General features: G+C 40.9%; 13 protein-coding genes, 1 long non-coding RNA gene and 2 pseudogenes across 35 annotated transcripts; 7 read left to right on the top strand and 9 right to left on the bottom strand.

Moving 5' to 3' along the window:
• Positions 1-8,260: 8,260 nt before the first annotated feature.
• LOC146648196 (complement C1q-like protein 2) lies at positions 8,261-9,126 on the top strand. Its single transcript, XM_085388062.1, has 3 exons — positions 8,261-8,510; positions 8,592-8,714; positions 8,846-9,126. The coding sequence occupies exons 1-3, from the start codon at positions 8,261-8,263 to the stop codon at positions 9,124-9,126; spliced, it is 654 nt and encodes a 217-aa protein (XP_085244188.1).
• Positions 9,127-25,245: 16,119 nt separating this feature from the next.
• Positions 25,246-26,428, top strand: LOC146648195 (complement C1q-like protein 2). Its single transcript, XM_085390046.1, has 3 exons — positions 25,246-25,575; positions 25,703-25,825; positions 25,936-26,428. The coding sequence occupies exons 1-3, from the start codon at positions 25,338-25,340 to the stop codon at positions 26,226-26,228; spliced, it is 654 nt and encodes a 217-aa protein (XP_085246172.1). The 5' UTR covers positions 25,246-25,337; the 3' UTR covers positions 26,229-26,428.
• A 21,554-nt stretch (positions 26,429-47,982) lies between these two features.
• Positions 47,983-48,891, top strand: LOC146648194 (complement C1q-like protein 2; annotated as a pseudogene).
• A 4,899-nt stretch (positions 48,892-53,790) lies between these two features.
• On the top strand, positions 53,791-54,896 carry LOC146648193 (complement C1q-like protein 2). Its single transcript, XM_085390347.1, has 3 exons — positions 53,791-54,007; positions 54,136-54,258; positions 54,384-54,896. The coding sequence occupies exons 1-3, from the start codon at positions 53,791-53,793 to the stop codon at positions 54,662-54,664; spliced, it is 621 nt and encodes a 206-aa protein (XP_085246473.1). The 3' UTR covers positions 54,665-54,896.
• A 21,598-nt stretch (positions 54,897-76,494) lies between these two features.
• Positions 76,495-80,429, bottom strand: LOC146648192 (ras-related protein Rap-2b-like). The gene has a single exon (XM_085389026.1). The coding sequence runs from the start codon at positions 79,131-79,133 to the stop codon at positions 78,585-78,587; it is 549 nt and encodes a 182-aa protein (XP_085245152.1). The 5' UTR covers positions 79,134-80,429; the 3' UTR covers positions 76,495-78,584.
• A 3,007-nt stretch (positions 80,430-83,436) lies between these two features.
• On the bottom strand, positions 83,437-127,025 carry mbnl1 (muscleblind-like splicing regulator 1). 17 transcript variants are annotated; one of them, XM_085389999.1, is made up of 12 exons: positions 126,901-127,025; positions 113,761-114,789; positions 94,772-94,987; positions 94,382-94,600; positions 92,709-92,948; positions 91,677-91,730; positions 90,286-90,439; positions 89,365-89,400; positions 88,612-88,703; positions 88,081-88,125; positions 87,253-87,324; positions 83,437-87,072 (listed from the first exon to the last, which is right to left on the bottom strand). In XM_085389999.1, exons 2-11 carry the CDS (start codon positions 113,932-113,934, stop codon positions 87,268-87,270), a joined length of 1,287 nt encoding a protein of 428 aa, XP_085246125.1. In that variant the 5' UTR covers positions 113,935-114,789; positions 126,901-127,025; the 3' UTR covers positions 83,437-87,072; positions 87,253-87,267. The 17 variants fall into 17 exon arrangements, with proteins under 17 accessions (XP_085246125.1, XP_085246122.1, XP_085246126.1 ...); XM_085389996.1 differs by lacking the exon at positions 126,901-127,025 and adding an exon at positions 122,657-123,158; XM_085390000.1 differs by lacking the exon at positions 126,901-127,025 and adding an exon at positions 122,657-123,156 and having other exon boundaries at positions 88,081-88,107.
• Positions 127,026-142,324: 15,299 nt separating this feature from the next.
• On the top strand, positions 142,325-150,222 carry LOC146648190 (cullin-3-like). The gene is made up of 16 exons (XM_085389223.1): positions 142,325-142,622; positions 144,028-144,225; positions 144,353-144,466; positions 145,514-145,674; positions 145,809-145,923; positions 146,013-146,241; positions 146,361-146,506; positions 146,638-146,814; positions 146,926-147,096; positions 147,249-147,356; positions 148,119-148,243; positions 148,338-148,434; positions 148,553-148,687; positions 148,817-149,003; positions 149,417-149,562; positions 149,676-150,222. Exons 1-16 carry the CDS (start codon positions 142,563-142,565, stop codon positions 149,805-149,807), a joined length of 2,301 nt encoding a protein of 766 aa, XP_085245349.1. The 5' UTR covers positions 142,325-142,562; the 3' UTR covers positions 149,808-150,222.
• Positions 150,223-150,870: 648 nt separating this feature from the next.
• dhrs12lb (dehydrogenase/reductase (SDR family) member 12-like b) lies at positions 150,871-154,959 on the bottom strand. The gene is made up of 10 exons (XM_085389224.1): positions 154,889-154,959; positions 154,337-154,470; positions 154,175-154,257; positions 153,984-154,079; positions 153,785-153,866; positions 153,650-153,711; positions 153,404-153,508; positions 151,549-151,639; positions 151,292-151,429; positions 150,871-151,176 (listed from the first exon to the last, which is right to left on the bottom strand). The coding sequence occupies exons 1-10, from the start codon at positions 154,942-154,944 to the stop codon at positions 151,019-151,021; spliced, it is 1,005 nt and encodes a 334-aa protein (XP_085245350.1). The 5' UTR covers positions 154,945-154,959; the 3' UTR covers positions 150,871-151,018.
• A 327-nt stretch (positions 154,960-155,286) lies between these two features.
• On the top strand, positions 155,287-159,790 carry ap1s3b (adaptor related protein complex 1 subunit sigma 3b). Of its 2 annotated transcripts, XM_085390019.1 has the most exons (6): positions 155,287-155,444; positions 156,953-157,131; positions 157,224-157,332; positions 157,491-157,628; positions 158,788-158,849; positions 159,023-159,790. In XM_085390019.1, exons 1-5 carry the CDS (start codon positions 155,442-155,444, stop codon positions 158,827-158,829), a joined length of 471 nt encoding a protein of 156 aa, XP_085246145.1. In that variant the 5' UTR covers positions 155,287-155,441; the 3' UTR covers positions 158,830-158,849; positions 159,023-159,790. The 2 variants fall into 2 exon arrangements, with proteins under 2 accessions (XP_085246145.1, XP_085246146.1); XM_085390020.1 differs by lacking the exon at positions 158,788-158,849.
• Positions 159,791-159,978: 188 nt separating this feature from the next.
• On the bottom strand, positions 159,979-163,356 carry scg2b (secretogranin II b). The gene is made up of 2 exons (XM_085389246.1): positions 163,154-163,356; positions 159,979-162,633 (listed from the first exon to the last, which is right to left on the bottom strand). Exon 2 carries the CDS (start codon positions 162,614-162,616, stop codon positions 160,823-160,825), a length of 1,794 nt encoding a protein of 597 aa, XP_085245372.1. The 5' UTR covers positions 162,617-162,633; positions 163,154-163,356; the 3' UTR covers positions 159,979-160,822.
• A 10,868-nt stretch (positions 163,357-174,224) lies between these two features.
• acsl3b (acyl-CoA synthetase long chain family member 3b) lies at positions 174,225-184,097 on the bottom strand. Of its 2 annotated transcripts, none has more exons than XM_085389054.1 (15): positions 183,874-184,097; positions 180,996-181,478; positions 180,215-180,392; positions 179,247-179,356; positions 178,950-179,088; positions 178,601-178,751; positions 178,271-178,394; positions 178,079-178,150; positions 177,828-177,967; positions 177,195-177,367; positions 177,010-177,084; positions 176,724-176,915; positions 176,524-176,638; positions 176,283-176,440; positions 174,225-176,106 (listed from the first exon to the last, which is right to left on the bottom strand). In XM_085389054.1, exons 2-15 carry the CDS (start codon positions 181,344-181,346, stop codon positions 175,949-175,951), a joined length of 2,136 nt encoding a protein of 711 aa, XP_085245180.1. In that variant the 5' UTR covers positions 181,347-181,478; positions 183,874-184,097; the 3' UTR covers positions 174,225-175,948. The 2 variants fall into 2 exon arrangements, with proteins under 2 accessions (XP_085245180.1, XP_085245181.1); XM_085389055.1 differs by lacking the exon at positions 183,874-184,097 and adding an exon at positions 182,916-183,154.
• A 3,726-nt stretch (positions 184,098-187,823) lies between these two features.
• On the bottom strand, positions 187,824-189,654 carry LOC146648185 (RING finger protein 228 pseudogene; annotated as a pseudogene).
• A 4,303-nt stretch (positions 189,655-193,957) lies between these two features.
• Positions 193,958-214,461, top strand: pax3a (paired box 3a). 2 transcript variants are annotated; one of them, XM_085388350.1, is made up of 9 exons: positions 193,958-194,321; positions 194,861-195,096; positions 195,469-195,598; positions 195,843-195,986; positions 204,638-204,837; positions 205,397-205,562; positions 205,695-205,915; positions 209,722-209,982; positions 210,995-214,461. In XM_085388350.1, the coding sequence occupies exons 1-9, from the start codon at positions 194,237-194,239 to the stop codon at positions 211,010-211,012; spliced, it is 1,461 nt and encodes a 486-aa protein (XP_085244476.1). In that variant the 5' UTR covers positions 193,958-194,236; the 3' UTR covers positions 211,013-214,461. The 2 variants fall into 2 exon arrangements, with proteins under 2 accessions (XP_085244476.1, XP_085244475.1); XM_085388349.1 differs by having other exon boundaries at positions 205,692-205,915.
• A 10,562-nt stretch (positions 214,462-225,023) lies between these two features.
• On the bottom strand, positions 225,024-230,530 carry LOC146648183 (uncharacterized). Of its 2 annotated transcripts, XM_085389994.1 has the most exons (8): positions 230,312-230,530; positions 229,462-229,618; positions 229,224-229,300; positions 228,486-228,746; positions 225,716-225,853; positions 225,527-225,577; positions 225,284-225,360; positions 225,024-225,175 (listed from the first exon to the last, which is right to left on the bottom strand). In XM_085389994.1, exons 2-7 carry the CDS (start codon positions 229,595-229,597, stop codon positions 225,346-225,348), a joined length of 678 nt encoding a protein of 225 aa, XP_085246120.1. In that variant the 5' UTR covers positions 229,598-229,618; positions 230,312-230,530; the 3' UTR covers positions 225,024-225,175; positions 225,284-225,345. The 2 variants fall into 2 exon arrangements, with proteins under 2 accessions (XP_085246120.1, XP_085246121.1); XM_085389995.1 differs by lacking the exons at positions 225,024-225,175; positions 225,284-225,360; positions 225,527-225,577; positions 225,716-225,853 and having other exon boundaries at positions 227,546-228,746; positions 230,312-230,525.
• A 4,695-nt stretch (positions 230,531-235,225) lies between these two features.
• LOC146648182 (uncharacterized) lies at positions 235,226-238,368 on the bottom strand. Its single transcript, XR_014908400.1, has 5 exons — positions 238,202-238,368; positions 236,429-236,566; positions 236,183-236,278; positions 235,938-236,014; positions 235,226-235,832 (listed from the first exon to the last, which is right to left on the bottom strand). It is a non-coding gene; the product is annotated as an uncharacterized LOC146648182 (long non-coding RNA).
• A 14,970-nt stretch (positions 238,369-253,338) lies between these two features.
• LOC146648181 (uncharacterized) lies at positions 253,339-270,811 on the bottom strand. 2 transcript variants are annotated; one of them, XM_085389154.1, is made up of 33 exons: positions 270,367-270,811; positions 270,155-270,207; positions 269,958-270,032; positions 269,219-269,442; positions 269,040-269,121; positions 268,384-268,781; positions 267,285-267,837; positions 266,958-267,154; positions 266,479-266,868; positions 265,787-266,079; positions 263,306-263,571; positions 263,134-263,193; positions 262,674-262,811; positions 262,305-262,561; positions 262,116-262,200; positions 261,892-261,960; positions 261,558-261,692; positions 261,189-261,445; positions 261,012-261,096; positions 260,684-260,914; positions 258,998-259,135; positions 258,469-258,725; positions 258,293-258,377; positions 257,963-258,193; positions 257,698-257,835; positions 257,142-257,398; positions 256,894-256,978; positions 255,980-256,804; positions 255,435-255,643; positions 255,198-255,354; positions 254,780-255,120; positions 254,010-254,139; positions 253,339-253,880 (listed from the first exon to the last, which is right to left on the bottom strand). In XM_085389154.1, exons 1-33 carry the CDS (start codon positions 270,441-270,443, stop codon positions 253,738-253,740), a joined length of 6,921 nt encoding a protein of 2,306 aa, XP_085245280.1. In that variant the 5' UTR covers positions 270,444-270,811; the 3' UTR covers positions 253,339-253,737. The 2 variants fall into 2 exon arrangements, with proteins under 2 accessions (XP_085245280.1, XP_085245282.1); XM_085389156.1 differs by lacking the exon at positions 261,892-261,960.
• Positions 270,812-273,976: the final 3,165 nt, after the last annotated feature.

The following is a 273,976-nucleotide window of genomic DNA, read 5'->3' as shown; positions in this document are numbered from 1 at the left end:
TTAAAATTCACTTTTTTTTCTCCTGAAAACTCTTTTTTTAGATTAGACACCCCTCATTTAATAAACCTCGTTAGGCCCCTGTAGGAGGGCTGAGGAACAACATGAAACACATCCATCTTCCCCAAATCCCCAAGCAGCCAAAAGAGCAAATTGATAAAGTGAATAGGTCTTGTATTTATTATTCATCAGTTTCACAAATACAGGAGTATAAATTAATGTGGTGGAGAGCCAAGGCCGGAAAAAATCTGTCTTTTTTTTTTTGGTTGTTCTCATTAGGATTTGCCACAGCAGATCATTTGCCTCCGTAGCGCTCGAGCATCCTCTTCTGTCATACCAACCCTCGACATGTCCTCCTTCAGTGGTCTTCCTCTTTTCCTCCTGCCTGGCAGCTCCATATTCTGCATCTTATGTCCCGCCTCTGCACATGTCCAAGCTGCTCTAACTTCCTGTCTAAATGGCTCAGCCTGAAGTGTCCTTCTGACACATTTATTTCTAATTCTGACCATCCTGCTCGAAAAACAAAAACCTTAACATCTTCCACTCTGCTCTCTCCAGCGCCATCTCTCTCCAGCTCTTGTGTTTTGTCAGGGCCATCGTCCCCAAACCATGCATCGCAGCGAGTCTCGCTACCATTTTTAAACCTTCTCTTTCACTCTTGCTGCTATCTTATGTTAACCCGACACTTCGTCTCCACCCTGCCTGCACTCCCTTCGCTGCTTTTGATGGTTGACCCTCTACTCTTTGCATTGCTATTGTTAGAATGAGAGAAGTAGAGGCTCTCCCTCATTCACTCACAAGTATTCTCTCTCGCTTCTATTGACTTTCATTCCTCTTCTCTCCAGAGCATACCTCCACCTCTCCAGGCTCTCTTCACATCACAATGTCATCTGCAAATGACGTCTAAAGAGACTCCTGCCTGACCTCCTCTGTTAAACTGTTAAACAGTCCATCACCACTCCAAACAAGAAAGGGATCAGAGCTGATTCCTCAACTTACTCCAACTTGAACCCACCTGTCTTTCCTACTGCACACCTCACCACTCTCTTGATGCCCTGCTCCCCCCGCAGGCACTTCTGTGCCAGTCCTGACTTCCTCATGCAGTACCCCATTTCCTCCTTTATCACTATCAGGTGTTTTACTTAGATCCACAGTGCAACTTTTTATGACTTTCTTTATACTTCTCCAGAAATCCAAACCGAGATTACATAACCTTCCTGCCTTCTTGGGACCTTTTTGTGCCACTGCTATGTGTTAAATGGCTGCCATTTCCACTGTGTTCAGTGGAATATAACCAAACTTGCCACAGGATAGTTTTTACCTGTCAATGTTAATATTCCAGTGTGAATTCCTTAAATCAGCCTAAAATGGCTGAGCAGCAGAAATCCCCACACCCATCACCCTGGGGACCATTTTCTGCCCATTGACTTCCATTATAAACGCTATTTTTCAACCCCAAATTATCATCATATGATTTTATTTTTTCTTCTTTTCTTGGATGTCAATGAAGACTCAGGGCCTTGAAGTTTTAATTTTTAAATTGCAAAAAAAATGCAAAAAAAATAATGGCAGGTCAAAATGTATGTTGGTGCCAATCTTTGGTCCATCTAAAGGCCTACTTATAATGACAATCACATATTACTTCAACTGGTTTTTTGTGGAAATATTTAGTTTCGTTTTTTGGTTTTTGGGGCTTATAACACAGGGCGCTCATGTAATAACACTGGGATTTGAAGGGTTAAAACAACGAAAATATAATTAAAACTTTACATGAATATTTCAGGGAGAAGTAGTTTTACAAGGTTGGCTAATTTAAAGTGGAATAAAATATGGATATATGGTCTTTTTATGGCGTGGCTGAGAATGGTCCCTAGGGTGATGGGTGTGAGTTTTTTAAAGGATGGCAGGAGGGTTAATCAAAATAAACAGACCAAAATACAACAACTTGCCTCTTTAGTCAGGATAAACAAGAGAAAACTATTCAAAAGAAATGGCAGCTCACTCATTTAAACACAAAGCCTGCAGGAGATGCTACAAATAAACACGGGTCTGGCTTATAGAGGATGGAGAAGCAGACAATCTTCAGTTTAGGTGATAGTCGTCTTGTTTTCTTACATGGTGAGGACTTGAGCCAAGACTTCACCATGTAAGGAACCACATTCTGAGCTGTACCTGAGCCACATCAGTCACAGCCAGGCACCCACACATCCTAATTACCATATTCAGCCTGACACTATGCAGACCTCCCTGCCCTCTCATCATAGCTTTAAAATGTGGCTAGGGACAGTGAAATGTGCTAAATTTATGTACAATGATAATTCTGGTCTCATGCAGTTCAGAAGTTGTGATTGGCTTGTCAGATTAAATAGGGGGTCTCACACATTACAGTGCTGCAAAAAGACTGGGCGTTCAAAGCTGCTTCTGCTTGTAGGCAAGCCATAAAGGAGGGTCATTCTTCTTCTGAGCTGTATAACATACAACATGTGCTATTTTTGTCCTGTATCTGGGAAATTTCTGAAAAACATCAACATCTATTTGTTGGACTGAGACTGTTTAAGGTCATGAATCCTACTGACTTTGGAGAATGACTAACTTTACTCTGATTTTTGTTTCAGGGCCACCACGAGGTTGACATTTTTGGCTTCAGGTTAAAACATTTTGACCAGTCATATTCCACAGCATTTGGGTCTCATAGCCATGGTGTCCTAAGTATAAGGAAGGATGGAATTTATGGATCCCAAACGGTAGACAGAGTGTTTAGAGTGCTGCTAGATGTGTTTTATAGTCGTAACAGTCACAAGAACAAGTATCTACACTGCAATACAATATATGCGAGGCTTCTCTATCACTGCCTTCTCTTTTGCAGTTAACTGTATGTGACTGCCCTCTTGTGGAACTGCAAGGTCCATGTAAAAAAAAAAAAAAAAAAACACCGACAAACACCGACAAAAAACAAAACAAAAATCCCGTTAATGTCTGCTTATCAAAGCTGAAGAGGTTGAAGTAATGAAAAATACTCATCATCATACTCTCATCAAGAAAACAAGAAAAACAACATAAAACATCACACACACACACACACACACACACACACACACACACACACACACACACACACACACACACACACACACACACTAACCAATAGACACGTGCATCAGTCATCCGGAAGCTGCCACATATGAGGATGCCTTCAGGGGCTGAAAATGGAGATAAGGTGTGCTGGATGAATGTGGGGGAGCTGAGAGCACCTCTGCGTCTGCTATGTCCTCCCACTCAGTGTGCAGTGCGAGAGGCAGACACAGAGCATTTAGTCTATTTCAGTCCCCAGAAATGTGAGGCCTTTTCTTCACTGTTCCCTCCAAGACCAGAGTGACTCATCCACGCTTGTACACAATCAGACTTCCGCAGGCGGCGAGGCAACGATTCCAGAGCAAGCAGACCCACTAAATGGATTACGATTATCAGTCACATGCAAATGACTTAACCTGCTGTCAAAGAATGCAAAGGTGCTTTGTTTTAACTTTACACATACTTTATTTACAGAGAGCAATATAGTGTATGTGCAAAGGGAAACATAAAACACACAAAAGCATCAGCAACAACAGCACTCAGAGAGCACAACTCCTCCCACAGGGCAAGGGTGATATAACTTTTAATGTTTTATTACAACATGCTGATATCAGCCTATTTTCATAACAACACCTGACCTTTGACCTATGACCTTAAAAAAATACACAGTTTTAGTATGTAATGCTTTATCTTTACCCCTATGATTGGCTATAATCCTTGGCTTCTATAATCTGGAAAAACCTGAAATTTTATGATGTTTTCATGGAGTTTGTGATTTTGCTAAACTTTATGGCATCATTGTGACGTCATACTGCGTCATATTGAAAAAATAAAGTGTGTTTTACAGCTCTCTTTATGTCCTTTCATTTGAGATATTATATTTGATATGGTTTGTTGTTTTTCAAGATTAACTTTGACTTTTGGGGGCTAACAATGAAGATCAATGTCAAATGCTTAGCCAACCTAGGTACTCATGCCCCCCCCAAGGTCTAGTATATTTTGGTGAAGTTTGAAGATGATCCATAAAAAACTGTGGGTACATTTGGTGTGACCTGGACCCACATTTCACTAAAAGTAAATGAGGTCAGGCTGTTATTGGTGTCTACCATCACACAAAATTTGAACATGATATGCTGAAAACTGTGGACGTTAGACTGCAGGACAGACAAACTAACAGAACTGACTAAATTGTTCCTCCCTTCTGGGGGAGAATGAATTAAAAGGAAGAAACAGGTAAGGAAACTTGCTTCTGCACATGCCGTTGCACACGCTAAAGCAAAACAGGTCTGCAAGAATACAATCAGGGTCCAGAGGCTTGCTTTATTAGCTGCCATGACTGCTGTCCTTTTAAAATATTTAGACTGGTATAATGCTGCTCTGAGTCACCCGCTAGACACAACAGAAGAGAATAAACTGCCCTATTTGAAAGGATCTGCTTAAGATGTATCTGTATTCATGGAGTGTTTCATTTTTTATGCAGTCCCTAATTTTATTTACTACGTTATGTTATTTATTCATAAAGCATCGCTGTATATCTGGATAGTTTGAAAAGGCTTATAAATTCAAATAATATCCTCTAATATAATATTTTTTGAAGGATCCTGAGCCAAGATAAGTGTGTATGAAGTTATCAAAGTAAAAAAATGCACAGAGAATGGCTTTTGCTTTGACTGTTTGCCTGTGGCAAGTTTCCAGCAACAATGAGATAGCTTTGCTGTAAACTTATCAGACAAGATGTCACAGATCTAAAGTTACTAATGTAAATAGTAGTGGACCAAGTAAAGAGCCCTGAAGGACCCCTGTAGAATAATGCTATTACATTATTATTAATATTTTTATTCAGTATAACAATCTGTCAAAACTAATAAACAAAGCATATTGAATTTATAGACTGAAATGCAGAATAGCTTTTTGAGCTTCTCTGGATTCAAAACATCCCCATTAGGCCAGCTGTCCTCTCATTGGCTGCCTCTTGCAAACAGAAACTTTGAATAACAGGTTGGTGTAATGTCTGCACTCACAGACCTCATTAATTGACTTTAGCCTTGTTTAAAATAGGCACTGAACATCATAGATTTAAAATTTAGAGTTAAATATTACTTCTGAATCACAGCAATGACAAAAAATAGTCAAATATATCATTTTGAGGTATTTCAGTACTAAAAAACTAAAATTAACTTCTGGCTTTGTTTTTGTTTTAAATTCTGCTCAAAGGAGGATCGCCATTACTCATAGAGTGGTGATCACGATATCTCAATAGATGCTAGAGAAGGAGATGTCCCACAGGATGCCATGCAAAGTGTACTCATGGTGGGATCTCAGCTTAAGTACAGAGTCTGTTTCTCTCAATACAAGACATTAAACTGAGGAAGTCTTTTTTTTCTTTTGAAAAATAACATGGAGTCCTTAAGAGATAAGCAATAACTCTTTATTGTCATTACAGTCATACCAAGTACAATAGTACAACGAAATTGGAAACTGTCCTGTGTCTGCACTATGCACAACACAACACAACACAACACAGTTACTTAACTTAATAAAAAAATAAAAAGAATGAGTGCATGTTTTTATTGCACATTGTTATTATTATTGTTGTTGTTGTAATTGTTATTAAAAAGTCCAGGGAGGTAGCCAATCGGGTCAGCATTGATTAGGTCTATTGTCCTGTTGTAAAAGCTGTCCTTGAGTCTGTTTGTCCGCGACCTGAGCAGCCTGAATCTCCTGCCAGATGGCAGCAGCTTAAACGCCCGGTGTCCTGTGTGTGTACAGTCCTGTAGGATGCTGTGTGCCCTCTTGAGACAGCAACTGCTGTACAGGTCCTTCAGGGAGGGAAGAGGATGTCCAGTGACCTTCTGGGCTATATTGATAACCCTCTGAAGTCTCTTTATGTGTGCCGTGGTGCAGCTGGAGAACCACGCACAGATGCAGTATGTCAGCACACTTTCAATGGCGTAAAGGTAGAAGACAATCAGCAGCTCCTTCTTCAGGTCCATTTTTCTGAGGAGTCTCAGAAAATGGAGACACTGTTGGGCCTTCTTGAAAACCGCCGAGGTGCTCCATTGGAGGTCTGTGTCTATGTGCACATCCAGGAACTTGAAGCTGGACACCCTTTCCACACACTCCCCGTTGATTCTGGCAGGCTGCAGCTCAGACTTCCTCCTTTTGAAGTCGACTACCAGCTCTTTTGTCTTGGTGATATTAAGGTCCAGGTTGTTGTCTGCGCACCGATCCGACAGCCTCTGAACCTCAGCTCTCTTTGCCGTCTCGTTTTGTTTTCCCGCAGAAATGAGCCCCAACAACAGACACTTTTGAACAACAGATTTGTCAGTGCACGCCATTTAACTTTCAAACCTTTTCAAATGATTCTGTGATAAACTGAAGTCTCCATCTTACTTTCATCCCTTGCTGAGCTGTAATCACTCCTTTGTAACTTCTGCAGTGTTAAGCATAAGAATACCTACATGAAACGTTTTATTTGAACTGACTTTTCTAGGGTTTCTCAGCTCTTTCTCGGCTATACAGGGCTGCCCTCTTGTGGACATACTGGACACAGCTTCAGTATTCACCTTCACATCCTCGTTTCAAACTGTAAGAGTCTAAAGCCTCATTTGACGCATCTGTAAATATTTATTGATATAGATTTAAAAGAAATAAATATTCAGCACTGAAGTCACCGTGATTAGCTGAAACATTCATGCATCACTGGCAATATGAAATGGACCGAAAATGGAGATAAGACGTGCTGGATGAATGTGGGGGAGCTGAGAGCACCTCTGTGTCTGCTATGTCCTCCCACTCAGTACTCAGTGTGAGAGACACAGAGCATTTAGTCTATTTCAGTCCCTGGAAATGTGAGGCCTTTTCTTCACTGTTCCCTCCAAGACCAGAGTGACTCATCCACACTTGTACACAATCAGACTTCTGCAAGCAGTCAGGCAAAAAGGAAAATAAAAATTAACTACTCAGTGGGACATGAGGCAGTTAATCAATAATCTGATCTGCACAGGTCATGTTTTACTATTTGTTGATGCCGTCATGAAAACATTTCGGTATCACTGTTTTATCTCGCTGTCCTTTCACATCTTTCATTTGGCAGACCAATCACGTGGAAACTGTTTGATACTTTACGAAAAAGACCCTCAGTGTATTATATTCTTCAACATTACTCATGACTTGTTCACGTTTGCCTGCTGTTCATATTCTGAAGTACGTCCTTATTAGTCATGACACAAAACACAGCACAGGTTGGCTGTGGTTCAGTAGGGAGAGAAGTTCATCCATTTCATGTAATAAGATTTCCAATGTCTTTAAAAAGGAGCTGAGCCCCTGTTCGCCTCAGATGCACTCATTAATGTGTGTGATACTGTAAATAAACAGTAATACATACAGTATTAACAGATATAGACCACCTGTCATTACAATAAGAAAGCAACTATTTTATAACTCCCATACAAACCTAAAAATGATTGAATGCATGTTTTTCTACCCATATTTAAGCCCACTGGACGTCTCAGAGTCAGAATTCAATCAAGCAAAAAGCAAAAATAATAATTTTCTTCACTGAAAACAGTGAAGAAAATTATTATTTTTCATTAGGATGCTGAATTTGCTGCTTTTTTTTTGTAAAATAATAAAATTGGAAATTCATGCATGGCAAACAAGAATATATTTTAATACTAAAAAAAGTCATTTTGATTAAAGAGCTTGTGCACACTGGTGGATTAATCTTTACAGAAACATAAAAACAATTTCTGTAATAACCAAAACTGTTAATAGAGCAGCTGTGGCATAAAGTTTTAACACTGTACATAAAAGGCCAGTTTCCAAACATTACAATGTGTTAATACTATGTGGTGGTGTCTATATGGCTGTAAATGTAAGTGACACCAACATCTGTTATAATGATTTAAGAAAAACAATTAAATGTTGTCTAGCTTGTCAGTAAGCTTAGTGATTTGCTGATATGCACATCCTGATTGGGAACTTGTGTAAGGAAATCCTGTTGTTTACTTGTAAAAGCCTAATAAAAAATAACCTTTGATACAACACAATAAAAGATATGACAAAGATGATGATGTGTTTTTTTGTTTTCAGAAAATAAACAAGGTTACTTCCTTTTAGTGTATGCTATATAATGCCTTGTAGGGAGAGGCACTGACAGCATATCCCGAGAAACAGAACGAGTGAAATGATGAAGACCTTACTGACTGTGTTAACCGTCTCCCTGTTCTACCTGTGTGTGGCTGAGGTAAGTCAGCTGGACGGCCAAGCAGGAGAAGCCAATCCAACTGAGAGTCCTGTCATCAATGCAGCTTGTTCAGCAGGGAATGAGAAAAACTACATCCAACTTGCTTTAATGTTAAAAGAACTGGAGGCCAAGCTGAAGGACACTGAGAAGCAGTTTGAGAAAAAGTTGGCGAATCTGAGGTCAGAGATCCAAGGTAAGATCATACTGCACAGCTATTTCATTAATTCCATGTTTTCCATTTTAATAATGTCTTATTTTCACGCTACACCACAAGGCAGTCGAGTGGCATTTGGTGCATCCATCAGTAATGTTGGAAATATTGGACCATTCAATACAGAGATCACACTGCTCTACAGGAATGTCTACTTTAACTCAGGCTCTTTCAACCCTGCAACGGGTAAACTTACCATAATTATATGTATTTGTACACATGGGTTTATTTGTTAGTTTTGCAGTATTTGTACTGCATTTCACTACCACTGCTCTTCTTAATGCCTTATAAGTTGTAACTGTGTCCATCATCTCCAGGTATTTTCACTGCTCCGGTCAGAGGAGTTTATTACTTCAGCTTCTCTGGTCATAATATATCATCTAGACCGATGGGGCTGCGTCTGATGAAGAATGGAGAGCAGATGGTGACAGTGTACAACCATGCTGCTGGAAATCGCTATGAGACAGCCACCAATGGCATGACTCTGCAGCTGGCTGCAGGAGACCAGGTGTACATGAGGCTCCGTGCAAACACCTGGATTTATGATAATAACAACAACCACAGCACCTTCATTGGCCATTTGTTATTCCCTCTGTGACTAAGATGAAGTTCAGACAAGCATAGTTGAAAAGTCATATATGAGTGAGGAGAAAAACCTTAAAACATTTTGTTTTTTATTAGTGAAGGTGTGGAGAGAAGTCTATTTCAATACAGCTAAAAATAACACATTTTTAAAAATGAATAGTTTTGTATCTTCAGCTTTAAAATGTATTACTAGCTATTGTGAGACAACCCCCCCCCCCCCCCCCAACAACAACTGAGGTATAAATATGAATTAGTGTATAGTAGGTGTAAAATATTGTATTTCACTGGTGAAATTAACATTTTTTTCTCAATAAAATCATTTTGACTAAAGTGTGTTTTTTTTTAATTAAATGATCAATGGTACTCCGAGGGAGCTTGCCTCTTATCAGTCTCTGGCCCACACTAAAGCAAACAAGACAACAAGACCACCACCAGGGTCCCAAGGCCTGTTTTATTATCCACCGTGACTGGCATCCTTTTGAAATATTTATACTGGTATGATGGTGCTCTGAGTTGCTCGCCAGACACAACAGGAGAGAGTCAACCCAACCAAACAAAACATAGCCCCCACTCATTTAAAATAATCTGCTGAAAATGTATCTGTATTCATGGAGTGTTTTATTTTTCATAAGAAAAATAATGTTATTTACACCTGTTATTTGTTATTTATTAATTTTTTTCCCAAATTACCCTGAAGATATTTTAAAAACACTGCTGCACAACTGGATCATTTGAAAAGCCTTATAAAAGCAAGATTATTAATAAATAATATCGTGGAGTCTAATATTTTTTGAAGGATTGTGTATGGGGTGCCTTTTGTAAAGTGAAACATGTTGAAATTAACAGCAACATTTTTCCACATTTAGCTCAAAACCTTACAACAACATGTTTTTCCAAATCTCCAAAAGTTGATTCTGTTCATCTGGATGTAACGTTTTCAGTGGGAGAAACGTTTCATCATTCATCCAAGTGACTTCTTCAGTCTCAGCTGACTGCAGGTTTCCCCAATCTTATAAACAGTACATTTGCATAATGACTGAAACCAGCCCAGTGAAGGAACAATGGACTGGGAGGTCAGTTCCTTCAAAATATTTGTGCAAATTCTCATGAACATTGATCAACAACCACTGATCAAAGACCATTGATCAATGGCCATGAGTACCATTCACAGAGAGTTGGGGAATGGCTGCAATCACAGCATTGTAAGATGGCGAAAGATGTACCCTTAGGTCCACTCCTCGATTCAGAGATGGACTTTCCCCTTTCACGTAAATGGCTTCCTTGACTCCGTGTTCAAACCAGCGTTCCTCCCTGTCCCGGATGTGTACATCCTCATCTAGCTATGTAGACTATTTCCAAGAGAAAACAAAAAAACGACCCAATGAGGTCTTTTAAGATAACTGACAGACAGGGAAGTCCTGGTCTTGTTAGGAAAGATAACACCTATGCTATACATTGAATGGTGCAGCTCTCATTTTAGAAATTTGGCTCATTTATTAACCTCCCACAATGTGACTATTCAAAGTTGGGACCAGGAAGCAGAGGTGCAGTCTCACGTGCCTCTCTGCAGCTTCCCTCCTCCTGTCATCTCCCTAAAACCCAAAAGACTGACAAAAAACAAAGTATTGTGGCGAGCTCAGAAAAGGAGTCGTTTGGTCTTGCTTCCGTGAGCTAGCCAGGGAGCACAGCCGTTTATTAACAATTCTAGAAAAACACTGCCGCTAGCTAATGCTCAGCGCGGCCACACACAGCGAAAAACAACAACAACAACACACAGGGCGCCCTCTGACCCCCGAAGGACACACCGTCGCAGCGAGAGGGCGTCACCTGTCACTTTGGCAACATAAACAAAATATAACTGTACAAACAGAACCCCGAACAGCCCTGACCCGCTACAGTATAGTAATGAAATTGTAAAAAGAAAATGATAATAATAATTAAAGGGAAGAGTTACAAATATCATCCTGAAATACACCAAACAGTAGATCAGTTAAATATAGATTATTAAACATTAGGTCACTTTCTTCTAAGTTCCTGATATCATATGATTTAATAACTGATCAACATACTGATTTATCTTGCCTTACGGAAACCTGGTTACACATTATCTAGGTTTATACTTTAGTTAAAATCAATCAGCACACAGGAGTCCTACTAAGGCTACGTCCACACGTACCCGGGTATTTTTGAAAACGCAGATTTTTCTATGCGTTTGCACCTTTCGCCCACACGTAAACGCTGTTTTCGGTCACTGAAAACTGAGATTTTTAAAAACTCTGGCCAGGGTGGATATTTTTGAAAACTCCGTTTTTGCATTTACGTGTGGACGAGAAAAACTGAGAAAACTGAGAAAACGCAGCGTCAAAGGTGTGCGCCTTTTTTGACGTCACACTGTGCGCCACGTTATTGTTTCGGTGAAATGAATTTCTACAATACTATTACTGTTAATTGTACTCTCTGCAGTGTTTAAATGCTTACATATATACACACACAGTTACTGTCCCTCCACACATACGACTCAGTTCTGCTTCTATGCCACATCCTTGTTTACTATTTCCCACGAGGCTTCTAGACTTCTGATTGGCCAACACAGTTAGGAATATATTGCCACCTGTTGCTTTGGCATGTTCCTAGCAGCATTTTCCTTCATTTCTGCGTTTACGTGTGGACGGGATTATTTTTTAAAACGAAAACGGAAAATCTCCGTTATCAAAAATACCCGTGTATAGTGGGGCAAAAAAGTATTTAGTCAGCCACCGATTGTGCAAGTTCCCCCACCTAAAATGATGACAGAGGTCAGTAATTTGCACCAGAGGTACACTTCAACTGTGAGAGACAGAATGTGAAAAAAAATCCATGAATCCACATGGTAGGATTTGTAAAGAATTTATTCGTAAATCAGGGTGGAAAATAAGTATTTGGTCAATAACAAAAATACAACTCAATACTTTGTAACATAACCTTTGTTGGCAATAACAGAGGTCAAACGTTTACTATAGGTCTTTACCAGGTTTGCACACACAGTAGCTGGTATTTTGGCCCATTCCTCCATGCAGATCTTCTCGAGAGCAGCGATGTTTTGGGGCTGTCGCCGAGCAACACGGACTTTCAACTCCCGCCACAGATTTTCTATGGGGTTGAGGTCTGGAGAAAAAAAAGAGGGAGAGGCACTAGAGGTCAGCGACCGTAACACGGTATTCCTATTTTTTTCAGTTCTAATAATCAAGACAAAGACAACTCAGAGACAATGTTTATCTTGAATTACACTTCATGAAAATGCAGTTTCAAGCCCTATTGTTGTAATTGTGAAAGCATACAATACAATAGTCTAACTAACCTGTTGTTATCAAAGAAAAGTGTTCTCAAGTTCATCTCCCTGTTGGAGCTCAGTCTGGGTGGAGTTCTTTTTTTCTCCTCGTCTTTCTTCATGTTGTGCATTTTCTATGGTTTCGGTTCGTATCTTAAATGCCCCATGGGGATAGAAAAAAGTCTTTTTGACTTTGAAAATAGGGAAACCAACATGAGGAAATGAGACCTAGTTTAATTTTCCCAGTGAGATAATATCAAACAAATCACAAACTTTGTAATCAGTACAATCGGAGTCGAGCATTTCTGATTTGTTGCTTTTTTGTGAAAGGAGCCCCAGTATAAAGTGTTGTGGAGGAAGAGTTTAGGTAGGACGTCTACATTGTGTTTATCGTTGAAGAAGATAACATCACAGGAATTACTTATCATGAACCTAAGGATAGGATGCACAAAACTAAGAGTCAGGATTTTGAATGAATTAAAACTCTCTGAGTCTTTGGTAAATTAAGAAACCAGAGTGGAAGCTGTTGCCTCTCCTCCTCCTCGCCCTGTAGTTTGAGGCTTCTGAGACTTAGGCTACATCCACACGTACAGTGGGGCAAAAAAGTATTTAGTCAGCCACCGATTGTGCAAGTTCCCCCACCTAAAATGATGACAGAGGTCAGTAATTTGCACCAGAGGTACACTTCAACTGTGAGAGACAGAATGTGAAAAAAAAATCCATGAATCCACATGGTAGGATTTGTAAAGAATTTATTCGTAAATCAGGGTGGAAAATAAGTATTTGGTCAATAACAAAAATACAACTCAATACTTTGTAACATAACCTTTGTTGGCAATAACAGAGGTCAAACGTTTACTATAGGTCTTTACCAGGTTTGCACACACAGTAGCTGGTATTTTGGCCCATTCCTCCATGCAGATCTTCTCGAGAGCAGCGATGTTTTGGGGCTGTCGCCGAGCAACACGGACTTTCAACTCCCGCCACAGATTTTCTATGGGGTTGAGGTCTGGAGACTGGCTAGGCCACTCCAGGACTTTCAAATGCTTCTTACGGAGCCACTCCTTTGTTGCTCGGGTGGTGTGTTTTGGATCATTGTCATGTTGGAAGACCCAGCCTCGTGTCATCTTCAAAGTTCTCACTGATGGAAGGAGGTTTTGGCTCAAAATCTCACGATACATGGCCCCATTCATTCTGTCCTTAACACGGATCAGTCGTCCTGTCCCCTTGGCAGAAAAACAGCCCCATAGCATGATGTTTCCACCCCCATGCTTCACAGTAGGTATGGTGTTCTTGGGATGCAACTCAGTATTCTTCTTCCTCCAAACACGACGAGTTGAGTTTATACCAAAAAGTTCTACTTTGGTTTCATCTGACCACATGACATTCTCCCAATCCTCTGCTGTATCATCCATGTGCTCTCTGGCAAACTTCAGACGGGCCTGGACATGCACTGGCTTCAGCAGCGGAACACGTCTGGCACTGCGGGATTTGATTCCCTGCCGTTGTAGTGTGTTACTGATGGTGACCTTTGTTACTTTGGTCCCAGCTCTCTGCAGGTCATTCACCAGGTCCCCCTGTGTGGTTCTGGGATCTTTGCTCACCGTTCTCATGATCATTTTGACCCCACGGGATGAGATCTTGCGTGGAGCCCCAGATCGAGGGAGATTATCAGTGGTCTTGTATGTCTTCCATTTTCTGATGATTGCTCCCACAGTTGATTTTTTCACACCAAGCTGCTTGCCTATTGTAGATTCACTCTTCCCAGTCTGGTGCAGGTCTACAATACTTTTCCTGGTGTCCTTCGAAAGCTCTTTGGTCTTGGCCATGGCGGAATTTGGAGTCTGACTGTTTGAGGCTGTGGACAGGTGTCTTTTATACAGATGATGAGTTCAAACAGGTGCCATTCATACAGGTAACGAGTGGGGGACAGAAAAGCTTCTTACAGAAGACGTTACAGGTCTGTGAGAGCCAGAGATTTTCCTTGTTTGAGGTGACCAAATACTTATTTTCCACCCTGATTTACGAATAAATTCTTTACAAATCCTACCATGTGGATTCATGGATTTTTTTTTCACATTCTGTCTCTCACAGTTGAAGTGTACCTCTGGTGCAAATTACTGACCTCTGTCATCATTTTAGGTGGGGGAACTTGCACAATCGGTGGCTGACTAAATACTTTTTTGCCCCACTGTACGTGTGGATGTAGCCTAAGTCTCAGAAGCCTCAAACTACAGGGCGAGGAGGAGGAGAGGCAACAGCTTCCACTCTGGTTTCTTAATTTACCAAAGACTCAGAGAGTTTTAATTCATTCAAAATCCTGACTCTTAGTTTTGTGCATCCTATCCTTAGGTTCATGATAAGTAATTCCTGTGATGTTATCTTCTTCAACGATAAACACAATGTAGACGTCCTACCTAAACTCTTCCTCCACAACACTTTATACTGGGGCTCCTTTCACAAAAAAGCAACAAATCAGAAATGCTCGACTCCGATTGTACTGATTACAAAGTTTGTGATTTGTTTGATATTATCTCACTGGGAAAATTAAACTAGGTCTCATTTCCTCATGTTGGTTTCCCTATTTTCAAAGTCAAAAAGACTTTTTTCTATCCCCATGGGGCATTTAAGATACGAACCGAAACCATAGAAAATGCACAACATGAAGAAAGACGAGGAGAAAAAAAGAACTCCACCCAGACTGAGCTCCAACAGGGAGATGAACTTGAGAACACTTTTCTTTGATAACAACAGGTTAATTAGACTATTGTATTGTATGCTTTCACAATTACAACAATAGGGCTTGAAACTGCATTTTCATGAAGTGTAATTCAAGATAAACATTGTCTCTGAGTTGTCTTTGTCTTGATTATTAGAACTGAAAAAAATAGGAATACCGTGTTACGGTCGCTGACCTCTAGTGCCTCTCCCTCTTTTTTTTCTCCCCTTCCTGTGTTCCAGGTCTGCCTCATGAGCCACAGCTGAGGTGTGTTGCAGCTCGTCAGCCACGGCATATATGTCGTGTCCAAATTCATGGGCTACATCCTCCTGAGGCCGCATTTGTAGACCAATTACGTCACAGCAACGCGCCGAAGGCTGTCCAAATTCATAGACTCCTCCGAATGCGGCCGACAGATGCGTCCTCCTTTTCCCCGAATTTGAAGGATGGGTCGGGTGTGTCCTTCATGGCCCACCATATCCCAGAATTCATAGCGCGGCCCAGCCAAACTCCAGTTTCCAACAATGGCGGCCGCTACTAAGTTTTAAAATTACTCATACTAATCTTTCTGGGTCACAAAATAAACTTTTAACATATTTTCAGGCGAGAAATTAGCTGTGTAAACATCAAATATCTGCTCGTTTCATCAAGATATCGCATATTTGCCAAAGTGCTTCGACGTTTTCGGAGGCGTCTGCTACCCACCAGCTCGATAGCAAGCCGGGAGCTCGAGGGTTACTGATGCGGCCGAGAACGGCACAACTCCCGGCACATCATTTTCAGATCACCGCGGACTTTCGCTACTCGGGTTAAACGTAATATTTAATTCACTTAGACAACCTAAAAATGTTATTGTTGGGCTTTTTTCAGTGTTTTGTTTGTTCGTGAGTAAATCGGTTTGGCTGAGATTAAAGTTATTAGATTAGATAAAATAAAACTTTATTAATCCCCCGGGTGGGTTCCTCCTTGGTTTTTACACAGCTGACTAAACGTCAAACAGAAAACTGATTAAACATAAGTATGAGACAGTCGAGAATTTAAGCCAATGTCCTATTATATTTTAGATAGCAAGGAGCAGACGGCCAAGTTTATTAAACTCCACCGAGACAGCGGTGACGCTAATCTGAAGGCTAGGCCGTTTACTTCCGGCCTACCCGGAGGATGCAGCCCATGAATTTGGACACGACCACAATCTGCCATCCCAAACAGCCACGCCCCTTCCACTTCCCCATTTTGCCACAGCTGTGAGTGACAGTGGTTTGGGCAGCGTGTGTGTTGCTTGAGAGCCTCCCTGTGTTCATTTTTACTCTAGCTGGCAGCTGGCAGATCTGAAATCATCAATCCAAGGTAAGAACATAACACAGCTGGAGGTTTTTATTCTTACATGTATAGATCTTTATCAGTGTACTGATACAGGTTCATGTTTTGTTGTTGTCAAACCAAAGAAATAATCCCATATTTCCATGCAACTCCAGGCAGCCGTGTGGCATTTGGAGCATCTATCGGCAATGTTGGAAATACTGGACCAATAAGTGCAGAGATCACACTGCTCTACAGGAATGTCTACTTTAACTCAGGTTCTTACAGCCCTGCAACAGGTAAACTTAACATAATTATACGTATTCTTACATTTATGAGTTTATTTGTTAGATAAGTGCTGCATTTCACTACCACTAAACTTCTTAGCACCATATAAGCACACTATTCACTATGAACTCATCGGGTTGTATGTAGAGACCAAATGGTACAATCAGCTGTCAGAGCAGGTATTCACAAAATCCGCTCAGCACAGTTTTATGCATTAAAATGGTCTTTTTTCCCAAGCACATCTGAAGGAAAAAATGTCCATCCCGGTTTTCCCTCCAAGGCACGAGCGATAAGCAGAGTTCTGTCCTTTCCTTATAAGATTCCTAATTATTCAAAGTAACACTCAGGTATGCCATTCAGCGTGTTAGTACGAGCTCGGGAGCAGCTTGGGAGAACAAGAAAACAGAGACTGCTTTAGGTTGCCTTCCCAATCGACTCAAAGGTTTATTTAGTACATAACAGCTTATATAGAGAAAAAAAAGGTTCGTGTGTCAGCAAGTTCTCAGTTCAAACCGGTACAGACCAAATAAGGAAACGTCTTCCTGCCTTGTGAGCAAAGAAGTATCCTGTGTGTAGTTTATCAGTTCAGCTACAATTTATGATCATCCCAGCAAAATACACAGAATACAGAGTTCTTTCATTAGTGAATTCTGAAACAAACCACCTGGCCTTTAACGAGCCTTTTTCTAAGAGATAAGGAAGGGAGGATGGGAGTAAGGAAGTGGTCTCGTCTCTGTGGTGTTTTCGACCTTGGGGTACCAGCCTGTGAGTCTTACACATTAATTCTTGGGTCAGAGAGAAAGAGAAAAACAACTAGTAGATGGGCCTTATTGAGTAACAGTTTTCCTGTATAAAACAATATCCTGTAAATGCTAACCGTGGTATCAAAATATCACAACAGTTCTCTCCTTTTATCATGAAATGATAACATAGTATAAAGACAGAATGTAATAACATAATATAAAGACAAATCATAACTGTAACTGGTCCTTCGAGCAAGCTTAATATCAAAAATTCCGAGAGCGTATACATGGTATCACACAACAGACAATAATCATCGAAAACAAAATAATACATGCTGCAACGGTTACAAAGGCTACAATTAGTTTCTTCCATCTTCCAAACGTGTCCTGTAGCCACTTATGTAGCCACTGACCGTGACCTGTATTGGCAATTAGTTCTATCTGCAATGCTTCAAGTCTATTCATAGCTTGTGTGAATGAACCGTTAGGGGCGGTGTTATTGGGAATGAAAGTACAGCATACATCAACGGTTACTAGACCACAGGTACCGGTCCAATTAACAGGTAGAGCTAATCTAAGAGTATTATTGCACATCCAATAAGCATGTGGGATTGGTCTGGTCAGGCGCGTGACCATGTGTGATTTAACTAACTCCCCCCAGTCAGTATCATTTAATACACCCTCTGGGGGAACAATGATCGAGTCTCTGCTCGAACTTGAACTGTGTGTGTGTTCCTCCAGATATGATACAACTTCAGCCACAGAGACAGCTAGCCATGTCTCATTACAGCGTGCACCTGGGGAGTCAGAGAAGAATGTGTAGTTATCCTTTGTATAATCTATGTGTGTGTCTGGGCCAGTTAACTTTAGTCTGCGCAGACATATCATACTAGTATTAAAATGGAGAGGGATCTGTCCTAAGGGCAGTGAGGGCTTTAACCTATTCTTGGGGCGTTTCATTGGGGCGCAGGTCCCTGCGGTGTCATTAGATAACTTCAATAATTCGCCTAATGGAGTCTCAGGGTTAGTTGGTGTGTGTGTGTGTCTAAGTAGGCAGTCGAGAGGGCTCAGAGTCAACTGTAAAGCGTCTTTAAAGAGAGCATTATCTCCGCCGATTTCCTCTAGTCCCTCAGTGAGGGGGAAACCGGATATGGGGTATCCTACTATTACCTGTTCTGGATTAGCCTTTGAACAGACATAACAGTTACTGTTTCCTAAATCACGAGCGGCTGTTCTGGCATTTTCATACCAGGCGTTAGCTCCTGCTCTAGAGGGTGCATAAAATGGTTTATTAGTGGCGTCTATGTTGCTATTTACTGATTTTAGGGAACGTAATGAGTGCATTAAGTAGGTGTCTTGCAAAATAGAGCATGAGGTATAGTCAGCAAAATATGACCTGCAGAAATGTGAACATGGTTGCAGTTTACAATACAAAATAGCAAAGAGAAATCCTAAGGTTAATGCGATAGATATGATAAATAACCTAAATATATAAGAAAGACAGTTCTTCAGTCGTCTCCTGGCCTGGTCCCAGGTTCGAGAGACACAGAATAAGCGTCGTGTGATGACAATGGGCATTTCATTTTCTCCATTATCAGGATGGAATGAGTCTGGCTTTATCAGGTTAGACATCATGTGGTACTTTTGGCTTTCTGTTCCTGCTGGATGTTTGAGTACCTTGTTGTTGTTCTTTCAGACGTTGTGTGTTAATCAGTGATTGCGTGTGTGTATGTACATTGGATCCGGGCGCTGGCTCGCCTGAGATGTCATCTACCCGTGTGTTTATTTGCTCTGGTTCCGGGCGTTGGCCCGCCGGAGATGTCATCTGCTTGATCCGACGCCTGAGATGGTCCGATTGGGCTGGTCTTAACCCTGCTGGCATGAATCCACTGAGGTTGTCCGTCTGTGAGGATGCTGGTTCTTCGTCACTGCCAGTACAGTCTGGGGCTGGAACACGCGCGGCCTCCCAGAGTGTCCTTGGTTTTAGTGGCTTCTCCAACACGCATCTCCTTGTCTCCACTGGTGGAACTGTGGAGGGGAAAGGCTGAGAGAGACAAACTTTCTGATAGTTATTATCCAGTGTTTCTACCAGGTTGTGAACATCAGTGGACAATGCAATATACATCACCTTCTACTAGCGGTGCCCCTCTGGAAGCTGACCATGGTGTTGGAAATAATCTTATTTCAAATGGAGATAATTTGGTTACTGCAGATGGAGTCATTCTAATCTCACAGAGGACTTGAGGAAGTAATTTGACCCAGGTCATTAAAGTTTTAGCACACTTTTGAATTACTTCTAATGTGAATGAAGATCCTCTATCACTGTTAATCTGGTGAGGTATTCCGAATCTGGGTATTATTTCATTGCTCAACTTTTGATAGACTACTGCAGTTTCTTTTGAGGTTGGATAAGCTTCTACTCATTTACTAAATTGATCCACTATTACCAGTAAGTACTTGATGCTTCCTTGTGCTGGCATATGTGTGAAATCAATTTGTAATGTATGAAATGGAAAATCTGGTTGTGGTAAATGCTGATGTTTTGCTTTTGAGCTACCTACATTAGTTCGCGCACATGTTAGACAGGTTGCTAATATGCTTTTTACTGCATGTGATGTTTTCTCAATTACAAATCTTGATTTTATTGCCCCTATTACCCCTCTTTGTCCGACATGACTCACACAGTGAAAATGTCGGGCAAGGACTGGCATCAGGGAATATGGGAGGGCAATCAAACCCTTAAGATTTTGTATAAGCCATCTCTGTCATCTAAGGTACAGTCATTATTCTATGCAGAGGCTTGCTCTTGTATAAATTTTAAATCAACATTTGTTTCTAAATAGTCTGGGAGTGTAACAAGTGGCAGCTGTAGGGGCACAGATAATACTTCCTGCGGAGGTGGGAGCTGTGATGCAGCTGCAGCCTTGGCTGTCACGTCTGCTAAAGCATTACCTGTTGCTTCGTCTGTGTCAGCTGTACTGTGTCCTTTCGTTTTTTACAACTGCAACGGCCGATGGTAGCTGTATAGCCTGCAAAAGTCTTTGAACAAAATCAGAATTTAGCAATTTATTTTCCATCAGCAGATCTAAATCCTCTCTGTCTCCACAATGTGCCAAAGTCATGCACAACGCCAAATGCATAGCGGCTGTCTGCGCAAATTGTCACATGCTTATCCAAATGGAGCTCACAGGCGCGTATTAAAGCCATGAGCTCTGCTTTTTGTGCTGAGTGAAATGGTAATGAGTGAGCCTCTAGTATGATGTCAGGCAATGTCACCACTGAATAGCCACAAAGAAATGAGTTGTCTCTCGGCCTTGAACAGGACCCGTCCACATAAACCGTGGCTGAGTCTGGGATAGGTGTTTGCTCTAAATCTGGACGTGGTGCTGTGGATTCCTGTATACGTGTCATGCAGTCATGATCGTCAAGCCTGTCTGAGCCATCCTGTCGGTCAGAAGAACACAGCATAGGATCAATAAATGTGCTGGCGAATTGGGTGTGCTGCTCGCTTTTATAGTGAGATTTGCATATGTTGTGTAGTTATGTTTGCTAGAATGGTCGTGACCTGGTGATTGGTGTGTAGAATAGTGTCATGTGAGAGTGTGAGCTTCTCGCAGTCCCTTATCATGATAGAGCAAGCTGCTACTGCCCTCAGGCAGGCCGGCATTCCTGAACAATTCAGGCAGCACCTTTGAGTGGCGGAGATCAGCACTCCCTTTAATGCATTGAAAGAGGCAGTCATTTCTGTGGACCACAGTATTCGAGGAGGCTTGTCTTTTTTACAACAGTCACGCAGAATGTGGTCATGAAAAGAACAGTCTGGTATCCACTGTCTGCAATAGTTCACCATGCCTAGGAAGGACAACATTTCCTTCTGTGTAGTAGGACGAGGGACGGAGGTCACAGCTTTGACCCTGTCTGCAGTCATGGAACGTTTTCCGTGAGACAGTGTGAATCCCAAATATTGAACAGAAGTCTGACAGTACTGCATTTTCTTTGCTGATGCTTTGTGGCCAGTCTTTTGCAGGTGCTGGAGAAGCATGTGTGTAGCAGTTTGACATAGTTTTTCACTTTCAGCACAGAGGAGGAGGTCATCCACATGTGGATCAGGGTGCAGCCCTGGAGGAGTGAAGCACCAGGGTAGCACAGACCACCATTGAGAAAGCAGCAGGGCTGTCTACCATGCCTTGGGGCAAACGAGTCCAAGTGTACTGCTTATTTCTATGTGTGAATGCAAATAACGGCTGTGTGTCTTCATGCACAGGTACTGAGAAAAAGGAGCGGAGCATAAATCCACCACGGTAAAATGTGTATGCAATGCATGTCAATATGCTGTGAACATCTGAAACGAGAGGTGGCAGAGGAATGTTGACTGCATTAATTTGCCTTAAGTCTTGTATGAAACGCCATACGCCAGGTTTGTTAGGCTTTGGCACAGGATTGACAGGAGTGTGGGCTTTATTACTCCTGTAGTCAATAAATCTCCTATCATGACATCTAGGGCTGCGGCTTTTTCGGCAGAAATGGGATGTTGCTTGACATATACTGGCTTGTTGTTTTAATAGGTGTACGTGATAAAGTGTACAGTCAATAAATCCTATATCATTCTCACTTTTAGACCACAATGTCATATTCTGGTATTCAGCTGGCAACGTAAGTGCAGAAATAGTACAGTGGATAGGGTAGGTTAGATCTATGTGACGACATGGTGTAGTTATGTCATAACCTATGTCTGAGTTATGTGACAAAATCACTGTTTGACCTTCACTTGTGTGAGCAGTTATCATGTTGTTGAAAAGTGTGAGAGAAACAAAAGTGTGGCTCCCAGTCATGGGATTACCTAGTAGTGGCGTCTGTACACGTTTTTTTGGCACAGTGTGTGACATAGAGTACCGGACAAAAAGGATGTTGAGTTCATTCTCTGCTGAGGGTCCAGCTGACACAGAGGATGTTCCTTCTCCATCATGTCGGTACATAGGGCAGAGAAAACATAAGCTGTTATCAGTGTCAGCAAACATTTCACCCTTTATGTTAAATGAAATACACAAATTCATTTTTGCTCTGGGTGTCTGCGGCTGCTGGAAAACTGAGCCACAATAAAAACACATATCTCTACTTTTATCCTTCCGTCCTCTGAAACTTCCTTGCTGTGCTGGAGCGGGTAATCCTGCATACATTAGTTTCTCACTTTCCTCTGAGCCTTCTACATCAAAATTCAACATTATCTTAACACTTTTAGCTTTCGTGGTAGTATCTGCACTGGCCTTCAGTTTTACTGACCTGTTTTCTGGCGATAATCGTTCGGGATAGGGCTCCGGAAATAAATTAGAATGCATTGAACTTACAGTCCGTAAGTTGTAAACAAAGTCAGTCACATAAGCACTTCCGCATGTTCTGGATACGTGATCATGGACGTCTTCACCGATTCGCGGACGTAGGTTACACGTAACCGGAAATGGGAGGCGCACTGAGCCGTTATTTGAGACTTTATTTTGTATTTTATTAATTTTTGGTTTTACAGGTACTTTAGATTTTTTATCGGACCTGTCTGTGGTCTTTGAATTATTCTGACCCATGTTCAGTGATTTCCAGAGGGGTTTACACGCTAGGAGGATTTAGGTTAGTATTTTCGCTGCGGCACAGCTGAGGTCACTTTAAATTTATTGCTAGCAATTTTTGTTTGGGTGAGCAACTCTCACTTAACGAGCAACTTCTCGCAAAACAACAGGCAACTCCCTGTGTCTTTCTGCTTTTAATTTACTGCTTTTAACCCTTGAGACCCGTGTTTTTTTTTTTTTTTTTTTCAAAAGAAAAATTAAACAATTAATTATTATTATTATTTTTTTTTACGTATAAATGTGTTGTGTCTTTCCACTTGATTATAACTGATTTATTTATAACATTTTATATAAAAGAAAAACGAGAAGCACATTAATTCATAGTAATTTAACATAAAATTGTTTGATAGTGTTAATTTGGAAAGCCACAACTAGCGGGTCCACCAATACCACACAAGGGTTAATTTACTTTATTCGGGGACTGAGGAAGTCGTCAGTGTATCTCTCTGGATCACTAAGTGAAACTTCGTCAGCATATCCCGTTTTTTTTTTATGGATCGATCACTGAGAGAGGTATAATACGGTCTTTATATAAATATGAAAGACGCATATTTACCTTCTGTCAGTCAATCCCACTTCTGACACCAAATTGAAGGAAAAAATGTCCATCCCGGTTTTCCCTCCAAGGCACGAGCGATAAGCAGAGTTCTGTCCTTTCCTTATAAGATTCCTAATTATTCAAAGTAACACTCAGGTATGCCATTCAGCGTGTTAGTACGAGCTCGGGAGCAGCTTGGGAGAACAAGAAAACAGAGACTGCTTTAGGTTGCCTTCCCAATCGACTCAAAGGTTTATTTAGTACATAACAGCTTATATAGAGAAAAAAAAGGTTCGTGTGTCAGCAAGTTCTCAGTTCAAACCGGTACAGACCAAATAAGGAAACGTCTTCCTGCCTTGTGAGCAAAGAAGTATCCTGTGTGTAGTTTATCAGTTCAGCTACAATTTATGATCATCCCAGCAAAATACACAGAATACAGAGTTCTTTCATTAGTGAATTCTGAAACAAACCACCTGGCCTTTAACGAGCCTTTTTCTAAGAGATAAGGAAGGGAGGATGGGAGTAAGGAAGTGGTCTCGTCTCTGTGGTGTTTTCGACCTTGGGGTACCAGCCTGTGAGTCTTACACATTAATTCTTGGGTCAGAGAGAAAGAGAAAAACAACTAGTAGATGGGCCTTATTGAGTAACAGTTTTCCTGTATAAAACAATATCCTGTAAATGCTAACCGTGGTATCAAAATATCACAACAACATCCAAACAGTTAACATGTTTCCACACATGCATCACACCACAAACATTACTTGTCACCAAAGCACAAAAGGGACTCCCAGTATCCATCAGCATACCAGCAAGAAAAAACGACCACTTTCTACTTAACAAACTGAGTGAAAGTATGTAGTTGGTTTTTAACATAAAACTCATTGCTGCAACCAGGGGCAGCGTAAATGTAAACTCCTATTTTTTAGCTTCCTTGTTAAACACCCAGTTCTGTCACTAGTTAACTTAAATTAATTAATTGGGTTTATTAGTAGTAAACAACCAACCAAGCTAGTGACATCACATTCTGTACTGGCACAAGATGGTCCTACACATGCCCTAAAAAAAACTTGTGTTTTTTTTCTTGAATCCAGCTTCACAGACACTGTTAAAGCTACGCCAGACTCCTTGGAGCAGTGCTCCGTGGTGTAAATTAGCCTTAATACATGTATTGTTTCACACTGCCTTCTATAAGCATGCAGAGAAATAACCTCAAACAAGAAGGAGCATGAGCGATAAAGAAGAGCAGGACAGCTGGATGCCTTAATTCTAACAATAGGTTTGCTTGTTAGACTATTGTATTGCATTTGCATGCTTTCACAACTTTTACTTTGTATTCTCCAGTATAAAAATTCTCAGTTTAAATGTTGCGTTCAAGTTCACCTTAGAATGTAGCTGAAATTGCTATTTATAATGTTGACTACTACTGCTGCTGATTTCCAGCGAGAAGTCCAACATTACTCACTGCGTACTGACAGACAGTTGCTTTTTCTGCTGTTATTTCAATGAACCACTCATGTTACACCGCTTATAAAGAGAAGGATCATTCATGGGGCTTAAAACAGGTTTTTCATGAATTGTTATCTTGTCTCAATCACATAATTATTGTCTCCCAGTTTTCTTTGTGCTTGTTTATCGGAAAGGAAAAAAATAGGGACACTTCCGTCTTTGTGATACAGTATATATCTAGAGCCTTGTGGGGGGAACTAACACAGATGAACAGAAATTCTGAAAAGATGAAGACTGCAGTCTTAACCTTATGCCTCTTCTTTCTGTGTGCAGCTGCCTTCCCTCAGGTGGATGGCCAAGCATCTGAAAGTGAAGGCTCCCTTGTTGAGACACCTCAACTCTGTGCTGGGACAAATAAACAACTTTGCCTAATATTACGACAACTAGAATCCAAGCTGAATAATGCTGAGAAACAGCTGGCAGATCTGAAATCATCAATCCAAGGTAAGAACATAACACAGCTGGAGGTTTTATTCTGACATGTATAGATCTTTATCAGTGTACTGATACAGGTTCATGTTTTGTTGTTGTCAAACCAAACAAATAATCCCATATTTCCATGCATCTCCAGGCAGCCGTGTGGCATTTGGAGCATCTATCGGCAATGTTGGAAATACTGGACCAATGAGTGCAGAGATCACACTGACTTACAAAAATGTCTACTTTAACTCAGGTTCTTACAACCCTGCAACAGGTAAACTTACAATAATTATATGTATTCTTACATTTATGAGTTTATTTGTTAGATAAGTGCTTTCACTACCACTAAGCCATATAAGCTGTAACTGTGTCCATCATCTCCAGGTATTTTCACTGCTCCGGTCAGAGGAGTTTATTACTTCAGCTTCTCTGGTCATAATATATCAACTAGACCGATGGGGCTGCGTCTGATGAAGAATGGAGAGCAGATGGTGACAGTGTACAACCATGCTGCTGGAAATCGCTATGAGACAGCCACCAATGGCATGACTCTGCAGCTGGCTGCAGGAGACCAGGTGTACATGAGGCTCCGTCCGGACACCTGGATTTTTGATAATGTCAACAACCACAGCACCTTCATTGGCCATTTGTTATTCCCTCTGCTCAGACAAGCATAGTTTGAATAGCAAATGAGTAAACAGAACAACATTGACATGTAGAGTTTGGTTGATTACTTTCGGTGGTGACTTTCCCACCGAAAGAGGGTCTTGGCCCTCTCCCCTGGCCAAGACCCTCATGGGTTACAGTAACAATCTACAGCTTTAGAACATGGTGGCGGTGTCAGAATTAAAACCAATATTTTATAGGAGTTTGTGTCTCAAATGAACAATAAAGTCTGAATACGTGCAGCAATTTCACTTCTCTTCTTTTTTAGTCAGGTAGGCTCCTCTGACTCATTTTAAGGTTAACATAAATATACATTTGTGTGTGCTGTTTTGAGGTGATTTCTTGGTCAAAATCAATAATAGAAGTATTCTGATTTAAGTGTGTATTTCTTTTTTTTAAATTATGTGCAAATCCATCCAGACTTGAGTTAAGGTCACTAAAGTTCAAGCTACATCTGGACACGTTTGTTCAAATTATTCTGTTATAACAGCAAAGAAAAAACACATAAAACGCCACAACAATTATTATTTGTTATTATAGGGAGTGCAGAATTATTAGGCAAGTTGTATTTTTGAGGAATAATTTTATTATTGAACAATGTTTTAATGAACCCAAAAAACTCATTAATATCAAAGCTGAATGCTTTTGGAAGTAGTTTTTAGTTTGTTTTTAGTTTGAGCTATTTTAGGGGGATATCTGTGTGTGCAGGTGACTATTACTGTGCATAATTATTAGGCAACTTATCAAAAAACAAATATATACCCATTTCAATTATTTATTTTTACCAGTGACACCAATATAACATCTCCACATCCACAAATATACATTTCTGACATTCAAAAACAAAACAAAAACAAATCAGCGACCAATATAGCCACCTTTCTTTGCAAGGACACTCAAAAGCCTGCCATCCATGGATTCTGTCAGTGTTTTGATCTGTTAACCATCAACATTGCGTGCAGCAGCAACCACAGCCTCCCAGACACTGTTCAGAGAGGTGTACTGTTTTCCCTCCTTGTAAATCTCACATTTGATGATGGACCACAGGTTCTCAATGGGGTTCAGATCAGGTGAACAAGGTGGCCATGTCATTAGTTTTTCTTCTTTTATACCCTTTCTTGCCAGCCACGCTGTGGAGTACTTGGACGCGTGTGATGGAGCATTGTCCTGCATGAAAATCATGTTTTTCTTGAAGGATGCAGATTTCTTCCTGTACCACTGCTTGAAGAAGGTGTCTTCCAGAAACTGGCAGTAGGACTGGGAGTTGAGCTTGACTCCTCAACCCGAAAAGGCCCCACAAGCTCATCTTTGATGATACCAGCCCAAACCAGTACTCCACCTCCACCTTGCTGGCGTCTGAGTCGGACTGGAGCTCTCTGCCCTTTACCAATCCAGCCACGGGCCCATCCATCTGGCCCATCAAGACTCACTCTCATTTCACCAGTCCATAAAACCTTAGAAAAACCAGTCTTGAGATATTTCTTGGCCCAGTCTTGACGTTTCAGCTTGTGTGTCTTGTTCAGTGGTGGTCGTCTTTCAGCCTTTCTTACCTTGGCCATGTCTCTGAGTATTGCACACCTTGTGCTTTTGGGCACTCCAGTGATGTTGCAGCTCTGAAATATGGCCAAACTGGTGGCAAGTGGCATCTTGGCAGCTGCACGCTTGACTTTTCTCAGTTCATGGGCAGTTATTTTGCGCCTTGGTTTTTCCACACCCTTCTTGCGACCCTGTTGACTATTTTGAATGAAACGCTTGATTGTTCAATGATCACGCTTCAGAAGCATTGCAATTTTGAGACTGCTGCATCCCTCTGCAAGATATCTCACTATTTTTGACTTTTCTGAGCCTGTCAAGTCCTTCTTTTGACCCATTTTGCCAAAGGAAAGGAAGTTGCCTAATAATTATGCACACCTGATATAGGGTGTTGATGTCATTAGACCACACCCCTTCTCATTACAAAGATGCACATCACCTAATATGCTTAATTGGTACACGGAAAAAAGTCTAACATGCAGTCATTCATTCAATCTAATAAGTGCCATTCAAAACAGAATAAAATCATTGATTTGATTGTGAAACCCTTTCTTTTTGCATTTTAAAATACCACTTTTGATTTGGATGAAACTAAATATCTGTACAAAGGACACAACGCAAAGTTTTTGATTTCTCTCAAAACATATAATTCTTTTCATGTTGAACAGATAATATCTTTAATTTGAGTCAAAGTGATTTGCACTTGAACACGCCCACCAGAAATAGACCGGGACCCATTTTTATTCTGCATGGCTGCTGGAAACATCGTGTCACATCTTTGATTAATTTCATCTGAAAATAAACGTAAGTAAAGCCAAGTGTGTTACAAAAGCTTTTATAATTTGTATTGCCAAAATTGCAGAAAATAACCCCATTTAAGCTGGGTCGACAGCAGAGATGGGCAGTAACGTGTTACTTGTAACGCTTTACTGTAATCCGATTACTTTTTTCAAGTAACGAGTAAAGTAAGGGATTACTATTGCAAAAACGGTAATTAGATTACCGTTACTTTGCCGTAGGAACGCTGCGTTACTGCGTTACTAAAACAGTGATTTTTTTTGCAAGAATGTCTCATGACAGTGACGTAAGCAAGTGCGACGTTCGTGACAACAGCTGTGTGCAGAGCAACAATGGATCATATATCGAGTGCGGGAGAGAGTATGAGCGTGCAGCGTTTAAAGTGTGGAAGTACTGACCTTATTTTGAGTTTGATTCCATAAAAAGTGGCAAAAACATTAGCGTCCATTAGCATTGTGTATGGGAAGAAAACTTATTTTTACTGCGAAAAGCCCCCCCCCTAAACTTCCAAGCAAGCACCGAGTGCGCTACCACGTAATGGGAAACTCAGAGAAACTCGCGGATTCTTCAACTGACTGCTGCGCCACACCTGCACCAGGATAAACCTCCGCCTACCCCGCTCCTGCTTTACAGGTGAAAATAGAGCAAAAGGTATGGAGTGCCAGGACTGCCATAATGAATTAATTAAATACACCATTAAATAATTAATTAAATGTGGCAATAATTAATTAAAATTGGAATTAATTAATTAAATAAATAGTTATGACACATGTGATTAATTAATTATCGACACATTTAATTAATTATTTATGTATTTCACATTTTTATTAATTATTGACACATTTAATTAATTAATTATTGACACATTTAATTAATTAATTATTGACACATTTAATTAATTATTTATGTATTTCACATTTTTATTAATTATTGACACATTTAATTAATTAATTATTGACACATTTAATTAATTAATTATTGACACATTTAATTACTTAATTATTGACACATTTAATTAATTATTTATGTATTTCACATTTTAATTAATTATTGACACATTTACCGTAATTGTCGGGCTATAAGCCGCTACTTTTTGCACAAGCTTTGAACCCTGCGGCTTTTAGTCAGGTGCGGCTTTTCTATGGATTGTCCATGATTTTTGGCATATCGTAAGACGATTTGTTTTGTGTGTTCCGCTGTTGTACGGCACTACGTTGCCTGGCGGAAGGATCGGGGTTCAAGAGTGGTATGTTAGTCACATGTCCGTCCGCCAGGCAATGTAGTGCCGTACGAAGTAGCGCGAAAAACAAACTTCAAAGTAGCGCTACGCGTTCAGCGGGAGGCGTGGATGACGAGCGGCGATAAACTTGCGAAAACCAAGTTATGCCCAACTCCACCGGTGGATTCTGACAGCGTGGAAAAGTGCGAAAACATCCACGATCACCAACGGATTTTGAAGGGCTGGACTGCTGCATGATGGAGAGGAGGACACCGCCACGGCCCTTCTGAGGGTGTTCGACTCTGACACTGACAACGAGGATTTCTTTGGTTTTGAAAGTGACAACGAAGGAGAGAAGCGGAGAGTGGATGACGAAGCGATCCTGAGCCTGTTCGTTTCCGACATTGGAGAAGAGGACTTTGGTGGTTTTAGTGCGCAGGAAGAAGAGAAAGATGGTGAATGACTGACTTTTCTTCTTGTTAAAGCCGTGTCACTGCACCTGAGCCTAAAAGGTAGTCCGAATCTATTTTTCTGGTGTGCTGTAGGTTACTGTTATGTACTACATGTGCAAATATGTACCCATAACTTGTTTTTCAAAATATTAATAAAAGGGGTGTGTCTCCAAACAGCCATCTCTTTCCTGACAATTCCCTTTGTGCATATTCTCTTACATATGATAAGTCAACATTGAAACACCTGCGGCTTTTAGTCAGGTGCGGCTAATGTATGTACAAAACAGGATTTTCCCCTGATTTTAGCTTGTGCGGCTAATATTCAGGTGCGCTTTGTAGTCCGGGAAATACGGTAATTAATTATTGACACATTTAATTAATTATTTAATGATATATTTATTTATTTCATTTTGGCAGTCCTGGCGCCTGGCTCTCATCATGAAATAATTTTATCTGTCAGCCTCACCCATCAAACTCAGGGGGCGGGGTTAACGCTGATCGAGTCAAAACCATTGCTTTGGCCTGGTGGCCATTGTTTCTAGCACACAACAACCAGCATGTGGAAGCTAACAGAACTGAACTTTGAAAAACCCTGTTTGTGTGTCACCAAATACCGTTTTAATATTTTTTTAGCCGAGAATGTAGTGGTTTAATCTTCATGTGTCTGGTCGGTTTGTCAAGATACAGCCTCTTTGCAAAAGTGCTTCGATGATTTCGGAGATGTCTGCCCAGTCTCACGGCAAAGCGTGGGATAGACCCGCTCGCCTCGCAAGCAATCCCACCAACAAAGCGCAGGCCCCGGTACACAGCTGTAGTAACCCCCGCTGACTTCTTTTACTGAGGTTATATTTATCGGTGTTTTATTTCCTGATGTTCTTATGTGTCCTACGTGTTTCAGTCGCCAATTCTGAATTATAACTAACATTAAAAACATGTTTAAGGAGGAGAGAGAGCAAATAAATCTGTTTAACATCTGATCTTTGGGTTTTTGTTCAGTAATCAGCGTGACCTGTGTATAAAACGCGTAAAAGAGATAACGTTGGTGTTTCCGTCATGTACTGCTGGCTTTAACTGTACAAAGGTTGTTCGACACTATGAAACACATACAGACTTCATGATGTTCGGCTAATATTTTTATTGTGAATATTAATCACGCTGACCTCGCTCTGTACACCACGCAGCGAGGTCAGCATATCCACGATATCCTCAGCTCCATGAGTTAACACAAAGTTTCCCAGCTGACTATCTAACTGCCAACTATTCCAGAGACGTGAAAATATACAGCATAAAGAAAAGTGTAAGAGACTCAGCAGCAGATTAGAATAACAGTTATACATTTAATAAATCACCAAATGAATCCAAGAAACGAGCAAACCTGTTCCGACAATTTGAGTTTGTGTTCCCTCAGCTGCAGACTCGCTGCTGTTTAAATGTTTGAGAGGAAGATTAGATATAAACAAACGTCAAACATAGACTCAGTCTGCCTTCACATTTGATATGAGGCCAGCACGTATAGTGGCTGTGTCCTGTTTTAAGATCATACATGTAAAATTGTTGTCTGACCTCCGTCGATCCAGCCGCTCAGAGTCCGTGGTTACCATGGTTACTGCATAAGCAGCTATAATGTTAACAGCTGGCACTGAGAAAACCTACCGGCAGCATGGGTGTTTATGTTTTTCATTGCAAAAGAACTGTCTGAATGGTTAACTGAAGTTAACTTGGATAAATTATAGTTAAGGAGTATCACAGATAACGCCTATGTGAGCTGTGCGACTGTTCACCACTACACTGAAATCAGCAGGCTATTACTGAAATACATGTGCTATATCATAAACTATGATATAAATAGGGAGGTCCTATTAACATGTTTAGTTTTAAAGGACACCTTCCTGCCTTTAGTCTCCTTCATGAGCAGTATTAGTTTTCTTCTAACATCCAGAAGTCTGCACGATGTGTTTCATAGTTTGTAACAAGCCTTTGACAGGTAAACATAACATGACCGAAAAAGCAAAAAAAAAAAAAAAAAAAGAGAGCGAGAGTGTTGACATAAGAAGAGAAAATTCTCTCAATTATGGAGACAGGCAAATGGTTCATTTATGTTTGATGTGTGTTTATTCCTCCCTAAATATCGTCGGTGAAGTTTGCCATGCACGTCAGATTTTCCTGCGCATTTTTATACCTCTGCCAACAGACAGAGAAAAAAATCACATTCTAACAGACAGCTGGTGCTTAGAATACAGTTGAATAACTATTAAAAAACAGATGATATTTAGATGATAGTTCAGTCTAACACATGTGCCAGTGAACCATTAAACGTCTGTGAAACTATGCAGTTATGAAACGTAACTTTAACCTCAGCCAAACCGATTTGCTCAGTTGTAAATAAAACAGCGAAGTAAACGTGACCCGACAGACAGAACCTGAGTGAATGAAGTCCAGCGTTTAACCACTGAGAGCTAAAACTCAGCTGAGGTTTCAAAGCTGTGTGCCGGTGATTGGACATCAGCCGCTGATGAAGCTGGTTCGCCTATAAAGTGCTCTGTAAGGAAACAAGCTCCAGCAGCTCTGCGCTCGGGGAAAACACTATATTTACTTATCTTGTGCAGAAAAATGCGCTGACATTGCGTTATATCGAGTACCGGCTGCCCAGTTAAACTGTGACTATCACCAGGTAACGTAGGCGTGTTTCTTGAATTAGCAGCAGGTGTTAAACAGCTGACAGATGAGGAGGAGAATGCATGCAGGTAAACTGAGGGTCTGTTGAGCTGATCGCTGGTTTCGTGAGAAAAATGTCAGCTCGTTCTTTATGTTACAGAAGCACAGAGACACAAGACCAGGCGGAAAGAGACGATCGTTCGGTGAAAATGAGAATCGCGAATGCAACATGTGGAACACGGAGAGTGGAATATCTAAACAAACCGGTTAACGTAACCCCCTCGGTGCACTCTGCATGCTAATTGTTAGCAGAGCTAGTGAAATCTCTGAAAACATCTGAGCACTTTTGCAAACATGTTCTATGTTGACAACCTGACCAGACATACGTCGCGACATTCGCGGCTAAAACACTGTTAAAAGTGTAGCTGGTGACAGAAAAACGAGGTATTTTAAAACTACACCACCACCATTGCTGCCTGTGATTTGATCTGCATTCTGGGATACCTGGCTGCCCCAAGTCTACACAAGCAATCGATTATCTAGGATCGACCTGTTTTGACTTACTTTGCACGGCAACCAATCAAATGTTAGAGAAGCTGCATGGGCAGCGTTAACCCCGCCCCCTGAGTTTGATGGGTGAGGCTGACAGATAAAATTATTTCATGATGAGAGCCAGGTGCCAGGACTGCCAAAATGAAATAAATAAATATATCATTAAATAATTAATTAAATGTGTCAATAATTAATTAAAATGTGAAATACATAACTAATTAATTAAATGTGTCAATAATTAATTAATTAAACGTGTCAATAATTAATTAAAATGTGAAATACATAACTAATTAATTAAATGTGTCAATAATTAATTAATTAAACGTGTCAATAATTAATTAATTACATGTGTCATAACTATTTATTTAATTAATTATATCCAATTTTAATTAATTATTGCCACATTTAATTAATTATTTAATGGTGTATTTAATTAATTCATTATGGCAGTCCTGGCACTCCATACAAAATGAACGCTAGTCTTTGACTTCATTTATTTTCTGCTGTGTTTTACTTGCATCTATTTGAAAGAGTGAGTGTAAACACACACAAAAAATTATTTAATGTGCTGGAATGTGCAGAAAATAGGTTTAAATATTAAATAAATTTCTTCCAGTCAGAGAATGTTGCATATAATTAAATTTTTGCTTGATGCATAAAGTTAAAAGATTAAAACTAATAAAACAAGTTTTAAAAAGGGACTTTTCCATTACATTTTGTATGATGGATTATGCAGAAAAAGTAGAATTGGGCTGAAAGATCTATCGCTTTATTACCTATTCAGGTTGTAAATCGTGTTTTTAAAAAGTAACTAAGTAATTAATTACTTTTGAAAATAAGTAATCAGTAAAGTAACTGGATTACTTTATGGGGGAAGTAATCAGTAATTAGTTACTGATTACTTTTTTCAAGCAACTTGACCAACACTGGTCGACAGCCACCCCCAATTTTTGCATGATTGTAGCTGCTAGCTACAAGCTAGCTAGTTATCCGGCGCGACGTTAGAACTGGTTACCAGCAACCGACTATCACAGTCGGGAATGCAAGTTAGGCAAAAAGCCAATTTTTACCAGTATACTAACTAGCTAGCGTTACCACGATGCATCGGTGGTGGATACAGCTAGCTAGCATAAGTTCATAGTTCATAACATTCATAGTATAACTCCGTGCTCCGCTTCGTTTGAATTTTTCTGGTGAGCTCGCAGTTTCTAGACACAAGCTTGTGTTTGTGCGCGCACGTTTGATGGCCAGGACCTTCAAATTCAGGAGGAAAGAGGTTGTGGATAAGAAGCCTGACATCAAGAACCTCTTGGAAAGATGGCCAGGTCTATTTCAGATGGAAGAGGTATAATTTTAACTTTTTTGTACTAATGCCTTTTATCATAGTTTGGAAATGGGAAATATATGTTTTGACTTTTTCTTGTTGGAAGTTGGTCTTTAAAAAAATGTATTGTACACTGTCTACTCATGTACAGATTAATGCAGAGTTTCTGCGGGTTACTGCAGTTCCCCTGCTAACCAGATTCATGGCCCAGCTGGACAAGCACTCCCCACAGCTACTTAAAATAATCAGAAAGAAAGGAGGGACAACCAAAGCAAAAACTGCCATAATCCTAGAGTTTCTTGATCAGGTAGGGTGTATATAATTAACTATTAACATGACAATTCATATCCTGTACATAGCTTGTACTCACTACAGCCTGTACATACTTATAGTTATAGAATATTCACAACATACTTCATACCGTGTACATTATAACATACCATAATAGACCCATTTCTGTAATATACTCACATATCTATATTATTGCTAATATATATTGTAATATATCTATATCACTAAAGCACTTCTGGATGGATGCAAACTGCATTTCGTTGCCCTGTACCTGTGCATGTGCAATGACAATAAAGTTGAATTCTATTCTATTCTATTCTAATTAGCATTTTAACCCCTGTATCTAATGAGAATTTGTATCCTGTTACAGTTTTATTTTGGTAACGTCAGTGATTATGTCTGTGACCTTTAAAAATGTTGAAAGGAAGTGTGGGCTTTGTCCTTGAATGAATGAAGAGATTTATTGTCATTATGCAAGTACAGAGCACAACTACAACAAAATTTATTTTGGAGACACATTTTCACTCTCACTCGCCAGATACACATACATACATATATACGTATAAACTTTTATTTAGGGACAAGAAAGCATATGCCGCTTTTCCACCGACAGAACACGGTGTGGCTCAGTTCACTTTAGCCCCCTGCGGACGCTTTTCCACCACCTTTACACCTGATTGGCCCGGGTGTGTGTGGTGCCCACGTGATGTGATATAGAAGCGCTCCCACAAAAGGCTTTAAAAAAAACTCCCAGCAACCATACTCCATTGACTTTGGACCATGGCGACTTCCTCCACAAGAACCAAAAATCAAACCAATCAAAATAAACCACAGACAGAGCAAAGTACAAAAACACACATATATCGCGATTGTTGTTGTTCTTCGGGCTGTGACGTTGCGGACAAAGACTTTTGCGCGTGACTTTTCATAGCCAGATGGGTTCGCCCCTGTTCCCAGTTACGTCCGCTTTATGTTTCCACCGCAACAAGCGAGTTCATCCACGCTAAACTGAACTGCTCTCAAGCGCACCGTGTCGATTTGTCGGTGGAAAAGGGGCATTAGTCACCTCATGAGGATAGAGAGGTGAAAAAAAATTCCTCTCACGCAGCATACTCTCCATATTGCATAGTAACAATTTTAACTGTTCCTGCAGGATGCTGATGCTGACATTAGGAGGGAGTGTATACTTAAATCTCTCATTATCTACCTTGGAGAATGTGTTGAGGACTTGATAAAAGAATACATGGTATGTCCATATCTGTTCTGTCTCTACATGAGACGCAGTCTCTTGATGTAAATTTGACAACTCTGCTATTAAATGCAGTGATTAATGTAGGACAGCAACGATTAATCAACTCATCAAGTTAATATCTTAGGGTTCTGTATTGTTTTCTTTTTTTTCTTGGGCTTTGTGGAACATTTATGAAAATGTTCCACCATTGATTATGCAATTCACAATCTGATTAGTCAAATAATTGTTCTAATAGTCTGTGACCAAACAACTATCAAAATAGTAGTTTATTATGGTCAAAGATTTATCAGGTGTGCCAGACTTCAGTTCTTCACTTGTACATTTTGTTCCATATTTTACCTCAAGATATCCCAGAAAGATGAAGCTGAGGAAGAGCTGCAGAGTACCACCATGGCACTCTTCGTCTTCAGGGACAACTCAAGCCTCCTACATCAGCCTCGAGACATCAGGATAATCATTGATGGTGTGGAAGTCCTGAATGAGTTGCCTTCTGTGGCAGCTGGAGTGGCAATGGTCTTTGGACTCTGTTATGCTCTTAATATGGAATATCCACGAGGATTCAGGTTCACCTTTGAGGCTCTTCAAAAGATTCTGATGGAGCTTGACTTTAACAAGATGACCTCTAAGATTCGCAAACTTAATTGTGAACTTAACGCTGCACAGTAGTGTGTTTGCATGCATGTGTGAATGTGTATGTGCACATGCATGTGCATGTGTGCTTGGTTATTTTGCTTGGTTGGCCTGCAGTGGTATTCTACATTCAAAAATTATAAGAACACCCATTTGAAAGGGAGATTTAAGTTGATTTCATTGATACATGTTTAGATTTTTTTTTTTACATTGTACAGGCACAGTGCACATATAAACATTTTTGAGTACTTGCAAATTGGTTTAAAAAGAGTTTTTATAATGGTTTTATGCCAGTTTTAGACAGGTTGCAGGTTTTATACCAGTTCTAAAAAGATTGCAGGTTTTATACTGGTTTTCAAAAGGTTGCAGGTTTTATAAAACAAACATTTCTCTAATCATTTCTGTCGTAGCACTAAATCTGTATATTACTAATCCTCTCTATTGATTATAGTTAAAATGGTTTGGAACAATAAATAATTTTGAAATAATTGGTTGGCCAACTGTCTTGTTTTTTATAGGAAATGCAGAGCATTTTCGAACTGAAATAAAATGAAATGTAAAAAATATAGTTTGAATATATGTAAATCAATTACCTGGCTTCTACACAAACATATTAGTTCATGTTAATTTGGTTCGATGCGAATACATTAGCTTGGTTCAATAATTAAAATATGGTTCTATGTAAAAAAATCAATTTGGATCAATGCAAAATTTAAAGTTTCAGTCAAGTCTAGTAATATTGTTTATATCAACATAAAAGTATCAGGTCATATCAAGTGACTCAATTTGGATTCTATGAAGTCAAATATTTTGGATGTGACAATTGGACATCATTTTTTTTTTATTTGAATAGGGTTATTCTTTTTACAGTGTAGTAGGCTTTCGAGCCTATACAGCTTGGAGTAAGACAACATGCATGAAGAGGATGATGTGGACAAAATACTCATTTGCCTAATAATTCTGCACTCCCTGTAAATAATTAAATCATAACAACTAATTATCCAAAGGTAAGTAATGTATACTATTTATCCACATTAAATATATCAAGTAGAATGATATATAACTGAATAAAACAAAATACAAAACAAATATTGTAATAAAAAAACATAAAATACATTTAAATTTAATTGCAAATATTAAATAACTGTAAAATTTACAATGTGGTTTTGCACGTTTGCATATTCAAATTTACTCATGAACAAAAAAACATAAAAAATAAAAGATCCTCATACAGTTCATTCTTAGGTTATCAGTATAAATGCTCTGAAGTTTGAAGAAAAATTGTTCACGCATAAAATTATAATTTAACAAATATGGTATATTTTAGGTGAAAAAAAAACATTAAACAAGAGTTTGCTGGTGCTATTGTACTGATCACTTTTACTTAGATGATTTTATTTTTTGTTTACAGAAATCGTTTCACTTTCTCATTACGGATTGACAAAGCCAGAAGTGTCAAGTGTTTGGATAACCAAAATGAGCAGAATTGACCATATGTGAGAAATGAATGTCTGAAATAATAGTTTGTTTTTAAACTGTTTATCCAGCCAGGAGTTCAGTGGGACTGCAGCCAGTCCTAGCTGACAATCGGGCAGGACCCACTTCATGAGCCAAAAACACATCAGCTACCACACCCACACAATAATAATAAAAAAAATTATCAAACATTAGAATAACATTTAAATTAAAAGCAATCAAACTTTAAGTTTAAAACAAACAAACCACAGCACCGCCATACCAGGATGGTATTTATTTTTCTTTTTGAGCTAGAAAGGGAGAAGTTTTTTTTAAATCAGATTTATATTAGTCTTATTTATATTATTAATAAATGTTACAGTTTTACATTTAAATAATAGACCATTCATCATACACATCATGTCATGGTCTGGGTGTGTGGCTGTAGAAGTCCACTGAAGGTCTGGACCTCCCTGATATCCACTCATGGGCAGGGCCTACAGCCTCCTTCACCTGAAGCTGATTGAGGCAATTAGGTTGGAGATTTAAACTGCTTGCTGACACTGCTTCCTTGCCAGTTTGTCAACTACCCTATGTTGGTAACCAGGCCTCACTCTTCATGTCTATGATTTTCAAGTGCTTTACTAACCTTGCAATCTTGTGTTCTAGTTACTCCTGGAAATCCCATCACACTGAACAACTCATCTTGGAAATCTGGTTAACCTGCCTGCTTTCAGAATCATCACCAAACCCAACTGGACTGCACCACCTCTCCTTTAACGCTTCCATCTCCCACCAAGACGAAGATTTTCATAGCTTCCACCCTCTCCAGAACTCCACATTGGCTACCGCTTTAACACTGCTCTCCTCTCTTCCAGTACGTACCTAATCACCAGCCAGCTGCCGTTGCTTTCTTGGACCTGTCCCCTTGCTTTATCCCTCTCCCCTGGCCAAGACCTTTAAGCCCCATGTGTCAAGCCTTAAGTCAAGTGCCATCGTAACCATCATTCTTGTGCTAGTTAATAAACCTTTGTTAAACCCTTTCCTCAGCATCCGCTTTGGATTTTCTGCATGTGGTTTTGATTTTTGGTACTCGGCCTCCAGCTGTTTTGTGACACATCAAAATAATGAATATTAAATAAAGATGTAAAAATAAAAAAAAAGGTTCACATTACGTAAATTTACTGACTGTATAATTATTATGATTATAGTTAGACTACTTAATCATGGCCATATTATGAAGTGTTACCCACAAACATTATGAAGGAGTAGGTAATGGATATATCAATGGTACTGGATTGGAACAATATGAAAAAGTTGAGCTTATTATGTAATATTGTACAACTGTACACAGCGTATTGTACACAACTTTGCCAAAGTGCTTTACAAAGCACCAAAACACTACACAACAATTCAGCGAAACAATAAAAAAACAACAACAATGACAAATATAATAGAAGTTAAGAACGCACCACTCTCATTCTGAGTTAAAACCCAAGGAATAAAAATTAGTTTTAAGAAATGTATTAAAACCAGGAAATGATTAGGGCATCGTAACACGGTCATTTCACAGTTTGGGGGCAATAACTGAAAATCGATCGCCCCTGGTTTTCAGCTGGTCTATGGACCTCAGCAACCTTAAAGGAACATATGGAGTCAGCAGCTCAGATATTTATGGTGGAGCTGATTTATTAACTGTTTTAGAAACACACAGTAAAATCTTGAAATGGATCCTGAAACAAGCATGGGGACCAGAGGAGGAAGGCCAGGATGGAGGAACTGTGCTGGCGTTTGCGAGTATCATGTAAAAGACGAGCCTTAGCTTTTTGGTCTAAGTGCAGGCAAGCAAGGAAAGCTTTGGTAAGGCCGAAATAGAGAGTGTTACAGTAGTCCTCACATGTTGTGATAAAAGCATGAAACAGACGTTCAAAAAATTTAAAGTTAAGACTTGATCCTGGATGAAAGCATCAAATTACAAAAACTAGCTTTAATTACAGAATTTATCTGTTTATCTAGTATTAAAAAATCACAGTGTTGCTCTTTCTTATTTGTTTTCTCTTCTGTTTTTTTTTCTCCATACAGGTGATCCAGGTGTTTTGTTTGTTTTTCTTTCTTTCTTCCACCCTTTCTCACCGTCTTTTCTCCCCTTTGGTTTTCTTTCTCTCCCTCTCTTTTTTTCATTCTTTCTCCCTGTCCTATCCCCCAGTCAATATGGCAAGGCCATGATGATCCACTGGGTAAAATAAATCCGCTTGGCATCTTTCTTGGCCTTAAGACAACAATTCTGATGGCTAAAGATCCAAACAGGACACACAAAAAAAATAAAAAATCACAGTACGGTTTGACACCAAGGATAGTCACTGTGGGTTGAACATTATGATGCAGCAGGCCAAGGACCAAAAGAGGAGCAGCACAGACACTAAAGGTCTGAACACAATGACCTTACTTTCATTGGCATTTAAAAGATTTAATGCCATCCATGCTTTATTTTCTTCTGACATTGTGGTAGTGGTTTACAGGGAGCAAACATCAAAGAGAGAAAGCACAAACCAACAAGTTATTGTGTAAATAACAGGAAATGAATGAAAGAGAGACACAAACAGCACACAGCAACAAATGGAAACCTGTGAAAAGAACTAGAGAAAATACAAGGTTCATTCTTGTTTGAGAGACCTGCATCTGTGTCCTACCTGCCCACCCTTGACAAAACCTTAAAGACATAAAATTAGTTGTTTAATGGTTCGTATGCGTGCCGCCTCTTATATGCTGAAGGTAACGATTCATCCCGCATTATAGATCCTCTGCTCTCAACATGCATTTAAGGAAATACGCCATCCTTAAGCATTTTGTACCCAGATTGAAGGATGGAAAACAGTGGAGTGTTTAAAATTTCTATTTGTTAAATAAAATACCATTCAGCTCTTAATGGACAGTGAATAAAATAAGTATTGAACACATCACCAAAAGTATTTCTAAAGGTGCTTTTGACATGAAATTCTCAGCAGATGTCAGTAACAACCAATCCAATGCAAAGAAATAAATCTATAAATTAAGTTTATTGACCTTTAAAGTTTCATCAAAGGTCTTAATAAACAGCTAGTTTTGGCTTTAAACCCATAGTAGTTGTTGTGACCTCTTAAATAAACCTACTTTATTGTATTTTACACAAGGTTTACATTGTTGCTTAATGATACAGAAATGTAACTAAAACAAATGAAGCTTAAGTGAACAGAGGTTAACATAGTACCAGTATGTTATACTTTCTTCACAGCGCTGAGTCAAATTATAGGTGCTCTGCAAAAATGAAAAATATAATCTCAAGTGTGAAAGTAAATGTTTAGTTCTCTGATCAACTTACATGTTGATTTCAAAGACTAAGCTCACCTTACAAGGCAGACTCACAGACTCTGTTCAATGCTGCTGTAGGGAGGTAGGGTATAGGTGAAATTTTCAGAATTTCACAATTTTATTTGTTGTTTTAAAAGCTACTGAGTGACATTGTGCTAAAATGAGCTCTTACTTACACAGAGGTTAACAGCAAGTGTTCTTAGGTTTGAAAAAATCAGGTTTTTCAATCCTTCGATCATCATTCATGTTAAGACATGCAGTTCACGCTTTCAGTTATAATAGAACAGCAGAAAAGCAAGGAAATATAAAGTGCTGTGGAGAGAACAGGTTCAGATTTTTAATGACCTCTAATGAACAGGAAAAATTTCAATTCAATGGTACTTTTATATATACTGTTAATTCAATTCAATTTTATTTATATAGCGCCAAATCACAACAAAAGTGATTTGTGATTCATAGATACAGAGAAAAACCCAACAATCATATGACCCCCTATGAGCAAGCACTTTGGCGACAGTGGGAAGGAAAAACTCCCTTTTAACAGGAAGAAACCTCCGGCAGAACCAGGCTCAGGGAGGGGCGGGGCCATCTGCTGCCACCGGTTGGGGTGAGAGAAGGAAAACAGGATGAAAGACATGCTGTGGAAGAGAGACAGGTTAATAACAGATATGATTCGATGCAGAGAGGTCTATTAACACATAATGAGTGAGAAAGGTGACTGGAAAGGAAAAACTCAGTGCATCATGGGAATCCCCGGAAGCCTATGTCTATTGCAGCATAACTAAGGGAGGATTCAGGGTCACCTGGTCCAGCCCTAACTATATGCTTTAGCAAAAAGGAGAGTTTTAAGCCTGATCTTAAAAGTAGACATAGTGTCTGTCTCCCGAATCCAAACTGGAAGCTGGTTCCACAGAAGAGGGGCCTGAAAACTGAAGGCTCTGCCTCCCATTCTACTTTTAAATCAGGGGCGTCACTAGGTTTTAAGGACAGGGGGGGCTTAGCCCCCAAGAGATGCACACGATATGAATCAACGTAGTGAATGAGCATAAAATTTCACAAACAGAAAACAAAGACTGGGAAATTGTTTTCCTACTTCTTTGGACAGATTAAACATCCTAGGCCACCAATAGATCTATTGTTTTATTTCAGTCTGTTTTATAATACAGTACAACAAGAAAACAGAGGAAATGTGTTTGTTGCATCAATAACAAGACAAAAAAAATGAAAATAAAAAAGTACATAATTTTTATGGCTGCAATCACCAGTTACTTGGTAGGTGGAAGCATCAAAGAATGACGTCTGTTTTTAAGAGTGGCAAATCGGTCAATCACTCTGTTGTGACTCAGATGCTGAAGCGTGTCTTTTTCAATAGACATGACTGCAAGACTGTGAAGTCTTTTCTGACCCATTGTTTGACACAGCCAGGAGTGCAGCCGACGCAGTGCACTAAAGGACCTTTCGCACGAGCAGCTGCTAACAGGCACTGTTAGGGCAACTTGGATGGTTGCCTTCAGAGAGGGAAACATGTCTGAATCAAGGAGGTTGTGCATAGACAACATATCTTTGGGTGGACATCCAGCCTCTGTTTTCTGGGTAAGAAAGTTTCTGGCCACCAGAACCTCCTCTTTTTTCAGGTCAAGTCTGTAGTGCTTTGCAAGTTCATTCAAGTGTGGTTCACTCAAGAAGTTCTCAGATTTAGGACTGCATGCCTGAATGCCTTTTAGCCCTGCATCTACACTGCAAAATCTTTGATCAAGCTCGCCAACCATCCGATCCACACAAGGGAAAAGTAACTCTCTTTTCAATGTGTCTGAGTTGTTCAATTCAGTGCGTGAACCTACAGTTGCCTCCAGGACAAAATCCTCCATTTTCCTCTGTTTGTGCCTTGTCTTGGCACCTGGTTCAGGGATACTGTGGGTGTTACACAGGGCCTTGGTTTTCTCATACAACTCTGTAGCAAATGCATCTGAGTGTTTGCCCTTAAGTGTGTCACACACAGCTTGTTTGCAGATAAAAGCTTCTGCCAGGTCTAAAGTCTCTTTCTGCAGGAATTTGTGGAGTCCTTCAGTTACAGACAGAATCGACTGAAACATCAGTAGTGCATAGACTGCTGAGTACTTGTAGAGCTTTGCTCTGAGACCTACAGCTATGGGAGATCCAATTGCAGATAGGCACTCCAAAATCGCAGGCAATATCTCAAGAACTGCACTGACTGATAGCAACTGACATGCTCAACGAGTGTTTGAAAGTTGCACAAGCTCAGTTTTTGTCAATCCAAGCTTTGCCTGAGTCTCCATGAACTTATGATGACTGACTAGGGAGGTGCTGAAGAAAGAATACACACACTCCAACAAGCTGAAAAGCTCCACAGCCTCTGGGGCAGCCTTGCAAGTATTGCACAAAACCAGGTTGAGTTGATGAGCATAACAATGCACATAGATAGCCTCAGGATGGAGCCTTCTAAAATGTGCTTGTACACCTCCAGTGGAGCCACTCATAACGGCTGCACCATCATATGTTTGTGCTACACACTTAAGCTCTGCAAGACCATTGTTTTGGATCTGCTGCTGAATCTCATTTGCAATGGACTGGGCATCAAATGATTTTATCTCTGCAAGTGCAAGGAAACGCTCCTTCACTGCCCCCTCTGACACGTACCTGACACAAACAGCTAACTGCTCTGCCTTTTCATCCCTTGCCTCATCTGCCATGATGGAATAGACTTTAGACTTTGTCATTTCAGATACAATGACACTAGTAACTTCCTGGGCACAACAGTCAATCATGTCATTCTGGGATATTGGCGAGATATACTGTGCATTTGATGGGGGATTATGTTTTTGAAGAAAAGGATCAAACTCCTTTAAAAGCTCTATGCACGTAAGAAAATTCCCTCTGTTTGGGCTGTCTTCACCTTCATCATGGCCACGAAAAGGGAGTCCCTGTCTCCCTAACATAGAGGTGACTGCAACAATTCGTCTGAGATACTCTCTTCTTTCGACTATCTCACTCACATTTGCAGTTGCTATCATCTGTGCAACGTTTCCCTGTTTGCTAGTTCCCTGGTAGCTTTTCCATGTAACAACACTGTCCTTATGTGTTTGTGCCATCTCATGCTTGCCAAAGATGACTAAAGCTTTCTTCCAGTTCTTGCAACCGCTACTGACCAAACTATCATGACAAATCCCCGCCCTGGTTCCCAAGCCAAGCATCCAAACCAGTTGTGAGTAAAAAGGTGATTTTATTTAAGGAAAAGAAGCATAGCTCCAGGGTGAGCCCAGGCCAAAATAATAAACAAAACCAACTAAGTCCCACCAGAGAAAAACTAACTAAACCCTAGGAAAGAAACAGAACAAACAAATGACAGAGCTATCCCTCGCTCCCTACCCGGAAAACAGGAGAAAACGGTTCCAAAAGAAAAGGCGGCTCACCCCTTCCGCTTCAGCCCCAAGAGTGCCTACGCTCTCAGCTAATGCACTAGGAGCGGCTTTCACAATTCACGCTCACACAAACACACAATAAGAATACAGGCTGGGAAAACCAGGGTCAGGGTCAAGGGTCGGCTGTCAAGCTACTCGCTCGCTCCACTCTCTCTCCCTCTCTCTGTGGATCTGTCAGAGCGGCTTTTTGAAGGTAGTCACCTGCTCCATGGTCCAATCAGCCGCTCACTACTCTTCATTAGGGGAGGGACCTGGAAAGAGTCTTAAGCACAGTACAGAAACACAGAAAGAAAACAGCCCACACAGGGTCCTCATGGCCACAGCCGTAACAGGAGAGCAGACACAACCTGACCACTAGCGGCATACTTTTGCACCGGAGGTTTTCGTAAAGCTTTTACTTTGGTATTTCCATTGATCTGATTTTTGATATTTAAAATAAATGAGTACTTGTGGAAAGTTAGAAGATGCTGTCCATTTGCTATCCACCTGCACACCTGCGTGGCTGCATTCATCTCCACTGCATGTTACACATGTTAGCAGATTCTTGCTGAGCTTGTAACAAAATTTACATCTAAAATTACCTGCTGCCAAAAAATATGTACTACCACTTGCTCTTCTTCTTTTTTGGTCCTCAGTAGATGCTCAAGTACTGCAAGAACAGCCTATTAACACCAGTACATTATTTGACTGTAATAATAAGCACCAGTTATGGGAACACTAATGGTATTGTCTTTTTGTGTCTCATTGTTACTCCACTAGGTTAAAATCAGTTTGATGCTGTAGAGGAAATAGTCCTTCAGCTTCTAGCTATGTAGACTATTTCCAAGAGAAAACAAAAAAACGACCCAATGAGGTCTTTTAAGATAACTGACAGACAGGGAAGTCCTGGTCTTGTTAGGAAAGATAACACCTATGCTATACATTGAATGGTGCAGCATTCATTTTAGAAATTATTAACCTCCCACAATGTGACTATTCAAAGTTGGGACCAGGAAGCAGAGGTGCAGTCTCACGTGCCTCTCTGCAGCTTCCCTCCTCCTGTCATCTCCCTAAAACCCAAAAGACTGACAAAAAACAAACTAAGTATAGTAATGAAATTGTAAAAAGAAAATGATAATAATAATTAAAGGGAAGAGTTACAAATATCATCCTGAAATACACCAAACAGTAGATCAGTTAAATATAGATTATTAAACATTAGGTCACTTTCTTCTAAGTTCCTGATATCATATGATTTAATAACTGATCAACACACTGATTTATGTTGCCTTACAGAAACCTGGTTACACATTATCTAGGTTTATACTTTAGTTAAAATCAATCAGCACACAAGAGTCCTACTAAATCTCAGAAGCCTCAAACTACAGGGCGAGGAGGAGGAGAGGCAACAGTTTCCACTCTGGTTTCTTAATTTACCAAAGACTCAGAGAGTTTTAATTCATTCAAAAGCCTGACTCTTAGTTTTGTGCATCCTATCCTTAGGTTCATGAAAAGTAATTCCTGTGATGTTATCTTCTTCAACGATACGTGCTAACACAATGTAGACGTCCTACCTAAACTCTTCCTCCACAACTCTTTATACTGGGGCTCCTTTCACAAAAAAGCAACAAATCAGAAATGCTCGACTCCCATGGTGCTGATTACAAAGTAGAAATCCCATAACACTAATCTACAAGACCTTTGTTTGTCCTGGAAAAATTGTTTATCACTGTATAAAATTTCCCGTGTAAAGCTAGCACTTCTTTCTGTTCATCACTGGTAGATTAAAATAGGAGCCACATCAGGTTTCTTTTCACCACTGTAGCCAGGCTGTCAAAAAAACATTATGTTAACTAGTGATTACTGCATGAACTTCTTTGCAAATATTTTCTAACCACTACGAAAAATAATTATTCACAGCCGTCCCGCAGATGTGTGGTACACTAAAACTGCTATTTCTTTAGACTTTCTCTCTCCGATCAATGTTTCAAAGCAGACTTCAAAAATATCTTTGTCTAAATTGCCAACATTAGACCCCATCGCTACAAGACACTCAAAGAAGTCTTACCATGAATTCATGATTCAATTATAAATTTAATCATATTTTTGGTACTACCAGACTTTGCACCACAGACATTCAAAGTTGCAGTAATTAAGCCATTTTAAAAAGCCCTTATTTGATCCACCTTTCTTAGCTCAATACATACTGATATAGACCAGCTGGATGATTATCTGCAGAGAAATGGTTCATTTGAAGGGCTTTATTTGGGATTGAGAACTCCCCATATCACATAAACAACATTAGTGAAGGTTTGAAAGCCCTTCTAATTACATCTATTTTTTGTTTTTGCTTTTTAGAAAAGGTAAGAAATACAACACAAACAGCTTGTTTCTCCAGACTGTTTTTAACATCCTGTAACATTATCTTACTGGGAAAATTAAACTAGGTTTCATTTCCTCATGTTCGTTTCACTGTTTTATTGTACTTTGATAACAATAGGTTTCTACATGCATCACACCACAAATATAACTAGTTTTGTCACCAAAGCACAATAGGAAATGTTGTTATCCACGAGCATACCAGCAAGAAGACTAATAGACTATTGTATTGCACACTTTTACAATTACATTCATGGCGCTTAAAACTTGTTTTTTCATGAAGTATAATTCAAAATAAATATTGTCTCTGAGTTTTCTTTGTTCTTGTTTATCGGAACTGAAGAAAATAGGAAACTTCTGTCTTTGTGATATATATTTATATATATATATATATAGAGAGAGAGCCTTGTGGGGAGAACTAACACAGATTGATGCTAATGAACAGAAATTTATAAAGGATGAAGATCGCAGTAGCTGTGCTAACCTTGTGCCTCTTCTATCTGTGTGCAGCTGCCTTCCCTCAGGTGGATGGCCAAGCAGGCAAAGCATCTGAAAGTGAAGGCTCCATTGTTGAGAAACCTCATCTGTCTGCTGGGACAAATGAACAACTTTTCCTAATATTACGACAACTAGAATCCAAGCTGAATAATGCTGAGAAACAGCTGGCAGATCTGAAATCATCAATCCAAGGTAAGAACATAACACAGCTGGAAGTTTTCATTCTGACATGTAAAGATCTTTATCAGTGTACTGATACAGGTTCAGGTTTTGTCGTTGTAAAAAAAGCCCAAATAATTCCATATTTCCATGCAACTCCAGGCAACCGTGTGGCATTTGGAGCATCAATTGGCAATGTTGAAAATACTGGACCAATGAATGCAGAGATCACACTGACTTACAAAAATGTCTACTTTAACTCAGGCTCTTACAACCCTGCAACAGGTAAACTTATCATAATTATGTGTATTTATACACATGTGAGTTTATTTGTTAGATAAGTACTGCATTTCTCAACTGATTTGATTATTCTTGATGTTATATAAGCTGTAACTGTGTCCATCATCTCCAGGTATTTTTACTGCTCCGGTCAGAGGAGTTTATTACTTCAGCTTCTCTGGTCATAATTTATCAACTAGACCGATGGGGCTGCGTCTGATGAAGAATGGAGAGCAGATGGTGACAGTGCACAACCATGCAGCTGAAATTGCTATGAGACAGCCACCAATGGCATTTCTCTGCTGCTGGCTGCAGGAGACCAGGTGTACATGAGGCTCCGTCCGGACACCTGGATTTTTGATAATGACAACAAACACAGCACCTTCATTGGAACCTGTACTCTGTGGCCAATTCAGGGTCTGCAGCCTTAAAGGCCGCATTTTAAGTCCGATTACGTCACAGCAACGCGACGAAGGCTGTCCCAATTCAAAGGCTGCTCGAAATGCGGCCCTCAAATGCATCCTTCATTTCCCTGAACTTTAAGGCTGTGGCAGTGTAGACTTCGTGGCCCAACATATGTGGCCCAGAATGCATAGCACGGCGGTGGGTGTGGATAATTTTGCTGAAAACAAACAGCGGATGAGGGGCAGCCGAAGAGTAAACTTTAAGTAAGTACTGAATACTATGTCACTTATTTATGTGCAAATGTTTAATAACGAAGAACATTAAAAGATTCCTGTTGGCCACATGTCGGCAAAGTTATGTGACATTTGTGACGTTTCTACTAACTTGGTTTTAAAGCCTTTACTTTAAAATATACGCCGTTCAATAGCTGAGCTTAATCTTACAGAGAATGGTCAAAGCTCATGTAGAAAGAAACAAACAAATGAACAAAAGATTTTCTCCTTCATTTCTGTCAAACAAAGCTGTATGAAACGTTTCCAGCTGTTAGTATCATGGTTGCTAGGCAACCTGGGCAGCGCAACGGAGGCTAGACCGTCCCATTTCACAAGCCTCGCATTTCCGGCCTTAGTGGTCTTTGAGTACGCGGCCCTTGTGGACTGTTAAGGCTGCATACTTTAAGGCTGCAGACCCTGAATTGGGATACAGCCTGTGTTCCCTTCAATCTCCGTCAGTGTTGTGTCTCTGAGTTCTGTCAGTTTACGTTTCCTGTTTTACTTCCTTGTCTTGTCTTGCCCAATTACTCCCAGCTGTGCTCTCCCTCTGTGTTTCATTCACTCATTATCCCTTTGTGTATATATGGCATTACACTAATCTACAAAACCTTTGGAAACCCCCTGGAAAAATAATTTGTCACTACATAAAAGCGTGCATAAAGCTAGCACTTCTTACTGTTCATCACTGGTAGATTAAAATAGGAGCCACATCAAGTTTCTTTTCACCACTGTAGCCAGGCTGTCAAAGAAACATTGCATTAACTAGTGATTACTGCATGAATTTCTTTGCAAATATTTTTCTAACCATTAGGACAAATAACTATTCACAGCTGTCCCGCAGATGTGCTGTACAGCAAAACTGCTATTTCTTTAGACTTCCTCTCTCCTATCGATGTTTCAAAACAGGCTTCAGTAATTTTGTATCTCTACATTGGCAACATGCCTATTAGACCCCATCTTTACAAGACACTCAAAGAAGTCTTGGTTATGGCGAAGTAGCCGGACCAGGTAAGTGGACCCAAATGCAGACAGCACGGAGGCGAGGTTAGAACAAGAAGACAAAAACATTATTAACTCTGTCTCCTCCTTGTCTGAGCTCGCCACAATATGTTAGCCACAAACATTATGAAAGAGTAGGTAAACTTGAGCATTGTGGTGATTTAGGGGGATCAAAGAGAACATCAAAGAGAGAAAGCAAAAACCAATAGCAAAAAAGTTACTGAGTAAATAACAGGAAATGCATAAACGCGAGACACAAACAGTGCACAACAACAAATGGAAACCTGCACAAAGAACTACAGAAAATACGACAAAGGTTCATTCTTGTCTGAGAGACCTACATCTGTGTCCTACCTGCCCACCTCTGACAAAACCTAAGAGACATAAAATTAGTTATTTAAGTGTTTTTATGCGTGCCGCCTCTCTTAAATGCTGAAGGTAAGGATTCATCCCGCATTATAGCTCCCGTGTGCCACTGCTCTCAACATGCATTTAAGAAAATATGCCATCCTTCAGCATTTTGTACCCAGATCGATGGCTGGTAAACAATGGAGACAATGTGTGTAAAATTTCTATTGGTTAAATAAAATACCATTCAGCTCTGTTGAAATGTCAAACCTTTGAGTCCATCTGCCCAGTGTTCAATATGACACAACCAGAGGTCAAGGTGGCCAAAGTTTCTTGATGATTTTTTGTATTAAAATAATATTTTTCTTGGATCCCAAATGTAGATATTTTTTTATGATTGCTAAAATCAGTTTAAAGATTGATTAAAAAAATATTAGTTAACTGGTTTAAAATTATACAGAGGATAAAAAAAATATTGAACGCATCACCAAAGTATTTCTAAAGGTGCTTTTGACATGAAATTCTCAGCAGATGTCAGTAACAAAACACCCAATGCAAAGAAATCAATCCATAAATTATGTTTATTGACCTTTAAAGTTTTATCAAAGGTCTTAATAAACAGCTAGTTTTGGCTTTAAAACTACAGTAGTTGTTTAGACGTGCTACCTAAACTCTTCCTCCACAACTCTTTATACTGGGGCTCCTTTCACAAAGAAAGCAACAAATCAGAAATGCTTGACTCCCATGGTGCTGATTACAAAGTAGAAATCCCATAACACTAATCTACAAGACCTTTGTTTGTCCTGGAAAAATTGTTTATCACTGTATAAAATTCCCTGTGTAAAGCTAGCACTTCTTACTGTTCATCACTGGTAGATTAAAATAGGAGCCACATCAGGTTTCTTTTCACCACTGTAGCCAGGCTGTCAAAAAAAACATTGCATTAACTAGTGATTACTGCATGAATTAGGTAAGTGGACCCAAATGCAGACAGCACAGAGGCGAGGTTAGAACAAGAAGACAAAAACATTATTAACAAAAATGTGACTCTTAATTAACAGAGTGCAAAGTGAGACCTGAAGTGTTCCAAACATCAATAATGAAAACATGAACTATGAACAATAAAGTAAACGTGACTGGGAGTTAAAGCGTCAACCATGAACTACGATATCAAACACAAAACTATGAACTAAAATGTCAGACGGGGCTGTGAACTACACAGCAGACGGGAAAAGGTAGTCTCAGGGAGAGGGTCGTGACTCAGGCAGTGAAGGTCAGAGACACTAGGACACAAAGAGGGTGTGCCTGTGATTGGTCAGGCAGGAAGAGGTGCATTACTTTGAGTGTCTTACAGTCTTTGCAGGTGGAAGCCGTTGTGCCAAAAAGTGATCACCTGCCAAAAAATGATTTCGAATGCTTCCATGTGTTTTTTATGAGTAATGTCTTTACATATGTTGGTAAATAGACTTTGGTGAACTAGGTCTACAGATGGGTTATATATAAAATTCCCTCTTTTTAAAGTATCTTTATAACTTTGTGATATTGTACTTACATTATAACCAATGCGGTCCTTTTTGTCAAATTAAAATATGTTTACAGAACTATTGTTATATTTGTTGCAATTTCTGCTGTTGCCTTGGCCAGATTACTCTTAAAAAAGACATTTGTAATGTCAATGATATATTTTTTAAACTCGATAAATAAAGGATATATAAAAGTCACTGGCAAAAAACTAACTACCTTCTTACAGGAATGTTGTTTGTGACTCAAGATGACTTGATATCATTCATGAGGGATACATGTGAAACATGTTTCACACATTATAGTAAAATGCCGCCATTCACCCGGACCATGACAGTCTTATCATGAGTTAATGCTTCAATTTGAAATTTGACCGTATTATTGGTATTCACAGATTATGCACCACAGGCTTTCAATGTTGCAGCAATTAAGCCATTACTTAAAAAGCCCTTATTTGATCCACCTTTCTTAGCTGAATACAGACCAGTATAGACCAGTTGGATGATTATCTATAAAGGAAAAAGTTCATTTGAAGACTTTTGTTTCCCTGTGTCGCATAAACAGCATTAGTGAAGGTTAGATGTGACCTTCTTATGACATTTATCTTTTGTTTTGTTTTTAAGAAGAGCTAAGGTATGCGGTAGAAATGCTACTCAAACAGCGGGTTTTCGATAAACAGACAGTTATGGTATTCAACCCTCATTAACTTCCTTATTGTTTGCTAGCTCCACTGAAATGAAAATTTCTACCTGTTAGTCAGGTGAGTTAGGTGAACTTGTGGGTCACAAGACCGAGAAGCTGAAGTCTGACACTATTCACTATGTGTTTGATTTGAACTCATCGGGTTGTATGTAGAGACCAAATGGTACAATCAGCTGTCAGAGCAGGTATTCACAAAATCCGCTCAGCACAGTTTTATGCAATAAAATCGTCTGTTTTCCCAAGCACATCCAGACAATTAACATGTTTCTACACATGCATCACACCACAAACATATACTTGTCACCAAAGCACAAAAGGGAATCCCAGTATCCATCAGCATACCAGCAAGAAAAAACGGCCACTTTCCACTTAACAAACTGAATGAAAGTGGGCAGTATGTAGTTGGTTTTTAACATAAAACCTCCTATTTTTTAGTTTCATTGTTAAACGCTCAGTTCTGTCATTAGTTAGCTAACTTAAATTAATTAATTGGGTTTATAAGTAGTAACCAACTGACCAAGCTAGTGACATCACATTCTGTACTGGCACAAGATGGTCCTGCACATGCCCTAAAGAAGAGCAGGACAGCTGGGTGCCTTAATTCTAACAGTAGGTTTGCTTGTTAGACTATTGTATTGCATTTGCATGCTTTCACAACTTTTACTTTGTAATCTCCAGTATAAAAATTCTCAGTTTAAATGTTGCGTTCAAGTTCACCTTAGAATGTAGCTGAAATTGCTATTTATAATGTCGACTACTACTGCTGCTGATTTCCAGCGAGAAGTCCAACATTACTCACTGCGTACTGACAGACAGTTGCTTTTGCTATTTCTGCTGTTATTTCAGTTAACCACTCATGTTACACCGCTTATAAAGAGAAGGATCATTCATGGGGCTTAAAACAGGTTTTTCGTGAAGTGTTATCTTGTCTCAATCACATTGCAGATAATTATTATCTCTGAGTTTTCTTTGTGCTTGTTTATTGGATAGGAAAAAAATAGGGACACTTCCGTCTTTGTGATACAGTATATATCTAGAGCCTTGTGGGGGGAACTAACACAGATGAAGAGAAATTCTGAAAAGATGAAGACTGCAGTCTTAACCTTATGCCTCTTCTTTCTGTGTGCAGCTGCCTTCCCTCAGGTGGATGGCCAAGCATCTGAAAATGAAGGCTCCCTTGTTGAGACACCTCAACTCTGTGCTGGGACAAATGAACAACTTTTCCTAATATTACGACAACTAGAATCCAAGCTGAATAATGCTGAGAAACAGCTGGCAGATCTGAAATCATCAATCCAAGGTAAGAACATAACACAGCTGGAGGTTTTTATTCTGACATGTATAGATTTTTATCAGTGTACTGATACAGGTTCAGGTTTTGTTGTTGTCAAACCAAACAAATAATCCCATATTTCCATGCAACTCCAGGCAACCGTGTGGCATTTGGAGCATCAATTGGCAATGTTGGAAATACTGGACCAATGAGTGCAGAGATCACACTGACTTACAAAAATGTCTACTTTAACTCAGGCTCTTACAACCCTGCAACAGGTAAACTTACCATAATTATGTGTATTTATACACATGTGAGTTTATTTATTAGATAAGTACTGCATTTCACTACCACTGATCTTCTGCTCTGCTTTATAAGCTGTAACTGTGTCCATCATCTCCAGGTATTTTCACTGCTCCGGTCAGAGGAGTTTATTACTTCAGCTTCTCTGGTCATAATATATCAACTAGACCGATGGGGCTGCGTCTGATGAAGAATGGAGAGCAGATGGTTACAGTGTACAACCATGCTGCTGGAAATCGCTATGAGACAGCCACCAATGGCATGACTCTGCAGCTGGCTGCAGGAGACCAGGTGTACATGAGGCTCCGTCCGGACACCTGGATCTATGATAATGTCAACAACCACAGCACCTTCATTGGCCATTTGTTATTCCCTCTGTAAGCTCAGACAAGCATGATTTGAATAGCAAATGAGTAAACAGAACAATATTGACATGCAGGTTTTGGTTGATTATTTTTGGTGGTGACAGAGGTGGCAGGGTTACAGTAACAATCTACAGATTTAGAACTTGGTGGTGGTGTCAGAATTAAAACCAGTATTTTAAAGTTTGTCTCAATGGAACAATAAAGTCTGAATATGTGCAGCAATTCCACTTTTCTTTTTTTTAGTGAGTTAGGCTCCTCTGACTCATTTTAAGGTAAACATAAATATATATATGTGTGTGTATGTTTGATGTCTAAAAGTGATTTCTCAGTTATAATCAATAAAAGAGGTTTTCTGATTTATGTCGGTGTATTTTTATTTTTATTATTATGTGCAAACCCATCTAGACTTGGGCTGAGTTAAGTTCACTAAAGTTCTAGCTACATCTGGACACGTTTTTCTAAATTATTCTGTTATAACAGCTATAAATAAAATTAAGAATATGAAGAAAATTAAACACAACAATTATTGCTATTTGTTAATAATTAATTAACTAATTGATGACAATTAATAATCCAAAATTAAGTCATGTGTACTATTAATCTTTATTAATTATATCAATAAGTAGAATGATATACACTTGAAAAAACAAAATACAAAACATTTTTTTTAAATACAAGTATTAAATAACTGCATTGTGGTTTTGCATGTTAGCATGTAGCATAAAAAACATAAAAAACAACTGCTCTGAAAGTTTTTGGTAATGAAACAAAAACATGGAAAACATCAAACCTCTTTTCTGGTGGAAAGTGATCAAAAAGGATGGATGGCTATAGAGTTGATCCTTATCTGTATAAATACTTTGTAGTTTGAAGAAAATTTGTTCAGGTATAAAATGTGAACTGAACAAATGGGGTATATTTTAGTAAAAAAATAAATAAATAAAAAATCAATAGTTTGCTGGTGCTATTGTGCTAACATTTTATTTTTTAAAAAATACTTTTATTTAGATAATTTTATTTTTTGTTTACTGAAGCCATTACACAAAACCAGAAGTGTCAAGTGTTTGGATTACCAACATGAGCAGAACACCATCCCCACAGATACACCAAGATACACCGAAAATGCTACGTCCAGATGAAGAGAATAAACTCTCCTTACCTTGATTATTGAGCATGCTTTTAAATTTTATAATTATAGTTAGATTGTTATTTCAATTAAAATACATTTAAATTCCATTTAATTACTGGGGAACTATGCACTTAATCGTGGGTCACATTATAATATTGTAGCGGGTCAGGGTTGTTCTGGGTTTTGTTTTGACAGTTATGTTTTGTTGTTCTGTTGCCATGGTTACAGGTGATGCTCTCTCTGCGACTGTGTGTTTGCGGTGAGAGAGCGCCTTTTTTTTGTTGTTGTTGTGCTGGTGCCACGCTGAGCAGTTGGCTAGCGGCAGTGTTCTTCTGTAAGATATAAATAAACGGCTGTGCTCCCTGGCTAGGACGGCGGGGAAGCAAGACCGAACGAAACCTCTGTCTCCTCCTTGTCTGAGCTCGCCACATTGGTGTCAGAAGTGGGATAGCTCACCCTCACCGTAATGGAGAGAGACATTCAGAGGCTGGAGCAAGCTGTCGAGGAGAACATTCACTGCTTGGGAAGCTGGCGATTGAAGAGAGAGGAAGCGAGCGGCCATGTAACTCCCCCGACGGGTCCCGATGGTGCAAGCGCACCGCGGCGGCGGCCTGTCGTGACAGACGCTAGGACAATGCTTCATGGGCTGCCTCTGTCGACCCACACACCGGCGGGCTAACCCCGCTAGAGGCCTACCTCTCACAAGTCCGGCTAGCCGCCAGGCATAGTTGCTGGAGCGAAGAGGAGGCTGCTACACACCTAGCGCTAGCATTGGAGGGAGATGCACTGCAGATACTCCTTGACCTAGCCCCGGCAGAGCAGCATGAGCTCCAGGCCCTCACCGCGGCACTCGAGAGGCGATTCGGGCAGCGGCACTCCACTGATCAGAGCAGAGAGCAGTTGACCAACCGGAGCCGTTGGCTGGGGGAGAGCCTGGGCACCTTTGCAGCGGACGTGTTGCTGTATGCTCGTCGTGGCTACCCGGAGTTCCCAGCAGCAGCCCTTGAGGAGCTTAGCCTGCATGCTGTTCTGCGAGGACTTTTTCCAGAGCGACTACGCCAACACGTCCACCTGGCCATGCCTCAAACCCACCGTGAGGTGCTCCTTGAGGCTGAAAGGGCCGAGCTGGTGCTCACCTCGCGACCTAACCAGCAGGTGCCCCCCCCCCGAACTACCCCCAAATCAGAGCCGCAGACTGCGACGGGGAGGTCGCGGAGATATGCCAGCTGCAGTCTTCAGTGCCCCGGAGGCGTCCCCGTCAACCGACCAACCGCTGCTACCGGTGCGATGAGCCTGGCCACGTGGCACGTGACTGCCCAGCACCTGCCCCGAAGGCCGGAACTATGCAGCCTCAGGGAAATGGGGTGGGAGCGGTGTAGCGAGGGGACCACCACTCCAGCTTCCTGCCCCCCTCCAAGGACGATGCACGGTGGTGGGCCAAGTTGGGCACCTCAAGGGACTCTACCTGAGCTGCTGTGTTGAGGACCAGCCATGCCCGGCCCTGGAGGACACGGGGTCTACCATTTCCCTAATACAACCTGGCGTGCTCCCTGGAACGTCCGGGCCACTGGTGAAGGGTTGGTTGCCCACAGACACCCAGCTGATGACAGTGACGGGGGAGAGAACTGTTATGCGGGGGAAGAAACTGTTGCGGATCCGAGTGAAGGATCTGGAGCTGGTGCACGATATCTGGCTTGCTGACATTCAAAACCGGTGCATCATCGGCCTGGATCTGCTGACCCGCTGGGGGGCCTGCAAAGTTGGCTATCACTCTTGGCACAGAGACTCTTGCCCTCCAGTGTGGTCAAAAGCAGGGAGTGGAGGGGACCAGAGCCAGACGAGACAGGCATTGGGCAGCTGCCACTCAGCAGATTTCGGGTGCCGGTGGCTCTGTGTCATCTCTACTCACCTCAGCCTCAGCCTCTCAGCCCGACAAATCTCCCTCGACCGAGACAATCGAGGCTGTTGATGACCTGTGGCAGCACAGCAGCGTAGGTCTCAACGTTGACCAGCACCAGCGGTTGAGGTGCCTCCTGGACGAGAATGTGGACATCTTTGCTGCCAGTGACAAAGACTGCAGGCAGACGGGGCTGGTCCAGCACACCATCGACACCGGCTCTGCTCAACCCATCCGTCTGCGCCCAAACCGGCTGCCCCTCTCAAAACGGCAGGTGGCGGAAGAAAAGATCCGTGAGATGGCTGATCGAGCCATCCAACAGCCCATGGGCGGCACCCATGGTTCTGGTGGGAAAGAAGGATGGCAGCCCGAGGTTCTGCGTGGACTTTTGCCGTCTCAATGCAGTCACCAAGAAGGACTCGTACCCGCTTCCACTGATCGACGAGGCCCTAGATTACGTTACCGGCTCCAGCTGGTTCAGCTCCCTCGAGCTACGCAGCGGTTACTGGCAGGTGGAGCTAGCCCCCGAAGCAAGGCCTAAGACTGCATTCACCATTGGACAGGGGCTGTGGCAGTTCAGGGTCATGCCATTTGGGCTTTGCAATGCGCCAGTGACGTTTGAGAGGCTGATGGAGAGGGTGCTCGTAGACATCCCTTGTAGCCGCTGCATTGTGTACCTGGATGACCAGTTGGTGCACGGTGGCGACTTCGACAGTGCACTGTCTCACCTGAGTGAGGTCTTGAGTACCATCCGACGAGCTGGGCTGCGGCTCAACCCTGCGAAATGCCGGCTGTTGGTGGGAGAGACCACGTTCTTGGGCCATGTGATCAGCGCTCAAGGTATCGCCACCGACCCCGCAAAGGTGGCTGCGGTCCGGGACTGGCCGACTCCCTCGAACGTCAAAGAACTGCGGAGCTTCCTGGGCCTAGCCTCGTACTACCATCGGTTCATCAAGGGGTTCGCGACGATAAACAGCCCCCTCCACCGCCTGACTGACAAGGGCCAGCCGTTTGGCTGGGGTGATGCCTGCGCTGCAGCTTTTGCGCAGCTGAAGGAGGCCGTCACCAGAGCTCCATTCCTGGTCTACCCCGACGCCCGGCAACCTTTCATTGTGGACACTGACGCTAGCAATGTAGGAGTCGGGGCGGTCCTTTCCCAGCAGGACGAGGCCGGAGAACAGGTGGTGGCATACTTCAGCCGTGCCCTGGGGCGAGCCGAGAGGAACTACTGCGTAACTCAGCGGGAGCTGCTGGCCGTAGTGCTGGCGGTGCGGCACTTCCGGCCATACCTGCACGGCTGCCGGTTTCTCCTGCGCACTGACTATGCATCTCTGACTTGGCTCCTGAACTTCAAACATCCAGAAGGTCAGGTGGCCCGCTGGTTGGAGGTCCTTCAGGGCTACGACTTTGAGATCCAGCATCGGGCAGGTCGACAGCATGGCAACGCTGATGCCCTCTCTAGACGGCCCTGCATGGCTGTCGAGTGCCGCTACTGTCTGCGACAGGAGGAGCGGCCCAGGAGGCGCTTGGGGTGGCTACTGCTCAGGCTGCGGCCAGCGGAGGGGGATGGCTCCCATTGACCATGCAGCAGCTGAAGCGGGAGCAGGAGGCCGACGCGACGTTGGCTCAGGTGGGGGCCTGGCTGGAGGCGGCGCAACGCCCAGACTGGACGGGGGTGTCGGGACAGGAGCCCGAGGTGAAGGCCTACTACTCCCAGTACAACAACCTGGAGACCCACGACGGCCTCCTGTACCATGATATGGCGGGCCCCCGGTCAGGTACGAGATCTCCTGCAGCTGTTGGTGCATCTGTCGCTGCGGTCGCAGGTGCTCGAGTTTGTCCACAGCTCGGTGGGGGCCGGCCACTATGGGAATGCCAAAACTCTCCGCCGTCTCAGAGGACGGTTCTACTGGCCTGGCTGTCGACGGGATGTGGAACTTCATGTGCACTGCTGTGACACCTGCACGGCACAGAAGGGCCCAACTCCACGCTCCACTACCCCCCTTCAGCAGTACCTGGTGGGGGCCCCAATGGAGTGAGTGGGAGTGGACATCCAAGGGCCTTTCCCCGTTACAGAGTCAGGGAACCAGTATGTGTTGGTGGCTATGGACTACTTCACAAAGTGGCCAGAGGCCTACGCAGTGCCGGACCAGAGTGCAACGACGACGGCGGAGAAGCTGGTGGAGGACATGTTCACCCGTTTTGGGGTCCCGGCTGAGCTCCACAGTGACCAGGGGCGTAACTTCGAATCGAAGGTCTTCGGGGAGACTTGCCGGCGGCTGGGGGTGGAGAAGACGAGAACCACACCACTCCACCCGCAAAGCGACGGCTTGGTCGAGCGCTTTAACCGCACGCTGGCCACTCAGCTCGCCATTCTCACCAGCCGCCACCAGCGGTATTGGGACCGACATCTGCCCCTGGTCCTTTGGTCGTATCGGATTGCGGTTCAGGAGTCCAGCCAGTGCACACCTGCCGCTCTGATGTTTGGATGGGAGCTCCGGACGCCTGTGGATCTGGTGTTCGGGTCCCCCCCCGAGCCGGAGATTGATGGTGGGCCAGAGATGGATTACTACAGGAGGCTGAGGGAGCGGCTGCAGGTGGTTCATGACTACACCCGCCAGGCCCTACGACACCAAGTGCCAAGGGGGGGTTTTCATGCCTGGCGACAAGGTTTGGGTGTACTGCCCGGTTCGCAAGAGAGGATTGTCCCCCAAACTCTGCAGTCACTGGCAAGGGCCGGCGGAGGTCGTGGAGCGGTTAACAGAAGTGGTGTACCGTATCCGCATGCCGGGCCCGGGCGCATGGTGGTGTTGCACCAGGACAGACTCTCACCGTACCGACCGCTCACTCCAGCAGACGTCGGGGCAGGGGATGCTGGTGGCACCTCATGCTCTGATCCGAGTGACTGTTCCCCCGCCGGCCGAGATCGGCCGGTGCGCCAGAAGAAGACACCTGGACATTTGCAGGACTTTGTTGGGTAATGGGGTTGTCGGGGACGACTGACCCCTTAGGTGGGGGCTATGTAGTGGGTCAGGGCTGTTCGGGGTTTTGTTTTGACAGTTATGTTTTGTTGTTCTGTTGCCATGGTTACAGGTGACACTCTCTCTGCGACTGTGTGTTTCCGGTGAGAAAGCGCCTTTTTTTTGTTGTTGTTGTTGTGCTGGTGCCACGCTGAGCAGTTGGCTAGCGGCAGCGTTCTTCTGTCAGATATAAATAAACGGCTGTGCTTCCTGGCTAGGACGGCGGGGAAGCAAGACCGAACGAAACCTCTGTCTCCTCCTTGTCTAAGCTCGCCACAATATGTTAGCCACAAACATTATGAAGGAGTAGGTAAACTTGAGCACTGTGGTGATTTAGGGGGATCAAAGAGAACATCAAAGAGAGAAAGCAAAAACCAATAGCAAAAAAGTTACTGAGTAAATAACAGGAAATGCATAAACGCGAGACACAAACAGTGCACAACAACAAATGGAAACCTGCACAAAGAACTACAGAAAATACGACAAAGGTTCATTCTTGTCTGAGAGACCTACACCTGCCCACCCCTGACAAAACCTAAGAGACATAAAATTAGTTATTTAAGTGTTTTTATGCGTGCCGCCTCTCTTAAATGCTGAAGGTAAGGATTCATCCCGCATTATAGCTCCTGTGTGCCACTGCTCTCAACATGCATTTAAGAAAATATGCCATCCTTCAGCATTTTGTACCCAGATCGATGGCTGGTAAACAATGGAGACAATGTGTGTAAAATTTCTATTGGTTAAATAAAATACCATTCAGCTCTGTAGAAATGTCAAACCTTTGAGTCCATCTGCCCAGTGTTCAATATGACACAACCAGAGGTCAAGGTGGCCAAAGTTTCTTGGTGATTTTTTGTATTAAAATAATATTTTTCTTGGATCCCAAATGTAGATATTTTTTTATGATTGCTAAAATCAGTTTAAAGATTGATTAAAAAAATATTAGTTAACTGGTTTAAAATTATACAGAGGATAAAAAAAATATTGAACGCATCACCAAAGTATTTCTAAAGGTGCTTTTGACATGAAATTCTCAGCAGATGTCAGTAACAACACACCCAATGCAAAGAAATCAATCCATAAATTATGTTTATTGACCTTTAAAGTTTCATCAAAGGTCTTAATAAACAGCTAGTTTTGGCTTTAAACCCATAGTAGTTGTTGTGACCTCTTAAATAAACCTACTTTATTGTATTTTACACAAGGTTTACATTGTTGCTTAATGATACAGAAATGTAACTAAAACAAATGAAGCTTAAGTGAACAGAGGTTAACATAGTACCAGTATGTTATACTTTCTTCACAGCGCTGAGTCAAATTATAGGTGCTCTGCAAAAATGAAAAATATAATCTCAAGTGTGAAAGTAAATTTTTAGTTCTCTGATCAACTTACATGTTGATTTCAAAGACTAAGCTCACCTTACAAGGCAGACTCACAGACTCTGTTCAATGCTGCTGTAGGGAGGTAGGGTATAGGTGAAATGTACTTACAGCTACTTGCGCAACTGATGCCAAATGAGAAGGATGCCACATTTAAAAGTTTTGCAATTTTATTTGTTGTTTTAAAAGCTACTGAGTGACATTGTGCTAAAATGAGCTCTTACTTACACAGAGGTTAACAGCAAGTGTTCATAGGTTTGAAAAATCAGGTTTTTCAATCCTTCGATCATCATTCATGTTAAGACATGCAGTTCACGCTTTCAGTTATAACAGAACAGCAGAAAAGCAAGGAAATATAAAGTGCTGTGGAGAGAACAGGTTCAGATTTTTAATGACCTCTAATGAAAAGGAGAAATTTCAATTCAATTCAATTCAATGGTACTTTTATATGTATATATACTGTACTTTTATATATACTGTTAATCACAACAGTTGCCTCAAGGAGCTTTATTTTGTAAGTTTAAGACCTAAGTTTAAGACCTCCAACTATCAGATGACCTCCTGTGAGCAAGTGCTTTGGTAACAGTGGCAAACATCCATCCATCCAAAGGTGAGTGAAGAAGAAACACAGTGCATCATGGGAAGCCCCCAGCAGCCTACACGTATTGCAGCATAACTAAGGGAGGATTCAGGGTCACCTGATCCAGCCCTAACTATAACCTTTATTGAAAAGGAAAGTTTTAAGCCTAATCTTAAAAGTCTTAAAATCTTAAAATCTAAACTGGGAGCTGGTTCCACAGAAGAGGGGCCTGAAAGCTGAAGACCCCACCTCCAATTCTACCTTTAAATAAATGACCACAAGTAACCCTGCAGCCTGAGAGGAGTACTCTATTGGGGTGATACTGTACTATGAGGTCTTTAAGATAAGATGGGGCTTAATTATTCAAGACATTGTAGGAGAAGGATTTAAAATTTGATTCTAGATTTAACAGGGATCCAATGAAGAGAAGCCAAGTCCTTGTCAGTACTCTTGCTGCAGCATTTTGGATGATCTGAAAGCTTGTCAGGGAGTTTTTAAGGCATCCTGATAATGAAGAATTACAGTAGTCCAGCCTAGAAGTAATAAATGCAGATGTATTTCTTTAGTGTCACTCTGAGACAGGATTTTTCTATTTTTAGAGAAAGCAGTCCTACATATTTATTTAATATGTACATTGAAGGACCTGGTCATAAACAACCCCAAGACTCCTCACAGTGTTACTGGAGGCCAAGGTAATGCCATCCAGAGTAAACATCTGGTTAGACACCATGTTTCCAAATTATTAAGGGCTGAGTATGACAACCCTTAGGTTTATGTGAATTTAGAAGCAGGAAATAAGAGGGCCTGTGGTTGATTAACAAGCTGGAGTGAAGGATTGCTGCCACACCCCCTCCCCGGCCTGTGTTTTGTGGATTCGGACTATTAGTATAACTCATAGTGATCTATTTAAACTAACATAATCATTCTGCTCTAACCAGGTTTCTGTAAGTCAGAGTAAATTAATATTAATAATATTTTTTCTAAGAAAATAATTAGGCAAATTTACCAATTGGGTTCTTCTTCAAGCATCTCTCATGTGCGGTGAATTAGAGATCCAAGAAGACTGTTTCAGTAGCTTAACCTGAATAAAATATTAATAAAATATTTTTATTAATATTTATATGAATTATTATATCCTTTACTAAAAGGGACTTAGAAGAGAGAGAGTTTTATTCTTTGGTGCAGCTGAGGATGCTATGTGTTTTTTCCTTGTGTATATGGGTGTGGTTGTGTGTGTGTGTGTGTGTGTGTGCGTGTTTTAAAGCTCTAACACCCCCTGCAGTTCTGTAATGTCCCAGCAGCTTCTACACGTTACAGTTAAACAGAAAAATTAGTAAAAATCCTAGTTGATAAACTCTAGTTGTTATGATGATGTCATGTGATCATTTCACATGTGGTGTCTTCATTTCAGTTAAAAGAAAATCCCTCAAAAAATGGATTGTAAGATTCAGAAGTGCCTATACTCAACAAACTGTAATGCCCCTGAAATGAAATGTATTTTCTCTGGCTTTACTCCTGGTCCTCCTCCTTTACTTTGGTTACTCTTTCACAGTCTTTCCTTTTTTCTGTGGTGTTATGCAAAAGGTTCCTCTAAGTTTTGTCCCTCCATATTCTGTTTGTCAGCAGTTCAGTGTGTGTGTGTGTGTGTGTGTGTGCCACTGTTTGCACGTCAGCATCAGGTGTTCTGACTAAAGCTGTGACGTATGATTCAACCAACAAAAACCTCCATGTCCCATCGGGCCTTCCTCTTTCATTTTCCACCTCCAACATCCACCTCCGTTTCCAAATAGAGGCACCCCTCATCACCTCTCTCCTCCTAAAATAGCCCACTCTCTTCTCACCCCCTTCCTTTGGGATGCCAGGGTTTCAGGTTTTATGTTTTAGTTGCTCTCCTGTGTATCTGCTTTTTTTGTTAGATTGTTAGTCATCCATCCTTCACACCAACAGAAAGGGGCTCACATAGATCAGTAGTTATTTTATGATAAGTGCAAACCTTATGTTGACAGCACCGCATAAAGATAACATCTCAATCTAAAAGATAACTAAAAGTTCCTGCATTAACTTTTCATAACACAATAAATGTCTTTGGAGGAACATCTGTCTCTTCTTCGCTTAGTCAGCTTGCATCGTTGATGGGAGGGACCAAGCAGAAGTTCGCCTGAGGACGTAGAACCTGGGAAACGAGAGAGCATGATAACAGAGTGGATGGACCATAGACAGGAAAACAATCACGTAACTAGAAAAATGAGAAAAAATACTAAACTCAAAATAGGAAGTGACACATTTGAAAGCATAAATACTAGAACAGTGAATAAACAAACAGGAACAAGAAGTCAAATACTTCCACAAGAACAAAAGCTGAACATTACTGGAACTATAATGACACCATAACTCAAACACAAGACAAAAAAGTTCAGACACATGTATGCACACTTTAACTGTAGAACGTAGCCATATATTTGTAAGTCATTTCTTTTTGCCTTTTTCATTTTATTTTTCTTATTTGAAGGTCGGTTTTCTCTTATATCTCATTCTATTTTGACTTCCTGCCTTCCCTCCTGTTCTCCTAATCCTGCTCAGCTGTTTTTAATGACTTGCATTGTATTTGTGTCTTTCCCTTGGCTATATGTAATCCTGTCTTCCCCTTTTGCTTTGTCAAAGTGTCTGCAACGCTCCTCAAATCTCTTGTTTGAGTTCCTGTGTTTTTTCAGTGTGGCTTCAGGCTCCTCATTGTGGAAACCCCTAATTTCTTTGGGTTTTATACTTTTTGTTCTGTTTTGTTAACAGAAATCTATAACATCTATAACTTTATTTCTTTGGTTTAGCATAAATGGCCATGGGTCTTATTTTTAATTGCATGAAAATGCAATTAAAAGTATAAAATTTCTGTCCTCCTTCACATTTCCCAAAGCCATCATGTGGACCAGTGGATTGGATTAAAGTATTTGCCAGGCCAATTCTGGCCCCTAGGCCTTATGTTTGACGCCCCTGTCTTAGAATGAAAGGAGAGGACTAAAAACATGCTACTATTAATCAAACAGCGGTGATTTTTTTTCCTTTTATCATCAGGAATGGTTGTGTTGCAAAACTTGGATATGAATCATTAGTCATCACAAGCACACTGTATATTTTGTGCTGAAAGCAGTTGTCACTGCCAGGCACACACAGATCTCCACTGTGATTCATCAGGAAGCGAGAAGGAAAGGGAGGCAGAGGTCTGATGTTAGGATGTGTAATTGGTGTACTTACTAGCTTTCTAACTAAATAATAACTTAATGTTTTCTCACTTCTTTTTTCAGACCCAATAACAAGCTGCGAAGTGCATGAGACCTAAAGAGGATCCTAAAACACAGATCTGTGTGACATGTGACATAAAAGTGCAGAAACCTTTGAACATGAACAGAACAGAAATACTGCAGAAACAGGGGCTGATAAATTACAGTTAATTCATTTTCTGCTGAAATGAGCTGATGTCAGACTGGAAAGTCAACACATTGCACTCTGACTTCTAGTTTGGTACCAGACAAATACAAAATATGACAGAGGAGTAAATCCTCGCTGGGATGACATGAAAAAAAAAAAGTGCAAATCCATCCACTGATGTCTCGAATTTACAAATTGTATTCAATTCAAATGTGGGCTGTTTTAAATGCAAACAGAAACAAGAACAGAAGAAGAAATGACATCTCTGTAGGGATAAGATTAAATAAGAATTTTTTTTAAAAATACCTCTTTAGTAGCAATACAGAAAACCCGAAAGCATCACTGCATGCGATTTCAGCTTTTGAGCCTGATTTTTGGGTTTTACTTTACAAAACTATCTCACCCAGATTGGTGCTAAAAATTCACCAGAATGCAGAAGATTAAGTATTGACTGCTCAAATCTTCCTTAGAAGGACTGTAGCGCCCCCGTTTGTGCAGATGTTGATTCCATCAGTGCCTGCTGTTCATTGTATAGCTAAGTGTTTCCTAACTCTAATTTGTTTCACTTAGACTGAAACAAATTAGAGTTATAAATATTAGTTTTTAGAAGAAGTAAAGAAGAATGTGGGCTTTATTTATTTAATTTCTCAAAATAACTACACAGCATAACAGACTCTATCTAAAGATGAGGCTTAAGCAGAGCTAGTCTGGGAATAACTCAGGATCCTCCAGAGGAAACTGGAAAATGTTGCTGGGGAAAACGACTCTAAGCAGAGGAAAACTGCGTAGCTAAAATAAAATAAATCCCAAGTGAATCATGAATGTGAAACAGCCTTTTACTTACTTAACTTACTTAAATGTACTTGTTATTCAAGTCTAACTAACTAATTAAAAAATACTTCCCAGAAAACGTGTTGTAATACAATGTTGTAAAACAATAAAACAACATAAAAACATTTATTTTTTAAATCCCACAGAGGTTTCGGTTGTGGTTGGATGTTTCGGAGCTACAGTAGAGGATGTTTTTCTTTAACCAGAGAGATGGTGATCAACTTCAGAATGGAGAACATGGTCACATGACCTGTGCCTATGCTGGGACAGGATGTTGAACAGATCATTTCAACAATGCACTCTTCCAACACATCACACAGTAATACTGAGCCACCTTTATGTTGTCTGATGTTTGTTACTCTATTTTTCAGATACATTTACTGAGCCGATGTCAGTTCTGTCTTTTCAAACATTGTATTTGCTAAACATTTTACTGTAAGTCAAGAGTAATGTTATCACTGGTCTTGCTAAAGAAAAGAGAGGAAGGCTAAAGACTGCTGCACCATGTGAGGCACCATTAAATCAACTGCTCACCTTAATTGAGAGATCACACAAAAATACAAAAAGTATTTGGACCTCCCCGATTTCTTAGTTTTTTGAATATTTGCCACATTTTATCATTTAAAAACTGCATTTTGTATTTAGTAGAGTTATCTTCATCTAATATTAAATATGAAACATAATCATTTTAAACAGGTAAGTATGACAAATATGCAACAAACTAAGAAACCATGAAGGTTGATGTTGCATTTTTGACTTTTTCCATTTTACAGCAATTTTGTAACCAAAAATAAATGTCGGAAACAGGAACTTGTTAAATTAATAAATTACTAATAAAACCAGTTCAGAGCTGCTTGAATGCTCAGTCGAGCTACAGACACAGACACAGGTTGTTTTATGATCCATCACCGTGGGCTCATTTACAGGCTGTTAATATTATCTGAATACTATTAGCTTTATCAAAACATAATAACTCTAGTTGGACACTCACCATGGTGAGTTTTTGGGTCTTATTTAATCATGTGCTTAACCTTTTCTTTATGTGCCGATGTGTGCTGTTTGTGTTTCTGAATGAGTAACCTGTTTTATTTTGTTAATCACGGTCTTTATGCATGTCTGACAGTTGTTTTTCCTTTGTGATTGTCTGTTTCACCCTTAGGGGTTTTACCTGCTCTTTGCTGCTGTGAGTATTTGAAATTACTCTCACCTGCTGTATTACCTGTTTTTGTTTGATTTTTTGGTTTTTTTTACTTTGATTGTCTGCCAGCTGTTTCAGACTCTTTGTGCATCGTCTCCTTTGAAAGTACAAATGCGGTTAATTTGCTTTTGCCTGAACCTGCTGCCTCCTGCTTGTTGCATGTTCGTCCATGTCTATTTAACGTTAGGCATGTACATGGTGTAGTTCAGGATATAAGCATGCATCATAAACACATTGATGTTGAAATACTGAGATCTTTGATCTGATGACGGCACTAGACGAAGCCAGGGGATGACTGTGCTGAGGAGGGGTGTAAATTAGTGCAGCACATGTCGTGACAGTCTAGCCACATAGAGAAATTCTAATGAAAATGCAAATGTAATCAAACTGTAAGATATTGAAACACAGTTCAGAGGATATTTGAAGATCTCCGCTCACAGCTACATTTACATCTTTACATTTAGGTAAAAAACAATCTAAAAGAGCGATTCATAAGACCCTTATGAAAAGGACATCGAGGGAACAGTTTACCTTGCCCGGGATAGGGTTACCGGGGCCCCGCCCTGGAGCCAGGCCAGGGGAGGGTGCCCGAGGGCGAGCGTCTGGTGGCCGGGCCTTAGTCCATGGGGCCCGGCCGGGCACAGCCCGAAGAGGAGACATGGGCCCATCCTCCCGCAGGCCCACCACCCGCAGGAGGCGCCATAGGGGTCGGGTGCATTGTGTGCCGGGTGGCGGCCAGGAGCGGAGGCCCTGGCGGACTGACCCCCGGCTGCCAAGACTGGCAATAGGGACATGGAATGTCACCTCTCTGGTGGGGAAGGAGCCTGAGTTAGTGCGTGAGGTTGAGAGGTACCGGCTAGATATAGTCGGGCTCACCTCTACACATGGCTTGGGCTCTGGAACCAGTCTCCTGGAGAGGGGCTGGACTCTGTCTCAGTCTGGAGTTGCCCCTGGTGAGAGGCGGCGGGCTGGGTATCCTAATATCCCCTCGGCTTGCTGCCGGTACGTTGGGGTTTTTCCCGGTGGACGAGAGGGTTTGTTCCCTGCGCCTTAGGGTCGGGGAACGGGTCCTGACTGTCATCTGCGCTTATGCGCCGAGTAGCAGTTCAGAGTACCCAGCCTTCTTAGAGTCCCTGGGGGGGGTGCTGGAGGGTGCTCCACCTGGAGACTCTGCTGTCCTGCTGGGAGACTTCAATGCTCACGTGGGTAACGACAGCGAGACCTGGAGGGGCGTGATTGGGAGGAACGGCCTCCCTGATCTGAACCCGAGCGGTGCTCTGTTATTGGACTTCTGTGCTAATCACAGTTTGGCCATAACGAACACCCTGTTCGAACATAAGAGTGTCCATAAGTGCACGTGGCACCAGGATGCTCTAGGCCGTAGGTCGATGATCGATTTTGTAATCGTATCAGCAGACCTGCGACCATATGTTCTGGACACTCGGGTAAAGAGAGGGGCTGAGCTGTCAACTGATCACCACCTGGTGGTGAGTTGGATCAGGTGGCGGGGGAAGACGCTGGACAGACCTGGTGCACCTAAACGCGTAGTGAGGGTGTGCTGGGAACGTCTAGCAGAGGCCCCAGTCCGCGAGATCTTCAACGCACACCTCCGGCAGAGCTTCAACAGCATTCCGAGGGAGACTGGGGACATTGAGTCTGAATGGACCATGTTCAGCGTCTCCATTGCCGAAGCTGCTGCATTGAGCTGCGGCCGCAAGGTGGTTGGTGCCTGCCGTGGTGGTAATCCCCGAACCAAATGGTGGACACCAGAGGTGAAGGGAGCCACCAGGCTGAAGGAGTCCTATCGGGCTTGGTTAGCCTGTGCGACTCCGGAGGCAGCCGACAGATATCGACAGGCCAAGCGGAATGCGGCTCGGGCAGTGGCTGAAGCAAAAACTCGGGTGTGGGAGGAGTTCGGAGAGGCCATGGAAAAAGACTTTCGGACTGCCTCGAAGAGATTCTGGCAAACCGTCAGACGTCTCAGGAGGGGAAAGCGGTGCTCTACCTGCACTGTGTGTAGTGCTGGCGGAGCGCTGCTGACGTCGACTGAGAAAATTGTCAGGCGGTGGAAGGAATACTTCGAGGACCTCCTTAATCCCACTGACACGTCTTCCGAGGAGGAAGCAGAGTCTGGGGATGAGGGGAATGACCCGCCAATTTCCGGGGGCGAGGTCACTGAGGCAGTTAAACAACTCCTTGGTGGCAGAGCCCCTGGTGTTGATGAGGTCCGCCCCGAGTTCCTGAAGGCTCTGGACGTTGTAGGGCTGTCCTGGTTGACACGCCTCTGCAATGTTGCGTGGAGATCAGGGGCAGTACCTGTGGACTGGCAGACCGGGGTGGTGGTCCCCATCTTCAAGAAAGGGGACCGGAGGGTGTGTTCCAACTACAGGGGGATCACACTCCTCAGCCTCCCTGGGAAAGTCTATGCCAGGGTGCTGGAAAGGAGAGTTCGTCCGTTAGTCGAACCTCGGATACAAGAGGAACAATGCGGTTTTCGTCCTGGTCGCGGAACACTGGACCAGCTCTTTATCCTCTCCAGGATACTTGAGGGTGCATGGGAGTTTGCCCAACCAGTCTACATGTGTTTTGTGGACTTGGAGAAGGCATTCGACCGTGTCCCTCGGGGTGTCCTGTGGGAGGTGTTGCGGGAATATGGGGTGTCTGGCCCATTGCTACGGGCCATTCGATCCCTATACAACCGTTGCAAGAGCTTGGTTCGCATTGCCGGCAATAAGTCGGACTCGTTCCCGGTGGGTGATGGGCTCCGCCAGGGCTGCCCTTTGTCTCCGGTTCTGTTCATAATTTTTATGGACAGGATTTCTAGGCGCAGCCAAGTGGCGGAGGGCTTTCGCTTTGGTGGCCTCAGAATCTCATCTCTGATTTTTGCAGATGATGTGGTTCTGTTGGCTTCATCGGGTGAGGGCCTCCAGCTCGCACTGGAGCGGTTCGCAGCCGAGTGTGAAGCAGCGGGAATGAGGATGAGCACCTCCAAATCTGAGGCCATGGTTCTCAGCCGGAAAAGGGTGGAGTGCCCACTCCGGGTCGGGGATGAGTTCCTGCCCCAAGTGGAGGAGTTCAAGTATCTCGGGGTCTTGTTCGCGAGTGATGGGAGAAGGGAGCCGGAGATCGACAGACGGATTGGGGCTGCAGCTGCAGTAATGCGGACGCTGCACCGGTCCGTCGTGGTGAAGAGGGAGCTGAGTGTAAAAGCGAAGCTCTCAATTTACTGGTCGATCTACGTCCCTACCCTCACCTATGGCCACGAGCTGTGGGTAGTGACCGAAAGAATGAGATCGCGGATACAAGCGGCAGAAATGAGCTTCCTCCGAAGGGTGGCTGGCCTCTCCCTTAGAGATAGGGTGAGAAGTTCGGCCATCCGGGAGGGGCTCAGAGTAGAGCAGCTGCTGCTCCACATCGAAAGGAGCCAGCTGAGGTGGTTCGGGCATCTGACAAGGATGCCCCCTGGGCGCCTCCTGGGTGAGGTGTTCCAGGCATGTCCCACCGGGAGGAGGCCCCGGGGCAGACCCAGGACACGCTGGAGAGATTATATCTCTCGGCTGGCCTGGGAACGCCTTGGTATTCACCCGGATAAGCTGGAGGAGGTGGCTGGGGAGAGGGAGGTCTGGGCCTCTTTGCTTAGGCTGCTGCCCCCGCGACCCGGCCCCGGACAAAGCGGATGAAAATGGATGGATGGATGGATGGATGGATGGATGGACAATCTAAAAGTGTGAAAATAAAGAAAATAAATTAAAGATGTCTGATATATGAGCATGATTTTTTTTTGTCAAGCATTTCTGAACTTCCATAACATTAATACAATAAATGAGTGAGTGCGATCAGCTGTTTACATATTAGCCTTAGAGTTAAGCTCTTGAGCCCAAAATGATTAACTTGCTCAAAAATCCCTTTGTACAAAAGTTTTTATATTTCCATTTTCCAATTAAACAAAGAAAATGGGATTTAGTGGACTTTTTGTTTAGTTTCTTCTTGTGTGAAGTTATGATGCTCCGCTTATCTAACCAGCTCAATCTTACAGGCGGATGTGAGATTGGTACAGTGCATCCAGAAAGTACTCACAGTGCATCACTTGTTCCACATTTTTTAAAGCCTTATTTCAAAATGGGCTCAATTCATTTTTCACCTCAAAATTCTACACAAAATACCCCAAAACGACAACATGAGAAATGTTTTCTTGAATTCTTGCAAATTTATTAAAAATATAAAAACAAAAAAGAACATTTTCATAAGTATTTACAGCCTTTGCTCAATAATTTGTTTAAGCACTTTTGGCAGCAATTATACTGCCTCAAGTCTTTCTGAGTATGATGCTGCAAGCTGGGCACACCTATTATTGGGCAGCTTCTCCTTCTTTGCAGAACTATTCAAGCTCCATCAGGTTGGATGGACGATTTTTAGAGCTCTCCAGAGATGTTCAATAGCGTTTAAGTCTGGGATCTAATTGGTCCGCACAAGCACATACATAGAGTGCTCCTACAGCTATTCTTTTGTTTTGTTGTTGTTCTCCTGTTGGAAGATGAACCTTCGAGATCCAGAGAACTCTGGAGCAGGTTGTCATCAAAGATGTCTCTGTACATTGCTCCACTAATCTTTTGCTCTACCTTGACTAGTCTCTCAGTTCCTGCTCCTGAAAACCAAACAGCACATCGTGATGCTGCCAGCACCATGCATCGCTGCAGTTATGGTATTGGCCACGAGATGAGTAGTGCATGGCTTCTTCTAGATATGACTTTTGACTCTAGCTGCTTTCTGGCATTCAGGCTAAATAGCTCAGTCTTTGTTTCATCAGACCAGAGAATTTTGTTTCTCATGGTCATGCTGTAGAATGTTTTCTGTACTCTTCCCCAGATCTGTGCATCAATAAAATCCTGCCTCGGAGGTCTACAGACAATTCCTTGGAGTAGTTTGTGATCTGACATGCACTGTGAACTGCGGGCCCCTATATAAACAGGTGTGTGCCTTTCCAAATCATGTCCAATCAACTGAATTTGCCACAGATAGACTCCAGTCAAGTTGTAGACACATCTCACAAGTGATCATTGGAAACAGGATGCACCTCAGCTCAATTTTGAGTGTGAATAGTTATGTACATGTATACTTTTAATAAACTTGCAAGAAATGAAAGCAAACCTGTTTTTGGGGGTTTATGTGTAGAGTTTTGATGTGAAAAATGAATTTAATCAGTTTTGGAATAAGTCTGTAAAATGACAAAATGTAGAACAAGTGAAGAGCTGTGAATACTTCACAATCAATCCTAACATGCAAAAAAATTATCTAAATTAAAGTTCAGGACATAAAGATATAAAATTGTATTTTCTTTAATCTTTATGCTGAAATGTGAGAACTGTTGTCACTGTAAGCTATCCATAAAAACACTAAACAGAATACCATTGAAAAACAGGAGAAGACATGAAAGCAAACTAACTGGGCTCACTCTGAAAGTGTGTGTCTATGTCTCATTTGTCACAGTGATTCAAGTTTATGTGATTCAGTGGTTTAACAATAATACAGACATTATAGCCCTTCATTCAGATACTGTGAGGTATTTGCAGTGTTTCCAGGAAGGAGTGTTTGCAGTGGCTGGAAGGTGGTTTAATTGATCCAGCTGAGTGTTTCCAAACAGCTTACCGATAACCAACCACGATAACAGCAAATTGGTGTCATATGATCGTACCAACTTCTTCTCATATCAAATCACAGAAAGCACTGCACAATTCAGACACCCCAGTCACACAAGTGCAATGTTTCCACCCATGCCCCAGCCCTTTACTCTGCTTACTTCTCTATTTTGGTTTGGTTTGATAATGATGTAAAACATATTTCTTGGAACATTACAAAACTGAGGTCATGCCCTGTGTGTGCTTTGTGTGCACCTAGGGGGGAACAGAGTGTGACAATAAGCTACTATTTCTAAATAACAAAATGGAACTGATTGCCTTTTTCAGCATTTCATAGATCTGAGGTGAATCTGCACAGGAAGCAACAGTTCATCCACCCTTCCTGTCATTCTACATGCCAAAAAAAGCCCAACATATGTGTCAGCTCATAACCTTCAGCTGTAGAACTTGCAGGAGATAAAGTGAGCTTGCATGTACTACATTTATTTTACTTTGCCAGGCAGCTTGTGAAATTGAGGATGAAGAGTGTGCTTGTGCAACAGCAGTAAGAAATGGTGTCAGGGTTTAGGCAAACCTCCAGCTCTGGGTTGTACTTCAACAGCTGGAACAGTGTATTTGTTATTTTAGCTTTATATAATTTATACACAGTCAGATAAGCAAAAACAAATGTGATTTGACTGTGGCAACCTGTATTTGCAGCATTGTCAAGTTTCTGTTTCAGGCATTTATGCATAGTGGATTGTATAGTCCACCAGACTGATAAACCTGCCAGGTCATGTGACTAAATCCCTGCAGGTGTGTAACTAATCTGAGAATTATGGCAAGATGGGAAAACACCTCAGACTGATTCTCCCATTGTAACGCCACTAAAATCTGCCCCGTGTTAACTCGTTACTTCATCATCTGAGGTTTTACCATAACCATAAACCATAAATATTGTTATAACTGGGATTGGTGCACTTAGTTGTAAGGTTCTTTATACTGTAGCTTAAAGACCCTGCAATAATACAAGAAAACCCCAACAATAATATGACCCCCTATGAGCAAGCTGGGAAGGAAACACTACCTTTTAACAGGAAGAAGCCTCCAGCAGAACCAGGCTCAGGGAGGGGCAGCCATCTGCCATCCATACACACTGGTCTTTAATTTTGCACATTTACATAACATGTGGAACAATATGACCATGTTGGGCCTTTAAAATATTGGAGTTGTTCTGAGGAAAACTCTTCAACAGCTGTACATACGCTGCTTGTTTTATAAGTGCTTACAAACCAAGATGACTGTGACCCCTTGGATTCACTTAACATTGAGTACTTATTTTATACAGTGATTTCCAGCTGAAGAGTTAAACTCCAGCTTTTACATAAATAAAAGCGAGTAAAATGTCTGCTTCCATTAGATGTATAGAAGTATGAAGCTTTTACTTATATAATATATACTAATGAAGTCCCTCTAACAGGCCGTGAGGGGCTTTAGCTGGAGTATTTTACACATATGAAAGAAATAAGAGAGTTAAATATGTGTAAGAAAATCACTTAGTAGTGATGCAAGGTATTACACTAAATCAGTCTGACTCCTCACCTTGGACTGATTTTTGTGTTGTTCTTTTAATATAAAAAAGTGAATATAGAAAAACCTGATGAAATTATTATCAGATTGATCTTAGTTGCCATTTTTACAGTAAGTTCACATTCTTTTGTGTTCCTGTTCTGATTGGCTGAATTGAGTCATAACTCATTTTAAAGCAACATTTTTACAGTCATTATTAAAAAAAAAACATGAACCACTTATTTATAAATAATCACTGAGATGAACATGAACTGTTCGTAAACTTCAGAAGAACTACAGGACTGCATTTTGTGAATTATAAGTAAATGCTTTAGTGGCCCAGATTCTGATGACAGAGGCAGCAACAGCGAACAGTAAGTATTTTTACAAAAGGGAACATTTTCTTTCAATAGAACCTGAATACTGCAGTCACATTCTCAAATTTGTTTTCCTAATTAGACCATGAAGCTTTGTGGTTTCTGGACACTTATTACAACAGCTCATTGGGCAGACTGAGAAAGACTTACCAAATGTCAGTCTTGAGCATGTATGGTTGATTTAGGTTGGATACTGACACAAAAAGTGCTCACTGTCTTCCAGAACAAAAGATCCACAATATTGATGTGCAGCCGACAAATCTGCAGCAACTGTGTGATGCTCTCATGTCAACATGGACCATCTCTGAGCAATGGTTCGAGAAGTTTTTTGCCATGGAGAATTAAAGCTGTTCTGAAAGTAAAAGAGGGCCCATCCTAATCCTTGTAAAGTGTACCTAATAAAATACATAATCACACATTGTATAAATACAAAGAAAGGTTACAGTTGTTTAACATGGAAAATAATAGTAGAAAAGCTTAAGAGGTGCAGCTAATGATTGTTTATACTGTAAATCAATATTTTATTGATATGTATAAAAATCCAAAAGCACTGAAAAATATGCTTGACAGATTCACTGACATCCTTAAATCACTTGCTTTGTGTGACCAACACAAAGCAACAAAACTGAAAGATATCCCCTTTGCACATCCCACTGAATCCCACGGTCACTGCGAGTTCCTTTTTAAATTGCTGTAAAATGTAAATAAAAGCACAATGCACTCATTTGCAAATCATTTAAACACTGTTATATGTGCAAATAGTACAAAGACAAGTTCTAAAATGTTGCACGTAATTATACGTATATATATGTATGTATGTACGTTTGTTTGTGTGTGTGTTAGTTAAGTGATAGAAACAACAAAAAACTGGAAAAGCTGTGCGTTGCTAAAAGACTCTGAGAATCTGGAAAAAAAAGAAACGTCTGCACGTGCGTCAGTGTTGGAAACAATTATTGAATGGCTGTTATTTTCAGGCCCGCAGGAGGCACTGCATTTTAATACAGAACATTCTGCAGCAGAAGCGACCGCGTGAGCTCAGAAACATGTTCTGAAATCCATCACCAGTGATTGTGGTAGGAGTATGGATGCCAAACCTGGCCTTCCTTTAGTCCAGACAAAACATCTGGCAGCATATAAAATAATATATGACAAAGTTGGCACTTAACTGCTTAATTCTCATATCAAGCAAGCACGATGAAACATTTTGTCTTCTCTGGTTGCCAAACACTTAAAAGTGTTAAAAAAGAAAAAGAAAAGAAAGAGGTGATGCAACACAGTCACAACTTTTTTGTAACCAGCTGGCATCAAATTCCAAGTGGAAAATTATTGCTTTATCCACATAAAATTCAAATTCTGTTTCACTTGTCTTTGCTTTACTTTTAATTTACTTTTTTTTTTTAAATGATTAGCAAATCATAGCATCATGTTCTTATTTATTTTACAGCTCATCCTATACCCATTTCCGTGCACCACTACACAGTTCATATGTTATCAGTGATTTGTGATTATCAGTCGGTTGCTTATGGATTAATCAACTACCTGTTTCAGCCCTAAAGTTGTTTACAGTGAGAGTCAAATTGAAAACACCCCGAAAGTATAACGCATATACATATCCTCAGCACAGACGGGCACAGCACACAGCGTTACGTAAAATCTGTTTTGTATTACAAGTCTTCCAAACTGACAGCTGGATTGGCAGATTTGTCCAAAGAGAGAAATACAATTATGGTAAGTCAAAGAATGTCACATTTTAGAAAGGGAAAAAAACTAAACAAAACAGCTAGATAATACATACAGACATGGCTTCCATTCACTGAACCAGAATTGCAGTAGGTAAAGTTATTCTGTTGTTCTTCTTGGAGTAGTACCTCAAGAAACGGCCTGAATCTGACCCTTTGGACAGCAGGTCGAGGACAAGCGAAGCTTCCTTACAGTCAAGTAGGAAGAAGCGCCTCCCATTCTCAGCACAAGTGAAACTAGACTGTAAATTGAAAACTGCTAGAAAAGTTCTGATTGCCATCATGACTCACTGCAGAGGAAGTAGGGCTCATGAGTTGGCACAGTCACAGATTTCTTAGGAAGGCACTTGACACGGGGTCACGGCGTCCCCCATGCAGCGACAGCAATGCACTAAGGTCCTTGTTTGTGCACACTGGGGAGGGACACCGTCAGCTAAGTGCAAGTTCCACGATAAATCCATTTTCACCAAACCAGAGACAGGGGGGGGAGAAAACAAATAAAAAATTGCTGGCAAAAGAACTCCACCACAGTCCACGGCTTCAGTATTAGCGGGTGGGTCTGTGCCTCTGGGATCACGCTTTACTGTCTGGAGAGATAACGTGACATTGATTCGAGCAACCTGTCCAAGGCTTGAGCGGTGACTGATAATTTAATCAGATTTGTGTTTTTTATTTTTTTTTTTACACTTTCAGGCCTTCCAAAAGACCCTAAAGGTAAACAATCCCATTTAAGCCTAGGGATTTGGTGTAGTAGCCCCAAAACACAAGAACAACCAGTCTCCAAGACAGAAGACCCTAGCCCAGAAGATATAAACAGTACAACTGAAAAGAAGAAAAAACACAAAAATAACCAGAAATCACGTGTCTCTTAGGTTTCACAATAAGACATCCCCACTGAGGCACATTTCCAGAGAAGTGTCATATACAAAGCTATAAAAAAATCCCCAAACATTCAAGTACTTTTTCATGTAAACACTTTTCCAGAATATGATACATATTTGATTGTTGTCGTGGATTTTGTGTGTGTGTCTGTGTGTGTTTGTGTGCAACAATAAGACAACAGTGTGAGGAGAGAGAATACTTTTGCAAAAACAAAACAAAAAAGAAAGCCTGCAGGACAACTTTGAAAGCTCAAACAGCCCGGATGCACAGTTTCTGTTTGTTTGTTTGTTTGTCTTTTAGAGCACGACACATGAACAGCACTTGTCTCCACCGCTGGGGACATTTGTATAGTTCATCTGTCTGACTATCTCTGCAAACAGTTCGTCGACTGATCCTTTATTTTTGGCTGAAGTTTCCATAAACGGGCAGTTCCACTCTTGGGCCAGAGCCTTGCCCTCCCCGGAAGACACCTCTCTCTCCCCCTCCAGGTCCACCTTGTTTCCCACCAGGATCATGGGTACCCTCTCGTACCTCTTTACTCGGATGATCTGGTCTCTCATGGGCTTGATGTCCTGAAAGCTCTGCTGGTTCACCAGGCTGTAGACCAGAATAAAGCCCTGGCCGTTCTTGATGTACAGGTCTCGCATGGAGGCGAACTGCTCGGTCCCCGCCGTGTCCAGGATCTCCAGCACAGACGGGGACGAGTCCACCTCGATCTCCTTCCTGTAGAAATCCTCTATGGTGGGGTCGTACTTTTCGATGAAGGAGCCCGTCACGAACTGGACCGTGAGCGCGGATTTGCCGACTCCGCCCGACCCCAAAACAACCACTTTGTACTCCCTCATGGCCGCGGAGAGGTATATGTATATATATTCTTAAAAAAGAAAAGGCAGACACCTCCTTTTCCGCGACGAAGCCTCCTCTCTCTGCCACCCGCTGGCCAGCCCCGATGTTTTCAAGCCGAGCAGGCTGAGAAGAGTGCCCTCTGGCTTGGATAGGATTCAAATCCCACGCCGGCAAATCGCCCTCTCGTGCGCTGTAAGGGCCGCGGAGCACGGATCCGGGGAGAATGGCCGCTCCCGGGCATCAGCGGGCTCAATTAAGACACATTTTTGATAGCGCTGTATTGTGCAACGGCGGCCGTGAAGCGTGATCGCTTCACTGCTCTTGCATGGCGTTTCCTGCCCACATCCTGAGCAGCGTCAAAAGCCGAGGCTTCAGTTCCGTTTTCTTAAAGGAGCCGACACCCTTCAGTCACAGCAATCAGATGACCAGACAGAACGATACTGCAGTCGTATGCACGTCTGTGGCCCGATCGGCGTGACCTCTGCCCTCATATTCATATTCGCGGTCACTGCTCGCAGCTGTAGACTCTGTAATTATGTGTCTGGTAATGGGATTATCCAGTTAGTCGGTAATCGGTGCGCATATGTCAGTGTGCGCCATGTGCGCCACATGGGCATAGATACATAGTTAACTGATCACAAAGGAAATCCAGTAGCTTGCAAAGCACAAAACCTGAAACATAACAGGGCAGCAGGGAAGTGACGGAGTCACATCACTCAGTGCTGGCCCAGGGTGTTTGCATTGTATGCTTTGTGTGTTAAGTGTAGGTATTGCAAAGGGTGTAATTATACACCAACAAGCAGTATGCACAATGCAAGAGTTGTAACCACTTTGCATAGTTTATAGGGAACGCTGGCACCGTAATCACACAAAATAAAATAAAAACGACTAAAATAAAATGTCAATGTGCATATGCATGGGGCTGCTAATGTGCTGCTAATCACAGTTATGCTGAAAAGTCAGTGTTTCTGTGTCCCCGCCCATTCTGTGATACACTGCAGAGCTGTGTGGCTCTTCTGTGCACTTCAAAATTCCCACATTTTCTTCCAGTTCTGTTTAAATAAATGCAAATGCAGGTGAATTATGTCATTTGTTGTTCCTCATCAGCTGCTATAACCTGAAAAGATCAAACCATCATGAGGATGTACGGTCATAGCAGGGGCGATTTTAGCCCATTTTGGGGGGGTGTTTCAGCACCCCCAAAATGAATCAAAGCACCCCCAAAGATTTCTTACCTTTCTGACAATATTTGCTGTTTGTGTGACACACTACTAAAAATATAAAAAGCAGACAGTACTTGGTTGAGACGTAACATTTTAACAACAAAAGTATAGATATCCCCCCCCCCCCCCTCTCCCAAAATGGTTTGTTCCAGCTCGGCTCTCCCCTGCTCTGGCTCTAGCGCTGCCAGAGGATGTTGGCTGAGACATAGCAGAGCGGAGGTTTAAGTGCCTGGCTTAAAACAGGACATATTAGCTGCATTTAACCTTCAGTTACTCTTTATATAGTTAGGTAGGAGTCACACCATGTTTCTTTTTAGCTGAAAAACATTACACCCAGGTAACCTAAACATGGTAAAAAAAAATGGCCTGCATTTGTATAGCGCTTTACTAGTCCCTAAGGACCCCAAAGCGCTTTACACTACATTCAGTCATTCACCCACACATTCACACACTGGCAATGGCAAGTTACATTGTAGCCACAGCTGCCCTGGGGCGCACTGACAGAGGCGAGGCTGCCGGACACTGGCGCCACCGGGCCCTCTGACCACCACCAGTAGGCAGACATGGAGTTAGTATCTTGCCCAAGGATATTTGGCATGCAGCCAGGAGGCAGCCTGGGATCGAACCACCTTCTGATTAGTGGCTGACCTGCTCTGCCACCTGAGCTACAGCCACCCCATGTGTTTTCCCCACGATATTTGCTACCCTACAATCCGTCCTGCTCTGACCGCCCTGTTGCTCCCATTGAAATTTATACAGCCTATTTAAAATCTAAAACTTAAAATTGTTTTAGCCTACTGTTGTTGCCACTGTCCTGTTTGAAATAGAATGAGAGAAGCTGCTTATTTTGTCATATGTGCCTATATTAAACCCAGGAGCCACATTCAGGTAAACGTGTAAGAACAAATGATCCGTCAATCAAGAATAATGTTGGATCAGTGTTTCAATATTTAGATATTTTATTAGATGTTCATGTGGTTTGGTTATTTGCCTTTTGGTTGAAAGTACACGGAGATAGGACTTTTTTATTAGTGATCTTAATAATATTTTTTTTCATATTAATGTAATTTTTTTTATCTAATTGAATATAATCTATTTGTGTATGATTGTGAGTCCAAAGAGGGAGAGGGGAAAGAGGGGAACATGAGGAGAAAGTACAAGGTCAGGAAGAACCAGGTAAGGAAACAGAGAGGGAACAGTGACAGGCACAACAGAAACTGTTAAACTGCTTGAGAGACTTGACCACCAAAAGTGATAGACAGATTTGCCAACCTCAAGGTGAGGCCACATAGGTTAAAATAAAATAAAAATAAATCTGCAGAACCATAGTAGTATCTGCAGTAAAGATCTTTTCATACATTGTATACATTGTACCATAGGAAAAGTTGCCTCCATTATTATAATTTTTTTTTATCAATATTTTGTACATTTGTACATTTCAAGGACTCTATTTTTGGAGTGTATTTTTATATATCTGTATTGTATTATACATACACATTAAAAGTGAACCTCTGTCCAAAAAATGCACTCAGTTTACTTCTCATTTACTATGAGCATAATTTTCCCCCAGTAATTAAGGTTAGGATATGTATTTTTTTTAAAATTGCAATCCATTCTTCATTTGCAGCATTTAAATAACCTTGATCAGATTTGATGGTTTTGTTACAGACTTTTAAAAAGTGTTTTGCTTTTCTTTTACAAATGTGGGGATTCAATTGTGTTAAAATGTACAAAACAGTGATGTCATGTTTTGTGACGAGGACCCAGGCACAGAGAGACTTGATGAATTTAAGAATCTTATGATTTAATAAAGAAATTTGCAGACTTGCACAGAGATGGTAAAATTATGATGACTGATAACGGAAACGAAGACAACGGAGGACGAGGACAGGGAGGAACAGGGGTTTAAATGCACCAAGGAGACAGTCAGAGAGAACTCAGGACAACTGGAGACATTTAAGGATGCAGGGACTGACAGAGACAGGGAAGAAGTCTCATCGTGACGAGTAAAGTTTATCTTGCCTGGCTGGGCAGTGCTCAGCACCCCCAAAGCTCTGATCCTAGAATCGCCCCTGGGTCATAGGAAGTACAAATCACACAACACTGTTTTTAAAGCCTAAATCAACATAAATAAGACACATATGTTCAGATAGAAACCCTTAGACTGTCCACAGTTACATAAAACACCCATCTCGCTCTCTGTTGGGTAACTTATGTAATGTGAAACTGTTTTGGGCTCCTGTTGATACCAATTCCTCCTGCTGTCTGCTTCTGAGTAAACAATGACCACAAGTTAGACCCTTGGACAAATTCAGGGAATACTGACTTACATGCTGGCTACAGTAGTGCAGGTCTTAGTGGGGTTTCCTGGATAATTTGCACAGAAACCAAAAAACTGATAACTCTTATGCACCAATAAGGTGTCTGTGAGCCCAGAGTTGGAACCTCTGACCGCATCAGTGGCTGAGGGGCTACTACAAGTCCACCATTGATAGATAGATGGAGCTCATGGAACCTATCCACATCCAACTTCCCCCATTTGCTTTTAAACCTGTCCAAATACAGGCTACTTCTTGAAAGTCAAGAGGAAGCAGGAAAGCTGTGCACCAGCTCTGTGTTAGCTGCAAGGTATCTGACATGTGGAACACAGCAGGGCTAACTATGGTGAGATTTAAATTATAAAGTGTGCAAACATCTTCCTGTTAGGTGCTCGGGAACTACATGCACTAGGAAGCACAGGTCTTTATGTGAGATTATATAGGTGTCATTCAAAAGCACCACTATCATTTCTGACCCAGATAATACACGCGATCTCATGAAAATCGCCTTGAGCATAATTAATGCAACCTTCAACATGTCATATATTGCTCTCCACGGAGCTGCTCCAGAATTGTTATCTTGATTGCCTGAACCCTTGAGAAGAAGACAGCTGTAATGACTATAAGCTGTCCTCTTCACCTAAGAAATCCCTGCTAAAAGTGAAATCAGATGATGAGTTGATTTGATTTTGCATCACTTGAAATTTCCACCTTTGTGGCATTCGCTCACATCGATGCAGAGAACCACACAGAGGGTTGCGTGAGCAAATCAAATATTGTTTTATTCAGATTTTTTTTTTCATCCATACAGCAAGAGTCAATTAACAATAAAATGTGCATAAACAAATATGAAGACAGAATAGTACATTATTGTGTGGCAACTGTTAGCAAATACATAACTGGGTGGGTGCACTTACAAGTAAAAAGCAGTCAAAGCGTACATGTGCGCCCAGCAGGGAAGCGAGACCTCGGTTGCAGCCTGAAGACTGAACGTGTGGTTTGGAGAAAATGGTGCTTTGGTTCTGTAGCAACTATACAAAGCAGCCTCGAGTCAGAAACACATCTGATGTTGTCTGGCGACTGTTACATTCATTTTTTTAAAGACTAAATTTGCCAAATAAGCATTTGGTGTGATGAGCCTTCACCTGCTGAGTGCACAGCTATAAGAGCAGGAACAACTGCCCCGTGAGTCAGCGTGGACTGTAATTATACGGCTATGAGAATGTATCCGGGGGGTGGATGAGTGCTAATGTTTTCTCATTCTTTAAATAACAAGTTTGCTTGGACAATATTTTATTTTAATCACACAAGAGTAAGATGACTTGTTCTAAAGTATCACTTCTTCCCACTGTGGATGTTATCTACTGCATGGATAATTTGAAAAACAAAGAACAAATGTTGTGTATTCTGTAGTCTGAAGGTGTTATCTTATTACCTTACATATCTATCTTTTGTTTACGTGTTTGTACTTTTACATGCAGTCAAATCAAACTATAATAGAATACACATTTTTGACAGGTTCATGTATCAGCTGTACCATGGGAGCAGCAATACTGCGTGACCAAGTCCAACACATGGTATATGAATGTTACTGGATATGTCATCCTACAAGAGGGGTGGAGTTAGCATGATATGGGGATATCTACTCCCCTACAACATTCCCTGGCAATACTAGCCACTTATAAAATAAGACAAAAAGCGCATAGCTTTCTCTGAATGCATTGGCCAAGAAACTAGTGCCCTTCTTTGCAAGCATTTTTTTTCTTTTAGCTGGTCTTCTAATTTAAGAATTTAAATTAATCTAACAAAATTCCTTATAATTATAGATCTTTTTTTATTCAAAATAATATCTCAATATGATACACATTTTTTTCTCTGTTCATTTGACTATATACAGAAGTGCAAAAAGACAACCTTCGTCCCTTAGGTTCGAACTCATAATCTGCAGCATTTCTGATTCCTCGGGAAAACAGACGCCTCTGCTTCCTCGCTCCTAATCTCGCTATCTATCGAACATCCGAACACCCGTCAAATCTCAATGCTCGTTTTGGCCTGACATTCAGGGCAAACTTAAGAAATATTCAAACAAAAACAAAATTACATATCTCTTTGAAATGGATACAGTAGAAAATAATTTTTACTCTAAAACATGGACAGTCTGAATTTCAGTACAATATAGTATTTTCAAACATGATCTCGACATGTTACAAGGAAAAATTTAAGTTGGTTAAAATAGTTTTTGTGTGTGTGTGTTTGTGTTTGATTTTTTTGTTGTTTTTTTCTTGTTAAACTCAGAGACCGCTGCCGTGCAGCAAATCAATTGATCTCGTTCCTCGTATCAAAAAGTCTTCTCATCAACAACAACAACAAAAAATTAACTGACAATGTAACACAACTGAAAAAGACATCCAGCTATATGAATGAAGTGAATATTTAAAACTAACACATTATCATTTATATGGTTTGAAAAAAAGTTATGAATGTCATTCTACCTCAACATCTACAACGGCTATATCAATGTTGTCAAGTAATATATAGTAAGGCAAAAACAAAACAACAAAAAAAAAGAAAAATAATCTAAAACTACATACATCAAATAGATTCAAATTCTTAAGTAGTACATAACACATAAGTTCAATGAAATTTAAGAGAGTAATTGTTATTGTTACAGAGCGAGAGAGAGAAAAAAAAAAGATCATAAGCGGCATGTGAGAGAACTATAAAACATCATTGGTGTTCTTTACCTGCACGGTGATTGAGAGTACATTTGATTGGGCGAGGACCCATTAACTGTAATCTAAGGCTTTGTTAGGTACATTACAATCGGTAAAGACACGCTGCTGTGAAAAACATAAATCAAGACACATGAATGAAAGATGATAAACCTTTTTCCTTAATTGTTTCAGCCTCTGCAGAGATGTCTCTGTATTCACCCACAGTGGATAAGTTTGAGAGAAAAAAAACAAACTGTGCTTTGGTTTCCATAGTCAGATCTATGCGTGGATGAAAACCTTTGTGTTTTTGCATGAGATACAAGGCAAACGTTTGAACGTGTTGTACTTCCTCAGAAAATCAAAAATGAAAGTTCACTTGGGATGGGATGTGAAATTGAAATATGGCGACTGGACAAATAATCGTTCAAGTGCACATGTGACCTACTAGACCTTTGGGCTTGTTGTTTAAAGTTCGCATCCACACATGGCTCAACAGTGCTTCTTGGGAGACACAGTTTAAGAGCTGCTCCTCTTTACAAGAGGGGGAAACATGGTAACGCAATGTCAATTGAAGCTACACCCTCTACTTTGCCAGGCTTTAGAGTCAATGGACTTGTCCAGCGACTTAATTCCAAGAAGGAAAAACAACACTAGTCTATGAAAAAGAGTTATGACAAACTTTAGAAAAACCCTCCATTACTGATTCTAAACAAACAAAAAGGAACAAAAAAAACATCAAATACCAAACAAATTGATTTGGCAAGAAACCCACTTCTAAAACTGATTAATTTGAGAAAAGAAAAAGTTAAAAAACACTCACAATGGAGATTTTTAAAAACAAAACAATACAAAAAAAGGAAAAAAAAAAAGAGCCATACAAAACTTTTACCTTCGGTAAACAAATAACACTGCTGAGATAACACTCTGGTTTTAGCTGTATGGCCTTTATAGCACATAACGAGGTGAGAAAAGCTAGCCTGGCTGTGCTTTCAAGGTACACAGGTATGTTGGTTTACCCAGAACATTCATATGTCCAAGACCCTCATGTCAACATCTAGTTTCACTAGTAGCTGTAAAAACACAATACTGTACATGCCTAATTCATTTGGCGAATAAAATCCTGTTAAAATCATTGTGCCTTTCAGATTTCAATTCAAATTCAAGGTGCATGTTTGCATTACTCTTGTAAACGCTGAAATATGGCTATCAATTAAAAAAAATGAAAAATAATAATAATAATAAAGCAGAACAAATAAAAAAGGAAAGGAAATCTTGGTCTACTATTGTACCAGCACTTGATGTCGTCTCATGTAACAACGCTCTTGACCTTCTGTGCATGCGGTAATAATAATAATAACTAGAAGAAACTGAGTGCTATGATTCAATCCGACACAGAGGTATCATGTGAACGTTTCCCCCGCCGAGGGGGGGAGAGAGACACGCCGACCCTGGCAACAAGATATGCTCTTCTCTCAGCTGGATGTTGAATTTGACAGCAAATTCTTCTTGACATTGATATGTGGGAAGATGGCACAGATCATGTGTTGTACCCTTGATGTTTTCACGTGTGATGAGACGTGGCAGACCCTCCTTGTCCCACTGCTTGACATTCTGAAGGTTATGTACATAAAGGCTGAACTCTTTTTTTTTGGCTTGGACGGTGCCAGCACACATTCATTTGATCTGCAAGAGACGGTGGATTTAGCTTAAATCAAACTGATGGTAAAGTGTGGTTAGAAGCTCTGTGTGCATACAAATTCAAGGGAAACTTGAAGCAGATAATATGAGTCACACAAATGGAGAAAAAAAACCAAACAACTTGTGATGAATAGAGAAAATGTGAGGGTTGAAATAGGAACTCACTGTTCTTGAGAGGAACTACATCTGAGTCAAGTACTTGTGACTACTCAGATGATCTGCAGATATTATTGGAATCTGGGGATAGAACAACAGACAAGAGATCAAATGAAGGATGCTGACGCGAAAACGGACAAAGCTGAGGCTGGCCGGCGCAAATAAGTACAGATCAACATATTTTAACATCATCTCCTCGCATTAAGATGAAGTTATTGCTGGAAAAAACAAAGACAAATATGACAAGCTGGGGAAAAAAAAGCAATTTGGCTACAGTTGTGGCACAACTGATGCAGACACTTCTGGATAGCAGGGAGAGAGGAGGAGTAAAAGGAAGGGAGACACGAGGTGGGAGTTTGGGGCGGGGGAGGTGGATGGGAAACTGTCAGTAAGGTGGCTTCCCCCATGCAAATCTAAGTCCTCCATGTTGTTGACCTGCACGCCTCGGTAAAATGCATAAAACTAGTCCAGGATGAAGAACAGCTGCATAATGGTTCATCTCGACTGTTCATCAATCTTGTTTAATGGAAACCTATGATTATGCAATGCAGCTTGCTGCTTACAAAAAAACGCCTCCAACAGAACTGAACTTAAACACGCAGCAAGTCATCTTACAGACTGATTTTATAACTTTTTTTCCTGACATTAATAATGAGTATGTCCAGCTTTTTAACACAAAGAATATGGTAAAGCTTTGCTTTACGTGCTGGAAGAAGCAGCAGAAAAAAAAGAGAGGAAAAAAAAAAGCAAAGCACCAAAGGGCACAGATAGCAACTATTGCACAAGCTGTGCAAATGGCTCTAAAAATGTGGGGAAAAAACACTGCCTCATACATACCAATTGCATGTATTCGTTGGAAGTCAACTTTGATAAGGAAGAGTCCTCAAAATGGGAAAGGACAAAAATCGAGGTTACAATGAGGACACACATTAAAATACAATACAGCATGTTTTTGTTGTTGTTGTTGTTGTTTGCTCTTTTTAAACACAGGTATATAATCTAAGAAAAAGAGTTATAGTTAAAATGGACAAGTACTACTAGTTTATAGCACTGCTTGTGTTCACAAAACTTTATGTTGGACTGTAGTGTAGGCCAACAAGAGGGAGTCCTGCTGTTTACCCCTTGCATTAACACACAAGCATTCCCAGATTATCCATGTGCACTGAGATAGATAGATAGATAGATAGATAGATAGATAGATAGATAGATAGATAGATAGATAGATAGATAGATAGATAGATAGATAGATAGATAGATAGATAGATAGATAGATAGATAGATAGATAGATAGATAGATAGATAGATAGATAGATAGATAGAGAGGGAGAGAGGGAGAGAGGGAGAGACTGCGGAGGTAGAGGTGCAAACCTGATTGGTGGAGGCAGTTGCGAAGGGAACGCTTGTGGCAGATGTGGTGGCTGCAGACACAGTGGCTGGAGTACCACCGTGCATCATGGGAACTTTTTTGGAGGGAAAATCATGTAAGCAAAAAATATACAGGAGGAGCAGTGTAGCCACATACACACCAGGCAAATGAGGGAAGGAGAAGGAGAGAGAGAGGAGGTCAGAGAAGGGTTCGATTTAACTGGTTCCCTTTCTTCCCTCTGCCAGCACTGATAAGGATCAAACAGTCTGAGATCGCAGTCTGGCAGCAGCAACTTACTTCCATATTTGCATGTAATAATAGTAAACTGCTGCTGTACTCTTCCAGTAAAGAAAAACAAAAACTAGAATGTGGCAGAGGGAGACAAAGGTCACCACTCTAACAAACCCCCCTCAGTTTTGTTTAATGTTTTCAAAGGGTTTCTACAGGTGTCAGGTTAAACCAGCCAAAAGCCAAGTTTAGAACGAGCATGAGGACAAGTGTGGTCGAGCAATATATACGGCAGAGAGGTCAAAATAACGAAGCTCAGTTAAACCATGAGGATGTTTTTATACATGAAATAAACAACATTTATATAAAACATTATTTGCTTTTGCCTCAAATCACGGAACCAAAGGACTGACTCTCAGGTCACCAAACAAAAATGCTTACAAATTGTCTATGAACACAACAAAGTACATTTCACTAAAACTGTGACTCAAACAAACAACAACTAAAGAAGGAAAGCCGGGACCTACCAACGCTGGCTGCAGGTGTCATGCACAATATTGAGCCTGTCCATCATGCAGTGCAACAGGAAGTGGATTGGATAGGGAAGAGAAATCAAAACAGCCCATCACAAGGTTCATTAGAGCGAAGGGAGAGATAACGTGGGGGAAAAAAAGGTTAATATCTCTTGGACACAGACATCAGTGATTGGAAAAGGTGAAGAGGTAAACTCATCATCAGAAAACCAGTTAATTAAGTGAATCTACAGTTTCATCTTTGGTGCGAATGACAGAGTGAGAGCAGGGCTATGAGTGTAACTACAGAGCATTAAACATTACGTACATACTCTAAAAAGAAGTGAGAGGAACAGCAGATGTGTGCAGAAGCCAGACTCTTCAAACTGGTGTTTGTTACCAGATACCATTACCCAGCCCCATTCATCCCAGCCCAAGCCGAAGCCCCTCTTCGAAATATGAGTGATCACACCGTGAAAAGTCTAACAACCTACTAAAAAAAAAAACTAAACTAATACAAATTATTTGGATTACTAGTATTCATACCTATCATCCTGGGCCTGCATTTAATATGGGGTGAAGGTAGCTATAAAGAATTATATTAAGGCAATTAGTTGACAGATTGAAATAGTAACCCATTTTAATACCTACTGGCCATGCAAAGCCGGACAAAGCATAAAGCACATTTTTTCAAAGCTCTCTTTTAACACTGAAATACACACATGCAATCCCTGCAAGCCTAGATTAAAATCTAGAGTTATCACTTGCCTATTTTTTTTTTTTTTAAATCCCTCTTTATAAAAGAAAAACAAAATCTGCTCTGTACTGCAATCTACCACTCTGTCCGACCCCAGCCAAGCAGGAGCCAGGTTAGACTGATCCAGGCATCCACTCAGTTGGTAAGAGCACTCGTTGTGGTCGCTTTGGGAGCCATACCTGATGGGAGGAAAGCAGCCTGCTGCTGAAACTGCATGCTGGCCAGGGCCTGTTGGTACTGGAGCATGCCGGTGTTAAACACGGCAGAGGCCCCGTTGGCCTTCTCCAGGGCTGCCCGCTTTGGCAGGGGAGCCATGACACTAGGGGCGATGCCCTGCCCATCCAGAAGGAGGGAGGTCAGTGAAAAGGAAAATAAAAAAGCCAGAGAGAGACAGAGGTTAAAAAAAAAAAAAAAAAAGAGGAAAAAGTAAGACAGAGAGAGAGAAAGAGAGAGAGAGGGTGTGTTGAAAGAGGCAAAAACAGGAAAGAAAACAAAAGAAGGTACATACGTTAGAGGACATCCGAGGAGCACTGTCACAACATCCTTGTGTGTACAACAATAACAATATCATTATATCATCAGTAGCAAGCAAGCAGCAGTCTGACACAAGTACTACACAAGCAGGAGCATGGTGCCTACTGGAGCTACTAGCTAACAAGCATTCATATGTTCATTACATTGGATTGTTAACTCTGCAGTCTTAAGGCTGACTAAGTGCAACATAAGCAAGCATTAACTATTAAAACAATAAGGCTGCTAACAAGTGGTGTAACAGGTAAGAAGCACAGAGAAAAGGGAGGCTGCACTGCTAGCTCCATGATAAACTGTGTAAGCATGTTTAAGTGATGGTTCACTCGCAGACAAAAACGTCAAAAATGGTCTTAGGCCAAGGGACGTAACTCAGAAAGCGGATCCCTGCTGTTTAAAAACCATGAGTGCTCTCGCGTGCGGGCTTCATCTTGGCTTGAGGCCATTCTTGAGGTCTGAATATCCGTGACAACATTTGGTGATGGAGTGAACTATCATTTGAACTGTAATAATCTGTTACGGTGGGATCACTCCTGTATGGTTTTAAAGGCTTTCCCTCTTAGCCCGCTCACCACCACCACCATCACCACCCCCACCCTTATCCATCTGACATGCACTAGCGACACAGACATGCACACATTTGATTGAGCTGCTCCACAACACTGAACACTGACTTAAGACGTTACACTGAAGCCATGCCACCGTTTATAGAAATTCTACTTCCTTAGCCCTCACTGACTGTTGTTAGAAAAGCTACGGGTGATGAACTGATTGTGGCTCCGAGAAAAATGACGCATTTAGACTTGGTGCTTGAGGTGATCTGTACAAGAAGAAAAGCTGTTTTGGATGCGACCGTTGGGTTTTTTTTGTAACCCCGGAAAGCCACAATCACTTTATCACAGCCAATCATGACAGATCAACAAGAGGAAAAGACAGACATTGCACTGAGACAACAACAACAGAAATAGCTAGGTATCATTGGTTAAAACACTGCGCTACAACAAAGCCACATGCCAAGCTAAAAGGTGAAAGGTCATAGTACCAGGTCAAAGGTTGCGTCGAGGGGTCGCTTCAGTGATTTGACAGCCGACTGAGTCTTAATTAGCAGGCAGCGAGCACATGATGGCAATGGGCCAATGGGGTTCAAGCGCATTAACATAAACCAGCAAGCAGAGGTGCATCATGGGGGCAGCAGTGCAGTTTGGGTATAGGTGAGAAAAACAAAAACAAATAAAAAAACAAATCATTGGAATGCAAATATACAAGGGGATAACAGGACTAAGGCATGCACAGTGTGGACACTAGCTCTACTGCTCGACAGTTAAATGATCATCAGGAATCGATGACAGCTACTCATCTACATTAGTCATTGTCACACAGAGATGGATGAATATAGCGAGGAGAAAAATTATTCAACCATTACTGTAAGCGATTCTCAGTGACTGAACAGGAAATCATATGGAAGCACATATTCACAGGTTTCCATTTCACTGTGCACATCAGTCAGGTTCACATTGCAACGCTTCACCCCGAGCTTTCTGTTTCGCTACGTCAATAAAAGCATGTAGAAAACACTTTGATCAGCACTATTATTCACCCGTGCTATTACTGTAAGACAGGACTGAAAGCACAATGAATCCTTTATAATAATGTCAAGAGGAAGAGAAGTTATAGGTAAGGAAGCACAGAAACAATGGAGTCACAATTAAGGCCAGGCCATCAGAGACAGAGACAGAGAGGAACTGGACTCTCTACTCGTGTTCTGCGATGATAGAAAAAGGAACAACAATCAAAAAAAGGCTTAGCATGGGAATAACGAAGCTACTAATGCACTATTGTCCGATCCTTCTTCTTATCATCCAGATATGAGCAGGTTTCACCTACATGAACATGCAGACCTTTAAGGTTGGCCTGGCAAAAGCAGAACTGAGAACGCTACATTATACCAACCAGGAAGGTTACGCAAGTTGAGTACGAAACACAGAACACATCTGCTCTACAGTCGCTAACCCTAACGTAAATATAAAGCCAGTTGTGTGGGTGGTAAATGAGTGTGCTTCTGCAGACTGCTCACCATGGCTGCGGCGGCTGTGGCCTGGTTCACCTGGTGCTGGGCAGCCTTTATTTTGGCCTGCAGGTGAGCCGGCGGGTGGAAGTACTTGCACTTTTCTCGGGAGCACCGACCCTTGATGTAGTCCATGCATACAGTGACGGTGTTGTCGTTGGTGTCGATCATAGTGCTGTCTGCGGGGTGAGCGAAGCGACAGTCGTTCTCCCCCCGAGAGCAGTTGCCCCTTTGATACTCCCGACAGACCTACAGACAAATGGGATGAGGCGAATGATAACGTGCAGGCTCCATGTCCAAATTCACTACAGAAAACGTTGTACAGAATATTTATATGAGATTTCTTTATTTATTTTTAATTCAAACCTTATTTAACCAGGAAAAATAAGACCTTTGAGATAAAAAAAATCTATTTTACAAGAGTGTCCCAGCTAAGAAAAGGCTCAGTCCAACAATAAGTCGCATAAAAAACTAACACACACACATCCGCCAAATCCACCCAGGCAAAAAATAAAACTAAAACACAAAAACAACCAAAATCTATAAAGTTCACTGTCAATAAAAATGATGACCTTAGTAAAAGTAATAGTCTATGTCCAGTTCACTTAAAATTGCCTTAAATTCAGATTTGCACAGAACACAGAAAAAAAATCATGTTTTATGCACTAAAATCTCAAATATTAATATTATAATACAAATTGAAGTGATTTGATCTAAACCAGTTAACCCGTGAAATTCTTTCAGCCTGTGCTGAGCCTTCCTCTATCCATCATCACAAGATATATCTGGATACTTCCTGTTCAACTATTAGTGAGATCCTGTAATGCATTCAGAAAGGTCCACACTATGCTGAACCATTTCTACATTAACACAAATACGTATAATCTCATAATACATTTTATCCCCTATACACAGCTATGTGTTGCATCTCAGACATTTGTAAGTACGAGAGACACCAGAGGGCAGCACTTTCTTTTAAATTAGGCACACATAACGGCTGTTGCTTTCCTGACATCAACTCTGCCTTACTCCTGTGAGCGTTTCAGCAGTGTGTGACTGAACATGCTTTATACCGCACTATGCTACTTTTGTGACATGATGCTATTAAACACACAAAACTGCTATTTTAAATGGTGGCTGTGTGATATTGACACATAAAAGGTGCTATTTAACGACAACGTGACAAAAGTGTAATTTTAGTGCGGTTTGTATACGTTGAGCGCTGATTATAGCTTCAGCACTCTCTTCTAAATAACACGCCTCTGTTGTTATGCTCGTCTTGTGCCATTGTGTGAAACGCAATGAGCGAAAGCACCATCTCCACGGGAACTTAATTGAGATGCAGTTCATCAGGATTATACGAGTGATAAACCGATGACATTTCATCACAGTTTATCAACCTGTTTTTTATTTTCTTTCAGTTTGGTTTCTACTTTGCATAATTGCACCAGCTATTATAATTCAATTCCGTTTCAGAAACTGTTTATGCAAATCAAGTAAGGGCACCATTATTCTTATGCTTGTTGAGCTGCTTGCCATCAATATCTGTCTTGTTTACAGGCTCATTATCATTGAGGTTAACTCTACTCTGACTAACAAAGAGATACACCACAAGGAAGAGTTTGTAATGGAAAGTTTTTCATAGAAGAGATGAGATCACACTCAGTCAGTTTGTGTTTTACCTCAAGTCTGTCTGTTCTCAGCAGTTTCTGGGCTGCAGCGGCAGCGTTGGGGACTTGGCTGACTGCAGGGCTGGAGGCCATGAGGACAGGGGTGCTGGGCAGGATCTCTGGAGGCATCAGGCTTGGTGACACAGGGCTTAAGTAGGGATTAAAGGCTGCAGCTGCAGCTGCTGCTGCGCTTGCATTGGTGGCCAGGCCTGGTGTCACCGAGAACATCGGCTGGAGCAAAACAAAATAAAGGCAGAGGAATTAAAGGACAGCGGGGAGCGCAAACTGCGATCTTTCCGTAAAGACACGCACTGACATGAAGGGGACTCAAAAGACGGGAAAGAGCCACGCAGACAAGAAGGAGCCATATATGTGTGAGCTTTTACATGTACGTAATCTCACCGTGGGCAGTAGCTGTGGTGTGTTCATACGTGTGTGTCCTCTCACCATAGGTGGTAGCTGCGTGCCAGGCATCATGGCATTGGCGAGCTGCATCTGTTGGGCGAGCATGGCCATATTCTTCTGCTGGATCAGATTGTTCCTGCCATTGATCTCCAGTTGGGTCTTTAGATGGGGAGGAGGGTGCAGGTACTTGCAATTCTCCCTGGAACAACGGCCCTGAGAGGAGTGGAGAGAAGTGACAGCATTTAACGCCAGATTCAGAAAGATGCTTATATGGCAACAGGGTACAGACAAACATTATTGACTTTATATTGACTTTAAATTGATCAGCTGGAGTAGTTTGCCTGTGCCAAAAATTCGCAGATTTCAGCGTTTTAAGGTTTATGGCAACATTCTTTTATTGGAATTGACGCTGATTTACATCAACAGTTATTGGTGCCTAATGTCTTGGCAGCTACCAAACTGGCCGTTATAAAATTTGTATAGACATCCATAGTCTTGAGTAACAACTGTGAGGATCGCCAGCTCCTGTACGATTGTCACGATGCCAAGGTTTACCCAGGTAATTGGCCTAACAACCAAATACCTGCTAAACTAATGTCATTCCTAACACTCTCGGCTTGGTGAGGGTGCTAAACATTATATCAGCATTACTTCAAGGCTTGGCAGACTAAAAAAACCAAAAAACCTCTCATTATTCACAAGGGGTCACCACAGCAGCATGGTGTGTTTGATTTGGCAGAATTTTTCAATCCAGACACCCTAAAGGGATTTGTGTCTCCTCGTAGATCTAAACAAGCTTTCACTTGTAAACCTTGTAAACCACTACACTGCGCACCACCTTTTGCATGTAACAATAAAATATGAAAAATGAACACATGGTGCATGTTCAATCTAGTTACACCATGACCAGATGGCGGCGCGCACAGACGCAGCGGCCCGGAGCTCCTACACTTTTGTCGGGGACCAGGAGGCATACAGTGCTGCCAGGGCCAACCTGAGAAGAGGCATCAAGACTGCCAAGCAGCAGCACAGGAGGCGTATCGAGGCCAGGTTTGAGAACAACACAAACCCAAGGCAGGTCTGGGAGGGCATCAGGGCTATCACGGACTACAAAAGAAGAACACCATCACCCTCAGCCGACAGTTCTACTCTGGCTGAGGATCTAAATCTCTTTTATGCCCGTTTTGATAGGGAGAACACCGACCCTGTCCTGTCCCCTCTCCCCTCAACCGACCCTGCTCCGGTCCTGAGCACTCATGAGCTGAGGCGTGTGTTCCGGAGCACTAACACCAGGAAGGCGGCCGGGCCGGATGGAGTGCTGGGCCGGGTGCTAAAAGACTGTGCTGCGGACCTGGCGGACGTCTTCACCTCTATATATAACACCTCGCTGTCCTGTTCACTGGTACCATCCTGTTTCAAAGCAGCAACCATCGTTCCCATCCCAAAACAGTCAAATGTCACATGTCTGAACGATTTCAGACCTGTGGCACTCACCCCCATTCTCGCCAAATGCCTGGAGAGACTGGTCATTAAACACATCAGAGCTGCTTTTCCACCATCCCTGGACTCGCACCAGTTTGCATACAGGGAGAACCGGTCAACCGAGGATGCGATCGCCACAGTGCTGCACACATTACTGAAGCACTTGGAACACAGGAACACCTATGCACGGCTCCTCTTTGTAGACTACAGCTCGGCTTTTAATACCATCCGGCCATACAAACTCCGTCCCAAACTCCACCAACTGGGACTTAACTCCTCTCTGTGCAACTGGATTGTGGACTTCCTCACTAACCGTAGACAGAGTGTCAGAGTGGGTAAGAACACTTCTTCCACCCTTGTGGTCAACACCGGTGCCCCTCAGGGGTGTGTTCTGAGCCCTCTGCTATACACTCTCTTCACCCATGACTGTATTTCCTCCTGCGCGTCCAATCTCATTGTTAAGTTTGCAGATGACACCACAGTGCTCGGACTTATATCCAACAATGATGAGACAAACTATAGGACAGAGGTGCAACAACTAGAGTCATGGTGCCACGACAATAACTTGGTCTTAAACACCAAAAAGACCAAGGAGATCATTGTAGATTTCCGGAAGAGGGGTCATAACAACCATCTGCCTCTCTTCATTGGCAGTGAGGCGGTGGAGAGGGTGAGCAGTTTTAAATTCTTGGGGGTAACTGTGACCGAGGACCTGTCCTGGGGCAACCATATCACCTCAGTTGCACGGAAGGCCCAACAGCGCCTCTACTACCTGAGGAGACTGCGGAGCGCACACATTCCCAGATCTCTGATGTTGAACTTCTACAACTGTGCCATCAGCAGCGTTCTGACGTATGGATTTCTAGTGTGGTTCCCCAGCTGCACCAAGGCCGATCAGCAAGCACTCCAGCGGGTGGTGAAAGAAGCTGGCAGAATTATTGGAACAAGTCTGCCAGAGATCAGTAATATCTTCCCCACTCGCTGTCTGAGGAGGGTGCACAGTATCCTGCGGGACCAACATCACCCTGCGCGCCACCTTTTCCATCTGCTGCCCTCAGGGAGAAGGTACAGGTCTATACAGGCCAGAACATCCAGACTGGCCAACAGCCTGTATCCACAGGCTGTGAGGCTCCTGAACTCTCTGCCCCCCTCTCACGGACAATAACCATATCCAACTTCTTAATAGCAATGAACTGGTCTGCATTGGTGCATCATATCTTTATTCTCTTCCCCCTCCTGCCCCCCCCCCCCCCTCTTTCTTAAATAGATAACTATCATATCTGATATCATATCTCACAGTACAATAATATTGAATGGGTTGCATTGTTGTATTTTGTCATGTTTCTCAGGTCTTTGTCTGAATTTCTACGAACATTATTGCTAAGGATTGTCTTATTGCATTGGAGTCACACTGGGTTAAATATGTACACTTGGGTTTTAAGGGGTATTTATTATTTTCTTCTTTTTTTGGGTTGTATGGAAGCCCCAAACGCAATTTCATTGTTCTTGACAATGACAATAAATAAATAAATACTAAATACTAATACTAGTGAAATCCTGCATCCTTGTTTATAGCTACTTCAACGTCAGACACTCAGTTTCACATTGGGTCTGGCCTGAGTCTATCACTAATTGTTAACAGCTTGCTATTTCTGCCAGTCCCAGCTGGGACATGTGTGTATGTGTACACTAGCCCCAGGAGGTCAACTGATGCTGCGCTGCTTTTCTCCAGACATCCAGCTTGGCTACATGTCTAAATGGTGCTAAAAATACCGTCCACTCATATGATCTGTCTATATTATATCAGCAGTCATCCGGAGGTCACGCTTCAAAGCCTCTGAATAATAATCTAAAACAGGGATCCCTTTCTGCTGCCTGTTGCGAGTATCCAATTATATATTCAGTCTGGAGAGGAGTAGTCTAGGAAAAGGTCTGACACACTCAAGCGCATTCTTGTGCAGGCAAGAATGCATATGCATTAATGCATGCACATTGGGGTCAGGTTCCTCTAACAGGTGGCAGATGTATGTCACGCAAACATGAGAGCGCGCACACAAAACACGTCCGCAGTTTAGGAAAGGCGCGTATTTCCTTTCAGCTCTGCGGTACAGCTGATCTGACTGTGCTCTCCCTCGCTGACAGAGCTGACCCCACTGGGATTCATTTCTATACTCTGTCATGACTTCATCTCACTTTTCCATCTCCTTTGCTTTCACTGACACTGGAGCACCGGACAGGTGCAAACGAAACAGGAAGGAGCACTGAGGGGAAATTTAATGGCAGGGGGTCCTTTTGAAGGTATTTTGTTGTATCCACTTGTCTGAAATTGTGATCTCAAGTTCTACTTGGAGCTCCTTTTAAAATGACAGCAGATTGTGTTGCAGATAGCTGGTTAAGAGCAATTAAGACAGATGCATGGACTATGACTACCTACACGTCTCCCTTATGCTCTGTGCCTGCTATCTTCTCTTCTGCTTAGATAACAAAATGGAGCGCACAGATAAGGGGCCTGATATTTTCATTATTTCTCTTTTTATATCAAAAATCTGATGAACAGCTATGAGACAGCACTGTGTCATTCAGAAAATGTGTTAAACTTGCTATGAAATTCTAGCAGTGATAGCAGAGAGTAAAGATTTGCTAAAGTTGAATAAAAATGAACATAGGACTCATTTATTTAGTGAGAAGACAAACAGACACAAAGACAGAGCCATAAAAATGGCTTATGCAGATTAGCTATTCACATTTTATGTCACACAGTGTCAATGAGTCAAAAAATGTGTGGCTATTTCCTAATGCGCAGGGCAAAATAGATGTTTGAATCAACTTAAAAGTTTCATACTGATCTAAAACACATTATACTCTTTTTCTTTTTTTGTTTTTATTCCTTTCTGTCATGATCCTGGGTCTGTTGACCCAGCGTTTTGAGTTTTAGTTTATGTAAGCCCGTCAGGTTTCCTAAGTTCATTTGTTATCATGCCTAGGTGTTTCTAGTTCTTATTATTTCCCCCTCGTGTTTCCAACTATGTTAAATCTCCCCTGCTCTTCATGCGTTTCATGTCTGTGTCTTACGTTGTCAAGTTCGGGTTGTCATGTCTATGTCTCTTTATGTTTCCTGTTTTATTGTGAAGAGGTCTGGTGTTTCTGTGTTCATCGTGTTCAGTTTTACTCTCCCACGGTGACGTCATTATGTTCATGTGTGCCAGCTGTTTCCCCATGTGTTCCCACTTCCCTCATCATCCTGTGTGTATTTAGTCTGTGTGCTTTCAGTCATTTGTTGTCAGGTCGTCTGCTCATCCATGTCTCATCCCCAGGTACCCATGTCAGTTCACTATGGTTAAGCTTGTTCATGTTTTGTTATTAGTTCACTCAGTTTAGGTTATTGTTTAGTTTTCACCGATGCCCGATTATTTTTACCCTCATTGCTAGCCTCAATAAACGGCTTGTTTTGTTTATCCACACTACGTTTTGGTCTGCGTTTGAGTCCTCCTCTGCAACACATACGGTCTGCCCCAGCCAGACCATGACACTTTCATCTTTTATATAGATGTGTCTTTGAGCAACTGTTAGCCCATGTGCTCAAACATCTAGGACAGGCCAGGCTATATGTTAGCTGAGCTGGCCTCGACAATTCTGACACATTCAATTCATTCATTTTGAATTCGCATTCAGTTTTATTTATATAGTGCCAAATCACAACAACAGTCACCTCAAGCTGTTTTATATTGTAAGACAAAGACTAAACAACCCCTCATGAGCAAGCACTTGGTAACAGTGGGAAGGAAAAACTCCCTTTTAATAGGCAGAAACCTCCATATAATCAGCCCAAGGGAGGAGTGGCCATCTGCTGTGACCTGTTAGGATTAAATGCAGAGTGCTGTATAAACACAAAGTCAGTGGAAAAAGGTGAATGAAGAAGAAACACTCAGTGCACCAGCAGCCAAGGACTATTGCAGCATAACTATGGAGGATTCAGGTCACATGATCCAGCCCTAAATATATACTATCAAAAAGGAAAGTTTTAAGTTCTTAAAAGTAGTGTCTCCAGAAATCTAAACTGGGATAGGCCTGAAAGCCTCCCATTCTACTTTTAAATGCCCCAGGCACCACAAATTAACCAGCAGTCTGAAAGTGAAACGCTCTATTGGGGTGATATGGTACTATGAGATCTTTAAGATAAGGTCTGAATATTCAAGACCTTAAATGTGAGGAGAAGGATTTTAAATTTGGCACTAAGGTGTGTGTTCAAAAAAAGAGGAGCTGAAAGCAGGTTCTAATAGCACTCATCCAGAGAGTGACAACAACATCCAGAGAGGGGAGGGAGAGTGTGTGTGTGTGTGTGTGTGTGTGGGGGTGTGGGTGAGGGTGAGGGGTAGGTGAAGCGGGGTGGTTGTAAAGGCATAAAAGATCATGTTGCGCTCACCTCATATGACCTCAACCGTCAACTGCTGGATTTGTTATTGCAGTTTTGTATATGGACGTGTTTTTGTGTTAAGGCGGGCAGAAAATAAAATGCTGCTTTGATTTTTAGTTCAATCATTTTGAGAAAAGAAAATGTCATCAACCATCACTAGCAGCCATTTTGAATTTAAAAAAAGCAGGTCACATAAGAGAAAGCACTCTGATCGCATGGAGAGAGAGAGAGAGACGGAGAGCGTAAAATGAAAGTCATGGTGACTCAACGGCTGTAACAGTGAAATTTTAGAAGTTGCAGAAGTGATCAGTTTAGACCATTGCGAGCTGTCGCAAGCAGGGTGGGAAGAAAAAAAGAAAAGAGATGCAGACAGGGATGAGAGGAAAACGTAGCCCCTCGCGTCGTGTTTTTGTCTGTTACTGTGACATCACCAGCCTCGAGGAGCAGCTACAGATGGTGTCCACGGTAACAGAGCAGTCAGACACTTCTCCTCTAATACACAGTGACTCCTGAAATCCGCCCGATCGCTGCCAGAGAGAGAAGCTCGCCAAAGGAAACGCTACAGATAGAGCTTGCCCTGCAGCCACGACTAGTTAAGGAGCATCTTTCACTGCTTGTCTGCGTTTCCATCGCGAAAAAATTCAAACTATGTCGACGAAAGATAGATACATCACCTCCGATAATTCTTATCACTGACCAGCTCTTTCGACTCCACCATGGGATCTCAGTCTGAGCAGGACATTGCACTGTCTCATGATAATGACGGGATTTAAGGATAATTATGCAAATCAAACGTGGGCTGGGCTATGGAAGCTTCAAATTCTTCTTTTTAGGGATTTTTCATAATACCTGATAATGAGTGAATAGATGAGTTTGTCACTGCTTCATGCAAGACATGTAAAAACAATCAAAAATGATTCATCCACATCATTAGCTGTTTCCCTCATTCTCTTTCCCTAGAATCAGTGTAGGCTGATGAGCAGAGGGCATATTTGTCTTCATTGTTCAAAGTGTGTTTCAGGAAAGTGCTTCCAAGTTCAGGTGATAAGAACTATGAGGGGGGTTAAACTACATATTATAGGTCATGATTTAGTAGAATAATACGACGTTAATACAGCGGGGCTTTTTCACCAAGCAGCCGCTGCACTACTGAACTTTCCCTGCCTTCTTTAAGTTCAATCCAGGCCATGTTTTATTTTAATAGTGAGAGTCTGCACTTCCCCCGGTGAGCTCAGACTTGCCAAAATCCAGGCCAAACTGGGAACAATAATCCCACTGGCTACTGGGCAGGCTGTTTGATGATAAGTTGCAATAACATGTCCCACCCTGAGCGCACTCTCTTCTAGCTCTCTGACTCACACTCGTAGACACACACCCAGCTTTGGTGATTGTGTGGGATTTAAACAAACAATGAACCAATGAGTAAAGAATGCTGGGTGGGGCTGTATCCCATCCTTTTAAGGAGCAGACGTGAAGCATGCAGCAAGATGTTGCACTGTGCATGTGCGCGAGCCAGCAAGAAGGAGGGAAACACGAGACAGGTGAAGAAAAACGTCTCTCCCGTGAAGACTATAGTTAAAAGTATTCAGTAAAATGGGGGCTTTTGTATCCATTTGACTTGCAACCTTTAAATATAGTTTGTTATAAAAGTCTGAATGGATTAAGGCCGAAAAACCAGATCATCTCTGAACTGCTGCTACATTATGAACTGTCCACACATGTCTTAGACGAGCCAGCTATTCTTGCATGTGGCACAGCTAAACAGCGATATGCAGCATTCAGTTATAATTCTGCTCTTTTCAGGAAAACGCCTGCAGAAAACAGGTAAACTGTAACTTCAAGGTCTTTTAAAGTGAGGCTAAGGAGATTCCTAGCTTTATTGTTTTTGGTTTTATTTTATTTTTCTAACATATTCAACATGGTCACTTGATTGTTTCAGTTTTTACTGTCTTATTTCTGGTATCAACGTTCTGATTTAGTGACAGCCCTACTTGGTAGGTTTACATTTCGTATATGTCAAGATGCAAACATCAGCGGAACCACTCAGTCTCCAGTTTATTAAACTTTTTCAAAGATTCCCCTAAAGGTTAAAATTTAATCAACTGAAACAGTGATTCTGTTTGGACTATATTTAACCCAGACTAACTATATGTTTGCCAGATGCTAGTGAAATAGGAGCTGGTCTATATTTTTTATAGTTCAAATTTTGTAATTTAAATACATCACAATCACTTGAATTCATTTTGTGATCTTTTGGTATGGTGGCCCTGAGAGGTAAAACGCCACTAAAGAACACAAAGCACAATGGACGCGGTTTTGGGGAGACAATTACGTGACTGACGAGCTACAGAAGTGACAGAAACCAAAGCACGTGAAAGACTGCACTGAGACACGTTTAAAAGAAGCAGAGGACTCATCTGAGATGTGTGTTTTAATCACATGACTCAGATGATACTGTAGACACATGTTTGCTATTATCCGTTTACTGTTAGCTTGTCATTTGCGCAGCTGGTCGATCAACACTTCTGTTGTATTTGTCCTCTCAGGGCCACTGTACTTTGGCCCCCTCAAAAAAATAACTGGAAACTCTGCAGCATAATTTCCTGAGGACATCAATCTGTCCAAACCTTTTACTAAAAAAATAAATACCTAAAAACAAACACACAATATTCTAGTTACTGCAGGCTAACCCATTTGAAGCGTGACCGTGGATGTATTTATATCCTGCATACCGTTAACCTACATCCTTTTAAACACACTACAGAGACAGTTACAGTTGATCCAACTTCACTTCCCCTCTTATCTGTGATGCTCCAGCGTTGTGGTGTGATGTTATGGTGTAAGATTCAGTTGTGTTGAGTTGTGCTGTGAAGCTACTCTGTTCTCTGTACTGCGTTCCACTGACTTCTGTCTAAACATACACAGAGATGAAAGCCCTTTCTCTTCACACACACTCTGAATGAAGCTTTGTTCTGCTGGGGAATAGCACAGACTCAAAGGACCGGACCCAGCGGTTGGTCTCTTTGTCTACCATGCACCCAAATATGGCATAAAACATAAAATATACAGCTAATTCAGTCAATATACTAATGTGCACGTTGACTGGAATTTCCTGGTAAAACAGCAAGCACCCAAATTACTGGAAAAAAGAGCGAGCCAGAAATATTCCGATGTGATAGTCTCATCTTATCCCTGCTAAATTTGCAAGCATTAAGTAATTAGCAATTCACAATCAATAACACCCATTTAGAGAAGAGAAAAATAGATTTTCTTTTCAGTCACTTAATTTAGCATCAAATTAACAGCAGATTTTGAAGACAGCGAAGAAGACGGCAGAGGTCTTTGGAGTCTTAGTGATGTAGTGCCGTTTCTTTGCTGAGGCCTGCATGTCTATATCAGACCATAAACACGCACTCGTACTCATGCCCACATCTCCTTATTGGGGCTCAATGCACCCAGTAATCTGTGAAGTGAAGATTAGTGGTCAGAGAGTTGATGTGACCAGCGGGCCTTGTGGAGATATGAAGAAAAGAGGGAGTGTCAATCTATGATAATAGCCATACTGGTTACGGTGACGCATCCCCGCCCTCACCCAACAACGGCAGAGAGAATGAGGATTACAGGCTAGAATAGAGTTACAACACGGACCACACAGAGTGCGATAAGGTACGTCGTGTGGCTGTGGGAAAAATGTGAGCAGAATGCATCAGCGGATTTTCTGGGTTTTAGGAGAAAAATATTTCGCAAATTGCAGCTGTGGTTCAAATGTAAACACCCACATGCATGTGACACAGTAGCATCCACATAAAACTATTCATATAGACACAGACAGACACACAAAATGCAGGCTGAGCAATGAGTTATTCACACTCGAGAGGGTGTTGGTTCTCAGAAATCCCTCAGGTCAGATGTCACGTACACAGGAGCTCTGGATCCAAACTTAGACCTCCCTCTGTTTTTTTGTTTTTTTCTCACATGCCCCCCCTCCTCTCCCTGTCTGCCTCTCTCTCTCTTGCTATCTCTTGATACACAAACCAACTTTCATGTGACTTTGTTTACATTAATGTCCCCCTTTCTCAGTTTAGCGATGCTTCTCCTCCTGCGAGGTCAGTTTCTTGCTTTTCATTATCCGTGATAACAGAGCAATCACACGAGTATTGATTTGAGCCGCAGCACTTTATGAAAGCCATCCAGTGCTCGCGACGTAGCCCGGTAACATTCATTTAATCATCTCCGAGCTCTGCCTCAGAGTGAGAAAGAAGAGTCGCTGAGCAGAAATCGCAAGTCTGAGGCAGCAATGACGCATCAATAGCAACACTGTTTCTGAAATGACTGAGGTGGGCTCTTTTTCTAATATTGGGCCTTCTGGGTTGAGAAATAAAGACTTTCTTTTATCTAAATGAGACATTTCAAAACTTAAAGCATGAGTAATGCAGTGGGATGCAATATATTCTCACTAAAGAATGACAAGTAGACTTACAATGCCCTGTATATATATATACATATTTATTTATTTGTTATAAAATATATAATACAGTCGTGGTGTATAATGAGCTTAGATTACAAAAGCAATCTGGAGACAGACAAAGAAAATGGGGAAGTGATCTTAATACAGAGAAAACAAAGTCACCTACAAATAAAGCCCCTTAGCCTGGGATGAGTTACGTGTACCAATCTCCTTCCACATTTTTTTGTCTTTCAACCAAGACTCCATCATTATCTCTATCACTTCAGAGTGGCAGCATTGTGATGCATTTCAACCCTAAGCAAGACCTATAAAAGAAGGAAAAAAAGTTTAAAGGGGTCCTTTTTCTCTTTTATATACCTTCCTTTAGTCCCAGCTTTCTGCTCTCCCTTTTTTAACCCTTGTCACTCCCGCCACCATCTGCACAAGTCTCAGACAACAGGGGGAAAAAAGCCTCTTCTATCAGTAGCCAAGTAATAATGATTAGTTTAGTTTGCAGCACTAACAGATTTAATCTGGTATGTATTATGCTAATCTGATCTCACAGTCTGTAATCCTATCCACGGCTCTAATCCCACTGTCAACTGGCCTAATCCTGTTTCTGTGTGTGATTATGCCTTTCGGGCTTGGCACCAGCACGAGGACGATTTCACCCTCTTCCTCTCCTACAGCATTTTATCAAGTGGTTTAGCCTCATACTCTTTCTATTATGGAAGATTATATTCTGATATTCATAAAGTTTGCAAAAACAACAGCTGGAACTAGCAACAGCTAACTTGCAACTTCAGAATTAAATCCAGCCTAAAAGATTTTGCAAGCAAGGCTACAGCCACAAATGCAAGTCATACGCTATATTCTGCTGTCTGTGACCATCATATAAAGTAATTAGGGCTAATAATTGGTGTTCAGATTGTGTCACTGTTCCAGGTCAAGAAAACAACAACACATGAATTATCCTGCCTAAATTAAGCCTACATTTGAGGGTGTTGACTGTGACTCATTGCTCAATAACATATAATGAAATAAACGAATGCATAATGGAGAATATTTTAAGTTTCAGATTCGCCAAATAAGGTAAAAGAATGTTTTCCTTGCGATGACAATGAAAACTGAATTGAAGACAAGCAGAAAGTGATTAAGACTGTTGCCATGAGTCTGACAGGCCCAGACACTGCGATTCTGAGAAGGAATGCACTTAAAGAAAAACAAGACAGGCACACAGAGAGCAATTGAGAAAGAGAAAAACACATGGACAGCTATCAACTATTTTTTTCCACTTTTTGCCTCACAGTCACTTCTAAAAAGCATGTGAGTGTGCAGCGCCTGACATAGCCTCCTTAATGTTTTGGCATCGACGGAGAGAAAAGAGGCAGGGTAAACGTGACAGCTGGACCGAGGAGAGGGAGTGGCAGAGTGAAAAGGTGTTAAGAGAATTGAATCTAAGTGAGCGGCTGTGCCCTCAAGCTACGCGCTCACCTGTCTTGTGGGATTGATGATAGCCTAGCTAACTGTAGCATCTGCTAGTACTGTTATCAGTAACTATTAATAAAGTTGATATAATTTTGTTTCTTTGTTATAAACTATATAGCGTGAAAAATGTAACCGAATGGGCACACCTTGCAGTTCATTGTGTTTTCTATTGATTTGAATCACGGACCAGTGGCATTACCAACACTAATTATAAAGTATTGTGCCAAAGTCTTGACCCACCTCTCCATTTTTTAAAAATATTTTGCTTCCAAGGAGCCCGAATTTTTGTAACTTTTTAAAGGTGGGCTAGATCAATACTTCTCCAGGGTTTCTGAAGCTCTTTCCAAGTTTCTTTACTTAGACTTTGGCTTGTTTTCAGTCCAGTCCTTGTGCCTGACCATTTTCAGAGGAATTAAGCCACTTTAGACTGACCTATAAGTCATTCAAAAATTATAAGGCCACCTAATTCAAGGGATGAACCAGCGTTGTGTCTACATGCAAAGGACAATTTTGCAAAAAACACTTCAATACTAACTTTGTTACTGCACAAAAACACATAGTTGAGTTGAATTTGACTGATATGAATTGAAAAATACCAAAGATAACAGCAGCTTTAATGAGATAAAATAGTAATTTTGCATCAACAAGGCAAAATAAAAATCCACCAGACCCAACACAGAACCTGAGACACAGATCTTTCAGTTGATCCATCTACTGTTCACTGAAGCCTTAAACAGAAATGGTCTTTGTTATAACCTCAGGATAAAAATGCTCGGAAACTCAAGTGCCAGTTTTAGGACGTTTACTGACCACTTTTAGAAACAACCACAGCTAGTCGCACACATACAGGAAACTGTCCCACGCATAACATTCCGGCAGGGAGAACCCTGAAAAACCTCTGAAGGTTCCGGGATGCAACGCCCCCAAACATACATTAACAACAAAACTGTCTATAACAGTCTTAGTGGAAGACTGGGTGTCAAGAAGCCATTCTTAATGAAATCAAACAGGAAGAAAAGGGCGAGGTATGCCAATTTAAACAACAAGTGGACTGCTCACGAAGTTACTATGAATCCAAATGTGAAATTCCTGGTTCAAATATTGTCCCTAAGAACAGAGGAAGTTGGGAGGTGAGTGTCTACGGTCATCTGTAAAACATGGTGGAGGCTTTATCATTTCCGCCAGTGGGGTTGGAGATCTTGCCAATTTGATGGAATTATGAACACAGAAAAGTACCATCAGATTCTGATACCATCTGGAAAGCATCTGATTGTCAACAGCTTCACGCTTTAGCATGACAATAATCCCAAACATACTGTTAATACAGTAAAAGCATACCTGGCCTCCCCAGAGCCCAGATCTCATATGACTGAAGCAGCTCGGGATCATCTTGACAGATAACAGAACAAAACGCAGCTAAGATCCAAAGAATAGCCTTGAATGTCCTTCGAGAAGCCTGGAGAACTATTCCTAAAGACTACTTAAAGAAATTACAAAAAGGTTTGCCAGCCAGAGTTCAGGCTGTGTCGAAGAATAAAGGTGGTCACACCAAATATTGACTTTTGAGCTTGTTAGAATTGTAAAAACCACTTTTTTGCCTTATATACTGTGTTTCCATATATTCACACATTTCAGTAAATCGCTGCACCTACTTCCCATTTTCCCAACAAAATATAAAGAAATGAGGGGTGGACTCAGTACAGATTATGTTTTACGAGTTTCGGATAATTTAACGCTTGAATCCTGACTTTGATCTGTCAATATTTGCTACTGGGTGGAGCAAACAAACCCTCGGGCTATTTGTAGCTTTCTGTTAAGTCTGTACGTTAAAGACAGATTCAGAAAGGGCAGCTAGAGAAGTAATCATTGTATCACTGGTGTTATAAATGGGCCCAGTGTGATGCCGGGACAGGGACGGCTGACACCGAGAAGAAAAGACTGTTGTTGCTGATCTTCTGTCACATAAGCTCACAGACAAGATGCATAGATGCGCTGATGTGACAAGGATGCACACACAACCTAAAACAAGCAGGCCAAGGAAAAGGCTCTATGTGGTTTAGTGTGTGCATCAACCAGGATTAGCGTGGTCCAAGCATGAATGTGACAAAGACTTAAGAATAGGCCCATTGATGCCAGGAGAAAGAAAACTAAAAACGCCTACTTACTGAAATAAAATCCCAGTTATGGGTCTCAGTTTATTTTAATAAGCTAGAGGAAAGACTGAGCATAGCCACGCACAGCATCCGTTTAGCAGAAGCTGTATCGTACAGATGAATAAATCTACCCCTTAAATATATTTAAAGAGGAGAAAGAGCTTTTCTGTATGCAGTCATAGAAATCCCATTAGGAATGCAATTAAGATGAAAAGTCTGCAAGAGGAGTTACATCATTCCTGCCAGAATCCGACTGAAAATCTGCACCATGCCACTGAAAACAAACCTTGCTGACTATGGCTTGCACTTTTTGAAAGTCAGTGTATCAAAAGCAAAGTGAGTACGGCTGACCTATGACCGACTTTGGATTCCACGTGCTCATCTGTGGCTGCTGTGTTGGAAAATGGCACATCTGTCTGTCTTTAGCGTGTGTGGTGTGCTTACGTTAACCCTTGCAGTTGATTTAACGTGGCAGAGTGTTCCTCAGGTTATCGCTGGCCAAAAAAAGTGACAGGTATTGAATGCACGTGGCCATATACAGTCAGTCATTGCGGAGACTGGCAGAAAAATTTGTTTGAAATCACAAAAATGCCGTCAGCTAGCAACATGGTTAATATTTACCAGAAAAGTCTGTCTGGTGTGTCTGTGTGTATTTAACCTCACTGTACTGGATCTAAACGTGCTGTCAAAATATGACCAGCGAAACGAGAGGAAAGGCAGATAGAGGAAAGAGAATGAACGGGAGAAAAAGCCAGACAGATGCAGTCCAGACCAGAAGTTGTAAATCAGGTGTAAAATAATGGCTAAAACAAAGTGTCAGGTCGCAGCTTTTATGCGTGTTTACATTGACGTAGACAGAGCCATGTGGGGAAATGTAAGCGGCCTAATAAAAAGAATTACCACCAGCGTGAGGCGTTGAAAAGTAGCTGGACAGCAATGCATAAAGTCAAATAAACCAGCATATTTAACACATTGTGGAAAATCCTGTGGGGAAAATGACTAATTTAAATATTCAGTCCATAGATATTAACACACGATATATCTTCACTGGGGACGCTCCCTCAGCGTTTTACCGCTGCTTGTTGTGGCATCTTTCCGTGATTAGTCTCAGCAGGGGGAAACCATCTGCAATCAGACTGATATCAGGTGATGCTCGTGCTGTGACTTATAGGTAATTGCTTTTTTCTTTCAGCAACTTTTTTCTTTCCTCATTCCTGTAGTTCACTTGTTACTTTTTTGTATATTTTTGAACTGCAATCTGTTTTTTCTGGATTTTCGGCTCACGTGGGAGGTATCATGAACAACGGGGAAACATGTATGCCTACATCCTCTGTCTAGCAGCTTGTTAGGCATTTACATGAGTACTTCTGCTTTTTTTTTTTTCAACATTTCTAGCAGCTGACTTTGGCAAACCGATTACCTTTTGTGTACCTCTGATAGATTTTTTTCTTTTGTTAACCCCTATTATTGTTTTCTTCAAGTTAAAGTGAACTCTTAACCCATATTGAGTCTAATTGCCAACCTCAGTCACACAGTTCTTTTTACTTGAGACTTGGCCTTTTACAGTAGCACCTGCTTTATGTCGAATTTAATGTGCCGAAGCGAGAAAAAACGGTCCCTGAACAAATAATTGGTGTGCAGATGGTAAACAAGCAAATATTTCTCATTTAACATCCAGCTCGCCTCAAACAGTGCAGCAACACAAACGAAGCGGCCGCAACAGCACCACAAATCCCGATGTAATGCACGTGCATGTGCTCAGAAACGTGATGACAGTGGGTGTGTCAGGCTGGCAGGTAGACAAAGCACAAAGTCTATGCTGTGTGAAAGCATGTGTGTGTGTGTATCTTCAAATGGTTCTCTGTGGTAGACGATCAACTGCTTGCATTTTTAAACATTTGGGATGCCATCCGGGGTTAAACAAGGACCTGCTCCTGACCTAATTCCACACGGGTTTGTGTTGTACGATACGTGTGTGGTAATAGCTGTGCTAGTAGGGTAGTTATCCAGGTGTAATGTGACCCATCTTGCCCAGGAATGGGTGTGTCCTGATGCAACAGACAGACCGAGTGGAACAGCACAGAAGGCGCTTTTAATGAGCATTAAAAACAAGCAACAACAAGTTCATTTACAGCAGAGAACAACTTGCCTCATATACTAATGAGGCAAGTTGCGCGCTTGTTTCTGCAACATTAAGCCCCTGTTACACTCCTATCAGCTTTAGTGTACAAGCAGAGAGAACAAGTGGTATCAACTAGAGTGAGTTAAAAGTAAGTTACTACGCTGTACCTCCTCGAAGTATCGGGTATATTTTAAACATCTGCCTCATCAGTTAATCTGTTGCTTAGATTAGTTTTAGCTATGAGGCCCGTTGTTTATTAAGATTCCAATTTATTACACCTCACCTATCTGCTCTGCAGTTAATCATTGACGGGCAAAGTTACAAAGCTGACTTTAAATCAGGGAGTCCAGGCTACCATTATCCCTCTCTAAATATTTACCCTGCTTCGACATAGCTGAGCTGTCTGTGCTGCACCAACCAGATAGACAGGCAACAGAAACGGCTGCACTCTGAGGTTAAGGCCAAGTGTAAGGCCAGCAAACACCCACAAGCATCTTGTTCAAGCACGGGCAGATTCAAAAGCACCTCCACTCTGTTACGGGTCTGTGGCCTAGATGGATACGTGGTTGTAATTGATTTTCTAGCTTGAGGGAATGTGGTGCACATATGATTACTGCCATGAGAAATCATGATTTAACTCCTTTTTACTATTTCTGGTATCAATATATTATGTACAATGTCATTTAGTGCCGGACAGATGTTTGTGAGGCCGTGACCGTGACATAAAAAAAAAAAGAAAAAGGCCGAAAAGAGAGCGAGAGTGGCTGTTGGGGAAATGACTGGCTTTGGGTGTGACCTGCTCAGCTATGCACTAGTGATCATGTGAGACCTGTGCTAATTATACACTTCTCAAGAAGAAGGTCGATCCTCTCTCATGGGCAGAAAACATGTGCACATGTGTCCAGGAGGCTGCATTAGTGTCTGCGTGTTGGGAGTGGGCAATGTGGCTTCATGTAACACAACTCATTCGAGAGTTAGTCCTATTTCAACCTCTCAATCTGTGTTAAAGAGAATTAGGGCAGCTGATTTTTCACTCAGTGCTGCTGCGGGTCTGTTTAGAAAGACTAATGCAGAGAGAGTGTGTGTGTGTGTGCGTGTGCAGAGGTTTATGCCTTATCATATAGTGTGAACAATTATCTGACAAATCCACAGGTTTTCTTTCTGATATTTCCTCTATCCTCTTTTGCTCTTTCTCTGTCTTTTTACTTTCTGCTTCTCTTTCCATTGTGGGTTTCGGAGACCTGCTCTGTTTTTCATTACCAGTGGAAAAAATGGGGCGAGTGGTTTAAAAAAAAAAAAGTATTACCCATCTCCATTAATACACATATCCTAGTGGAAAATGAGTCTAAACTACTAAAAAAGGACTTCAGAGTCCTTCAAAAAGCCACCGTATACTTGCCAGTCACTCCTTTTTAATGGCAACCTCTACCTCAGTGTGACAATTTAAACATCCGCCTGCAGATAAAAGCACCACTGCTCTCTCAGTCAATATCCTCTCGCAGTGGGTAACACTGAACTCAGGAGTCTGTGACATGTAGGTAACGTTGTGTTATGTCTGTAGCAGTTATGCTGCTGCAGCAGGTCTTCAGTTTGCTAAAACTTGAATATAACTGGATGCCACCTTTTTTTTGTTTTGGCTATTTTAAAATGTTAATCCAAATTATTTTCTGACATCTGGCAACACAATATTTTAACTATGTGAGGCTGAGTAAACTAAACTGCTTATGAGTATTATGAGTGCCTTATGTCCCACTTTTGCAAAGTTGCAGTGTTTTGAGAAGATTTCAGGAGATTAAGCTGTGAAAATATATTAAACTTTTCTTGTAATTTTCATGTGCACAGGTGAAGAAGCTGCTGAACAGTCAGCTTGGGCCTGACAATGTTCTTTTGTCCACATCTGGCTGTAACAACTCTTCCCCTGAGTTGCACTGCGCACACGCTGTCCTCATCCTAACCCTGCTCACATGCAGTCAATGACCACGAGTCACCAGTATCTGCTGGACAATACAAACACGAAAAACATACAGTGCCAAGTCAATGCTGGAAACTTTGGGTTGAGGTCCACCCATCTCCAGAGATCTTGTGCTCCGATAAAAAGAGTCATTGTGAAAGAGCGAGAGAATCGACGAGAGTGAGAGAGAGAAAAAAAGAGGTGTTTGCTTTCCTGCTGCTGCCTAAAAATGGAAAATTACTGCATACAGTTCCCCAACTCTGCTCTAAAGCAGATACACATATAGAAACACACACAAACCCCTTATAACTGCCCTTAGGCCTCTGAACAGGAAGTGGTTTCAGCGAATGAGAGCTACATGATGACGCTATCGCCTTGTTCGTTTCTAGCAGCTGAGCTTTGCTTAGGGCATCCGTATGAGTTTGTACATCTGGCTATTCATCAGACTGTTTGTCTGCTTTTCTATTCAAACACTGCCCCACAGCAAACATGATCACTTCCAGAATAACTGCGCTATTGTAGTAAATTCATGCAACTGTGTTTATGTGCAGTGTAATCAGTCGGAAAAGCAGCCGATTCTTGAATGAATTCCATTTGGAAGTAAACACTACTCAAAACATTTCGGACTGCGCCAGAAAATTCCACAGCTCTGTGTTAAATATGCCGAACTGCCTCACCTAACCCCACCGCCAAAACACCCACCCCCCTCCATTCTGCACCCTTCATCACATGTTCCAGTCACCTGACCAGAAATAGGTCGGACCAAGGAGAGCACATGCTGTGGCCAGATGGTGCACTCCAGTTTGTTATTTCCAGTTTGCAACACCATAAATTCCCTCAAACTGCCAGTCAGACCGAATGTGCTCAGTCTCTTATCTGTATCTCTTTATCGACTCCAGATTTCCTGCTCGCCACTTCTCCTTTCTTACCTTGAGCGAGTCGAAGCAAGCGATGACCCGTCCGTTGTCCACCTGGCAGCTTTTGGCTGGGTGAGCGAACTTGCACTCCTGGTCGGAGCGTGAGCAGGTGCCCCTCTGGAACTCCCGACATACTTCCAGTGTCAGCCACTTTGTGTCACGGATGTGTGTTATGTTCATTGCCATCTCAAGACGCCGGCAGAAAAAAGTATTCCGAGCGGAGATCTGTTCGAAAACTCTTCGAAATCTGTTCAAATTAAGTACCTATAGTGTTGTTATCCACAATCTTTTTCTTTTTCTGTTTACTTATCAGTGTTGTCACTGTCTGGGATACTTGTCTGTGAAGATGAAATGAAACACTCAAAAAGAAAAGTTCCTACTGATTGACTGGGCTCCTTCTCCAAAGTAAAATGTTGCAGGATGGCTGTGGATGTAAGCAGGTCCTATTCTTGATCAGACAGCGGCTGATAGAGTTATTATATCCAGGGGAGACTACTTAGCTTAACAGTCAAGCTGCCTCTCTTGGTTAGACTTCTCTCTCTCACTTGTTATTGCTTACTGAACTGCGTCATCTATAACATTCCCAGGCGAAGGTGACAGCCGAACTGAGAGCCCTCTGGTTAGGTGCAGTGAAGCAGGCAACAAAGGTGACAGTCTAGGTGTAGCCTGCTACAAGAAGGTTAAGGACACTGAGGACTAAGTGGAGGCTTTAGAGGGTTGAAGGCGAAGGTGAAAGGCAAGGTGATGCTGTGTGGGCCTGGTGGTGTGTTGGGCTGCTGTGGTAAGGCTGGTCAGCTGGTGGATAGTTGCTGGCAGCAGGGCCGTCTTACAGTGAGGAGAGCGGAGTTTGGAGTCAGGCTGCGTGGAGTGGATGATGATGGTACAGTGGATGGGGTCGGAGCGAAGGCTGCGAGGAGGGTGTGGCTGCTGTCCTTGTACTCGTGTTGCTGTGGCAGCAAGCGAGCGAGGCAGGGGGGAGGGTGGAGCTTCAGCTGTAGAAGCAGGTCAAAGCTGCAGCAGACATCAGGGAAGGCACTTCCTCTGGGGAGATAAAGAGAGAGATAGAAGAAAGGGGAAAAAAGGAACGAAAGATTAGTCTATATACAACACGTTAACAAAAAGAAGATAACAACTATCATGTTTGTTTTCCCGCTCGTGTGTCTTTCAGAGAAGATTCTGACCTGCAGGATTTTTAAAGTCGTGACACTGCTGAGCTATGCAGCTGTGGGAGTGAAGAATATGTAAAAATCTCAGAAATGCAGGGGTGTCAGCGAAAACAAATAAAACTTTCACCCGCTCTGCGCTCTAAACACACATAGTGCAAGCACACCTTCATCAGGCCATGCTACGCACAAACAGACACACACACATAGAGAGAGAAATGCACAAAGCAGCCATTCACAACTTTCCACATCATCTGGACAACGCAGAGAAAAGCACATCAAATCCCGTATCACTTACAGTCCAGTACAGAAAAGCCGGCCATTGCAAATGTGTTTAGAGGTGAAAGAAAGGAAGAGAGTGAAAGCAAGGGGGAAGTTGAGGCTGGGCATGAGGGAGAAGAGTTTAGTCATTTCCTTTCTTGCGAAGCCTTGTGAGAGCGGTGGCCAATGAGAGCTTGCGGAGTTGCAGCAACATTCTGGGCCGAGCGCCAGGTGAGAGCAAGGGGGAGGAGCGAACAGGAGGCTGACCTGCCCGCTTGCTGTTGAAAGACACACAGGCTGAACTGTTTCTGCCTCACAAGATAACCTGTTTCCTTATCAAAACAATAAAATTCATGGACTCCAGAGATAATGTCGTTTTATTTTTAAATAGGAAATACCACCGTTGCAGTAAGGCAATGCATATTGCAAAGGTCTCGCACAAATGCAAGCTCGCACGCAGTAATTGTGCAGAACACGATTGAATGAAACAGCCTGGTTATTATTTCACTGTCAGAATTTTCCCATTTATCACTTTTAAATGAGTTTATACATTTAAATGAGTCGTTTTTTGCTTTGCGTTTGTTTTGATTGTTTGTTTAAATTTTGCATTGCTGCCAGTGGTTTCTATTTTTGGTGAATCCATTGTATGGGGTCTGTTGGGGGAATCTGCATGATTGGGATCCCAGGGGCCCATCCTGCCCTTATCGCTAAGCCAGAGTAAGTCACCACACCCTGTGTAGTGAAATCGCTTTCCCCAGAAAAGCATGTGCACCCTCAGCAATGCCACCAACCAACCACTGCTAACTTTACAACACTGCAACGCACTATATCAGAGCCCTGCAGCAGCGCAGCGCAGCCCATGATGAGCCAGCAACATAGATAAACAGTGTATTTAGAGAAAGAGAGAGAGAGAGAGAATGACAAAACATTTCAGTTTCACCTTGGATGACCCTTATGATAGCAAATGTAGCAATGTAGCATTAGAAATGACCTTTGGCGTGTATTCGGAACGCAAATCCTGCAACGACCATACTCGACGACTACACACATACCCAGACAATTATCTTTCATATCACGTGTTATATGGAGATCAAAATAAATTAACTTTCCAATGAAACACAAACATAAAACATCTGTCTCTTCACTATAACTAGTGCTGTGTCAGTTTTTGGATCGATTCCGATACCAAAGGAATACATATACATGGCCAGTATTGCCGATACCAGTAACGATAACCTATAGCGGGAGTTTATGTAGTGGAAAGCAGTGTGTTGTGATTTATGAGCTGAATCATCATCTATTCATATTTTAATAATTTCAGCATATTTTAATGACCCCTAAATCGTTATGATTTTTTACTTTCCACAGTAATTAGTTGATACAACAAAGCACACTTTTCAGCTTTTTCATCTATTTTAAAACTATTTTTCTTTAGACCTGGAATGTAAATGTGCCTGTATCTGAAGCACTTTGGATCAACTTCTGTTGTTTAAATGTGATGTGACACAATTCAGTGGGCTACATATTGAGAGGTTAGAAACAAAGTATCACTCTGATACCAACACCAGCGTTGGTATGAATACTAACGATATTTGGATCGATCTGCACACCTCTCTTATCTTAGCAAATGTTGCGCAAGAAGCAATAGTTTTCCTGCCGGTTTAAAAACTCTTTTATGCCAAAAAACATTTTTGAGTAACAGAACTTAGATTGAATATCTTCGTCAGAGTGCAACTCTTCCAGCATGCTGCATGTCATACTTTTGTTTGTGTGACTCGGGCCACATTTCTGTTCCCATGAACTCTATTCACGTGAAGTCATTCATCAACTTGCGCACACTGCTACATAAATGTCAAGTCAGTCGAGAGTAATCTTTATGTGTGTTCATCAATGGTCTGTTATTATCACTAAATGTTGACCTTACATGTACCTATTACAATTGAGTCTGATGAGGCATTTAGTGACACACTTTTACTACCAAGTACACTTTGTGGGGTTCAGCTGAACCATGTTGTCTGGACACTAATGAGGTGGAACAGAGACATCTAATTCTTTTTTTTTTTTTAACTAAAGGCACCTGGAACTGTCTTCAATCAAATGCGAGGGTGTGACGACTTGATGCATTAAAAGCTGAAAGCCCCCTGAGTCTGTCGGCTTGCCTAATCAGTTTCTGTGGTTTTGGTCAGATGAGAACACAGCTGTGAGGGAGAAACAATGTAATATGGTGTAAGACGAGCCAGAGTAATAATGAATCCTCATTATGATCCATCATGTCTGGACAAGGGCCTCCTTCCCTTATTGATTTCCTCATCTCTACAGTTTTTTTCTGTTGGTGTGCCACTCCCTCTATCTAATTCCACTTTAACTGTCAGTGCTCTTCGAGTATCCATTTCAAATCAGCGAGTGTTTAACATTATCTTCTTCTCTGCTCTTTCCACAAAATTTCTAACAGTAATATAATTTGAACAGGTGGATCTGTGATTTCCTTCCTATTGTTTCAGCCACCTCAACTCCACCCACGTCTCTGCCTTCGTGCCCTCGGTGTGATTATCTGGCCTATGTTCTCGTTCAGCATCCTCGGCAGCCGTCCCTTAGACTCCAAGGTCTTGTAAGCTGGTGCAAGGTCGATCAGAGTGGTGGAAGGGGAGACAGCGAGAGAGCGCAAGCAAGACATTCTTCCTATCGCTCTTTTAGGACACGTGGTAGTAAGACTATGGGCCGACAAGAAGAGGAAGCGGAAGAAGAATCGGTCCTGTGACAACAGCATACACTTTTATGGCATAAACAGTTTTGAAAATCAAGCCTCCACATCTTTTACTTTCTCTTCCTTTTGAGCCATGAAACAAATCTGTTCTCGCTATGAAAAAACAGAACAAACTGTCAATATTCACCCTACGCCGAAAGCCCCTACAAATCATAAAACCTGACACTGATGTGCATGGTGAATGGTGCTGAATGGCAGTCGTGCATGAAAACATGCCTCAGCTGACTGAAAAGTGGAATCTACCAAAGACACATGCTAATCTGGCAGCTGGTTTTGGGATTTTGGAGTCCTTATTGCAACTGGAAAACTCAGCAGGGCCGAGAAAACAAGAAATAAGGTGTGGCTCACAGTTATGATAAGACTTCCTGAAAAAATGAGCGACACATTATTAGTTTAGATAAACGTGGCTTGACTTCATGGCCACGAAATACTTAAGGCTCTTTATTGCATAGACACATAAAATGGAATAACTAGCGCAGTATTAACAGAGATTAATCTCAAGAAAATGCACGTATGCTACTGGTTATATTGCACCATCTGGTATGGCTACCTAATTAGCAAACCACAGCTTCGAGGCGGAGCTTCTATTTTCGACTGTGACAGCGGAGAAAGACGCAGTCATCCCTTTTGGTTCGCTGCTGTTCAGCGCAGGGAGTGGTTTCAGCATTTTGCCAGAGGTGGTGTCAGGGTGACAGTGTGCTGATACAGGTCATCACGCTGTACGAAACACAACACCTCTGGACTTGCTGCTCAGAAGCTAGCATTCCAATACTGCCCTCGTTGACCTTTACACACACTTACACACCGGTGCATATCTGGACACATATTGATACTTTCTTTATCTTTTCTGCATTGATGCACAAATGTAGAGGCTAAATGATGCTGCTCAGATCTCAGTTGGTTGAGAGACTGCATTCAGTAAGGTATCCAAAAAAATTCGTGCAAGTGTATACAGGACACACTATTTACTTACACTTCATTTATTAGTTTGGTTTAATGTGAGTACAGATCACATGGACAGAGAGCTGTGCAAATATAACATTGCTGTTCTGAGCTGTGCCACATCTGTTACTCTTATCAACTTCATTGGCATGCTCGTCCTCATCATAAAGTCATTAACTTGTCTTATTTATTAGTCGCATCAAGTTATGTATTTGATTAAGGTTTCCTGAAAGTAACTCTTTGGCTAGAAACGCAAAACTAACAATGCCTATTGATTCTCTAGAGGAGCAAACCTCTGGAGACAATGAGAGCTCTTGTGTGGCACACATGGACAGCGCTAAACACACACACACGCTGACAACATACATAAGCGAGAACCTGTGTAAACACACAAACCTCTATCCGACTCGACACTGGGCATTCTTAAACTGTGGTGAATATCTGATTGTGGGCAACACTGCATCTTTGTGTGCACATGTGTGTGTAAGGATGTTGTGAAATCAACAGACAGTGAGGATAATGGCGGGCCTTATGGTTTATAGAGTGGCTCGCTGGCTCGCGTTTATGTCGTCTGTATCAGTACACAGAGAGACAGGGGCTAATTTCTACTGAAACGCACTAAGACGATTGCAAATAGCCAAAAGTAAAGTAAGATAACAAGTGAACAATTCACAAGTTTCAAAACAAGAGAATCATATGCTCTGACCTTTGCAGTCACCGGATCTCAATCTGACTGAGCAATCGTGGAAGATTCTGGGTGGGTATATGGAAAAATATCCTTTAGAACTGCAGTGTTGATTCCTCTGGGTGTTCAGAAAGTGTAAAATCCAGGATATTTTGAACTTATACCCTTACTCACTACTTAATAAGACCCTATTTAAGAAGTTACTGAATCCCCAAATTATACAAAAGCACTGCTTAACCTAGGTGCATTACACCTACAACAAAAAAATGCATACTTTAATTTGTTTCAGCCGATGATCAGGAAGTGTTGCCGTGACTGTGTGATTTTGCCCAATAAGACCACAGCAATATTGCTAAATCTTTTTTCCCCCTGCAAAGTAGCACAAACTGTCAGTCTGAAATTTCTCTCCTCATTATTTCCTTTTAAGGTCACAACTCTGCAACTGTCTGCTATATTTTTCATTTAAATATTTGCAGAACAAAATTTTCATTCCTGGACAAACACTAAGGCATCTAATCATGTGTTCCACTACTAATCCCACGCTAAGCACCTATATTTGGCTGCGTTATCTGTGTATTTTATGCAAAGACACATTACCAGTCACCAATTTTATCTTCTGCCCTAATCACCAGTGACCACGTCATGCAATGTCTCATGCTTGCATTGACCGAATATTATTGGGGCCCCTTCTCTGCTAGACTGAGGCAAAGGTTGCTAGAAAAAGCCCGAGCGACAGAATCAGACTAGTGGGACGGCAGCGTTATAAATGTTACAGCCATCTGACACGCTGTCGGAGATGAAGAGGCCTAAGAAGTCATGGCTGTCAAGAGAAACAAGTAGAAGCTTGTGTTGACATGTGTACCTCCGGACAGAACAATAATGAAATATCTAGACCCTTATTACTGGCAGCACAAACAGCAGCTTTGACACATCAGTCATCCCACATATTAGCGCTGCTGTGTAGCTCTGATAAAATGGGCACTGCTGCTATCGTGTGATGTCTAAAACAGAAGCCTGAAAATAAGAACAGGAAGAAACATGTATCAAGTCAGGTTAAAACCTCATTTATTACTGGTGTATTACTTTGCTAAGGGCATTTCTTATTTTTAGCTTAGCTTAAAGTGTGTCATGCTCGGGCAAAACTGTGTCAAACTTCCTCAGAGAGGATGAAATGTGGTTGTATCACCAGAAGCATACAGAGAAGCCCTCGTGTAATAAAGGCTTAACCTGTCAGCGCCAGGCACATAATCCTTTCTGTAGGGCAGATTCTAAATGATAGGAAGCACATATAAATGCAGAGTAATTTGCACCTGAATGTATGCACGTATGCGACTCGACGCCGAGAGAGCAACATGATCTTACGACTTCCTTATCTGCCATAATCACAGTGACACGTTCTTTAGCCAGACAGAAATTAACAGTCTACCTGCAGTGCACCTATTGTGGAGATTTTTCCAAAGTCTCTACTAAGTAATCTGCCACACATCTGTCTTTGCTGCGACTGCTCACATGTGTGCACATACTTGGGTGTGTGTGCTACTGTCTGAGCCACCATGAATCCCTCTAAGTCACAACAACAACATTCCTCATCATTGCACCAACCACCAACAAGCCACCGAGGGTATACTCAGAGATCATGAGGAGAAGGACAAAGACGGGAGGAGAAGGAATGAAGGCGTCAGATACTTTTAGAAATAAAATCGTGACCAGCTGCTGTTCACAAATTGTTTTAAAGCAACAAACAAACAGCGAAATTAATGTAATTGGTGCTAAAAGATATTATTGTATGAATTAAAATGCTTTTCGTTCCTTATAAACCAGTCTGATCTACACGGACAAACCAGCCTGGTCTGTAATCGCTTGGAAAAAAGGTATTACAGTACACTGCAAGTCACCCAAACAAAGTAAACTCTTAAGTCGACTTACTTTCACTCCCGTTTAAAGATCAACAAGTAAAACCTTCTCCATTTACGCGGTCTCCTTCTCCCATGTTTCTCTGTCCTTCTTTCCCCTCTTCCCTTCTCTTTGCAACTTTCTTCCTCTCTCTCTCTCTCTCTCAGTTACTCCCCCCTCTGTCAGACGCATGCAAACACTTACTTAGAGACACACACACACACTCCCACAGACAGAGTCACCCCCTCACACACTCTCTCCTCCCGCGACCCGAAATGCTTGGCAAACATTCTAACGTACTGAAATACTGCTTGCCATATAAGGTAGCACCAGCTTCACATGTCACACATAATTTACATACGGCGGGGCGGGAGTTTGCCTTACACAGGTCACTCATGTTAAGGAAACACACATGTGGTAGATCCATGCTTTCGCTTTGGGCTGACACAGCAAGAAAGAGGGAAGACGTATAGGAGAGTCAAATGATACCATTCTCCCTGTTAACCAAGCCCTGAAGGATAACTCCAAACATGTCCTATGTTGAGTCAGGCAGAGGGAATGAAAGCTGAGTGGGCGATCTATTGATCCTCTCCACTGCTTCCTGGAACAACCACGGCCCTCTAAACACACACACAAGCAAATTTTCTTGCTAACTAGCGCTACCCTCAGGAACGAGCTATTGTGTGACTGTCTGGTGTGAGCCAAGAATGTGTCTAAATGTGTGCGTGCCTCTCTCTCTCTCTCTCTCTCTCTCTCTCTATATATATATATATGTATATATATACACACACACACACACACATATATAAATATACACACACACACACACACACACACACACACACACACACACACACACACACACACACACACACACACACACACACACACAACAAGCCATAACAAATGGAAGTTAGCCATGTGGTACACACACACCTACACACACACACAGAGAGAGCAGACACCAAGGCAAGCAATCTCCACATCTCTACCTATTCTCCATTGCACAAGTGCCTACTTTGGAAAGTAAAGGCAGCACACACACACACACACACACACACGCACACACACACACACACACACACACACACACACACACACACACACACACACACACACACACACACACACACACACACAGGAGGAAAGATCTAGATAAACCAGTGAGGCAGGGAGGAGGGTTATGAACCAAGCTCTTACCTCTCACATTGCCCTCCAGTTTGTGTGTGCGTGCTTCCGCGTGTCGACTGGCTCTGTATGTTTATGCGTGTATTCAGACAGGCCGCGACAGCAGACCCCCAGGCACCGGCTGGACCATTCTCAGGCAGGCAGGCAGAACACAGCAAGGCAGAGCGACTGGCAGAAGAGGAGGCAAGCGAGTGAGCGAGTGAATCAGCAGCGAATGAGTAAAGGAGCTGTGCGCGGAGCCGAGCACCCAGAGTGAGGGAGAGCGGATAGGGAGAAAGCAAGAGAGAGAGAGGAGGAGTGTTTGTCTGTGCGGTTGTGTGTGTATGCGTTGCAGCGTTGGCTGTGTGCGCTAGTGTCTCCCCTCCCCTGCCTCTCCAAGTGGCTAAGCTGGGTTGTGCAGAGCTGTGCTGAGACGGGGCTGGGCTGTGTCTTTACTGACTCCCCTGCCTCTGGATCATCTGTCTGCTGCAGGAAAGTAGTGCTCACTGGGCGGCAGTGGCAACAGCTGTGGAGGAGGAGGAGGATGACGACGAAGAGGAGGAGGGAGGGAGACCGGACTGCACTGGGCATACAGATCCTGCAGTTCCCTCTCCCTCCTTTTCTTTCCCACTGAAGCTGGCCACGCCCCCCCTCCAAAAACACCAGGAAGTGCTGGCTCAGTTACAGCAGCACTGTCCTTGCCTATTCAGTGAGGCTGAGGTAGGAGAGAGGGAAGAGGCAGGTAGGAAAGATTGGGAAAACCCAGCAACAAGAAAAGATGAACATTAGTAACAGGATAAACATACCAGTGAGGAAAGGTCATGCACAGCGAGGACTTTAGAAGTAAAAGTCATGAGAGTGATGTTAAATACAACCAGAAAGGAAAAGAATGGGTGAAGGAAGGGTCTTAATGAGGTCAGGAAGAAAAGGAATAAATGGCAATTGGAAAGAATGAATAGAATATGGGGTGTGGAGGAAACAGTTATGGAAAGACCCAACAGTTATGATGGGTTTTTGCATCAGATTTGGCCTGGCTTCTGTCCAGATCCTCTCTCTCACTTTCATACTGCTTTCCGTCCTTGGCATGCAACCCTTAGCTCACACTAGCTCCTGCCCACATTATAAAAGCACTACAAAGTGAAACTGCAATAAGTGGTTATAGTTTTAAAATTACTTCTTTAAAAAAAAGATGCAGACCAGGGCAGTTTGGTTGCAGGTCAGCAACATATTAAGAAAAAGGCTAACTCAGAAAACACAGAGGCGGCTGTTCCTGCCAACTCGCCTGTATTGTTGTTGACACCAGGCTTCTGCTGCTGCAACCCATGCATCCAATAGAAGCCTCCAAGAATTTGATTTGGACCCGATTCTGCAATATCCGGTAGCTATGGAGATAGTGGCCCTGGCGTCTGCAGGAATCCTTGCAAATTTCGAGCGTGTGCTGACGCCAAGTTTTGCGACCAGTTCGTGCATATTGTCTGTGACTCACTTTCATTTGATTGCCATCACCGGGAAAATGCATCCCTATATCCAAAATATCTTTGCAATGTGTTTTCATATACAAAGCATGTTAATGCTGCATAGCGCTGAACGTAAATTAACTGAGCTCACACATATTCACTTGGAGATGTAAGGGTCCATTCTTTCTTTGGCGTATTTGCCTATACGTACATGAAAGACTGCTTAAACCATTGCCTCTCCTATGTAAAACTGTCACACCTCCACTGTCTCTCTGTTCCTAGCCTTGCTATCTTGCTGGACTTGTTTCAATGGCTGCACAGCTCTGTTTAATACAAAGCTGGTGATAAGTCATCTCCAATTTACACAGCAGCACTGTAAACCCAGGGTGACAATCTGTGGCTGAGCCCCTGCAGCACGGCTAACCCTTTACCTATAGCCATATAAACACTTCTGCAATGTGTTGGTAAACTCAGAGAGAGCAAAAACACAGTGCGCACCGCAGACAAAAGAACTGAAAGCATTAATGCAAGTTCTGATCGACAGTGGCGTTATTAACTACAACAGTAACGGTGCATGCCTTGATCTATTTCCAGCAGTCATTCATTAGTGAAGGAAGGATCTATTTCCAAGCATGGAAACAACCCTGCTAGACTTGTTGTCTTTTAGATTAGAAGGCCAATCTGTTTGACGGCACTGAGCTTTCGTTGACCCATAATAAAGAAACACAGTGATTGATGATCTGGCTCAATAGGAAACATATTAGCAACGCCTCCAAAGATCTGGGCTCTCTGCGAAACTCAGACACTAATGTGGAATTTCCCCTCTTCTACTGCAGTTCAGTGTACACTGTGTGCATCCTTTTCATATTTCTCTTCTTTATGATATCGCTAAATCTGTCTTTTCATAGCTTTATCTCACTTATGAATGCATCTTAATTCCCCTAAACTTGCCTTAAAGGCTTTATAAGTGCTTGTCAATTCGTAATAATCCCCTCGATCATACTCCTCTCACCAACTTCAAGTACGAGTGCAGAGCCAAATTGTGCGGTTACCAAATGTTCGCTCATTGCTTCTGACAAGTTTCATTCTGATCGAGTGCACAACAGGAGCTTACTTCTACTTTTATAGTTCATATTTCTTTTCGTGTCACACCGGCCGAATGATTTGCCTTCTTTCTGCACATGCCTCGTATCTCACAGAGATGTTGTGCTCTCTAGATCAGTGAAGCTGTAGAGCTGCGAAAGGATGCGCAAAAAGCAACAGGAATAAACACACTGAGGTCGAGCAAACTGTTAACACACATACTTATGGTACAAACCGAAAACAGGAAGAGGTGTGTGTGTGTGTGTGTGTGTGTGTGTGTGTGTGTGTGTGTGTGTGTGTGTGTGTGTGTGTGTGTGTGTGCGCACACGCTTGAGAGAGTGTATTCAATGTGCTTGAAGGGGAATTCCACCACTTTTACACTCTAAGTTCATCAAGTTACTCATGGGGAGTATACTCAGCCTGTAAAAACACTTGTATAGTTTCTTCTGTGGTTCTGTACGGTTAGGGAAGTCTCTAAAGTAGCCTAAGTAATGCCTGGGAATTCCCTTTGCCACATCAGTTTATGTGTATTTGTATTTATAAATATATGAAAAGAAATCGGTCTTTTGCATATCTTCCTCATTTACTGAAGTAGAAAAGAAGATAATAAAAACATTCCTAATATTTCAAAATTCAGTTCAATTCAACGCTAACACAGTCTTTTCTTGATGGCCCTTCTGTCTCTGTCACATAAAAAAACATAATGGCTAACATTTTATTTCCTTTCCTTCCTCCCTGATGAACTCAGCTTTCCACCTTAAGCATCCCTATCATCTCAGCACTCTGCTATTTCTCAGCTGTCTGTAAATGACAGTATCTGGCTGATGTGAACTCTCACTCCTCTGTGGAAATGTTCCAGAGCTTCTATATGCCAAACTCAAATAGCTCATTTATTCCTTAGTCCTCCCCCCCTTGAAAAAGAACTGCAGAAAAAAACAATTACACTCAATCGTATAAAGTCTTTAAGAAAGACAAAAAAAACCCCAGGAAATCGCATTTAACATTAGCGATTTCACAAGAGTATATATTGGAGGCTGCAGAATGACAAAGCAAAAATACCCCCTTGAGGTAACTTCTACACTTTAAACAACTTAACAGAGAGAAAGCAAAACAAAGAGTCCTCCTCTTGTGAAAATTTGCAGTCATATTTCCCTACTGCATACTTTGTGGTTTTCTCTTAACTTCTTTCCATTTTGACATGGTGGGGGAAGCAGGTGCAATTCAAGCTGTCAGTTTTGAAATACACAGAGAGGAAATAGCACGCTGTCTTGTCCCTATCTGACACCACAGTGCACATGTATGTGTGTGCAGAGCTCAGGCTTTAAGCTTATCTTGGAGCAAACGAATGGAAACACCCTCTGCAAAGAGGCCCTTTTCATTTTAGCTTTTATCTAATTTTCTAAATGTAGCCTATGGGTATGTATTGCTGTGTTTATCATATAAAGTCTCCTTCCATTTAAAACCCTCAACACGCACCCCACTGAAGAGACAAATTTGACAAATGAACAAAGAACAAAATATTGCATGTTAACATCAAACGGAGACTGACATTTCCTTCTTTGTGAAGCAGAAAAGAAAGTAAGTCAATCAGCTTGCTGTTTAAATATTTTTTTAAAAATACCAACCAAACCAATTGGAAGTATTAAATAGAAATTACAAACAAATTTCACTTAGAACCGGTTAAAATAACCTAATCATATCAATTCTGCAGGGAAAACTTACAGACAGAGAGCTTACCTGCGTGTTTGTCTAACGCTGATGTGCCTCTGGGACCGACAAAGCCACTTCAGCATAGGTCATGCTGCTGCAATGCATTGTGGGATTTACTAACATCTTCAGTTCTCTCTTCCTCTACTTCTCTAACTCTGATCTCTCTCTCACTCTCATAATAGCACCTTCTGCTTGGCAACGGCTATACCACAAATGTGGTCAGGTTTACAGCGAACCATCACTGCGCAACATCAAGTCTCCATGACAACCACTCTTTATCTCATTTGCATCTTCTGCTTGCATTATCTACTTTTGCCAAATATGGTCGCTTTGTTATTCTCCCCGCCTCTCTCTGTATCCCCTTTCTGTAACTTCCTCTTTTCGCCCATTTGCAAAACTACGTGTCAACACACTGTGCAACATATATTGTACAGTATATATCCGCAATGACATGTACAAATGCTTGAAAAGGTGCGAAAAAAGGAACTGATTGAGACATTATAGTTTGCAGACTAAGAGATAAGTTAGATGACTTTACAAATCAGGAAGTGGAGTGTTGAAGAGGCTGTTCGTGAGACTGACTTCAAAAGGAAACGGGGGTTTCAGCTCGACAATATGACCTCATCCCCTTAAAAACACGTATATCATAACAGAGCACCATTGATTCCTCTTCTGCGAGGTTGTTGCAGGCCCTTCCTCTTCCACCCGAAAGCCCATGTCTATCAAACTATCAGTGGAATGTTGAACCAGGCCCCTGGGGCCCACACACGCAGCAACACTCAGCAGCACTCAGCACCTGTTTCCGACTGCCAGCACAGAGAAAGAGACGCGGTCAATCACACAGGACAGCTCAGTGCAGGAGAAAGAGCAGAGGAGGGTAGGAGACAAACAACAAGCATTTTATCAGCAAAAATACACAACTGAGTAGCTACAGCTTTATCTTTCACAGCAGAGTGTGACTGCATGTAACTTAGCAATATTACATGAATTATATATATTATAAATAGGATTTAGTCCTATAAAATAAGGTCAGTGCAGTTTCCATTCTTTGTCTCATTTCAGTACTTTTCAAAATTTGCAGTTCTAGCTTCACTGTTAAAGTGCTACCGTTGCTTGTGCTCTGCTTGAAGCTACTCTTTCAATACAGTAAAAAGAGCCGCAAAGCATTTAAAAGTGATATATGGTGTTCTTTAGCAAGAATTTCAAAGATCCTTTATGGCTTTGTGTGCCATAAATGAAAACACCTTCATATGTTCAACTTTTTAAATCTCAATCTCGATAAAGTTCACAATCTAATTTCAATTTGAATATGGCTCACATGAAGAGACTTCCAGGCCTGAATTATTCAGCTGTAGCATACTGAAACATGTAATTGTACAGCCAGCTAACAGCTAGTAGACTTTAGGATAACCTGCTAGTATTAAACAAGTGTGTCTATCCACCCTCAGGTTCACAATCATCATACTTATGACAAAATTTGAAATACATCCTATGACTCTCAAAGTAATTCTTACAAAAATAATCAGAAGAACGTACACAGTAATAACTGGTACGTGCCCATGTCCCAGTAACACTTAATGGCACAGAGAGAAAAAAACAAAACATGGGCTGTTGATGTTGTTTATACGCTAAAAATAGGTCCTTAAAATCCATTGCTAGGTGGTTGCTTTGCAACATGATTTAGTCATAATATATTGAACTTCAACTTTTATGGCTCTAAACAAAACCTTAATATTGTGAAATTAAGAGGATAAGATGCTTTTATAAGGCATAAAGGTTTATAAAATCAAAAAGGGTCATTTTAGGCTGTTACTACATGGTTGGTAAGCAGCATGACTATGATGATATAGAGATGTTAAAAAGCCTCACAAACTGTGAATGTTTCTGTTGTATTCAGATTTCTCACTTCTCTATCTGACTTCAGTTACCCAGACAGTGTCAGGGAAAGCTCTGAGGAAGGATCAGAAGCACTGATCACCACTGGGCCTCCCCTCCTATGGGCTGAAGGGCTGCTGTGAGTCGGTGGACTGGAAGTCAATGAAACCAGGCCTAATTTAGCCTTCGCTCCTCCACGAGCTGCCAGGAGTAAGAGTGAGACTCCTTCCCTTTTTAGGGCTACCAGGACACTGCCGTCTGCAAGTGGCACTACTGCATACCTAACTAAACTAAGGAGCTGGAAAGAGTGAGAGAGAGAGAGAGAGAGAGAGAGAGAGAGAGAGAGAGAGAGAGAGAGAGGGAGAGAGAGAGAGAGAAAGAAGCGAAGGGGTGACAGTCAAAATTTGTTATACAGATGTGCCATTTAAATGGCTGTCTAGATCTGAACGTCATAAAGCATCACAGACAGAACTGCGTAAATATTTTAACAAACCACCTACTTGAATTACTCCAACTCAAAGTTTATTTAACAAACCAGTTTAGACACTTTTACAACCATCTTATCTTTACACTGCTTTCATTAGATACACGGACAACTTGACTTTGTAACTGACTTTGACACGATGATCACAACAGCTTGCAATAGGATCACACCAGTAATTAGGTGAGAAGAGAGAACTAATCAGCGTCTATACTTACACTATCCACTCAGCCGGGTCCAGACACTGTGTCATGCAATCTTTAATAACTCCAGCCTACACAGAAAGTAGATAACTAGATGCTGCAGGCCTGGAAGTGTTGTTTTTCCCCCCATCGTGATCTGGCTGATATTCATGTGACAGAGAGAAAAGGGGAAGATACTTGGCTTCAACTCTGGTGAGACCCAGGAAAACATTTTCTTTTTCAGTTCATAAGTATTTTCCAATTTGTGTGGACTAAATAAACCCATGACTGAAAGAAATGCAAATTTGCACTGGCATTCAAAGCTTTTGCTTTGGAACCGGGGTGTGAGATACGTCGAAGGCAGTGTTGCAACTATGTGCACACACGAAAATGATAGACACATCACTACTTAATAACCATGACAGCCCATGTATTTAAAATAAATGGATTAGACGAGGATTACTCACTGAGCCCCAACTGCTTTCGCATCTCTGTGTTTATATAACTACACATGTATTCTTGAAGACAGTGATCACATAAGCCATGGTATGGAGCACACAATAGGATTATGTATGGTGGTGTGCTCAAGTATCGTCTTCAGTTCCCACCACCTATAGTGAGCAGACAAACACTTGGCTTCCGTTTCACTGCATGCATGTGTAATAACCTCAACAGAGACCAATTCAAGCTGACATAATCCCATCAGCCTATTCAAGGTTCCCGTCTGACCACCCCTACATAATGAGGAGATAAAGGCCCCATCACTGACTGTTTTTATGAAGATAATTATGCACGTCTCTTGTGTTATGGACAACTGTTAATTGAATTAATCTTCCCTCACTGGAGTTGAATACTATAATTTTGAAAGTAATATCCAATCATTTCTGCTTGTGTCTGACTCTGAGTCGGTCTCCTCACCGGCTATTAAAGCAGTCGTTGAGACTTGTTTATCTCATATTTCTCCTCTGCATGTAAGCAATTCACTGGACATCATTGCAGCTATTTAAAACTTCCTTTCCTACTAACACTATCTATGTGAAGGATGAAATGTCACTAACAGACCAAACCAAATTCTGATAACAGAAAAAAACCCTCATATAAGCTCTCACACACCAACATTTCTCCAATCTTTTTTTGTTCAGTTTTGGTGAGCAAGTTATAGCCTCAGTTTCCTGTTCTTAGCTGACAGAAGCAGTAATCGATGTGGTCTTCTGCTGCTGTAGTCCATTTTGTGCATTCAGAGATGGTCTTCTGCATACCTTCATTGCTGAATATTTGTGTTACTTCCTATCAGCTCAAAAGTACTTTCACCCTGACAACGACTGCACACCAAATATTTTCTCTTCATTTCAAGCCTGTCTTAAAATACCAGTCAGGCATCTTTAGAACTGAAACTGGCTTTGGCTGCTGTTTCCATTCCTCTTGTTCAAAATAGTTCAAAGGTAACTGATGAAGGAATAACATTTGCTCACCTTGTTTTGTACAAAATTCTGAATTAATCCCTAACAGGACACAGATAACATCCACACACTATCTACAATTAGCCACAATGAGTTACTCAGTAAGAATTGCATCAATGGGCCGAGGGTAAGAACAGTCACTGACCAGCAAGCAAAGGCTATATGAAAAAGAAATTTTTCTATACAGTACAAATCCTTTCACTTAGTAACCTAGCAACCAGTGAACTCAACACGGCACCTATTGCAATTCTAAAAAGCGCCAGACATAATTACATCTCTCTTCAGCCAATCACATGAGGCCCTGAGCCATAAATAACAGACTGCTCCCCTACAGAGCACCAGTCTGTGCCGAAAAGTCAACAAACACTTTCTCCAGTAGCAGCTCTGGCGTCCTTACTGGATTCATCTCGCTAAGATGAAGATAAACAGAATGGTAAAAGGAAGGCAGAGGCCTAAAAGTTTTCAGAAAGAAAGAGGTAGAGAGAAAGAGAAGAGAGAAAAAGAAAAACAAATGTAGCCTATGATTAGTGAGTCATAATGAAGGCTGCTAAATGGGACTGTGGCTATGAGCTATGTCATTAAAGACCGTGCCAAATGGCTGGAAAACCTACAGGTCTCTATTTGAAACACTGGCATGCTGGAAAAGGAGGACGCTGCTTAAAAGCTTCTTTTAAACAGCTTGGTCGAAGTTGCTGCAACATTTCACACGCATCATAATAATCTCAAAAGCAGAACATCTCGGCAAGCAGTAAACACGCCACCTTCAAGCCTTCTTACCCCTGCGTGTGTGTTTTTGCCAGACAGTTAGAGCAGCTCTATGTTAAACAACTTAGTCGCTGAAGCCTTATATTTAGACTTTACGACCAATATTAAATTCTGACCAGGGTGATATAAGATGTCAGCTCGATAGGGCTGCAGTTACCATCAGATTGCATCACGTCACATCACACGGCTGCAAGAGGTCATTAGTACATTTGTTGCTTCTGGGTGATGAGAGATAGGATTGGGAATGCGCTCTCCCTCGGGACCTTACTAATGTGTAATAAAGTAACAGAACACTTGGGGATCTGAGAATTTATCTAACCTATCAGTGTCATATCATCGTGGTAACTGTGGCGACAGCTCAAAGAGACAAAACAGCTGCACAGAAACACAATGACCGAGCAGTTTCTCTGCCTCTTTTTTTTTTTTTTAATTTACTGCGAGGCCTTCTGAAACAACCCTTTAAATGTGTTTAAGCCAATCAAATGAAATACTGCCTCAACACTTTGTGAGGTATATAAACATGAAAGACAGAGGCATCAGAGAACTTGGCATGCATCACATAATAAAAGCCGATGCACCCTACATTTCTCATGCCCTCCTTGATTTAGAGCCTCTTGCACAGGGAAATGACACTTCAGTGTAATGTATCTCCCGAGTAATGACGCTATTAAGTTCATGCAGGTGGACATCTTGACTTGGATTACGGTGGTACTGCCTGCTGACGGTATGCTTTCTGGCAGTCGTGTTATCTGTTGCTATGATGGTGTTTACTCCCTGGCTACAGTATTTTTTTTTTTTCACTTTAAGGAGGAACATTTTTGACGAAGGACAAGCACTGCATACTTGTCATTTTTCAGATTTTATGCCACAAAAATAGCTAGACACAGAGCACAGAATACTTCAGTTCAAAGACTGAAGTGTTGTGTTGCTATACTCTTAAAGATCTGATGTTAAACCTCAAATTAAATCATGGGTAATTTGATCACCTCTGCCCTTAGAGACAGCGCCCCAGTACCTTTAAAACAGAATTAGACCTTCATTAATCTGTGCATGCATACCTGAAGGACAAATGTATTCCTTTAGACATGAGGGAACGGGTGTGATGCTTCAAGCAGAACAGTCCGACCCACTCTCTCTCTCTCTCCGAGCTCCCAGGACATTTTCTTGAAGCCTCCCTATTGGGATTCTGGTAGCCTACATTCCCTGCTTCAAGGTCAGCGGTGGTGACAAATTAAATTACTTGTCCTGTTTTGTAGTGCTGGCACCAGGTCAACAGCAACTTGGCTAAAATGATGAGTGCGGTATTCTGAAGGGAGCTGCATTTGTCCCGACCCTCTGGTGTCAAATTTGCAAAGCAACGAGCAGTGATGAAAGGGCTGCAAAAGCCACGTATTAAATTCTGCTTCTGTAATCACTTGCAAAGAAAAAAAAATCAATTACCTCTACTTTATACCGTCGCCCTTTGGGCTTACCCAGAGCCCTCGGTTAGTAAAAGTCGCATCATCTCCGTTCACTCCAATGGACCATTTTATTTTATTTTATTTTATTTTGCAGAAATAGTTCCTGGAACTAGGTTTTTAGCTGCACAGAAGTTTGTGAAGTTGTTGGGTAATCAATTAACGTGTGCATTGAAACATGTTAATTGATTATCCACCAATAAATTTGTAGATATGCCAGCTTAAGCTAGCAAACACACAATATCAACCAAGAACAAGTAGCCTAATGAATTCAAAATTATGTTTTATATATTATACCCCCCCCACACACACAACTAAATAACTAAATATTATATTAAATATTAATTAATATTACTATATTGTGATATAACATAATGTGGCGCGTGACGATTAGCACGCTAGGTAAGGCCTGGACTCAAACTCAGCAAGAAGTTGGTGGGTTTGATTCCACTGCCTGGCCGGGGTTTTTCTGTGTGGAGTTTGCGTGGGTTCTCTCCGGCACTCCAGCTTCCTCCCACAGTCCAAAGACATGCAGATAATGGGGTTAGGTCAATTGGTAATTTTAAATTACCGATAGGTGTGAATGTCAGTGCGAAAATAACATTATTGCTTATTGTTGTCTGGTCTGTTTTAACGAATGTATAGATTCAGAGTAATAAAATAATAATTGTACAATAATCAGGGAAACAGCTAGCTATTTTCTGAAACATGGCTAAAAATAAAGAGTATATTTGCATATTGTAGCAGTCTCATAAATACTGTTTTTAGGCTTATGGTTCTGTTGACTGTCACACTGTGTATAATGTTGCATCTCAGCAGATGGTAAAATCAGAGGGAAGGAAAAGGAAACAAATCAGACCGAAAAAAAAACAAGGTAAATTTAAAATATGGAAACCAGCTCTGAAAAAAATAATCAAATAAGGCTAAATAGAGAATCTAATAAATATATGCATTTTTATAGAACTGAATTCTGTGTGTGTTGTCATACCGATCCTGTATTTTAGTATTAGTGTAAACTGTCAATACAAATCCATGAATTCATAACTAACGACACTAGTCACACTTTGTTTAACATCAACAGCTAATTCATTTCTAAAATTTTATTTATAACAACTACATCGCATGCCATCATGCATTGACTCGTCTAAAAAGTATGTACATTTTCTGCTTTTTTCTCTCTGTTAACACTCTCTCAGCACACGAACCACAGGTCTGAAGACTCCCTGCAGTGAAACAGCACCCTAACCTGGAGATTCATCTCCCTGAGTTTTTCCAAGATTTACACTTATTAATTTTTAATGACCTAAACATTACCCTTTACAGTGGTCTGGACTTTGTAAGATAAAAAAATGTGCAAATGTGTTCTTGAATATGATTGCATTTGTGTATATGTTGATGTTTTAATCCATAGTTACAGTCATTGTCATTGTTCTTTTAAAGTGAGCCAACTATTTTTCTCCTCTTGGTGTCAGTGGGATGAATGTACACGTATGCTTTTATCTCTGAGTGAGTGCAGCATCCCCATGCAGCACAGCACACAACAGCAGATAAAACATGTTTTAAAAATATGAATATGTATTAATCCCACTAAAGTGTCTTATAATAGCAAAAGTCTTATAATGCCTGTGAAAAAAAACATGCTCTATGAGACATGATACACAATAATGAGTGTTTTAATGCAATCTGCCCTGTGTAGATGTGAAGTGTTGAGTAGCATTGTTGTCCACATGCAAGATATATAAATTCCTGTCTCTGTCACACAGAAAGTTGGACTAGATGTTTGTTTTGAATTTGAATATTTTAAGCTCTGGAGACCAAAATATTTCCAAAGCAAACACAGTTATTCTCATGCTATCATTGAAAGTCACCCGTCAGTCTCATTCTGCCATTAAGATTATTTGCAGTATGAATTTATTGTGGCATTACTGAAGCCACAATGAAGAAACCCTGACAGGTAGAAAACAACTGATTTTGAAATGTTTACCCAAGTTCACTAAAACCTAACAATAAATGTTAAACTGTGGCTGCTGTTGGTTAGCATATAATGTTAAAAACACATTAACAAGCTCAAAAATTGTCAGAAAGGTAGAGGAGTACACCAAGACTTAACCACATGCACTTTACTGTGGTATAAAAACTACTGCAGATCAATGCATTTGCTGCATTCTGAACCCTCTCTGCCTCTGCGACTCTTACTATTAGAGGGCTCTGGGCTTACCCTGCTGCTGATGGAGGATATCATGTGCTTGCACATGAAGCTTCACAACATTAGCCCCAGTTTTGTGTCACAAAAATTAGAGTGCACGCCACCTGCTGGACATTTGGGAATGTATAGTAAATATTCTTTTTTTTAAATGATTTTTCCTTCTTCTGTATACAACCAAGAGTTAAAACACAACCCATGTTGTGACACAGCTGTCTTGCACTCAGTCTTCACTTACACAATCACCTGAAGGGTGTCAGTGTGTCAGCAGCACATAGGGCTTATCTGTTGGGTTGTTATCAGCACACAAACAGCTCACACACCACACTGGGAGGAACTTAGATTATGTAGTGCGGTGTGAAAACAAACAAACAGACAGCTTAATATTGAGGCAGAGGTCTGTGTGCAGTTTCATATCTGCCATTGTTGTTGAGTCTTACCTCCAATATCACACATCACGAGGACATCATGAAGTAACATCCTCATGATGTGTAATTTTCAGTTAGATGCACAGCAGCTGGCATGTTTCGCAGCACCTGCTTACACTTGAAGTGTGCTGGGTTCAGCTTACAAAAGACTTATGAGAAAATCTAAAGCAGCATTATTTGCTGTGGTCAGATATATGAGATACTAGTTTCTACCAAAGAGGTCAGTGTTATGCAGGTTATTTTGTAAGCATGATGCTATTGGACTACTGGACACTAGAGAGCAGCAAAGCAGCATAAAACCCAGGCTAGCCCTCTTAAACATATTTTTTCCTTTTAATTTTGCACATTTGGTGCATTTGTACAATAAATATTGTATCAATCTTTACATTTGTAAGCTCATGGATACAAGCAGAAGTCATCTGCGAATGCACTTCATATATTTTCACTCTTTTATGAATGAAGGCAATTTTCAGAGCTCTGTGATTTCACTTGCACTACCTCTGCAAGCCATAATGATTTAGAAAGCATCAGCAAAGGGGCATAGATGGCCATTTTGATGTTATAATAAATTATTACTACTATTGCCACATAATCCAGTCCAGGCTTTTGGGGCAGAAAATAATTATTAAAGTTAAGACACAAAAAAAGTGTAAACCATAAGTTTAATAATTTATTCCTCAGTCTATATGAATTTGCACCATGTTGAGAGGTAGACTAAGTTCATGGGGAACAGGTTCACTGTATCTTCTTGACAGACAGTTAGACCACAGGCAAGCCTCTCCCAAGCACCAATTGTTCCTTTACATTGACAGAGCAGATGAATATTTAACAGGAGGAGGGAAAGTGGTAGGCATCAGGTCACTAAGAAGAAAATAGCACTCACCCCAGGTGACCCCACCACCAACAGTCTGATGACAGACTAGATTGCTGCTGCTGATTGGCTGCTTATATCTTTGTTGACCCAAAGGAGAGCTGTGTAATGAGCCTTAAATGAAAGCATATTTGTGGGAATAGAACGTGTGTCTATAGGTGGGCTGAGTACCTTCAAGAGAGAAGCAGACAGGGTGGAAAAGACTGCGGTCAGCACCATGGACAGCAAAAGGAGAATTATCCAGGTGATCAGCGCCATGCAAGCAGATATCAGAAAGCTGGAGCTGGAAAACATGGGCCTGAAGAGGAAAGCTGGAAGTAATCTCAGAAAGAATGCATCAGTTCCCATCATGGCAGCAGAATGCAGAGGTACACTCATATCATTATTACTTTGTGATATTAGGTAGTCCAAAAATAGAGTGATTTTACTATAAAATGTGTGCTCGTGAGATGTTTTTGTCTCTTTACGGCTCTCTAAGATAAGCTCATAGTATCATTTTAGGGGATAATAGATGTAGTTTTCACTACAGACTTGATTTGGACTTTCAGTGCTGTGTAAAAACATCTGGCCCCTTCCTGATTTCTCAGTTTATTGCATCGTTGTCATGATTAAATGTTTCAAACCAAAGCAATTTTAATATTAGACAAAGGTAACCCAAGTAAACCCAAGCAAATACAAAATGCATTTTTTGATGATGATTTTATTAATTAAGGGCCCTATGAGAAAAAAATGACTCCCAAGACTAATAACTGGTTGTGCCACCCTTGGCAGCAGGAACTGGAATCAAGAGTTTAAGGTAACTGTTTGAGGTAACTGTGGCCATGGAAGAGTTTTGACCATTCTTCTTTGCAGAATTTAATAGAGCCACACTGAAGGGTTTTCAAGCATGGATGGCCTATTTGAGGTCAAGTCAAAGCATTTCAGCCTGATTAAAGTCTAAGCCACTCCAAAACCTTCATATTGTTTGTTTGAGCCATTCAGAGGTGGACTTGCTGCTGTGTTTCAGATCATTGTCCTTCTGCATAACCAAAGTGTTTTTGAACTTCAGGGCATAAACTGATGGTCGGACGTTCTCTTTCTGGATTTTCTGGTAGAGAGCAGAATTCATCAATTCGTCCAAGTCCCGAGGAAGCAAGGCAGCCCAAGACCATCACACTACCACCATCAATTGGACTGTTGTTATGATGTTCTTTTTATGAAATGCTGTGTTAGTTTTACACCAGATGTAATCAAACTCAAACCTTCCAAAAGTTCAACTTTTGTATCATCAGTCCACAGACAAATTTTGGGGATCATGAAGATGTTTTTTGGCAAATGTGAGACGAGTGTTTGTGCTCCTTTTTACTCAGCAGTGTTTTTTTCCTTGGAACTCCCACGGCTGCCATTTTTTGCAAGCAAGGCCTGCAGGTCCTTTAGATGCTATTGGGATTGTTTGTGAACTCCTGGAGGAGTCGTTGATGCGCTCTTGTAGTAATTTTGGTAGGATGGACACTCCTGGGAAGGATCCCCTGTGTACCAAGTTTTTCTCCATTGGTGGATTATGGCTCTCACTGTGAGTCCCCAGGCCTTAGAAATGGCTTTTTAACCATTTCCAAACTGACAGATGTCAGTGACTTGGTTTCTCAGTTGTTCTTAAATTTCTTTAGATTGTGGCGGTTGTGTTGCTTTTTGAAATCTTTTAGCCTACTTCACTCCAGGTAGTTTTGGATAATGCTTTATTCTTAATAAATAAAATCATGAAAATTGAAAATTTGCATTCTTTGAAAATTACACGGGTTACCTTTGTCTAACTTTATTTGATGACAGAAAATTAGAAAGGGGAATAATACTTCTTCACAGCACTATAGAGGTGAATAGGTTTATTTATTTATTTCCTCAGACATTGAAACAGTGCTCTACGGAAGAGGATTAGGGCCACTGGGGAAAAGAGCAGTAATGTCTTTCTTTTCTTTTCCAGAATTCTGGGGAAAAAGTAAGAATTCTGACTTTTTTTTCTCAGAATTCTGGAAGAAAAAAAGATGTTACCGCCTTTTCCCCCAGTGGCCCTAATCCTCTTCCGTAGTGCTCTTATCTCTGTGTTGTTGAATTTCATTTTCTCTTTCAGAAAGTGTCGTCATGACAGTGAGGCGATATTCAGTCTTCCAGCTGCGGGTCAATCATCGATATTTGACCATGGGCATCTCAAAGAGTGAGGGAGGGACCGGAAAGAAGCAACGCTGACACTGAGCATAGTCAAACCAGAGGCGGAGCCAGACATTTTATACACCCAGAGTTTAGCCCTAAAGGGTGGTATGCATGTGGGATTGGAAGGGGGGTGGGAGGCTGGGGGGTGGAGTTGCTGTGGAGTTGCTAAACCCCAATTCAAGATCCAGAACTGACCTGGAATTAAAACAGGACTACAACAGTTCAAAATCAGGACTACTTCAGGACTTAACCAAGACAGAACCAGAATCAAAACTAGATGATAGTAGCACTGAACGAACCTATCAATGACACTTTCAGGGTCAATATTATTCAAGTATTCCAAAAAGATACACTAGGTACTAGATACATGTTCTAATGAATTTTGGCAAACAACCATTTGACTAACATGTCTGTCTCACCTGGCTCTTGTTCCATTTCTCTTCTGTCCTCATTCTCCTCTCCATCTCCCTCTCTGTGCTGACAATCAAGACAAACACCACCATCATCAAATACACAGTTGAAACCAGATATTTACAAACTCTTCAGATATAAACACAATCACTTTTTAAATTGTAAAACATCAAATCAGACTAAATGTTTATTTTTCATGGACTCTGCTAACCTATCAGAAGCTTCTTAAGCTCAGAATGGAATCATCTGGAGTTTTCTTATTTTTTAAAGACACAATAAACTTAGTGTATATATACTCCTAAATTTGATGAAAGTGGTAAAAAAAAATAGACAGCTCTCTCTCTCTTTATTCTGACGTTTAATTAATTTAAAAGATATTTCAATATTTATTTATCTAAAACAAAAAAGTTTACTTGATGTTCAACAGTAAAAAAAAAATGCTTTATGTTTATTTCCCCAAAGGTGTATGTAAATGTCTGGTTTCAACTGTAAATATACTGAAGTCTATTGAAATTCCTCTTGTTTGCAAAGAAATATATTAAACAACATACAAAGCATAATATATAAAATGACATTTACCTGAGATTTTACTTTGAAAGAAGCCCCTTATGCCCATTGTTGTGTAAATCAGTACATTTACTGAAACCGATTTAGAGTGCTTTATTTAGCCGTGGAGGGTAACAACTGAAAATATGAAATAAACACAAGTAAAGACTCTCTAAAAAAAAAAAAAAAAACAGCATTGTTGTTCAGCTTTTCATTTCGCCATTTGTTGATTCACTCAAAGAGCAAGTAACGTAATATGGGTCAAGTGATCAGTTTGATATCAATATTTTGTGATACACCGTCATATTTACATTATTTGTACAGTACGAATGATTTGCTTTGGTACCTGGTCAAACTTAAGCTCTCCTCTGTCTGCACTTCTCCTATAGCAAATTCGCACGCAGCAGCTTCTTCCCCTCACCTGCCTAAATGCTGTGCTCAGTCGGCTAGTGTCCGAGCTCGGATCATACCAAAATTAGGGGGAATTTACGACTGTGCGCTATGTGCTTCGAATAGTGTGTGCAGTTTTTGTTTTATACAGTTGTCAGCCAGGCATCTAACTATGAAACAAATTACAGTCTGACCCGGGCTTAAGCCCAGTAACCCCCCCTCCGACACCGGGCTTAAGCCCAGTAAGCCCCCCCCCATGAGTCAAACTACAATATATTTCACAAAATTCCAATATCTATCTCCTAGCAACCTATGTCCTCGTTTACAAATGGCAGTGAGAGATGAATAAAGTGATAAAGTTGAGGGTACTATAAAGGATTCAAAAGGTAATTGAATATTTTTTCTATACATTGTTCTTTCTTGTGTTTTACTTTAAGATGAAACGGTTGATAAAATACTTTACTTAATACTTCACTTATTTATTGTCTAATTATTATTGCCGATGTAACCATCAAGGTATGTAAGACATGAATCGCTAACGGAGCCAAGATGGCGACCGAGGTAGACGCTGTTCTCCGATGGTAAAAAACACAAAGGTGATATAACTCTTGCTGATGTGCAAAACAACATTGCTACTTTAATTAATGAGCGCTCTGGATAATCTGGAGGCTATGGTCATGAAGAAGTCTATTGGCTTCATGTTCTTGGAAGTAGAATCTTTGAAGAATGTCACCAAAACAGTTAAAGCTACTTGTAAGAAAAACAGCAGCAGATTGTCTCAAGTAGAACTGAAAGTCAACGAAGTTGAAAGATACCATCGGAGATGGAACCTCAGGCTCTCAGGTGTCCCTGAGCAAAAGCAAGAAGACATCTCCAGAAAAGTACTCGACATCTAACTCGGCGATGTTAACATTCCTCCAGATCCTTCACTAGACAGATGGCCACCTAGCTCAAATAACTCTGTCCTGTTGTTTAAATACATTTATGCAAAAAATTTCATTTAATAGACATTTGGAGAATTTAAAAACCCTAAAGCCAGACTATTTACATGGAGTAACAAATCCAACTCTTCTAAATCCCGTATTGACTTCTGGTTAGTCTCTGATTACTTAGAAATAATGTTATAGTCAATATAATGCCAACTCCACTCACGGACCACAAAGCAGTATCACTTCAAGTCTTTCTCAATCCTAATGCTGCCCAAACTTGTAGGAGCTGCTACTAGAAACTTAATAATTCCCTTCTAACACATGAAAAAGTGATTGAAGATATTTTGTCATTAATGAAACGTTTCTGGGATAAAGCCCTAATCAGTCATCTCTGTCAAAATTTGGAACTCTTCGAATTTGAAGCCGCCTCATATTTAAGAGAGTATGGCTCATCTGCAGCAAAACAAACTCTCTTTTTAAAACATGCTTCACAGGTGCAGATAGCTATTAACACAATTAATGCCTTTACTTTAGCTTCAGGACTCCACTTAAACATTGGCAAATGTGAACTGCTTGCCCTTAGAAATTGTACCAGTCTATCTGTTGCTGGCATCCCAGTGAAAGAGTCTGTCACTTACCTTGGTATCATCATTAATAAAAATCAATCCACCAGGTTCTCCCATAATTTCACTCCAATTTTGAATAAAACATAAGCTAAATGCTTAGCTGCAGTGGGATTTATCCAGTAAAGGGAGAGTTTTACTCATGAAAGCGTAGGGATTATCTCGTCTAACTTATGCTTGTGTTTTTGTTGTTTCTTTTATCTTTTCTGAGTTCTCTCTTTGTTATGAGAAAATACTGTTTGGTTTCTTTAAGTACCCCACGGACAGGGCAAACAAATTTTAATTTATTAATTTACTGATATTACTGGCTAAATTTCATATACATAAATTGAAATTTTCTAACGCAAAACCATCCTTTCAGTGCTTTTTAAATGAAACCAAACAATATGTTAGAACCATACAACATTCCCAAAATGTAAACGCTGTCAAAACCATAAACCTATGTTCCCTGTTCAATGTTATGTGATTCTTTACTAGACTGCTCTGTTTTGGTTTTTACCAAACCCCCGGACACTGTGTTTTTGTAATTTGGATCTATATTTTGTGCTTTGTCAATAAAGCTTATTCAAAAAAAAAAAAAAAAAAAAAGAACCGCTAACTTCCAACCTGTGGAATGCACCTGTTAGTGACTTTTCTCCTCTCGCGAGATTTCGGATTGCGCAGTGGAGAACAGCCGTCCGCCATCACTGCATACAAGCTAACACTAGCCAAAACCACTGAGGAGAACGACTGACAACAACACAACAGACACACAGGGCGACCTAATTCCCACAGGGGAGGTCACCGAGTTTCTCTGTCGCTTTCCGGGCGCTGAAAGCAAATTAGCAGCTGCCTTTCATGTAGTCTTTAAGTCAACTTAGAAAGGATAGTCGTTGCAACTAATCATGTCCAACCTAAAAAGCGGCCCCAAGAAGGACACCAAGATGAGGATACGAGCCTTTCCTGTGAGTACTGAAAACTGTATGAGCTTTGTAAAATGAGCCGAAACTATGAGACGAGTCAGGGGATGACAGGTCTTTATGCTAGTAATTGCCTGCTAACTAGTTGCTCAATCGAAGAAAAAAAATGTCACTCAAGCGAAAACTGCTTCAATCTCAGCAGTTACCTTGGGCGTATTATCGTGCAGTTTAATTAATGCTAGCTGGCTTATTGGTTTGTAAATGTCACCGTCATTTGTCATGAGCTTATGTTAGCATTAATTGAAACTTCAGTGAGAAGATTGCTAGCTAAGTAGCGGGCCTGGCCGTGTTAGCTGTCTTGACATTTGCTAAGTCAGTCTGCAGGTATCAGTGCGCTATGGTAACGATAAGCAGGGTTGTTTGTTGCTATTTATTCACGCTATGCTTTTGCTTCCGCCCGCGGAGGATATCAACACACATGCAGAGTTAGCTGGAGAGCTAGCGCAACTTCATTCCAACAAGGTGCTAAAGTAAACATGGTCAAAATAACTTGAACAGGTTATGGTGTTGATGTTGGCCAACCCATCACAGCCACCCCTACCACAAATTCACACTTAGACGTTTGCATATAAGCATCTGATCAAGCCTGATACATTTAGGACAGTTTAGAAAAAGAAAAACCCAAAACAGATGATGAAGCAAAAATAAGAATGATTTTGTCAGTAGCTAGCGAGGTATATTTGGCCAAAAAAGAGAAAAAAATGAAATGGTCCATTGTTTAATGAACACACAATCAAGATATGGATGATGATCCTAAACACCTTTTCAAAATGCATAATAGACTCCCTTAAGAGATAAAAGCTTTACCACGCCATTTACAGTCCCAGTAATATGCAACTGTCAGAAAAAACGGTATTTATAGAAGGAAAAAAAAATTGAGAAAACATTTCTAGCAGATTGAACAGCTTGGCTCTTGTTCTCCACTGAAATCAGGTTAAGATTTCTGCTGAGAGAATTCACATCTACTTCCTACTTACCTACCTCTTTTATAGGTACAGTTGTTTTCAAATGGTATGACTCAGTGGCCTTATTTCTTGATTTAGAGAGTTTAATTGTTTGTCATAAATTAAGAAAAAAAGTTATTATTATTTTTATGAAGCAGAAAGCAGGGCGTTTGGTAACCTGTTAAACAAGCCACCCTTGCTTGTTTTTGGCATAATATTCAGGTTCAGAGATGTGGCTTTCAACATTCCTACACTAATTTCCAACAGAAGGGAGAAAAAAAGTTATGTCTTTATATTTTTACAAAACAGTTACTGACCATATGCAAGAGTATACAAAAGACATGAGATACATCAGATAGACCTGCTTTGGAAAGACTAATCCTTTTTCATTGTAAACAAAAAAGGCATTAATCAAAGTATCTGAATTTAATATTTGTCTCTCACAGATGACAATGGATGAGAAATATGTGAACAACATCTGGGACCTTCTAAAGAATGCTATCCAGGAGATTCAGAGGAAAAACAACAGTGGACTGAGCTTTGAGGAGCTGTACAGGAACGCCTACACAATGGTGCTCCACAAACATGGGGAGAAGCTGTACACAGGCCTGAGGGAGGTGGTCACTGAGCACCTCATCAACAAGGTAAAGAAACTTTCATCAGTTTCAAAGTATTTTAGACAATGATGAGAATCGATCTGAAAAGAAGACAATTATTCATAATACCACACCAGATGTTGAGATGACTTTATTTGACTATTTATATCTTCAGGTACGGGAAGATGTCCTAAACTCCTTAAATAATAATTTTCTGCAAACACTGAATCAGGCCTGGAATGACCACCAGACTGCCATGGTCATGATCAGAGACATCCTCATGTACATGGTAGGTATGCTTTTGTGTTTTAGTCATACTCCTCATGTAAAAAGTTCTGAAGCTGGACATCAGTAATTGTAAAAGATCTTTAAGATTTCATAGAGCATTTGTAACTTTTGTTTGGTGTTTTTGCACATGGAAATAATTTTGTGATATTTAAGGGATGGTCATTTGTGTTAACAGTAGACGTAAACGGCTTCTTTCACTCCTCAGATGGTTTGAAAGAGGAGTGAAAGAAGTCATTTTTTTTTATTATTAATCCTTTATTTATCCAGGTAAAAAATCTCATTGAGATTAAAAATCTCATTTCCAAGAGAGACCTGGCATCATAGCAACAAAAGTTACGTCCACTGTGAGCGACTATCTTTAAACAGAGGCGGTGGTTTACGACACCAACTGTCTGCCATCTATAATCCAGTTTTGCGATCCCTTCCCAGACGCCTTAACGCCTACTCACATCCTGGGTCATCTGACCTCAGGAAATCACATGATAGGGTGGGGCCAGGTTTCACAATGAGCTCACCCGAAACCCTGGCTGATTGTGACTCACACCCGCTTTCACACCTTGGCTCATGTGATTAGGTAGAGAATCATCAGGGGGTCCGTTGTCCCTCTTTGGGGGGAAACTCCCACTGGGTTTAAATCTGGGACTCTCCACCATTTGACCTTAGAACTGAAGAAGCTTCTCGTATGAGAGGTGAAACGTCTTCAAGCAACTCAAAGAAGTCCAGACGCTTTTCTTTCCAAGCTCCTTAGAAAACAGTAGGGTAAACAATGGCACCGTCAGTACAGAGACTACACAGCTGTCCTGGAGTTCTTTAGTTCTGTACTGTCCTCTTTCTTTAGCCCAGACAGTGGTTTTTTTTTGTTTGTTTTAATCTACTGAAGGCTGATAACCTACCTTATTGGAAGCCACTTCTTACTTTGTAAATTTACATATGCTACTATGTATTTGTATAATCGCAGTACAGCAAATCCATCCCTTTTTTCATACCATAGTTTATCATAGTACATATTTTCATAGAAAACTGCATCTTCTGTTCTCATGTCTTCTAGGACAGGGTCTATGTTCAGCAAAACAATGTGGAAAATGTCTACAACCTTGGCCTCATCATATTCAGAGACCAGGTGGTGCGCTACGGCTGCATTCGGGATCACCTCCGACAGACCTTACTGGACATGATTGCACGGGAAAGAAAGGGAGAGGTTGTAGACAGGTGTGAAAGAATAGTGCTTCACTTCTTGGTCTTTAGAACACTTTTACTGCAGAACTGAAAATTTGTTCAAGTACAAAATTGAGTGATGGGCTAGTTTCCTGGCCTTATTTCGAATGCTCTACAATTCATTGCAGGGGAGCTATCAGAAATGCCTGCCAGATGCTGATGATTCTAGGCCTGGATGGCAGGTCTGTATACGAGGAGGACTTTGAGGGTCCTTTCTTAGATATGTCAGCAGAATTCTTCCAGGTGAGTCTGTGCTATGCACTTTTTACTCCATCTTTTTGTTGCTATTCTAAATAATTTCTATAACAACACATAATATGTGCTTGTTTCAGATGGAAAGCCAAAAGTTCTTAGCAGAAAACTGTGCCAGTGTCTACATAAAGAAGGTAGAGGCCAGAATCAATGAAGAGATTGAGCGAGTTATGCATTGCCTGGACAAGTCCACAGAGGAACCCATTGTCAAAGTAGTGGAAAGGGAGCTAATTTCAAAACACATGAAGACCATTGTGGAGATGGAGAACTCTGGCTTGGTCCATATGCTTAAGAATGGCAAGACGGAAGGTAAAAGCATTAAATCATTCATGACTTTTCTGTGCACGTAATTCAGAAATAAAAAAAAATTTAAAAAACAGCAAAGAATTTCCTTTCTCATTGTTTTTTACTTCACGTCTCACTCTCAGACCTGGCATGCATGTACAAGCTGTTTAGTCGTGTGCCAAATGGCCTGAAAACAATGTGCGAGTGTATGAGCTCTTACTTGAGAGAGCAAGGCAAAGCTCTGGTGTCAGAAGAGGGAGAGGGCAAGAACCCCGTTGACTACATTCAGGTATGCCTCTGGTATCTGAAAAAAGTGTAGCATTAGAAGATTTAAATATCAGGTTAATCATGCTTAAAGTACCAAGAGAGACTTGTATCGTGCTGGATTACATAACTTCTTTGTTACCACCGTTTGAACAGGGTTTGCTAGACCTGAAAACACGATTTGATCGGTTCCTCCTCGAGGCCTTCAACAACGACAGACTCTTCAAACAAACTATAGCTGGAGACTTTGAGTATTTCCTGAACCTCAACTCCCGCTCTCCAGAGTACCTTTCACTCTTTATTGATGACAAGCTCAAGAAGGGAGTCAAAGGGGTGAGTGGCTTCTTCAGAAACCTTGAGTAGATCTGGAAGTCATTTAGAGTTTTCTGTTAGCAGTTGACTTCTACTTTTTATCTTGTTTCTGCCCTTTTCTTGTTTGAATAGTTGACGGAACAGGAAGTGGAGTCGATTCTTGACAAGGCCATGGTGTTGTTCCGGTTTATGCAGGAGAAGGATGTTTTTGAAAGGTACTACAAGCAGCATTTGGGTCGTCGGCTGCTCAGTAACAAGAGTGTCTCAGACGACTCAGAAAAGAACATGATCTCTAAGCTCAAGGTAAAAACCATTCAAAAAGTAGTAGTTTTGTATATAAATTTATGCACGGGACTTGTACATTCTCATATCATTTATCTCGTGCTTCCTCTCTTCACCTGTCTAAATCTTTGTCAGAGGGTTCACGTCATTTTCTTCATCTCTTTCTGTTACAGACAGAGTGCGGCTGTCAGTTCACCTCAAAACTGGAAGGGATGTTCAGAGACATGAGCATCTCCAACACTACCATGGATGAGTTCAGGCAACACATACAAACTACATCAGTAAGTCAGTCAGAAAAACAAGGCACACAGAAAAACCCAGCACAGCTGACGAACTCTATGATAGCACAGCAGGATTTCAGATATAGAGCCTCATACACCCACGCATTGCACATTCATACAGCTACACAGCACATCCTTGCATGTTCAACTTAGGCACACACTTTATTTTGAAATATGTTCTGTCAGTGCCTTATCTCCACACTTTGTGATGTTTGGTGTCATGTCTCACAATAAAATTAAAAAGAAGAAGTCATTGTTTAGGTTATTATTTAGAAGTCCTGTTTTAAAGCATGACTAGAGAGCATTAACTCGTGGTCACAAAGCACATTTAGATTAGAAGTCAAAGTTCTTCTCGAGTCCAGAGTGCTGATGTGATCGTCTCTGCCTCACCCCAAAGGAACATTTGAACATATCAAATGCTAATTTACTTCATGAATACAGTAATCTCAGAAAGATAAGTACACTGACCCACATCTTTACTTGGTATACAATAGTAGACATGCCTTAAACTACACAGTGGAGGCTTTACTGTGTATATGCGTTAGTCAAACAACATGATTGGCTCATAGGGTCATTAATTTAGCTGTTGATTGTCTCTTTTGGGGCCAAATTCTCCCATTGATTTTTTTTTCTTTATTCAGGATTTGTTGAGTACCATCTCTCTCTGTCACGCTCTCTTACTCTGTCTTATACCAGATATTCTGCATTGAAGCTGTAATGGGTGTGTAGTCATGTTATCTGCTTTTCATGTATGTGTTCCAGGCATCTTTAAGTGGTGTGGACCTCACAGTAAGAGTCCTAACTACTGGCTACTGGCCCACACAGTCTGCAACACCTAAATGCACCATCCCCCCTGCTCCCAGACACGCCTTTGAAGTCTTCAGACGGTAATCCTCTTTCTTCATATGTTTTACAATACAAAGAAGATCTCAGTGTACTTTTAATTTATTGGTTTTCACCGCCTTTGTTTTTATTTACCAGATTTTACCTAGCTAAGCACAGTGGTAGACAGCTCACATTACAACATCACATGGGAGGAGCTGACCTAAACGCAACTTTCTATGGAGCTGTTAAAAAGGTAGATTCTGCATTTCAAAACTGCTTTAGTATTGAAATTAAAATCAGTATCATTGAGGATTTTCATAATCTTTCTGTTAAGCAGCAAAACATGTTTTTTAAACCTTCTCCATGTGCAGGAGGATGGTTCAGAGTTGGGTATGGGAGGTGCCCAGGTGACAGGGTCTAACACCCGCAAGCACATTCTACAGGTCTCCACCTTCCAGATGACCATCCTCATGCTCTTCAACAACAGAGAAAAGTGCACTTTTGAGGTGGGAACACACTTTTTATATGGCTGCACTCTACCATTATATGACTTAATGTCTTTATATATGTGTGTTTTTGTACATATTGGTGTCACAGTTTTTGACTTAAAGCCAATTTTCTTTTTTTTTCTACAGGAGATTCAGCAGGAGACAGATATTCCAGAGCGAGAGTTGGTGCGAGCATTACAGTCTTTAGCATGTGGGAAACCCACACAGCGAATTCTCACTAAGGAGCCCAAGTCCAAGGAGATAGAAAATGGACACGTGTTTACAGTCAACGATCAGTTTACCTCGAGACTGCACAGAGTCAAAATTCAGACAGGTGAGCAAAGGCTGTGTGTAATGCACCAGAGCTCGCTGATGTCTTGTGTCTTTTCCGGGACCCTTTCTGTCCGTCTCGGCTGACACTCCAGGATATATGGGTCATCACCGCTGTGCTTTTTAAAAATATAATAGTATTTCATATTAGTACTTATATTATCTAATACTGACTGATTCAGTACCACAAGTAGAATATCATACAGCTTTTTAACTCAAAATAAAAACACAATAATTTACTTTAATTTTTATTTTTAATTTTTAAAAAAATTTTTTTTATTTAGGGCTATGCATAAGTAAAGGCTTCTGTTCTGAAATACTTACTGTTACATGGTGGCTGTGTAACCATAGCATTCTTTGAAGTGGAGTTAGGACACTTCCTTTCTGTAATACAGTTCCTGTATCCAATTTTTCCAGTTGCTGCTAAACAAGGTGAATCAGACCCTGAAAGGAAAGAGACTCGGCAGAAAGTGGATGACGACAGGAAGCACGAGATTGAGGCAGCCATTGTCCGAATCATGAAGTCGAGGAAGAAGATGCAACACAATGTCCTGGTTGCAGAGGTAAGGAACTCGTCCATTTTACAGAATCCATTTTCATTTTTCAAATAATGAACAACAATTTTAATGCTGTTACTTTCTGTTCTTCTTTTTTTTTTTTTTGTGTGTTTGTTCAGGTCACTCAGCAGCTCCGGGCACGTTTTCTTCCGAGCCCTGTGGTAATCAAAAAGCGGATAGAGGGACTTATAGAAAGAGAATACTTGGCGAGGACACCAGAGGACCGTAAAGTGTATACCTACGTTGCGTAGAAGATGAACTGTGAAGGAGACGAGGAAGAGACTGGACTGGAGGGAGGGGGAGGGGTAGTTGTTTTTCTTTGGACTGTTGTTACGCATGGACTGGAAGTTTCTTTTAGAGACAGACACTGGGAACCCGACTCATCGCCCCTTCCAAAAAAATACAGTAAAAACATAAATGGGGAATAAAAATCTTACTACAGGAAAAAAAGAATCCATCGAAATCTTCTAGATGATTTTTAAATCTGACCAAACTTCCTGTTCCCTGAGAGTTTTAACATGGATGGATCCAGCTTCAAGCTTTTCACTGTTTTACCCTTGTAGAGCTCAAACTTGAAAAGAATCCCTTGGGAAAAATGTGAATGCACCACTTATTTTTTTGGCTCAATACTGTATAAAAATAAAATTATTTAAAAAAAAAAAAAAAAGGAAAAAAAAAAAGGAAAATGTGGATTCTTACAAAATAACGATTATGAAATGCTGGAGTTTTTCAAGCAAGCAATTGCAAAAAGTCCACTAATTTACTGGTGTTTGTCAACCAGCTGTGACGGATCAGTATGAAAGGAAGCGGGCTGAGAGGGAGCGTTTACTGCTCTCTGCTGACCCTTTGTGGAAATAGCATTTAAATCCACACCCAGACAGTTGAGGATGAAAACATCTAGTTTATCCCGCTGCTCTGCAAGAACACAAGTACAGTCTTTTCTCCCAATGGACACAACGCTGTCATCTGGTGTTTATATAGAAGAAAGTGTTTCCTTCCCAGCACGCTTGGTCATGGTTCAGTTATCTGAATTTGAGATAATAATAGGTTCCCCCCCCCCCCCCACATTCCATCTGTTAGGTTGGGTTTATACTGCCGTAATATTGTGCAAATATGTAACAATGTGGCGCCATAAAGGAGACTGAGCAATCAGGTGCAGAAAAGCCATTTTTTTTCCTATTTTATCAAACATCAACTGCACATCTGAGATTTAAGCACTGTTGACATTTGTGCAAATTTCCAAATATAAAGCACGAGTCAGAAATCTGTTTTTGTAATGTAAATATACAAGACATGAGTGCACATGCAATCAAGTCAGTTATTTCGTCTTTAATCAATATTTTGTGACACTACAGAACGCAATTTCATAAACATGCAACTGTTGCTGTAGACAGGAGGCTTGTTAAGAATCGACGACACCTTTTCCAGTAGCTGGTCATATGGTTATGACGTAGCAGACAAACTAGACAAACTGTGGTCTACAAGGTCCAGCGGGATCTGCGTCAGCTTGCAACTGAAAATCTTTGGATAGATTCTCCAATTGAGTCATGAAACTCTGAATCTCCTCAGCCGAACTGTGAGTCCAAGCCAGAGGGAGGTGGGTGGGAACAGGCTTCCGATCTGCAACACATGTAAGCTGTCAGAACTGGTGGCGCCAGACGATGACGATGCTTGAGTTGACCTGAGAAGGTTAACAGAAAATATGGTGGAGCCCGTCACATTTTGTGTTGTTTACCTTGAAAGAACTGCCCGCTGCGTGTTCTGGAAGCCACCCTGGACAAAGCCAACCACACGACTGTGTCGGCTCCTTGTTCTACAGTACGCAGCCTGTCCTCCATCATCCGGTGGAACTGAGGCATTGATGTAGAAACGGCTGGAAACAAGGAGAAAATAGATCTAGCTGTTAATTGTATTTGTGGTTTTTGAGAAAGGAGGAAGACTAATTAAGATACAGTTCAAGAAAAACTGCAACTGTTGCTCAAATGAGTGTACCTGGTGTATCTACCCAGCCTGGATGCATGACAGAAAAGTGAATGACAGGATTGGCTTTGGCCCACTGTTCTGTCAGCACCACCTGCTGTCTCTGAAAAGGAACAACACAATGTGGCCTCTTTACATCTTACGTCAGTCTTCTCCATTACTTTAAATGACCTACAGTGGGGCAAAAAAGTATTTAGTCAGCCACCGATTGTGCAAGTTCCCCCACCTAAAATGATGACAGAGGTCAGTAATTTGCACCAGAGGTACACTTCAACTGTGAGAGATAGAATGTGAAAAAAAAAAAATCCATGAATCCACATGGTAGGATTTGTAAAGAATTTATTCGTAAATCAGGGTGGAAAATAAGTATTTGGTCAATAACAAAAATACAACTCAATACTTTGTAACATAACCTTTGTTGGCAATAACAGAGGTCAAACGTTTACTATAGGTCTTTACCAGGTTTGCACACACAGTAGCTGGTATTTTGGCCCATTCCTCCATGCAGATCTTCTCGAGAGCAGTGATGTTTTGGGGCTGTCGCCGAGCAACACGGACTTTCAACTCCCGCCACAGATTTTCTATGGGGTTGAGGTCTGGAGACTGGCTAGGCCACTCCAGGACTTTCAAATGCTTCTTACGGAGCCACTCCTTTGTTGCCCGGGCGGTGTGTTTTGGATCATTGTCATGTTGGAAGACCCAGCCTCGTTTCATCTTCAAAGTTCTCACTGATGGAAGGAGGTTTTGGCTCAAAATCTCACGATACATGGCCCCATTCATTCTGTCCTTAACACGGATCAGTCGTCCTGTCCCCTTGGCAGAAAAACAGCCCCATAGCATGATGTTTCCACCCCCATGCTTCACAGTAGGTATGGTGTTCTTGGGATGCAACTCAGTATTCTTCTTCCTCCAAACACGACGAGTTGAGTTTATACCAAAAAGTTCTACTTTGGTTTCATCTGACCACATGACATTCTCCCAATCCTCTGCTGTATCATCCATGTGCTCTCTGGCAAACTTCAGACGGGCCTGGACATGCACTGGCTTCAGCAGCGGAACACGTCTGGCACTGCGGGATTTGATTCCCTGCCGTTGTAGTGTGTTACTGATGGTGACCTTTGTTACTTTGGTCCCAGCTCTCTGCAGGTCATTCACCAGGTCCCCCCGTGTGGTTCTGGGATCTTTGCTCACCGTTCTCATGATCATTTTGACCCCACGGGATGAGATCTTGCGTGGAGCCCCAGATCGAGGGAGATTATCAGTGGTCTTGTATGTCTTCCATTTTCTGATGATTGCTCCCACAGTTGATTTTTTCACACCAAGCTGCTTGCCTATTGTAGATTCACTCTTCCCAGTCTGGTGCAGGTCTACAATACTTTTCCTGGTGTCCTTCGAAAGCTCTTTGGTCTTGGCCATGGCGGAGTTTGGAGTCTGACTGTTTGAGGCTGTGGACAGGTGTCTTTTATACAGATGAGTTCAAACAGGTGCCATTCATACAGGTAACGAGTGGGGGACAGAAAAGCTTCTTACAGAAGACGTTACAGGTCTGTGAGAGCCAGAGATCTTCCTTGTTTGAGGTGACCAAATACTTATTTTCCACCCTGATTTACGAATAAATTCTTTACAAATCCTACCATGTGGATTCATGGATTTTTTTTTCACATTCTGTCTCTCACAGTGGAAGTGTACCTCTGGTGCAAATTACTGACCTCTGTCATCATTTTAGGTGGGGGAACTTGCACAATCAGTTGCTGACTAAATACTTTTTTGCCCCACTGTATATAACCAGTCAGACATGGTATTGTGCAATGTAAAGCAGATTCAAACTTAATTTTTAAAAACTCTGGACCACACCTTCCTGTCTTACCTTGTTCTGTGCGTAGACCATAACGGCATCAAAGTAGCCCTTTGCCGACTGCAAGTCATCGACCTCGAGTTTCTGTACCAGCATGCCTCCTGAGGACACAGTGATCTAATAGGCAGGAGGGGGAATAAATACATCAGTGTGCTTACAACACCATGACCCACTACAACGTGGACAAGAGTGGCATTATGCTGTCTGCACTATACAGATGAACACTTTGTTTGTGTGCACTTATGCGTGTAATCATACCACTCTTGGATCCCGGCTCTTCTGTAAAAGTGGTATAAGAGTCTGTGTGAGAATATACACCCCTGAAAAAGGAAATTAAAAAATTGAAAAATTGTTATGCAAGACAACAGTCTGACCATCAGAAGAAAATCTCACCCATAGTGTTGGTGGCAAAGTTCTTCTCCAGCCCTTCAGTGTTCAGCTCTCTCTTGTGCACCATACACCCTGCATTGTTTATCTGCCAAAGCAGAGAAAAGTCCAATCACACAACTTAGTCTAAACCATTAACACAGTTAGCTTAGGAAAGAGGATATGAAATCTATTTATTGTAATAAAGAATAAAGGTGATACATGCCAAACCATTCAGTGATGGATACTGCTTCTTGAAGGCCTCTGCAAACTCCCAGACTTTGCGTGACTGGGACATGTCCACAGTATGGATGTATACTTCCTAGAATATGAAGATTAGGCATCACTTTGTTTCTCATAAATCAGGGGATTTTTTATTTGCTTTTTACTTTCTGTATTCAAAGTCAATATTCTCACCGTGTTCCCAGATTTAGTAACAATGTCTTCTTTGGCTTCTTCTGCTTTATCTTTGTTCCTACAAACCATGTGGACCGTGCCACCTGGAGACAAAGCATCAGGTTTTATTTGCTATCATTATGTGGTGATGTTTGACAGATAACACAACCCTCCGGCGTGTACCTTTCTTGGCTATAGCCACGGCTGTTGCTTTTCCAATTCCACTGTTGGCTCCAGTAATCATAAATGACCTCCCCACCACCGACACATCCAGGTCCCGGGGATCAAACTCTTTAGATGCCACCTCGTATCCCTTCCTACGGGCGTGCAGAAAACATGTAATAAAGGTAATGCTTCAAGGCGAGGACTGATCATTTCTCAAAAGGCGGCTTGTGATTGACAGCCTGCATTGTTGTTGAGATGATGAGACGATGAGACTGTCATCCTCAAGACACACGAGCTGTCAATAGAACTATTGTAACTGTACATAAAGGGCAGTTTGTGTGATGATTGTGCCACACAGTGATCAGACCTTTGATATGGCTCTGCGGAGCAGCTTTTAGGGTTGAATAAACAACATGAAATGCATGTCACAGGGCAGAAATCTTAATTTTAGTTTTAAAAAAAGAGAGACAGAACAAAACAATACCAAGTAAAAAGATTGATATTTACCAGGCATCTTTGGACAACATCCCTACACACAGCAGATCAACACCAAAATGATATCCTACTGACCTTGTATATTGCTGGATTCCATTCAAAAACCAGATGGCATTTCGGTACAGAGACATGATTTCAAATGAGGAACAATCCCAAACAAAGTGCATCAAGTTTTCCAGTCCTTGTTCAAGCAGCTGTGTGACAGATCATAATCACATGAGGCGGGAGGAGAGGGATGCGCTTGCTGCTCTCTGCCGACTCTGACCGGGAATAACATTTAAACACACACCCTGACAGCAGTCAAGCGACGCCAGTTATCAGTTCATTCATTAACGTGGGTCCCACAGTCACGTGGCAGATTTTTTTGTTTTTTTTAAAGGGCGCTCCTGGTTGGGCGGATCCCTGGAAATACAAGCCCAGGATAACCAATCCACGATGGTTGTGAGTACGGATGACGCGTCACTGCCCAGCGGCATTGTGGGCGGAGTTAGCCAAGTTTCACCCTGTACTCACTTCACGGAGGATAGATATGTGTCCATCCGGGCAGTTTGACCCTTTGTGAGGGTTAAAGTACTTCGTTTTTAAATATTTTCACGGTGTTTTGTAGCTCCTCGGTCTGGTGTTGAAAATGGTAAGTTTCTGGCGAATGTGTTTGTTTTGTGCGCTTGACTGTAGGCGAAAAATACCCCGACTGTTCACCTGTTGCACCTGCTGTCGCTGACAGGTAGCTAAAGCTAGAAACTGCGCCTCTAACAGCACTTCCTGCTACACTGGGGCAGGTTTGTTTTCCGATTCAGGCCTGATGAGAGTCTACTTGGTTTCCACTTTGAGTTTTTATTGTCTGTATCCTACTTTTAATAAAACTCGGAAGTAAGGTGTGTGCTCTACCAGTAGGTCTATTCTGTAAGAAAACAGGTTTTGTGACTTCTCGTCGAGCGTTGCCCTGCTGGCTGTTTAATGCTTTACATATTAATTTGCCTGTGAGTTCTTAAGGGGTGTACACACCTGTAAATGACCTACAGGTGTGTAGACTTAAACAATCAAGTCTTCCTGTATCTCTGGTGATTAATGCTTGACTATCACTCAGTCTAATAATGTTATCTCCTTCTGTATTGTTCATTTCTAGTAGTGGAAGAACTGGTATGTCTTCATTTTGTTGGCCTGAATGGCTATAATAGAAGAATATGTTTCTTCTTTATACATTGTATAACCGTGTATTGTTTTTTTTTTTCTGTCTTTAGTTAATGGGTTTCTCAGATACTTGAACTCAGCTGCTCATTTGAATGACACATAAGCAGGCTGAATCATAAATGTTGTGCAGGACACGCCAATTGTGTCATACTACACATACTTCTTTATGACTGCAGTGGTGTCCACTGGCTTTTAAGTGTGCTCTTTGTTGCACATCAGGGTTTAGGCATTACAGCCTCACTGGTGACCTGAATGGTAGAAAATAATTGACAGACCTCACTACTGAGACAACCCCCTGTTTTTCCTCTTTTGTTTTCTTGCAAGCAAAAACCTGGTACTCTTAAAGTCGAGTCTGATTTTTGTTTTTATTTTTTCTTTAAATGAAACCTAAAATCAGGATGATATTTCAGAGAGCCTTGCATGTTCTCGCTTCTGATTGGGAGAAAAATGCTCCATAAAGCCTGAAGACAAAGTAATATTTATTCTTGAAGCCTAACTTTAACAATGAGAGGAAACGGCACGGCAGTGTGGTCCCGACAGAGCGGGGGTGGGGATGAAGGAGACTAATGTCTGTTTGGATATGTACTCAAACCTGACCGGTGCTCGGAAACACGTTATCCAAACATCCAAAAGCTGGACTCGCTGGCTCACTTGAAAACTGCCACTTCCTCAGTTGTCAGTGACCTTCACTATTACTCCCTGTCAAGCCCTTTATTTCCCCTCGTGTTTGGTCAGTCAAGTTACTCGCTAATGAACCGTGCCAGCAGCACAGCCACTTGTGCAGTCCTGATTGTGACTGTGTGTGTTGGTGTGGGCGCAGCGCCGGCTGCTTAATAAAGTTTCTCGGGATTAACTTGATGTGGATTTCTGTTTGTTTGTGTGAGTCATCATTGCTGCCTCGACACGGGCCAGGATTTCCCCTCTGACAATGCCCTCTTGTGTCGTTAGATGCGCTTCATGCTGCTCTTCAGTCGCCAGGGGAAGCTGCGTCTGCAGAAGTGGTTCACGTCAATGTCGGAACGTGAGAAGAAGAAGATCATCAGGGACATGACCACCATGGTGCTGGCACGGCAACCCCGCTCCTGCAACTTCATGCAGTGGAAAGACCTAAAGATTGTTTATAAGCGGTAAGATTGCTTCACGTGTTTATTGACACTTCTCCAATAGGTGTTGGTCCCCACAATGCCACTGTTAATCATCTGTGTCTGATTCTCCTCAGGTATGCAAGCCTGTATTTCTGTTTGGGAGTAGAGAGCCAGGAAAATGAGCTGCTAGCCCTGGAGATCATTCATCGCTACGTGGAGCTGCTAGACAAATACTTTGGCAATGTATTTCACCTTCTCATATTTGTTATGCAGCTGTAGTCTGAAGTAAAGTGTTGCTAAAAATCAATAACATTGCTGCTCAACTAGGCTGCAAAGATTGGATCTAAGAATATGTTCTGCTCTGTAGTTTCTCTAATTTAATAACTGCGTCATCCTCTCAGGTGTGTGAGCTGGACATTATCTTTAACTTTGAGAAGGCCTATTTTATCCTGGATGAGTTTCTAATGGGAGGCGAGATCCAGGAAACCTCTAAACAGATTGTGAATCGCTCCATTGAAGCCTCAGACATGTTACAGGAGGTGAGATTCACTGATATGCACGCACACACGCACAAATGCACTTAGTAAAACACTGTGACTTGCACCTGTGGTGTGAGCACGTAACATCTGTTGCATGGCTCAGTGTATAAAACGAGACACTGCAGGCATAGGCGTGTTTTCTTCATGCACTGGTTGATTTTTGAGATTCTGGCCTATTTGGATTTTTTTTATTATTATTATTATTATTATTATTATTATTATTATTATTATTATTTTGTTCAGACTAATGTAAATAAAATGTCTTAAATATACATTTTATCCACTGTGCAAATTAGTGCATGTTTAAGGAGGCAGTGCCTTTTTTTTTTTTTTTAATTTAATTTAAATTTACTTGCAGCTCTTAGGAAGTTTCACGGTTTATCTGTTGGTTAATTCTTATTAGTAAAACAGACACTGAAATGCTGTTTTCCTCAGAAATCCCCATTCCAGTAGCACTTACATACAGCAAACCTTACAGAATGACAGGCTGGAATAAATCTGTATCAGCTCTCTTCAGTGTTCAGTTAAAAAGTTGCAATACCAAAAAACTATACTTAATGTAAGTGCTCAACAGGAGAAGGTTAATGGTGATACATTGTATTTAACAGACTTCACTTGTAGTGTCTCCTTTTAAAGCAATGTTGCCATGTTTTCAAATGTATTACAAAGTTTGTTTATTTATTTAAATCATGGTTGTGGGGTATTTTGAAAGGCCCAGATACCTGAAATTAGTGCTTACTGTTTACTTTAAGTAACACGAGTATTGTGTGAGGCTCTGACATGGGAACGTGATGTGTGTGTGCGTGCGAAGTAGTCGGTGCATTGTAGAATCCAATCAAATGTGGTGATCCCTGTTGTGCCTTTGTCTTCCTCATAACTAAAAGGCATGTGGATAGTAGTGGCTGCTCCCTCTTTGTTTTAGAGGTCTGTGTTTTGCTGTTTTTCTTACCCCTTATGTCTCTCTCTCTCTGTCTGGGTGTTAGCGTGAGACAGATTTTCTTTAAATGTTAGCGCTGATGCTTCCTGCTCTCCCTGTAGGCTCGTGGCTCTCTGCGTAGCTGGGTGTGTTGTTCGGTGCTCCTGAGTCAGGGTGATTAACACTTTTTATCTAGAGTGATGCAGTTTAGTCTCCCATTCATTTTGACCATTATCGCTTCAGGATGACATCAGTGAGTGGTATGAGGTGGAGCTGTTTGGATGACCTTGAATATGGACAGAAAGGTTAGATGTTCCGCTTATGTTAGTGCATTGCTGTGCTCAGCACTTTGTAACAGGTGATGTGTAGATGTGTGACTGTGGATATGATTTTGTATTACACTGCACTTTTTGGAGTCTGGGAACCTGATTGTTTTTTTTCATCCCTTGTGCTTTCTTTTCTATTTTTTTTTCCTTAGACATTGGAGGAGTACATGAGCAAACCTGCATTTTAGCTTGTGGGGGTGGGGGACAAAAGGACATGAACTAACAGCAAAGAAGAAGACGGGAGCAAGATGTGCTATATAGCAGTCACATACTTTTCTGAACCTGAAAATCGAGCGAACTTCGATTCTACTGAACATTTTCAGAAGAGAAAAATCTGGCTTTACTTGAATGTCTGCCTAAATCATAGCTTTGTGCATCATGTCTTTTGTGGCGACTCTAATATACATTAACAGTAATGCATTCAAGTGAAAGGAGAGTTTGTATGGGTGCGTTTCTGTGTGGAGGATATGGGTTGGGGTTGGGAGGGGTTTTTCGATGTCAATTGCAGTTATTAAATTTGAAGTAATAACAAGATGGTGGGTATTTAAAGGAAAAAAAAATCATGATCAGGAAGTGATGTTCCGATTTCCAAATTTCCTGTATTTGTCATGTATTAATATGTCAGAAATTAATGTTTGGAGTCTGTCTGAGAAGTCTCTGATATATATATTTTTTGTGTGTGTGCCAATCACTCAGCAACTTACGGAGTTACTTACAGCACAGAACTCGTTTTGATATAACACTGATACCAATGATTACCTGCTGTTTTTAATGTGCAAGACATACAACGTGTGTTTGACTGTTAGTCTTTTAGAAAGGGCACTTGCTATGCTAGTGTGGGTGTGATTGCTTTTTCTTTTTTTTTAAATGTATACATTTGATGTGCATTTTCTGATGTTACAAATAAAATGTTTTTTGATAAGCAATTTGCTTTGAGTAGTGACTTATCTTGGTGCTGAATGTTTAATTTGAATGAATACTCATATATATGTCGCTGTATCCCGCCATCCCCGCCCCCCCAAAATAATGCACATGCTGCTTTGGCTTCCTTTTATATGCAACATTTATATTTGTTTAATAAGGCAACACAACTCAGAAAGAAGAAAAATAATACCGCTGATGCTTTATTCATCTGTGATTGATCACACATTGTTGAACATGTACAAAAATGGTTTAAAAATGAGCATACATAGCACAATCACTGTTAGGCCAACAATACAGAGCTTCGCAGTATGAAAGGGGCTGGAAGGCAGGCGACGTTCTGATATTGAGACTTGGAAATAATTATCTGTAATAACAACATTAAATCCACTAACCCTGAATATATCACGAGTCACAACAACACTCGCTCTGAGGCCAGCACACTGCCCTAATGAAAAATTCCTATAATATTCCAATAGTACTCCAAATACGCCGTGTACTTGTGTTTTTAAATTCCCGGTCAGCATCATACTGAATAATTTACATGAATATTCACATATGTAATTGAATAGTTTTGACATGGATGAAAAATAAGCATCTTTACCGTTACTCATTTGATTACAGTTGAAAATATAGTGCTGTTTACAAACACATTTAATGTAAACAAACCTTCAACAACATCACAAATCTTTAATAACTTGGGTTTGGTTGTTAATTCTTTTTTTTTCTTTTTCTTTATTAACTGGCAATTTGAGATTCGCAAGAGGTTCGCAACCTAAGGGAGGAACCTAAAATCTCTTGTATAACTATATATTAATAATAATATAAGGTTCTTGCAGCAAGTAGGGACTATTTTTTTATTATTTGATTTGTAAGAGTGCTGTAGTTCATTTTCGTTAGGGAGATATTAGTCATACCGGCTATAGTTCATATAATAGAAATTTGTAAACTAGATCACGTCCACCAAACTTTATTTTTCAGACAGTATATATACTAAATTCATAATTTCGTGCGTCTGGCAGGACATCTGGCTACATCCCGGCCACTGTTTTTTCACGGTGCTCCTCCTCTTCGTTTACGGTTTGAGGGGCCGAGGTTTTAGCCGTTATCTTTTCTTTCCCCTGCATTTCTGTGGGCTTTACGTTCTCCTCTGTGGCCTCCTCGGTTTCCCTCTTGACCAGTGGCCTTTTCTCATTGTCCACTTGCCCCAAGTAGTCCATTGCGCGCTCGTACAGCTCGTACGGGAACTGCGCCTTCAGCTGCGCCTGGGTGTCCCGCTTGGTGATGGTGTTGGGGTACTCTGTGAGAATTTTTGCCGCCAGGTATGTTGTCACCTCGTCTTCCACGTCACCGCCGTCGTCGTCGTCACTGTCAGCCTCACGCTTCAGGGGCATTTTGTTGAGCTCGGAGAGAAACAGGTTCTCCCTACGTCCGGAGGGAGGGGGGATTTTAACTGGACCTGAATTTGCAGCAGGGTTGGACGCAGCAGGCATTCTGTCTGAGGGCTGAGAGGTCTTCATGGGTCTCTGCACCACGGGGTACTCGTTACTGATTGTCTCTACCCCGATGATGTCTAAAAAGTCCTCTCTGTCCATATCATCAGGGATAGTCTTGCTTTTCAGCGGCAGTCTGCGGCTGAAGTACCTTATCTTGGGGGTTTGGCCAGCATTCGTGTAACGAGCCGCGGCTTGTGGATCGCGGTGGAGCTTTCGGAGCTCCTCGGTGAGCAGCATATCGATAAGGTCTTGTGGAGGGACGTGCAGCTTCAGGGAAAGCTCCAGCAACTCCTTCACGGTCCGAGGATCCACGATAGAGGGACGGATCAGTCTCTTTTTCTGCTCACCGGTCCTATCCCTCTTCTGCGTCTGGTCACTCATCTCCAGGACTTTCAGCAGGTAGTAATCTACGAGCTTAGTGTCATCATCAGCCTCCTCTTGGTTCTGGCTGGCCCGGCGTTGCATCTCCTCCCTCTCTGATTCCTCCTGGTCACTGAGCGCCCTGTCCATTTCTTCATGGCTCCCGTTGACCATCTCCTCCGCCTCTTCCCTCTCCTCCATGGGGACCCACTCCTCGCCTCCGGCCACATCCTCATAGGCCTGGTTTCTCAGGCTGAGTCGGTCCTCTTCTTCCTCCCCGTCGTCCCCGTCTCTCTTCTGCCCACCGATTGTGGGCATCCTCCCGAGCTCATCAAAGATGGACCGCAAATTGGCGAGGCTCTGGGGTGTGTACTGCTCATCCAGGTCCTCGGTGGCCCGCTTGGAAGCGTCAGTATTTTCCTCGTCCTCAAACATCAGTGGGTACTTCTTGTGGGGTCTGGGGAAGTTACCGTAATCTACTGGTGCGCCCTCAGGCATTTCAGTATCTTTGGTGCGGTGCCTGTGAGCTCGGCGGTCATTTCTCGGCGGCGTTGGGGGGCTAAGCTTTGCGTCTTTCCCGGTCTGATCCTGGAGGGACCTGAGCAGAGCTTTCATCAGCTGCTCAGCGGTAATGTCCTGACTCTGCATGCCCTGGGAAGGCTGGTGATCCCCGGGACCTTCGTCCTGCTGCGAGGCGAGCTGAAGCAGGACCCTGAACTTCTCCACTTCGTCGTAATCCACGGGTTCAGGCTGGCCCCCGTTTCGTTGCTGCTTCAGGTTTTCAATGTACTCCAGGGCTTTCATCATGTCGGCGCTGGGTGGATACGCAGCCGGCTGCCCCTCACTCTCCCCTCCTCGGAGCCTGTAGTGACGGGGGAGAGACGCAGCCTGCACGGCGCATCCATGAAGGAGGAAGGCGAGCAGGACCACGGCTCCCCCCGCGGGCAACTTGTGGTGAAAATGCAGCATTATAGGCAAATTATTACCTGGAAAACAAGAGAGAGGACAATGATGGTGAAGCAGCTGGGAGGGGGAAAAGATCATAGATTATTTCCCTCTCTTCGGTTATCTTAACTAAAAGCTTATCAGGAAGCAACGAGCACGATCGTAAACAATTCTGTTTTGATCTGGGGTTTGTGCGCCTGTCGGGGAGTTACGCTTCGCAAACTGAACGATGTGTCGGTGTGCGCGTGGAGAAACATTCACATCGCTGGATGAGTCACTCCCCGTCTGGTTATTGACGTCTTAAAAAAAATCAGATTTCCTCCCGTCAGCATCCACATTAACTAAAAACAATCCTCCGTTATTACAACTCACTGTAATCCCCGACTGTAGAAGGATATAGTTTTCTTTCTATTTCATTCGTTCTAACGGAACGTGTCGAAATCTGCGAGAAGCTGTGATTTAAAAAATAGAAAAAAGACTGTCTTTCAATTTTACCCGTCTAGATGTGAATCAGAATAAAAAAAACTGAATCAAATAAATAAAAAAGAAATCGTGGTTTACCTTTGGCAGTAAAGCTCAGACAGCAGTAAGGGTGTATGACATCTCCTCAGTAGCGGTGCTGTTCTCTTCTGTTTTCAGCACTCGGACAGCTCCCCTGGTTATATGAGGCAACACCTGACCACCGCGTCATCACACAGCACACGCAATAACCGGCCCTAAAAATCCATATAAATGATTCAGGTTTATGATATGGCATACTAATAGCTGCGTTTAAAAATAGCCTTGGACGCTGTCTGTTGCACAGCAGCGCTGTGTAGAAGATGCTGACAGGAAGGATGTTTGGAGCTGCTGCTTGGGAAAAACAAAAAGAAATAAAGCCGTTTGTTAGATTCAGCTGTGGAAACAATGAAAATGTTAACTTTGCATGTACAGGAGAGCTGATTTGATTGAAGTGAAACCAACTCTTAGGCGCCAGTTTTATGAGATGTAGAACTAAATGTGCCAACGCCAAATCCCTCTTTGTAACGAGAGGTTCTTAAAAATGCACTTTTGGTCATGAAAAACAACATCGCTGCACGTTCTCAACTCGGCATCGGAAGAGTTAAACCCTCTAGCGATGACTCACAGGCTAAAACCACCGCGGAGTTGCTGTCGCAGTTGAGCAGCCCCCACCAAACCCCTCCTCCTTCTCCTGCTCTCTCTTTCTCTCTCCCTTCGATGACAGAGATGTGATAAACACTGGGCCTCTGTTGGGGGCCAGAAGCTCCGGCATTCCGCAGGACCACAAGGTGTAAAGGTCTACAGCAGACGAGATAAAAGGTGGCGACAGGTGAAGTTTATGGTGAGATCAAAAGCCTTATTAAACACTTGGGCTATCACTGTTATCGCACAGTGACGCCTTCATGCTAAACCAATCAAGAGCACTACACGAGGTGTCCAAGGTTCTACAGTACATGAACAGATGCCACACAGACTTGTTATACTTTATCCACATGTTTGAATACCTTAATATATTTAAGTTGATGTGAACAGTAACATTCCTGTAGTATTCCCGTTTCATGTTTTCGTTTCAAGTGTCTCCTTACAACCCTCCTCTGATGCTCCAACAACATCTCAAGTCTCTAAAGAGCTTCAGGTCAGCGTCCTCTGACATCCCACACATACAAGTACTCTTTCATTTCAGCCCAGCTCTGCCTTTCCTGCCCTATTTCCATCTCACATCTAATTGCATCCGCTGTCCTGCTCTATCGTTTCATATTTTCCATCCTTTCACATCTCTTAAAGAAAGAAAAACTGCTTTTACTTTATCCTCAGTACCAAAAGTCACAGAGGGATGGGGGAGGGAGGAAGGTGCTTTTGAAACTCGACTGTGCCGTCAGCTGCCTGTCACGTACGGCTGAAGAGCTGCAGAGACCCTCGTGACGTTGAAAGACCCACTGTGCTGCTGTGCCTGCTGCCTTGTTTAAGTCCATCTCGGTGTGGGTGTGGGTGTGAGAGGGGGGAGCAAATGGAAAAAAACTGAATCACAGATCAAAACACAGTTAAAGGGAAAGGAGGAGAGGTGTGGTGGTGTTTGGAGAATGTGTTAGCTCTCAGCATCACACACTGGACGTGGTGACTCTCCATTTAGAAACAGCCATCGCCATGGGGGACGGCAGCGGTGTCAGAGGTCACAGCAGTCGCATCGCTGCTGTATAAATTGAGTTGAACTGTGTCTCTCTTCAAAAGGGCACATTTTCCTGCATGCATATTAAGAAACTGATGATGGAACATGCTTACTGTCGCCTATCTGTTTTGCTGAAAGTGAACAAGCACACAGAACTACTTGAAGATCAATTTTTGGCTCATTTGTTGGCCGTGATGCTGGCCGATGTCTTGTGTGCGTGAGTGAAAGTGACAGGGTGAATGAGAGCTGTCTCACATCATGTTTGAAGGAAATGGTCCCCTGCTCAATCTCCTTTTAAATTTTTGCCTTTTGTCCTTTTACAGTGTAAAAACAAGCACGCCGATGTGTCAGAAATGCTCAAATGCTATTCAACTTCTAAATATAACTTCTGCAATGCATGTTTAAGCAACAAGCAACATTTTAGTAGATATTTCTCTGCCAGTGTCTGAGCTGTGGGTCAGTAAGAAAAACAGCCTGGTGGTCTGGATGTTGTGACGTGAGCTGTTAAATATCTGGTAGAGTTTAAAGGATGTGTGCGCTTCTATTTGCGTGTTTATCTCTTGTTGTGGAAGTTATACCAACCCCCCTGGGCACTGTGATGATTCTGAGTGATGGATCAGAGGTTTCTAAACTCATATCCCAGCAGGCCGCTGCTGGTAAAAGATTCACTGACTGAATCTGTTATTCGTCTCCGGGGCTTGTGATGTGCTGTCTCTGTGCATCATTCTGTACTGATTAATTACTTCAGATGCTAAAAAGAAAATAAACATTCCCAGTGAACGGCACTATTGCATTCTCTCTGTCTTTTTCTCTCTTTATCAATGAGAGTAACATCAGGGCACGGAGAAAATGATAGTAATTAGATTACGAGTCTTTAGTGCCACTCTCATCCTCTCATGGGTTTTGTTTCCTGCTTCTTCAGTGCCCTTCTTCTTCTTTCTCTCCATTGAACTCTATAAGTCTATCGATAGCAAAGCCCATTATTAGACAAAACAGAAATCATTTTGGCAAAGTGTTGATGATACCATTCCCTCCTTTGGTTGCTAAGTTACACAGAAGTATGCTTTGGAGGCGCCCTTCCATTAATTCAGTTCTGAAGTTTATCTTTCCACTGAAATATTTCTCTGAGCCTCCTTCTACATCTGCTCTGCCTTCAGATAAAATAACTCAAAGATGTTCTGCACTATCTAAATAATTTTAAAAACAACAACAGCATGGCAGTCAGGGTGTCCTGGTAAATCAGAAGAGCTGAGGTCAGGGCACTGTGTTCCAACCCAGCTCTTTCACAGCTCCTCAGATTGTGATCTGGAGATCTCACCAAGTAGAGTTATCATCTTCAGCTCCCCCAACCCCACCCCCCATTAAAAATAAGCCTCGTAAAAAAATTAAAGAGCTTAAAGAGCCTCCTTTAAAAGACCCGTAATTACATACTTTTGCAGGAAAAGTTTTTCGTCTCTGTTTTGATCGTGAACCTTTTTTGTATTCGGCTCTTACTCAAGGTGCTTTTCAGGGAGAAGAGAAAACATGACATGAATTCCTTTTATGGACTCGTGCCATTTTTCTAACAAAGCAGAGACTCAGAATCACAGATGTGCAGTGCAGACTTTATTAACTGAGCTGGTATTTTTCAGGGTGGGGGTCCTTTAGGCCTGAGAGAGAAACGCATGAAAACCACACATTTACAGGTTTCAAGGCAAACAGATGTAGAGTCACAATGTTCTGACCTGTAGTCAGAGAATACTGAGAATGAGCCTCTTTTTCTAGGAGGAAATGATTTGCTTAATGGACAGTCTTGGTTGTATGTTAAAAATATTATTCTTTCAGCAAGTGACTTCATTTTGCTTCCTTTCTTCTTCAACCTGTAAAACCATGCAAGTTCTCTATAATCATGAAATGATATATTTCTTTCACTCCTGTTTAAACCCAGCAGCCCTGCTGTTCTGGGTGATACCGCTGCTGTTTCCTTGCACATAAACCAGAGATGTGGGGGGAGAAAATTAGACTAGCTCAACAATGGCTTGCTTCCGTCATTATAATAAAGGAGTACACACCCATATACAAACTCAAACACATACACTGTGTGACAAATGGTCTTTTTGTTTGTTTGGTTTTACTTTACTTTATGCTCTGAGTTCAGATTCTTGCATCAGTCAGCTCAAGGACCTGTGACTCAGCCGAGATCTTCAGCAATCAACACCGATTTCCTGGAATGGTCTAAGCATTCAGTGTGTGCGCTTAAATAATGTTGTGTGCGGAAAAAAACGAAAAAAAGAAGAAGATATAGATAGAGCTGCATGTAGTCAGCCCCTCCTCCTCCTTTGTTTTGTTTAACTCCTCCTCACCTCTTCACCCACCCACCCCCAGTCACCACATCATGAGGCGGGAGGGCACGCGCAATGGCGCGCCCGTTGTCATGGCTCACCTTCCTTTTAACCAACGTCTCCATGGTGACGCTGTCTCACTTGCCTTTCATCTGCCTCCACCTTCATCTCTTCCCACAGGTTGGTATCCTTGTCTCCTTCATTAGACTCTCCAGTTTAGCTGGCCGTTTTCTCAGTGACGTGCATTCATTACATTTTCTCCTTCTGCTGTACCCATCTGGCTCATCCTTCTCCTTGAGCCAATTACTGCAAGTAAAGCATGGTCCTTGTCTTCAGGAGGCAGGTTGTTTCAGGAACAGAGATGATGGTGATTAGAGCCACAATATGTTGTCTGAGCCATTAGGATGGAAGGACAGAAACAAGGAGAGGAAGCATGCTAGCTGAGCAGCATAGGGAGGGCAGAGGAGAAATGAATGAAACAAGGTGGAGATTCAATACAAGCGTAGCCTTTCTAAAAGGGCAAATGCCCACGTAATGCTACAGGAATGCAGGAGAGGACCTGTGGGATTGGATCAAATATCTCTGCTTTAATGAGACTGGCTTCAACAGCCAAGCCTCCATTCCTCCTCTGCTAATGATCATCTTTGGATTCCTTCCATTAAAAAACAAAAATAAATAGTTCGACATGTTTGGAAATGTGCTTATTAATTTTCTCGAGTTAGGCTATATGAGAGTGTTGTTGCCACTCTAATTTTTCCAGTTAGCTCATGAAAAGGACTGGAAATATGAGGGGTCTTGCCAAAACAAATCGTTCTTCCACTAATCAATTATATACCTTGTTCCTTTAATCAGTACAAAACCAGAATGTTTGGGGCGATTTCACAGGTTTTGTGCGCCAACACTGTTTCTTGGCTAAGTGTCAGGAATACCCTGGAGTCTTGGCCGGGTTCATGGGAACTTGCTCCCAACTGATAAACAACATGCACTTACGTTTAAGCATGACGTTGCCAATTTCCAGCTACGCGTTTAACAAAAACGATTCCCTTCACTCTTATTTAAGTGCATACTTCTATTTAAAACATATATTTCTGATGATTTTGTGCCTCTTTTTTTTTAGCTCACTTAAGCATAGTGAACACCAGTGAACACCAGGCTTTGTGCCATTCTTTTCCTCTCCTCATCTCATGTTTTTTTTCTTACCGTCTGACAAAGGTGCTATTTTAGTCATGCCTACCTGGCTGTCTCCACCGTCACAGCCTGATTCTTTAGCAACCACATTTTTTCCCTTCTCCTTTTAACTTCTCTTCAGCCCTTTTCAGCAGTGCCCCCAACTAGCCTCTCAACCTCAGCATCACTCTTTTCACTCCTTGTTGTTACCTTTCATACCCCATGCTTCTTTACACTGTACATATTAATGAATGCGAGCACTCGCCATGTTGTTCTGAATCATACTGAGAGGATGTGTGTATGTGTGTGTGGCTGCGCATGCATGCGTATATGAGCACACGTGCTCAGATTCGTGTCTATGGTGAGGGATTCAGCATGACGCACTGGCTGACGTCACCAGAGGCCCAGTGAGGATGTGTTTATTGATGAAGAAATCCTGTCAATGAAGAGAGAAGAATAAGAGCGAGCACACGCCACAGTAACCTGTTTTTTAAAACTGTAGAATATGAATCAGAAAACATTCAATTTAATCAGATTTATTGTGGCCATATGAGAAGCTGTTTGGAATTAATAATGCACATATTCACAGAAAAAAGAAAAGGAATGATCCATCAACATTTTTGCCTTTCCAGCTGCTCTTTTTGCCTCCCTAATTAGTTGTTCTTAACAGTCTAATATGTTCCTAATTTGCTTAACTGTAACCCACACTGTCTTGGTAACAGAGATGATTGTCATGTTCATTAAAGCGTGACACCTTTTCCAGTCTTCCTCTGCAAACACAGTTTTTTTTTAATGCAAAGCTGCTGGGAAAAGTGTTTTTTTTGTTGCAAATGTGAGTCATTAAATATGTTTTGGGTGTTGCTCTAATACCAGCTCCAGCACAGAAATAGCCTACTGTAGCTTTGTTGTTCTATTAGAAAGCCAGCGCCTGTGTTTCTTGCGCACCACATGGAGCTCACTGGATGTTTAACAGTGTCCCTGCAGCGTGGCACTATCAACAAGACAAGCCGTCTTTGTTCTGAGAATTTTAAATGCGCATGCTATTTCTGCCTCCTCTACTTCTCCCCACAGTTCGTCCTCTGATCTTTCCGTTAGTTAGCCTAGTTCCATCTCATTCTTGGACCCTGCCACCACTCCCTTCTGCCACTCTTCCACCTCTCCTCCATCTCTTCCTTTCCTCTCCTGCCCTTTTCCTTCACCGATGCTTCCTCATCTCTGCAGTCTCTGTCTCTTCCTTCACCACTCCCCGTTGGTGCGATGATGCTGTCCTGGCTGCCTCCCAAACCCCCACAAACTTCGCTCCTCCACCCCCACACCTCCCTCCCGATGCTATAAATACCCAGCATCGGTGAGTCATCGCCCAGACGTATCAGTTGCCTCTCTCTCTTCTTTCTGCTTCACCATCCTCACCCCCCCACCACCCGCTATCGCTTTGCTCAAGCTCATTAACAGACCTCACACATTTTCCCACCTCCACTTTGGCCCCAGCTCCACAATGACCCAGCTGAGCTAAGCCGAGGTCGCGGTGCCCATGCCCGGCACGGAGCAGCCTGCCGTCAGAGAGTGTGAAGCCAGAGGTCAACCTAACACATTACCAGCCAAAAAACCCAAAAACAAAACCAGCATGAAACAGAGGATTAACACGATCAACCAAAACTTTACTGCATCACATTCATCGACTTCCCAATTAGTCAATGGAAAATGTCACCATTTACCAAAGAAACATGTTCATATTTAACAGTATCAACTAATCTGTTTGTTTCAGGACTTAAATGCAATTATACCACACTAATAATGAAGTGGTATGGCCTACTAATATCTAGTATTAGTGTTACATTTCACTGAATTTCAACATGAGATATTTTTGCTTCTTTTTTCTTGTAAAACCTTGGCTCTTAAATGTAATTGAAATTATTTATTTATTTATTTAAACCCATACACTGGGAGTTCAAGTGATGTAAATGCATCGTCAAACGCTTACATTTAAAAAACAAACTTTTTCTTTCACCTTTTCCTCGGCTGCCTCTAATCCACAGTTCATTGTATATCTTTGTGTGCCAGTAGTGGGCAGGGATACCTTAATCCCAGTCCTCAGCCTCAGATGTAATCTTTTTTTTTTCCAGACACCACCCACTTCTCCAGAGTTATAAAGGCAGCTAACGTTCGGCTTCGGCTCCTTGTGTAAACTTCAGTATGGCTTATTGGCTTGCAGTAGTGTGTGCGCATAGAACACAGAAAGTTTTTTGCGCACCTCTGAGTCATAAGTAGGCAGGGAGAGAGCGAGAGAGTGAGAGAGAGAGACGAGCAAAGCAAGGAGAGGGAGAAAGAAAGGAGCAAAAAAAAAAAGAAGTAGGAATAAAGTGTCAGAGAGCAAACCGAGGACAAGCACGGGAACACGCACATATACACACACGCACACGCACGCTCACAAACTAACCACATATATAATGTGAAAGATGTCCTTCACTGTTTCCTTGCTGTTGTTGTCTTTGTGGTAGAGCCACTCTTCTGTGTGTGTGTGTGTGTGTGTGTGTGTGTGTGTGTGTGTGTGTGTGTGTGTGTGTGTGTGTGTGTGTGTGTGTGTGTGTGTGTGCGTGCGTGCGTGCATCAGAATCAGTGGGCTAATAAGGGAGCATTATGCTTCTGACTCACTCACTCGTCCCATAGGGTTGGATGGAGCGAATAAAGAGGAGGAAGAGGAGGGGTTGGAAGAATTGCTTGACTCTCTGTGGTCTCGTAGATTCATTTTAAATAAAGGAGCAGCAGACATGGTACCGGCAGAATGAAAAGTGTTCTCCCTGACATTAAAGACTGGCATGCGCTTCATCTGTTTTCATCTCTTGGTGTGAATTGATATGAACTGTGATGTGAATTGTAATGCAGACTCTGGTACTGTAAAGTTTACTTGCACCCATTATTAACTTGTGCTTAGCTAATCAGGCCTTTTACAGAGTGAGCACTCCAGACGGTAACACTGAACTAGTGTATAGAATAATTGGGTGCAGTTGTGCTTTTCACTTTTGTTTTTATATTTATATTTTATATATTTTTTTATATATTTCTCTACAATTTTGTTGTACATGTACAACGACAATAAAAGCCTATTCTATTCTGTTTCTGAAATTGCCACTTGAGGCTGTCTCCACAGTCACATCAGTCCCTATATACTTTCAAACGAAAATCCCCATGTTTACAGCAGTACAGGCCCACTTAGAGCCTGGAACAAAATAGCCGTTCTTTGAATGAGGCTTCAATTCAGCTGTTTTTAGTCTCTGGACCTCTCAACGATGTTTGGGGTATTTTTTTTACTGCACTTCCTTGATAGATGGTACAGTACTGTGCGAAAGTTTCAAGCCACTTCTCATATTTTCCTAGGAAAATTGTAAATAGTTGAGGTAATATATCGGAATGTGCAAGCAAAATAAATGTATAGGAATGCGGTATATATGGCAAAAAAAGGTTTGAGCACCTTTATTCTTCAACACAGTCTGAAGTAGAGTTCAGTTCTCTGGGCTTCTTCTTTTGTACTTTTCTCTGTCATATGACCCAACACTGCTATTGGGTTCAGGTTCTAGGGAGGCCAATCCATGGCTAATGGAATTCTAATGTGTGTTTTTCTATCTAGGTATGGTTTCACTGCACTAGCAGTGTGTTTGCAATCATTGTCAAACTTAAAATTGAAACTGTTGCCAATTAGACGATTTCCAGATGGTAATACATGGTGGATCAGGTCTTTGCTGGATTTTTTCCCATTTCTTAAGGATGTCACTTACAGATACTGTTCATCAGCTGTAAATATTTTTTTTAAGGTCTGCCACTTCTTCTTTTGTGCTCCAGTTTCTTCAGATTCTTTAAAGGATACACTGTAAACCATGCAGAAGTATGCCAGATTGCCAGATTTTTGGCTAATAGCTCTTTGGAAATCACCAGTTGAGTGAAACTCATCTCAGTTTTTCTACTTAATAAAAGAAGAATTTCTGGTAGCTCATTGCGAGGCTGTCCCATATTTATAAAACGTTAACCTTTTAGAGATTGATTTAAAAAAGTGTTTGGCTTCTAACCAAAATATCCATAACAGATAGTGAAAAACAGGATTTTCTGTCATTTAATTGTGTATCTGTTATTTAACTACTTTGGTGTAGTATGAATGGCTGTGGAGGAAAAAAAACAAAAGGCCCCCAACAATGTATGCCCTCCTTCTTATTTTCAAAGCTGGCTAACAGGCTGATTTGAAAATAAGTCTCTGGGGGGCTGATTCTGGCCCCTGGGCCTTATGTTTGACACTCCTGGTCTATTAAATATAATAATTGGAAAAAACTCCAGAAAGCCCACAGAGGTATTGCTTAACACTTCTGGCTTCAAAAACAAAACTTAAATAATAAACATAAAAAAATAAATTTAAAAAAACCCAATAGGGTGACAGCCATAAAGCTCAGCTGCAGGCTTTAATAACAGCATGTATAAACTCATGTGTGACTTGTTGTTTTATACGTGCAGTCTGTGATTCTGGAGAATCCAAATACGTCAGCTGAGGCTCAGAGAAACTGAATGGGACAACTTGCCAATGTCATGTTTTTTTGCTTTAGACTAAGGCTCAACAGCAGTTCAAAAAAGTAAAGGATTATCTGCAGCCCTGGTGTTGAATAATGGATCCTGACTACATCATCTATGTTAATCAGCAGGTGCGTTCAGAAGGAATTCAATAAAAGTTCTTTTTTTCTTTTTCTCTGATTCAATTTCTCAAGAAAGGGTGAAGAAAAAACAAACAAACAACACCTTCCTTTGTTTACTAGCTTTAAATGAAGGTCGACTTCCAGGACTGGATGTTCCGCTTGCGTCGAAGCGGCACACAGCCTTTCACAAACCACATCCGCACACGCACACTGGCCTTCGTTGCCATAGAAACTCTGCTTTGAGGATGATTCCAATCAAGCTGCTGATTATTAGTCACACGTTAAACCTCACAGACTACGTTCAGGTGTCTGACAGACACACACACAGAACTCCAAAGCACACAAACACCAGCAGTATTTACAACACAAACTTGTTTATTTCATGACATAATTTCCAAGGCCAAATCACAAATAAATAAAAGGAAGAAGACACTTGCAGTAGCTCAGCTTTCAGGCCCACCCCGAAAAAAAAAGTTCAGTTACAAAGATTACTAAACATATTAACAGGAAGCTTTACACATGTACAGTTATTGGTACTTTTAATGAACTTTGATCTGTGAGACCTGCCCCACCCACCCCCACCTCCCTGATATTTACAAAGAAAGAGAAAATAACAGGAATGGTGAAATTGATCTCTGCACCACCCCTCAGTCTTTGCCTTGTTAGTTCAGATAATGCTTGTTGGTATGAGATGACGTGCGTCATCAAGAAAAAAAAACCCCAAAAAAACCCAACAATGTGTGGAGTGCTTCACATTCTAAAGACCCCTGAAGATAGCTCATGTGTGTCAGAAGGCAACCAGCCGCCTCGAGCCAGGCAGAGAAAAAGCAGCAAACAGCACACACAAAGGGAGGCACGGGTCCCCCCCCCAACTTTATCGCGATAGTTTGGTCAAAGCTAAATACGATCCTTATGTATGAAATCTGATGACATTGCCATTAGGAGGACCCTACTGTACCCTTTATTAATGTCATCTTTGTTACAAGCAAAGCAGGGTTTGCATTCAGAAAAAGGCGGCTGCAAGAAAGATGTAAACCTTACAACAAAATAAAAGAAATCGAAGAACAGGGAAGAAGGAAATAACAAAGCTTGTAAAAGTCACTTTACACTATTGCCATTCAGAGTATATCAACCACCAGCACCAAATCCATAAACCTACATTAATTAATGCATGTTTTTTTACAACATTTCAAATAAATGTCAGGTGTCTGTAGCACTGGAGACCCTTTTATATACACTGCACAAATATTATACAGATAAACCAATTTCAAGATACAGAAATGTGAATTGAGCTTCAGCTATGCATACACTCCCAACTTTTTTTTTTTTTTTTTTTAAAAAGGAGTGGGTCAATAAATTATTTCTTCAGTTGTTTGAATGGAGTGTGATTCTCTCATACTGATGTGCTTTGGTACATGTGCACTTTACATCATGCAATTTTCTACAACGCCAGATATAACTTTTTTTTTAACTTTACAGTCTTATTAAAAACATTACATTTGCAGCACAGTACGTTCAAAAGGAGCTACATCTACACTTCTCTATCAGTGTCTCTCTACCATCGCCCACATTTCTACAGTCCTACAGGCCTTCCATTATGCACTGAAGTTGAGGCCTAAATGTTAACATGCCGCGAAAGGGCCGCTGCCTGTGCGCTTTTTTTTTTCCGTCTTCCTTCTTAGATACTTTTAATATTTGAGTATAAATATTGCACATTCACTTTGCATTTCATTTTTATACGTACGGTAAAAAGGTTAAAGTAACAGTAAACAGACCTATGGTAAAAACATGTACAGTTGCACCACAAAGTAACTGGGACAGCAGTCTATGAAAGGCTAACTAGTGTAACTATTCTTCCTGTGGTAAGCAACTAAGTTCCCTTGAAACCATCCGTTTGGTGCATTGGTCGTGACTGGAGGAACATGTGGCATGGCTACTGTATGTCAATAAACCACAGAAAAAAAACTGAAAGGAAAAACAAAAACACTCCCAATTGGTCCTAATGTTTGACAATCTTGTGTAGGCAGGGAACAGCAGAAGGGATACGACTCCATCATTTATAACTAGGTCAGGTCAGTAAGTCAGAATTTAAATGTACAGACCTTATGACGCGGGCTAATAAAGGAAAAAAGATACAAAAGAAGAAATGAAAAAGCTTGTAAACAAAGACCATTAAAGTACAGGTAGCATGAACAAAACAAATAATAAAAAAGGAAAAGAACCCCCACCCCCTACCAAATAATACCACCATAAAGTAAAAGTATGAAAATGTATTTGAAGACATCCTAATGCTCAAATCTCTCATGGCTTTGGAACACCCATTCCTTACACAGAAAACTGATCAGATGGGTTTAAAAGCTAACAAACCAAACATGAAGGAAATGTTGAAATGCGGATTTAAAAAATAAAATAAAATAAAGACCACAGAGATCCCCGCAGACCTGAATGTTACTTTGAGCCCAGGAGGTGTCCCCTCTGTTGGGCTCATGCTACCTCCCCACCATGTCTCTGCCAGGGGTGCGCTCTTCATGGCCCCCACGCGGCACACTCCAGCAAGCAGGGCAGCGGGAGGAGAAGCAAACAGAGTGTGGTCGCTGACATGGGTTCAGCTGCATCAAGCTTGACATTTGTTTCACTTTGAGTCATGCAAAGGTCTGACTTCATTCGCTGTCTTGGTCGTCACAGCAACTTAAAGACCTGAATTCCTTGAAAGGGAGTGGTTGGTGCATTGCACACGTCTGGCTGGCTCAGCTGTCTGTTCAGCCTCTTAGGTTTTGACAAAAACCATTAAGCTGGATTCGAGAGTCGCCCCCCCTGCCTCCATCCTGCTTTGATCGAAGCTGGTTGCAGGGAAGCCGGGAAGGAGGTGCATGGGTCCCTGTGGGTGTGTGTGTGTGTATTTATGTGTTACTGGTAACTTAAATGTAACTCCTCAGAAAGTAGTCTTGGAAGTAGTATTGAGAACTGTGTGAGTGTTTTCAGGTATATATGTGGATGTGTTTACTGGTTGCTGGGAGTGCGTCTCGTGTTATTTTCCTCCGTACATCCTCTCGATATCTTCCTGGTAGTGTGTCTTTAGCTCCTTACGTTTTAGTTTGAATGCGTCAGTGACCAAGCCCGTCTCTGGGGTCCAGGGCTCAGCGCTCAGCCGGATCTTCTTGGGAATCTCAAATCGCTCCAATTTTGCTGGATGTGAGAGAGCACAATCACAAGTCAGCCTGACAGATAAAGTGTCATCTTAGTGCAAAGTCTGACACAGGGGACGGGATGCTATCTCACCAAATCTGAACAAACTATTCAGATGTCTCACTTGAGTTTTGTTAATGATACTGTACTTGGGAGATAAGACTTTTTCCCTCTACCTGTGATAGCAGCCTCAGTGATGATGCGGAGGACCACCTCCTCCATCTGGGAGTTGTTGCAGAGTTCTTCCCACGAGTCCTTTATTTGCATCTGCTCAGCCAGGGCCATTAGCTGCTTGTGGTTAGGCACCACAAAGCTGATCACATATGACTGGTCACTAAACAACAACAAAAAAGATTAGATTACAGATTAGGCAGCAACAATGAAATAAACAGATCCAGAAAGTCTGCGGGGCTTTACCTGTTGGCATAGGCACAAATATTGTCTATGAGTGGGCAGTTCTTCAGAACAGCCTCCACTTTTCCTAGAGAGACATATTCGCCTGCCTGTAGTTTCACCAGATCTTTCTTACGGTCTGTGAGAAAAGAAGAATTATTAGAATCCCGACTGATGTTACCTCTTGTATCACATGCAGTCTAACTCATTTTTGCATTTCTTACCGATGATCTTGAGGCATCCGTCGGGGTGGAATTCTCCAATGTCTCCAGTGCAGAACCATCTCTGGCCGTTCTTGTCCACAAAGAAGTCGTCTTGGATCTTGCCTTTGCTTTTGTAGTAACCCATTGTGACATTGGGCCCACCAATCAGAATTTCCCCTCTTGGGTTGGGCTTGTCTGTGCTGTAGTAACCACCTAAAAAAGATCCAGATTTTTTGATTATTAAGCAACTTAAAGTTTTTTTTTTTTTTTAATGAACTAAGGACGGATTTTCTAGCTCTGTACTCACCCTCTTCCCAGTCCTTCAGCGTGATCTCTGAACAAACCAGTGGAGCACCAACCCGCCCTGTGCTGTAGTCCCAAACTGAAAATACAAATAAGGACTTATATTAACTTTGCTTGTCATTTCTAAGTTCTTTTTATAATCGTTTCTCCTAACAGCAAAAACACATCTACTCTTTCACATTTGCTTACATTCACTGATGGTGCCAGCTCCACAAGTCTCCGTCAGACCATAGCCTTGCCCCACAGGGCAGCACATACAGATGTTCATGAATCTCTGTGTAGCAGCCGAGAGGGGAGCTCCGCCAGACAGCAGCACCCGTGTTTTCCCTCCCAAGAGCGCACGCACACGTTTGAACACCAGACTGAGGAAAAAGACAAGAAAACAGAGCAGGGTGATGATGACGACTGCAAGTGGAGGAGACTCAGACAGCAACTCCAGAAACTAAAAGAGCTTTGAAAAGTTAGCCATAAAGCCCCATAGCAAACAGATATTGATTCGTACTAAAAAATGTTGTGTGCACGCACAATACGAGAGTCAATACTACCCAAATACTCACACAGGATCCAGAGAAATAGCTCTTTTGTTATGATTAGCCAAGAAGGAGCAGACATAAATGTTTGCTTGTGTATAACTCAGAAAGCAAGCGTCAACTGTCATTAATACAGAATGTCTGAACAGCAGGTGGGCGGGGCTTCGTCGCTCACAACCTAAACTGTGTGCCTGATATCAGCACCACTGCACGTACCCTCTCATCGTACAGATTCAAACAGAAAAGCATAAAAGGTCCTGTTTCAGGGTTACGTCATGTGCATGGGTATTACCGGTCACAGAGAGGTGTGCTGTAGCCCTTGGAGATCTGCTCCATCTTGTAGTTGTAAGCCAGCACAAACAGCGTCCTCTGGAATTTGCTCATCTCCTCCACTTTGGTCATTACATTTTTGTAAATCCGATCCATGATCTCCTGCACACCAAGCAGATGAACTCTCAGTAGACATTTCTGGCATTTTAAAAGCCCCCAGTACTTTTATCTGGTGTGACTGTGTTAGGTGTACTGCGATAAATGCAGACTTACTGGTACAGCAGCCATAAGAGTGGGTTTAAGCACACTGGTATCACCTTTACTGCCCTTCTTGATCTTGGTGGACTGTGAAATAAAACAAAAGGCAACCTCTTTAAATCTTTAATGGATTGTGAATTTGCAGTGTACAGTTAGAGAGACAAGAAACGCTGACCAAAAGATGCTGCTGCCCGTTTCCCCACTGACCTGGTCTGCTAGAGTCTGAGGAGAGGAGTAGCCGATGCGACACCCGTGAGAGATGGACACCAGTTCCGCGCTGAGCTCCAAAACGTGGGCTAACGGCAGGTAGCCGATATAGGTGTCCGTCTCACTGCGAGCACACAGGTGATCTCATTAATTACCTCTAGATACTGACATAAAATTGAGATATAAACAACAAAACTGTCTCTGTGTGAGTGACAATCACCACACACGTTGGCAGAGAACGAAGTGACAGTGGAAACTCTGTGCACCAGAACGTGGCAAAACTCAGCGAGAAAATGTCAGAGAACAGCGAGAAATCGGATATTGACATACTTGAGGTTAGGGATTCGCTCCGCCATGCCTGTGATGCCAGCAATGAGGTTGCCATGGGAGATCATGACACCCTTGGGGATGCCTGTGGAGCCGCTGGTGTACATGATAACTGCGATGTCTGAGGTCTCTGGCTTTCTGCGGTCTACTGCAACTATGGTGGACAGAGAGAAGAGGCTTTGTGATGGCATTGTGTGTTTTGTAAGTGGTGATTTGACCTCCTTCCGTCACGCAGAGCACATCACTCCAATTACACATTAGGGTGCTGGCTTTGTGTTAAGCCTCCATCAGAGCACTTCCACTTTCCAGACCAAATTAGAAAACTTTTCAATCACCCTGCTCAAACACTCACTATTGTCAGGCCTGGATCCCATCTCCTTCACTGTGTCCATGTTGTAGACCATGATGCCTTTAGGAATGTCTGGCCAGCTTGTGGGTTTACTGTCCACTACGATGATATACTGCAGCCTCGGCACGTCACACAGAATGGCCTATGGCACAGAGATAGATGCAGGTGGGAGGGAGGAGGAAACCGTCATTAAGCTACACTTGTTATCACACTCTAATGTTGCACACAACAAACCAGCAGCTGCTGGTTGACTTTGTTAAACAGCGTACATGTGATAAGTGTAAGAAGGTAAGCAGTTACCTTGAGACGGCTCTGCAGCAGGTCTTTGCTTGTGATGATGTGCGTGACTTCGGTCTCATTCAGCCCATGTGCAATGGCCACGGGTCCGAGAGTGGCGTACAAGGTCACAACTGTCAAATTCAATTACATCCGTTTTAGTTACACAGTCAAAACAAGATATAATGGTATCAGCTTATATGCTGCCTGATAGGAGAAACTTTTCTATACGTCCATTTTCATAACCTTTTCTCCAGTTCAGGGTCATTGCGGGGCTGAAGCCTATCCTAGCTCTCATTATGTAAGAGGCGGGCAATTTAGAATCACAACATTAACCAACAAAGACACCTTTGGACTGTGGGAAGTACCTGGAGAGAACCTGTGCAGTTACTGGGAGAACATGGAAACTCCCAGAAAGGCCCCAGCTGTGTGGCAGGTTCAAGCCAGGAACCCTCATGTTGTGAGGAGACATTGCTAACCACTGTAACACAGTGCCATTAAAATAGGCTTGGGATAATTTTGAAATGATACAAATCCTTTTATTGAACAAATAGGCTCTGACTCTACTGCCTACAATACCCGCAGCACTGTCTGTGGGAAGTAGCGTCACAGCTGACTACGATACAGTCAAATGGTACCTTCATAGTAAGATGCTCACTAGTCTGAAAAATATTGCTGGAAAGTTTCTAAACAATGGCACAATGACTACCCCTTTTTTCATAACTCTTATCAACAATTATATCAAATATTTTTTACTCATTAAATATCTGTATTGAAATTAGTCCCTAAAAGTAAGAATCCTCTGAGCTTTACATTAAGACAATATAAACAAAAAAGAGCAAAATAAAGAGAATGTATATTTTATTGAAAAGTGCCTTGGATGTCTTTGATATTTATTATTATTATTATTATTATTATTATTATTATTATTATTATTATTATTAATAATAATAATAATAATAATAATACACATTTGTCCTTCTGCCACTCACGTGGGAAATTGTACATGAAGCAGGCTTGTGCTGTGACAATCCACTCCGCTCTGGTCTCACAGAAGATGGCGATGTTACAGTGAGGCTTCTGATTGAGAGCTGCCAAACCACTGCCAAAACACTTTGCTGCCTGGTAGGCTTCCTCATACGACAGCCAGTCATAGTTCCCGAGAATTACCTGCAACGAACACGCAGAAACCATGCAGTCTTCAGCATTTTTGTCCTCATACTACACCAAACATTAAAAGAAAAATGATGGTGGTGCATATTTTCTACAGGGCCGGGAACGGTTTCATTCAATTGGAAGAATATGAAATGAATAAACGGAACCATAATATCCACATTTGTAGGATCGGCGCTGCTTTTTATTAGAAGGAATAACGAAATGGTATCACTGAACCCACATGAGAGGCTGCAGATATTGCTCTTATATGCAATACTGAAAAAGCCGAACATGATAGTGTCTCCTGATGGCAGCATAACACATTATTTACAGTCCGCTAGTGCCATCTACGGGTCTGTTGCTTTGCAGGTGTTAATTGGGCCCAGAGACATAGGAGCAGAAAATTTGCTGCACTTCCACCCACATTCATCACACTGTGCACAGCAGCTGACTGCACTCTTATAAACAAACTTCCCGTTATCTGACCGAGTCGCCTGGTGTTACATTTCTAAAGTTAAATGAAATGAGGGGATCTTCATCTTGACATGACTCAAACCTCAATTTTCACATGAACTAAATAAAACTAATTAAACAAATTATAAGGGTAGCATGTCTCACCTTTTTAAAGATCTTGCCGTTTGGTTGGCGCTCATCCTCCTCACTGAGCACCTCCCTGGTTCCCAGACAGTCTCTCTTAGGAAACCTTTTGGCAGCGTATTCAAACATTTTGTCCAGGGTGTCCACGCCAGGGTGGAGCCACGCAACTAGCTCCTTTTGGCTGTAGACTGCTCTGTAAGGCCCTGCTGGGTGCCCGCTAACCGAGCGTGCCTTGATCCTGCGGGCTCGTTCCAAGTTGTTGCCAGCTCCAGAGAAGAAGTACCAGGGTATGAAGGTGATGACAGAATAGACCCAGACCACTGAACGGAAAACCTGCAGCAGCAGGGGGTTCATATCCTCCTTCAACTTCATCTCTGAAGATGAAGTAAGCGCTGGAAATGTATAAAACTTGGACCTGCCCTGAAAGTACCTCAACTTGCTGCTGAGGCTGAAGGCTGTGAGTTCTTTTGTGCTTTTTCTTTCTGCACAGGAAATCACCTAGACCTGCGAGACAGACACACACACACACACACACACCACATGTAACTTTAGGAACATAGTCTGGAATAAAGACGTATCAGCACATTTTGATAGCAAGGAACTGCTTCCTGGTAAAATAATCTTTGCTTGCATGAAGGCCATCTCTTCCTATTCTTAGTATCACTTTCAGTCAGCACTATTCACCTCACCAGCAGGTCTGTTTAGAGAGGAAACATGGTGCTCAGTTATAAGATAGCTATTAATTAAAGATTTATTAACAGAGCTGATATGGACTTGTAATTAACTCCTTAGCTTAAAGACAACTGACTGCCTCATGTGTGAAACTGCTTAATTTCCCCATTTCATTAATTGCTAAATTAGTATTGTGAGGGCAACACTTTGTGATCTGGAAACAATACAGAAACAGCCCTCATTTCTTTCCTTTCATCTTGTCATTTTTCAATATTTTGTAGAACACCGTTAGATACACTTATAGAGATGATAGCTACAGCTGAAGTCTTACATAAAGATATAGATAAACCAGGCCAAACAAGCTTTGGTATTGCTGGAAATGACAACAGTTAACCTCACAATCGCTGAGGGCAAAATCAAGCAGTGGCTGCATTTAAGCCAGAGAACAATGCCTCTCTAATTTTCTTTATTTCTGACTGCGTCCAGTGTACTCAACCACTTGTTTCCAACTGGATCATAACATGCACTGTACTTTTGTACTTCTCCAAGTCGTTTGGCTGTACAACAAAAACCAACTGCAGAACGAGAGCTTGGCTATTTGTAGCATATACTTAAAGCCAAAGGGTAATTTGCAGAGTAGCCCTGCTGCCACACAGCCAGACCACATGAGAGTTGGTGACAGGCAGTGACTCATTCTGCAGCTTAATGCAGAGATGTTTGCAGACCCTCACATAACTCTAAAATGACTAAGAAGAATCTTTTCGCTTCAGCATTTATTTAAGAGGTGGGCTGACCATGTGCAAACAGAAGCTACAAGACAAGAGGAAAAGGTCCTCAGAAAGCCTCTCCACAGTTGCACCCTGAAGCTGAATTGGAAGACTTCTGTGCTGAATCTGAGTAGAGCCTACTATGCAGACTGCGCAAGTGGCCCGAGCCATAGCCAGAGTCTGCAACTGTGAGGCTGTGATGAAGCGACATGTAGTTACAATCCCAGGTAGCTGTAGGTTAGATAACTGCATAGGTTTTAAGAATCTGAATCTCTTTATTTTCATTGTACAAGTACAATGAAACTGGATATAAATAACACATACAAAATAAATAAAGGGAAATATAAACAGTTAAAGCTAAAGAAATAAATGACAAGCATTCTGCAAGTGTGTGCATCAGCCCCACTTTGTACCTGTATATTTACTGGGGGGAAAAGACAATCCTAACTGTTACTTCAATCAGGTCCAAACTCAAATCGCTCCTGCTACAAACATGTCTCACCTGTTGTACAGCAACCCAGATACCACAACCAACCGATAAAAGTCATCCATTATCTGGGCAAAGTACACTGAGAAGTCCTTCCAGCTCCAACACGTATTACAGGTCCAGCCATTGTTGGATTTGAATGACAGAGACACACCCTCTCCTGCTCACTAGTTCAACAATATAATGCATGAAAAAAATATGTCTCAGTGGGAAAAACCTGCAATCCCTTAACACACAGCTGCAATGAATAACTTTTTGATCAGAAATTAGACCTTATTTGTTAATGCCAGCCAACAGAGACTACACAAAACCTCGTGCTTGTTTTAGTAACGCAATTTAACAAACACAGCAACTTGCTGCCACTTTAATTTTAAAGTATTGTTTGTTTTAACACTAAATATGATAGCAATAGTGGCAGTATGTTAATCAGCATCGGGACAGTAGTATAAACTCAGCAACTCCCACTCTGGATTTAATCTGGTGACGAGTGTAGCGTTTAACCTAGTAATTATCATGTAATTCAGACTGAAGCAGTCAGATGAGAAGCATGACATACAGTGCGGTGTCGGTGCGTTGGTTTGGATCCTTAACAGTATTCTGTATCAACATCGTTGAATAAAACCGGCACACATAAAATAATTTTTGAGCAACACTACCGCTGGATGACACACAGAAGGTCACATGCTGCGATGCTAGCGAAGTAGCATCCAGATTAGCGGCTCAAAGACGCGCTAGCATTTAGCTATAGCTAGCCTCCACCGCCGCTACTACTACTGGTGCCTTTAGTGAAGCCGGTTTTCCCGGTGGACATTCACCGAAATTAATTTAAAAAGCAGCATATAAGCGTGGCCCGGTATGGACGTCTAAGGAGAATTAAAGGGTACGTGCCACGTTGATTAGCAAACCGGTCGCTGAAAATAAGACCATCTCTCCTCAACATCTGCAGAGCGCTCACGCCGCAACACATTCTCACCTCTTTCCTCTGCAGCTGCGCTTTCAGTCTCTGAAGCACCGGATCAGCTAGATTAGCCTCTGCAACCACAGCTCTGAGAAGGATGAAGACATCGTCTGCTAACTCAGCGTGCTTGTCCCTAAATTACAACCGTTGGTCCGCTTAAAAACCAATATAAAATTAAGTCAAATTGTAAATCAGAGCATCACCGGGCCACTGCTGCCAGCCCGGAAGATATAAAGTGACGTCACGACGCTTCTCCGCCTGCGATTGGAAGACTGGAGGTGGCGCGTGCTTGGGCCAACAGAGACGTCAGAGAGGTTATTATCGGTCACAGCCGTCTACGCGGTCCTACAGCAGTAGACACAGAGTGTGGCCGCCCGTGAGGCGACAGGTTTAGTGGGCTGTTAAGTGACCGCAAGTCACATATTATTGTGTTTGATAAGCAAGTCGGCGATCTGCCAAAGAAGAGACAGACAGCTGTCAAATGGGCGAAGGGAAACGAGACGAAGGGAAAACAAGCTATACATACCGCAATAAGTGTAAGACGCTAGGTTGTCTTGAGCAAGAACGGTTACCAAAACCACCGAAACTCCTTACCTTCCTCTTTTTGTCGACAGCTTATTAAAACCTAGGAATGTAAAGATTGACTACCTCCTTATCAGCTTTGATTGACTGTATTTCATTCTAATACATATCCCAGACCATCAAAATGATACACTGAAACGTATATGAATTAAAACCACGATGCTGTGCGTTCAAGCACCAGACTAAGGAGCACTTAGTGAGTAATCTAACTCACATCACAGTCTATTAAAATTTCAGTACCCTACCAGATATGTCAGTTTCCCCCCAAGTATTTAATTCAAATATCTAACTGCATGTGATTGTTGCACAGTTTTATTTAAGAGTTCTGAATCCTTGAAAATAGCACACTTTTGCCACAATATATTTCCTGAATTAAGAAGACGAAAGAAGCGTCTGAACTGTTGTTTCATACTTCTCCATAATTGTTTTTTTGGAGTTTCTATTCCTCCAAACTATCTGGCTAACGTTGTACTCGTGGTTCTTTTCTGGTCTATTTCCTCTCAATAGTGTGTGTGACAGGATAGAAATGAGAGAGTAGAAATATGAGGAAGATGATGAAGCTGCAGTGAGTGATTAAAGTTAGGATAAAGCTTGTTCCATATCAGCCTCTCCAAACTAAATTCATCTTTATAAAAGGTTTATTTCCATGTACCTGTATCATGTGAGAGACAGCCAGCACTCTTAATAGAGCTTTCTACAATAATGTATTGATAATTAATGGTGCTACTGTTGCAATCAGTTCAGCCTGGCCTGTGGTGGTCACTGATATTCATGTAAAATCTGTTTTTGGGGGAAACAGTTAATGGATAGTTTGCGAATTCACTTATCAGAATAATAAAAAACAGCTGCTGCTAAAAAGATCACATGACTTGATAATGTGGTTCATTCCTGTGTTTCACACACATAATAAACATAAATATGTGTGTGTTGGGTTTATTCTAACAGGCAGACATGTAAATACAATAATCACCAACATTGGTTGACTTTTAAGTGTCTTTAAAAAAATCAATTCATATATATTTAAATATTTTTATGTAATTTTATAAAAAGAAACTTGTCTGCAATCTCATGTTTACACACCAGAGGGAGTTGCATCTCTTACGTGAGGCCCACACATTGCTCTCCTGTTTCAACTTGACTTAGACGTTATCCCAAAATGCTGCATGTGAGACAGAGGCAGAGGACAGATAGGAGAGAAACATCTCCTGTGACTGCTAAAAAGGAACACGATGAAAGTGAAATGGTTAGATGAGCTGCGTGCGACACTTTGACCCTGGACATCGATTTCTTCTCACTGTTCTTTAGAGTTTTTGCACGCTTGTTGGGCCATATGTTTTTACTGCCATTTTCTGACACATGTGCACACAAAGCCACACTTTCTCCACCACTTACACACAGACTTGGACTCACACAAGCTTGTGGTCACATGATGAGGCAAACTGCACACAGAAGGGTGATAATCTCACTCCTCGGGCTGTGTCTTTGAGGTCACGGCGGGACACGGACCGTCAGGGTGCAGATGCTGCAAGTACACACATCACTTTCATCTGCTCTGTGAAATATGTGTGTCCAATGTGATAATGACACAGAGACACACTCTGCACACACTTAAAACGATACAGGAAGAGAGAAAATGTATCATGCAACTGTCTGTCTCTTTTGAGTGTCCACGGCGTCTAATCACTGTTCCCCGGAGATTCACCTACTGTGTTATTTAAAATGTGATTCTTTCCCGCCAGTGTGATTACAACGTGATTACCTGCTACTTTAGTTATTCTGAGTTGCTCAACTTCAAATCGAAGTATTTTAAATTCTTCTCAACTTTCTGTTACTTGTGCACATCAGAAAGAGCACTTCTCATTTACAAAGGTTTCAGAATGTTAACCCTTTATTTACCACAGGCCTGCCAGTGGGCCTATTTTACAGGCATTCTTGACCATGACCATAACTCAGTTAACGTTTGAGTTAGAGACAAAACTCAAATGGTTTCTGAAAAATCTCAATTATTTCCCTTTTCATTTTACAGCCAAAATTACAAATTAGGTCTTTAGCATGTATAGATCATAGTCAACAAAGGGTTAAGTTAAAAGAAAAAGCACAACTGCTTACAATTTGAACACTTATTGGCTATACATGTGTTTGATTTCTCAGTTGCAAGGTCACATGCTGTATGATCCATGTCAAAATCTGCTGAATCCTATGCAGCATTGTGTACGTATTCTCTTTTTTGACACCTGAGCATTTGTGAGTGAGTTACAACCTTTTGCAGGTTAACTGTAGTGTTGTGCTGCATGTATTTCTGGGGAGATTTGGGAGAGCTTCAAGGCTGCAAAATTTAAAACGTTTGGAGAAATACACCAAAACCCACTGAGCAAAATTGTGGAGAGAGTGATGACCTCAAAACCTGTTCCTTTTTGTTAGAGATGTTCCACTGTCAATGTCAATGTCAATTAAAGGTAAAACTGGTAAACTAATAATGTTTGACCCCCCCCCATCTGATTATGAAAATCTCTGATATCTAGTTGGACGTATAAGGAAGAGGAGGGTGGGAGTGTGTGTGTGTGTGTGTGTGCTGTGTAGGGATTAGAGAACAAAAGGATCCTTCTCTGTCATCAAAGAGGATCTGCTCTCGACTCATCCCCTGCTCTGTAGCAACAGCTTTTTATTTTTCGGGAGTGGGAGTGATGGCTGGAGGGAGGGTGGGAGATGGTGGGAGAGTTTGATGGCAGGGGATGCAGATTTCAAAGTAATCTTTAACTTTAAGCCCCACAGTCCCCATGAAATGAAGCCCTCTGCCCCAGACACACTGTTGCCTATGGCTCCCAGTGGAAGCCTGCTATCCCTCTTTTTTTTTTCCTCCTCAGGCTTTTGTCATGGTGGCACTTAAGTGGCATTACTCACTGACCGGATGACCAAATGAAGGAGTTCCTTTGAGAGACCTGAAAGAGATGGATTTTAACTCCAGAGACCAGTGTCGCCTCTTAAAACAACACTAAGTGGATATAAATGCCTACTGTGTTACTGGGATTCAGCAAATACCACAAACCAAATGGAGTCATCTCCTTGATCAGGATGGATTTAATAACCCAAACCCAGTGCACTGAAAGTGCTGCTGTTCTTATGATGATGAGACACAGCAAATACATGCAACAAATCCACAAAAATCCAATAAAACACTTGCTCTAAAAGCCATCTAAGCATGATTTTAATGATTCGATAAAGATAACTGAACCCCCATCAGGTTATTTAAGACAGCCTGCACTTCCATTATGTCATCACTTCAAAAAACTACTTATTTAGGCCCCCAACCCCAAAGTTATTTTTCTCATCTTGTTAAGGCCCATGTCCCCTCAGGGTGACTGACCTGGGATCCCCTGCTGCTGCTGCCCCGGCCCACCATGGGGAGTCAGTGTAATCACACAGAGGTAGTTTTAAGGTAAACGGGCACAGAAGATAGGAATAATTCTGTCATGTCCCATTAGCTTTACTCATACAGCTGTTTCAATGCACCTTGGGACGCTAAGCTAAAGCCTGCTTTAAATTTTAAGTTATTATTAATGGCTCTGTTTAGGTAAAGTGTCCCAGTAAAGCATGACAGTGTGGCAAAGAGTCTGCACAAGTTCAAACATAGTTTGTGCACCGTTTACTGATGTTATTACAATTATCCACAAACATACCTTTTACTAAAGTGCCATACGGGATTTATAATCACTCTGAAAAAATAAAATGATAACCATTTCCCTTTGAATAGTTCTCAACAGGCTGGGTTTCGTTGGTGTATCCGGGTGATCACGTGATATTGAGATAAACTGAGTCGCTTGCCTCGGTTTCAGGCTGATAAAGCATGCAGGCTAACCAAGTCAGGATGAGCGAGAACAGGGCAAGAATGCTGGCAACAGACAAGCAGACAGGGACGAGCGACCTGATGTGGCTGAGGTTATGCACAAAGACGAGGCCCAGAAACAGGAGCAGCAGCGTGGAGAGGAAGGAGAAGATGGCGCACACGCAACTGGTCTTGAATGCAACGTGTTTGCACGCCTCCCATCCGCTGTGGCCGGTCTCCGTGGAGGTCGCAAGAGAAGCGGGCAGACCCGGCAGCCTTTCCGCGTTTAATGAGTCCTCGGGCTCCCGCTTTTTGTGCGAGAGCTCCTCGGTGAGAGCTGTGTTGTCGGGGAGGTTGCGAACCCGACGTTCCGGTAAAGGAGTTCGGTGGCGACACACGGGACAAACGATTCTCCAGCCCCGACCCTCCCGGAAGTGCAACGTTTCGAGGCATTCCAGGCAGAAGGTGTGGGAGCAGCTCAGCAGTTTGGGACTGTGGCGCTCCAAATCGAAGTAGTTGTAGCATATTTTGCACTCGCTTTCCTCCCCATGGATGCCTCCTGCACTGAGCGCCTCCGCCATGTTCTCCATTATTGGACCGCATTAACTGCTTTATTTAACAACACTGTCAGTACACCGAGTCTCACATTTCGCCATCACACATAAGAGGACCTCCTGAAGTGGAGGACTGCAGGAAGGCAGTGTGAAGTGGAATAAATAATATTTCTGGTTGTGTTGAAATCGCGTTCCTTTCTGAGCATCGCCGTGATCTCAACACCGGAACTAACTGTTAAGCGAAAATATATATCTAATAATAATACTAATACTAATAAATCGATAGACATTGTCAAATTGATTTCTCCATTGGTCTCTGTCACCTGGCAGATTTGTCTCAAGCGTGAATCACGTGTATAAGTTGGATCTAACAGGCCTATTTAACCGTATAATTAGAATTTAGTGCCCGCGGTGTCAGTAAAGGGCACCATGTGTTGATTCCTCTACACTTCAGCACCACAGGCAGTGGACAGCGCCAAGCAGGATGATCAGCGGTGACACCTTCAGCCCGGCGCTGATCCGCTGTTGTGCAAGTTTTAGCTCAGAGAGCACCACATGGGTTACATACCAGCAGCCGGTTTAGAGATTCGTGAATGTTCTTTTTCATTATCATGTTTGATATTAATAACCATTTCCAGGAGACTCTCATGGAAATGGTTCTTTTTATTGCAAGCATAATGACTCATATTCCAGTTTTAAACTTTTGTCCGCCCTAGTAATACAAGGAGTATCTGCTCAACTTACATACATTTACACCCTATTTGGTTTGTGTGGAGAAATATTATCATCATTATTTTATTTAATGAGAAATTATGAAATTATTTAATTTAAATAAAGTCAGACCACTGGTATAATGCACAAATGTGTTATGTCTGTCCTTAAAAGTTTTGCATCCCCATCCATAGTATGGATCTCTGAATATGGAGTTAAAGTATACTTGAAACGTTTCAGAGTCAGTAGAGTCATCTTAAAGGAATTCCCTGCCAACATAGATGAAGAAGATTTCATGACCTTTCCACACAGAAACTATGTGTTACATGTTAGGACAAGCTTCTGTCTTCAGGCTGTATCTTTACACATGATAGCACACACACACTGGCCTGCAGGATGTGCCGACGTACAATGGGCCCTCTTGTGGCGGAATTTATGCTTGCATGTTTAGTGAAAGCAGTGTTAATCTATATAAATGAACAACTTTACATGTAGTTAAAACGTTTTAACAGCGCGGTAATTCCAGCCATTAATGGTTAGAATACACTTTAAATTGCTAGCATATCAGTGCTCCTTTATAAAAACTATTATAAACTTCATTCTAATCATGGATTTAATGACGATTGGTGTTTCGCTTTAGTTCCTGTATGATTCAGAAGTAAAGTGATTCATCAGTAAAATATATAAATGAAGAAGAAATGTGTCAACACATAATGAGATGAATTTCTGACAATAGAAATGTTGTCAGCGCCAAGATTTTTAAACAAAAACATGGAAAATGCATATAATTGAACTCTTTCAAGCTCTGTAGCCCCCTGTACTGGGACTGCTCTGTATCTGCTTTTAATAAATCAGTAAAGGGGATGTGAAATACTAGGACTAAAATTGATTTAGCATTGTTCTCTTTTTCTCTTCCATCACACAGTTACACCTAAGAACGTAACACTGTAACTCATCACAGACTCATTCATTTAAGGCTGTTATCACACTCCGGTTCTCTGGCTTATGGTTGTTATTGGTCTTAAGCAGAAACATCAGTTGCTGTTTTTTTAAAGCTCAATCTGGCCCTGCGATAGAGAAAATGACATACCAAAATACTTCTTGCAAATCATATTAATTATGGCAAAAGTCACCCGAGTGTTTCTTATCCAGAGAGACAAGGTTGTTTGGCCTTCTAGTCGACTGAATTCATCCTGCATGTATTTTCAGGGAAATTAAGAAAAAGCCCTAGGGCTTGATGGTGTCTTGGGTTACTGCTTCAGAATATGTTTGACATATTTATTCTTTTCCCCCTGTACATTAGAAAATAAAACTGAACTCAGAATATGTAATCCTTGAAGATGTGCAAAAATGAGCAGATTATGGATAGGATTCGCTTGTGTTATATATTTTGTGATTTTAAAACAAAAGCCTATTGAATGATGAATTTCCACATCACACGGGTAAAACTAGTCATTGCTAATCATTAAAAGAATCTATATTGCACTGAATTTGCTTTGGATGTAAAACTTTCTTTGGCGAAGCAATAATTCTGCTCCTGTGTATTGTCATAACACCAGATATCCGCCAAAGAGACACACACACACACACACACACACACACACACACACACACACACACACACACACACACACACACACACACACACACACACACTGAAGTAAGAGCACAGTGTATTGCAGGTTAAATAATAATCTTACTGAAGGTGGCAAATGATGGTTCATCATCTCAGTGTTTGGGTCTGTAGTTACTCAGCTATTAAAGCAACCCCGCATGCCCCGAGGTTGTATGGTTAACAAATGCTTTGCTTCTCTTTTTGTTTGTGCTCCCTCACCTAAGCTCACCTTATAGGTCTTTGTTATGATAACTGCACTCAGCGTGAGTTCCCACTGAAGTCTGGAGAGCCACACATATTTGATAAGATCAAACACACTAGAAAAACAGTGCAGTCTTTTGGTTGTGCCTTGTAACAGTAACATCCCAAAGGCTGTTAATCAGAGAATGGATTTCCTCATTCTAACGCTGCTTAGATGTTTATCTAATAGATAAATTGGGTATTCTCTGTTTCTCACCTTTCAGACTATGTCCGCTCATGTAAAGCTCTATTAAATTATCACCATTGAATGCTTGGAGCTTAAAAAAAGACAGGATAAATAAATAAATCAGTTACGATTGATATTGTCCTTAACGGAAATCACACACACACACACACACACACACACACACACACACACACACACACACACACACACGCACGCACGCACGCACGCACACACACACACACACACACACACACACACACACACACACACGCACGCACGCACGCACACACACACACACACACACACACACACACAGATAAACCCTTGTGGGCGTCTGCTTTACAGACATGTATTATTACACTTAATTTAAAAAATTCCCACTCACAGCAGAGGCATGATTCTCTGAGGCCTAATAAAGGTTAAACACATGCTGTTTTACAGCTGGCTGTTGTTTTAACACACTGAAATTATGATAGAAAGTCAATGGATAATCCAAATTTGGGTAATCAAGGTTATCAATCACTCTGCTTGTCAGGGTAAGCAGTTACATTTACAATATATTTTTTTTAAACTAAGGAACGTAATTTTTTTTAAAATGATTTAACCTTGTTAGCTCAGCAGTTGAGTCCCTATAGCTCATGGACAGATTATCAGTTATGATTTAATTTCCTCCAGATGTCCTCCTATATTTGAACTGATATTGTGTTAATCTCGACTATTATGCTGTAAGTGGCTTTGCAAAGAAAGGAGATTTTTCCAGTGCTGTGGTTCAGCAGAGGGCCTTATCGGCCAAGAACAAAACTGCCTATAGGTTATTAGGCAGCTATACTAACTTTATCTTTAGTGGAGACATAGAAGATTATTGAGTTTCATTAATATGTATGATTCCAAAATATAGCCTCAAAAGACTCTGGCTGTGTATCTGCCAAGTAAATGCTACATGTTATTTAGTTTTGGGTTCATTTTGTTCTATATTTTTGATGCATTAGGTTCACCGCTGCTGCCACCACCACAGCGCATTTCTGACTCAGCTTACCCCTCTAATTGATTTGACATGGTAGATCCAATATCCTTTTCATGATAGTCGAACTTTAGTATAATAACTTTCTATCTCCCCCATTCTGCTTTTATGGACGTATAATGTTTCCACATGTTCTGTGTCCATTGGATTTTTTTTAAACAGAGGGTCTTATAGAGTGACTAAAGATATGTTGAGCCACATGCTGTGGGAGTGAAAGGACCAGAAAGATTGCACCAAGTTGGGATGTAAGTGAAATAACGATACAACAATCTCTGTGCCCCCATCCATTGTTTCTCCATTTAACAGTCAATAAATAAATAAAAACGTGTATTATTAAATGAAATTAGTTTCATTTAGTTGAGATTTTCACAGTGCTCCTCAGGATCATCATCATGTTTAGGTAAATATTCACAAATATAACGGTGATCACTGCATTGCACAGAAAATGTAAGTTATGATGTTGCCTAATATTATTTTGACCAATCAGTCATTCAATTCAGCAGACTGAGGTGTCCCATAAGCTCAGTCACCCAATGTATAACGTATTCCTGGGGGGAACAGAATAATAAAAAATAAAATAAAATATAATAAAATCGCCATTTCTTGTAATTATTTTAAAAACAACAACAACAACTCAAGCTTTAGAAAAATCAAGTGATCCAACATGTGGCTCAGGGTGTCCCTAATGCAGCATTTGCACGGATGTGTTACACTGCTCCGCGCTGCATTCATTGTTAAATTACTGCAACGATTACATGACAACTTCTAACTTATTAGAGCTTATTACGGTGTATGTGAAGAAACTCCTAGAAAAAGATAAAAAAAAACCAACTAGACTCCCCCTTCTATAATAACAACAACACCAAGAAAATGTCCATAAAAATATCTATATGTATAAAAAAATGTGTTTTTTGTTGAAATAAGGTTATGATTGACTGTGTTAACTGATTTGATTTTAAAGTACTCATTGCGAACTCTCAAGGTAGCAGAAAACTTAGATGACTTCAAAAAGAATCGTCAGATTTGTAAAATCTAACCGCAGTCGAGCTGCTTCTGTAGGCTAATCGTCTCGCGCTGTTCATTTGAGGCCCAGCAGTGGCATCATCATCTCAGCAGAGCCAGGCAAGAACTATTAATCGAACAGATCTGGTGAATTTGTTTTGTTAAGAGTTGCTCTCGCTGTGAGAAGTTTCACGCACAGAAGCCTGTGACGTGACAAGCTGACCTCGTGAGGTCAGTCCAAAGACAAGAGAGGGCCCGACGTCCAATCACACAGCTCCCCCTGGCCCTGAACGTCCGGATCTTTGACCAATCAGCATGCGCGCGGTAGAGTCAGAGGGGACAGCAAGCACAGATAAAATGTTTAACTTCAATCCATCCTCGCACAGCATCTTCATAGTCCCCGCAGGACTGCCAGGGCAACCAGCACTTTGATTTAAACTCACCCCTCAGCCCACATCGATCACCGGAAAGCAACCAGTAACTCTTATGAGGAATTCGGTGCGCTGCGGTCGAGGCAACCTGTTACTCAACGAATGCAAAGAGGGCGTCTAAACTAACAAAAGAAGGAGCGTCTTGTTGGATTAAAATCTACCAAGGTAGCTACGTTAAACGTGTGAAGCGACCTGACAGAAAGTCAGGAAACATGACAGCACTTGCAGGAGGTTTACCGAGGATGATGAGGCCGACTCCCCATCAGAATTACCCGCGAGGAGGATACTCTCTAGAAGGTAAGAAACCTCATCCAGCTGCTACTGCTCGCACATCTAAAACTAAACTTCAACTTAAAGCAAAAAAACTTGAGCAAAGGTGGAAAAAGTGACTGCGGAACATCTTTAAAACTGTAAAAAACCAAAACCAAAAATAAACAAAACAAAACGAAAAACAAAAACTTGACTTTAAATGTCTGTTACTGGAGAGAAAGTCTGACTGCGCTATATGGTGATTGGTTTTGAATTTGTAATATTTCATGTCTATTTTATGCCTACTATTTAAGCATAAGTGTAGTTTTTGTGTCTAAATGTAACCTTTAAAAAACGATGTGTTTAATAACACAGTTGTCCAGCTGGCCAATATATATTTTATAAATGCTTTTACATATTTCACTGCTCTTATTCCAACATAGCCTGTCACATGAGAGTTGTGAGGAGTTGTTGTTTGTTTATTTATTTTATACATATACAGTTTCCAAAGTGTTTTGCTGAAAAGATAAGAGGCAAGTTGTCTAGTTTTCAGGTGTTTCACAAACTAAACCTCTTGTTGTCTATAGTCTCGACTCCGTTAGGACAGGGTCGGGTCAACCAGCTCGGTGGTGTCTTCATAAACGGCAGACCTCTTCCCAACCACATTCGACATAAAATAGTGGAGATGGCCCATCACGGTATCCGGCCGTGCGTCATCTCCCGTCAGCTGCGGGTGTCCCACGGCTGCGTCTCCAAAATTCTCTGCCGGTACCAGGAGACGGGTTCTATCAGACCGGGGGCCATCGGAGGCAGCAAGCCGAAGGTGAGAGACGGGACGGCTAATGTTGTGTCTGATTATTATTCAAGAGCCAGTGTCCACAGGTTATTTCAGCAAAGCTTTTCAGAACACGCTCAGACAACACATTCCCGTCAAAATAAAAATCTTCACTGTTGTTAAACTCACAGATTTAATAATCTGGAAATTTGCAATCGTTATTAAAAAAATTCAACAGCTGATATTAAACCCCCCCAACCTTTTCTTTTTTAGACATTCAGCCAAAATAAAACGTGTGTCTAGAAATATATATATATATATATATATATATATATATATATATATATATATATATATATATATATATATATATATATATAACCCTTATTTAAATATGATTTCTCCCTTTTCCCACCGAAGCAAACCGCTTCTCCAGAGATTGACAAGAAAATCGAAGAGTATAAGAGAGAAAACCCGGGAATGTTCAGCTGGGAAATTAGGGACAAACTACTGAAAGACGGAATCTGCGACAGAAACAACGTCCCCTCAGGTACAGACAATTATAAAATATTGTAACTATAACCGAAAGGAACGATGTAGAAAAATCATTTCATCTTCCCCGCTTAAAAGTGATGGGATCATTTTAATCAACAAAAACGAGCGCAAAATTTGTTGGTGTAAGGGATTCTGAACATTTTTTTGTTAATTATTTGATAATGAAGTATTTTTTTAAAGAATGATTTTACTTTTTTCTTTCTTTCTGTAACTTATCCGAACTTTTCCGTCTGACTCAGTGAGCGCCATCAGCCGCGTCATGCGCTCCAAATTCGGCGGAGCTGGTGAGGATGAGGAGGAGGATGAAGAAGTCGTGAAGAGGGCGATGGAGGAAAACGAGCCACGGACGAAACACAGCATCGATGGCATTCTGGGAGATCGATGTAAGTTCTTCATTTATGATTTCAATGCGCTGTGTGCTCATGTTACTGTCCAGGAGAATGTTGATAAAGAAAAAAAAATTAAGAAACGAATTTGAGTAGAAAAGTAAGATCTGGTTGTTTATGGCTTTTAAATGTTTAATTGTGTGTGGTCGGTTTTGTTGTCTGTAGCTTATGAGCAAGGCTTTTCAGGCTGGTGAAATCCGCTTGTGCTTTGCCGTTTGTTTGTATCAGAAAGAAAATGAATAATAATAATAATAATTTCGATATTACTTTCTGGAAATGTTTGAATTTTTAAAATCTCAGATGCTCACGCATGCGCATACACTTGTGAGAGTTAAACAAATAGTTTTTTCAAAATCAAACATTTGTGTAACTCCCAGGCCTGAGAATTTATTTCTTTTTTTAAACACTTAATCGGACACTGCGAATGAACTTCTGAGCACAAAGCATCGCGAGTCCATTTAGAGTCACACCTCGGTATGACGCACAAAAAAGCCAAACTCCAGTGAGCGGCTCAGTGGTGTACAATAAAATGCCAGGCTCTTTCAAAATAGGGAAAGAAAGGGAGGAGGAGAAAAAAAAGCTGCGCTGACAAAAGGCCGGGAGAAGACATTATGAACCCGCAATGAGCGATGAATTATTCAGGGACACCAACAGGCCCAGTGCGACCTGGTTTATAGACTCCTCCAAAAAAGTACCAGTTTGGAGGATTTCGTCAGTGTTTACAGAACAAATCACATCAAAGGGGGAAAAAAAGGGAAGAAACCAGAATCAGACAATCACCTGTTGATTTTCGACCTGTTGAGGACTGAAATGAAACTGTTGCTATTGGAGACGTGATTGAATTTATAGTTGCTACACGAGGAGTAATTATGCTGCTGTTTTAGCCTAAATAATGCAGAGTTTCCTAATATATTTCTGTTGAAATGCGAACTCTTGTTCTATTTTGAGTTAACGCATTCCGCAGCTCACAAAAGGCTCGCAGTTTTGTGAAATGTGGAGATGTGTTAAATTCACGCCAGTCAAATCGAACGGTTCCGTTACTGTTGCGCACGGAGCTTTTATCGCCGCTTTTTGTCTTTGCGCAGCGAGCATGACGCCTTCAGCGAGCGAGCGCAGGGAAACTCTTCACTCTTCACTAGATTAAACCCGAACCCTTTTATTTCTCTCCACTTTCATCCCAGAAAAAGTCCGCCCCTTTCCTTTCCGCCTAGGGCGCATACATTTAATGGAGTGACTGTGGGCACTTCCCTCCACCAGACGAGGAACATCCACAGTATTGATCAGGCCAGCTTGCTTGTTAAACTTCTTCAACTCATTTGTAAGGGAAGGGGGGGGGGATACAAAATAAAAATCCGATTAGATTCTGATCGTAGATGGATACACCAGCAAATTATGATTTCATACGCATAATTTCTTCTTGACCCTGATTTGCTTCATCGCCCCAAGCCGAAGACCTAGTTGTTTAAATATGTTTAAAATGTAATTTGAATGATTTTTAGGAATTGTTTTAATTGTCAGAACAAAATAAACAAATAAATAGAAGTTTCTCCTTTCTCTCTCTCTCCACCAAATAGGTGACATCCTACACGCAATCATCTTTAAAGCACATTTCTCTATTGAGAAAAGTACAATTTCATTCTTGTCTCTTTGTGGAAGTAGTTGAGTTTTTCTTCTTTCCCCCCTCTTTTATGAGACTTCATTAGAATGTGAAAAGGGTGGTTTGGGGACTGAGAGAGTGTCTTCTGGCCAAATATTGATTAAGTAGGTGTTTGTAGAGGCTATTGTTGTGGTAGAGAGAAGCCTGTTGCTCTCTGCCCCTTTCTCTTCTACCACTATTGTTGGCTTTCCTTAAGTGCTAAGATCAAAGCTGACTCATTTAGATTTATTTGTCTGGGAAAAAAAGGACTGCTAAGGTTTGTGGGTTAAAGTATATATCAGGAAGGCCAATGGCATTGGTGAGTGGCTGGAACATTGTGGGAAAGGGTTTGATTGTTCCATTTCCTGCATAAGTGAAAGTAGACTTGACAAAGTTTAAACAGCGCGTACGGTTGAGCAAGTTGGTTTACAATTTATATATATGTGTGTATATATATTTGTTAATAAAGCAGTCAAGCAACTCATTGTATCTTGGGTGTGTGATATTTACAGGAACACTGAATTGTGCAACGCTGTTCTTGTTCTTGGGATGTGTTAATTGATAGCATCCTTTCCTCCATACTCTTAGCACTTTAGCCTTTAGCGTCATACAATTAATTAAAGTAACCAAAGTCATTGAAGCTAGAGCAGCAAGTCTTGCAGGATCCATTTATGGCAGTGGGGTGAAAGGCAAAAAGAAGAAGAAGAAGGAGGAGGCGGGGGGGAAGAAAGCTCAGAAATACAAACAGTCAAAGGGATAACTTTTCTTTAAAAAGGGAGTCCCGTGGTGCCAAAATGAATGAGCTCAGTTCTTTCAAATCTGCCATGGTGAACGCAGTCAACATGTAATAATTGGTTTCATTGAGGTGCATTCCAACAATCTGCTGCCATTCTCCTGCCTCTATTGTCCAGAGGCAGGCAAATAGCCAGAGGGACAGGAGGAATCAAGTGCTGACAAAACATGAAAGATTTAGCTGCTTTTGTCAAAGGAGCTGAGTAGGACTTTGTTTGTGTAAATAAACTGGGTTACTGGCTCCCTGTGATTTTGGCATGGCTTTTGAATGAGGGGGAAATTTGGAGAGCGAGGAGAGCAGAAAGTCTGCAACTGCGTTCAGGCCTGTGCCGTATTTTAAAGCGGTCAGAAATGCGTATGTAATATAGGTTGATCTGAACCGCCAACAAAGGAGAAGCTATTGCAATAACAAACTTCCGCACGTAGCCGGCTACATACAGGCTCTTTAATCCAATTTTCAAGTTTCATAACTTAGGCTCTCATGAGGCATCTAAGTATATAAACAGATAACATTTCGGGCACACACAGGGAACAGAGGCATCCAGGCAACATAGCAATAACCCTTAACTGTAAACAGAGAGAGAGATTTTGTAGAACATGCGACTGGAGTTTTGGAGGAGACAGGAGACAGAAGGCCTCAGTGCAACCAGAGGAATGTCTGCTATAGCCACATTTCCATTTTCCTCTCAGGGCTGGATAATGGAAAAATTTATATGTGGGGCTCACTCTGTGTTTTCCTGTGTTGAGAGTGCTTATGATGCTTATTTATCCTGTTAGACTGCTGGGAAAACAGCCCAAATTCATAGATGGATGGGTGGATAGATACTTCTTTGCCCTTCTACTCTACTTAAAATACTCAGCACTTTCACATTTTGCTAGTCGGCACCACTCTCAACGCTCTCTCCTGCTCCAAAAAAGAATGGAAAAAATCCACACTGGCTGATCTGCAACTGAATGCAGACTCTATGCTTCATTAAAGCCTCTTTCTCTGTTGGCACCCACATTGTGATCCTCCAATATTAATTCAAAGGACAATTAATGAATGCGGGCCAACTTTGAAGTAATGGGCTGGGGTCCTGCCCTGAGCCGGCCCCTCGGCGCTGATGTACTCTCTGCATTCTCCCCACTAACCCCAAAGACACTGTGAAGTTACTGAAAAAGAAGCATCGAGCAATAGAAGGTCAAGGAGAGGAGCCCCAGTAGAAAAAGAGCTCTCTATTTTCTTGGAAGTATTAGCCAAGCAAAAGTCTGTGATGGGGAGGATAAAGGAGCGAGGAGAGAAAAGGGTCGGGAGCGAGGGGACTCTCCAAAGAAGAGCCACAATGGGATAGTTAATTGAGTAAAGCCAGACAGCGTTGTCAATCACTTAACTTTGTTTAGCCTCAGGTTTTGTGAAGCAGTTTCATCCAGCACATTGCACATTACGGACGTGCCAACGCAACTCTGCTGCTGTTTTGATTTATTTCTTTTTCTCACTCTGAACAAGGAAGACAACATTTTTTTTAAGTAAAGAAATGTGTGTTCTAGTTTCCAGCTTATTTCCTACCATTTAAGTAAAAATAAATAAATAAATCATAGACATTTGTAGGGTCTGAAAAATTAAAGTGTGGAATGTGTTGATGGTTTTTCTCTCTGAGTATCTGTGCAGTTTTGTTGCAGGGTCAGTGGCGAGGCTGACTCCGCTGCGGTGCTGTGTGTGTGAAAAGGTCAGGGGCTAACCTGGGGTCACTTCACTGTTAAAACTATCAGGCCCCAGGAAATGAGGTTATGATAATGTTTGGGAAAAGCTGTCAACGGACAAACCAGTGTCAGGATGTTACACCGAAGGATCCATGACGCACAAATAACCTTCTTTTTGTAACACGTACATCTTTCCTGCATCCGAGAACCATATTCCGGCTGTCCTGCGTCAGGTAATTGGTTCGGGTGTCTGTTTTGCCTAACAGGGCAGAGCTGATGGGGAGCTCTGCTGGTTGGTCTCTGTGTGACTGGAACGTGCGGCAGACTGGCCTGTTGCTGCAGCCCTGCGTGGGTTCTTTGCAGTTGCTTTGTCCGTGCCCCGAGGGTGGAAATGCCACCGTGAAACTGTCACCTAACTGCACTGCGGTGGAACTAAATAATAACCACCGCACACTGGGCACACATAATAGCCACGCAGGGCCATTTGTGCTTTTTTTGTCACCCTCACCGATATTAGACAGAGATACATCTTTCAACTTCATATTGCCGGCTATTTCTTTGTCCGTTAAGTGCTAACCTCCTCCGCTTATTCGCTCCATTTTTTTTTCTATGTCCATCACATCATCATCTCTCACTTTTTCTCCCCCCCCCCCCTTTTTTTTTTTTTTTTCCCAGGCAGCTGCGGGTTCCTGGGGGCTCTTTAGCAAGTCAAGTGAGCAGCCCACTCACTCCCAATTCCCCCTTAACTGTTAACCCCAGCTGAGCCCATAAGCTGTCAGTTAACCATTCTTTCCCTCAGTGCATCTGCTCGCTCTGGCTCTATGTGGCATGCCACTATTTTATTCAGTGGCCCACTCGCACTGTGCTCTGTGGCCTGAAAGGGCCACATCTACTTCCTTGGGCAAATAGCTAGTTCATTTGTCTCTTCTGCCCTTTGTTTTGTGTTGCGAACACATGTCACCAGCTCAATTACCTTCTCTATTAACAGCCCCTGGAGGACGGGCTAAGCCAGCCCCTATCAAGATGAGACTATAAACTGCCACATATGCTCTGCTTCGCTTTCTCTTTCCTCTGTGTTTCCTCATCCCCTCGTTTCCCTCTTCATTTGAGACTTTCTCGTCTTTTTTGATTTCTTACTTTATTCCTTCCTTCAGTATGTACTTTGAGTCTCTCTCACACTTCTCTCTCCACCTCTTTGGTTTGTTTCTCGTTTCAAAGTGCATGTGTGTAAATTTATATGCATGTATGAGCGCAGTGTCTCTTCATATTAACATCTCTTGAAAGGGTAAGTGGAGGGGGGGGGGGGGGGGGGGGTGAATGCTTGGCAAGGCAAGCCCTGGCCGAGGTAGTTTCTGCAATACACAAGAGCAGCCTTTATTCCTAACAGTCGAAACCCTCTCTTGGGTTTTTTTGGCTTGTTTGAGGCACTCCTGCTGCAGGTGAAGCTAATGGAACTGGACATTCCCCAAGTTCACATCTGTGACCCTCTGGAGTTTATCTTCCCTGCCTGTCAGTCTCCTCTCTCGATCAATATGTGGTTGGGTTTATCTTGCATGGTGGGTCTGCAGCACTGTCCTTGCCCTCTGCATTTTATCTGCCTGCACGCTCGTCTGTGAATACACTTGTTTTTTTTTTTTTTTTTTTTTTTTGTCTTGAATTTCTGATCAGGGAAAGGAACCTGTTGAATTCACTTGTTGAGCTCCTTAAACTGCGATAAACACAGTCATATCTGTTCTGCTATCTGAACTAGCTTCTTATTAGTTTATTATACTACATCTTGCTCTCTTTTGAAACAACTGTTTCGTGGATTATTCTTCAGCAACCTCAATTTCCGGTTGTGGGATAATAATCTATCTTTCTGTTAGGACGCCCGTCAGAGCCAGAGCCAAACTGTGAGGAGCGATGGAGTATTTTCAGCTCCCCGGTGCTTTAGCTCCAGCGTAAAATTTGATTTGGGTGTTTAAGTAAGGAGGTCGAGGCCTTCCTTTGTGCGGTTAGTATCCTCTTCTGTCGTTTTGTTGCAGGGAATGTGTGGGAACAAGCCTGCTTCTGCATCAGCATGCCTTAAAAACTGATGTCAGTGCAGGAAAGTGTTTTAAAAAAAAAAGTCAAAGATGCAGATGCAATGATGGGAGAGCAGAAGACAAGAGCAGTGAAGTAAATTGATGAGATTTAAGGGACAGGTCCTAAAGAATAACCAGCACCCCAATTTGCCTTAGCTTGGCGCCCAGCACGCCTTCCCCATCATCTTCTTCAGGTGCCTTCAGCCTCCCATCTCCTCACCATGTCAACCCTTCAACTCCCCATCCCCCAACTTTGTGCCCCTCAGGCCATGGAGGGAGGGGATGAAGGGGTGCTCCCCTGCTGTGCCCCTCCACAGCCCTCAGTAGCCCTTCTCCAGACTCCTTTGTGCCCCCCCCCCCTTTCTCCCTCCCACTCTTCATTCCCCCACTCAGCCCCTGGCTCTACAGCCCCCATCTCACCCTTCAGCCCCCTCCACTCCCCTGCTGGGCAGGTGACAGGCCCCTGAATGCGGGCCCGGGCGTCCCTGATGGCTCCTACAGATGGAGCGTGGTAATCGGTCCAATAGAGCCCTGCCACAGGCTTTTCCCTGCAAAGATACAAAGGCCTGGCCACATAACAACACCCCCCCCCCCCCCCCCCCCCCCCACAAAAAAAAAAAGAAAGACAGTGAGAGAGGAAGAGAGAAAAAGAGAGAGAGCATGCTAGAGGATGACAAAAGCAACACTGTCATTTACCATTAAGGACACTCTGTGACGGACTGTTTTCTTAGTAGTTACTAATAATAAAAACAGGGAGGGAAAGGAGAAGGAAAGACAGAAATAAAAGGTAAAAGGGTGCAGGCGAGGAGATCCACCCCCAACCTTGTAGTTAACATGATATACAATGCCAATGGGGAGCTTTCTCCTCTGAGGAGTTTTATGAGTTCGCCTTCCCTCCCTCAAGAATTTTTTGCGTTTCTTTGCCGTCATTCATTGTCTTTTTTTTTCTTTCCTTCTCTGTTCGCCCATTATTAAAATGGTAATGGCACTGGATATAGCTGTGCTCGCTTCCTCATCTTGAGATGTACTCTCCTCAAGTTGCTGATTTATAGAAAATGCACAGAGAAATACAAAATAAGTTTCCTTTTATAAGCAAAGTTTTACTTTAATCCAAAGTCTCTCTTTGTGTCGGACATGTATTTTACATATAAAATGTGCTTCAGTGCGTCTCAGGCCAAACTTTACCTGGAAAAAACAACACAAAAAACAGCCCATGCTCAGAGTTGCACTTTCCAAACCTATTGAAGCATCCAACCAATCACTGATCGCCTATACACCTACGTGGCACCCTCAGTCCAAATGTAATAAAGAGCTCTTCTCAGCATCAGAATCTTGTGTGCTGGCGGTCCTTATCACAGCAGCATTCCCTCAGGCCAAATCCGTGTGTAATGCCTGGTCAGACACACACTGGCAACCAGCACAAACATTTCCTGCTTGGCTCCAGAGACTCCAGAGGCGAGGGGAGATCTCTGCCTCTAGCCCCCACCCCCTCCTTGTTGTCTGACTTGGCACTTTTTAATTAAAGCTTTAAATCTGAAGGGCAGAGGGAGAATGTCTGTCTGTTTGGGGGGGAATAGCCAAGCTTCGGTCTTCTGCTGAAGCCTTTCTGCTGCTTACACCTGTCCGTCTGGTTTTGAGCCACTTATTTCGTCTCCCTCGGCGTAGAGGTGTTTGCTGCATAGTTTGAGTGTCGAAAAGGTGCAGTGAACCCTCCTCATGAGCTTTAAGGGGTCCCTCTGGGGTGGATTTGGAAGTGGATTCCAACTCTGTCTTATTTCCATCTGTTTTTGACACATTGTCACAGTCTACATTCACCGAGTGAAAACCCGTAGCTCAGGCGCAGCAGATGCATGTTTGTGAGTGTGCATATGAGTGAGAATGATGGGGGGGGGGGATTGCACATACGTAATGGTGGACAATGGAAGACTGTCACGCTAGTTTGTGGAGCTTAATCATTATTTAATAGATGGGCAACCTCCCCCTCAAAATTCAGAAATCGTTGTCTATGGTCTCAAGCATTCAATGATTCCCTTCTTCTGCTGAATTAGGTCCCAATGGCTGTCTCCCAGTTACCCAGTTGCTCTCTCCTGCCCTCAACTGAACAAACAGATTAAGAAGCACCTGCAAAAGGCTGACTGCCTTTCACTATGGGACCCTATCGGCATAGGACACAGCATGGCTAAGACTGGAAGAGACACAGTGTCCCAGGGAATGGATACCCCAGAGAGATGTAGTCCTCTTTAATCCATGTTCAAGCAGCCTCTGGCTTTTGATCCCCTCAGGAACCACTGAGGAGTTTAAGGGAGCAGGAGGATACAATCTAAAGTGGCTCTGCACCATGTGTTGCACTCAGCACAATCTATTGTATCAGATCCTGCTATTGTACCCCAGCTTAGTATTTACTACAGTGTTTCATTCTGTGTCAGCCTGACTCCTCTGAATATCGAATTAACACAGAGTTTGTTTCCTGATCCCAGCCAGTCACTCAGACGAGGGCTCCGATGTGGACTCCGAGCCGGGTCTGCCTTTGAAGAGGAAGCAGCGTCGGAGTCGGACTACCTTCACGGCAGAACAGCTGGAGGAGCTGGAGAGGGCTTTCGAACGCACGCACTACCCTGACATCTATACGCGAGAGGAGCTGGCTCAGCGGGCCAAACTCACCGAGGCTCGAGTTCAGGTTAGACCCACGCACGGAAAAGTTTTGGAGACCTGAATCTTGACAGTATAGCAGTGTGTCAGTCCGTCATGACTTTGTGTCACATGGGCATTAAATAGCCTTGAGATGTTGCCACGCATTCCTCACAGCTATTAGACATGTGTTCCTCTAAAAACCCTTGACCCTTTGCCCCTGCACATGCAGACAGACAAAATGCAGATTCACTACAGCCACCGTGTGTGAAAACAGTGTCCTATTTTTGGCAAACTCCTCAAAAAGCGCTATGTTAAGATCATCAAATATCACAAAATAGACTCTTGTTTAAGACGGTTTCCTAATTATAGGGTTTAACAACCGTAACAACCCTCCAGCCTTATCTGAACCCAGCGACCAGCCATGGCACACAAAGCAGTAATGTGTGTCATTTCACTTCACTTTACAAATGTTAAGATCTCTGTCAGTTCAGCTCCTTGTAATCACACCGACTGGCCTGGCATGTGCACATATACCTTCACTGGCCTGATGGCAAACCCTATTGGGTTAGGAGAAAAATAAACACTTGCCTATGTTACTCTCTCAGGTGTGGTTCAGTAACCGAAGAGCCCGGTGGAGGAAGCAAGCAGGGGCTAATCAACTGATGGCGTTCAACCACCTCATCCCTGGTGGTTTCCCCCCATCAGCTATGCCCGGTTTGCAACCCTATCAACTGTCAGACAGCCCCTACCCTCAGACTTCTATAGCTCAAGGTGAGCATAGCTGAACGAATCTGAGCATACCTGAGTAATGATTTTGCAGATTTCTTCTTATCGCACATGTTTGTGTTTTTATAAGAATAATCGGATTTTAAATAAAATGTTTCATCTAATTTTATCCAGCAGCTTCTGAGCAGCCCAGCACAGTCCACCGACCGCAGCCTCTACCACCCACCTCTGTGCACCAGAGTGGGCTCAGCTCCTCAGCCAGTTCCCAGGATGGGAGCTCTGCGTACTGCCTGTCTTCTGGTCGACACGGCTTCTCAGGATATTCAGAAAACTTTGTGGCCCCAGCAGGACACACCAACGCCGTCAACCCGACCATCAGCAACAGCCTCTCACCGCAGGTCAGTCTGCCAATCTGTTGTTAAAATACACAGCAATACATTTATCGCCAAGTTATTGTACTTCTGCATAAACAAACATTAATTAGACTGAAATACAAGCACACACCTATCCACACATAACAAAAAAAGAAGCAGTCCTTCGCTGCGGTTCGAGAAGTCCACCATATGTTGGAATAATGACACACGGGCACACGCACTTCTGTGTGTGGCCTCATAGACAGCTTTGCAGCGACACAGATGACACCTTGTTAGGCTAAAGAACTCGGTAGCTTTTCATTTTTGTTTATTCCGACGGGTAGCTTGATGAATTTAAAATGTGGCAAACGTCAGTCTTTGGAGGGGCAGAAAGGACCAGACGTGAGGAAGGATGTACGGATGTCGGATGATGACACAAATCAAAACTGAAAAGACAATTATGGTCGATTACACAGTCATCAGTGTCCATCAGTGGCTCCCTACCAGCTCAGAAGATAGACTAACAGGCGTAAAACGAGCTTTTAACCGCCACAAAGGGTGGCGGGCTCACATGCAATGCATGCTGAGTCTTAATTCCCATGAGAGAGAATCTCAGACTCCTGTCAGGCTCAGATAAAAAAACAGCTCCGGGCAGGTTTCTTACTTTGTGAATGCCTGAGGATGTATATACCGAGAAAAAAGAAGAAGAAGAGCTTTGTTGTGGCCACTGAGGTGCACAGTTAGAAAGCAGTAGGTGGCACCATTGTGGCTGAAGCTATAACTGACCACTTTGGCAAACATCTGAAACATCTGGTTTTAAATGCATTCAAAGTTAGTCATGTCTGCTAACTCATAATTTGTAAATGGTACGCAAGCTTGCTGGTAGCAGCCTTCCTGTAACTGAGCTCATGCTTGTGGGCTGAGTTTCCTGCACCCACAGGGTCACCAATGGACTTTAACTCCAATAAAGAGGCCAAAGGTGCTGTGGCCTCATGGATGGTTTCAACATTAACCTTAGTGGGCCGCTCTGCATTTAAACGGACATCTCATCTTGCAAATCGGACGGCATGCCTCGAATGTTTTCTCAGTCTGGAATTGCAATCACTGAATGTTCCAGTGTCTTAATTGATTGGAATGAAGTAATCTAGCCCTTCGTAACAAGGTGTGTAATTTATGTAAATGACTCACTTTGTTGGCTAATTTGTTTTAATTTATGTATCCATTGCAGCTGTTTGAATGTACATTACAATGCGTTTTTCTCGATTTCAGATGAGGATAGAATTAATTTCCCGATTTTAACTTAATAAGGCAGAGAAAATGAGAATTTATTAAATTCTATGACATTGATAGTTAATACCTCAAGACCTCTCTGCACTCAGAAAACTTTACTTCTTCAGTTTCGTCATATAGCTACGTAGCTTGGTCAAATTTGTATCAAATCCTTGCTGGATTTATCCGTTTATCTGACCTCCAAATTTGTCTATAATATCTGATCTACTCTACTGGATCCTTCAGACGTTTCGGGGTTTCATTCAACTCCCGATATGGAGGGGACCGTGGAGTTTTGATATGGATAAGGTTTACTTTAGATAGATGATATTCTTGTCTGAACAGTTAGCTCTGCTTTGGGAGTAGCGTTCACGCGAGTGGTTTCCCTTTCTCCTGTGTCTCGCTGCTGATCTGGTGCATACCAAAGCAATCCTTTCTCACCAAGGAAGCAAGCGGCCAGGATTTGCACCCCCCCGAGTCCTAATCTCCGGAACAACCTCAAAACAGACACATACTACCAGGACCTGATGCTGTTTCAGTTGGAGACAGAGAGGGCATGAGTACCTAGATCAGACAGAAAGCCATGCAAATACAACGCAAACTAACCTTTGCACACACATGGTGCATGCATTTCAACACAATCATGTGTACTATATGTTTTATTTTGTAAAGAAACACCACGTGGGGAAAAATGTTAAAAAAAAAATATCTTAATTTAATCAGGCAGTCTGAGAACAAAATCTATTTTACAATAACAGACCAGAGAACATGAAAGACTCACAAGAACAAAACTGGATGAAGACACAATCAAGGAATCCTTAAATACAATTCGTAGATTCATAGCAAAAACATGCACGGGGAATATCTAAGATTAAGTATTCATTGGATATTGAGCTGCAATTTGGTAGGAACGGGGGAGAGGGATGTGAGAGTGTAAATGAATACCAACAGTGAGAAATCCATCCAAACTTTTCATACAGCGAAGAACGATGGGTGTGAAATTTGTCATCTCATTTTTTTTCTTTTTTCTGGGCTACATTACAATACAAATGATCTCACATGGCCAAAGACACAATAGCTTTAAGGCTGAAGGTACTGCGACATGCAAGGCCTAGTTTCATTCATTATTAATCAAATATTAACTAAAAAATAAAACGTCTTAATTACTAAAACATGACTGAATTGTATTGTTTGAAATCTACGTAAACAGAAGTTGAGATATCAGCCTTGCGTGTTCAAAAATATTTAGACTGCACAAATGGAAACTAAATACTAAAGGGGAAAAAAGAAAAAATATGTAAAAATAACTGAAGAAATTAAATAGTTTGAACTAATATAGCAGCTTTTAATCTTAACTAAGTTCAATTAAATGCATCGCAGTGCATTTCTGATTGACAAACGACTCATACAACAAGGGTGGAAAACAAGGTGCTGGCCTGCCATTTGAATTAAATGGAGTTCAGTGTCTTGTCCAGTATGTTGATAAGCTGGGGATCAAACTGGCAACCATGCCACTAGAAGACTGCACTTTTTATCACCTGAGCCACGGCCACCCTCGAAGCTGCCTCTGTAGCATACATGTGCGTGTGTGCGCCAACTGACTGTCCGCTGTGAAAGCCTTTGTTTTTTAAACCACTTGGCGCTACTCATTCTTTATCTTTTTCTTTTCAGTTAGACAGTTCCTGGTTTTGCTCTTGGCTTCGGCTCTGCGTCCTCCTACACGGACTGTAATTCTTGTTCTCCCTTTTTGTCCATTTTTAGACATTTTAATGACTTCACTTTGCCTCTCACGCAAACCTTTGTGCAGCTGTTCCCGGTGGATCATTGATACCCCTACATCCCTGACATCGGAGCAAAAAACTGCTAATACACATACACGTGCGCATGCAAACACCTACTGCTGCATGCTTGTAGGAGATGTAGTGCTCAGACACATATGCAAACACACCCCACCCCTCAATCCCACCTAACCTTTGACCTCTTCGCCCTCACAAGGACACTGTGGTTTTTGTCTCAAGAGAAAGTGAGATGATTAAGGGAAAGTGAAAGCGTGAAAGTGAAATTTGCTTTTTTTTTTTAGGCAGAATTTAAGCAAAAATAAACATCACGTTCTCAGCGTTTTTGTTTTTAAAATCAACACTGAGCAAATTTAGACTCTTTTTTTGTTGGTTTAATTTCAAGGAAATGCTACGAGTTGGCTAGTGTAAACAATGAGAGAAAAATACTCCAATATTTTTATTAACCTGCTTCTGCAAATACGACATAAGAACTATAACAGATTCCACTAGTGGGCTAAAGCTTTGGCCACTGTTAGCTTCCTATTCCAAATAAAGAGAACCATATGTGTGACGGAAGCTAGTAATAATGTATTTATGACAGTGAACGGGGGGAGAGAAGGAGCGCTTACACTTCAGCCCACCTGTGTGGAGTGGATAAAATGAGTGTATGATACTGCCTTGGGATTTTTCAAAATTTACTTTGCAATATATTTTATTTTGAAGGTCACGCTGTAAGTAGAAAATCTCTTCAATTAAATCCAGTTCCTGTTCTAAACAATCAAGACTTCCTCTGTCTGCCTTCAGGTGATGGGCCTATTGAATCCAGGTGGAGTACCACATCAGTCCCAGAGTGACTTTGCCCTTTCCCCATTGACTGGGAGCCTGGAGCCCAATGGTGGTATGGCTGCTAGCTGTCATGGTTCCCAGCGCCTGGAGGCTCTACCAGGCCTGACCAGCATGCCCGCCCTGCCTAGCACTCAGTCTTACTGCCCGCCCTCCTACTCCTCCTCAGCCTATGTGGACCACCACCCTTCCTACCAGTATGGACAGTACAGTCAGAGCAAGGTACAATGTAATTTTTTAAATTTTTGTTATAATATTGTAACAAAAACACTAATTCATACCGACTTCCAACCTGATTTAGGTTTGTTTAAAGGCCTAAACCATAACCTCTGCTTTAATTGCGCAGATCCTTCTGATGAGTGAGCTTCTCAAATCGCCCAGCACTGCGCTGAAATTACATTAAACTTTAGGGAATGCTTGCAGCGCGGTTACCTCAGTTTACATTACCATCATCGGGCTATCCACGTGGCCCGAAGCTTATCCCAGCACACACGTTTTCACTCACTGTCCTTTCGTGACCCCTGCGTATGATGAGCTTGCCCATCAAATCCTCAGTCTAGCTCACCTAGCCATGTAATGACCCCTGTGTAACAAAGATCGCCGCCAAAATGAAAGGACTCGTGTCTCGAAGTGCGTTTGACAGGCCAGAGGGGAGTGTGCAGTCTGCTGTTAGGCCTGATCTGAAGTACACTACCAAAATGTTGACTGGCCCATCAGTGGCAACATCTTGATGTCATTAATTTAGTCAGTCCTGGGAGGGACTCATATGTAGCTGGGGGGTGGGGGGGGGCAAATGGATGTGTGTCTATGTGTGCGCAGGCGTGTACGTGTATCTGCATAAAAGCAGGGTAAGAGGCTTTTTAACAGGGGGTGATTATGGCCCTTGGCAGGTCCGGATTAGAACCATGTGTCCCACTGGAGGTCAGATTTAGAGTTGTTATTGATCAGTGAAGCAGTGCCAGAGATCCAGGCTAAGGCTCTGTCTCGGCGCAGTGTAACCAACCTCACCAAGTACAAACTATGTCCAGACTTATTCTCAGAGCTTTCTCAAAGCTTCTCATTCCGAAGTTTACCAAAGGGTCCCAGATTTCTTTCCCACCTGCTCTCACCATCCCTCCCTACCAACATCACGTCTCACATTTAACTGTCCATTTCACACTTAAACCTCCATGAGATTTTCTGTTGTATGTAAATAAAATAAACAAATAAAATAAACTTTTTATGTTCCCCTTAGGTGCCTTTTATTATTTGAAGCTCCCAAGGTGGTGTGAAGAAGAGGTTTGCCAGGCCTCGCTGACATTTGTCACTGGAAAACACCACCAGCCGCTGCCTCTGACAACTTCCCCAGGACAGCAAGACATAGTGTGGGGGCTAAAGCGATTCAGACATTCTCCTTTGGCAAGAAGTGAACGTTCTGAGATGAAGGTGAAGTGATGAAGGTAGTTGTCTGGGATAATCAGAACCAAAGGCACGGTTGCTCTTGTTACCCGACACTTGCTTTGCTTGTGTGTCATGTCATGCTCCAAGAACCAAGCGCTGATCATTCACCATACTTCAAGAGGAAAAGTAGGAGGGCGGGGATATGAGAAGTAATTCCACTCAAGACCTTTTAGTATTTTTATTTTTTAAACATGTAGCAGAGATGCAAGCTAAGGTAGACTTCATAAGAACTTCTGCTCTTCTAAGAATGTCTTCATCAAAACCGTGTCATGGAAAATGATATTAACTGTAAATTAAGTAACTCTTTGGCGATCAACGTGTGACTACACCGGGAAAACCAGCAAGAACACATGAACTGAAGCCACGTGGAGTCATTGTGAATCTGCTGCAACCCAAAGAAAGTGCAATACAGTCATACCTCATGTAATGTAAATGAACGTGCATCAAATGTTCCCCAGTTATAACCTCAAAAACACACTCTGTCTTCGTAATGTCATTCATTTTGGGTTGTACGCACTGAGCAATCAGGGGAAGTCATCAAGCGATGAATGATAGAACATATAGTTGTGATGTCATGAAGCCAAAAAAAAAAAGAAAAAAAAATTCTCTGCCAGTGAATACATTATTCAGTTTGACAGTTAATTTTTGCTTTTGCATGTGTTTAACTAGTTTTTTTTTTCTTTTTATAAGGAACTTGCAAATATTACTTCCACTTCCTATTTATTTAGTCTTCATGTGTCTTTTCTGTACGTCCTCCTGTACAAGCACATGTAAGTGCTTCAGTAAGTCTTACATAATGCTCATTCGTTATGTTTTTTTTCTTTTTTTACACTCTTCATTTACAATGGCGTAAAACTGTTTTGTTGGTAAAAACATTTTGTGTAAAATATAGCACTATTTACTATTTATAATAAACGCATAAAAGTGGTCAGTTGTAAGACTGAATTGTGTAATTTGTGGAATGCATTTAAAAACATAGGCATGGATAAACTGTTTATCTGCACCTATCTACAACAGAATAATATATGAATAAATCAGCCCCCAGAATCTTACTACCTTTACAATAAATTTGGGGGGGGGGACCTCTAAAAATGGTAAGAAGAAGGTTAAAAAGAATCTGATGGCGTAAAGCACCTTGGAGCGACTAAAAGTTCTTTCATAGTGTTTCATAGTTTCCTTCTTTGTTGTTTCCTACCTGCTTTTTAAAGATGGGGTGCATTTCTGGATCACTAAATCATAAATATATCTCCTTTCATAAACACTCCTTCACACCCTTTAATGACTAAAGCAGAGCTGCAGTAAATTATAAAAGCACAGAGTGGGGCATTAGTCAGTCACATGGCTATAGATGGTTTGGAAGACTTTTGGCTATCACCACTAAACAGAAACACACACACACACACACACACACACACACACACACACACACACACACACACACACACACACACACACACACACACACACACACCAAAACAAGCCAGTTGGTACATTCTTTAAAAGGCTACAACTTTACCTGCCTTTTTTGTTTCTCTGAGCTCAGCTGTGCAGCTGTCCACGCCATTCATGGTACATATCTAAAATGAGGACGCGAGCATCAATGAAAAACACGGACGTTTGTTTAGTGCTTTCATGTGTTTTCAGTACTTTGTGTCTTGAGATGTGTGTTTAAATTTGTTTATGCTGAGTATTTGTGTCAAACGTGATAAGATCAAGGAAAGATTTAATTTCACTGTTTTCTTTGCTCTCTCCAAACTTTTTTTTTTGTGTGCAAGCGTTCAACTTGTAAGACACAGCCAGTGAAAAAGCCAAAGGGTTTGCTTTGGAGCTCCGTGTCAGTCAAGCTGCAACACACTGGAGACAACTTAACCTCTGACCCCAACACTCTTTGAAATGAGTAGACTACTTGACCGGAGCTGACAACAATCCAAGTGTCTCTGCAGCATCCAACCCCCAAATTGAAAGTGAAGGAAAGAGTACAAAGAGGATGAGCTACAAAAAGAGAAAAGAAAAAGAGGTTATTTCTGGAAAAAAAATAAGGGGGGGATTCTTATAAGGACTCTGATGAATTTCTGGTCAAAATGACATCTTTACAGAAATCATTAAAAAAAAAAAGAGTGCAGTTGTGCACATTATGGCTGCAAAAGGAAAGAAGTGGGCTTCTTAATATCTGAAACACCACCTTATCAGGTCTCCACAAGAATGGGTGGGAGGCTCACGGCATGCCTTTCCTAAAGCGGCGAGTGACTGCCTCTAACACTTGCCATTCACTATCCCCTTTAGTTCTCTTTCCTCCCTGTGTCTTTTGCTTTATTGTGATTCTTGCTGAGCCTCTTTCCTGCTGCTGATTTGAAAATGAAGACCATGAACCGGACCCTCCTGCTTTCTCTTTTAAGCAGATGCAAGCAGATTCTCGATGACACTGGGACAAACATCAGCGAGCGCCAGTTCAGTGGGACCGTTTCCAACACCACAGTGAGCTCTCTCTCCAACATCGGTCCAGCTACCACCGTCTCCACCACCAGTTCTAGAGAGACCTATGACAACGCTCACTTCTATATCCTGTTTGTAATGTTCTTCTACTCTTTCCTCGCCATGACACTTTTTAAATGCTTTATAGACAGCGACGAAGAAAAAAAGGATCCCTATGAGGAGTTCATAAAAACCGGGCGGCCGTCAACACAGGCATTCAACGCAGACCACATGGCAGAGAAGTTTTACTTTGAAGAGGAGAACAGCCTGTGAGCCACGGGCTTTCTAAGGAGAAGGAGAAGGAGGGGTATGAATGCATACGGGGGATGTTTTGACAGTCACCAAGCCAGAAAAACGTCAGGGCAGACTACTCAGGCAAGACCTGCTAGTGATTTTGAAAAACCTGTAGTAGATTCATTCCCCCCCCTTCCATCTGACAATCAGGAGCCTTATGAAAGCAGGCTGTTCGACAGGCAGGAGGAGACGGCTGCCTCTGATGATCTGAGAGATGGGTGGAAACATAGAGAAGTGTGGGTCAATGGCAGGCCGGAATCTCCTCCTGTGAGGCCCAATCAGGATCCCTAACAGCAGGGCCTTCAACATGGGTACACCACAGGGAACCTGGGATTCGCAGCAGACTGAGGGTGGTGCAGGGCAGAGACTCAGTGAGTGCGTGTGTGTGATAAAAATGTGTGTGTTAACCAGCCATTTAATTATCTGTAAATTCCGCTTGAACTTTTTACAGCATTATTTTTATTTGTCAAATAAAAACACAACAAAAACTTTGAATCCTGTGAGAGCAAACAGATAAGCGTTATTTAAAAATATATATAACTGTATATTATATGTTTTTAGACAAACAAGTTCAACAGTAGCCATATGCTTGTGAAAAGACAGTATTTTTCTAAAAGGATGAAATGACATCCAATTCTCAAATTGGTTCTAATTAGACCCAAAGCTCCGTGGAATATCCAGGACCGAGCGACATTCCTTTGCCATTACATTGTAACTGATCTGTGGAGACTTGACGCACGGCTACAGGGCCGCCCCAACCTCTGCGTGACCCCACATGATCTAAGTTTACAAAGCTGTGGCGAAACGTGAACCCACGACTCACTCTACAGAATTAACTTCAGGGATTGTGCAGAGGATTGTGCAAAGAGAACACACGCTTCTCATTTGCGCAACGCAGCGCAAACGTTACCTTCGCGGAGAACAGGAGGACGCTTCAAATTAGCAGACCGGTGTGTGCCAAAAAGTGATCGCCTGCCAATAACTGATTTCCAATGTTTCCATGTGTTGTGTATGTGTAATGTCTTCACGTATATTGGTAAATAGACTTTAGTGAACAGGATTTACAAAGGATCTAAATACAAATTTAAAAGTTACTTGTTTTTTTTTAATGTATCTTTATGAATCTTAGTTATACCCGCATTATAACCAATCTGGTCTTTTTTGTCAACTTAAAATATGTTTACAGAACTATTCTTATATTTGTTGCAATTTCAGGTACCTTCTTGGCCAGATCACGCTTAAAAAAACAACAACGTGTTTTTATGTAATTTTAACTAGATATATATATATATAAGATATATAAAATCCTCTTCACCAAAAAGTGCTTCTACCTTGTGACAATAATGGTGTTTGTGGCTCAAGTGACTTGCAATCATTCATGAGTGACACATTTGACATATATTTCGCATATAGGCCAACAAGTCCTCTACAGCAGTTTAAATACGGAAAGTCCCTTTTTTGGTAAATACCGGAAATCACCTTTTGGCAGACAGTCACTTTTTGGCAGCTACAGTGTGATATGCATCTCGGGTCATCGCGCAGACACGGAGTAAAAGTAAAGATACATAATAATAAACTAAAAATGCAAAAGCCTTCTTCTGGATCCTGCAGAAGTTAAGTTTCCGGGATCAAAGGTGGGTCTGGAGCGACACCGGTCTAATTTGAACTATCCGCCACAAAAGGTTATGCCAATCCCCGAGGCCATGTGGAGCTGTTTCCTCTTTTTCACTCATAATTACATTTTTGTCTCATCCTCCTGGCATGAAGAGTTTGGGGTCACCACCTGTACTAGTGTACAGCACCGACTTCACGTTTGGAGCATGACTGCGAATATTTTCTGCGTGGGTTTACGTCATTTTATTACCCCGTGACTTTAGCTGTTTTACCTGCAAACAATCAGAAATAGATATGATATGACTTTTATTGTCTCAGTTGATTAATATATCAGATGTTCTTGGTGCAGAGCCTTCACTGTTTCACTGGAGATGTGGAAAAACATGCATGCAAAACATATATTTTGTTTGTTGTTGTTGTTGTTGTTTTTTTTGTTTTTTTTACTGATAATGTCACTTCTTTTGTATCTTTGTAAATTGGATAAACGACTCAACCGAGGTCTTTAAAATAGACTTTAAGAAAATATTACCTGTTATGTCATCTGAAGAAACGTGCCAATAAAATCCACACAAACTTTTAACTACAGTGCTGGATTGCACTAACATCTGTGCCACTAACGTCAAAGACCTGGGAATATGCTGCCACCTGCTGGCAAAGATTATTCGCCACTAAACCGTTTACTGTCAATATTTTCTCCTGCTACAAGCGTCACCCACGGCCAAGTAATTGTGATTGAGGGCCGGCACTAATAAAACGAGCTGAAAAAAAGTTTGTAGATGTTCACGTGTGCATTAATCAGGGCCATACAATTAATTAGGCTGACTGGTTCACATTGCTTGAGTATCAAAATGGCAAAAGATGACAAATATGCCGAAGGGGAAATTGGCTTCCACCTGACATTCGTACACACCACACACCACAAACACAAAACAACAAAAATAAGCAAAAACCAAAACAATATACAGAAAATTTCTCTCTCCTTGCATCTCGGGGTTGATTGTCACCCATGCTCATGTTGAGAAATTTGATGACTGGAGGAATAATGGATGATTTTGATCTGTTTTTCTTTTCTAAACAAAAGGGGGGCAATAGCACTGTGTAGACAGTTCAAAGGAGAGGAAAGATTCCTAAAAAAAACCCCTTATCTTAAAAAATGTAAATTCCTTTGGGATTACATGAAGCTAGGACAGGTTGGAATAAAGGTGATACTTAGGGAACAGAAGCTCCAACAAATGAAGCCGTGCTTTTGCTTCTGCTGTTCACTTCATATTTGTGAACTTTTGTCTGTTTTTCTTCAGTTTTGTCCAGTTTGACAAACGTCTTTGTCTTGATTTGAGTGGCCCGTTGTTCCAAACACTCATGACTGCTCAGATATAAGAGCATTACCTCTGAACAAATAGCATGAAGGGCTCCCACTCATATGCTAAAATATTTAGGTGCCTAACAAAATCTTTTACATTGATTCTAAATGATGATCCCCTTTTAGATTAGCTCCATAGGAGCTACAGCAAAATACACCAGGGTGTTTTCTCATGGGAACCTTGAAATCAAAGCTGGTGCTGTGACGCATTGTTAGATAAAGATGCTTGAAGACGGGCCATTAAGATCCCCAGTCTCGCCTGCTCTAGCATTAATGTTTATTTTTTTCTCCCAAGACAGTGATAAATTTTTACCACATCATAAATATCATTCTCATCCCTGCCAATTAGAGCTATATATTTGTATTAATATGACTTGTTTTCCAGGGATTATAATAATAGGGTTTGATTGACAAAATCTCAAATCATGTCTGAATTTGTCTTCAGACACACTGCACTCAAAAAAATATAACATTAGATTTACTTAAAAAAGTTATGTCAAGTGGTTCCACACAACTGCTTTAAGTAACTTTTAAGAAATGTTGTTACTTAGTTTGAACTCAATACTGTTAAGTTAGATTTACGTAAGTGTATTGGCTAAATGTAACTTAATTGCAATGCTTAGCTGATACTTATCTTTGTTGCTTTAAGCCTACATAACTTGTTTAGGCAATATCTTTGTAATACTGTTACTTAGCTGGTACATAACTTTTCTGCTTTAGAAGGACATAACCTGGTTAGGTAGTATCTTTGTAAAACTGCTATGTAGCTGCTACATAAATTTGTTGCTTTTGAATTATATAAAATTGTTAAGTAATTTCTATTCAATACAATTACAAATAAATCATTTACACTGGTTACTTCCATACAAAATAGCAAAGTTTCTTAAAAGTTTCTTAAAAGTGATGGGAAGGCACACCATGGTGTGCCTTCCCATCACCATTTGGGAAACACTGCTTTGCATGCATAAAAAAGTAATGATTTATTTTCTTTTATTGAACACACATGAAGAATCTGCAAGAAATCAGGATAATTAAATGTGAGCTAATATCATCTACAAAAGGAAACAATAAATTCTTAGTTATTTAGCACAACACACACAGAAAAAGAAAACTAGCACAAATCAATTAAACCAATCTATTTAACACAGTGGAATATACATTATGAAATATGAAAACATATGAACAAAAAAAATGATTTCTATTTGTTTATTTGCTACAATGAATGTGTTTATAATTATGCAAGATTACATTAATCATGTCATTAATGTCATTGATTTTCAAATGAAGTTCAAATGAATGATATATTACATGTGGGTTTAATGTAATTATATTCTAACAGCACTAAAGCCAAGCCTCAGCAGCACAGGCATGTTTCAGAGTATCATATCTTAGTAAGTGTGGCTATTTCCTTGACCACAGCAGACTGGATTTGTACGGTGAATTATTTTTCTGCCAGATAATTGTGAGAATTTCTTCATTTTTTCTAGATTTTTCCCATAAAATTGGAAGTGAAGTGAAATCTGTTAAAAACCCTTATAATCTAAATATATGGTCAACATTCACATCTGTGTAAAACATTCCTCTATGTTTTTAATGTGAAAAAGAACCTGTCAACTCAGCGTTGGATCTTGACAATAGTTAGTAAAGAGTAAACCCTGTGACTTTTATTATGAAAAAAACAGAAAAGAGTGAATCAAACAAAGCACATGTGCTATAAATGTTTTCTTTGATTGAGTTTAAAATAAAAACTAAATAAGAGCTCAGAAGGATGTAGATGCTGCTACATGAATGCAAACATAGAGTGCTTTATTAATTCTGAAATAGTCAGTTAACTTTATTGTGTGGATGCTTTAAGCATCCACACTATTGAGTTCCTGTTTCTCTTTATTCTTTATTATTATTCTTCAAGTTGCTTCCGTACACTTTTCGCCGTAGAACTACTTCCACAATTTTTGTGCTATTTTCACCGTTCAAATTTTAAACTATTCTGCTATTTCTGCTTATTCCGGCTATGACTTTTGCTATTTTTTGCTATTATACTTTTTAAAATATTAAGCTTTTTTCCTTTAATTTGTCCCATTGAAATGAATGGGAAACTTCTGCAATTCTGCTAAAATTTGCTTGTTTTTGAAACTTAACTACTTCCTCACACTTTTGCCTAGAACAACCATTCAAACTTTAAAATGTTCACAAATTATTGGGCTATTCATGTATGATTCAGCTTTTTCAAATCTTTTACTGTTTTACTTTTATGCCTCTTAAAGTTTTGAGTTGCAAAATTGTGATTTTTCACAAAATACATGCGTTGTTATGGTTGCTATGCTCTTGGCTTCCAGTGTGCCACTGAAGGTTTTGCAATTGTCACTTCATGTCCGAACAACTTCCTGCTACTTGCTCAATTTTCACTCAACTTCCACAAATTATACATCAAAACGTAGGTATTTTTGCTGGCTTTCAGAAAATGTCACTATCATTGTTGTGGTATTCATAGAACTTTCGCAAATCTCCTCAGACCAACACAATGTCGGAAAACTCTCCATATAAAGTCAATGGAGAGCTTGTTCAAAATCATCGGTGGATTTCTGTAATGAGAGGCATATTCGAATCGTCATATCTCCTTAACGAAGCAAAGTTAAGACATGAGGCTTGTCCCCGTATATCTTCAGACACTCCTGACGCTCACAATTGAAGAATTTCTTTCTCACCTATTACCGTTCTGAAATGAGTTGGACTTGTTTGAGGGTAGGAAATTTGTCCTTCGCTCAGATTTCTTCAGATTTAAAACTGTGGAAATGAACCACTTTTTTCTCTCGTCATAACTTTTTGTTGGATATCCACAGAGACCTGAAAATTTCCATGATTGTTCACCAAAGCCTGCTGTCTCTTACGGTGAAAGAATGATATCGATACTCCAAATAGATTTCGAGTTAGAAAGCGTTGTTTGAGGGCAAGTCAAGGCAGTTTTTGCTTCGCTCTACTCAGTTATGGTGCATTACAAGTCAAATATCTTTAATAATTCATATTTTAATGATAAATTGTTAACACTGGAAGATTCCCCCATCTCTTCTGAACAAAACGGTGTAAGAATGACCGATCTAGCCCCTACGGTTAGGAAATTATGGTCATTTGTTTGAGGGGAGTCCTCACTATGAGAAATAGGCTGCAATAATCCTGTGCCTCTCTGTACTGCGTGTGTAAAAAGATGCACCTGTTTTGGCGGGAAAACGTAAACAGCCACTCTGATTGGTGGATTTAAATTCGGCAGCTCTCTCCCTCTGTGTCTGTCTGTGTGTGTGTGTGTGTGTGTGTGTGTGTGTGTGTGTGTGTGTGTGTGTGTGTGTTTAGTGGGAGAGAGAGGACCCTGCCCTTATTTGGCAGCATGTCATTGTAGGATTTAAATTGAATATAGTTAGACTGGTTGACTGGATTAGAGCCTGTGTTTGTGTGTCCCTCTGTGCATTTGTGTTTCAATATGCCTCCATATTTGTAATTTTGTAAGTTATTACTATTCTGCTAAATCATACTATTTCTGCTTTTCATAAGATTTGTGCCTAATATAGTATTTCTGCTAAATTATAGTATTTATTCTTTTTATAGGATTTGTGCCTAACATAGTATTTCTGCTAAATTATAGTATTTCTGCTTTTTATACTATTTGTGCCTAATATAGTATTTCTGCTTTTTATAAGATTTGTGCCTAATATAGTATTTCTGCTTTTTATAGGATTTGTACCTAATATAAGTATTTCTGCTTTTTATAGGATTTGTGCTTAATATAGTATTTCTGCTTTTTATAGGATTTGTACCTAATATAGTATTTCTGCTTTTTATAGGATTTGTGCTTAATATAGTATTTCTGCTAAATTATAGTATTTCTGCTTTTTATAGGATTTGTGCTAAAACATAGTATTTCTACTAAATGTAGTATTTATGCTTAATCATAGTATTTCTATATATTTCTGCCAGGTCCCCAGGCAGCCAATCCTCTGTGAGGACTGAGAAATTCAAATTTTCAAATCAGGGCCTGCACGGTTTCCCAGCCAATCATATATGTGTCCTGAGGCATTCAAATTTGCATATTGGGGCCTTCATGGCTTCTAAGCCAGCCAATCATATCTGAGGGCTGAGGAATTCAAATCCACAAATCAGGGCCTGCACGGCTTCCCAGGCAGCCAATCATATATTTGGCCTCAGGCATTCAAATTTGCATATTGGGGAATTCGTGGCTTCTAAGTCAACAAGTCATCCATGTCGTATATCTCTAAAAATTCACATTTTAATGATAAATTGTTAACACTGGAAGATTCCCCCATCTCTTCTGAACAAAACGGTGTAAGAATGACCGCTCTAGCCCCTACGGTTTGGAAATTATGGTCATTTGTTTGAGGGGAGTCCTCACTATGAGAAATAGGCTGCAATAATCCTGTGCCTCTCTGTGCTGCGTGTGTAAAAAGAGGCACATGTTTTGGCGGGAAAAAGTACACAGGCTCTCTGATTGGTGGATTCAAATTCAGCAGCTCCCAGGCTGACCTAGAAACTTACTTCTCTCTCCCTGTGCATTTTTTTGCTGATTTTTTTCATTTAACAAGTATATTTGAGGGACCCTCAGCATGTTCAGCATTTTTTCAGCTGTCCATTTTGCTTTTCCAATTTTTCTGTTTAACTTATTACTATTGTGCTAAATAATACTATTTCTGCTATTTTATAAGATTTGTGCCTAATATAGTATTTCTGCTAAATTACAATATTTCTGCTTTTTATACTATTTGTGCTAAAACATAGTATTTCTACTAAATGTAGTATTTATGCTTAATCATACTATTTCTGCTTTTTATGGGATTTGTGCCTAATATAGTATTTCTGCTTTTTATAGGATTTTTGCTCAAACATAGTATTTCTACTAAATGTAGTGTTTATGCTTAATCATCCTATTTCTGCTTTTTATAGGATTTGTGCTTAATATAGTATTTCTGCTAAATTATAGTATTTCTGCTTTTTATAGTATTTGTGCTAAAACATAGTATTTCTACTAAATGTAGTATTTATGCTTAATCATAGTATTTCTATATATTTCTGCCAGGTCCCCAGGCAGCCAATCCTCTGTGAGGACTGAGAAATTCAAATTTTCAAATCAGGGCCTGCACGGCTTCCCAGCCAATCATATATGTGTCCTGAGGCATTCAAATTTGCATATTGGGGCCTTCATGGCTTCTAAGCCAGCCAATCATATCTGAGGGCTGAGGAATTCAAATCCACAAATCAGGGCCTGCACAGCTTCCCAGCCAGCCAATCATGTATGTGGGCTCCAGGTATTCAAATTTGCATATTGGGGAATTCGTGGCTTCTAAGTCAACAAGTCATCCATGTCATATATCTCTAAAAATTCATATTTTAATGATAAATTGTCAACACTTGAAGATTCCCCCATCTCTTCTGAACAAAACGGTGTAAGAATGACCGCTCTAGCCCCTATGGTTAGGAAATTATGGTCATTTGTTTGAGGGGAATCCTCACTATGTGAAATAAACTGAAAGAAGCAGGTCTATGTCTCTGTGCTGCGTGTGTAAAAAGATGCACCTGTTTTGGCGGGAAAACGTAAACAGCCTCTCTGATTGGTGGATTCAAATTCAGCAGCTCCCAGGCTGACCTAGAAACTTAGTCCTCTCTCCCTGTGTGTGTGTGTGTGTGTGTGTGTGTGTGTGTGTGTGTGTGTGTGTGTGTGTGTGTGTGTGTGTGTGTTTAGTGGGAGAGAGAGGACCCTGCCCTTATTTGACAGCATGTCATTGTAGGATTTAAATTGAACATAGTTAGACTGGTTGACTGGATTAGAGCCTGTGTTTGTGTGTCCCTCTGTGCATTTGTGTTTCAATAAGTTATTACTATTCTGCTAAATCATAGTATTTCTGGTACTTTTCGGTACTTGTGCTAAATACAGTATTTCTGCTAAATCATACTATTTCTGCTTTTCATAGGATTTATGCCTAATATAGTATTTCTGCTAAATTATAGTATTTCTGCTTTTTATAGGATTTGTGCCTAACATAGTATTTCTGCTAAATTATAGTATTTCTGCTTTTTATAGGATTTGTGCTTAACATAGTATTTCTGCTAAATTATAGTATTTCTGCTTTTTATACTATTTGTTCTAAATTATAGTATTTCTGCTTTTTATAGGATTTGTGCTTAATATAGTATTTCTGCTAAATTATAGTTTTTCTTCTTTTTATAATATTTGTGCTAAAACATAGTATTTCTACTAAATGTAGTATTTATGCTTAATAATAGTATTTCTATATATTTCTGCCAGGTCCCCAGGCAGCCAATCCTCTGTGAGGACTGAGACATTCAAATTTTCAAATCAGGGCCTGCACGGTTTCCCAGCCAATCAAATAAGTGTCCTGAGGCATTCAAATTTGCATATTGGGGCCTTCGTGGCTTCTAAGCCAGCCAATCATATCTGAGGGCTGAGGAATTCAAATCCACAAATCAGGGCCTGCACGGCTTCCCAGCCAGCCAATCACATATGTGGTCTCAGGCATTCAAATTTGCATATTGGGGAATTCGTGGCTTCTAAGTCAACAAGTCATCCATGTCATATATCTCTAAAAATTCATATTTTAATATTAAATTGTCAACACTTGAAGATTCCCCCATCTCTTCTGAACAAAACGGTGTAAGAATGACCGTTCTAGCCCCTACGGTTAGGAAATTACGGTCATTTGTTTGAGGGGAGTCGTCACTATGAGAAATAGACTGCAAAAATCCTGTGTCTCTCTGTGCTGCTGCGTGTGTAAACAGATGCACCTGTTTTGGTGGGGAAAAGTGCACAGCCTCTCTGATTGGTGGATTCAAATTCACCAGCTCCCAGGCTGACCTAGAAACTTACTTCTCTCTCCCTGTGTGTGTGTGTGTGTGTGTGTGTGTGTGTGTGTGTGTGTGTGTGTGTGTGTGTGTGTGTGTGTGTGACAGAGAGAGAGAGAGAGAGAGAGAGAGAGAGAAAGGCTTTTAATGGGATGATCTCATTCTAAGATTTAAATTCAATATATTTAGACTGGTTGACTGAATTGGATCTTGTGTGTGGGTCTCTCTGTGCATGTGTGTTTCCTCATGTGTACATATTTGTGATTGTGTGGCTGTAATAAATTTTTTTGCAGATTTTTGTCATTTAACAAGTATATTTGAGGGACCCTCAGCATGTTCAGCATTTTTTCAGCTGTCCATTTTGCTTTTCCAATTTTTCTGTTTAACTTATTACTATTGTGCTAAATCATACTATTTCTGCTATTTTATAAGATTTGTGCTTAATATACTATTTCTGCTTTTATAGGATTTGTGCTTAATATAGTATTTCTGCTAAATGTAGTATTTATGCTTAATCATACTATTTCTGCTTTTCATAGTATTTGTGCTTAATATAGTATTTCTGCTAAATTTAGTATTTCTGATTAATTATAGTTTTTCTACTAAATCATAGTACAGTATTTCTGCTTTTTATGGGATTTGTGCTAAAACAAAGTATTTCTACTAAATGTAGTATTTGTGCTTAATCATACCATTTCTGCTTTTTATAGGATTTGTGCTTAATATAGTATTTCTGCTAAATTATAGTATTTCTGCCAAATTATAATATTTGTGCTAAAACATAGTCTCAATTTAAAATTACAATATTCATAGTTCATCACAGTGTCTCTGGTAAATCACAATATTTCTGCTCTGTTGTACTATTTTTCTAAATCATAGTGTTTCTGTAATGTTTAAGTATTTTTGGCTAAATATATTCTTTCTGTTATCTTATACTATTTCTCCTAAATTCTTGTATTTTTGAGAAGTTATCATGTTTCTGGTAAGTTACAATATTTCTGCTAAATTCTGCTATGCTATTGTATTTCTGCCAAGTATTATGTTTCCTCTAAGATATTGCAGTTCTGCTAAGTTATTCCATTTTAGCAAACTTCTTTTGCTTCTGCAAAGTTTTTACAATTTCTGCAACTTTTCAGCTTTTTCAGCTACTTTTTGCATACAGCTTCAGCTTTAAGCATCCACACTGCATTTTCGCAGGAAATGCAAATTTTTCTAGTTAGCTTTTAATAGCTTATTTATATTTAGCAGATGAGTGTTGGAGTCTGTCATCACGGTGTCGTTTTATCCAAAATCACGCTTTCATTGCCCAAAGCCTCACACGGGTTTGACCTTCACTGCGCAGCCCTTACAGCTCTCCTGGAAAAGTCCCTGAAGCTATGAGAGAGATGAGACTGATTACTGACAAAAGTATCATTGATGCATGTTGTTGTTTTTCTTTTCACTGTAACGTTTACTGTACATTTTAATGCTGTTTGTACTTACAAAAGATGAAATTTCTAAAATTGCTTGTTCTTGGACTTCAGAACGACATTGAAAATTAACCTTTAGGCGAACAATCGCTATTTGGGCAGAAAGAAAGAAAGAATTGCATGTTTAGAATATAATTTAACGTGCAAACTAGAGTAGTTTAAACATTTGGTGATTAGACACTTTTTTCAGGAGTAACACAAACAATGTGAATGTGTAAATGTGAATTTTTGAAATAGCTCTTAAATGGTGACAAACCTGTAGTTGGCTTAGTAGAGACGGAAGAAAGTGTTGGTGAAACGGTGGATGCTGAGACAAAGAAGCCGTTATGATATTTATTGCAGATGTAATGCTGTAGCTTTTTGAGCAGTCTCTGCTTGCAGCGGGAACATTTGTATTCAAATGTAAATGTGTGTATTTCTAGTCTCTGTGTTTGTCTTCACTTACATTGTCCACAGGTTGAACTATAGTCAGGACAGCAGTCACCCGATTCCACACAATCCTCGTCACAGAAACACTCTCTGTTACAGGAGCTGTTGTGACCAGCGCAAAATAGAACTGGTGGGCCCGCACAACCAGTAGCACCTTGAACACACAGAGACAGATATGTAAAAGATGTACTGGTGGACTCATGTGAGCACATGCACATTATTATTTAGAGAGTATTTCTAACTACCTGGAAAAGGTTACCATTAATACTTCTACAAGGTAAAAACATTTATTTTGTATTTTGATTTGAATGAGCTTGAAAGTTAATATTTGGTATGACCACCTTTATTCTTTAGCACAGCATGAAATGTTATAGGCACTTTAAGTATTCTCAGGAAAATGAGTATAAAAGGAACCGCTGTCCAATGAGAAGACCTTTAGAAAGCCTGGGGAACTATTGTTCTGAACTACTTGAAATAAAATAAAATAAATAAAAAATAATGATTAAAAATCTATAAAACAACAACAACAAAAAAAGGAAAAAAATCTCATTAAAAAAAAGAAAAGCTCATTATTTTGTCACTGAGCACACTCTGAGTGCTGCTGTTTATTTTTAAGGTGACAGCTGTACAATTTGTAAACATGAAAGCTTAATGTCCCGCAGCCTGAAAAAGGAGATGTGGAAATCGCTTCAGTTTGTCTGCAGAGCAAAGTGAAATTAATTTGATTGATTTATTGATTTTTCTAGTAACTATAATGCCAGCAGTTTAAAAAAGAGAGATAGCAGAAGATTAGAATAACATAGCAACATTTGATACATTTGCAAACATTAACAACACCATTACTGCTAATTCAAATAATGTGAACATATGTGAAGTTTCCTGCTAAATTTTCTTTGCTGCACCATCAGCGTGCTGCCTGCTGTAACCCTAATTTCCTTCGGGATTAATAAAGTATTTTGATTCTGATTCTGATATAAGCCCCTTAACACCCCACTTCAAAATTAATATGTCATCTAAACATTTGGACCTCCGCATATTTACCTGAAAAAACACATAAATGCTTGTAAGTACAACCTGTACAGACAGAGGCAAAACTAAGTGCTTAAGTCCTGTGAAAAACTCAGACTAAAAGAAGCTTCGCAACATAAATCATGAACACTATGCACTCTCAGAAATAGGGGTACCAAAGTGTACCAAAAAGGGTACAAATGCTTGTCGCTGGGGGTGTTCCTTTTTGAAGGACATTTCTGTACCCTTTAGGCTTGGTACATTTTTGTACCTTATGAAGTTGTACCATCTGAAGTACAATCATGTACTTTCCTAAGACATAAATGTACCTTGAAACTATAGTACAGAAATGTTCCCTTGACAAGGGTACAATAGGGTACCTATGAGGGTACCCCCCCAGCGACAACCTATTTCGTACCTAAAGAGACAAAAATGTACCCCCAATAGTCCAAAATATTTGGTTATTTAACCATTTATTTTCGATAATAGAATCACATCAAAGCACTTAAACAACCACAGGAATACATCCTTGATTACATTCGTATATTGCCATAGGACATAGGCGTCAAACTCTGGCCCAGCCTAATTACATTTGGCCCGCGAAGCCATACCAGATTACTATTAGAGCTGGCCTACTGGTATTATACAGCTAATATATACATTGTTTAGTATTAAGCTTTGCTTGTTCCACATTCAGTTTTTCACCAAAACTTGTTTGAGTCCATAAGAAGAGATTCATTCTTATATCTGGAGGAAGATATTTTTCAATAAATATTAATGTTAGCCCGCGACCTTGTTCTAGATTTGAATTTTGGCCCACTGTGTATTTGAGTTTGACACCCCTGCCATAGGACATGTCAAGAAAAATACATTCATTTAAAAAAAAAAAAAAAAAAAAGAAGAAAAAAAGTAAACAATCACATAAAGACATTAAACACCTGAACACAATGTTTTGACGGATCACAGAGATGGCATGTATTTAAAAAACTGTCCACACAAATGTTTTGCTCTACTTCAACAAGCACGCACATACATACGCACACACGCACACATACATACATACATAAAAATGTTCTTGCAATCACGTCACACAGAATACCTCAAGGACACAAACCGCCTATCATCAACTTAATAGGTGTCTAGAGCTTGAAAGTCTAATTCATTTCCTGGATTGAACAGGATCCAGTCATTGTCAACTGCCACTTGGTAAGCATGGAAATGACATTCACAAGTGCAAGGAAGTAACAGTTTCCCACACAATACCCAACAAGTATCAACATTCAAAATATACTTGATTTTAAAGAATTGAGGTATGGCTTCAGTGTGTACATGGCCAACTACAAAAACATCCTCAAGTTCATATTTGACACTGCTGACAGATATAGCAGACACACGCTGAAGCACTTTATCCTGAAAATGCACATCTGTAAAACTTTTGTTCATTTCCAGAGCATTCTGTAAGTCACCTGGCAGAGATGAAAATGGCACACTGACACTTGTGCTGAGTGAATGTTCAAAGTCAACAAGCAACTTATCTGAAGAAAACTCCCAGCACTGTTTCATTTGATGACGATTGCTAAGAGTTGCAGTGATGTTTACAAAGTTTTTGCATTTACTCGCTAGATTTTTGAAATATTGATGCTTGCTTTCATATCTCATACACCACAAAGGGCGAAGAGGACCATACATCAAAATCAGCATTGGGTAGTCAATAAGGTAGTGACACTTGGGTGGGGGCGTATTTAATAGAGTTGGTTAAGTACCCTGGTGACACTTACTGGCAGGGGTTTGTCTCCCTGGTCTCCTATGTTGACAATGCAGTTCTGAAGAAAGACAAGTGTTTTCTTGAAGTATGCAGGGTAGGTCATGTTGAACACGAAGAAGGTGGAGAATGCTGAGATGTAGGCCTCATCCAGCGAGCGGCACGAGCAAACATCCACTCCTTCAACTGTCACAACACGGCGACACTGTCTTAAGAGGGCAGTTGTCCAACTCTTATCCTTCATTCGAATGGTTGGGTATGGACTCGTGGGAGTATTCTGCAGAAGAGGAAGAAAAACATTAGTATACAGTATGTTTAAGCAATATGTGCCAAGTGGATTTTCAACAGATTCCTCAAATTACCTTCTTTATTTGCTAGAAAACAAAACTGTCTATTCTGATAACCTGTAAACATGGCCCATACTCCAAACAAAAAGCTTCTTGACCAATGACTGTTGTGGTAGTGTTTGATAAGCTGCTAAAGTTTGACATAATATTCAAGGGCAAAAGCAATCACCCCTGACAGTGACAGTACCTGTGAAGAAGAATTTCCCTAAGGGGACAATAAAGGTCTATCTATCTATATAAACACCAGACAAAACCCAAGAGCACAGCAGCACTGTGGATTAACAGCAGTGTTTCCCCTACATTAGCTTAGCTGTGATGCTGAACCGCAGCTGAATTCAGCTCCATGCCAACAAAACACCAAGAATGAAACTTGTGGCCAAAGGCTATGCATTGCATCATGCATTTACCTGTCCAAGGATGATGAAATCTTCTATCTTCTCCTTGAAGATGGATGGCAAGAGAAGTGCCCCCTTGAAGTCAATTCCTAGGTCATACAGATGCAAATGCACTTCATTAGATTTTGATAGCATGCAAATTCCCATTAACATGCTCTTCACATGACACTATGGTACATCAATTATCTTTGGAAGAGAGAGCAAATGAATTGTCACAAAATTTACTATTTGTATGAGGTCAAATTAGCACCTGTAATGTCTTCAGCCAGTGCATTCTCTCTTGCCTCCATGTAGACCTTCTTCAGTGGCAAATCCTTGGTCATTTGAAGAACAGCAGTGAAGTTTTTGCTAAAGCGGCGACAGATGTTGTCTTGGCAGGGATGCATTAAATCAACCTCATCACACAACTGGAAATGAAAAGAGCAGAATAGACAAAAGAATGACATTTTACATTGAGGATTTAAACTTTTGACATGTTTAAAGACACAGACTGGAGATAAATGTAAAGTGCTTTAACCCTTGAACAAAAATTCTAAAGCTAATAAACAGATTGATTAATCAGTTAGTACAGAAAATAATAATAATCAGATTTAGAGACAAAAAAAATCATTAGCTGTTTCCCCAATCATCTTAACAATTCTTGGGTTGCAGACAGTGTCCCTGCGCAGAGCTTACAGTTCTCATATTCGAAAATCCCAAATCCCACTAAGTAGGTGGAATGGTACAAATGTGTACCTTCCATTGTTTAAAATCCCTTTGAGCGGGAAACACGTTAGATGGGATGAATTTTGCTTAGAGAACGATTTTGTTAATACCTATATTTACATACTAGCATGTTTTGAGAAATTATTGATTTTTTTACATTGTTGTACACGGTTAGTGACTATTTATTGATAAAACACTGGAATACGGCGGGCAGACAGACGTTGAACATTCCACCAACAGTCTAAATAGTCCACATTTGTACCTTTCTTTGTTTAAAACTTAGCTAACTGCTAGCATTCACCCATGTTAAAGCTAGCTCTTCGGACTTTTGCTAACTCTACTGTAAAATTACACGTTGTAATTTTTATAAAAACACAAAATCACACCCGACTTACCTCTAAACCTTTGCGCCTCGTCGTCTGACATCAATGCCTTCTTCCATCAACTTTTTAAGGAGCTCCTCCGTGTCGATAACCCCCTGAGAGTCATTTTCTGCGTCAACGCTAGTCAGCGCGGAGGCGGAGCACTCATCGCTGCTGGCTTTTCAGCCTTTGGGATTAATGCGCGTTGCGAACTTGATACATGGACATTGTGGTATTAATGCGTTTGGAAACCGTTATGCTGTCTTGTATGGAACGCCAGGACTGCCATAATGAATTAATTAAATACACCATTAAATAATTAATTAAATGTGGCAATAATTAATTAAAATTGGAATTAATTAATTAAATAAATAGTTATGATATATGTAATTAATTAATTATTGACACATTTAATTAATTATTTATGTATTTCACGTTTTAATTAATTATTGACACATTTAATTAATTAATTATTGACATATTTAATTAATTATTTATGTATTTCACATTTTAATTAATTATTGACACATTTAATTAATTATTGACACATTTAATTAATTATTTAATGATATATTTATTTATTTCATTTTGGCAGTCCTGACGCCTGGCTCTCATCATGAAATAATTTTATCTGTCAGCCTCACCCATCAAACTCAGGGGGCGGGGTTAACGCTGATCGAGTCAAAACCATTGCTTTGGCCTGGTGGCCATTGTTTCTAGCACACAACAACCGGCATGTGGAAGCTAACAGAACTGAGCTTTGAAAAACCCTGTTTGTGTGTTACCAAATACCGTTTTAATATTTTTTTAGCCGAGAATGTAGTGGTTTAATCTTCATGTGTCTGGTCGGTTTGTCAAGATACAGCCTCTTTGCAAAAGTGTTTCGATGATTTCGGAGATGTCGTCCCAGTCTCACGGCAAAGCGTGGGATAGACCCGCTCGCCTCGCAAGCAATCCCACCGACAAAGCGCAGGCCCCGGTACACAGCTGTAGTAACCCCCGCTGACTTCTTTTACTGAGGTTATATTTATCGGTGTTTTATTTCCTGATGTTCTTATGTGTCCTACGTGTTTCAGTCGCCAATTCTGAATTATAACTAACATTAAAAACATGTTTAAGGAGGAGAGAGAGCAAATAAATCTGTTTAACATCTGATCTTTGGGTTTTTGTTCAGTAATCAGCGTGACCTGTATAAACACATAAAAGAGATAACGTTGGTGTTTCCGTCATGTAGTAACTGCTGGCTTTAACTGTACAAAGGTTGTTCGACACTATGAAACACATACAGACTTCATGATGTTCGGCTAATATTTTTATTGTGAATATTAATCATGCTGACCTCGCTCTGTACACCACGCAGCGAGGTCAGCATATCCACGATATCCTCAGCTCCATGAGTTAACACAAAGTTTCCCAGCTGACTATCTAACTGCCAACTATTCCAGAGACGTGAAAATATACAGCATAAAGAAAAGTGTAAGAGACTCAGCAGCAGATTAGAATAACAGTTATACATTTAATAAATCACCAAATGAATCCAAGAAACGAGCAAACCTGTTCCGACAATTTGAATTTGTATTCCCTCAGCTGCAGACTCGCTGCTGTTTAAATGTTTGAAAAGGAAGATTAGATATAAAAAAACGTCAAACATAGACTCAGTCTGCCTTCACATTTGATATGAGGCCAGCACGTATAGTGGCCTCAGCAGGCTATTACTGAAATACACATGCTATATCATAAACTATGATATAAACAGGGAGGTCCTATTAACATGTTTAGTTTTAAAGGACACCTTCCTGCCTTTAGTCTCATTCATGAGCAGTATTCGTTTTCTTCTAACATCCAGAAGTCTGCACAATGTGTTTCATAGTTTGTAACAAGCCTTTGACAGGTAAACATAACATGACCGAAAAAGCAAAAAAAAAAAAAAAAAAAAAAGAGAGAGAGAGAGAGTGTTGACATAAGAAGAGAAAATTCTCTCAATTATGGAGACAGGCAAATGGTTCATTTATGTTTGATGTGTGTTTATTCCTCCCTAAATATCGTCGGTGAAGTTTGCCATGCACGTCAGATTTTCCTGCGCATTTTTATACCTCTGCCAACAGAGAGAGAAAAAAATCACATTCTAACAGACAGCTGGTGCTTAGAATACAGTTGAATAACTATTAAAAAACAGATGATATTTAGATGATAGTTCAGTCTAACACATGTGCCAGTGAACCATTAAACGTCTGTGAAACTATGCAGTTATGAAACGTAACTTTAACCTCAGCCAAACCGATTTGCTCAGTTGTAAATAAAACAGCGAAGTAAACGTGACCCGACAGACAGAACCTGAGTGAATGAAGTCCAGCGTTTAACCACTGAGAGCTAAAACTCAGCTGAGGTTTGAAAGCTGTGTGCTTTTGATTGGACATCAGCCGCTGATAAAGCTGGCTCGCCTATAAAGTGCTCTGTAAGGAAACAAGCTCCAGCAGCTCTGCGCTCGGGGAAAATACTATATTTACTTATCTTGTGCAGAAAAATGCGCTGACATTGCGTTATATCGAGCACCGGCTGCCCAGTTAAACTGTGACTATCACCAGGTAACTAGGCGTGTTTCTTGAATTAGCAGCAGGTGTTAAACAGCTGACAGATGAGGAGGAGGATGCATGCAGGTAAACTGAGGGTCTGTTGAGCTGATCGCTGGTTTCGTGAGAAAAATGTCAGCTCGTTCTTTATGTTACAGAAGCACAGAGACACAAGACCAGGCGGAAAGAGACGATCGTTCGGTGAAAATGAGAATCTGCGAATGCAACATGTGGAACACGGAGAGTGGAATATGTAAACAAACCGGTTAATGTACCCCCTCGGTGCGCTCTGCATGCTAACTGTTAGCAGAGCTAGTGAAATCTCTGAAAACATCTGAGCACTTTTGCAAGCATGTTCTATGTTGACAACCTGACCAGACATACGTCGCGACATTCGCGGCTAAAACACTGTTAAAAGTGTAGCTGGTGACAGAAAAACGGGGTATTTTAAAACTACACCACCACCATTGCTGCTTGTGATTTGATCTGCATTCTGGGATAACTGGCTGCCCCAAGTCTACACAAGCAATCGATTATCTAGGATCGACCTGTTTTGACTTACTTTGCACGGCAACCAATCAAATGTTAGAGAAGCTGCATGGGCAGCGTTAACCCCGCCCCCTGAGTTTGATGGGTGAGGCTGACAGATAAAATTATTTCATGACGAGAGCCAGGCGTCAGGACTGCCAAAATGAAATAAATAAATATATCATTAAATAATTAATTAAATGTGTCAATAATTAATTAAATGTGTCAATAATTAATTAAAATGTGAAATATATAAATAATTAATTAAATGTGTCAATAATTAATTAATTAAATGTGTCAATAATTAATTAAAATGTGAAATACATAAATAATTAATTAAATGTGTCAATAATTAATTAATTACATGTGTCATAACTATTTATTTAATTAATTAATTCCAATTTTAATTAATTATTGACACATTTAATTAATTATTTAATGGTGTATTTAATTAATTCATTATGGCAGTCCTGGCGTTCCATAGGCGTCAGGACTGCCAAAATGAAATAAATAAATATATCATTAAATAATTAATTAAATGTGTCAATAATTAATTAAATGTGTCAATAATTAATTAAAATGTGAAATACATAAATAATTAATTAAATGTGTCAATAATTAATTAATTACATGTGTCAATAATTAATTAAAATGTGAAATACATAAATAATTAATTAAATGTGTCAATAATTAATTAATTACATGTGTCATAACTATTTATTTAATTAATTAATTCCAATTTTAATTAATTATTGCCACATTTAATTAATTATTTAATGGTGTATTTAATTAATTCATTATGGCAGTCCTGGCGTTCCATATACAACAGCAGGCTATAAGAGAATTAGCTAACACTGCTGAGAGGACCAGTCACTAGCTATGGCTAAAAAGGGCTGACATCACTTGGACAGCTAAGGCAGTCAGCTAACTGTGAGAGAAAAGAAAATATTCCGCTCTTCTCCCCTCTGCTCTTCTTCCCTTTTCTGGGAGGCAGTGGGGAGGTAGAGCGTACAGCCTGATCCGGCGGGGGGGTGTGGGAAGCCAGATCGGGCGCCCCCTTCCGGCTCTCCTCTCTCCTATCTCCTATCTTACTGTAGAAACGGTAGAAAACTAAACAGAAGAAGGAAGAAGAGAAATAACAATTTGACAGCCCTGCGACAGACTGGCGACCTGTCCAGGGTGTACCCCGCCTTTCGCCCTATGACAGCTGGGATAGGCTCCAGCGCCCCCCGCGACCCTGAAAAGGATAAGCGGAAGCGAATGGATGGATGAACAAATAAAGACTTTTTTTTTATAATCAACGTGCTGTTTAAAAAAAGATTACATTAATCATGACAGACGTAGAAGAGATTAAGTCATGAATGTTGTTTTCCTTGGTTGCCCTTATTAGCAGGTGAGGCCTCACTCCCGAGGCGTAACATGCCGACGTTTTGTCACGTCCCGCGGCGTTCCTGAGGAACGCGGAAGGTCTCCTTTCGCGGTACGCGCCGGGTTATGGCGGAAATCCAGTGGAATGACGCTCCCGGAGTAATAGACGTTCCAGCCCTGTATTCCAGCCCTAACCATAACCTTATTCCTGACCTTAACCAGGACTTTAATGATGTTAAATAGCGTGTTTCCAAGCGATTTGAAGAAAAAGAGCGAACATGTGTCGATTGAGTCCAGGCGGTTCTCATATTTCCTCATTTTTCTGAGGTCGTCATTTAGGAACGTGTTGGGTAGCTGAAAACGTAATATGTTGACGATTTGTCACCTAGCATAAAATGTTACGCTTTGGGAGTGAGAACGTGTTGAGGCGAGGAATTAAAAAATGAAGAAATTACACCAGATCTATAACATGTTAGTTACTTTAATGTAATTACAGCACATATCATCTGGAAAATTCTAACTGCACTGCTAATATTACATTTTAAATTATGCGTTATAATTTTATTGCAGCCGCTCAACTTCCACAACTTAATATAACACAGAAAAAAATACAGTAGGCTAATGCAAACATGTTTGGCAGTGTGTCTCCTTCCTTGACCAGAGCAGACTGGATTTGTATGGTGAGTTATTCTTCTGTCAAATGATTGTCAGAATTTTTTTCTTTTTAAAAAAAATAAAATTATTCCATTATTAAACTTTATTTAAAAAAAAAACTTGTACCTCCACCTAAAAAAACTTTTTATCTCTATATATGGTAAAGATTCATAACTGTGTAATACATCCTTAAATTAAGATTATAAGAACTTAGAAACATGCATATACTACTAGTTGAGAAAAAGTGTCTGTCACTTTATTCATTCTGAAACAGTCAGTTAACTTTACTGGTTTAATTAGATTTTATTGTGAGTGTTGGAGTCTGTCATCACCGTGTTGCTTCATTCTAATTCATGCTTTCATTGTCCAAAGCCTCACACGGGCTTTACCATCACGGCACAGCCAGTACATCTCTGCTGCACGAGTCTCTGAAGCTATGAGAGAGATGACACTGATTACTGACAAAAGTATGAATAATGCATGTTGTGCTTTTTTTCACTGTAACATTTAGTGTACATTTTAAGAATGTTTGTACTTACAAGTGATGAAATTTCTGATATCGCTCGTTCTTTGGTTTCAAAATTAGATAGTAAGGACACTTTTAGGTGAGCAATCGCTATTTGGGCAGAAAGAAAGAAATACACATTTAGAATGTAATTAAACCTGCAAACTAAAGTAGTTGAAACATTTGGTGTTTTGCCACTTTTTTCAGAAGTGACACATACAATGAAGGAATCTTTGTCTAAATGTGAATTTTTGATATAGCTCTCAAATGGTGACAAACCTATAGCTGAATTACTAGAGGTGGGAGAAAATGTTGAAGAAAGACTGGATCCTGAGGTTGTGGTCACATTAAGTGGTGCAAGTGTTGTACTGTTTGCTGTTGTGAAAGAAATCATAGACAAAGAAGCTGTTATGATATTTATTGAAGCTGTAGCTTTTTGGTAGTGCAGTGGAAACATCTGTAATCAAAATGTAAATGTTTAAAACTGTGTATATATTTCTAGTCTCTGTGTTTTTCTTCACTTACATTGTTTACAGGTTGGATTATAGTCAGGACAGCAGTCACCCGCTGTCACACAGTACTCGTCACAGTAACACCCTCTTCGGCAGGAGTCGTTGTGCCCTGGGCAACATAGAGCTGGTGGACCCGAACAACCTGTAGCAACTGCAACACATAAAGACCGATATAAAATATGCACTGTCTGGCAGTATGCGCGAGGTGGACTCATGTGAGCTCATGCACGGTATTATTTAGAAAGCATTTCTAACTAGCTAGAAAATGTTACTGTTAACATATTTTTAACAATCAGATCTATGAGGCAAAAGAAGTTTGTATGAGCTTTGTAAGTTAATATTCATTCTTTCACCTTTATTCTTTGGTACAGCATGAAGTGTTGAAGGCAAGCTTTCTTTTAATTTCTTTAAGGATCCCTCAGGAAAATGAGTGAAAGCCACTGTCTAATGAAACATTTCTAAAGATTGGGAACCTTTGCTCCAGATTACTTTAAAAACTGACAACAAACAAGCTTTGGCTCATTATGACAGAAAATGTGAAGCTTTTAAAGATTTTCAAAGATAGTAATCCAGTGGGGAGGGCCAAATTGGTGGAGAGAAGAGCCAGAACAGGAGACATGTGGACAAGCAGGGAAAACATATGAGGGGCAGCTAACTTGAATAAATATGACTTTTTCAGGAAAACAGTAGAAGATGTTAGGAGTTGGGTTCTGGTTATGTGGTGTTTTTGTCTGTATGTGTTTTTGGTGCCTCCCTTTTTGTATAGGTAGGCGGGGCAGTGAGTCACTGAACCTGGCACACCTGTTACTCATCAGCTGCATTCTTCAGAAGTGTTCTTTAGGAGCTACCTCATTCATTCATTTCATTTCATTTATTTGTTCATTTTCAGGCACAACAAATACCTATATTGAACATAAAATGCACAAAACAAAAAACAAAAATTGCCTGAAAAAGGAGTGGGACGAAGAAAACTTATTAAATCCCACCCCTATACTCACTCATCAACAAAAAAAAACAATAAACTTCCTGCAGCTACGCCCATCATTGCATACAGACCCATCAACAGCCCCGGGCACATACAAGCATCTAAACAGCAGCTCGCAAACAACAATTAGAGCCTTCATAACTGAATACAGAATATATAAATTATAAATTGCATTACCACAGGTAACAGGCAGTAATAACTACAAGTAACAAACACATATACGTATACCTGACAGAAGACTAGTGTCGGAGTATTGACGTTTTGGGAGAGTCTGTAATTCTACCCCTGCCTGCTGGAGCCGTTGGATTATTTCTGGTGACTGTAAGGAGTTTTGTTTCCTCCCCAGGGTTTTCCCTCGTCTGGTTTGTTTCCATCTGGTGGTTTTGGCAATAAACAGTACCAAGTAGGCTCTTCAACTCTCTGTAAAGTCTACTTTAAGCTTTTGTCGGTTATTAGGCAAGACCCTCCTAATTCTCACGTCCCTCTCCTTTTTTAGATCGAGTGCACTACCTGTTGTGTTTCCGTCACCTGCACGTCCTGGCTCCGCGTCCCCATTCATACGCTATTATACATACTTTGTCCTTGTAAAACCTCCCCATCACTGTAAATAAACTGTCTTCACCGCAACTCTGCCTCCGTGCGTTCTGCTCCCTGGGTCCAATTTACAACAATATTAATTTAATGATTTATATTTGGACTATGACTGGAAATGTAGTAATACGGGGGTGACAGGAACACAATTTAAAAAGCAAATGTATATGAAGAAGAAGGTTTGGCACAACAACAAGAAACAATCTGTACCTGTAGGTGCTGAAGTGTTTAGACTTGTTGATGTAGTTGCAGCAGTGCCGTTTGTGATTGTGAGGGAAGCAGTTGAAGTGAATGGAGTTATAGTAGTAGAGTTTCTGTCCGGCGGGCTAGATGTTGTATTGTCGCTCGTTGTGTTGACTGCAGTGACTAAAATTGTGCTGTTGTCTGCTCTCGTGAAGACTGGTAAGTGAAGATAGGGAAACAGCAAAAATATTATGAAACATTAACTGTCTTTTGACATGGCTACAACAGCATACTTTACAGAACACTGAAAATACACATTTTTTCTTAAGTGATTATACATGTTGTGGAAAAAATGGCTCATTTAGGAAATGTTGCTGTGGTAATAATGCAAATAAGACACAACATTAAAACCACTGACAGGTGACAAGAATAATTTCTGGCATTTATATTCAGGCCTGATGTACCACACACCCAAACACCAATGCAGAGCACATAAAACCCTTATTGCCAGCTCTATATGTGATAGCAGTGGCTTCCCCCTGCAAGAAAACGTACATGACACACTGGAGAAAATACTAAGAGTCCCCCCAGAGCCCTGTAATGGTGTCATTTTAAAATTATACCAGTTACAGCTGCAGTCACAACTTAATGTTTATTGTTATGTACAACTCAAAAAATGATATATTTGAGTGTAGCATCAAGTTAATTAAACTTCTGGATATTGATCTGGTCAGCAGAAAGGATCTTTAATCAGTCTCAGCTGGCACATTAATACATGGCACTGCATTCAAGTATGAGCATTACCAGTACCATACAAAACACTGTAGGACACTCCAATAACTGTGTTGATATCACAGGTAAATGATTTCAATACATGTGATCGGTGTGTTCATATGCATATGAACCTGCCAGACTGGTTTGATAGTGTATGTTAATGATAAGACCCAATACAATGCTTTTACAGTCATCAAAAAATGGCAGTGGATCTTCTACCTCTCATTCTAAGAAATATACCATTTACTGAAGGAACTGTTCAGCACAACCTTTGAAAGTGTTTTACTCTCTCAAATAATCGTGTGGCAGACTCCTATTTCAAACAGTATAATAAAAAAAATTCTCCAGATTAATCCAGATTAATGTCAGGTTATATTTCATCTGTTACACTTGCTTGCTATAACATTGTTTCAAAATCCGGTTTGCAAACATTTCCATCCAAGACAAACCAAAGCAAAAGACAAATCAAAACAAACAAACACAAAATCATTTTTTTTTCACTCAAAAAAGTGAATACTATGATAGAGATAAAGTACACTGTAATATCAAATTAGTTCCCAGAATGTAAAAAGAAATGATTAAAAGTGAAACTTAATTAAGATAAGGGCAACTTATTCTTTCTGAGCAACCATGTTTAAAATCACAGCTCAGTTTCCTGCTAAATTTGCTTTGTTGTTTCATGTAAGCTCCTTAACAGACCACTTTGAAAGTAATATGTCATCTCAGCTCTTGTGCCTCTGCTTATTCACCCGAGAAAGAGATAAATGCTAAAAAATACAACCTGTAAAAATGAAGGCAAAAATAAATAAGACTTTAAATCCTGGGACAAAGTCAATCATTCAACTGACAGAAGCTTCACAACAGGAAGACCGATTGCTTGTTTAACGACCGGCACCCTCTTCTTTGTCTACAGTAAATTTATAGATTTCATTTAAATACAGATAAACATCGAACTAAATACATAAGAAAAACATAATACATTTATAAACAGTGTTCACTTTTTTGGTACATAACTTAGTCTGATTTATGCTTTTCTGTAAAGAATAAGATGTGACTCAGCTACTTATGTGCATTTATATTTATGGGTATATGTTTTTTGGCTTTTGAAACCAGGCTGTCGCAATAAAAAAGAAAGAAAGTGCTTTTAAAATGAAAAACAAAAACAAAACAAAAACAAAACAATCACATGTTACTCACCCCTGTAAGGAGGCAGAAAACCTGTCAGGAGTGTGAAACACCAAACTAATGCAAACCAATCCATGACTCTTACTGTTTGGTCAATTGGAGGGTGATGTCATTTCTAAGTGAATCACATTGAGTTATATAACACATTTGACTTCCTTGTTGATTAACTACCTGTTGTGTAACACAGTTAAGACTATAGGCATGTTAGAAAACTGTTTCTTCTTCTTGCTCCTATTTGTAAATTGGGTGTGATTTATCATGCAGAGGAAAATATTTTAACAGAGGATTTTGCTAGCGTCAAAGGAAAATTACCAGTGATTAAAATAATGAACACAAACAGTAATTCCATAATTTTCTAATAATATTCAAACTTATTTCTCGCACTAGCCTAATCCTGAAAAACAAAAACAACTTCTTGACTGGACCTCAGCGATCAAATTTGAAGCTAGAGGTTATAGGGTTTCAGTTTTATCAACCAGAATTTCATAAGTACTACGATGAGGCTGTACTTTACTGTGTGGATGTTCTGGAATGTAGACATAGGTGTACTATTACTGCAGCTGGAGGCATTTTCAAAATGTGGAGCAGCCAGTAATGTGGGGCATTCTTGAAAATTATTGGTTGTCTGCTTTTTCTGTTGCCCTGACACACTATAAAAACAATTACTTAATAATTGGAATAAACTTTTTTGACCAAGAAACAGATTGTAAACTCTTTTGTTAAAAGCAAATTCATTTCTCAGAGCATGAAATGGTGATTGACCAAGTAAAAAAAAAGGAAACAACACAAGTAACAATGGTAAACTCGCAAGCATAAAGTTGTCCGAGCGCCTGCTGCCAAGCCAAACAAACCAAACCTCTGGCTCATGCTCAGCGGTACCACTCTCTTCGATGCCGCTGCAGGGAAGTCGGACTCACCTGAGCGGCATCCACGATCACGTCTCGCCGGCTTAAAAATCTGCAATGGGTCCTGGGTTATTGTTGTTGTTGGAGTGTTCAGCTGCAGCCGTGTGTGTAGTAATAAAAAGTGCTGGACGAGTCTGCTGTGGTATGTTTACAGAGGCCAACTGGGAAATTAATATTTTCAACACACAATTTATTTTGTCATAATAATTCGTCATCATCATAGCCAATATAACCAGAACACTTTATATTATGCAGACTGTCTATGACTGTTGTAGGTGGTGAGCACTGTCAGTAAGCTAAAACAGATTTAAACCCATTGGAGAAACTTCTTAGGAGTTCCCCCAGGGCCCTGGAGGTGTAAGAGTCACATCAGCAGGGGTTCAGAACGCGTGATCATCACATGGTTCATGCAGACTTCAGATAGTTCCTGGAAGTGCTTAGTTCGAACATGTGAATGTGGGGAGACAGAACTCTTTTTCCAGTAATTAGTAACTGAAAATAGTTTTAAAACCAGAATTAAGTGCATGCTGTCAAATCTTTGTATTTGTGTTCATAAGTTACATATTCATGGTTTAGTATAAACACCAAGCCTTACCTGTATTCTTGGAAAACTTCCCTTTTGCATGCTACAGCTTTTTCTTTAACATTTTAAGCTTACCGATTGGGGTCACAACTTCTTTATTACTGTTATATTTTCATGAATAGAATAAATGTTTCAAAGTAAATAGTTTTTTCATTGGATTTTCAGTAATCCCAAGATAACTAATACTTTAAGTAATCTCAATTATAAATTAAGTTTAAGCCTTTCAGATGTATGATTAAGAAGTCTTCAGATTTCCATACATTCCATTCTGATCTATTACCAGAAGGTTTTTTGTTTTTTTTAACAAGAAATGTTAAACATTAAGTTGGGGTTCATAATACATAGTTCATATAAACTTTGGATAGCTTTCAGAAGTGCTTCGAGTATATTCTTAATGTGCAGAACAATTTTTTCAATAATTAGTAGTCAATAAATGCACCGAGCTACAATAGCTTCCCTAACACAGCGAAACTGAGTATTAGCATGACTAGCAAGTCCTAACAAGCCTTTTTGACACATTTTAAGCTTACATTACCACAGTCAGCAGGCTTCTGTGGTTAAAATGTTTTGTATGCTAATCATTAGTAGTCACAACCTGATATTTATTGTTGTATTTTGATTAAATTGAATAAAAACCTCAGTAATCTTAATAACAATATATTTTAAGACTTTCAGGAACTGACTGATGGGTAAAGTTTCAGCATTCAGTGATACACATTAAACTGAATGCATAACAGATACAATAATACATTTATATAACATAAGCATTTATATAGCTTTTTGTAAGTATAATTTTGTCCCATTATGTAAATAAAAAAGTAAATAAGTGATGCAGTTTTGTGCCTCAGTTAATTATTATTAAGTGGATTTTCCCTGTATTCACCATGTGTATTGGGTTTGTTGATATTAAAACATGGATGATGGCTCATTTAAAATGAAAAACTAAATATGTTACTCACCGCTGTGAAGAGGCAGCAAAGCTGTCAGAAGTGAGAAGTACATTGCAAACCAGTCCATGACTCTGACTGTTGAGTTGACTGTAGCCAAGAGTGGCACAGTGTCAAATTAGAGCAAACTGCGTTACGCAAGAGAGGAGGCATTTTTACTTCCTTGTTGACTCAAGAGACGACAGACACGGGTGGAAAGTGTTGACTTTAAACTATTCACCAGTTTTCAAATTGTGTTTTTAAAGGCCAAGTAAAATCAGAGTTAGGATTTATATTTTACACAAATTATAAATCAGTTTTTTGGTAAATTCTAAATGCTACTCCCACAGAGGATAATTATCTTGTTAAGTGTACATCCTTACTGGGTAAGGCTCGGGATACTGTGGCTCCTCTGATAAAAAGAGCCTTAAATCAAAAGTACTTGAATCCCTGATATAACTCTCAAAAGCACATGCTATAACAGGTAACCCATAACCTGGAGAGGAAATGGGGCCTCACTAATTTAGCCTTTCTTTAGCCTGGAAAAAAAGAATAAAATAGTTTTTTGCTGCATAAAAAAGCTCTCTTAGAACATCCAACTCTTCATTACTGATTGGAGAAAATAAGAACAACCCGAGGTTTCTCTTCAGCCCTGTACCAGGCTGACAAACAGCCAGATCTCTGTTTGCCAAGTGTTCCTTTAATCGTAACCAGTAATCACTTCATGAATTTCCTCAGAAACAAAATCAGTACTGCTGTCCAGCTGTTGGGTGCTCATGTCACATCTGTCCACCCCTTTTTAAATAACACTCTAGTTTTCACACAGTCATACTCATCATATACATTTTTTCCCCTGTCTGTCAGCTTAGACATTTTGATAATACACATATACTGTAATAACTGAAATAACACTAATAGAAATTAATAAATAAACAAAAAACCAAACAAATGAACAAAAGGAGACTATAGAGAACTTAGAGTTCTGATCTTGGAAAGGCAAAATGTGTTTGGCACAAAATTGCATTCAGATCATAATTCTGATTGCAAAAGTTGCCAGACAGGACAGGTTAGAAAATTGTTTAGTTGTCACAGGTAGTGTTGGAATTCCACAAGAAAGACAGTTCCCTAAATGATACATTTTGTACACTTTTACCAGTGTTTTGAACTTTCATTTTTGTTATTTAATGTTTGATTTTTAGTTGTGAAATTTTGTAGTTTTGTGACATTACAGTAGAGATTTCCTTGTTGGTTTCTTTAGTTTATATACATGATATTCCGACAATCTACTCATCAGCTCCAAATGTAATGTTTTGATTTGCAATCTAAGTCCTTTCTGCTGAATGCTTAGTGTCTAACTCTAGCAGTTAAATTTTGGTCACTTTAATCTCACCATAGCCTGGTGCTTTCTCTTATCAGTTTTTCAGAGATACTTACCCAGTTGAACCTGAAGCCATCCTGCCTTCCTCCCGTCAACCTCTGTCATTCTCATGAGAAGTTGAAAACCAGCTCGAAAAATGAAAAAAACAAAACAAAACAACAACAACTGAGCATCCTGGTACTGGTCCACACTGCCACCAGTGCAACCGCCTCAACCTGGGGTACATCAAACAATTTTTCTACTAAAGAGTTTTTTTGGTGCCCACATCTGGATAAGAACACAAAACAAGAACATGTTTCAGCATGCTCAATCTATGCAAGAAGTGGCCCCAAGCTTCCTACAGGACATTTATAAACATTATCAATTTCAAATCATATTACTCAGGTTAAGCATTGGATTTTGTAGCAGGTCTCCCACTAAAAACGAACAGATTATCTTCAACTCCCCACTTCTTCTGACACTGCTAAGATCCCAGCTAATCATGTGTTCAGGCTCTACAGCATTCCATCCAACAAAAGGCCCACAATTCATCTCCCAGGTTTGGAGGGCCTTTTGTGAAGCCCTAAGTGGTAAGGTCAAACTTAAAGGGTCAATCAGGAGGTAGGAGTCCCCTGATGTGTTATCTTCAAACCCATCTTTCTTGACAACTCAACCGGCATGGATGGAATATCCCCAAAGCACACACACTTCCTCTTCTGTAAGCCTTTCTTGTCTCAATGTTTCTCTAGGATACCAGCCAGTTTATAGTCTCAGACACAAGACTGGCAACAGTGACAGTAAAGACAAATCTTGTAAGTTAATAACGAATCAAGTTACAGGACAGACATGATCATTAATATGTAAATATATGCTGAAGATGCTGTGGCATTTGTTGTTGTGGTTTCAGTATTACTGCTTCTTGTGTTGACTTCTATGGAAGTTAGGAAGGTTGTTTTTGGTTAGAAAGGTTGTATTTGTTTATCATATATGTCAAAATACACAATGGATATTGAATAGGACAGTGGTAGTCTGAGGTTGTGTTGCCAATCAGTAGGGGGACCTCTGGATTCTGAAATGTTGCTGATGGCTGCTGATGGAAAGAATGGTGAAGATGGGAACATAACAAAACCATTACTTATGGTAAGAGTATGTGGCATCTGATGGCTACCATAGTGGACTTCCTAGAACAGTAAAATAATACACATCACCTTCTGTCATTTCTCTGTTAAAGGAGTGTGTTGTGTATACTTTCAATGAAAGTAATAAAAAAAATAATAGCACACCAAACAAAAAAAGTAACTATTTTCAAAAAAAAACTGAATATACTTTCAGTTTTTTTTTAATAGAAAAAGGTTAAAAACCTAACAAAAGAATAACGCCCTAAAAATTTAGAAATACTTTATGTCATTTTACCAGATTAACATCAGGTCATGCTTTATTATATTATTAAAGTTAAATTGTTTCTGCAACTTGGATATCAATACAGAATTGGCTTCTAAACTTTTCATCACTTGCATTTAAAAATAGTAAATATGTTTTCATCACATTGACTATGTGCAACTGTGTGCAGCCTCACAGCTCAGTTTCCTGTTATATCAACTTTCATATCAACAGTTTTGTACTTCTGCATATTTAGACTGATCTAATAATTGAAAACTACACAAGCATAACAAATCAAGTCTATTAGGCAAACAGAAGATTGATAATAATGCACAGCAATTGGAATACATACAAAACATGAAGTGAAGTAATGCTAGATTAACCTATCAGAATCCGAGCACTTCATTAATCCCAGAAGTAATCAAATTGTCACAGTTGCTCCTAGACAGTAAGTAATACAACAAATTATGGAGTTAAAAAAATAGCTCTAATTATAACTATCCCACTATATTGCAAAAAATTAAATATGGTTGACATTGAGGTGTGTGAATGAATATTTGTGTTTCACCTTATTTAACCGTACTGATATCTAGCTGTAACTTTCCTGAACCAAGCAAGAGTGTGAAGATTTAGAAACAAACTAGTTATAAACTGTGTTCAAGGTCATGGCCTACTCTATGTGTCTTCATTATCAGGCCGGTGCCTACATGACTGTGGGGAATGAGCTTCCTACCACTGAACACATAAAGATTGTATCCACAGGATGGTTTTAAAGGAGCTGTTATTATTTCGTCTGATGGTAATTGACCACTTTGCACAGGTTTTAACTTTCTATCTCTAAATCTCAAAAAATCCTTTTTCCACAACAAGGTGCCCCTCTCACCAAATTTCACTTGCTATTTTCTCTGTAGAGGGTGAGCTACTATTGCACTGTGTACTTGTGCTTTAGATGGAGGAATTGTAGGCGAGGGAGAAAGGATTTCCTGTGCAGTTCAGTATTGCTCCTGTGACTGTTTAGCACATCATGGAGATATCCAGCATTGTACTGTCCAACCTGCCTCTCCAACACCACTTTAAGAGAGTCCAGCTCCCCATAATGTGCCTTGAGGATCAATTTATTGAGCCTGTTGGCATCTGTGAGTAAATAATTTATTAATTTGACTTCTTGTAGTCTATACACATTATCCACGTCTTCAGGTTAATGGCGCTCCTTTGCCATTTAGATTTATGAAAAATACCAAAACTTGGCAGTACCAGTACTGAGTCATGCTGCTTTTAAATATTAAATTCAAAGATATTTTACTTGCCAAGAGAGTCTGCAAAGGATCAGGATCAGATGCAAACCAATTCCTGACTGATAAGTCTGGTTAACACACACAGACTCTGGCGCAATGCCAAAGTATAGTTACCTTGACATGCTGTAAACCTGAGGACATTGCACAGATACATGACTGATTGCAGACTGTACACATGTAGGGAATGCTATTACAGCTACAAATGAATGACAACACGGTGACACAGATTTAATCATTTAGCAGAAAGACTGTCTGTAGCACAGCCAGGTTGTTTTCTGAGTAGACGTTTGTTTTTGGTTTTTTTGGCATATCCCATATCCACAAAGTCATTTCAAAATTGATAAGAATTAAAATAAAAATAGTAATTCAAATCCTCTCTGACGATCATGATTAATTTATTAGATAACTATTAATTTTAGCATACAGTCAGGCTGTCCAGCTCTTTGGATCTTTTTTTTAAACAGCAGCTAACGTTTATCTTTGGCATCCTCCTGTAACAAAAACAGTATCTTTACTGTTGCCAGGATCGGGGCTTTTTATTATCTCAAACACAACACACAAGCTAATGGGATTCACATTTAATAGTATGGTACTGTATTTGTAAGTTATGGCATGTGCAGTGAGATATGCACTATCTCACACGTTTCAACTAACTGGTGTTAAATGTGACTGTTAGTATTATAAAACTGAAAAGCCCATGCTATTAACCTTGAAGCATCGACTTTCAAGCCTCTGATATCTTGAATCTTATGTAATTTCAAAAAATTAATTTGTTGTTGAGAATTTTGCAGTTTATTGTCAGAGTATAGCTGGTGCTGTATCCTGCCTGCAGTGACTGCTGCAAATCCCATTTCTCAGGTGGGTTTGACGTGTTGAACCTTGAGGACACAGCGCTCACAGTTCAACTGGAGAAGGATGTTGGACAGGAACTGTGAGAGAGGAGATTATCAGTGATTATAAAGGCACGCCGCATCTGAGGCTGTATGATTTGTATTCAGAAATTGTTTTTCCTTACACTGGATAAAGCCTCTAAGATCACATCTTTGTTATCCCGATCAGAGGAGGAAAGTGAAGCTTTTAGATGAAAAGTCACTGTTTGGAAATCTTAAAGCAAGATACAAATAAAAATACACTTATTTAAGTACTGCAGATATTTGATGTATATAAATGTTAAAATAGATATATGGACATTTCATTGACTGTACCTTTGTCTGAGCTTGTGTCAGTTGTGGAATCCGTGTTTTTGTTGGAAATGCCAGCAGTGTTTCCACTTCCTGGGAAAGATACAACACCCCTGTTATCCAGATTTGCACAGCTGTCTAACAGTCTGTATTCTTAAAAGACTCTATCTAATGATTTAAAGCAGGTGTGTCAAACCTGCCAGAATTGGCCTGGCAAGGATTCCAATCCAACCCACTGGATGCCCTTGGAAAATGTGAGGGAGGACTTAAATTGTGGACTTTTACCTGTATTTTCATGTTTTACAACATTTCCTACTGATAGAATCGAATAGTTCTTTATTGTCATTGTACATGTACAACAAAATTGTGGAATTGTCATAAATACTTCCTTGATGGCTTTTCACATTAAATCAAAGTAATTATGTAGAAGATAAAGAATTAAATGTTAAATTAAATGTTTTTTCCACTACTTATACTAGAAATTTCTAGTATAGGCAGTTTTTTTCTTTTTAATGGATCCACAGCAACAAAAAATAGAAAGAAAAAAGAAATGCTACCACAACTACCCAACTTTTAAAATATATTTAATTGGAGACAATTTGGGATTCTATAGTAGGAAAGTATGTTTCTTGATATACTGATATACTGCTGTTAATAATTCCACCCATGCTTGTCCTACCAATGGTTATGCAAACTTCTGTCATGATATACTGTAGGGTCATTCAAACAATGACCAACCTGCAACAGTGGAGACTGATGTTATGAGGTCATCTAAAGGAATAGATGCAGTAGTGCTGCTTTTTTGGCTGGTTGGTGTAGAATCAAAGACTGAGGTTGTTTCGATATCTGCTAGCGTAGTGGTGGTGCCCGCTGTTGCAGTGGAGATGACTGAAGATGGTTTCTTAATTGCTAGTGTAGATGTATCACTGCTTGTCTGGTTGGTTGCTGTAGATATTGGCACTGTGGATGCTGAGGCTGTGCTGACATTAAGTGTGGATGCTGCATTGAGCACTGGTGTGGTGATGTTTGTATCTGTATATATTATATTGTTGTTTCCAGTGGCTTGTTTTCTTGTTGGTACTTGGGTCAGAACTGTAGCAGAGAAGAAAGAGTTGCATTATAAATATTCAACCCTGAATCCACAAATTCTTACTTGTGAATGCAGACCTTGCTATTTTGCATGTTCACTCGCACTTACATTCTGTACAGGTTGACCTGTAGTCACGGCAGCAGTCACCAAATGTCAGACATATCTGATCACAGTAACATCCCCTGAAACAACTGGAGTTTTGTCCAGGGCAGCATAGCACTGGTGGACCTGCACAGTCTGGAAACAGCACACACACCACAGCTTCTGGCATAAAACTGCATGATCAGCATGGCACATATTTGTAATTTTGCAACATGCTATTTTGAAATATACTAGTAATGTGTAAAAATATAAAGTAATGATCTCACAAACAGTAATCAAAAAGATGAATAATATTAAATACAGAATAAATGCAACTGTAATAAATTTGGTTGTTTGTGTGTTGTCAGATTGAGGAATTTCTGAAATGCTTTGTGGACAGGCAACAAGGTGGTTAGGGTTCAGGAGTGAGCAAGGATCACTAAATGGAATGAGAGCGGTGAAAACACTTCATTAGTTCCACATTAGATTGACAGGTGGTGACTGTGGAGGCTATTTGAGTATAATAAACTGATTGTCACGTTCAAGAAACCAGTTGATGTGAGCTTTGGGACATGGAATGTTATCCTGCTGGAAGCAGCCACCAAGATATGGTCATAAAGACATGGACAGTACTCAGGTAGCCTGTGCAGCAGCCTGATCAGTTCATACAAGGCCAGATGGAATCATGCTTTCATTTTGCCTATGTCTAAATGTCACAGTAGAAATGGGACCAGACATCTAATCTTCTTTTGTCTAATTTTGGTGAGCCTCTGAATCATAGAGCCAGTTTTCTGTTTTTAGTTGAGAGGAACAGCACTTGGTGGGGTCTTCCACTTCTGTAACCAACATATTTTTGTGCATTCAGAGATGATGTTCTTCACACCTTGGCTCTAATGAATGTTTTATTTGAGTTGCTGTTGCCTTAGCATCAGCTCAATGCAGTCTGGCCATTCTCATTTCACCTTGGGCATCAACACGGTATTTTCACCCAGAGAACTGAGCAAAAATCCCTTCAACAGTTTCACTGGATATTTTCATTGGGTATTTTCTTTTATCCTGGAATATTCCCTGTAAATGTAGAGATGTTTGTATAGGAAAATTCCAATAGATCAGCAGATTCTTAAAATACTCAGACAGTCTGTCTGCACCAACAACAATGTCACATTCAAAGTCACTTAAGTCACTTAAATCTCCTTTCTTCCCTATTCTGATACTTGGTTTGAGCATTGTCACCATGTCTCCATGTCTTCTTGCTTTCTTTGAGCTTTCGCCATGTCTACCTGGTATGCCTAACAAAGTGGCTTGTGAGTGTACTTGTAGCTTGAGTAGGTGACAAAAATCAAATTCATTATTGTGGGGTTTAGATATAGGCAGCGTCTGTCGCACTGAACACAATGGCTAATTGTACAAAGATTGTTGTGGGTATTACCTGTTGGTTTAGTAGTTGGAGCTGGTATTTGGGCTAGAAAAATGGAAAGACAATGACAACAATATAAAAACATATTTATATTAAAGAAACATGTTAAATTTTAAATACATATTCTTAACATACAGTTATGACTTAATTTTTCTTGCCCAACAGGTACCAAAAGTACGAGGACTTAAATACATAGTAATGATATTACTTTCCTGCCAGTTTGAAGGTTCTTCTGCATCTGTACATTGCCAGACTGTAGCATAATGGCCTTGGCATCAGCATCAGCTCAAGCACCATGATAGATATTTAGAAATTCAGATCTACTCAGTCCATTCCTGAGATATGTATTCGAGCACTAGAACCAGCTAAAGGAGGCTCAGCACAGGGAAGTAAATATCATCATCTGTCACTAATAGCAGCCTCAAGCTCCAAACCATAAAACTAGTAGTGTTAATGCTTACAAACTCAGTCTAATCTTTACTACCGTATTTTCACGACCATAAGGCGCACTTAAAAGTCTTAGATTTTCTTCAAAAAGTGCGGCGCGCCCTATGTGTTGTAAGGAGGACGTAGTAGAGAACACCATGAGAACGTTAAAGGGTGAAGTGTGGGCGTTGATCGTATATACCGGGACAATCGCACATACCTGTATAAAAGAACAGGTATGTGCATTATGCAGGACATCGTTGTTTTAACAACCCTGAAAATGGCAAAGAGACACGCTTACGAAGCACAGTTTAAACTGAAGGCCATCAGCTACGCGGAGGAACATGGAAATCGAGCAGCGGCGAGAGAATTTAAGATAAACGAATCGATGGTTCGCAAATGGAGGAAGCTGGAAAACAAGCTCCGGCAGGTCAAGAAAACGCAGCTGAGTTTCCGCGGACATAAGGCGAGGTGGCCCGAGTTGGAGGAAAGACTCGAGCGGTGGATCATCGAGCAAAGAGCGAGCGGGAGAAGCGTTTCGATGGTCACCATTCGGCTAAAAGCAGTTTCACTAGCTGAAGAGATGAACATTGAACATTTCCAAGGAGGTCCGTCTTGGTGCTTTCGTTTTATGAAACGGTGCCATTTTTCCATCCGGACCAGGACTACGATAGCGCAGCAACTTCCAGCGGATTATAAGGAAAAGCTGGCCATCTTCCGCTCCTACTGCAGCAAACACATCGGCGACAAAAACATCCAGCCCAGCCACATCACAAACATGGACGAGGTCCCGCTCACTTTTGACATCCCGGTGAGTCACACTGTGGAGAAGAAGGGGACCAGCACGGTAGCGATACGCACAACGGGGTATGAAAAGTCTTCTTTTACTGTTGTGCTTGGCTGCCATGCTAATGGACAGAAACTGCCGCCTATGGTGATTTTTAAGCGAAAGACTTTGCCTAAAGAGAAGTTTCCAGCAGAAATCATCATTGAGGCAAATGAAAAGGGCTGGATGGATGAAAGAGTGGCTGAGGGAGGTGTATGTAAGGAGACCAGGTGGTTTTTTCCACGCATCACCATCGCTGTTGATCTGTGACTCTATGCGTGCCCATCTCACAGCTGATGTGAAAAAACTTGTGAAGCAAATGAACTGTGAGCTTGCTGTCATTCCGGGAGGCCTGACAAAGGAACTCCAACCGCTGGACATCGGTGTGAACCGCCCGTTCAAAGTAAGGCTGCGAGCGGCCTGGGAGCGATGGATGACCGGTGGAGACCACAGTTTCACTAAGAGTGGAAGGCAGCGCCGGGCGAGTTACGCCACAATTTGCCAATGGATTGTAGATGCTTGGGCTAACATGTCTGCTGGCACTGTTGTTCGAGCTTTCGCAAAAGCCGGCATCGTTTCCGAGGAGCCGCACGGCACAGAAAGTGACTCTGACTGTGAAGACAGTGAACCTGGCATGTTTGATGGAGATTTAGCGCAGCTGTTCAATTCAGACACAGAGGATGAGGACTTCGATGGGTTTAATTGATGATAAAAATGTGAGTACCAAACTTTGTTTTGCTCCTGCTTTATTTTTAAATACGCACACTTGTATGCTTGTGTGTTGTTGATGATGACGGTTATTGGTAATAAAAATGTGAGTACCAAACTCAGTTTTGCTCCTGCTTTATTTTTAAATATGCACACTTGTATGCTTGTGTGTTGTTGATGATGACGATTACCGGCAATAGAAATGTGAGTAAGGTACCAAATTCACGTTTGCTCCCGCTTTATTTTTAAATACGCATACGGTACTTGTATGCGCCCTATGGTCCAGTGCGCCTTATGTGTGTGTTAAATACAGTAAGGGCACACATAACTGAGACTGCGCCTTTTAGCACAGTGCGCCTTATGGTCGTGAAAATACGGTAGTTAGAATAGTTTGCTTGCTGTTTTTGTTAGCTACTTAAGTGAAATCCAACAATACCAGAATTATTGACCATGCATTCACCTATATATCCAGGGACATGAACTCAAACTATCAGTAACATTAAAGAGGATCCACCTGAAAACACATCAACTAATTAAAAAAATCTAAAGGATCTAAAAGTAGGTTCTACTCTTGTTAAAACAGCAGTTTGAAAGTATATATAATGTCTCAAATACATTTTTGTAGTATGAAATAATTGTGCCATAACTTTTTGAAACTGTTAAATAGTAGCCAATAGGCATAGCTTCACTTACCATCACAGAGAAACCTTAAGAAAAGAAAAATGCACAGAACAAATACATCCATGGCTCTATGTGGTGTTGTAACACTTGAGAGTAAGGATTCCACATAAACATGCCCTCATACAGATACAGACGAGCTTTTCAAGCAAGAGCAATCCTATTGTTTGCTAGAAAAAAAACAATTACCTTCCTTATCCGTATCATGTTACAGGTTTTGTGTTATTTGTTTTTCCTTTGTTTGGGTTGGTGTTCCTGCTGTACTGCAGGTGGTTAATGGGTTGTACCTTAAAAATGTACACGTAAACTTGGGACCAAATGGCTGCACACAAAGAAACACAAATGTCCTTACAGTCCACTTTTATTAGAGTAGTAAGTTCATCAGAAACCTTCAACAATGCAGGAAGCCAAAAACACCTTATGAAATGTGATCATTCACCACATACTTTTTAAATTTTTTATATTATCCAATGAGAATAATAGCTCAATTTACATGTAGAGTACAATGATTATATCAAATATATGTAGAAATAATAAGAAAAAGATAGGTATCTAAACATTCATGAAAAAATAGATATGCTGATATTCAGAAAACATAGCCCTAAAAAGCTAGGTAAAGACAACACTTGCTGGCTAACGAAGAAAAGCCAAAATCATTACACTCATCTGTTCTTTTTTATCCATATGGAGTTTTATGTAACTGATAGAGATTAAACTCATCCACATTCAAAGACAGTGTTTCATCTGGCATTCACACTCTCCAGCTCTCTCCAAACTCTTTAGTGCTTCTGGCTATGGTACCATCTGGCTTCATCCTGTCATTTTTTCTCTGAGCATCAAAGTTTCCACACAGGCCTCCCACCTTCCTTTTATAAATGTGTGGTAGAGTAATCTCTGCAGAATAAATATGAGCGTTTAATACATTGTATGAATATGGGAAATGATAAATTATTTATTAGCTTAAAGTGGAATGACACATTAAATAAATTACATCATCTGCTTTTGATATTGTACACTGGCTACCTGCTGAATGGTGTCCATTAAATGCCACTGACAAGCCAAAATCAGTTTGTAGGTAGATATGAGAGGAACGCTTCCAGATCTTTAGACCACCAGTCACTGAGACGGGCATTTCCGTAGGTTTTCCATCCACCTGAAGAGGAAAAAAAATCTCTCAGTGCAATTTAAGATAACTGAAGTATATGTAGATGTCAATTCTGCTGTTCATTCCTGTATGATTATGTTTGTTGTATGAAGAGAAACATACATTTTTGTTGTGGAAAGCTTGAGTATTAGCTGAAGTCTTTCCTATATTATCAAATACGTACAAGTTATTGAGATTCTATTAGCTTTCAGTGCGTAATAGCTAATGTTAGCATGCTAGTGTGATACAATCACAAGCAAAGTACATTATAACGCTTACAGTCTTATACTTGCTTAGTTTTAGTTCCGTACCCTTGCAAATTGAGATTCATAGGATTATATTACTCGCACACAGACACAATAACATCTAGGCACCGGATAAACATGGAATATTGCCATTACTGTTTTTTACACATTGTCTCTCTTCCTCTGTCTTATACCTACAAATGTTAAAGTGAAAAGAAATGCGCTATCACACAGCATAATTTAGCACATATAACATCCTCTCCCTCGCTACAGTTGTAACACCTTGAAGAGAAATGGGAAGAGGAGCTAGTTATTTCCCAGACTGATTTTACAAATGTCTGTGTGTAGGTAGCATCACACTGTGCCACAGTAAAATGCTAAGAAGTTAATGTGTTAATACATACGATCAGTTTCCGATTCTTCTTGAACTCCACAGTGTGATTGTACACTCTGATCTTAAGCTCTTGTAATCTGTGGTGCTCGTCATGTTCTTTGCTGTCATCGTCATCATCATCACCTTCCCTGCTCTTCTGCTCTTCTTCACTGCTGCTGTCATTTTCATGCTGACTATCACCGCCCTGATCTAAGACGGGCGTGTTGATGCTTTCAATGTAGATGTCTGGAAGGTTGTTTGGCAAGTTGCTGGTCCTCACCAGCACGTAAGAGTGTTCACCCTCAAAGTCATGCTTCATTTTATCAAATGTTTTATATTCAGGGTCCTTCTTGATCGTACACTCATCGAAGTCTGTCGGGAACAAGAAGAGCAGTTAAATAAATAGGAACAAAAGCATAGTTTAGGTACATTGCAGGCATGTAGACTACCTGTAGACTGGCAGTAATAATTGCCCTTTTCATTTTGAAGGCAGACAGCATTTCCATCACATTCATCTTCATCATCACAGTCAATCTTTCCTATTCCGTCATCCTTCTCACATTCACATTTCTGACTGCAGTGATCTGTGTACCACTGTTCATTGAACTGAAAAGACACAGACAGTCAACATACCACATGACCACAAGCTCATTTTCAAAATTGTCCATATTGTCAATTTGTCTTACTTGGTGTTTGGTGCCATTCTTGTCCACACAGCCACATTGTTCCAGAGGCACACAAATCTTCATTTTCATGACAAAGCCATCATCGCACACACATCCAGGAACACAAACCTCATTGTCACTACAATGTGGTGGGCCATTCAAGAAAAAACAGGTTGGACTACATGCAGGGACACAAGTGGTATAGTGACTATACCGTGGGCAAATTGGTGCTGGGGAAGGAAAGATGTATAGAGTTGGAGAACAGATATATCCTCAGTTATAAACTTCAAATGACAGAAAAACAAAATAAAAAAAGTTTTTGTTATATATTGAAAATGTATTTGTTAATCCCAAAAAGTTGATTCTGTTCATCTGGATGTATAATTTTCATTGGGAGCAACACTGGATGATTGAGCATGCATCAAGACATGTGCTTGTTATTGTCTTAAGCTTAGAACTGACATACATGCACAAACATAACATGACAGCTACTGTATACATTTTAGGAAACCCAATTCAATGTTTCAATTTGTTTTTATAACTATAGACACGCAAAAAGAACTTACTTGGTACCGTCAGGGTTGTTTGTTGCGGTCTTGCTGTTGTTGTAGATTGCGGTTTATTTGTTGTGGGCTGGGGTCCAACTGTGGTTGATGGTTGTGGCCCAGCTGTTGTTTCCGGCTTTCGTTGGGTTGTGGTTGATGGTTGTGGCCCAGCTGTTGTTTCCGGCTTTAGTTGAGTTGTGGTTGATGGTTGTGGCCCAGCTGTTGTTTCCGACTTTAGTTGAGTTGTGGTTGATGGTTGTGGCCCAGCTGTTGTTTCCGACTTTAGTTGAGTTGTGGTTGATGGTTGTGGCCCAGTTGTTGTTTCCGGCTTTAGTTGAGTTGTGGTTGATGGTTGTGGCCCAGCTGTTGTTTCCGGCTTTCGTTGGGTTGTGGTTGATGGTTGTGGCCCAGCTGTTGTTTCCGGCTTTAGTTGAGTTGTGGTTGATGGTTGTGGCCCAGCTGTTGTTTCCGACTTTAGTTGAGTTGTGGTTGATGGTTGTGGCCCAGCTGTTGTTTCCGGCTTTAGTTGAGTTGTGGTTGATGGTTGTGGCCCAGTTGTTGTTTCCGGCTTTAGTTGAGTTGTGGTTGATGGTTGTGGCCCAGTTGTTGTTTCCGGCTTTAGTTGAGTTGTGGTTGATGGTTGTGGCCCAGCTGTTGTTTCCGGCTTTAGTTGAGTTGTGGTTGATGGTTGTGGCCCAGCTGTTGTTTCCGACTTTAGTTGAGTTGTGGTTGATGGTTGTGGCCCAGCTGTTGTTTCCGGCTTTAGTTGAGTTGTGGTTGATGGTTGTGGCCCAGCTGTTGTTTCCGGCTTTGACTGAGTTGTAGTTGTTGTTGGATTGACCAGTTCTGTAACAATATTTCACAGTCCGGTCTGTCATTTAGATTGTCAGATAGTGTTTGGACTGCACAAAATATAGTTAGGACATTAGGATTACCTGCACAGCGCCCATGATAAAGTGACACATCATCTACTGCCACATCAGACTGAGTATTCGAACCTCTTCGTCCTTCAAATATAATCTAAAAGTAAAGCGGTTACTGTTACATGGCACTATACTTGTGATGGTATACAGAGTGATTAGGTTACACTTAAATTAAAAGTATTGGACTGTTATTTATTTGCAGTGCAGTTTTCCAACATCAGATAGGTCTAATAAAGAAATGTCTCTGATAGGTAACACACCTGGAAAGTGTCTGTTGCTGTAATGTCCACCTGAGCCAGGTGCCACATATTTCCTTGGTCATTCTGCTTCCTCCAAATCTGATTGGCTATTCTGTTTTGGAGCAGGTAAACATGGAGGCCCATTGTATCTGCTGAGCCGTACATATGGTACCAGAACTGCAGACACTGAGGTCCAGAGTCAGAGCACTCAGAGCTGATGAAACGCGCTGTGTCTCCATATGATGCACTGTTGGCGTCAATGTAAAGATAGTGGCCACCTGAATAGGGACATACATTTTTAGACAATAATATTGAGAATGATTCAGTAAATTACACATGTTCAAGTCATTTACATGGTTAAAACTGCTTGTTAAATTTCTTTGCATCGACATTTTTAACATTAAACTGAAAAAAGGGAAAAAAGAAAACTACAATAAAACAAAAATAAAGAAATAACTAACGATCAAATGGTTTTAACAATGCAACTATGGTTAATATTAAACAGAAAATTTGTGTGTGGTTTACTTATTTTTTTTCCTGGAAAAATAACTGTTTCTGGCTTGTGAAAGCTAATTACCTCCTGTGGTGTGATCTGAAGATGGTCCAGTATTGATCGTAGGAGTGGAGCCACTCTGTCTTGTCCAATCAAAAGCATCAGTTATCATCTGATTCCACTGACATAAATCTTGCTCAAAATCACAGTGCATCTGGCATGCTGTTAAAAAAGAGAAAGAAATATGATTACATCATTGATACAGTAATTTTAGAAATTACGTAATGGATTTGTAAACCAGAATAAACTAGAATGGGAAACAAGAGCTGCTGTAAAATTATTACTATACCTGGCTGCAGAGGTGGCCGGCTATCTGGAGCTTCAGTAACATTGTTCTTATTAATTAGGTTGGTTGTTTCCTCCACTACGGGAGGGACAGTGATATTTATTATCGGTGGTTGGAAGGTAGCAGTGAGCATAGGAGGCTGTGGAGCTGCAGTGGTTTGGACAGGGACTCTTGGGGGCGCTGTGGTATTAAGATCAGGTCTAGCTGATTGTGTTGTAATTCCACCTACCAGATCTGCAACAGTATAAAAATGTTATTAAGTGTCTGCATAGAAAGTTGGAAACAGCTTTTCAAACCTGGTAAAGTACATTTTGTTTTTTATATGCTTCTTACCTGAGCAGCGGCCGTGATAAAGCTTCAAATCATCTATGGCCACATCTGACTCATCATTGGATCCTCTGCGCCCCTCAATAATGATCTAAATGATAAAATTAAATTGAATGATACATTTGCAGGATAATTTTTATAACCAGAAAGCAGGCCACACTCCATGGTTTGAAATAGGTCACCTGAAAAGGTGTGGTTGGTTCAATGTCCACTTGAGCCAGGTGCCACATATTTCCTTGGTCATTCTGCTTCCTCCAAACCTGATTGGCTATTCTGTTTTGGAGCAGGTAAACATGGAGGCCCATTGTATCTGCTGAGCCATACATATGGTACCAGAACTGCAGACACTGAGGTCCAGAGTCAGAGCACTCAGAGCTGATGAAACGAGCTGTGTCTCCATACGATGCACTGTTGGCTTCAATGTAAAGATAGTGGCCACCTGAACGGGGACATACAATCAGTAAGTTAAAGATATGCTTTTAGGCAATAACACTGAGAATAAATAAGTACAGAAGTTAATTTACAAGCCATTTGCACTTGTTGCTAAAACTGCCTCATAAAGTTTTTCATACTGAATGGAAAAAAAAAAAAACAAAAAAAAAACAAATCACCAAACTGGCTTTAATGGTGTTACTGTTTTATTCGGGAAGTTTAACACTATATAACCTCAGTATATTAACTTTATTTTCCCTATGTCAGAAAGCTAATTACCTCCTGTGGTGTGATCTGTAGAAGGTCCTGTATTGATAGTAGGAGTGGAGCCACTGTTTCTTGTCCAATCAAAAGCATCTGTGATCAACTGATTCCACTGACATAAATCTTGCTCAAAATTACAGTGGAATTGGCACACTGTTCAAAAAAGAAAAATATGATTATATAAGGCATAGAATAATTCTAGACATAAAATATCCATCCATCCATTCTCTTCCTCTTATCCTTATCAGGGGTGGGGAACTGGAGCCTAACTGAGCTTCCATTGGGTGAGAAGCAGGGTACACACTGGACAGGTCACCATTATATTGCAGGGCTAATACAGACAGACAACCATTTGCACTCACATTCACACCTATAGGAAATTTACAATCAACAATTAACCTAACCCCACTAACTGCATGTCTTTGGGCTGTAGAAAGAAGCCACAGTACCCCGAGAGAACCCACACAAACATGGGGAGAACATGCAAACTGCACACAGAAAGGCATGTTGGAGTAAAACTCATGACTTTTATGTAGTGAGTCAACGGTGCTAACCACCACCCCACACTGCTGCACAAATAATGGATGTGTAAACCAGAGGTGGGACCAAGTCATTGTTTTGCAAGTCTCAAGTAAGTCTCAAGTCTTTATCCTCAAGTCACAAGTCAAGTCTCAAGTAATGTCAGGCAAGTCAGAGTCAAGTCTCAAGTCACTGGTTTAAAAGTCCGAGTAAAGTCACAAGTCTGAAACTTTGAATTTCAAGTCCTTTCGAGTCTTTCAAAAAAATAAAATAAATAAAAGAATGTTGCAGTTATATGCTAAATGTAAATATTAGACCATGTGATTTTTAAATCTCTGTTTTTCTCAACACATGACAAAATAGTGAACTTAGAAAATATACACAAATTGTGAAATTGCACCTCTATAAAATGCAGCTCAATTAAACTTAGCTCCAAGAATAATTTTCACAGACTGTTCTGAGATAAGCTGCATGTTATTCTTGGATGCGCTTGTAGGACCGGCTTTAAAATAGCATGACAAAAATATCATACACATTAAAGCTAGTTGACATCACAAAGTTAGATGAAGTCAGCTATCTCATCGCAGCAAAAGAGAAGCACCACCTACCGTTCTTTATGCAACTTCAACTGTCGGACAAAGTTGGAAGTTGTTCCATCTCTGTCCGTGATTCTCTTCTTGCATATTTTGCATATTACATTTAGTTTTTTTTGTTGACTACTTCATAGTTTATGTACCTGAAAAAAATAACTCCTTGCAGCATTTTTGAGCGTTTTTATTTTTTCTTCTTAAAAAACTCTGGTTAATTTGATTGACTGTGCTACAGCTCACGCACACATACGTACGGAGTGTGGTTGGAATAAATGAATGAATTAATTGAATTAAAGGTGCACACTTTCTATATAATATGTGTGTTAAATTTTAGATTTGGGGTGAAATATCAAGTCTTTTCAAGTAAACCGGTTCAAGTCCAATTCAAGTCCCAGGTCACTGGTGTAAAAGTCCAAGTCAAGTCACAAGTCTTAGAACATTTTTTCAAGTCAAGTCTAAAGTCATAAAATTAATGACTCAAGTCTGACTGGAGTCCAAGTCATGTGACTCGAGTCCACACCTCTGGTGTAAACTATTATCTGTTAGAGTATAAATGGGACATTGAAGTGTTACTGTGAAATTATTACTATACCTGGCTGCAGAGGTGGCCGGCTATCTGGAGCTTCAGTAACATTGTTCTTATTAATTAAGTTGGTTGTTTCCTCCACTACGGGAGGGGCAGTGATATTTATTATCGCTGGTTGGAAGGTAGCAGTGAGCATAGGAGGCTGTGGAGCTGCAGTGGTTTGGACAGGGACTCTTGGGGGCGCTGTGGTATTAAGATCAGGTCTTGCTGATTGTGTTGTAATTCCACCTACCAGATCTGCAACAGTTTAACGGTGTTATTAAGTGTCTGCATAGAAAGTGAGAAACACCTTTCCAAACCAATAATGGTATGTTATGATATATAAACCTTTTACCTAAGCAGCGGCCGTGATAAAGCTTCAAATCATCTATGGCCACATCTGACTCATCATTGGATCCTCTGCGCCCCTCAATAATGATCTAAATGATAAAATTAAATTGAATGATATGTTTGCAGGATAATTTTTTATAACCAGAAAGCAGGCCACACTCCATGGTTTGAAATAGGTCACCTGAAAAGGTGTGGTTGGTTCAATGTCCACTTGAGCCAGGTGCCACATATTTCCTTGGTCATTCTGCTTCCTCCAAACCTGATTGGCTATTCTGTTTTGGAGCAGGTAAACATGGAGGCCCATTGTATCTGCTGAGCCATACATATGGTACCAGAACTGCAGACACTGAGGTCCAGAGTCAGAGCACTCAGAGCTGATGAGACGAGCTGTGTCTCCATACGATGCACTGTTGGCTTCAATGTAAAGATAGTGGCCATCTAGAAAAGGTGATTGAAAACATTAAAGATATAATAATATAAGGAATAAGTCCACCTTTAGATGTATTATGGTTTTATTAACTGTCAGTGTAAATTTTACATCAAATCTTACCACCAGTGTGGTCAGCAGAGGGGCCCGTCATTAAAGTGGGGGTTGAACCTCTTTGCCAGGTCCAGTCAAAAGCATCCGTAATCGTCTGGTCCCAGCTACAAAGGTTGCTATCAAAGTTACAGTCAAGATTGCAGACTAAAGGGAAACATTTGGAGAAAAAAAATAGCATGAGTCATGAGATACTTGCTAAACTTCCTAAAAGTGAACCCTAGTTACCATTAGAATCTGCACACTCAGTACATGAACAAGATGTAAATGTTAATTTTTAACTTAACATAAGGTTTTATGATGCAGAAACACATGACTTGTAAAATATAACTTCCTGTGTATTTACTTTGGTGTAAGGGGAGCATTTCTGTAGTTGTAGAAGGCTTAGTTCCACTTCCCAGGGCTGGAAAGCTACCTAAATAAAAACAACACTGACTTTTGGTAAACTCTGTCACATCAGTTATGCTAAAGAAGTTTATATCTTAAATGATTTACTTTCCAAACTGTTTACAACAGTATTGCATAGTTCCATGTTTATTAAGCACCTACAGTTTGCTTTGCCTTTGTTACCTGAACATGAGCCAAAATGGACAGATATGTCATCTATGGCCACATCTGACTGATAATTAGAGCCTCGAATTCCTTCTATTATAATCTGAAAGGCATAAGAAGAAAATAGAATTCTAAATTAGGATATCAAGTCTTGATTTCCAGCAAGCCCTTCATACATTTCTTATGTTCATGTATTGTCAAACTCACTTGGAATGGACCAGACACTTTGACATCAGCTCTTCCCAGATGCCATTCAGGTCCCTGGTTGTCCATCATGGACCAGAGCTTTGTTGTTTTACTGTCTTTCAGCAGGTAGATATTAAGAGCCATGGCTGTGGCTGAACCATACATATGGTACCAGAAATACAGGCAGAGTGGTCCGTTAAAATTACACGCCGAGCTCATCAAACGGGCAGAGTCTCCATGAGTTACACTGTCTCCCTCAAGGTACATGTAGAAACCAGCTATGGAAAAGTTGAATAGTACACATTAAGTATAAACAATGTTATGAAACCAACCAAAATAGACCCCAACCTCTAAAAAGGAAAAACAACAGAAGTAACAGACTGGTTTTACCTCCAGTGGTGTGGTCTTGGTTTGGACCTGTTAAATTTGTTGGTGTGGGTCCAGAGTGTTTTGTCCAATCAAAAGTGTCCTGCATAAGCTGCTCCCACCCACACAGATCTTTTTCAAAATTGCAGTTCAAGGGACAAACTATAGAAAGCAAAATGTAAATAATGGATGAAAGAAACAAACAATGGAAATGCTGATTTATGAGTTAATAATAATTTCTGAGATACAGTGCTTTTAAACTTTGAAAAAACTTTAATATCCCATCTAATGTGTCGAAGGTTATACCTCAGGTCAGCAAAAGAACTAAAATATATTTACACTTCTATTAAATATTGGCACATATAAAGCAAGCAAGGTTATTAGCTAAGCTAATATTTGTTTTGAAATGATTATTTGTAAACTGTATCACGTCACTTATTTAAACTAGTCCTCGATAAACTTTCTAAACTGTGAATGCTCTTACAAGTTTGATCTGGTGTTGGAGAAGCAGTTGTTGGAGGAGCTGTTGAGGTAGAAAGGCCTTCTGAAATTGGATGAAAACACACACAGTTAACACAACCTATCTAGACATCCTACTGTATATTTACTTGTATGATAATAACAGTGTCATCCTCATATTTGATGCAAATACCCACCACAGGCTGTGCCAGTCTGCCAATTTGGAAGTTCAACTCCTGAAACCTGGCATGCTGTTGCATAGGACTTCAGAGATTCACAGAGTGTGTGTTGGTCGCCGCTCGTAGCACAGTAGTCATACACACAACTATTGAGGTAAATGCTTGGGTGAATGTGTTCATGACAGGGCATGAAAACACTGCCAAACAGCACTGAACACTCATTGTAGGCTGTATCCCTCTCATCCTTGTCACAGAGTCTTGGATTGTTTGGACGAGCTAAACATCTGAGAAAATTTAGACAAACAGAGATTAGTTACTTCTAGATTATACTGTACATGGACGTAACTTTGTGCTGAACATTGAGGGGGTCAAGACCTCTATCTAAATAAATAAATAAATCTGGGTAAACTCCCAGATGATTAAACATGCAACTATCTTGCTGGTAATAACCGAAATGGATAAAGAAAATCAACAGCCTATCTATGCAAGATAATTCATAATTTTATTGGGGGGGGGGGGTAATATTAGCTGGGTCTGATTATTGGGAGGGGGGTCATAACCCCCCTAGAAATTACGCCCCTGATACTGTATAAAACATGTTGATGTAATTTTAAATAAATTACGATGCATAAAGAAAAATATATGCTAGTGTGTGAGTTTAGTACATTGGCTAGCCAAGGCGCCAGGTTGTATTCACTCAAAAAAACAACTTTTCACCCTTAATATGCATGATGCGACCATTCTGAGTAAAAAGAAGCTGAAAGATATAAAATCAAAGGTTTATTTATTCAAATACTCAATCTTCAAGGAAAACGTGCTTTGTATAAACTGAATATATACAAATCAAGTAAATTTAATTTGACCAGATTCATTTCAACATTTTACATGGAACACTTACATAATACATAATTTAATTAAAGTCAGCAGTTTTTGAAGAAATACATGCTCCCTGCAGTTGTCTGACAAGCTGAGCAGATTTTTAGATGTTGGCTTGAAATAAAATACCTCCCTCTGTTGTGCCTGAACTGCAAATCCTGCATGTGTGTCTATTTCATGATTTGCCGTGATAGCAGGTTGGGTTATTACGTTGTGAATGTAATGTAATAACTAGGGGTGGGTTTTTATAATCGATTCATCGATTAAAATCGATTCTGGCTTGGATAACGTAAAATCGATTCATTAAAATCCTGAATCGATTTTTTAATATAAATTTATTTTGTCCGAAATGCCAGAATCTCTGGTGACATCTCACAAAATTTCAAGAACCACCAAACAGTAAATGAGAGCAGGTACAGGGATTCTGCACATAGACTTAAACACACAGCGCGACCCGCGGATCAGAATCAGTTAGATGTCGCCTTTCTCACAGTCGGGGCTGAAAGCCGACAGCTCGCTGATCCGGGTCGGCGCTTTGTGTTCACGCCCTTTATGCGCTGATTCTAAAGCTGTTAGTTTGATCTCTCTCCAAACAATATTGACCGAATCAGCAGCAAAAGAAGATCCAAACGCTTCACATAAACATCGTCATGAATTCACTCTTTTACTGTTTTGCTTCCATTGCGATGCGCAGCTCTCTCTCTCCCCCCCCCCCCCCCCCCTCTCTCGAACAGTTTCGCTTTCTTCATTATTCGCTTGCTTGTTACACAAGTCTACTGTTGCTTACAGCGCTGTCGGCCGCTGTTTTTTCCCCTTTTACAGTCTTCCGAAAAGAAAACCTCATTTCTGCTGTTCAATACTGAACAAATTGAAACTTTTTAAAATTATTCAAAATGCAAAATGCTTAGCCATGTCTCTAATAAAACCGCTGTAACGTCAGAGGTAATGTTGATTAATTAATGGTTTTCTTTCGTTTTTGATGTACTGCAGAATATTTTTATAAAATCCCAGGCCAGGAAAATCACCTTCATGTTTTTCTGTGTTTTATCTTCAGCTACTTTGACACAAAGGCATCTGCTGTGATGCTCACACCTTGGATAAAGTCTTGAGAGTGTCAGCTTCCTTTTTATAGATACAAAAATATGTAAATGTCCTGATCTGAATTATATCTCTGACTGTCAAAATTTCCCAGATTTAAATCGAATCGAATCGAATTAAATCGAATCGTGGATCGAATCGATTCGGGACCTTGTGAATCGGAATTGAATCGATTCTAGAAATCAGTGACGATACCCAGCCCTAGTAATAACCCCCACCCCGCCACAAAGACACTCAGAACCTGCTTAGATTACTAACATACAACAACAATGCTGGCATGCTCAGGCTCAGCAGGTGATGTTCACTGATTTTACTAAACATGCTATGTTGCTTAATAGTATGAAAGAAAAAGCACAATTCAGGCTCATTGGAGAGTAAACACTGCCACTCTGCTGGCGCTAAAAAATGCAGTCATTTTACTAGCTTTTGTTTTTTTCAATACTATGCTGGTATATTTAGGTACAGAAGTGCCATACTGGTACCCAAATGTTTGCTGTTACTGTGTACAGTATTAAAATAACTCACTCAGAGTTGTTTGGCACCCTCCAGCTGTCACCAAACTCAAACGTTTCTGACACGTTTTGGCCTCCTGGAGTTACAAAGTCATCGTCCTGGTATCCAGAATAAGTGCCACACAGACCACACAGTTCATATTTGTAGTGCTCATCCACCTGCAGAAACAGTCTGTTCTCTCCATCTATGTGCATTTTGAGGCCAAAAGTTGTCTCCAAGATGATATGATTATTCTTCACATACACCCATACTGAGCCATATGTCCCGCTGGTGGAATATGGCAGTTGGACTTGCTTATAACTGACCTAAAGAAAGGACAGTCTTTTAATAATTGAACTTATTTTGCATGTTGTTTTACATAAAGTAGAGATAATATTTTCTTGAAATAGTTAGTTAGGTTAGTGCTACCAGTGACCTACTAACTAACTAAAGTATAGCCCTTTAGCTTGCTTAAGTTCCAGGTTGTAAACAGCTGACTTCCTCTAACGATCTGACACAACAGTAACTGACCTCTAAAAACGTGTGAAAGTCATCTGCCACTGTCATTAATGAATTACAGGAGATAATGCAGAACAAAAGAAGTCCTTGTGCAGTAAAATGTAAGCTGTAACTAATCCCAGATCACTGTTCTTGAAAACAGCCCTGTTGAATTTAAAGGTGAAGAAATGTTTTCAATGGTGTTAAAGAGAGAATTGCTTTCTTACATAGACCTCTCCGCTTTGATTCAAGATGAGATACAGATCCTCGACTTGGAGAGCCACGGCTTGAAGCTTGGATCTGGTGAAGTTCTGAAGGGGGGGGTGGGTGTTGTGTCCAGATACTGTGAACTGGACTGAGCTTCCTCCACCACATGTGGTGGTCAATATGTAACTGCATCCCCCTTGAAAGTCATATGCCAGACCGTCAAAGGTGATGTAGTGTGGATCACCGTACACACTGCAGGTGGTGGGTTTGAAAAGGAAGCAGCCTTTGACCCCATCTTTAACCTTACAAACTTCATTGTCTGCACATTGCATTTGAGTGCACTGCATATTGTTATTACCCATACACTGACACTGTTGCACACAATCTCCTTCCACCAGTATTTCTCCTTTCTGCAGGCAGAACAGAGTTATGTGAATAAATTACTGTGAAATTGAATATGTGAATAAGAAATTGTGTTGTGTTCATTTACCTCACTTACCTCATAGTGTTTTCCATTATACCAGCACCCGCAGTCTTCTGCTGGGACACACTTTTCCCCACTGAGTTTGAAGCCAGAATCACACTCACATCTTGCCTCACAGCTTCCACAGGAGCCAGCTATATCCAGACTGGAGCACACCTCGGGACAGCCATCAGCACACGAGTTATAGTGGCTGTTCTCACCGCACTGAATGGCTGAGGGGATCCGAGAAAAAGACAGGAAAAAGTGCATGACCTTTACTGTTATCAGTTATTATTTGCCACTGTGCGCTCTATTTTGAAAAGGAGGAAGAAAACAAAAGCAGGATTTAATAACGCAACATACGGCAGATTGTGGAGTTCCTCAACATGGGTACTGCAATGCCAGCTTTATTGCAGATATCAATATAGACCCGTAGCGTCTCACATAGCACGGCTTGGTCACCATGAGTAGAACACATGGCAAACACGCAGCCTCTGATATAGCTGTCTGCCCCTACAACTGATAAGCAGTCAGCAAAGGGACCAGTAGTAGAGAATAAGCCTCCACAGTACAGCTCGCTGGCATACTGTGTCTCCTCCAGTGGGTCACACTGAGGGAATAGAATGGTTTCACAGGAAGAGGCAGTTTTCCCAGTCTGCCAGCTTTCAGCCAAAGCTGTTGCGTTTTGTGAATCGAGGTTCCTAAAGTCATCTTCTTTGAGGTGGTTAAAGTTGCCACACATGCCACAGACTTTATCAGAATAGGTTGATGGGAGGGTGACGTGGACCACACCAGTGCTGTCAAATGAGACTGTAAGACCAAAAGTGGTTGCCAGCACAATAGTGGTAGGGGTGCTCCTGATGTTGACAGTGTCGCTGTTAAGGCTTAGTGGAAGCTTTCTCCAGATCCCATTAATCTGAAAAACAGTGTTAGTTTAGCCTTTTTTACCAGTTGCCATACACAATATGGACTTATTGCATTTGAAAGTTTATATAAAAGAAGGCACTTAGAAGATAGCTGTGCTCATAAAGGCCAATATGACCCATTAGTCCTTTGCCAGTGGCAATAAAATCTGCCCTTTATGCAATTATGGGAATCGCTGGATTTGGTGCTTTACTTGGCTCAGTGGTCATTACTTCATAATGGCGAGGCAAAAGGAAGTGCAGTTGTATGAACAGTAGTTATGGATTATGAAGTTTACAGAGCAGTATAAAACAGAAAATGTGAATACATAATACTATATTTTTATTAGGAAAATAGCTGTTACCAAACAGATATTCGTTCAGTAGTTGACAGTGGCTTTGTTTACAAAATATTGACTTCCTTAGTAATGTAAAATACTCAAATTGTCTTCATATGTATGTGTCAGAAATGTACTCTTCAGTGTTTGTAAATGTTAAAGGCTGGTATAATTAGTAATTAACTGTGCCCTAAATGTCTTCCATACATATAAGTAACTCACCACAACCCGGTCTGTTTGGCTTTTCAGCAGAGACACCCTGTAAATCCTCATGTTAATATTGATCTTCTGGACCTCTGGCAGAGATGTGTTATCATGCTGCTCATTGACCACTTCCACAGCGAACATGGGCAGGGTTTCAGTGGGTGAGCAGGTCTTAGCCAGAACATAAGTGCAGGCGGTCGTAAAGCGGAACAATACTCCATCAAAAGTGCTGCCGTCTGCGGGACTGTGTATAGTGCACATCCCAAAGGTAGAAGTCCCATTGGGGCCTCTTCTTTGAGGACCACAGAGTTGGCCTTCAGGGCAGTGAGAGGGAAAGCAGGAGAGCTGGCCAGCAGAACAGAGGCAGCGGGTGGTCTCATCTGTCCATATCTCTGCATTCGATTCACACTGTAGTCCTGTTGGGGTGACCATATTAACAGCTTATCGACACCTATGTAGGATTAATAACATTAAAAAACTGTATTCAGTTTTAATATTGTAGTTCAGAATATTTTCTAAAACATCCTCATCAAAAAATGTCTTTGTGACAATTCTTATGACACGTCTTCTGTTTTTATGTACCGCACAAAGGTTATTATGAATACAGTTCAATCTTTTAATTGATTTGTGGCACTAGAGCTGTTGTTGAGAAGTTTAATTTGGTAAATACTTACCACAGGAACCTTTTCTTACACCTATCTGTTTAAATGTGATCTCTTTCTCTATGGACAATCCTTGAACCACTTCAAACACAACCTAATATATAAAAAAGGTAATTTATTTAAGGACATGCTATAGAATATTTATATTATGACAGTACAGTTCTAATGTGTGCTGCTATGTTTTATTTTACCCGAGTCCTGGACTCAGTGATGTTCAGGGGCACAAACGCTTGCCTCCATGCATTCTGAGGGAGAGCAGGAGAGGTCCAGATTTCTACTGAACCAACGCTGTTTTTTAGCAAGACACGAAGTTCAGACCCATTAGCTGCAACTGGGACAAGGTACCAGAACTCTAGACAAGCCTGGCCCTCAATCCCTAGTGGACCACTCTCTGAAACATTCACTGCAAAATCCCCTGGAGGAGAAAAAGACAAAAAAGAAAACTTAATACGCTACATATTTTAAATGCTGATATGTGCTGATAATATATATTTAACAGAAACAGCTCTTCATCTTTGTTCTTGTAATTAAACAAGTACTGCCTTGTACTGAACATCTGCTGTGAAATAGCTGTAGCTGTAGAAGCTGTCTGTTTGTGTTGCTGTAGCTACTAAATTTGAATCTCATGTGTAGGCTCTCTGTTTGAGTGCTCCCAGGAAAACACCAGGTTGTAAAAGAATATAGCCTATTTCAGATCAATTTGTGATAATGTGGTGAGACACGAATACAATCGCAGCCTGTGTGTAGATTAAAACAGAACTGTGGATGGATGTTCCCGATATTTCGCCAAAGGTTGGGACAAAATTAAAGGTTAATTAATTCATTCAACTTATCTCTCAGAGCCAGAGTGAACCCAGAACTGTAAATTGGCTTGATGACTTCAAAAAGCAGTTCAGGCTACTGTTTTCTATTAAATATAATTGTCTTCACCTGCTCCTTTTTCACTCGCCAGCCACTCACAGTTCAGATTGGCATGTCTGTCATCAAAACACTGTATAACGTATTCTAAAGGAAACAAAAAATGAAATACGTCATTATGTACAACATGTTTGATTTGAGTTCTTATCTAAAGCAGGTCAGGTAATTATGAAATTCTTAAAGGTCTTAATAACTGTGCTACATCGTACCTGAATGTGCCCTCCACTCCGGTAAAGTAACTGATAGGAAGTCATTTTCAGCTCTGAAATAGGAAATCAATGACCAATAACCAATGTAACAAAATAAAGGACTGAGTTAAAAACTTGACTAAAAACTTCCTTTGTTTTAATTTAAATAAACTAAACTAAAATATTATTAATCACAGATAAACTAAAAAAATTTAAATGATCTTGAAACCTACCTGCATTGAGTCCCTGTCTGAGTTAGAAAGAGAACAGCCACCGTGACCACCAAATCTGTACGTATGCCTCCAAGCATAGCTGATCCTTTAATAGCAACCTCTCGGCTGCTCTCCTGTTGCTAAAACTCTTTTTCTCTTTGATGAGTTGAAGAATGAATGATGAGCAGTAACTGCTGTTAAGCCTTTTGGTGGAAGCAAAGCTTAAGCGACTGTTTGAATGCGAGCGCAAGCCTGTACTTTATGTCTTGTTCTCAGAATAGAGCTTTGGGTTTAGGTATTTATCCCTTTTATTTGACCACCTGACCAGGTAACCTCAGCCGTGGGAGGAAAAAGAGGACAGCAGGGCATTAAGGCATGAAAGGGGTTGGACTAGCATAAAAATGTTGTAAAGGTGACGACAACCCTACCGCTATTTTGGTAAACAGTGCTAAGTGAGGTCAAGGTTTAGTGTTGCTATGCCATAAAAGGTTCTAGAGCAAGGTAAGTGCACATAGACACACACTTACAAAAACATAAATGAGCCCATAAACTTAAAAAAGAAACAATTAGTTTTAGAAATAACTCTTTAGATAGTGCTGATACATAGTATAGTTTATAAGTGTATTAGAAAACATTGAGGTGATGTGGAAGAATACAATAAATTTAATAAAGCACAGCTTGTATAATAAGCTATTATGTAATTGGACCCAGATAAGCAACATAGCAGAACAAAGTTTCAAAAATGCAACCAAGTAGGACAGGAACCCCGAGTCTAGATGCTGGTTAAGTTGGAGATACAGCTGGAGACACTGATGAGGTTCTCTGAGGGATTAGGTGGAGATGGGGAGAAGGTGGGTCACACAAATGAGAGTCTGAAAAGTGGAATAACAGAATAGCACTGAGATTTAAAACACAGGGAAAAGAGTCAGATTCGCTCTCAGAAGGCACACAAGAAAATTATTGGATCAGCGTGATTGAGAGAAGTTTGAATTGAGCGACTTGAGCCTTTCTCAGCTGTCACAGGCCTGGATTCACCCTGGAACTGTGGCCAGTCCATTACAGAGCTAACACAGAGAGACAATTAGCTACACTCTGCCACATCCACATCTAAAATCTAGATTTGTGTTGTCACACCTCCACTGTTTTGTCTGTTTAAATAGAACTATAGAACTTTATACGTTCATTCCCTCCCCAGATCTGAACGGTAATCACACACAGGTACAAAACAAAACAACTGCACTGAGACGCACTGGAAGAGATGGTCTCTACTCACCTCTTCAGATTTAAAAGGAACTCTAGAGTAGAGATGGACCGGATCGGTCCGATACTGACGTAAATTACTGGATTGGATATCGGAGAGAAATAAAAAATGTAATCTGATCCATTAAAGATAAAAAAAGCACCTCACAAAACTTGCAACATGGTGTAACTCGGCTCATAACCGTAGCACCTTGGAGCAGTGTGCTCACGTGATAGAGCGGCTGTGTGTAGTTGTAATGCTGGTTTTGTTGCAAGGCTACATCTCTGAGAAAGTTTTCCCCAGAGAAGTAAAGCAAGTGTGTAAGTTTATCTCTGAATGTTTGTAAAGCATTCCCACGTTAAGCTTAACAACCGATATATGGAGCGACTGCCTCTTCTTGCTGCTACTTCAATCGTGAAACTGATCAATGATCAGCTGATCTGCTTTTCTGTCGCGAGTCGTCTCTCTTGTTTGTTTTTGGCCCACTTCCCGCCAGAAAGAGGAAACCAGCAGCTGAACAACAGCAGCACGTTTAAGCTTGATAAGCTGTTGTTAGAATTTATTTATTACTTTGTAGACCAGGATCCTTTTCTACATAGCTGACGGCTGGTAACTGTGCAGGGGCGGATCTAGCAAAGTTTAGCCAGGGGCATGAACAGGGAAAAGGGGGCACAAAGACATACTTTTCTTTCTTATTCTCATTTAAAATGTCTAGCTTTTAATAAATAAATGTCTAGCTTTTAATAAATAATTATCTGAATCTTACACCCAAACTTTTAATCTGATGTAAAATATAGAGCTGGACCGATCCAATATTACGTATCGGTATCGGTCCGATACTGACCCAAATTACTGGATCGGATATCAGTGAGAAATAAAAAAAATGTAATCCGATCCATTAAATATCAAAAAAAGCACCTCACAAAACTTGCTACACGGCGTAACTAGGCTCATAACCTAGCACGTAGCAGCAGTATGCATGACCTGATAGAGCGGCTGTGTGTAGTTGTAGCTTCGCTACCAAACCAGCATTTCATCTCCGAGGAAGTTATCCCAGAGAGAAGTAAAGCAAGTGTGTAAGTTCATCTCTGAATGTTTGTAAAGCATTCCAACCGATATATGGAGCGACTGCCTCTCTCTCTCTCTCTCCTGCTGCTACTTCAATGTGAAACTGCTTAATGATCAGCTGATCGGCTTTTCTGTCGAGAGTCTGTCTCTCTTCTTAGTTTTTGGCCCACTTCTCACCAGAAAGAGGAAACTAGCGGTTGAACAACAGCAGCACTATTAAGCTTGATAAGCTGTTGTTAGAATTTATTTAACCTTCCTGCCTTCTTGGGACCTTTTTGTGCCACTGCTATGTGTTAAATGGCTGCCATTTCCACTGTGTTCAGTGGAATATAACCAAACTTGCCACAGGATAGTTTTTACCTGTCAATGTTAATATTCCAGTGTGAATTCCTTAAATCAGCCTAAAATGGCTGAGCAGCAGAAATCCCCACACCCATCACCCTGGGGACCATTTTCTGCCCATTGACTTCCATTATAAACGCTATTTTTCAACCCCAAATTATCATCATATGATTTTATTTTTTCTTCTTTTCTTGGATGTCAATGAAGACTCAGGGCCTTGAAGTTTTAATTTTTAAATTTCAAAAAAAATGCAAAAAAAATAATGGCAGGTCAAAATGTATGTTGGTGCCAATCTTTGGTCCATCTAAAGGCCTACTTATAATGACAATCACATATTACTTCAACTGGTTTTTTGTGGAAATATTTAGTTTCGTTTTTTGGTTTTTGGGGCTTATAACACAGGGGGCTCATGTAATAACACTGGGATTTGAAGGGTTAAAACAACGAAAATATAATTAAAACTTTACATGAATATTTCAGGGAGAAGCAGTTTTACAAGGTTGGCTAATTTAAAGTGGAATAAAATATGGATATATGGTCTTTTTATGGCGTGGCTGAGAATGGTCCCTAGGGTGATGGGTGTGAGTTTTTTAAAGGATGGCAGGAGGTGATAGGTTTGTAGCATAAACCTATTCGCTGGAACGTTAAGACAATATAATTACACTGCAAGCAAGACGCAAGTAGGCAAACTTCTTCATGTTACTCGTGCACGGGAGAGAACCAGACAGAGCGCCGTTCCTTCGCTCGACCCCAATAGCTCTCGTCCGTCCTCCCGTAACACTGTCCTTTTATTGAGGTTACATGAATATGCATAGGTTCATTAACATACGACGTCTACATACAAACAAAGAGTACCTTGCCTGTGTGTGTGTGTGTGTGTGTGTGTTGCTGATCAAAGGGTCAAACATCCTTGGTCAGGAAGAGGGTAGCCTCCCCCTCACCCTAGATGGTTCATCCTAGATAACACGGTGAGGAAGTCCT

This window comes from Rhamphochromis longiceps, linkage group LG18 (genome assembly GCF_057381845.1).
Source record: "Rhamphochromis longiceps isolate RC_006_pf linkage group LG18, R_longiceps_female_GT1.1, whole genome shotgun sequence".
Lineage (NCBI taxonomy): Eukaryota > Metazoa > Chordata > Actinopteri > Cichliformes > Cichlidae > Rhamphochromis > Rhamphochromis longiceps.
The sequence above is the reverse complement of the archived record's forward strand: the minus strand, read 5'-3'. Positions and strand labels throughout refer to the sequence as shown.

Coding starts and splice junctions, on each gene's coding strand:
- mbnl1 (XM_085389999.1), bottom strand. CDS start 113,934: ATGGCAATGAACATAACACACATCCGTGACACAAAGTGGCTGACACTG. Junction 91,731..92,708: donor CCACAGCCGCCGCAGCCATG/GTGAGCAGTCTG, acceptor CTGCTAATTAAG/ACTCAGTCGGCTGTCAAATC. Junction 88,126..88,611: donor CAACTGCCTCCACCAATCAG/GTTTGCACCTCT, acceptor TCCCATTTTGAG/GACTCTTCCTTATCAAAGTT.
- dhrs12lb (XM_085389224.1), bottom strand. CDS start 154,944: ATGTCTCTGTACCGAAATGCCATCTGGTTTTTGAATGGAATCCAGCAA. Junction 153,867..153,983: donor ATCCATCACTGAATGGTTTG/GCATGTATCACC, acceptor CTGCTTTGGCAG/ATAAACAATGCAGGGTGTAT. Junction 153,712..153,784: donor CTTTGCCACCAACACTATGG/GTGAGATTTTCT, acceptor TTCCTTTTTCAG/GGGTGTATATTCTCACACAG.
- LOC146648181 (XM_085389154.1), bottom strand. CDS start 270,443: ATGCTTGGAGGCATACGTACAGATTTGGTGGTCACGGTGGCTGTTCTC. Junction 266,869..266,957: donor ATAATGGAAAACACTATGAG/GTAAGTGAGGTA, acceptor TTCTGCCTGCAG/AAAGGAGAAATACTGGTGGA. Junction 257,399..257,697: donor TTCAGATCACACCACAGGAG/GTAATTAGCTTT, acceptor GTCCCTATTCAG/GTGGCCACTATCTTTACATT.
- LOC146648193 (XM_085390347.1), top strand. CDS start 53,791: ATGAAGACTGCAGTCTTAACCTTATGCCTCTTCTTTCTGTGTGCAGCT. Junction 54,008..54,135: donor TCTGAAATCATCAATCCAAG/GTAAGAACATAA, acceptor ATGCAACTCCAG/GCAACCGTGTGGCATTTGGA. Junction 54,259..54,383: donor CTCTTACAACCCTGCAACAG/GTAAACTTACCA, acceptor CATCATCTCCAG/GTATTTTCACTGCTCCGGTC.
- pax3a (XM_085388349.1), top strand. CDS start 194,237: ATGACAGCACTTGCAGGAGGTTTACCGAGGATGATGAGGCCGACTCCC. Junction 204,838..205,396: donor TCACCGAGGCTCGAGTTCAG/GTTAGACCCACG, acceptor TTACTCTCTCAG/GTGTGGTTCAGTAACCGAAG. Junction 205,916..209,721: donor GCAACAGCCTCTCACCGCAG/GTCAGTCTGCCA, acceptor GTCTGCCTTCAG/GTGATGGGCCTATTGAATCC.
- LOC146648183 (XM_085389994.1), bottom strand. CDS start 229,597: ATGCATCCCTGCCAAGACAACATCTGTCGCCGCTTTAGCAAAAACTTC. Junction 229,301..229,461: donor ACTGGCTGAAGACATTACAG/GTGCTAATTTGA, acceptor TGTATGACCTAG/GAATTGACTTCAAGGGGGCA. Junction 228,747..229,223: donor ATTTCATCATCCTTGGACAG/GTAAATGCATGA, acceptor CCTCTTCTGCAG/AATACTCCCACGAGTCCATA.
- acsl3b (XM_085389054.1), bottom strand. CDS start 181,346: ATGAAGTTGAAGGAGGATATGAACCCCCTGCTGCTGCAGGTTTTCCGT. Junction 180,393..180,995: donor ACGGCAAGATCTTTAAAAAG/GTGAGACATGCT, acceptor TGTTCGTTGCAG/GTAATTCTCGGGAACTATGA. Junction 176,441..176,523: donor ATTTGTGCCTATGCCAACAG/GTAAAGCCCCGC, acceptor GTTGTTGTTTAG/TGACCAGTCATATGTGATCA.
- scg2b (XM_085389246.1), bottom strand. CDS start 162,616: ATGCTGCATTTTCACCACAAGTTGCCCGCGGGGGGAGCCGTGGTCCTG.
- LOC146648196 (XM_085388062.1), top strand. CDS start 8,261: ATGAAGACCTTACTGACTGTGTTAACCGTCTCCCTGTTCTACCTGTGT. Junction 8,511..8,591: donor TCTGAGGTCAGAGATCCAAG/GTAAGATCATAC, acceptor CTACACCACAAG/GCAGTCGAGTGGCATTTGGT. Junction 8,715..8,845: donor CTCTTTCAACCCTGCAACGG/GTAAACTTACCA, acceptor CATCATCTCCAG/GTATTTTCACTGCTCCGGTC.
- LOC146648190 (XM_085389223.1), top strand. CDS start 142,563: ATGTCCAACCTAAAAAGCGGCCCCAAGAAGGACACCAAGATGAGGATA. Junction 145,924..146,012: donor TGTCAGCAGAATTCTTCCAG/GTGAGTCTGTGC, acceptor TGCTTGTTTCAG/ATGGAAAGCCAAAAGTTCTT. Junction 148,244..148,337: donor GCCTTTGAAGTCTTCAGACG/GTAATCCTCTTT, acceptor TTTATTTACCAG/ATTTTACCTAGCTAAGCACA.
- LOC146648192 (XM_085389026.1), bottom strand. CDS start 79,133: ATGAGGGAGTACAAAGTGGTTGTTTTGGGGTCGGGCGGAGTCGGCAAA.
- LOC146648195 (XM_085390046.1), top strand. CDS start 25,338: ATGAACAGAAATTCTGAAAAGATGAAGACTGCAGTCTTAACCTTATGC. Junction 25,576..25,702: donor TCTGAAATCATCAATCCAAG/GTAAGAACATAA, acceptor ATGCATCTCCAG/GCAGCCGTGTGGCATTTGGA. Junction 25,826..25,935: donor TTCTTACAACCCTGCAACAG/GTAAACTTACAA, acceptor CATCATCTCCAG/GTATTTTCACTGCTCCGGTC.
- ap1s3b (XM_085390019.1), top strand. Junction 157,333..157,490: donor TAGACAAATACTTTGGCAAT/GTATTTCACCTT, acceptor TCATCCTCTCAG/GTGTGTGAGCTGGACATTAT. Junction 157,629..158,787: donor CCTCAGACATGTTACAGGAG/GTGAGATTCACT, acceptor TTATCGCTTCAG/GATGACATCAGTGAGTGGTA.